The sequence below is a fragment of the Mya arenaria genome, chromosome 4 (assembly GCF_026914265.1).
Source record: "Mya arenaria isolate MELC-2E11 chromosome 4, ASM2691426v1".
Taxonomy (NCBI): Eukaryota; Metazoa; Mollusca; class Bivalvia; order Myida; family Myidae; genus Mya; species Mya arenaria.
Window position 1 is genome coordinate 67,662,649 of NC_069125.1, and position 265,687 is coordinate 67,928,335.

Sequence of the window (265,687 nt, forward strand, 5' to 3'; positions counted from 1 at the left end):
AGTAAAACCGTGAGGATGCAGCTTTAAATTGGTGTTGCACTTAATGTTTTGTGAATACTTTTCTGTTGTTGTACAGGCTTTTAAAATAATTGATCTGAAAATATAATTCCTATTATTGTTGTATTTTCTGTTTTCTATTTCAGACACTGGAATCCGAATGTAATCAAAAATGCCATTGTATGAGGATTGACCTGCAATGCATGGAAATCATCTAACACAACTGCAATGCCTACCTTGGAAAAATGAGTGCAAGATGGAAACAAAGCGTTCAGTGGAACATCTTGTCATCTCAAATATTTGATGACTTACATACTGATGTGAAGTTGAAGATAAAAGTCATCTGTTGGTCCGTGATTATTAAATAAATCCGAACATATATTTTAAAAGGGTAATATGGTAAAGGATTTATCTACGCTTAAAGTGGTTTTCCTATATTATGGAGGGAAGATAACTACAAAAACAGAAACAGATGGCATCGGCAGACCAAATAAAGGAGAACTATTTTGTTCAGTTCAATTTTTAAGACTTCAGAAAATCCGTTAATAGGGCACATCCTTGCAAATGCCATATTGTAAACTGGGCTCTTTAAAATGTGAAAATGTGAAAGTGGTCTAGAGGATAAGCCTCAAATTCAAGGTTGTGAGTTCAAGACCTCCAAGATACTTTCTCTTGACCTCAGGAAAGGATGTACATACTTGTTTCTACTTAGGCAACAGACTTAAGAGTGATTTTGTAAGCTTCCAGCTTGCATAGCAATCTGATAAGGCATAAAATAAGATACTAGCTGACTTGCAAACAGTTTTTCCATTTGTGTTGATTTATTTTTCAGTCTGTTGGAATGTTTATTAGAAGTGATGCGCTTTGCTTACTGCAACCAATATTTATTTTCTTTATTCAGTTAAATTTAACGAACACATAACATGACTTGTGATTTTACAGATGCATGTTTATTTCGTTGATTGTATGAGTTTATTTTCTCAAATGATGTAATAAAAGTTATTTTGAATGACTGTCCTTTTTTGTTTGAAGAAAATGTGTTGAGGTTTTGGCATAGCATAGTGTCATCATCATCGTCATCATTGTTGTGTACAAATAAAACAATGTAATAAAAACCAAACTGTCAAGCCAAGTACTCAAAGAGGCACAAGGATATTGCTAAAGAGGCGGGTTATACATTTAGACAAATAAAATGCAAAGACAGATCTATAATTCTCCTCTCATTGTGTGTTTATGGTTAAAGTGGAGACATACAGTATTTTTTATAATGAAGACTTAAATTTGTATGGCAACTTAAAGCCATATATGGGGATTAAACGCCAGAAATATTGTGAAGTCTCCCAAAAGACTCAATGCACTTAAAAGGACTTGGCACAGAAATGAAAGTAAAAATGGGAGCAAAACCTAATTTATCATTAATTTTACATTGGATTGCATACATATGGCTCTGTTATTACTTGACTAATATTAAAAATAAAATTAAGAGACGTGTTGATCCAAACTGTAATTATTCTTGTTTGCATTTTATGGAGTTGGACATATTAAAAAGAGTCATTTGGTGAAGAGTGATCTAAAGGCTAATTATTCAAAATAGATTAAGTATTATTGAAAAAAGTCTGGTATACATTGCTGAAAAGCTTAGTAACCTGGCTTAATATTTGTTTAAGGCTTTTACTTACAAAAAAAAAAAAAATCAGTTGAGTATCTTAACAGTTACTCTTTTGGTGTTGTTGTTTTTAATAAAAAATTGACAATTTACTCAAAGATATTGAGACTAATAATTATAGATTAAGACAAATATAATGTGTAAGGAAACTTCTAATGAGTGGGTTTTATCCACAGCTTAGGAGGTAAAGTGAAGCATGATCTGCCTTGAACAAATACAATTTTAAGACAAGTTCTGTCAACTTAGTGCACCAGTCAATTGTAACTCCCCCCCCACCCACCCCAGGTCCGGGGGAATACTGGGGTTAACCCGGGGAAATGGGCCGTGTTTTTACCTATCAGGTGGCCCTGCAGTGCTGGGTGAATGCGGTGGTTTTATCTTCGCTTAATAACTGAAAAAATATAGAGGGGAATGGACCTTACCTAGAGTCCCTGAGGTGGGGGGGCATTTGGCAGGGATTTTGCCATTGGATTGTCTGCGCAGGGTGGGGATTTTAGCCGGGGTTGGCTGTACTGAAAGTCAAAGTCCCCACTATTCCCCAGACCTGGGGGGGGGGGGGGGGTGTGGTTACAATTGTCTGGTGCATATCCACATGAAAGTTGTACTGGTACTCTAACAATTGAGCTTACTGCGTGGATAGTCACCGCCCCACCCCAACCCCACAGAACTGTTTACACAAAAAAAATCTGCAGCCCAAACCCAACAATGCTGAAGTAAAGGCATGCATAGATTTCAGCTGGTAAAGCTGACTGGGTGCCAAGCTCACACCCATCCTATCACAACCCACAAAACTCTGCACAAGGCAATCAATGATTTTACAGAATAGTAATGTTGTTTTAATGGCAAGGCATGGTGTGAAAAATAACACGGCAAAGTATGACTTAAAACTTACATTTCATAGGGTATTCCTATAACTGTTGAGAAAATGTTGACATTTAGTCCATGCATGCATTTAATCCGATTCATGCATGCCATGAACCGTATGATCATTTCAATGACTGTCAAGTACATTTTCTGTGTGCTCACGATTTTTATAGAGGAAATAGAGTGCTTCAACTATAAGGAAACATCTAAATATTCATAAAACGAACATTCTTTGAGGTTACAATAAATATTTTCTCTTAAACAAGCACATTTAATCTAACACAATCCATTTCCGTGTTGTTACAATGGGCCTTCTTTACGCGGATTGAAAACGGTGTTAATCGCCGGCAGCCGCATCGCACTTTCGTATATCCTTACTACTATTTACGAGGTCTATCTCGAAGCTTGCCGGAGATGGCCGAGTTGTTACGATTGTCTCGGAGATAGTCTGGAGTCCTTTCCCCTAACACTATCGTTATCGTACTGTAAGCAGGGAACCAGACTATCTCGGTGATGGCATTCGGAACTCCTCGGCCATTTTTATCGAAAACAACCTCGGATGTATTTGGACGGTTTACATACTCAAAGAGTGGCACGTTTAAGTCCGCTGCAAGTAGATCGCGTAGTAATTTTATTAAGCAGTTAAACTTTATGACTTTACTCGTGGGAATCTTAATTTTGTTTACAATAATTCACTTCACTGACAATCAATTTAAACTTAGATCAATGGATACAACTCTAAAACAATACATTTAATTAATGATATAATTCAAAAATTTACGAACTACTTCAACTGATGTACCGGCATACATCCGAGGTTGTTTTCGATAAAAATGGCCGAGGAGCTCCGAATGCGGTGATGGCAGAGTTGCATTCGGAGCTCCTCGGCCATTTTATCGAAAACAACCTCGGATGTATTTGGACGGTTTCCATACTCAAAAAGTGGTACGTCTAAGTCCACTGCAAGAAGATCGCGTAGTAATTTTATTTAGCAGTTAAACTTTGTGACATTACTCTTGGGATTCTTAAATATGTTTGCAATAATACAATTCAATGGCAATCAATTTAAACTTAGATCAATAAATACAACTCTAAAACACTACATTTAATTAATGATATAATTCAAAATTTTACGAACTACTTCAATGATGTACCTGCATACATCCGAGGGAGTTCCGAATGGGCCGAGTTGTTATCATTAAGTTTGTATTTAAAATCAAAATTTTATTCTTTTTGTTCTTATACAAATGGTTGAATCAATGAATTTTCAAACAGGAAAAAATGAATTAAATGTAGTAGTTGACGAAATCAGTAGCTTATTCATTAATAGTTCTAAAAAGGTGTTTACAAAATGCAAAACCCACATTAACGTCAATAATAATAATAATAATAATAATAATAATAATAATAATAATAATAATAAACCTTGGTTTGGTCCAGAATGTCATAAAACAAGATGTACATATAATTTGGCTAAATCGAAATATAAAGGAAGCCGTTCTCTGCGCAATAAACTTTCCTTAAGAAATGCTTGAATAAATTTATAAGTAAGCATAAAGAAATAACAGCACGTAAACTTCGTAATTTAAAAACCCACAAACCCAAAGAGTTCTGGTCGTATCTTAACAGAGTGAATAAAAAACTCGCAGTGCTCTACCCCCCTTATCAGATATGTATAACCATTTTAAAAATCTGAATGATAGTAGCAATCGAGAAGTTTTCGAGTTGCCTCCCTTAGACCGCACAATAAATAATGACATACTAAATCGGCCGTTCTCCCGTTGTGAAATTGAAAAATGTATTAACAATTTGAATAACGGAAAATGCCCGTCTCAATTTGATTGCATCCTTAACGAACACATTAAAGCTACGTGCTCATCACTTATGCCAATTTATTTAAAATTATTTAATATTATCTTGGAGACCGGTCATATACCCGAAGTTTGGACAACGGGTATTATTCGGCCCATTTATAAAAATAAAGGAAGCCCGCAAGATTGTATAACTTACAGACCAATAACAATTCTAAGTCATCTTGGAAAATTATTGACATCGCTGTTAAATAATAGATTAAATAAATATTTGGAAGAAAATTTTATACTAGAAGAAAATCAAGCTGGTTTCAGAGCAAAATATGCAACGACTGATCACATTTTTGTTTTGTATAAACTTATTGATCTACTACGGGCTAGAAAGAAAAAAATATACTGTTGTTATGTCGATTTTTCCTCTGCATTTGACAATATTAACAGAGTTTATTTGTGGAGAAAACTACTCCAGTATGGCATATCAGGCAAATTCATTTGTATGATATTCAATTTGCACGCCTGCTTATATGCTGTATGGTGAAACTGGACGATACCCATTAGAAATTACCATTAAATGTAAAATGATAAAATTCTGGATATCCATTCTTCGAGGTAAACAAACTAAATCATCACATATTTGCTATAAGTCTATGCAAAATGATAATTCCAGATCTTTTAAATGGACAGATCACATCAAATCAATTTTAGATAATACTGTGTTTTCCAATGTATGGTTAGAACAATCTACAAATATAAACCCTAATTTACATAAATGTGTTGAACAAGTCCTTATCGACCAGTTTAAACAAGATTGGCACACTGTAATGAATAACTCTTCTAAAGGCAAAAACTACTCACTGTTCAAGGAAACCCTCGAATTAGAAAAATACTTAATACTTAAATCTTGCTCCTAATTTGAAACTCTTTATGAGTAAATTCCGTATGGCGAACCACAAATTCCCGATAGAAATAGGAAGGTATAATAATGTTGACTACGCAGAAAGATACTGTCATATTTGTAGGTCAGACCTTGGTGATGAATACCACTACTTACTAGTTTGCCCATCCTTTTCAAATGTCAGAAGAAAATACCTACCAACATATTATTTCAATAGACCAAATACAATTAAATACAAGGAACTGTTAACTTGCACAAACGTTTAACTATTGACAAGAGTAGCCTTATTTGTGAAACATTTAATACGCAACGCATGTCAGCCAGTGTAACTTCTCTAGGTTTTTGTTCAATTGAATTATTTATACTGAGTTCCCCAATAACGTTTTTAATTTATTTATACGATATGCTTGTCCAAGGCACAGCCTTTGAAATCTGGCACTATATTAAATATCCCTTTATCCCTAATATTTTGTAAATATATTTAAAATAACTGTCTCCCTCTTTTCCATGATAAGATATATATTCGATACATGTACGACCATGAAAAAAATACAAAACCATTTTATTTCCGCCACTCGAGACAAAGCCATCGTTCTTCGTATTAGTATAATTAAGCTTTTATTGACACTGCTAACTAAACTTATTTGTCCTCATGTTGTCATGTATGTATGACCTGAGTGTGATAAAGATATTTGTTGTTGTTGTTGTTGTTAATTTTTCAAAACTCGGCATTTTTGCTGTCACCAAGGGAAAATACTGCGTAGGAGGTTTACAAACATAAAGGATATTGTAATAGTACCATATAACCTTCATATATTTGATATCAATCGGAACACCTCGGCCTGTATCTATCTCGAAAATGGCCGAGTTCAATCGTAACAACTCGGCCATCTCCGGCAACCTTCGAGATAGATATCTTGATACTAGCCGAGGAGTTCCGATTGATCATTAAGTATGTACGTGAAGTTAGCGGCCTAGCGGCCTAGCGGCCTAGCGGCGTGAAGTTAGCGGCCTAGCGGCCTAGCGGCGTGAAGTTAGCGGCCTGGCGGCCTAGCGGCCTAGCGGCCTAGCGGCGTGAAGTTGGCGGCCTAGCGGCCTAACGGCCTGGCGGCCTAATTATTTTTTCCATTTCCAAGCAATTGTTAATGCGTTTTTTTAAAACAATGATAAATCAAGGTTTTTTATTCATATAGTTACATAGCGGCCTTAAATTGTTATATATTCAGAATATTTTTCTTTGCCTTTTATTCTAAAACAATTTTAAATTAACTGTTTTATGCACAAAAGCGTTTTTCAAACTTTTTTCAAAAAAGGCGATCAAGCACTTCAGCGACCTAGCGGCATAGAAGCCTGAAATTAGCGGCCTAGCGGCCTAGCGGCCTAAATTGAATCCTATTTCAAAGCATGTATACATGCATTTTCTTCTAAAACAATAACATTTTAACTGTTTTTATGCACAAATTAACACATTGAAGCGATTATCAACAGTTTTTTCCCAAAAACGTCGATAAAGCAATCAGCTATTTCAAAGCATTAAACATGCCTGTTCTTCTTAATCAATGATATATTAACTGTTTATATGCACAAATTATCACTCTGAAGCGTTTTTCAACTTTTTTTCAAAAAAGTCGATCGAGCACTTCAGCGGCCTAGCGGCCTAGCGGCGTGAAGTTAGCGGCCTGGCGGCCTAGCGGCCTAGCGGCCTAGCGGCCTAAAATGGTATCCTATTTCAAAGCATGTATACATGCATTTTCTTCTAAAACAATGACATATTAACTGTTTTTATGCACAAATTAACACTTTGAAGCTATGAGCGATTATCAATATTTTTTTTAAAAGCGTCGATAAAGCAGTCAGCTATTTCAAAGCATTAAACATGCCTGATCTTCTAAAACAATGATATATTTACTGTTTTATGCACAAATTATCACTCTAAAGCTTTTTTTATTTTCTTTCAAAAAAGTTGATCGAGCACTTCAGCGGCCTAGCGGCCTAGCGGCGTGAAGTTAGCGGCCTGGCGGCCTAGCGGCCTAGCGGCCTAAAATGGTTTCCTATTTCAAAGCATGTATACATGCATTTTCTTCTAAAACAATGACATATTAACTGTTTGAATGCACAAATTAACACTTTAAAGCTATTAGCGATAATCAACATCTTTTTTTCTTCAAAAAAGTCGATTAAGCAGTCAGCTATTTCAAAGCATTAAACATGCCTGATCTTCTTAATCAATGATATATTTACTGTTTATATGCACAAATTATCACTCTGAAGCGTTTTTCAACTTTTTTTCAAAAAAGTCGATCGAGCACTTCAGCGGCCTAGCGGCCTAGCGGCGTGAAGTTAGCGGCCTGGCGGCCTAGCGGCCTAGCGGCCTAAAATGGTATCCTATTTCAAAGCATGTATACATGCATTTTCTTCTAAAACAATGACATATTAACTGTTTTTATGCACAAATTAACACTTTGAAGCAATTAGCGATTATCAACAATTTTTTTTTTAAAAGCGTCGATAAAGCAGTCAGCTATTTCAAAGCATTAAACATGCCTGATCTTCTAAAACAATGATATATTTACTGTTTATATGCACAAATTATCACTCTGAAGCGTTTATCAACTTTTTTTCAAAAAAGTCGATCGAGCACTTCAGAGGCCTAGCGGCCTAGCGGCCTAGCGGCGTGAAGTTAGCGGCCTGGCGGCCTAGCGGCCTAGCGGCCTAGCGGCCTAAAATGGTATCCTATTTCAAAGCATGTATACATGCATTTTCTTCTAAAACAATGACATATTAACTGTTTTATGCACAAATTAACACTTTGAAGCAATTAGCGATTATCAACATTTTTTTTTTCAAAAAAGTCGATTAAGCAGTCAGCATACATGCCAATCCTTCTCAAAAATATGTTGATAATCGCCTCAGAGTGATAGTCTGTGCATAAAAACAGTTAACATATCATTTTTTTTTAGAAGAAAATGCATGTAGTCATGCTTTGAAATAGGATAGCATTTTAGGCCGCCAGGCCGCTAGGCCGCTAACTTCACGCCGCTAGGCCGCTAGGCCGCTGAAGTGCTTGATCGACTTTTTTTTTTAAAAGTTGAAAAACGGTTCAGAGTGATATTTTGTGCATAAAAACAATAAATATATCATTGTTTTAGAAGAACATGCATGTTTAATGCTTTGAAATAGATGACTGCTTTATCGACGCTTTTGAAAAAAAAACTGTTGATAATCGCTAATAGCTTCAAAGTGTTAATTTGTGCATAAAAACAGTTATCGATAAATCCTCAACTTACAAGAACGATTGGAGCGCTTAGCTTCTCTTACTCTAAGTTCAACCATAACCATACGTTTTTGCTATATAAAACAACAGAGCAAATAACTTGTCAAAAGTTTATTTTGTTTTATTTACATTTAAAGTTTGGATTTAATGGCGAGGCTCCATGTTATTTACACAAGCACGAATTCACAAGCATGAACAGCGAACGAAGCAATCTGGTCACCTGCCAACTTGGCGTATTACTGGCGACCGCCCCAAAGGGCAAAGCAGCAGTTTTGAATAGCCCCCACTGGGCTTTACGAGTTTGATTATGAAATAAACTTAAGTATTTGAACGTGAATTCCGTCAAGGTGTACTATGGCCGGAACTCACAAATTAGCATTTTAACTTTAAGTATACTGTCTGTATTTATATAATTCCAATAGCTTAATAAATATCATAATTTAAGTGCTGCCGAACGCCAATGTGAGATTCTAGGTACTAGAAGCGAACTCGCCAAAATATGAGCATAAAGAAATAACACGCATCACAACCCGAAACAAAACTGGGTTTATTATCGTATAAAACAATTCATACTTTAAGGAAATTTTGGCTCGGCAGCAAAAAAGCAACAAGAAAAGGAGCCTCGCATTACTCAGCAGCAAACTTGAATGAACGGTAAAGCATACCGTAAACGTGTATTAGCGTATCATAAAGCGTCGCTGGACAAACGTGATGATATTTATTTCAATGATTTACCAAACTGCACACGCAGGACTTAAAGTCGCGAATCAAAAGCGCATTGCCCTGCTCGTTCAAGTGGACACCGTCGGACTTCAATTGTTCAGGCGTTATACTATGAGAAATGAAGGAACCCCCAATACCTAATATGTTTTTTTTACAAAGCCATTTAATCGGCGCCTTACATTTCCCATTGCACGCCTATTACTCGAATAGCGCCATGTTGTTCGAGGCGTTATCTGCGACACTGCGAGAGTGGTTGATGGGAATAAATCTTTAAGCGGTCTTATTACTTTAGCAAAAATTGCCATTAACACTTTAGTAGGATATTGGCCAATGTCATTTCCCCCAATGTGAATAATCATGACATGAGGTAGTCCATCTTCATTAACATGTTTCAAAAACGTGACTTTCCTTACAAGCGCTTTAAGGCTTAGACCTCCATAGCCCTGCCACCAAAAGGCACTATTGGGAATTCCCAGGTTCGCGTCGTGCGATCGGGCGTAGCAAAAGGCATGCCTAATAATTGAAGAACCGACGACCCACACGCGCGTCGTTCTATCTAAATAAGCAAAAAAATAAAATAATATGTAATATGATGTGATGAACCAAACCTAAAGTAAATTTGGGACCAAATGTATATTTTCATTCCGAACGTAACGTTTGTAGGCGTCTGACGTCCACCTACCGGCCTCTTTTATCTGTTCCGTGGTGCAACCCACCATAGCGGCGGTTGTGGCTGCCCCAATGCGAAATGAATGTGTGTTGTACTTTGCAAATTCGAGGTTCATAACAGATAAACATTTTTTTTAATACAGAAGAAACTGTGTACAGGGCAAACACTTTTACCGGTTTTATTGATCTGCATAATATAACCCTTTGACTCTTTATCCGTCTTTGAATTGCGAAGTGTAAGCAATAAATTGCCGTCGCTCGTATATCTTACATCACTAAATGCTAACGTGTGATTTACAACAGACTGTCGTGTTACGGCTAATTCTCCTACGCGGAAGAACCCAAAGAAAGCCAAAGTGTATGCCGCTGTAAATAGGGCACTTTCGTACATATTTATACACATGGATGGGAGTGTTTCAACAATAAGGCATAATAATTGTGCCGTTATTGGAAGTCGCGTTGTATGTGCGCGTGTATTCCTTCCCATGCCTGTTATAATTTTAGTGATTATATAATTTTCGGTGGTATCCGCGAACCCAAAAAGCTTGCATTGGGCACCGATAGCACATTTATAGAGGCGAGCTGTATTGGCGGTTAAGCCATCAAGTGACAAGATGAGAAAAACAATACCAAATTGTCAACGGATGGAGGCCACAAATTTGGCAATTGATACGTAAGCCTAAAATTAGAGAACCGGTTTAAACCGACTTGATACGACTGTAATGTATTGCCGGACATAGAACAGCCAATTAGTCGTCGAGCCTCATTTCGTAAATCATGCTCTGAAAAAGTGGTGGAATTGGTGCCCTTTCTGCCAAGTCGGGTACCAGCTGGCGAAGGCGCGCCCACTGCTTTCGTGAAATAGAATCAGCGATATTATTAAGTTTTGTTCGAATATAGACAGCCTTAAACAAAATATTATGGCCCATGCATCTTAACACAAAATGTCTGAGAATGTGCATAACGCGTTTGGATTTCGCAGACTGTTTATTATGGCAACTAAAGCCTCGTTATCGATTCGTAAAATTATCTTTTTATTTTTTAGTTCGGGACCCCAAAGGTAAAGCTAACAGCACAGGGACCATTTCTAAAAACGTTATGTCTTTCATGACTTCATGTTTGCTCCAGTCAAGAGGCCATGGAAAAAAATGCCCAATTGCCGTTTAAGTAACAGCCGCCGCCAAGGTCGGCTCTACCCGCACTGTCGGTAAAAAGTTGTAAATGTTCGTTTTCCAACCAAGCATTTTCGGGAATGTAACCTACTCCATTGAAACTTGTTAAGAAAAACAGCCACATGCGGAAGTCCTCGCGCATTCCTTCTGTTATCCTTATTTTATGAAATTCATGTTTTATACCGGACATTGCATCATAAAATCGTCGCAAAAAAGCTCTGCTTGAACGAATTGCCTGGCCGAAAAAGCAAAATTTACCAGCGAGTGACTGAAGGTCTCGCAACGTTATTTTCTTCCTAGTTATATAGAGCAAAATTAGGGACTTCAACTCTGCGATTTTGTGCTGGGGTATTCTAATAAGCATTTGTGAAGAATCAATTTCCAAACCCAGAAAAACTATTACAGTGGAAGGGTCCGTGCTTTTTCCATCGTTAATTGGTACACCCAACTGTACACATACTTGATGGAAAGTGGAAAGTACATGTTGGCAATTGCCAGTTCCATGTGCCCCGCAAAATATGAAATCGTCCAGATAATGATCAAGTGATGGAATTTTTGAAATGTATTTTACCAGCCAATGGATAAAGGTCGAAAATGCCTCGAAATAATATGGTGCACAACTGGCGCCAAAAGGTAAATTTAAGTTTACATAAATTTTGCCATCAAATTTAATGCCTAATAATTCGAAGTCTTTAGGTGATATTGGAAGTAGCCGGAATGCAGATTTTATATCACGCTTTGCCATTAACGTTGATCTTCCCAATTTAAATATCATGTCTGCCACTGTGTCAAATTTTGTGTACGATACTGATTTTAATTGACTAACTATGCCGTCATTAACACTACCGCCAGCCCGTGGATAGCTTAAATGAGTGATAAGGCGCCAACCGCCATCAGACTTCGGTACCAAGCCTATGGGAGAAATTCGAAAATTTTTAAACGGTGGACTAAAGAACGGCCCGGCCATTCGGCCCTCCAATATTTCTTTTTCCAATTTATCGAAAACTACGCTTGGTCGGAGTTTAGCCGATCGCAATTGTTTTGCATCGATGGGTTCGCGCGACCCTTCAAATCCTAAACTAAAACCAAATCGGAAACCATTCTTTAACAACGTTGCATGGACCTTACATCGGGATATCGCTGTAAAAATGCGTCTAAATTTGATGTGTTTATGGGGCTTTTTGGCAGCTAGCCGGATGTCACGGCCATATTTTAATAATTCCTGAGTCCTGCCCGGATGAGCAGCCAAAAAATTGGACATGTAGACTAAGAAATCATCTGTCCACGAACTGATGTCGTTAACTTTTTGTTGTGCGGACTTGTTGTCAATAATTAGCCGACCGTCCTGGCCTATCATTAACGATTTATTTGACTCCTCGACACCTGATTTAGAATCAATCAAAGAAGAGAATTCTACAAATGCACCAGACACAATTTTATTCTTAATCTGATGCGAGATGTTGCACCCAACATTTGAAAAGACACTTAGCATCTGATTCACTGTGTTATCAATAACCGTTAAAGGCAACGGATCAGAAAAGAAATGTTCCGTACCTGCACCTTGTTCACCGTTCGCGACCGATACCTGCGGAATGCTGATGGGCCCATTCAATGGCTGGATGCCTTCCAGGGCGGCGGTTTGTAACCTGCGACCTGAGGTGTGGGTACCCTCCCCGTATTAGCCAAGTCTATGGGCGCTATAGGACCATCATCTGCAAGAGCCACAGTACCGGTAGTCAGCGCCACAGATGCATCAGCTGTAGCCGCTGCAAGACCGGAATTCACCGTCGAGGCTGATGCGGGGACTGCTGCGATTGTGTTTGATTTGGGCGTCTGGCCTGTCTGTACTGGAGGGGTCCTCCTTGCCCTCTTAGCGGCCCGAAACTCTTCCACAATATCTCGAAGCGGGAATGCCATCCGGAAAAAGACAGCAAAATCAATAACCGTCGTCTGACGTATAAATATTTACAATTTATATATAAATATGTATGTGCGTGTTTTAAAACCTCATTCCTCGACAAATTGATCGAGTTCTTGATAAAGTAGACAAAACAAAGGAAAATAGAAACATTTATTTAATGATTTGAATGTATATGTAATGTTATGTACTATAATTCATCAACTAACTAACCAAAACTATTTTAATTCGAACAACTATTTTTTCTTAAATAGCAATCCTAGCTCTTATAAAATCTGACCTTTCGGTTCGACTGCCTGGACGAAAGTGAATCGGTGGGGTTGCGCGCTCGATTTAGCGCATGCGCTGAATCTCTTTTTAAGTTTTAACCAATGAAATGCTTTAACGAAATGGCGGGCGCGGGAATCTTTTGATTACGTAATACTGTAAGGCGCCCTCAAGCGGATCTGTTGAATGATTAGATGTGTATTGCTAACGTAAACATAAAGGTGATGAAACGGGTTGATTATTCTCGATAACAACAGCTATTTTATAGTTAATAGCTGGTATTAATATGTCATTGTTTAAGAAGAAAATGCATGTATACATGCTTTGAAATAGGAAACCATTTTAGGCCGCTAGGCCGCCAGGCCGCTAACTTCACGCCGCTAGGCCGCTAGGCCGCTAGGCCGCTGAAGTGCTCGATCAACTTTATTGAAAAAAAAAAAAAAAAAAAAACGCTTACGAGTGATAATTTGTGCATAAAACAGTAAAGATATCATTGTTTTAGAAGATCAGGCATGTTTAATGCTTTGAAATAACTGACTGCTTAATCGACGCTTTTGAAAAAAAAAACTGTTGATAATCGCTAATAGCTTCAAAGTGTTAATTTGTGCATAAAAACAGTTAATATGTCATTGTTTAAGAAGAAAATGCATGTATACATGCTTTGAAATAGGATACCATTTTAGGCCGCTAGGCCGCTAGGCCGCCAGGCCGCTAACTTCACGCCGCTAGGCCGCTAGGCCGCTAGGCCGCTGAAGTGCTCGATCGACTTTTTTGAAAAAAAGTTGAAAAACGCTTCAGAGTGATAATTTGTGCATGTAAACAGTAATTATATCATTGTTTTAGAAGATCAGGCATGTTTAATGCTTTGAAATAGCTGACTGCTTTATCGACGCTTTTAAAAAAAAAGATGTTGATAATCGCTAATTGCTTCAAAGTGTTAATTTGTGCATAAAAACAGTTAATATGTCATTGTTTTAGAAGAAAATGCATGTATACATGCTTTGAAATAGGATACCATTTTAGGCCGCTAGGCCGCTAGGCCGCCAGGCCGCTAACTTCACGCCGCTAGGCCGCTAGGCCGCTAGGCCGCTAGGCCGCTGAAGTGCTCGATCGACTTTTTTGAAAAAAAGTTGAAAAACGCTTCAGAGTGATAATTTGTGCATATAAACAGTTAATATATCATTGATTAAGAAGAACAGGCATGTTTAATGCTTTGAAATAGCTGACTGCTTTATCGACGTTTTTGGAAAAAAACTGTTGATAATCGCTTCAATGTGCTAATTTGTGCATAAAAACAGTTAAAATGTTATTGTTTTAGAAGAAAATGCATGTATACATGCTTTGAAATAGGATTCAATTTAGGCCGCTAGGCTGCTAATTTTAGGCTTCTATGCCGCTAGGTCGCTGAAGTGCTTGATCGACTTTTTTGAAAAGAGTTTGAAAAACGCTTCAGAGTGATAATTTGTGCATAAAACAGTTAATTTAAAATTGTTTTAGAATAAAAGGTAAAGAAAAATATTCTGAATATATAACAATTTAAGGCCGCTATGTAACTATATGAATAAAAAACCTTGATTTATCATTGTTTTAAAAAAAACGCATTAACAATTGCTTGGAAATAGAAAAAATAATTAGGCCGCCAGGCCGCTAGGCCGCTAGGCCGCCAACTTCACGCCGCTAGGCCGCTAGGCCGCCAGGCCGCTAACTTCACGCCGCTAGGCCGCTAGGCCGCTAACTTCACGCCGCTAGGCCGCTAGGCCGCTAGGCCGCTAACTTCACGTACATCATTAATGTAGTATTTAAAATCAAAATTTTCAAAATGATAAGCAGGGCTATTATAATTTAAGATTTCATTATCAATTAAAGTGTAAAGTTTTATAAAACATACCAAACTCCATATTTTATCATGCAACGTGGAAACTATTGAAGGCATTGTTCTGCAATTTATGAACTAGTCGTTGGAATATTTCCAAAGTAATATCAAATAATGAGGTGAAGTAATTATATCATTTGATAAGCGCGATACATAAATTAAGAAAATGACTTCAGTTAGGAAATGACTTTATATGTTTTATGAATAGCGCCCCAGGTATATTACTGTGTATCATTTTCTCATCAATGTCATCACGGACCTATAAACCTTATAGGTCAATGATGTCATACAATGATTATCCTAGAGTAGATGGGACATTCAAATCCCGAGTGTGTTCTAATCTCCTCACTGAATGTGGTCAGATCCTCGGTATTCCTATAATCTTTAACTGGTAGGTTATTTGATGGTTGCATAGTAGCAACCGATTCACCAACCATTGTGCACCACTATCCAAATCATGGCTTATGAGCAAAGTTATGACAACGACGAAGACGACGATGATGACGATGCTAATGGTAATGTTTGTAGTAACTAGTAATTATCTTTGAATTGGGCTGTGCTAGTTATAACGGGGGAAATGAGATCATGGTAGGTGAAAGTTCTGGAATTGTTTCAATGTGTATAAAAAACACATCCAGCAACGTAATCGAAGCCATGTTTTATTTTTAAGCTGTAAGAGTTATGTCCAATATTTCCGCACAATCAGTCATGATTTTTTGGCTATGAGTACTGCTTAAAGTCCGCATCGGAAGGCATGATCAACTTAGGAAATACTTATTTTATGCATTTTCCAAAGAGCTGGGAGATGGCAATGCTTGTCCAGGAGTGGGCAGAGAACAGTCAAACACGACAAAAACTACATACGGCGGCCTTTTGGTAAAGGGTCTGACACACCTTTATTTTCAAATCTGATACATAGTAACCTTAGTGCTACTGCAATTAAATATATTATTTTAATTTTAGAAGTTCTTTGTTAAAATCGAAATGCCACCAATACAGATGTGTTTGTGAAGTTGTAAATTTCTCATTGTTGTTCCTTTCCCCAGGTCGGTTAAGTGTCGGTCAGAATCTGTATATTCATTCAATGCGAGTAAAGCGGTCGGTGACAATTAAGGGCTGGTCCGACGAGAAGGCCACAACAACTAAGGGGAGTCCACACCGGCGTCATACACGCCATACACAGGTCAGTGTTGTTTGTCAGTGTTTCGATGAACTCTCCATTACTGCAGATGTCGTAGATTGAAATGCATATAGCTAGGGCACGATGTGTCTTGCCATGTCGGAGATGTTTGGGAACTGCTGTTGACTTCCAGAAGTCTCACTAAGGTAAGAACTATATATTTGATTGGATTTTCTTTTGAATTTACAAGTATTATTCTAGTAATGATTGTACTGGTAGTCACAGATTGAGTGTGCATGAACGGGGTGACCTTTACCTCAATACGTGAACATGCACGTGTAACAACCACTTAAGCATACAACCAGACTGCGCACGCGCTTACATGTATACTTTCATGGCTTACATAATTTGAGCTCAGAACATTACTTTAATGTGTTAAAGACTAGTAGTTGTACACTAGTAGTTGTGTTCAGAACATTACTATTATGTGTTTAACACTAGTAGGTGTGTTCAGAACATTACTATTATGTGTTAAACACTAGTAGGTGTGTTCAGAACATTACTACAATGTGTTAAACACTAGTAAGTGTGTTCAGAACATTACTACAATGTGTTAAACACTAGTAGGTGTGTTCAGAACATTACTACAATGTGTTAAACACTAGTAGGTGTGTTCAGAACATTACTACAATGTGTTAAACACTAGTAGGTATGTTCAGAACATTACTACAATGTGTTTAACACTAGTAGGTGTGTTCAGAACATTACTACAATGTGTTAAACACTAGTAGTTGTTTTCAGAACATTACTTTAATGTGTTAAACGCTAGGTGTGTTCAGAGCATTACCATAATGTGTTAAACACTAGAAGTTGTTTTCAGAACATTACTACAATGTGTTTAACACTAGTAGGTGTGTTCAGAACATTACTACAATGTGTTAAACACTAGTAGTTGTTTTCAGAACATTACTTTAATGTGTTAAACGCTAGGTGTGTTCAGAGCATTACCATAATGTGTTAAACACTAGAAGTTGTTTTCAGAACATTACTACAATGTGTTAAACACTAGTAGTTGTTTTCAGAACTTTACTATAATGTGTTAAACGCTAGGTGTGTTCAGAACATTACCATAATGTGTTAAACACTAGTAGGTGTGTTCAGAACATAACTATAATGTGTTAAACACTAGTAGGTGTGTTCAGAACATTACTATAATGTGTTAAACACTAGTAGGTGTGTTCAGAACATTACTATAATGTGTTAAACACTAGTAGGTGTGTTCAGAACATTACTCTAATGTGTTAAACACTAGTAGTTGTTTTCAGTGTGTTAAACACTAGTAGTTGTTTTCAGAACATTACTTTAATGTGTTAAACGCTAGGTGTGTTCAGAACATTACCATAATGTGTTAAACACTAGTAGTTGTTTTCAGAACATTACTACAATGTGTTAAACACTAGTAGTTGTTTTCAGAACATTACTATAATGTGTTAAACGCTAGGTGTGTTCAGAACATTACCATAATGTGTTAAACACTAGTAGTTGTGTTCAGAACATTACTCTAATGTGTTAAACACTAGTAGTTGTTTTCAGAACATTACTATAATGTGTTAAACGCTAGGTGTGTTCAGAACATTACTTTAATGTGTTAAACGCTAGGTGTGTTCAGAACATTACTCTAATGTGTTAAACACTAGTAGTTGTTTTCAGAACATTACTATAATGTGTTAAACACTAGTAGTTGTTTTCAGAACATTACTACAATGTTTTAAACGCTAGGTGTGTTCAGAGCATTACCATAATGTGTTAAACACCAGAAGTTGTGCTCAGAACATAACTATAATGTGTTAAACGCTAGGTGTGTTCAGGACATTACTATAATAAGTTGTATATTGAATACTGCCCCTCAAGGATTAAAAAAAAACAAGAAAGAAAAACTAAAAAAAACACACAGCCACAGAACGTTGTTGTTTGGGTAGTGAATAACATGCGAAATGCATTTTGAAATAATTTCTTAGATCGCATTTGTTATTCTTGATAAAGATTTAAGTGATTTATTTTTTACGCTGTGGCAATTTCTTAACTCGATAAAATATAGGAATATTGAAATATTCAGTATAAAGGGTAAACTAACGTTTGAAAAAAATATGCTTGAACACGTTTACATCAAAACCTTGCTGTAAACTCTACGGACCAACGCGACGCAAGCTACTGCACGAGTAAATGAGGCCATGGAATGTGCCGCTGGTGTCCGGCCGCACGTAACGTTTTGTCGTGTTAACTACTTTGAATGTGTGTTCACCTTCTGCAGTACACATTTTTTACATAATGTAATGAAATCTGGTCAAAAGAACTTGTTCAAGTTAAGTTCCACATTAAAATATAAAGAGACTCCGTTGGTGATTTCAAACGACAGTTCCAGTATGTAGGGAAAGTAATAAGTAGCGACAATATGTTTGTTGTGTTTGTTCAGCTTTGTTTGTTGGTCCGTCCCCAGGTGCGGGCTACCAGAAGCGGCCAGGTGGTGGTGACCCTCGACTAACTGCCAACGGGACCGTCGCTGTGTGCATGCTGGTGGGCTTTGGAGCTGTAGGTGCCAGGCTTTTACTGCATTCTAGCTGGCTCGTATTATCATTATCTGTATAACAAATTTAGAATTCCCGGCACTTTTGTTGGTATTTTTGTACATTTTTTATGTGGTTTTTTTTCGTATGAATTAAAAACTTTTTATGTGTATATCATGTTTTATTTTTCAGATAAATGAACTTATTTTTTCCTCTGGCGACACAGTTTATCTGAATAACAAGTAATAAGTATTTAAGGTCTGGAGATGTGTGCTTTTTAGTTTTAATTACTTATTAATAAGTAAAATATCATAATAAGGAATTATGGCTACTGGTACATTTAATTATTAGAATGTTACATATTGCGATACTGGCTTCTGTTCTAGGCTTGCCCCTTGAATTAGGTATTATTTCAAAATAGTTTCAAATGCACTGAATGTTCTCAGACATAATTGCTTTGTGATCAATTTCGTTTGAATGATTTATGATACCACCGAGTTTAATGGCTTTCATTTACGCAAATTCGTTTTAATTATTTATATATTTAAATTGTTCACCCATTCATTTTCTAATTTCTATTTTATAAAAGACAGAAATCAGTGAATAATTTAGTAACAATATTGATTCAATTTTAAGATTCGAGTGAAATTTTATATCATAGTTCAAAAATAGGTCTTTTATAAAACGGGAAATAAATTATTCATGTTTTTTTTCTTCAAAACTGCCTGTTTTTTGGTGAGACTGCAGATTCCCATGTGGAAAGCTTTTGAAAGGTTGGTTGATCCCCTGAACAAAAGTCTCTTCTAACATTATTTATGAGATATTTACGGCACCAGTTTGAATAGACTGGTAAATAATTGTATACATATTTAGAAAAAAATAATTTCTTATTGAAAGTGGCTGGGAAAATGTCACGCTTTATTCACATATGTACATGTTCATGTTCAACTTGGCAACATATGGCATTTCACCTTTAATATTTATCGCGATTGTTTAAGAAGGACGTGTGTTTTTTCCTAATTCCTTATTCTTATATTTTGAAAGTCCTCACATTTTTTACACATTGCCAAACCCTGTTTTCCTCGGTGGGAGTTGAATGTCATTAGTAGAACAAAGAAAGTGTTTCCATGAGAACAAGTTATCTCCAGCAAAAGGGATAACAAAGTCCACAGAAAGGAAACTTGCCCGTGTGTTTGGAGAACCCGGGCCGGTGAGACCACCATGAAATATGCATATACCATTCAACAGGCGTTAAAAGAAACTGCTAATGTAGCAATTAGTATTCTAAACGCATACATGATTAATTTCGTTTTTTACAAGAGGATAGGGACCGACCTTAAATCCGCCAGATATTCACAAAACGTTATATAGAAGATACTGGTCTCTGGGTGACAACGTGGTTGTGAAAGGGAACAAAACGTTTGCGTAGAGAATTCAAAATGTCCTAATGAGGACACGTGGAACTATTTAATATGATGCTGGTTGTCTATCCGCCACATTACATGTCCGCTGGTTATGTCTTTCAATCTAGTCATTTCTGTACTTTTTTGACGACAATGACATGTATTTTTTAAAGAATTGTCATAACTCTAAAGTCACGACCAGCCACCACAGAGACTTGAATGTATGATGCAGATCCCAACAGCTGCCCCTGGCTTACTTTAATAGTTGCCTGTGGCCTCCGCTGGGTAAAATCAGTCTTGATCCTGAAAATGAAAAACTACAGCATTTTATGGACTGCTTATCACGTCATGGGACACAATACAACTATTAATCATGATTTGTCGACGATATTTCAACATTCTATAAAATCTAAAAATCCACTAGGGTTATATAATTGAATTCAATAGAATGTTGAAATATCGTCGACAAATCATTATTAATAGTTGTTTTGTGTCCCAAGACGAGATAAGCAGTCCATCACATGTTGTATATTTTCATTTTCAGGATCAAGACTGATTTAACCCAGCCGAGGCCACAGGCAACTATTAAAGTAAGTTAGGGGCAGCTGTTGCGATCTGCATCATGCATATAAGTCTCTGTGCCAGCCACGGCTATCCACGATCACTTTAGAATGGCGAAGAGATTCATATCCTATGTTCATATGAGTACGCCCGATTGGGTTGCAACTGCACTTTAGTCTACATCATTGCTACTTTTTTATAAACATCGAAGCTGCACCACGGCAGTATTGAACAGCTTCCAGATTCACACCGATGATGTCACGGCTCTGTCCATAATTTGTCAAGATTCGCCAAGATTTAGAAAATCGTGGGCAATCGAGGACAATTGTGAGGAATCGTATAATAACTTAACGGTAATGCGGTGTCTTCGTATTCATTATATGCTTTCCGGTGGTAAATATATATTTATCAGTTAAATAAAATTGATATTTCACTGCTTCAAACACTGAACATATCAATTTGATATTTTTCACTGTTTCGAAATTTACGCCCGCTCTCAGTTCCAATTCAAACGTCAGCGCGCACAGGGCTGGGACACATTTTCAACAACGTCATTTCCGAAATGCCGTTACCTGAGCTTGCAAAGTGGCCAGTTTCTTTTTCTAAAAAAGTGTAATTCAATGACTTTTAATTCCAATTTTAGGCATATTATAAAAAGTAATGTTTGTTTCAGTGTAAGATTGCAATATATTTCACCGAGTGGGCACCAAAATATTTTTTTCACGAGTGGTGAAGCCATGAGAGAAATATTCACTTTTGGTGTTCACGAGGTTTCTTACACTGAAACAAACAACTGTCCTCTATATGAATGCACTGGGAACGCCATGAGCATTCGGGATCCATTTTGGGTTGATTTTAGCTCCCTTATTGAAACTCTAACCTTGTCCATACATTAACAATCGTGAAAGATGTTCACATGGGATAATACACGTGTTTCCAGTGACAATACTATTTTTAAGCATTTATATTTATAGCAAGGTCAATAACTCTGGTTATAATTTTCGAGTTATGTCCCTCAATCGAATTGGAATACGGACGAGCATCGTTATCATTGCATGACTTAAACATGACAAATCTGCCGGAAGAAGAATGATAGCGTTACATATGAACGTAAAACAAAAATAATATTGGCTGAAATTGGACCTTTGCTGATGCTGCGTGTCAGTTAAACATCAATTTCAGATAATATTTTTACAACAGTTTGGAATTGTATCATTTTTCGTTAAGAAAGCTACATCGAGTACAGGTGTCGGATTATATGTCGCTGGTTCTACTCTGAGGGCGTTTTCTCGGGATCTACCGGTTACTTTAATAGTGTTATCAGATATGTTTGCTATGAAGTTGTTGTTTAAAAAAACCCATCTAGAAATAAAATGAAGACTGTGTATTAATAACATATTTAATGTATGTCATGGTCCACTCACATGTATGTCACAAAACTTGAAATGAAATTATATGAAAAAAAACCTCGGCACAGCATGTGCAAATATAAGAACTAGTTCGTTTAAAGCCAGATTACATATGTATAACATGAGCAGCAAAGTCGACGGCGTCCTTGCATATATTGCCACAGACGTTACACTGCCAGGGATTGTTCAAGTTATGCAGTCCCATATGGAGATAGTAAATGGCTTTGTTGAAGAAAAGGATCTCACAGTACTTGCACATTGGGGCGTCTGTGGCTCCATCCTGTACACAGGCCCGCCTGTCGTCGTCGCCTTTCTTCACTTTAGGGTCGGTGCTGGCCATGCCGGACCTTGTACCTTCTGTCTTGACCTCGATGTCATCTTGCCTGTTTTGTGGCGCTATCTGTTTTTGAATTGGCTCGTCCGTAGCATTGTCGTTTACATTATAGGCTTTTAATCCAAGATCTTTACCAAATACGGAGTATATAATGCGCTGTTCATTTGACGACAAAGAATTGACATTAGAGAGCACATATTTTATGTCGGGAGTTTTTGAATTTGGGTTTCTGATCGACCCAGTGGTACTGTCTGTTTGAAGGCTCTGTAACGTGTGTGTTGAGTAGTCGCCGACAGACACGGGTCTCCTGGGAAGGGTGCCGCTATCCATCTCCAACGACTGGTTTATCATGGACACGCTGTTTCTTCTGGTTCTCCAGTTGTGCTCACCGTCGGAGGTTTCGGTTGGTGTCGGAGAGTCAACCCTAGGCTGCATCGTCCCGTCCGTCTTGTAGTTGACCGATATGGGCTTGGCCGCGTGTTTCTCCATGTGCCAACGGTACTCCGAGAAGGCGTAGAAGGTAATCTTACAAATGCTACAGTACAGAGTTTCTCGTGCTATCTCTGGACAACTTTTTGTGTTATTAACTGAGTTTGTAAGTCTTGGTACTTTTCCATTCACAGTATAGTTATCATCGTTTATATAATATTGTCGTTTTTGCGCACGTTGTGTATGTTCTGGCATTTTTCCTTCTAAGTGAGCGTGACTTAGCACGTGCATTGCCAGGCTGTCTCGCGAGGCAAAGGCCTTATTGCAGTATCTACAAATAAGACCCAGTGCTAATGACTGCGATGCCGCCATCCACGACAAGTAGCTATTCGCAACTGACGTCGGTATTTGTGAAACAGTAGGGATCGGTGACGGCAAAACAGTTGCTCGTGACGTCACACCTGACGTCATCTCCTCCGCGTGATCAGACATGACGTGCATAGCAAGGGAATCCTGATCAACGTACACGTATCCACAAAACGAGCATACCTTACCGTCCTCTATCGCAGCAATGACCTTATCACGCTTGCTGGCGGATGACGTACACACTCTTTCCAAGACTGACTTCAAGTATTCGTCCTGGTCAACACTAGACGTAACGTCTTCCAAACAACGCTGAGCGGTAACAATTCCATCGCGTTTTAACCCCTCTGATTCTGTATCGGGCACGATGTTTAATGTTCCGACGTCTGACTTGGTAATATCGTCATCATTATTGTTCATAGTGGTGTGGTATTTAGCTGACTTGCAGGTTTCATTCATTGCTCGCATCATCATGTGCATTGCGTAGGCGTCCCTCTGAACAAACACCGTCTTACATTCTTCACACGTGAACGTCCCTCCGTACCCCTCCTCCTCGTCCAAATACTCCTGGAGATACTGCTTCCCGGGACTGAATAGTGCTGCCATCCTAGCGGCGTCCATCTGTGCCGCGAGAACCGGGCTCGAGCGCTTGTGTGACATGCTGTGTGTCAAATACGTGCGAAACGACTTGAATTTTGCTCCGCACGTGGAACATGTGTATCGGTAGTTCATGTATCCGGTGACCGCTCTCGGCAGATGACCGTTAGTTGTTGGTGCGCTGGCGTATACACTCCCTTTACTTATTTCACCGTAACTGTTTGTAGAGTGTGTCTCTTTTAAATGTCTTCGTAATTCCTGCCGACTGTTACACATGATGTCGCAAAGCAAACAAGTAAAATTCCTGGAGTCAGACACCGGCGAGAGTTCAGTATCACTTGGCGTTGACGTGTGTCCGTTGACCGGCGACGCTCCGTCTGTGACGTGACCATGTGTGGTCCGCAGGTCCTCGGGTGTGCATTCTTCCGGCGGCTCAATCTTCACCATTACCTCGCCTACTGCAGACATTACGAATTGTATATGTACATTAAACCGTTTTTATTTTTTTAAGTATTATTTTTTTCTGTTCTTCTTTAAAAGTAACATACGAACAGCTGTAGTTGTCACTATTACGCGAGAGGTTCTGAAATAACTCGAGTCGTTCATGTTGGGTATATATAGAACAAACTCAGGGTTTTAATAAATTATTTACGGAACTACCGTCAACAAATAAATTATTTGTAAGCCACCATTTGTAATCACTGAAGTAAGGGAAAATAATTTGAGCGTTCGCCGATTCCTTGTGAATAATTTATGCGTCTATCTTTAACGCAGCGCTCTCGCTCTCCACCCCGTTAATAATTAATAAGCAGAAGAATGACGACCCCCGTCGCTGTCGGATGAGGTCAATTATACAAATTGTACATTGTGATTCGTTATTACACAAACCCATCGTTTAAATTATAGAATTTCGAGCGGGGGAAATTGATAAATAATAGTGTCTATTAAAGTTTCAATGAAACATTCCCCGACATAAGTTTCTTGAAATAGTTTTAATTAATTTAAGGTTGATATGCGGTGTATAGCTAATTCCAATTATGCGTTAGACTCCATTTCAACATAAAGCATTTTTATAAAGCACCCGCACGTTGAATAACGCCTAATTAAATAACATGCCGCACGAAAAACAATTATGATAATAGATTTCTCACACTAGTTTAGAAGATATGAAGTTGAAACTGGCGTCGTATGAGTTTCCATGGCACTTACGTTCAAATACCATTGAAGTTGTTTTTGGAAATGTTTATGAATCACTTGTAATTTCTTCATTTATTTGTTATTAATTCACTGTGTTATCGCCCATCACTAACAGCTTATGTTTTTAGTGCTACAACGCCAACGTTCATTTCATCAACCTGATGCGCTTACGAGTGAACTTTAACTTCAAATCATCACAAACATTTTTGCTTTAGTTCCAAAAACAAGCCTATTTATTTAGAAAAAGGTGAAAATACAATAACTTAAAGAAAGAAGTTAATAATTTTATTATATTGTGTTACTGTTCTATTAACTGTATTATTCTGGTATCATGCGTGAACACCTGTTGGAGCCAGGAACTAAAAACATCAGAAAGTGAGGTTTGAAGTAAATTAAAAAAAATAATGTATGATTCAATTATAATTTCCCGTCTTTTACGCAACAATTATCACGCGTCTCTGCAAATCAGTGACTGTCACAAATTTAACATTAAACATGTATAGGTAATCGATTACCGATCATCAAATGCCATCAAATATTCATGAGCGCTCAGAAACCTCTTTTGCAATATTCGCAAAAATGTGAATGATTTATGACTTACGTCGAAACCAATCTAATGTAGGGATAAAAGAATGGAAGCAATTAATAAAATATTGAAATCGAAGCCATTTGCATTTTGTTTTTAATTTCCTGGAGTAATCATTTATGTTAATCAGAATTTTACTTGCACAACTAAAGCATTTTATCATATCATAAGCAACCCCAGATGCTAAGTTTATTCATATATATTGCCCTAGTTTTCTATAGAGAAAAGCTGATGTTCGTTCGGCGTTATGACGTCATTTTTATATAGAGCGAATATAAGGTTAGCGCTATAGATGGAAAAGGTCTATCTGACGTAAGAATGTATCATGAATGCGGCTCACATTCAAACATGGTCCAAATTTCATTGCTGTAGCTTAAAAAAATAGGATAGTAGGTCAAAAGGTCATTATTAAGGTCATCCAAGCACAACATTGATATTTGTTTTCAAAACTGTACACATGGTCCAAATTTCATTGCTGTAGTTTAAAATAAGTAAGTGAAAAGGTCACATTTAATGTCATCCGAGGATAACATTGCACATGGTCAAAATTTCATTGCTGTAGTTTCTTAAATGGAAGGGGGGGGGGGGCACATAATTGGAACAAACATGGTAGAGGGACTTAATAACTCATATCAAAGGTCATAAGCTTTGTGGTTTGAGACTAGAAGATTTTCAAACTTTTTATTATATAAGTATGAAGGGAATTTGTGCCGCCAGGGTCGGGGCAAGTTTTGACCCCAGGGTTATAAGTTTAACAAGCTTGATAAAGGACAACGATATGATGCTACATATAAAATATCATGAGTGTAGGCCTAGCGGTTTCAGACAAAAAGATTCCCCTATGTAAGTATAAAGGAAAGTTGTGACACCCGGGACGTGGACAGTTTTGACCACAGAGGCCCTAATTCAAGCAATCTAGGGCACCACGGGACAATAGCTCTAGGCCTTACGGTTGTTGTCGAAAAAGAGTTTTGAAGTTGTTCACGTTGGTTGCAAAAATAGTTCTGCATTGAATTCATTTGTAGGCACCACCCATCCCTGTGGCGTTTCATCAAAATTATACAAGCGGATAAGGGAGAGATTCTGTTTAAAGCAATCAACATGACGCGACCTGACAGTAAGAAAACAAGTAGCTCAATATTTTTTAAACACAATGATCATAAGTTCACTTGTAATTTCCATAAAATATTTGAATTGAAAGCTACATTATATTAATTTGAAGAAAGGGAGGTAATAAAACAAATGATACGGACATGCTTCTTGCATAGTTGGGTTACGTACAGTGATACGGACATGCTTCTTGCATAGTTGGGTTACGTACAGTGATACGGACACGCTTCTTGCATAGTTGGGTTACGTACAGTGATACGGACACGCTTCTTGCATAGTTGGGTTACGTACAGTGATACGGACACGCTTCTTGCATAGTTGGGTTACGTACAGTGATACGGACACGCGTCTTGCATAGTTGGGTTACGTACAGTGATACGGACATGCTTCTTGCATAGTTGGGTTACGTACAGTGATACGGACATGCTTCTTGCATAGTTGGGTTACGTACAGTGATACGGACATGCTTCTTGCATAGTTGGGTTACGTACAGTGATACGGACATGCGTCTTGCATAGTTGGGTTACGTACAGTGATACGGACATGCGTCTTGCATAGTTGGGTTACGTACAGTGATACGGACATGCGTCTTGCATAGTTGGGTTACGTACAGTGAAACGGACACGCGTCTTGCATAGTTGGGTTACGTACAGTGATACGGACACGCGTCTTGCATAGTTGGGTTACGTACAGTGATACGGACACGCGTCTTGCATAGTTGGGTTACGTACAGTGATACGGACACGCGTCTTGCATAGTTGGGTTACGTACAGTGATACGGACACGCGTCTTGCATAGTTGGGTTACGTACAGTGATACGGACACGCGTCTTGCATAGTTGGGTTACGTACAGTGATACGGACACGCGTCTTGCATAGTTGGGTTACGTACAGTGATACGGACACGCGTCTTGCATAGTTGGGTTACGTACAGTGATACGGACACGCTTCTTGCATAGTTGGGTTACGTACAGTGATACGGACACGCTTCTTGCATAGTTGGGTTACGTACAGTGATACGGACACGCTTCTTGCATAGTTGGGTTACGTACAGTGATACGGACACGCTTCTTGCATAGTTGGGTTACGTACAGTGATACGGACACGCTTCTTGCATAGTTGGGTTACGTACAGTGATACGGACACGCTTCTTGCATAGTTGGGTTACGTACAGTGATACGGACACGCTTCTTGCATAGTTGGGTTACGTACAGTGATACGGACACGCTTCTTGCATAGTTGGGTTACGTACAGTGATACGGACACGCTTCTTGCATAGTTGGGTTACGTACAGTGAAACGGACACGCGTCTTGCATAGTTGGGTTACGTACAGTGATACGGGCATGCGTCTTGCATAGTTGGGTTACGTACAGTGATACGGGCATGCGTCTTGCATAGTTGGGTTACGTACAGTGATACGGGCATGCGTCTTGCATAGTTGGGTTACGTACAGTGATACGGGCATGCGTCTTGCATAGTTGGGTTACGTACAGTGAAACGGACATGCGTCTTGCATAGTTGGGTTACGTACAGTGAAACGGACATGCGTCTTGCATAGTTGGGTTACGTACAGTGAAACGGACATGCGTCTTGCATAGTTGGGTTACGTACAGTGAAACGGACATGCGTCTTGCATAGTTGGGTTACGTACAGTGAAACGGACATGCTTCTTGCATAGTTGGGTTACGTACAGTGCCTACATGATATCATTGATAGTGTTATATGTATAATTAATGGTCATTGACCTTTCAAGTTTACCCATTTATTAAAAGTCAGATTATTTTTAATAAAAAAAACATCCTCCGAAACGTTTTTTCTGAGCGATGATGAATCGGGTCCTTGGGTTCATAAACCAAAATATAGAAAACCCTTAGCCTACCGAGTTTGAGGACAAGTTATTAAATACCCATTAAATGTGCCCAAAATTTTGTATAAACAGTAAAAGACCTACTTTTTTTGCATCTTGATGTTTCCTTTTGTTTTAATCAGTTTGTCCAATTGTTTGTTTATAAAGGTTGTTTTTTTCTATCAAACATTTTATTGTTGTATTATACAATAATAATGTTGGCTGGTCCATTTTGATCACGTGATCCTCCATGTTACAACATCATATAATGAAGAATGCACATAACGAAATATAGCACCTACCCAACATAGTAATCTGTACAAATAATATAATGATGTTTGCACATAACGAAATGATGAATTACATAACATATTGATTAATATACACAGCATAAGGGTAATGGGGTAAGCACATGATAGAACGTAGACCAGTATAATGAGGCAGCAAAGACGTTCCATAGTCACATGTGATCATTTTGATAATGTTAATAAGTATAATGCCGTTTAAGATGATATCTAGTACGACAGCAGGAACAACGACACTTAACTTTAACGAAATTTTCTTTCTTTTCATTCGTGACATCATATTTGGTAAGATGACGTCAAAAATTGCTTTATGTTGATGACCTCATTTCCTTTTTTTATTTTTTAAGAAAACTAGATGAAGTATCTCGTTTTTCTCTTAAGAATTGGTTGGAAATTGTACTACTGTTTTAAAACAATCTTAATCATAATTATACAAAATGAGAAACAATCATATTTAATACTTCAGTTAAGCAAAAAAAATAATCGCTAATGAGTTTGTTCACAAACATGCGGAGTGATATATTTTCTGACCAATAGAGATAGAGCAATGCTATATAACACATGTATATTGAATGTAATGCAGGACAATATGTAATGGCTATATTTAATATTCATATTTTTTTGCACAAAAACAGAACATGATATTCATCTTCAACCGCATCTATATTATGTTCAAAACAAAACGCACATAAACGTTCCTCTCTAGGAACCCCATTATGAATCTCAACTTCAATCACAAGCTGACTCGATGACCAGAGCACATGAATCTCAAACAGATTTTAAGTATATGAAAAGGAAGGTTATTCTTTAGGTAAAAACAACATCTAGCATAAACTTAAACTCTTTATAATGATCACATATGGAGATATTATTGTGCCAGTCATGCTCCAAAGTGTCTGGCACACGGAGTTTAAATTCATGAATGAACATAATGATATCTCCCACGTCATGGGATAACCATACAATAACATAACCAAAATTAAACAGAGTCTCACGAACCCCGGAGGCCGAGGTTCGCCTACCTGCATTATCGATGTTCTAAAGCATGAAATAACAATTTCTAGGATATCCATGTCTGGGCATATGTAATAATTTACATCAATGAATCTAGTTACACATTCCCAAAATATTTTGCAATATTGAATTCGGAATTTCTCAAGTAGTTTTGAGTACCTATAATCGCATATCTAAGACCCATACAAAAAGTATTGGTTTGACCACTGCATCAAATATTTTGAAACATTCATTATATAAAATAACCAAATCTTCTCTGATTACGTCGTATACACTTAATGAACTTGGAGGCTTGCCCATCCAGCTTATATAAATGCTGATCACGCGATCATGACAAGTTTAACGTGAACAATAGTCCCGTATATTTATAGAAAGACGCTACATTTACCGAGATATCGCCATACTTCAATCTTTCTGTATTCCCCGAAGGGGCCTCCGTTCCTAAACACAACTATTTCCGTTTTCCCGACATTGACCTTCATACCGGTTTCATCAAAAATGTGTTGAGTAAGTGCCGGCTGGAGGTGAATGGCTGTGAAGATATAATGTTCGTCAATGTCCACTTTTTATTTCTAAAGTAGTTAAAAGCTGGTACAAGAAGCTCCCTTGCCTGGCGCTTTGCGTTTAAAGGGTAGTGCTTGGAAAACTTGTGAAAAATATGTGTCATTTGGGATGTGACGGGATCAAACCATAATGCAGCCACTATAGGGCGCGGGGAGACCTTAATCAACTCAACAATACAAACAACGTTCTTCATATAGTGGTGGAGCCGTGGTCTAGTGGTAACACACTTGAATGTCATTCCAGGGGTCGCAGGTTCGATTACCCGCCACACCACTTAAAAAAATAATATTCGTAATAATAATAATAATATAATATTCACTCTAGCTGTCATTCATCGTAGGAATCGCGGCATTTGGAGAATATCCCACAAAACGGTGGGAGTAAAAAAAAAACAACTATGGCCTCAAAAATATGTGTCATTTGGGATGTCACGGGATCAAACCATAATGCAGCCACTATAGGGCGCGGGGAGACCTTAATCAACTCAACAATACAAACAACGTTCTTCATATAGTGGTGGAGCCGTGGTCTAGTGGTAACACACTTGACTGTCATTCCAGGGGTCGCAGGTTCGATTACCCGCCACACCACTAAAAAAAATAAAATTCGTCTTCCAGGTCCTGCTATCAGGTCGTTTTGATGCAAATGACAGGTTTCCCAAGGTACTATCAATGATTGGGCTGCGTTATGGATTAATTGTTTATTTCATTGATGTACTTTGATTGGACAAGCCCCACGCCATTTGACCAATAGTAAACAATGTTTGAATATCCTCCGATCGTATTTATAGGCGTTAAATGATACGTTTAACTGATTGCCGAGTACCCGTTTGATGTCCACGATACACTCTCTGTATTGAAGATTGAGAATGCATAGTAAGAAGTTGCTTTCTTCCGGCCTGATCTGGATTCTGTGAAAAATTAATAGCAACTTTCTTCAAAGCGAGTGAACTTTCTGAGGAAACCCGCAAAATACCTATCCTTTGTTTAAATCAAATGGTTTTAAACTGAATCTTAAGGAGCGTATGGTTGCCATAATCGTGAAACGCTAGAAATGACATTTTTTACGATATAAACTAAATATTTATTTATTCATGATTGTTTTGTATTACAGAAACTTTGCTGGACGACACGGTTTCGGATGCTGAAATTTCACTTGATAATTACTCAGTTCAACGAAAAGATAGAAATCAACGCGGTGGTGGAGTACTAATTCATATACGCAAAGACCTTGCTTTTAACAGTCGCAGCGATTTACAACATGAAGGTCTAGAAGCAACAGGGCTGGAAGTCCTATTGCCAAAATCCAAACCTATCCTGTCAGGAGTTGTATATAGACCACCCAATCAAACAAACATTTATAGTCTTCTAAACAGTTTGTGTTCATCAACTAGTCATTTCTCTGAGTATGAAACAATTTTGTTAGGCGATTTTAATACTGATGTCACTATTAAAGACGTCAAAACCATGCACTCTGTGTTCTGCTTTTAGTTCTTCTATTGATATGTTTTATTTTACACAACTGATACATGATTTTACAAGGATATGTAGTACAACATCCTCTACCATAGATTTGATATTAGTGTCAGATCCGAATAGTATTTCACAATCTGGAGTTATTGAAACAAGTTTCAGTGATCACAGCATCATTTTTGTACGCGAAAGGTTTCTAAGTCATTTATTGGACCGCATAATAATAAAACAACACGTTCCATGAAAAACTATAGTAAAGAAGAGTTTTAAGGAAACTTGTTAGCTGCTGACTGGACAAGTATTATTCTTTCTGATAACGCTTCTGAAGCTTGGGAATTTTTTAAGAATACTTTTATGTCAGTTGTTAACAATATTGCACCAGTTAAACAACTGCGTATTAAACAAAGAACGGAACCATGGATAGATTCTGATATCCTAAATGCAATAAAACAGAGAGACTCAGCTTTTGAACAGTATCGAAAGGTCAGAAGAGATGAAAATTATAGTACTTTAAAATCATTACGTAACAAAACACAGTACTTATTTGATTGATTCATCCAAGAAAAGCTTTTTCACTGAGACTCTGGAAGAAAACAAAATGGTTTCAAAGTCTCTGTGGTCTATTCTTAAAAATATTGACTTACCTTCTAAGAAAGGGTTATCTTCTTCAAGTTCCAATATGTGTCTTAATATTGGTGGTGATATTTGTTTTGATAAGAAAACTATTGCCGACTCTTTTAACTCATTTTATACCACAGTTGCCTCTAAGCTTGTTGAAAAATTACCAGTTTGTGTAAATAAGTTTGGAAAATCTTTTGTGACAAAATTTTATTCCAATTTAGGCGTATTGTTAAATAGCTTTTCTTTTTCATTAGTTTCCGAAAATCAGATTTTGAAATATTTATCTCAGTTATGTGCAGGTTTAGATGGTATGTCTTCTCGTTTTTTTTTAAAAGATGGAGCTTCTATTATTGCCGAACCTCTTGCTCATGTCATAAATTTATCCCTTATTCAAGGTTTGGTACCAGATGATCTTAAATCAGCTAGAGTTGTTCCCATATTTAAAAGAATGACAAAACTTCTGTAGGTAACTACCGCCCGGTTTCTATTCTAAGTATTGTATCAAAGATTTATGAAAGGGTTGTATATAACCTAGTTGAATCATACTTCAAATTAAACAAGTTATTGTAGAAATATCAGTCGGTGTTTAGAAGTGGCTACTGAACAGATACATGTCTAATTCATTTAACAGATTTTATAAGGATGGAAATGGACAAAGGTCACGTAGTAGGTATGATTCTGTTAGACATCCAAAAGGCTTTCGATACAGTCGACCACTCCATCCTTCTTATGAAGCTTCGATCAGCAGGACTTGGTGATGACATTTTAAGATGGTTTGAATCCTATCTTTCAGGTAGAAAGCAACTAGTTGATGTCTCCAGTACACATTCTACTACTTCTACTACTAAAGATATTACATGTGGAGTTCCTCAGGGTTCCATACTAGGCCCTCTTTTATTTTTGATTTATGTTAACGATATGTCAGCCGTGGTTAAAAACAATCTCTTGTTATACGCTGATGATTCGTGTTTCAGGTAAATGTAAGTTTTCTGTGGAAACGTCATTGAAAGATGACCTGCATCTTGTCCGTCAATGGTTGGTTTATAATAAGTTGTCACTTCATTTAGACAAAACTGAGTACCACTATTGAACCCACTTCTGCTGTTAAATATCTTGGCGCAACTATTGATCAGACCCTATCTTTTGATTCTATGGCTCGTTCCATATTAAAAAAGGCTAATGCAAGATTAAAATATCTATATCGAAAGAAAGGTTACCTTACAAAACACACCAAGAAATTCCTTGTCGTGGCCTTAATTCAATGCCATTTTGATTATGCCTTTTCTATGTGGTATCATGGTCTGACCAAGTTACTTAAAGCAAAGCTTCAAACCACACAAAATAAACATGAGGTTTGTTTTGGATCTTGATGCAAGGTCTCACATTGGCCCAGAACACTTTAAATTACTCAACTGGTTACCTGTCAACAAACGTGTAGACCAGATTATTTTGGGTTATGTCTTTGAAATAAAAAATGGCATAGCCCCGGTATACATGGGAGACAATTTTATCTCACAAGATACTGTACACACACATAGGACAAGGTTATGTCAGAAAGGGGCTTATGCTGTTCCAGAGGTCAAAGGTTTTGGGTTAAAGTCCTTCTTTTCTGGTATTTCCTTATGGAACAAGTTGCCATCTTGTATCGCACAGACTAAGAAATTACCTGTTTTTAAATTGCTAGTAAAGAATCTTTTTTTAGATAATTTGGCATAATTAGTTATGCTATTAAAAAGCTTTTTTTTCATTTATTTATTCAAAGATTTTCAGTAAAGGAACTATTTCAACTTAACCTTGCATTTTATAAGTACTACATACTGTCATATTCATACTATATTGTGATAATTATATTTAACTTTCAGTCTCAACTTATAACTTTATGTTACTAAATTATGTAAAGTGACTGTGATTCAACTACGGCAATATTTATTTAAATGCATAAAAACTAACTTTTAATATATTTGTGCAGTTTCGATTACAGCCATATTATTACTTAAATATGAAATGCCTCCCTATGCCATGCCACCAAAACAAAGGACCACAATGGAAATAAGAGTTTTCTCTTTTTGTGTCATCCTTGGTTCGATGTGCCTGTCATGACTATTGATAATATCATGTATGTATAATGTTATTTACTATACATGTTGTTTATTTTAAATGGCCATGTATGTGCATTCCTTACTGAAATAAATCTATCTATCTTTCTAGGGATAAGTGCATTCATAAATGTTTCAAAATACGTCGCATGTTTATGTCGTAATGGAACTAAGCAAATATACTGTTATTTTAAGCGAAAAAAAACATGTATGAAAATCCATATAATTTATATAATTTATAATTATGCAATGAAAAAAGATGACAACAAACGGAATGTGTGTGTGTCTTACAGTCAACAAATGAATTTGGAATCACTTGTGAATCAGCAAATAAAATTCAAGTCAGTGAAACAATGTAGTATACGGAGGAAAATATTCCAGAATTAATAAAATCAGAAAAAAACACATAACCATTTAAGAGGAACCCTATGATGATACTGTTTTAGGAACCAACATCTGTATCGTTGTAAGCATATGTCGTCGCCTTAGTGCAATAACTCAATAACTGCATATAGAAATAGAAGCAGATATAGAGTTCTTGCACTAAGGTGACGATGTGTTCTATTGATGTCGAAGTTAGGACAAGTAAGCATAAAGAAACGAACAGATTCAACATCCCCACAGAGACATGCTTGTGAAGGATCGATGTTCTTACGAAATATATAGTATTTGAATGAACTACAGCTAAGTATTAACCTGTTTTTCAATTGCAGTTGTCAAAGATTTAAATATCGCCATATTCAAGTAGTGGTCGGATAAAATCCGAACCTGCAAGAATCAACTCCGAGTCGAATACAACCTTCCGGATCAAAACGCAGTATTAAAACCCTACTCTCAATAGTCTATAGGGTTATTGGTCATAATAACTGTATATATATACAGATTAATTTGTATGTTTGTGTTAAGACAGATTTAATGCTCGGACGCGATTTTGCAAATTTCCTGTGAAGCCATTACTGTGTTCATTATAACACATGAGACAGTCCAGGGATAAAAACTACTTAAACTAGTATAAAACAGTTTTACTATCAAACTTTTTAAAAGAAAGCTCAAGAAGGATACCTTAAATATGTGATCATCATGTCAGTCTGTATATCGAATAACCTACGCAGAGAAGTTAGTCGATTAAACGCCTTTGTCATCATTTTTGCGACGATGAAGCAATTATTAATGACAAAACTTATAGAACCTCCGGGGTTTTATGTCTCGGAAATATATACTACTCAAAATTTGATAGGGATCATGTTTTTTAATATAAAGTACATACGTATTTCAAGAAAACGATATATCAACACTAAATGTTATCAAATGGCATTGTTTCAGGTTTCAAATGTCATAAGATATCAGTACCAAACCAATTCCGTTCAAGCGTAGCAGATTCCAAAACATGATGGGGGTCAAAAGCAGGCGTATATCAGGTTGTCAACAAATTTGGAAAGTCAACAGAATATCTTTGAACTTTTCTTAAACCAATGTAAGTAGCGTGTGTGATGTCCACGAGCGTCAATAACAGCTTGACATCGCCTCCGTATGTTGCTGATAAGCCTCCGGAGCTGTTGCTGAGGGAGTCTGGCCCCTTTTTCGGAGCTGTTCTGAACTGAGGAACCGTTGTTGGCTGGACCGGACGAGCAGAAACAGCTTTCTGAAGCATTTCCCAGGCATGCTCGATCGGGTTCATGTCGGGGGAACGAGCTGGCCAGTTCATTCTCTCGATGGTAGCATTTTCGAGAAATTGGTTTGTGATGTTTGCTCTGTGTGGGCGCGCATTATTATCCATGAGAATGAAATCAGGACCGATTGCACCTGCATACGGTCGATCATAAACGCCCAGGATCTCGTTACAATAACGAACAGCCGTCAACGTACCGTTTTCAATTACGTGTAAGACGGTTTTTCCGTGCATGATGATTCTGGCCCATACCATGACTGAGCCCTTGCCATAACGGTCATTTCGGCGACACAAACTGGAGCAAAACGTTCATAACGTTCCCTCCACACTCTGGAACGTCGATCTGTAAAGTCAATACAAAACGTTGACTCGTCTGTAAAAAGCACTGTGGTCCATTCGTTTAACGTACATCCAACGTGTTGACGTGCCCAGTTCAAACGCTCCTGGATGTGGTATCGGGTCAATGGGATGCAAACTTTCCGGTCGTCGTGCCATCAAGCCAGCACTATGCAAACGATTTCTGATCGTTTGCGTTGAAACTCTTACGTTTGTGGCGTTCTGGAAGTCATTAGGTAACGAAGTGGCGTTGCGAAAGCAGTTACGACTGGCTAAAACCGCAATGTAACGATCCTGAACGTCAGATGTAGCCTTTGCACGACCACCACCATGTCGATGTTGAGCATTTCCATTCGTTTGATAACGATTCCACATCCTGCAAACTACACTTTGTGACACATTCAGGTGTTCTGCCACAGTCCACTTGAGACAACCCTGCCTCCAGCATTCCAATGCCAACATGCTTTTCATCAGGAGTTAAACGTCTTCTGTTTGGCATTTTGAACCCAATGTTGTAGATGGTCCGAGTAAAAATCGAATACACGAAGCGAAAAACAGGAAATGACCACATGTTTAAGTTGTTACATGTATGCCAAAACGCCTTATTTCGTGGGTAGGCAGTTTTCCGTGCCGCCCGTGCACGCGCTGGTAGCAATACAATCAAAATCATCGAACATTCTGGAGGCCTACAAAGGGATAAAACTAATGCTTTGAAATTAAATAAGCATGTTTATTTAGTTAAGTTTTTACAAATAACTAATCAAGTGATCATTATCAAATTTTGAGTGGTATAACTGCAATCCTGATTAGTGTTGATCTTCAAAATTGACTAGATGGTGAAACTGAAGTTAAAACTGAAAGCAATAAAAAGAGAAAGCTATGGGTGATTTAAGGATCCGTCATCATTCATGAATAAACAAGGCGGGCGTTGCATTCCGACATGTCTTTCACTTTTAATATTTTAACTCAAACAAAATCCTTGTTTGCAAGTTAAAGCTTACGATTTTATTTTACATGGAATGCTTCTTTTACCGCAAAGAAAGCATGTCGGTATGTTGACTTATAAAGAGACATTTATTTGGTGCATAATAATAAGAGAGGTTATTACACGTAGCAACTTTACCGGTAAATGGGCGCATCCTGCAAGTGATATCAAAAGTGTCCAAACTCCACCAAAATTTACAACTAAGTTTCATTATGCATTCATTTTGTTAACTTGATCATTAAACAGCCTAAATCCAAGGTTGCCATTCAGGGCCTTCCACACTGCAAAAGTCGTTTGAAGGACCAGAACATCCAATGTTTAAAAATAATTCATATAGCCGTTGCAAAATGTGTAGCTGTAACCAGGAGTTGAGCAAATTTACGAAAGAAAATTTAATCAGATTTCTAATAAAAAAGCAGTTGCATTTTTCAGGAAAAGACTTTATACAAAATGAATATGTTTTGTGTCGAAATAGTCAGTACTATACCTAACCAACAATCGGGATTGAGGCTTTGTGGTGATTGCAGCTATTTTTAGAAAGATATTTGCATTTTTGTAAACAGGCAATTCATTTGATCTACTACTTATCATTATTTTATTGTATGGCTTTCTCATTTATAAAGATTATCTTTATATATGATATCATCAAGAATTCACAAGACATTGTTGATTATGTAGTTTGGGGCATTTTGACACAAAAACATAGTAATATTCCTTTTTCCCCAAAAACACGTCGCTATGGATGTATGTTTTGCTCCCTAAAATATTGTTCCTCAAAAGTTAATAAAACAGAAACTCTTCAATTCCGTCAAACTGTAAGTCATCAATAATCATAACCGACATAATCGACACTGATGTGATTGAGGGAGACCATTCAATTTAATGTTTAATATACGTATTTGATAAGTGACCTTACATAAGATAAAAGATGGTACACTTTTTGAGGTCAAAGTGCACACTTTTAAGACGATCAGGCCGAAGGTCAAGTATATAGTCCAATCTGGCCGTCCGACGTTCCGAATAGTACTCCGATAAGGTCACATATAGCGAGACGCCTAACACGCTACCAAAGACGTTCAAATGTGTTTCATCCTTATACATAAGGTCAGAGCAAACTAGTTCTTAGAAATATATGGCACATCGTTTACGTACATCACTCCTTGTTCTATGCATAATGAAGTAGATTTCTCTTGCTCTTAAGGTATGATTCAAATATGATATGGATTAAATACTTTGTTTGAGCATTTAATAATATATCTTATTAAAATCTATTTGGTATTGATGCCAAAGAAGGTCAACACGGGATGTTCCACACTGCTTCACAATTCTCTGTATAAGTTCTATTATTTCCTCCAGTGGATCGTAGTCTCTTATACATCCCTGTAGAGTGACCTCACAATTGTCTCATACATCAATCATGACTCATGTTGCAAGTATATCTTCTGTGTCGACGCGTGAAGAGGTTTGATGAATACTGGAACTTCATAATGATTATTATTCTATTAGTTGCTGCATTGATCACATATATTGTCACATGTACTGTGTTCAAGCTTGCGGATTCAAAACCTCGTGGTAAGACTGTGAGGTGGTGAGAATATGTTCGTTACCGGTGTGGGTCCGCGGGTCGCACAATGTCACCCTGGCGCTGCTGTCTGGGGACAAGGGGATACCTTGCGGTGGGTACTGGTACGGCGGGGGCTGGTCGTAGCCCGCCGTGACCGGGTTTGTGCTGTTTGTTTGGTTTGAGAGAATGACGTCATATGTTCCGCTAGACTGGCTTAAACCTTCGGCTGCAAATAAAACATAAAGCAGAGATGGTGGAGTAGGAACACATGTCTATAAATTCAAGCACTTGTTAATTAAGTCCTGCTCCCACCGTGACGATTTTAATTTCAGACCCAACCCCCATGTCCGAGCCCGCGCAAACCCGCAACCCGTACCTATAGTTGATTAATTGGGAGCGTATTGACCCCGATATTATCTTTTTGCATAAATGTTGAAGATAACCCCTCGGTTTGAATACGAAAACTGGCTATTACACCACGATGTTCATAAGATTAAAGCGATGATCCGTCACGATTTTTCAAATAGATTGTAGTATATTGTAGGGAGGTGCTGTCATTAAGTTATGAACGACTACGATCATCCACGATTATCGACGAAAGACCCCGATTGATGCCAGTAAGCCTATATATAGGCCTGATTTAGCTACGACTGCACTACGATTGCGTTTCGTTTACGAGAACAAACATCATAGCAGCACCAAGGCAGTTTGGAGAAGTTCACTTTCCAATTTACCAGGATCATCCAAAACTCATTGCGCCTCACGCCGATGTCGTATCGAAAGTATTCACGATCCGTCAAGAATCACCACGACATAAATCGTGGTCAGTCGTAGCCCAAGCAACGGCAGTGAGAGCCAGGCTTGATAACGGTAAGATCGAGAAGTGACACAATATCATGAAATATGTGTCAAGAAAAAGTACTGTATTAATTTGTTTTTAAAAAAAGGGAATAGTTTGGTGTTAAAAAGTACAAGACTATTCTCACTAAAAATATATCTCTTTTAAATTTGACCCCTCAAAATGGGTGCGGGTCATACCTCTGAGTTTGGCATCCCGTCGGCGTCGGCGGGCGATGACTATACAGATTACGATTAGCGGGATTACCACACACACAAGGTAGTACCAACGAAAGCCCGTGTTGTACACGCTGAAATAGCAACAGAAACTGTAAGTATCGTGTACTTAACATGTATTTGTAGCTGGTATATACCTGCACGTTTTAATTAAAATAAAAAATATTTCATTATAATTCAATGATCAATATGCAAGAGGGGGACTGGCCACGCATTTTCCCCATTGACCCGATTGAAAGGTAGTCGTTAATATGAAAAACGCTTATAGAAGCCAGATTTATGGTACGCAGCCATACCAGTTTGCGTACATACTTGCATCCTATTCGTTACGCAGGATTTATAAAGAAATTTTATACACGTTCTACTCAAAATTTGTTATAATAGATGTTGGTGGCTGAAGGAAGCCCCAGTGTCTATGTACTGCGGTTTTATGAGCAATAATTGGTTTCCTTTTAAATTCCACTAAATTTCTTAATAAAGGGAGTAATTCAAAGCATTGTTAAGACAACTCTCGGCGAGTGACCCGTAAGGATCGGAGAGGTGTTACCGGCCTTTAATGATATCAACAACATGTGTCTCGACGCAAATGCGACCATATGGTCCTACTGAACGACTGACTCTCTAGCTGCAACTTCCGATACATGAAGGTCCTGACCATCAACCAGATGCCTGGTACTTAGACTACGCCGCGCAGAAGGTGGAGAAGACCCGATGGCTGCGGAATATCTTAGTAGATAACGTCACCGGCGACATTAAAACTGAGACACTCCAGTCCCACGTTAGGGCAAACAATATTTTAGGGCCACATGGATTCTCGAAAAAAATGTTATTTTAAGTCTCGTTGGTTAACTGTTTTGGGGAAATTAATATTCTCTCATTGGCCTGCGCTATCCTAATTGTATTTCAATCAGATAATTTCATGCAATTAAATTTTTTACATACTTTGTATTACCAATTAATGTAAATATCCATTAATTATCTTTCTATTTAAACCAACGTATCCTTCCAATTCGAACACGTCAACTTTAAACCTCTCCAACCCTTAACTACCAACCTTGCCCTCCTGCAAATGGAGCCGTCACACACCGAACCGGCAGAGCAGCACGAGAAGAGGCAGCAGATGCTTCCAGGCTCACAGCACGTGTTAGGCTGACAGCACACGGCGTCCTCGTGACAGCACGTGCTCAGGCCGCAGCATTTTGAGAAGGCTGGACAACACGTGCGCACACCACAGCACACCGTGGGCCGGTAACAGTACGACAAACCATCTGAACAACAGAACCAAAAATAAACATAAAGGTTACCATTTTTTATTGCAATTTATTGAATAGGATGAACGTTCAAGAAACATACTCCGTGAAGTCAATTTACGCGACTTTTGTAAACGCTGGAAAAATCATATGCCAAACATGTCTTGAAGACCATGACGAAAGATCTACTTACAACGAAAATCATTTTGTAAAGCACAAATAGTTTTATGTAGTGTTATTTTTCTTCAAAATAATGTTGCTTCAACTGCATCACACCATGATGTCACGCCACGGGAGCACGGGATGTCACGGGAGCAGAATTTATATACATTTTCAGAAGACTTCAGTCGACGCACGACTTATGTGATTCTGTGTTATAAAACTAAAGATTTAAACGGTAAGCTACGCATCCGGTATAAAAGAAATCAAATTAAAAAATGCTACACATGAAATCAGTCGTGATATAAGTAAGGAGATTTCTGTTATTTCAACATTTTTTGCAAAGATATGAATCTTTATACCCGAGCAGTCAGTGCGCAGTGACGAGTTGTAGCACGTGCCCCCGCCTTCGTCTAGCTCACACACCTCTTCACCTGGAAACGACGACAACAACGTGCTAGCTATAGATGTAGTTAACTGATGTGGAAGACACAAAACATAAATTACAATTATTCATGACGTAGTAGTAGTAATAGTAGAGGTGGTGATGATGATGATGGTGGTAGTGGTGGTGGTGGTGGTGATGATGGTAGTAGAAACAGTTACAGTAGTAATAGGTTAGTTGTTGTAGTAGTAGTATTAGTAGTAGTGGCAGTAGTAGTGGTAGTAGTAGTGGTAGTAGTAGTAGTAGTAGTAGTAGTAGTAGTGGTGGTGGTGGTGGTGGTGGTGGTGGTGGTGGTAGAAGTAGCAGCAGCAGTAGTAGTAGTAGTAGTAGTAGCAGTAGTAGTAGTAGTGGTGGTAGTAATAGTAATAGTAGTAAGAGCAGTAGCAGTAGCAGTAGCAGTAGTAGTAGTAGTAGTAGTAGTAGTAGTAGTAGTAGTAGTAGTAGTAGTAGTAGTAGTAGCAGCAGCAGCAGTAGTAGTAGTAGTAGCAGCAGTAGTAGTAGTAGTAGTGGTGGTAGTAATAGTAATAGTAGTAAGAGCAGTAGCAGTAGCAGTAGTAGTAGTAGTAGTAGTAGTAGTAGTAGTAGTAGTAGTGGTAGTGGTAGTGGTAGTGGTAGTAGAAGTAGTAGTAGTAGAAGTAGTAGTAGTAGTTGTAGTAGTAGCAGTAGTAGTAGTAGTGGTGGTGGTAGTAGCAGTAGCAGTAGCAGTAGTAGTAGTAGTAGTAGTAGTAGTAGTAGTAGTAGTAGTAGTAGTAGTAGTAGCAGTAGTAGTAGTAGTAGTAGTAGTAGTGGTGGTGGTGGTAGTAGCAGTAGCAGTAGCAGTAGCAGTAGTAGTAGTAGTTTTAGTAGTAGTAGTAGTGGTAGTGGTAGTAGTAGTAGTAGTAGTAGTAGTAGTAGTAGTGCTGGTGGTAGTGGTAGTAGTGGTAGTGCTGGTGGTAGTGGTAGTAGTGGTAGTGGTGGTGGTAGTAGTAGTATTAGTAGTAGTAGTGGTAGTGGTAGTAATAGTAGTAGTAGTGATAATGGTAGTGGTAGTAATAGTAGTAGTAGTAGTAGTAGTAGTAGTAGTAGTAGTAGTAGTAGTAGTAGTAGTAGTGGTAGTGGTAGTGGTAGTGGTAGTAATGGTAGTGGTAGTGGTAGTGGTAGTAGCGGTGGCGGTGGCGGTGGCGGTGGCGGTGGTGGTGGCACAGAAATAGCAAAAGCAGTAGTAGTAGAAGTATGTTAGTGGCAATTCCGTATTTTTCGAAAACTGGGCAGCTTTAATATATCATTATCAATATAATAACCATACGAACATAGTAATCGAGCTTACTTGTGCATACGGTCTTCCCACATGGTCCCTGGTCGTTCTCAGGCCACTTCTGTCCGAGCGCCACGTGCATCAGACATAGGCAAGCTGGAACACACACAATTGTAAACGTTCTTAAAATGATTTGTATCAGAATTTAGTAAAAGTGTTCATCACACTTATTGTTCAAAATACAATATACAGTATTTGTCTTTTCTCTCCGATTCAAAGGTTGCCTGTCTGACAATTAATAGTATTTTGACAGTTTTTATTATCTGCATATATATGCATGTTATTAATGTTGACCGTTAAGAATATACAGGTTTGGAGGAGAAACCATTGTTATTTTACCGTTAGCTGATGTAATATTTACTGAAACTGGAAAAGAATCAGTTGATAGGGTGAGCGTGGTATAGGTGTCCGCCTCTCACCCAAGAGGTTGTGGGTTCGATCCCCACCAGGGGTACTTTCTCATAGCCTCTCAAAAAGGACACAGTACTGGTTTCTGCCCAGGAAACGGAATCGAGAGTAACTCTATAAGCTATCAGCTTTCGTCACAATCGAGCTTAAATAAATTATAGTATAAACCAATCAGTTGATAAACTGGTTCCAGTTTCTCGAAAACTCAGTTGTTAATCAACTGAATACACTATTTAAATCCTGTATACATGTGTATTGTAAATACAAAGGAAAAAAACTATTTGGTTCTTTCATAGTTTTATTACGGTTTCATTTCTTTCTTTTTTATCATATTTTGTGCGTTGGGTTATTTATAAACTGCATAAAACTTCCACGGCAAACATAAAAGTGTTTAAACATAACAAAATTGGCCATATAAAACGCATGCTCAGTGCACAAGACGTCATAAAGAATTTAATTAAGGAACCGCCACAGTGCAAGTGGACTGGAGGGAACAAAACGCTTTTTTTTCAAAATAACAAGTTTTAAAATAGTTTAAGGTTAAATAATTAGCATGCATAAAACATGATTTTTAACTCATTTCTGATAAAATATTTCCTCATAGAATGTGCTCAACTCCTTGTACAGTTAACCTTGTTGCAAATGATGTAATGTATGTTTTCTTCTTGCAATGGATAGTTCCTCAAAACTTAAACACATTTTTGAAACCACCAATTTTGTATTTTGAAACCACCAATTTTGTATTGTGGAAGGACCTCCCATATAATAATAAACACGATATCAGTCATAAATCCAAATCCTAAAAGCTACAAACTATTCTTCAAAATACTTGCCTGAAATCTGAAGCCCAAACTGAATTGACTTCCTCTTTAATACTGCTGATTCCATACCGCACACGAAACCTTTATAAATGAACACAATCAATAGTTTAGTTTATATAAAAACTCATTTATCTTCCATGAACCTAAAAAGTACTCGTGTTGTTGTTAAATCATACTTCCATTTGTTTATGTAAAGGGTTATAAATGTATTGTATGGAGATGCCAGAATATATAGACACTACAAGGGCCATATTTATGTAAAAACTCTCTTATTTATAACACTTTTTATGTTCGAAATTTTAATTTGAAAAAACACACACACAGAAAAAGTAGTTTGTCATGTGACTTCGGTGCCAGTGGCATAACAGCCTTATCGTGTATGAAAGATTTAGGTGTCATGGTTTTTTTCAGTGTGCAGCAATGTACGCGTTAGAAACTGAAGCAATTACTTTATCTAGGTAGTTCTTTTTGAAAATTGCCAAACAGTTGGTGATTCAAAGCCATAATTATTAATAATTATCAGCGATACTAACGAAAAAATAACAAAGTCTATGAATTTGGGGACAAAAAGACCAAAATAAGCGGCATTTAAACAATTCCACCAAATCCTGAATACACCGGTAGGCATATTCATGTACTTGCTAACCAATATATATATACATTAGTGAGACTTAAGTGTTTCATATCGCGCTTAGCTTTGCAGCTAGGGGGCTTTTCTGGATACAAGCGTTTTACTCCACCTGCCCCACTAGGCGATCTGCTTTTCCAAATAAAAGCGTTTTACCAACCTAGCGACCGGCTATTCCGGCTACCAGCGTTTTACTCCACTTGGCGACCGACTATTCCGGATACCAGCGTTTTACTTCACTTGATGACCGACTATTCTGGACACCAGCGTTTTACACCATCTGTCGACCGGCTATTCCGGCTACCAGCGTTCTACTCCAACTGGCGACCGACTATTCCGGATACCAGAGTTTTACACTACCTGGCGAACGGCTATTCCGGAAGAAGCGTTTTACCCCACCTTGCGACCGGCTTTTCCAGAAAAAGCGTTTTACCTCACCTTTTGACCGGCTATTCCGGTTACAAGTGTTCTGCCCCCACCCCACCTTGGCGATCGGATTTTCTGGATACAAGCGTTAAACCCAACCTGGCGACCGCTATTCCGGCTACCAGTGTTCTACCCCACCTGGCGTTCGGCTTTTCCGGTTACAGGCGTTTAACCCAACATGGCCACCGGCTATTCCGAATACAAGCGTTTTACCAAACCTAGCGACCGGCTATTCCGGAAGAAGCGTTTTACCCCACCTTGCGACCGGCTTTTCCAGAAAAAGCGTTTTACCTCACCTTTTGACCGGCTATTCCGGTTACAAGTGTTCTGCCCCCACCCCACCTTGGCGATCGGATTTTCTGGATACAAGCGTTAAACCCAACCTGGCGACCGGCTATTCCGGCTACCAGTGTTCTACCCCACCTGGCGTTCGGCTTTTCCGGTTACAGGCGTTTAACCCAACATGGCCACCGGCTATTCCGAATACAAGCGTTTTACCAAACCTAGCGACCGGCTATTCCGGAAGAAGCGTTTTACCCCACCTTGCGACCGGCTTTTCCGGAAAAAGCGTTTTACCTCACCTTTCGACCGGCTATTCCGTTTACAAGTGTTCTGCCCCCCCCCCACCTTGGAGATCGGCTTTTCTGGACACAAGCGTTAAACCCAACCTGGCGACCGGCTATTCCGGCTACCAGCGTTCTACTCCAACTGGCAACCAGCTATTCCGGATACAAGCGTTCTACCCCACCTGGCGGCCGGCTATTCCGGATAAAGGTGCTGTACGCCACCTGGTGACCGGCTATTCCGGATACAGGTGTTCTATTCCTTCTGGTGACCGGCTATTCCGGATATAAGTGTTTTACCCCGCCTGGCGTTCGGCTTTTCCGGTTACAGGCGTTTAACCCAACATGGCCACCGGCTATTCCGAATACAAGCGTTTTACCAAACCTAGCGACCGGCTATTCCGGAAGAAGCGTTTTACCCCACCTTGCGACCGGCTTTTCCGGAAAAAGCGTTTTACCTCACCTTTTGACCGGCTATTCCGGTTACAAGTGTTCTGCCCCCACCCCACCTTGGCGATCGGAATTTATGGATACAAGCGTTAAACCCAACCTGGCGACCGGCTATTCCGGCTACCAGTGTTCTACCCCACCTGGCATTCGGCTTTTCCGGTTACAGGCGTTTAACCCAACATGGCCACCGGCTATTCCGAATACAAGCGTTTTACCAAACCTAGCGACCGGCTATTCCGGAAGAAGCGTTTTACCCCACCTTGCGACCGGCTTTTCTGGAAAAGCGTTTTACCTCACCTTTCGACCGGCTATTCCGTTTACAAGTGTTCTGCCCCCCCCCCACCTTGGAGATCGGCTTTTCTGGACACAAGCGTTAAACCCAACCTGGCGACCGGCTATTCCGGCTACCAGCGTTCTACTCCAACTGGCAACCAGCTATTCCGGATACAAGCGTTCTACCCCACCTGGCGGCCGGCTATTCCGGATAAAGGTGCTGTACGCCACCTGGTGACCGGCTATTCCGGATACAGGTGTTCTATTCCTTCTGGTGACCGGCTATTCCGGATATAAGTGTTTTACCCCGCCTGGCGTTCGGCTTTTCTGGATACAAGCGTTAAACCCAACCTGGCGATCGGCTATTCCGGCTACCAGCGTTCTACTCAAACTGGCAACAAGCTATTCCGGATACAGGTGTTATACCCCATTTGGCGACCGGCTATTCCGGATACAAGTGTTATACCTCACCTGGAGACCGGCTATTCCGGATACAAGTGTAATACCCCACTTGGCGACCGGCTATCCGGATACTAGTGTTATACCCCAATTGGCGACCGGCTATTCCGGATACAGGTGCTATACCCCACTTGGCGACCGGATATCCCAAATACAAGTGTTATACCCCACTTGGCGACCGGCTATCCCGGATACAAGTGTTATACCCCACTTGGTGACCGGATATTCCGGATACAAGTGTTCTACCCAACTTGGCGGCCGGTCAAGAAAGATTAATGCCTTGGAAGTGTTTAAAGTAAAAATATTGTTTAAAACGCAGGGAAAAAATGGAATGATACGATGAATAAAATATTAGGTTTGTGTTGACTATACATTATCAAGAAAATTATCATAACAATAGCCCGGAAACAAAAAAGACACGAGCCTAAATTGCAATATTTTTATTTTTATTTTCATATTTGAACTGTATAATGAGCATGAAAAAATACTATTTAGAAAATTTAGTTCTGAATCTACAATTTGTAAATTACAATCTTCCTTCCTGTCTAAATATTAAATACGCGATGTTAGGACTCTCAGTCCTTTGATTTTTACTATAGATCGCGAGCCAAGGATATAAATATGCAACGTTCTGTACATCATGCACAGCAAAACATTAATCCAGACATTTGAAAGTCCATTCTTACGTCGTTTATGGCCGTTTAATTCGAGAATGATTCGATTACTACTTCGGTTTTTATCCCAGAAAACAGGAGTGAAAAAATGTATAACATATTCCCATGGGTTCGATATTGATGTCATTGTACCAACTTTGTGGTTATCTAAAGTTCATTATGAATGTTTATATTGTTGTAATAAAGTTCACATTGTAAATGTGCTTTAAAAGGGCTCCCCACGTTTTATGGTAAAATTATCCGCTTCGTGCGTAATTTGAACAAACTGCTTGTTACAATGCTAAGTGACGTCAACAAAGCTCAAAAAATATTTTTAAAAAGTACGACAGATAACACGTATTATATTTATTTTGTCCAAAGCGTTTGCAATGTTATTACAAAGTTGATGAAACTGTACTTCTAAGTGAGTCAGTATCTGTTTGTTTTTTGTTCAAAATGATACTTCTAACTAGAGTTACTGTAAGAAAAAAAATGCATATATGTATGTATACTTGATATGCAATGCAATGTTTTGTTTAACCAAATAGATACCTTTAAAGGAATTAATAAATCAAATCTAAACTAAAGACTCATTTCCAAAATATGTATTATTCTGATTTATATTACCTTAACAAAAGATGATGCAGTTTCCAATTGACATCAATGGCGTTTCCTTTCTTGTGTTCACCCACTATGAGACCTTGACCCTTTATTTTCTCGCAGGCTATCGATTTCTACAGTTCATATTTCCTATAGGATCCAATGGATCCAATCGTCTGTCTATATAACGAGCCACCGCGCAGAGGAATTACTGCGAGTCTGAAGCACGTCTGTCATAACAATACAACTTTGGCAACAGTTTTATATCCATATAAAACGAAACTCATTTCCATTTCACTTCCCTAAAACAACAAAAACAACAAGAAACAATCGAGATAAATTTAATGTGTTTTATAAAACCTGAATGTATATTTACAAGTATGCAAGTATGTGTATAAAGTTGCATATGAATACAACTGTTATGTAAGTTATGCATGAGCGTTCAATAAACTCAAAACCGAGCATTACTATTATAATTTAATGTTTGTGAGATTCTTTTACGAGGAGATTTCCCGAGAGCTAGGTCTGGCAGATGCGGGGCGATCGCCGCTCCTCCATTGGCACAGGACCAGAGAGAACGCTTTCCGGAACTTGCTGTTTTTCAACCCGTATATCAGCCAGTTGAATGCACAGTTCAATACACCAAGCAGTAATGCTACGCTTTCGGCAACCTTTAAGCGTTCAGAATCAACAATCAGTCTGAAGAATGTTATGAAACAGAAAGGTGCCCAGCAAAGGATGAAAATAGCTGACACAGCAATCAGAACGTACATCTTGGCTATTTGTCTACGAATCCGAATCGCTTCAATCCCGCCACTGCTGAATGTAGGAAGTCTCTTTAGTGCTATCCTTACGACTAACGAAAACAGTGTTGTTTTAACTATTATTATAACAACTATCAATACATTCAGTGTCACCTTTAGTGCTCGGGGCCACGCGGTGAAGAGTTCACACTGGTCATCAGTGTCGAGGGCATTCCATCCCATCCAGGGGATAAGGCTGAAGAGGAAGGAGCCGGACCAGCTGAGCGGAATGAAAACCTTCACATAGACGCTCCTCTTGGATGTCCGGTGCTTCCAGGGGAATCCCACTGAGTAGTACCGCTCAACTGAGATCGCAAGTTTTTGGAGGAGGGACGCGAGCAACAGGGTGACCAGCACACCAATGTAGAGAAGACAAAAGCTCGGACGCGTGTTCGCCTCAAGGAACGCGCCCACGATGTAACCGGGAACGATCGCCAGAGCGAACAAAAGGTCGCTGACTGCCAGACTTCCTACTAACGCATTAAGAGGCGTCTGTAGCCAATGGAACCGCCGGATACACACAAGGATCAGCACGTTGCCCAGGAATGTCGGGATTACGATGGCGATAGCGATACACATAATCAGCTTCTCGAAAGAGTCCAGTCCATCCATCGCTCATCCACGTTTAACTTCATGCATAACTAACATATTTACATCACCTTTCCAAAGAGAATGTAACTGGAGTCTTCTTATCAAAGAACTAATTCCGGGTGAACAACAACACATACATCCAAGATATTGTAATACTTTCTAGATGTTCATCATTTAATGTGTGTATACATGGTTTCACATACTCGTCATTGCTCAGTTATCATAATGAACACCCTTATGATATGACATGTAGCTAATTAATTCACATGAACTGATCTTGATTGATTTGTTATGATGACACAAACATTTATTACCGTTCGATATATATGTTTTATTACCACACTCTTAGATCAGATTTTAAGACCCCTTAACCGCGACACTTATTGTTATCCTTATAATATCATATACAAACTTATGATTTCACACATTTATAGAAGACAATATCTGAACGGACTTGAATTTTTATAACGTGCGCCCCACCATAACTGTTTCTACGTACTAGTAATTCAAATTGTAGATAGTAGCAATTGCTGAGGCCCACTCACCTTTGAGTACGAATACTCTAGAATAAGATAACGAACCGAAGAAGTTATTAATTTTAAAAAATATCGTAACGATATGTTAACTATTGTTAAGATCGTGTCATGACTCTCGTGAGTACCGAATACTTATTTATTAAATAGCGCATATATACCGTTAAAATAGAGATTAGCTTACTAAAATTTATTTGACATAATCTTCGAATATTGATTAACATCTCAAAATTGTTGATGTCTCGAGCGGCTCCGACCCCAGCCAGTGATTGGAAAACAACACCCTGTCCAAAATGTTGGATTTGGAAGACAATATTTACATGTGTTTGTCCGACCCTTACCCTGGATTGGATAGAAAAAGTCAATGAGTTTACAGCCGTGATATATATCACCAATCATCATTGTTTTTTATAGGCCTACCAAAGTTCACAGCACGCATGCGGTCACTTGAAAACTATGGGGATACCACTTTATTGTGTATATATTTAATACTTATTTCAGTTAGTCAGGACATCAGACATGGTCCTTTTTCAAGTATAGGCATTTGAAATGGTGCCGAAATCAAATTAAATGTTTTGCTTGTTTATGAGCGGGGGTATTGCGCGCGCGTGTGTGTGCTGGGATGGGTGGGGGTATTTAGGCATCAATGGATTTCGGCCCCGGTGAGAGTTTGGGTAGTGTCAAATTTTGGGGTAATGTGCAGAGTGAGAATGTAACCCGGGTAAAGGCTAACATGGTTCTTTAACGTGTGCCAGGGTACCATTAACACTGACTGTCACACGGGAACTCCGCTTAACGCCCCTTTACGAAGACGGTTAGTATTTTAGTGGTAAGGCGAGCGAACCTTGGTTGACAGTCAAATGTCTAAGCACTAATACACGGATCCGTCACTTGTAAAAATACGCTTGCATGAAACTTTATATATTTTCTTGTTCAAGTTGGGGAGATCCAGTCAAGACGTTAATTGATGATACGTATTATTTTATATTGCCAGCGCACGACCATTTACCCGGAGATGTCCGGAGGCAAGTTCGTTAAATTATTATGTTCGTTTGTTTATTCTTTATTCAGGAACTTGGTCGTGAACCAAGAACCTTACGCTACGCGTCTTTAAAATGCGCCTACTGCGGCAAGAATATAACATAACAAAAGGTGACTGTTTCAGTCCGATATGGTAAATCTAAAAAGGTTTTATAATAATATAATTACTGTCAGTTATGAATAGATCCAATCAACTAAAACAATTTTGAAACGTATGTACTGATCATTTAAAAATGTGAATATGTGTTCGACCGTTTCAAATACTGCCGTTTTGATAAAATCATTTAATATTGACCAATAAAACTGCAAGATAAATTAACTCCGAGACTTGTCAATTTTAGCAACAAGAAATGTCACGCTTTTTCTTTTAATATTTTTTTTAATATTATTTCGAAAAATATGGGTTGTCTGTTTTCTCGAATATTTGGTAAAGGTTCCCAACATGAAACTTTACAAGAAGAACAGCCTAAAACATATTCGTGGTAAGAACGCACATGTTTCATCCATACAACCACAGGGGACAGCTGCAAACTATATTTTGTTTTTTTTAGCCTATTTATCCAGATAATTGCCCCTTGTCGTTTTTTTTAACATGTTTGATATGGCAAATCCTTCACGTACAAATTGTTTTGTATCAAAAGTGTGTAGTTATTCCGATAAAAAAAAAATATATTACCTGATAATGTTATTTTATACAAGGCTCTTGCGAGTGGGCGACTTGGGCGAAGTGTTTGCCTTAAATTCCCAGACTTTGCCCATTTGCATCTTCAAAGCGATATTGACTTCACCAAAAAAATGTGCACATTGTAAATCTGTCAGTCAGCGAGTATTTGGCCACTGTTCCATGAGTCAAAACATCGCAATTAGCCATGCATAAAATTTGGTAATCTCCTAATAATTGGGCCGTGTCATCCAATTACCAAAACATTGCCAGTAGGCCGAGCTATTGAAAATTGACCAATCAGAATGTCATTGAGAAGACCCTGATAAAATTATATAAGTTTGTTAAAATGAGATTCAAGCATTAATTTAATTAAGTTAAAAAGTAATTGGTATATGTATTGAACAAACGATGCAAGACATTTTAAATGTTGTTGCTTTTGAAGCAGATGGTCATAGCCATCTCGGGCCATCGGCAAGGTGGTGCTAAGAAATTCAATAACATGACGTATCAACATATATTTGATTGGTTTTAGTGAAATGTTCATGATAAAAAATGGATTTGTAAACACAAAAATATCTTTTTTTGCTTTATGTAGAGTTTACTTACCTTATTTATCTCCTGTTTGTGATGTCAAAAAAATCAGTGAGATCGCCATTTTTTCAGAACAATTTTCCGAGTTAATTTCTCAACTTCCCATTATGTATTGGTAAAGTACAAGGACAGTGTCATTTGGTTCTTAAATGTCAGCATATTGAAAATTATTTAGCCAGAGACAAGAAAATAACAGCATAGCTGAATGTGACATTCTTACCCTATCCCGAACATACCAAAATAAGATTCATCCCCCTACTATATTGACAGTTCATTTTGATTGTTTCAAATCCTTAGCTGTCTTGGTTTTTGATTCATTTTAGATGCTATTTGGAGACAAACTATGTGACATTGACAAATACACTTTTGCTGAGCCCAAAATGATGCATTATTTTATTAACATTTTATATTGTTGAAGCAATCAATTTGAATGTGAATATAAACTTAGGTGTGTTGTATGGCAGGGTTTACGAAAAGTATCACTTCTCCCTAAAGTCTCCCCACTTCTCCCTTAATTGACTGAAGGAAGAATTCACTTCTCCCAATATTTTCAGCCTAGTGAGAGCCCTGTTATATAAGTTCCCTTGACCAAAAAGTTAATATTCAACGAATAATTATAGAGTTTGATGCGTTTTTCTTCATTTCATACTGGCAAAACATAACTATATATACATGAAGGGCACCTACAAGGCTGCGGTTCACAGTTTTCAAACAATCAGAACACTTTGGCGGAATTGTTTCAATTGTATTTACAAGTTGAAGCTTGCCAGAGGTGGTCGAGTTGTTACGATTGGCATAATTGTCATCTGTGTCAGTCTAGTTGTGTTTTATTGGAAAGGTAATCCCTGTGTTTTAATGCATTTAACGCTTGTTTTGTGCAAAATATCTTTGCACTTACATGGTAAAATATGAATATAAACTGTTATCTTTTACAAACATATACACATGCCATATCCCCCGGCGTGGGGGAAAATCCCCCGGAATTTCGATCCAACCTCCGGTCTCCAGACGGGAGATAAAAATCCCCAGGAATTTAAAAAATAAAATAAAAAATATATTTATTTTTTTTAGATATTTTAAATCAGGCAATAATGACAAAGTGAAACCACACTATGTGGGTGAAACTGAATGTAAAGAAACAACTCTGCAAGGGTAAAATGACTGTTTAAAAAGGTTTGATAAATGCCAAAAGGAAACCTTAACAACAAGTGATCAATTAATTTGAAGTAATGATCAAAGGCAAAGAAATATTACTATTTTGGAAAAGGAAGAAATTAATCATTTTCATTCCATTCTCTTAGTGTCTGAATGTCATCATAGCTGATAGTATTAAGCAGAAATTTTTAAAAGACTTTGGAGGAAGTTAAATTTAATTTACAGTATAACAGTATGACATGACAGTTTATCATAAGAATATGATAAATCATGGCATAAAATGATTCTGTATAATGAAAAACGTTAGAGGTTTTCATTGCAAAATATATGTGAATACATTTTTTCGTAATTGCGTCTAAAAATACTTCTAATTTTTGCCAACTTAAACCTGCTAAAATATCCCCCTGAATACTACCAAAATCCACCTGATTTTTCAGCCTTTCTGAACAAATCCCCCTGAATGGTCTCCAGAAAATATGGCATGTATGCATATAATACTTCAATTGATTTCAATATTTTTCAAACCTCCCTGTTTTGGCATAAACCTGTTTAGTTAAGGATTGCAAGAATCCCATATAACACATCTATTACTTTAGACTACATAACCTATATAGACCTATAAGGGAATTAAACAACGCTGTGCTGTCATTTTGAAATTCAGAAATCCTCCATGCTGCCATTTCATCTTGCCTTGTTGTTGTCAATTGACAATTTCTTGTGTATTTGTGTCATGAGCAGACATGTGTTATCTTTGGCAATCTCCTAAGCCTAATCCTATTTTTGGTTCGAGCATCCACTTATTATTGGAACATCGGCAGTAGGTACAACTGTTTGGATAGTGAACAAGTTAAAATATGGGTGGTTTTCAAAATAATGAGGCGTTTTCTTTTATCTCTCTTAACTTTTATTCCTTTCACTTTTGGAAAGTGTTAGCAGGCACATTATGGGCCAATCATTCTTGTTAAGAAAATTGTTGAGTTTCAAATGAATGGCTCAATCAGCAAAAAAGTTGTGTAAAAATATGTTGCTAAATTTGTCCCCTGTGCACCCAAAAAAAGTGTGACATTTTACATGAAGACCTTTATTCAAATGTGTTTCATTTTTTGAAACTGAATGATATAGTATTTTTTATTGTTTTTATGTAACTTAACCCTTTCTCATTTTAAAAAAAACATACTTCAAATAATAAAATTTGTATTATCTTAACCAAATTTTAATGTCATATGATGGACCCCATTCATTTAAAAAAGAAGATAGAATATTTGATTCACATTGAGAACACTACCTTTCCATTTAAGCACTATTTATATTAAATTACTATGTTATTTTAATAACTTTAACCTGCCAGCTTTATATAAATAACATAGTTTTATTATTTCATACATTATTTTGTCCGTAACTCAGATGCATGACTTATTACCCCAAAATGTCCCCTGTGCACCTTTTCGGTTGTTAGTTGTCAGATTTCTATAATTTCTTCAATAAAATGACATTCTGCTGTATTTCCCAGAAAAGAAAGTTACAACAGATGCAAAAACAGTTTTCAGCCTCTCGCATACAGAGATTTGAAGCATCTGCATGGTTTAAAGCAATGTCCCCTGTGCACCCTGTTTTAGCAGATTTCAATAAAATGTCATAAACTAACAAATATGGTGCTATTTCCACATTCTGAGAAATGTGTATGTTATATTTAGGCATCATTTGATAGTTTAGCAACTTGATGGTAAGTGTGTTATAAATACTTTTTTTATTATTTAATTATAAAGCCATTAAATGTTTACTTTTAATGGTTTATCAATTTAATTTAAATACAGTTTCAGTATTGAGGCACATAAGATAACATATTTTGTTTAAATATTCTATTTTGATTTTATCATGACAATTAAAAAACATCAAATCAAATTGAAATTATTCATGTAATGCTTTTATATGTGCAAGGTATTATATGCTTCAATTCAGTGCACAGGGGACAATTTTTTTCATATGGATATCAAATATACCAGATTATAATTTTGTACAGGAAATCAGTACCCTAGTGGAAAAGCTTGTAGTTAAGCTTCCTTTTCCAAAGACATCACATAGAAAATAAGTAAACAAATGAAGAAAAGACTTTGAAAACATTAACACAATGAAGTCTAGGAAGCGCAGAGAATGACTTAGGAAAAGATCAAAAGTTGCAGAAAATGTATGACAGAGATTGAGATACTGAGAAAAAGAGCAGAATTTGCCAGGTATTGCTCAAACGCTACTAAGAAAGAGGACAAATAGATCCTATATGATTTACAAATAAAAGAAAAGGAGAAACTAAAGAAGCAGGGGCAGAGAAGAAATAAAATGAAGCGAAATGAGGAAACAACAAAAGTCCAGAAAATGACAGACAGAATAAAAGGAGAAAGGTTAAAATGAGAAGGTATGAATACACACAGTTGAAGCAGCATCAGTTCAGAAAAGCACAACATGCAAAACATCCCCTTCGGAGGGATTCCATGGCATGGGCCTCCACAATTAACCGTCTGGTAAAGAATGCCACACCAAAGTGAAGGTCTTAAAATAAGTCATGTTGTAGAAAATTACACAATTGGTGATGTCTGTCAATCATAGTCATTAGAAAAGTAGGCAAACCAACTTATTCAGGAAAAAAATAAAAGGCAGCTAGTTTACACAAGCAATGCTAAGAATATGTGGACTTGCAAGAAAAGTCTTTGACAATTTGAGCGCCTAAAAATGGACCAAAGTAAAACCATGTCAAAGCCAGGTGAATTTAAATCCTTGTTGAAACCAAAAGTTGAGAATTTTCTTGAATTTAATTCTTGAATAATGCCTAATAAAAAAGATACTATTCTATTGAGTAGGATGCCAAAGGCAAAGAGGCATCTTTTAAATTTAGAAATGTGAATTTAATTTAGACATGTTCACTTAAGTGTTTAATGGTAACAGGTGCATTGAGACCAAAATCTTTATTCCACTCTGTGGACATATTTTATTCCATTGTTTAGAAACTTAGTTTTGTAGGCTCTTATATAATCTTTCAAACATTTACAGTTTTGTTTCAAGCTTTACTGAAAGTACAGTTCCTCTTAGGCCTAAAAAAAAATACATTTGGTTCGGGTTACCCGACCCTACCTACGGAATAGGCGCCGACCCTACCATTTTTATAGTCAGTTTGAAAAAAAAAATGAAAAACTAATAAAAAAAAATTTTTTTTTTTTTTTTTTGCTTTTCAATAAGTAGTTTAAAACCTTAATTGCTTATATAGAAGATAACTTTAACACCATTCTCCAATGATGAAAATGACATTCTATTATAAAGCCTAATAAAAAAAAAAAATAAAAAAAAATAAAAAGCCTACCTACCCTACCTATTTTGGAAAAGGATGTAACCCTAACCAAACAATTATTTTTTTTAGGCCTTATTGTATAAATGTTTACCAGGAAAAGTTAAGTTACAAAAACAATTACATATATATATAAAATATTACTTGCATTATGATTTGTCTCCTGTGCACCCTTTCCATTATTTAACAAAGTATTAAACATGTATGAATTCTAGTACTTTATATTACCATTGATGATATTTTCTTATTTTTAGACTCAATATGAAGTAATAAATGTTATATATGTGATTGATTGCTGTAAGTTGTTCTCTTAGACACTATTTTCCATTTGCATCATTACATGCTGTTGAATTTTGAGGAAATTGTTGTGAAAAATGTGATACTGAAGAAATTTTGGGGAATACACTCTATCATATACACAGAAATGTCTTAAGTTGATCACAAATCATTATTATATTAACATGAAAGTGAATAACAATGCATATAATTATATTGGCCTTCAATATGTCTCCCCTGTGCACCGAAAAATAGTTCAATTTTGAAATGAAAAATTTGGCAATTGTAAGTTACAATACATTCTTGAAATTTGGTATGTGGTCTATAAAGATGCATAAGGTGAGGTTAATGTAGAATTTTCCCTTATTTGATTCTTGTTTTAATTACAGCAAAAACTTTGTGAGGTAACAATTTATTTTTGGTTTCAAATTTAGACGAAATGTGTTGATTTTTTTTATTTTTCTTAAACAACTGAGTTATTATGCACATGACTACACACAGGTACAAATTACTGATTATATAATTCAGAAAAAGCATATGATTTATGCAAGGTTCTTGTCATAAGACACTTATAAATCAACCATATTGTAAGAAATGTTCGCAATATTTGGATTTAAGGTCAAAATTTATTTTTTTATTTGTATTTCCTGATATTTTCCCAAAGTTGTTTCTGTGTAATATGAAGTATTTACTTTCATGTAAAATAGGTGACAATCATGAAAACTGGGTTTGAATTTTCAACCCCTATGTCACACTTTTGCCTCATTATTTTGAAAACCACCACTATATTAGATAATAAAAAAAGACATGTCCAAATAACAGCTGATAAAGCGTTAACGACTGAAATTTTTTCTTCCGGCAATATTTGCATTATCATTCTATTTATAGGGCTGCCCCATCAATCCATGGGAATAATATTACTGCAATAGTTCTTAATAACAATCCTGATGTTGAAAGCTTTGCTGAAAAAAAGCTGCTTTTTTTAGGTGTGGATTGTTCGCAGGCCTTTTTCTATAGTTCCCACGGGTCCGGACTGTCTCATTTGCAGGAGACAGAAATGCTTAAATTCTCTTAACTGAAAATTTTCTAAATTTTTTATGTAAAGCGATAATTTTTTCTCAATGGCATGATTTGCTGTCCCAAATTGTTAAGGGTCTTGTTCCCAATATGGGTAAAAAAAGGCCTGACATATTCTAAGAGATATTGTAAACAAATGATACTGGAAATGCTCTTCAGAAACTACATTATTTCAGATTATTGGGATACCAACTGAAATCAGTAACTATGCAAAAGTGGGTGTCAATTTTTCACACTTAAGTCATTCAAATGAACCAAACAGGCACTTATGTCTGAAAACTCAAACAGTTTCACTCTCAAAAAGTCATCCTCATGATGTCAAGACCGATGTCAAAGTCGAAGTCATACATAAAAATAGGCTTTTTCGTACAGTTTCTTTGCGACATCACACATTTTGCATTGATCATCCAATCCGTTGCATAAATGTTTCCAAATACTTCAATGACAACAACCCTTAACTCTTTCTATCTGTTTGCAAGATATTAGGTACACTTTTAATGATATGATTTGCTTCTTTATTGTTTAAACTCTGCCATGCTTAAAGCTAGATACTCCCTGATTGGTTGGTCTTGATTTTCCACCAATCAGAAAACAACGCGTCTTAAATTCAACTAGGAAGTGACGGATGAAAAGCAAAAAAATATCATTATTTGTGTGTTAAATCTGTTAAGAATTTTATATGTGCCTAGTTTTGACAAGAAGCTATTGTTTTGAGATGCCAGTCAGTGAAACTGGGAAACCTGACACAGACGATCAGATTGAGCTAGTTTTGGGTGTATTCTAATATGTTTTCTATTGCATGAAGGTCTAAAAGTGTATTTTCAAAGAAAAAAGATGGGCCGGTTTGCCTCAAAATAGGGTTTTAGTCAGGTTTAAAGAAGGACAGGGTCCTTATCCTGAAAAGGATCTGTTGTATTGGGCTGTGAAGACAAAAAATCACAAGCTTAATAAATGTATCCTTAATCAGAAACTTAAATAAATACTTCATTTATTCACACTGACCAATTATCCTCCAAATTATGCCATTTTCTTATTTTGACAGGTTCAGTAATTTAGCTGCAAACATACATGATTTTTTTCGAACCTACATTTTGATCTGCAGTTTGGCATAAAGAACACAGAAAATGTGATGAATTGATTCAAATATGACTTCGACATAGCGAAAAAATCGATATAGAAAAATCGACATAAGCAGAATAATTTATATAGAAAAAGAGGGAATAAAAGGAAAAAGTTCAACACAACCAGAAAATCCAGATATCAGAGATCAACTTGGCCAGTTTGGACTGTATTTGATAACCTTTACGTCCATTTCATAATGGATTTGGGACAGAGTAAACATTTCCACTACTCAATGCTTCAAAACCTCGCAATGCTAATTCCATGTGTGAAGTAGTAAAATTATGCAGAAATCTCAGTTTTGACTAGTTACTTGTGGAAATTTATTTTTATTTTTATAATGCCCCGAAAAGGTGGGCATATATCAAAATAGCAACCTTTTTTCATCTGTTGGTCAAGCTCAACTTCTGGTGTCAGGGCTGAAACTGTCTCTTGTATGGACAGATTTAAAATAACATGCCAAATATGTTTGACATACCAAGACAACGTGTCACATGCAAGAGCTGTGTCCCTACCTAAAAGGTCAATGTCACACATAGTGTTTGAATACTATGGAATGCTGCATTGAAGGACATAGAGTATAGTTGGTCATGCCCTGGCAGTAACTTTCTCCTGTATGAAAAGATTTTAAAATAACTTGCCTTATATGTTTGACATATCAAGTTGACATGTCTTATCTGGACCCATGTCCCTACCTCTTAGGTCAAGGTCTTAAATGTTTGTTTACTATGGAATGCTGCATAGAAGGATATAGAGTTTAGACATATTGTCATGTGCCCTTGCAATGCCACCAGCCATGTTGGTAAGACATAATGCCATATGGTATAGTAAACGCACCAGCCATGTTGGTTACAAGTGCATAATGCCATGTGGTCTTGCAAATGCACCGGCCATGTTGGTTAGTCATAATGCCATGTGGTCTTACAAATGCACCAGCCATGTTGGTTAGACATAATGCCATGACTGTGGGCTTACAAATGCACCAGCCATGTTGGTTAGACATAATGCCATGACTGTGGTCTTACATTTGCACCAGCCATGTTGGTTGGACATAATAGCATGTGGTCTTGCAAATGCACCGGCCATGTTGGTTAGTCATAATGCCATGTGGTCTTACAAATGCACCAGCCATGTTGGTTAGACACTATGCCATGACTGTGGGCTTACATATGCACCAGCCATGTTGGTTAGACATAATGCCATGTGGTCTTACAAATGCACCAGCCATGTTGGTTAGACATAATGCCATGTGGTCTTGCAAATGCACTGGCCATCATGTTGGTTAGTCATAATGCCATGTGGTCTTACAAATGCACCAGCCATGTTGGTTAGACATAATGCCATGACTGTGGGCTTACAAATGCAACAGCCATATGCTTAGATATAATGCCATGTAGTCTTGCAAAATTTTAATGCACCACTGTGACCAGCCATGGTGGTTAGACATCATGCCATAACTGTGGTCTTTCAATACCCCAGCCAGATTGGTTAGGCATAATGCCGTGACTGTGAGCTTACAATGTTTGGTGTCATATTGGTTAGACATATTAAAGCCATGTAGTCTTGCAAATGCACCAGCCAACATGGTTAGACATCATGCCATAATGTGGTCTTACAATTTATGCACCAGCCATGTTGGTTAGACATAATGCCATGACTGTGGTCTTGCAAATGCACCGGCGATATTGGTTAGACATAATGGAGAGTTGCTTGTGTCCTATATCTGATAATGTTCTATACACAGTGATTGACAATAATTCCCCATTCAATGATTTGCCTTTTTTTCAAATTTAGTCTTATGTGCAAGTAGTTCCAAAAATACCCAGAATAAAGCCTGAAATGTCCTATTTTTATATGCACATGGGGTGCAGCTATTATCAAAAACATTGGAGTGCCTTTCCCTGTTGTACATTACTCAGTGTCTGATATTCCTTTTGTAGAGAGAAACTGATGTTTATTTGGCATTATGACATCATGGTTTATTTGACTGCTGTACTCCAATCGGACAAGCACTTAATGGATTTTCAAAATTACATCCATGCATGCATACTGCATTAACCCACACACAATTTGAATCAATTCTTGATAGAATGTAATTGGGAGTATTAAAATATTGGGTTTTGTCTGTCTTTCTATAACTTTTAATTGCTTGGGAAATTGTGTCTGGACATATAATTGTCATGTCATTGGAGGCTGCTGTATATATTGTACATGAATGTTTTATCAAAGCATGGTTTCTGATTACGAGGATGATTGTTTACTGAAGATTGGAGAGTTTCCTAGCACTGGTAGACACTGTCAATTATCTCCTTGACATGCTGCCAGCAAATCAATTCTAAGGTGCTATAAACTAGTATTGACTATTGTTTGTTTGGATGAACATGGGCTGTGTACAAGACTACTTACTGTTGCTGTCTATTTTTTTCAAAGATATAGTTGCCAAGTGGCCAATAACATTCCTGACTTAACAAATGATGATTTTTGTTGTACTTTGCAATTCTGAATAGGATTGGCTTACTTAGAATTGAAATATGTGCGTACTGTGATGCATGGGAAAGAATTTCTATCTACAATTTACACGGAAGAAGAATGTGGAATATGATACCATTTAAAACATCACAAAGATGAAAGATGACATTATTCAATGTTTTCACACTCTGTTATTAAATTTTAATCATGATTGAGAAATGAACTATTGTGGTAAAATGTTGGTTATGGATGTTTATTATTAATGTGGAATGGGTATGAGCTGCCTTCCGTGTCTGACCGTTCCGTGTCTGACCGTGCCGTTCTGTAGGTTAGAGTTTGTATTGTAAGTTTTGTATTGATGTTGTTCATTAGCCTCAGAAAATATGGTTTTTCAAAAGGGTCATACAAGGAGCACTTTGGTGATCCGTCCGTCTGCCTGTTACTCTTCCCATCTATCATAAAGTAGTATTTAATTGAGTGGTTGCTGCACAACTGTCTTGACAAATTACAATTGAGTGTAGGACATTTTCATTTCATATTTTAATATTTTTTATTAATGAATTTCTTATGCAGTGAATGAAATTATCACAATCCTGCAAGTCCTGCTCTGGTAAAATGCTTGTAAGGATTGCTCAAACTCCCTTTATGATATACCGGTGGTAGGGCTTGCAGACAATTGTTCATGCCAAGCACTGATGTAAGAATTGAGGCTTGTTCAATTGAGAGTCTGCTTTAAATGACTGCTTATGTAGTATAATAATCAATACTTACACTGTATCATGGTAATGGTCGTTGTTTAGACATAATACTTTAATAAAGTTTATTACACCAATCCCTCTACAAATCAGTTGAAACAAACTGTGCATATCTGTTTATGTATCATGACATCATCATGCAAGTATAATGTTGGCATTTTATACTTGCAGGAATTCGCGGCCAAAGTTAGACCCGTCCAGTTACATGTTTGATGGCCTGAAGGATGAGACTGTTGGGAAGCTACCTGGTGCTCTCAACGGCATACAGTTCATTGTTCAGAACTGCCAGGTGAGGTTTCAAATCAGGAGGGATTTATTGATTATTTAGTTGGTGTTTGCTCTTGTTTGTTGAAATAACTAAACTCAATGCTTTCCAGAGAAATTCCAGATATCACCTATTTCCAGATAGTTTTGTAGTTCAATATTCTTCCAAAGGCCAATATCTACATTCTCCTAGTCTATTGTAAGGAGCAAACTTGATGTTCATATCGTATGAATCGCAAGAGATGATAAAGTATATCAGTGTATGTATACCTCGTGATAAATTGCGTCATAAATGCTACGCCGGAAGGCAATATTTTGATTTAAAAAAATACTTAAAACAAAGATAACTTCACTATTTCTTCACCATTTTAAATAAAACAGCGCAGTCTACGCCGCTTACGGAGCCTCACTTTGGTCTTTTACCAGAGTTTGATTGAGAGTTCAGTTTCTTGAAACACTTCGACAAACCTTTTCACGAAACGGCTGTCTGACGGAGCACTGTCAAAACATTATTTTGGAAACTGGTTTGTCGAAGTATTTTATGAAACTTATGTTCTTATTAAATTTGGTAATAAAACATATGCGGGGCTCTTTAAGCTTGCTAGACTGCCCTTTGTTTCATTTGAAATGGAGTTGTAAAAGAAAAGTAATTTTTGAATTAATTCTTCATTTGAAGCAAGATGTTCTCTTCCGACATAGCATTTATGACGCAATTTATCACGTGGTATACACACACTGTATAAATCAGTATCAGATATTCCGATTGGATAATCATTGCTATTAAACAAATGGTCAGATATATATAAACATGTACGGTGTATACAAGAATACTAGATATATATTTGGTTTAATCAAATTATAGGCTATTCTTTTATACCACATACACATAATTGGGTCCCATTCACAATTCCAAAAATATACTTTTTTCACAAAATTTTGACTCCCGAATGATTTTATATTTTTACTTCTAACATGTACAAAAACAAGTATAAATATGTTCAAATGCAATCTTAAAGACTCTTAAAACTCTTCAAAACCATTACACCCAGAAGCTTAAAGAGGGATTTGCTTTGTTTCTTTGTTTGAAATATATGATGCCCCAGGTTACTCATACATCACTTCTATGTCACTCTTGTCTTGTGTCTAAATTTGATTCATCATTGTGCATATGCATTTCCGACTTTTAAGTTCTTGTGTATGTGTGTGCGTGCGTGCCTGCGTGTGTGCGTGCGTCAGCACTTGAAGGTCTTGTCTATGTATTTCTGAACTTAAAGATCTTCTGTGTGTACTTCAGAACTGTAACATTTACCTGTTTGACCACACAAGCACAGTGACAGTGGATGACTGTACCAACTGTACATTCTTTATTGGGCCAATCAAAACAAGGTATTTCACATTTGTCATCTGCCTTGACTATAAAAGTTCTGTATCTTACTGGTATATGTTTTACTTAATTGCAATGGCAGCTTTTACACAATTACTGTAGTCATTTTATGGGTTGAAAGGAAGAACTTTGTATGCCATTAGACAACCTTACAATAAGATGTGGAATGATAAATTTTAAGGTTTTATTGTGATAACCTAAATATGAATTTTAAGGAATTACACTAATAATAAGTATATAGAAAGGCTAGTTACATGAGTGATGTCAGTGCAAAAATGCAGCACAAAGTCCTTGAGGTGGTGATTTACTATCATGTTTTCAGTATCTTCATCCGAGACTGTACTGGGTGTAAGTTTGTGGTCGCGTGTCAGCAGTTCCGCCTACGAGACTGTCACAAGCTGGAAGCCTTCCTGTGCTGCACCACCCAGCCAATCATTGAATCCTCATCTGGTGTCCGACTCGCCTGCTACACCTACTTCTACCCGGAGCTTCCTGGTCAGTGCTGAGATTATGAACCTACTGAACCTTTTTGCTAGGAATGCGTTGTTTTTTTATTAATTCATGGTGCAGTAGGAGGTCTTCTTCAGTATAATCCAATGTAACTGAATGCTTACCCCATTACTAATAAATGAATTTAAACACAAATGATACAGTAAAATCTACAAAATTACTTCAAACCACCTTCATAGTCATGAACATGTACAATTGTAAATTTAAAGCAAGCAAATTAGCCACATGTTTATATCTGTCCAGGTCAATTCAAGGCCGCGGGTCTGAGCGTGTTTAACAACAATTGGTCCAACATCCACGACTTTACCCAGGATGCCACGGAGACACACTACACGCTACTGCCAGATGTAGGTTTTACAGTTTTAATACCAGCATTGGATAAAAAAATATCCAGTTTGTGGCTAAGAAATTGTTTTAATACCAACGACAGTTTTGCACACACTAACATGGAATTAGTATGTGATTTTATTAATCTGTTGTATAACATTGTCACTGTTGTCATGCATTACCTTTCTGTTTCAATTTAACAATGTTTCATTTTAATGTTTCAATAAATATTCTGGTACAGATAACTGACTCCAAGCAGTTGAAATGTACAGACAGCATGTTGTTACTTACAGTCCACCGCAGTGGAAGATGTTGTTCCCTTACCGACCACAGAGATGTTTGGGGGCATGCAGATAGATGTAAGCCGAGAGAAAAGTGTGGTGCCCAACTCTCTGGGCACGCGAAGAAAAACATCAGATGAGGTGGGTACTTTGTTTCATAGGTTCATTACAAATTCAATTTATTCATCACAAAGTTATATTTGTAGGGGAATTTACTTGCTTGCATTATGCTGTCTCTAGACCCAAACTATTGGTCTGCGACTCACCTGTTCGCCCCCCATAAATAAGCTTTGGAACTTGTCCTTTTTTTAAGCAGACAAACAGCCTGATAAGTTAATATCAGCAAATCATCTAACTGTCAATTTAGTATAACAGCAAAATTATGTTCATTAATATAATTTAATGAAAGAAATGTACATGACATTGTCCAGTGCTTAAGCCATGTAATAATGTCCAGCATTGTTTGGGTTTCAGTCATGCTTGGTTGTGTTCTTCTATGACGGCAGCTCTCAGGACCGCGCTCTCACCTTCATTGAAGAGATGAGGAATCATGTATGTATACAAGGATAATAAAGCCTTGACTAGCTTGCAGTTTTTGTTGTCAGTGACTTCGAAGAAGTTCTGTTTAATCGTTAGGCCATGGCTCATACTTAGACAATATGAATGAGATATTTCAAATTTGGATGAGACAAATCTCTTTTCCTATCATATTGTATTATAGTCTGTGAATGAAATTGTTATCATAGGAGAAAGTTTGGTTGAAATATTCTTTAAAATTTGCAAATAGCTACAAAAGTGCTTTAACAATGATATGATCAAGCCAAGCCGGTTATACTTAAAAAGTAATGCTTAATGTATTCTGTGATATCAATATTAAATAATTTGTATGTTTATGCATGTTAATATGCATTGCATTACTGAGGTCAATGAAATACAGCAGTGTGATCTTGTTTTGTAATACAGCAGTGTGGCCTTGTACTGTAGAACAGCAGTATTACTTTGTATTGTAATACAGCAGTGTGGCCTTGTACTGTAGAACAGCAGTATTACTTTGTATTATAATATAGCAGTGTGATCTTGTATTGTAATACAGCAGTTTGACATTGTATTGTAATACAGCAGTTTGACATTGTATTGTATTACAGCAGTTTGACATTGTATTGTAATACAGCAGTTTGACATTGTTTTGTAATACAGCGTATTGTAATACAGCAGTGTGACCCTTTACTATATTACAGCATTGTGTACTTGTTCTGTATTACAGCAGTGTGTCCTTGTGCAGACTAAGGAACTGAAGATGCTGCCCAATGATGCCCAGCGAGTGTTCGGCTCTGATATGTACAATGAAGCTGTCAGCAGAGGTGCATTGAATTGTCCTATATTGAATATATTTTCCTGATAATGTTGTATTCTTACAAAAGCCATATGATATTCCAGTATCAAAGTTGGTATTTATTGAACAAAAAAATCTATATAAATCCATAAATTTTAGAAAATATGAAATAGTGAGTTGTAGGTTGTCTTGTAATTGATTGAATGTTAGCATTGTAAAAGCAAAAAGTCAGTTTTTAATTAAAAAAAGTTGTCTTTATATGGTGGTTATTCAATATGGCCGTTTGGCAATAGGACTATTAGTCAATATGGCTGTTTGTCGATATGGCTGTTAGTCAATTGCTTTTCTTTCTCATAATCACCACTGATGATAATTTCAAATTTAGAATGGTGTAACCATCTTCTGTAATTTTGGTGTCCTCAATATATTTGCCCTGATGCAGGTGATGTAATTGGCCTGGAGTTTAATGGTGTGGATGCTGTGCAGACATGCCAGGAGGTGGTTACGCGGCTCACCGCCGGATCCACAGGGGTTGTCTTCGTCTCCCAGTCACGAGAGGCTGCAGAAACGCAGATCACAAACTACTACGACTTTGCAGACATGCAGATGAGCGTCTGATGGTCGCCAAGGGTTAAGGGCTTTAAACTTCATGGGGAACTGATCTTTCACAGTTAAGATCAAGCTGTGAATTTATGTCATAAGCAACATTGTGCAATATTTTGTGACTGCATATCATTCTTGGTTGGCTCATTTGAATATTGAATGATGCTAACTGACAGCAGTCTTTTACAAATTGCCTTTAAATGACAAAAATGAAATCCTTGTGTATATTTACAACATAATTTGAGTCATGGGTAGTTTTCAAGGAAGAAAAGTAAATCCTACATATCACATTATTGTTTTACATTCCGTTTCTGCTCATGAAAATGTAACTATTCGTTGTTTAACGTATTATTAAATATTGTATTTAATTTATTTATTTCCATCTTTAGATACATGTCCTACATGTGGCTTATTTTTCCAAAATAGTTGGCTACTTTAAGTAGAGTCTGAAATTACATATACTGTGATCAATGCTGAGTATTAGTAAGAATAAGTCATTTTCTTAGAATACTGATATTATGGTAGACAGCTTGATATTTATTTCTTGCTTAACAATTGGTAAAATGATAAGGCGAACTTTTCAATGTTGTTTTATAGAAGGTAGTGATCTGATATGTTTTGTTACAGTTTTATTTCTGTATTTTCTGACCTTACGTGAAATTGTATAACTGAAATAGACTTGGATGAGAAGCATTTCCCCCAAATGTTGTTTTCAGCTCCTTTTATATGACTTTTTTTCAACACAGTCAGAGAGCTATAATACCTGTAGGTAGGCCAGAGTTATTTCCCTACAGGCGCTACCATACAGTTGTAGATTATTATCTTTACACAATAATGCTTCTCTTGGTGGGATCAAGTTGAAAATTCTGTGAACCAAACTTGCATTTCAAAACAGCTATCAACCAGCAAAATTACCTTGAAGAAGGAATTAATGGATAAAAGTGACTGTTTTAGCTTAACAAAGTTAACATAACATTTTTGATCTCCATAATATCTTTGACAAGTTAATCATTACTTGATAATTCATTTAAAAAATGGTACAGCTTCACTCATAGCCATTTAAAACTCATGATGTAAATGGGCATATCTCAAATTATTGAAACAAAAATAAAATAATTTCAATTTCTAAATGTTAGTCGTGGCCTTTACACATACTGTGATTGGTTTGACTATCTTGGTCTTATATTTTTTAGTTTCCAAAAGCCTTGCTTTAGTCATTGTATTGCTTGAAATATTTGAAGATTTTTTTTTAACATGTGTATATGTGTTAGAAAATATGAGAAAGAATTGTATTCGCATATTTTCTAATTTTAGATTATTTGTATCCGTCCAGATTTTGTGTCTTGTCAGTTTTAGATATGTTTTGCCTTAATAAATTATGAAAATGATCCTGTCTACTTGTATGTATTAAAAAAAAAATGTAAATGCAAAAACTTGAATGTTGGCCTTTACTTAGAAATTGGTTAATTGCCATGAAATTTGGTACATATGTTCAATATGACATAACTTTAGAGTTATGCCAATTGACCAAATAAGAAAAACAAGTGAATGCTTACTGTGTTCTTATTGCATCAACACTGCTACACAATATTTAGGAAATCGCAAATGATAATTTCCCTTTTGGAAAATAAGTGATTTGGGCTTAGTAAAGCAGCCTATATAAAGCAGAACATTTCTTTAAAAAAGGGAAAGATGTTGTCAATAATACGACCAAAAAGACCAGCAGTAAAAGAAAATTGCAACAACTATCTTGATGGCATTTTCAAAGAGACAAAACTGGGTGAAGAAATAGGGCAGGCAAGAGTGAAACCAACACTCGGAGCGTGAAAGGTATAAGGAAACACACAATGTTCATTAAATAACTAGCTTGGTCATCATTCAATCATTCAAACTGGGTATAGGAGAATTAGTACTATTTAACAAGAAGACGTCTAAGATATGGGGAAGTGGTCGCAGATTTCAGGCGCATAGGAGCTGGGCCCCAATATTCAGGCTAGTAACGGCAATGGGGCCGCGAATATTTTTTATCTTCAAAATATGGGACGACTTCTCCAAATGATCCAAATTTTGTAGATAAAAAAAATAAATTGTATTTTTATTGTATTGTGTTTTTGTTTATTTTATTTTTTTAAATTTAACATAATACACTGTCAACTGCACGTGCTAACTGAATTTTGACGAGAGAATACGTTTAATCACGTGACCTTTGTTGTTCTATCCACCGGTTTTACACAGGTGAGAAAAATGAAACATTTACTGTTTATCCAATGCTATTTCAAAATGTTAAACATAATTCAAAATATTATGTTTATGCAATAATATATTATTTTTTCGAAGGACATCTTCTGAAATGCATGGCTATTTGAACAAACGTTTCGTTCTATTTGATGTTGTACGTGCAGTAAATACTATTTCCGGTGTAGACGGTCCAATACATGGAAGAGCGTACACAAACTTTGCCTCGCCCAAGTACAAGAGCGTTTTAGTGTCAGTGTCTCGATTATTAATGTTATCTTAAAAGCTGAGATAATTACATAGATAGGAATTACAACGACTATCTCTCTCTGGTAAGTTTTTACCATTTAGTGGATCGTTGATTAGAAATCGAAAGTAAAACGGGGAAGGTGTGTCCGAAATAAGATCTCCATTCGCCATATTGTTGTCCCGAGTTGTCAGGTTAGTGGCTGTCTGCACTCTTATTATAAATGACAAGTTTTTCATAATGATGTTCATCTATTTAAAAAAAAATCGAATTATAAATAAAGCACTTGTTTAAATGGTCTATAATCACTGACAGTGTAGTTAGGAACAATAGTTTTTTTTTCTATCATGTAAACTTATATTATGTGTTATTACATGTATCTAGACGATTGACCATGGGGTCCACAACTATTAAGGGGTACAGTTGCTGTGCATAAAGGGACTCATTCAAAGATTTAATGATGTTGACAAGTGCATTTTCATCAAAATTAGACTTGATTGAACAAGCCTGAATTCTTTTACTATTGCTTGGCATCATTTTTTTTAACAAGCCTGGCTATATAAAATTCAGAAAATTAATAAGCAACAAAAAAGTCTACCAGTGCAGGGCTTGCGGGCTTGTGTAAATCGCGACCACTGTTTTTTATCATTTGTTGCAATTGAGTTATTGTACTTACTTTCATGAACAAACAAAAAACAGCATTCATTGAACTGTCAGTTACTCACTTGAACAGAATTTGATAAATTCAAGACGAAATTATTCAATTTTCAATAGCTTTACTAATGCTTTTAGGCAAAATTGGAGCACTCTTCAGTAATACTATTCAATAATTATTTAAAATAGAGCTAATTTAGCTAGTTAGAACCAGCCGCCCGGTAAGCTCAGTTGGTTTGAGCGCCGTGCTAGTGTTCCGGCGGTAGTGGGTTCAAGCCCCATACCGGGCGCAATTTTCCTCCTAGGTTTACTTAAACGAGAGTATTGTAATACTAAGTCCTATTGTGTCAATAATGATGGCAGTTGGTAACCAGGTGTCAATTTTGAACATAATACACTAAAGCTACCTCCCATTGGCTCGCCCTTTTTAAATAGTACAACATATTTTGTTAATGAAATACATCCATTTTTGCAGCTGATGTAACACACATGCACATGACTGTGTTACTGTTACTGCAGTCTATTAATTGGAATCTCAATTCAACTCATGCTACTATTAACTCAAAAGCAGACTTGGGAGTTAATGGTCTAGGAATACGATATGCATTTATGGTGGTCAATATCTTATTTCTGTAAAGAGGCTATAATAGAGTTTAATACAATTTTGTATTAAAAATGCTAAAATCTAGTATAAAATGTATGTTAATCATCTAAGTCCTAGCCCTGGAGGAGGCAAACGTGTCCAACTCCCTTGGGTCGGTGAATGATCTTACTGTATTTTGTTATATGGTTGTTGATATGATTGCCCAGTATTCTCTCTTACTGCTATTGAAATTTGCAACCACAATTTGGGGTCGCATCATATTTGTATTTTTTTATGCAAAGCTAGAAAAAGCATTCTTCTCAAATGTCTATATTAACTATCTGAACAGCAAATTAAAATAGTGTTCCTTTAAGGCAGACAATGTATGTCAATGTCCGAAGTATGATCCAATTAATAATAATATATTCTTAACTGTAGGTGGTTTGGTGTATATATACCAATGTAAGGTCATTCAAGAAAACTGTAAATCAAACACACACACATGGCTGCCTTGAGCAACATTAAACCTGTCACCCCACCCTCCTCCTCGCCATAACTTTTGTTCATCATCTCTTTGTTAATTAAGTATTTGATCATTAGTGTTTGATCATTTAGTGTTTCATTACACAAAAGTAATAATTTTGATTTTTTGAAAATTGATTGTGGATTTATTTTAAGGAATATTATGAACTGATTTTAATAAATTTTCATAAAAAAAGAATGTAACAGAGATTTTACAATTTGCCATTTTCTTTACTTTGATGATGTTAATACAGTAAAATGTTTAATGATCGTGAAATGAGATTATTGCACTCTGATAGAACATTGTCATTTGAACAGGTCAAGCATGGTTTCTTTTAAATGTGGCAAAACTTTTGTTACCAACATTAAATTTTGTTATTATGATAACATTATAAATACATTGTACCAATCCACACATAAAACGTTAACGGTAGTAGACAGAAATGGGTCAAGTGCCTTACATTTGCCGTCACACCCTTTCTGATAACATTATTAACGATGATTATGGCAATAAATGGACTGTCAGATATGTGTGCATCCACATTGCCAAATTATCATGTACATGTAACATTCGAAACAGACTTCAGTGATATATCGTCGTTCTAAGTAAACAAATGAACATTAAATTTTACTTTAATATTAAAACATATTCAGAATCGTTTTTCATACTCGTCCTGTCATTTAACTATACGTCATAGTATGCAGTAGAAGTTCCTATTCTGTTTTTGAATGGTAACTTAATATATTATTTAAATTTATTAAGGCCTGCCTTTCAAGTTTTTGCTCACATTCTTTCTGCATAGTTTGTTTAGTTTATCATTATTGGTAGGTTTATGGTCTGATATTAGTCATGTAAATCCCTTTCAGTAAAGAAATAGATTGTTGATAAACATCTTTAACTGCAGTTGAGTTAATCTTTATAGACATCACTTTCTCTATGATGGTCAGTTCATAAAGCTAGCTTGGCTGCTTAGGAAGGATAAATTGAAAGCGCTGAAAGCATGAGCATGATTTGACTTTTTTTAATTCAGTTCACAGGTAATAAAAATTGAATCCAAATAATCTTTTGAGTGGCCCTAAACTGTAACTGATAAGTGCCTGTCAATACCTATGAATAGCTAATTTAAATGGATGCATTTTTAATACAATCAACTTGTTTCAAAACAGGAACTGATAAACCTATATGGTATGTACTAGGATATAGGGGGATTGCCTTTATTGTAGATTATTATAAGTGTAAAGTTAATTAAAGGAAACCTGATATTGGCTGAAGACGTTTTGACTATTTGTAGTAGGTAAAGTAAGGTGGGCGGGGGGGGGGGGGGGGGGCTTTTAGTCAACACAATTCAAATATCTCTGTAAATATCTGTTCCCCTTGGTTCCTCACCAAGATTTATTAAAAATTCTTCGGCTTTGTTTCAAATTCCCTTTAACATTGAAATATTATGAACATCTTAAAATAAAGTGGTCTTTTAATTCACACCTTTTTAAACTGCATAACAATTCGTCCAAATAAATTAGATCTGAAGATGCTTTTGATTTAGGCATAAACAATAAAACCATAATCATTGGTCATTTGTTGAAAAAGCTGAGAGCTTCCATGTTACATAATGCACCAATCAATCTTAACCATGGCCCCCCAAGTCCGGGGGGTATACCGGTGGAAATGGGCCATGTTTTTACCTTTCAGGTGGCCCCACAGTGCCTGGTGAATAAGGTGGTTTTGTCTTCGCTTTAAATATAGCGGGTAATGGGCCTTATCTAGGGTCCCTGGGGTGTGGGGGAATTTGGCAGGGATTTTACCATCTGTGTACCTGCAGGGCTTGGATTTTAGCCGGGGTTGGGTGAACCTAAAGTCAAAAGCCCTGCTATTCCCTGGACCTGGGGGGGGGGGGGGGGGGGGGGGGGGGCGGTGGTTACAATTGACTGGTGTATAAGGAATAAGGTTATTGCTTTGAGGTTCTAATGTAATGTAAATAAATTATCAAAAGACAGTTCCACAAACTGCAAGTACTTCAGATTGTATTTGTGGGAAATATTTGAATTTCAAAAGAAAGTTTAAATGAAATTGCATTATTTCAACAAGTTGTCATGGAGAAAGTTGCTTTTAAAACAGTCACTGAAAAATAACTTTATTCTTATTTGCTAGATTTTACATTTAATTTTCATTGTTTTCAGATAGATTTGTGAATGATGCCCGGTGTGTCTCGGGGCGAGATGAACGGTGGATACAATGAGTTCGAACACGGACATCTCCGCTCCAGTTCATATGCTAAGTTGGTTCTCATTGACTCTTGATAACAACTTAAGTCTGATTTTGATACAGTTAATTTTGTCATGCTGTAGTTAACTACAAGGGCACAAATGCAGGTTGAGAGAGAGAGCCCCAACTATGGACTAAATCTTTGACTTGCTTGAAAGGAAGCACATGCAAACTATAGTACAACCAGTAGATTAAGGCAAATCCATTGGTGGTACTATAGTTTGCATGTGCTTTTGTTAAATGTGTGGTCGGTAATAGTGGTGTTTGCATGTTTGTGTTCAGTGTCATAAAGCCTGAACCTTGTGCATCTAAGCAGGGATTATATTTGCATTTTTGACTACTGGGCTTGTTCGGTAATTTTCATTGTAATTATTGTAGGATGAAAGATATTATCAACAATAAATGAGGGATTTTTGGCTTATATTGGCAATTTTGACAAAATTATGATTAACATTTTTAATGTTTTGTCATGCCCTAAAATGTTTCATTCTAAAATTGCCAAAAATTAAAGCTTTTTAGAATGCTCATGTTATAGCTCACTCTGTAGGTGCTTGCAATGCAAAAAATATGTGCAAAGTACATATATGAAAAGTTTGTTTGAATATGAACTGGCACATTTAGTTGTCAATCTTACTTTTGCCCCTGGGGCAAAGTTACTAACTTGTCATTGTGATCACACCTAGTTTTATCTCCCAATTTGATGTCTTCATTGAAACACTCTGACATTTGATTTACATACTGGTATTACTCGGGTACTAGCCTTGTACACTTCTGTCTTATTTAATGTATGTTGTGATTTGTTAAAAGGCAGATATAAAAAAAATTATAAACATGTATTGAAAAACATAAAAAACACACTTCCATATCAGTATTTCATTATTGCCTAAGCTTATCTTTCAATATACATGTTACTTTCATGTGTAATGGTAAACGTTTTTTGGAATCAATGACTTACAAATGGTCTCATGACTTAAACACTTTGTATTATGTTGAAATCGAATAACGCCCTTGTATTATAGATTATTCAAACCAGGAAGCAATTATACTGTCACACTTGGCAACTTTAACCATATTATCCTGTTTTTCAATGTTTACCCTTTTCCTCATAAGAAATGAGAGGTTGTTTGGTGTCTTTTAATTTACTGATTGCAAATATTGAAACTTTCATGATTTATAGGTAAATTTTAATAACTTCAAATTTAAGTTCAAATATTTAAGAAATGCTATTATGTCATGTTAACGATGTACTAGTTTTTATGAATCTTATTTGATTTAATCAAGATATGAAGTTGAACTAGATTTTAGTGATTGATGAATTTTATCTTGTTGTTATCCTACTCTCCTTTATTTACAGTGGCTATGACCCGTACCGTAAAGGCAGGGAAGAGTTCAGGTGAGTTGTCTCCCTTACTCTATGTCTGGCCATTGTGCAGGAAATTTGAAACCAGGCCTCAATATCACAAAAATAATCAATTCAATTCTCAATCTCAACTTAATTTACCACATAAAAGCATAGTATGATTCAAAATCTTCAAAAAAGTTTGTTTATAATTTTTGAAAACATATTTTTCATAGAATGTGTTGATAAAAATATTTTGTCAATATATATTACAAAGATAATTCTAGAACAGAAACAAAACTTGAGTAATTGTTAAAAATCCCTGAATGTAATCAAATACATATTTGGCTTTAGAATATTTTTCTCTTGGAATCCTGACCAAAGGTGTAAATCAATATATTCGGTGACTGAAAGAATGCGCTTTTAAAATGTGTAAAAACATAAATGATTTTAATTAATAACTTTTGATGCTATGTGTTAAAATGATTAAAGACTGAGATTGAGATTTAATTTAAGTATTTTAGTGCTATTGGGGCCAGGGTCTCAAATCTCTCTTTAGGACTTTATGATGTACTTATATTTATGTTTACATTACAGAATTGTATAACTGGTTGTACCAGCGAATGGTTAAGTTACAACACCCAGTTATAATAATCATGGAAAGTGAGTGTGTGAGTTTGAATTTTTGAATAAATACATATAATATAGATTTATGGCAGCTTTTTTGGTCATCATCATGTAATATTTTGTTGCTGTGGGAGTCGTTAATACATCACTTGCCAGTTTTAAGGTTTTAATCATGCACAAGCTACACATATTTTCTTGTAAAACAGTATTTCAGTTGAATAAAAACTGGTTATCATTACAATGAGTGAATAACCTTATCATTCACCAGGATGAAATGATGAATTACTAAAACATATTTGCTGATGTATTTCTTATGGTCAAACTGTGTAAATGCTCTGGAAACCCCTTATTGTTATTTTGTTTATCTGTTCAGACATCCATGCTTGTTTCAGTTTTCTTTAAAAAAGATCTAGACGAAAATATTAAATTCTTTGATCATGACATATTTAAACTTCATTGATGTATTTATTATTCATTCTTCAAAGTCTCATGAACTCCATTAAATCAAGAACAAAACTGACGTGTTACAGTGATTATTACAGACAGAGTGTAGGTGCGAGTATGTTTGGTATAACTAGTCACTCCAATGTATCTGCCCGGTCTGGCTATGAGAGGTCGGCTCGCTCGGAAGGTGGTATAAGCAGGTCATTTAGGTGAGGCGTGCTCACACTGCAGTGGCTTGGACATGTTTTATTCTGTAGATGTGGTTTTTCCTATTACCAACAGTTACTGGCGAGTCTATGTTTTCCTGGTTGATGTGTCACTGCATTCTGTATATTTTATATATTGTTACTGTAGTTATTTCAAACATCGCACAACGGGTCAAAAAAAATAAAATGTACTAGGTTATTTAGTTATAGTGTTTATAGATCACAAAGGTGATCCTTGTGATGTCCTATCCATGTTGGTGTGGGGATACACTATATTAGACATACCTAGCTGAATTTCAGAGTGTTTTGTAGTGTTGCTAATCCTTTAAGGGATTTGTTCATTATTTTCATATGAACTGAATTTAATAAACTCAATCTTAATACAATTTTCGAAACATTACTAGAACATTAGGCAAAAATATCATTTTCGGTCACATTTTTTTGAAAATGATTAAAAGTAGAAGATCATTTGGACTTTACTAGATGTTCAAGGTGTTTGTACACATTTCATAAGAAATAAAAAAAAAATCGATGTCTGACGTTATTAATCATGAACAAGAGCCTATAAATATCAGTGTGTCTGGTTTGTTAGGAGTGTTTTATATTTGTTCACTGATTTCACCATTTAAATCATGTTAAGTGCATCATTATTTACAAGTTATTGTATTTATCATGTTTTCCATATTTAAATCATTATAGTTCTTGTTTTAATTTCAATAATGTTAAAGTAACTCGCTCATGGTTTGTAACATGCATTTTCTTTTTAAATACAAAATAAAGTGTGGCAAATCATAAAGACAAAAGCTCAAACCCTTCAGCAAATGTTGATACTTGCTCATATTGTCTTTGAAGACCACAATTTTCAATCGCAAATTTCAAAAGTCCATGATACAAACCATGAGCGAGTTACTTTAAGGTGAAACAACAAACGAACACCCTTGTTGATATAATAATTATATTTTGTTCCAACTTTCTGCACCATCGTGTTGTATAATTGTTTTGGGTATGTTTCATTGAGATCACAATGAAGCAAAGAGCAAGATGTAATACCACCATAATAATGAAAATTGTCAATATATCTTTTGCTTGATTGCGTTCAGTGCATTACAAGGTTAAGTCTTTATGCTGTAATGAATTTTGTCATTTTATAAAAGTCATAGCAAGTTTTAATGTTGGGATGTTGAAAGTGCTAAGTAATATTTTGCTATATCTGGCAGAATCTTTCCAGCAGGACGGAAATAATCCATCTGCTAAAGGCAATGAAGTGTTGATATTACCTTAACAATTTAGAATACATTATAGGTTTAAGTGCAAGAACACAATGAATATGTAGTAGAAAATCAGAGGGATTTGTTAAAACTTTGGACATTTTGTAGAACAACAAAGACAGAAAGATATGTTTAATTATGTAAATAACGCAAATCTTTATGCTTTTGTCTTGTGTACAATGAGCGGCAGTTTTGTGTGACCAATTGAGTGGTCATTACTGTTTGAGTGTGTGACATGGTATGTGAGGGGACAATGTCTTTGAAGACAAAAAAACACCTGACCTTCAACCTGGACAACATACGGAAAGATGTGGACAGTGAGGAGGAAGGGTATGTCATTCAGTTTGTACATGTTCTTAATGTAGAGGGCAGAAGAATACAAAAGAGAGGGTAAGTTACCACTCATGCCATGTGCAAGGGTTAAAGGTAGCTATGAGCAGACAAGCATGCACAACTTGCAGACTAATAAAGGAGCAAGGTGTCCAGACTATGGGTGAGCAGACAACCAGACTGGAATATAGGAGCAAGGTGTCCAAACTATTAGTGAGCAAACTACCAGACAGGTATGGGAGCAAGGTGTCCAAACTATGGGTGAGCAAACTACCAGGCCGGAATATAGGAGCAAGATGTCCAAACTATGGGTGAGCAAACTACAAGACTGGAATATAGGAGCAAGATGTCCAAACTATGGGTGAGCAAACTACTAGACTGGTATATAGGAGCAAGGTGTCCAAACTATGGGTGAGCAAACTACTAGACTGGTATATAGGAGCAAGGTGTCCAAACTATGGGTGAGCAAACTACCAGACCGGAATATAGGAGCAAGATGTCCAAACTATGGGTGAGCAAACTACCAGACTGGAATATAGGAGCAAGATGTCCAAACTATGGGTGAGCAGACCACCAGACTGGTATATAGGATCAAGATGTCCAAATTATGGGTGAGCAGATCACCAGACTGGTATATAGGATCAAGATGTCCAAACTATGGGTGAGCAGATCACCAGACTGGTATATAGGAGCAAGATGTCCAAACTATGGGTGAGCAGACCACCAGACTGGTATATAGGATCAAGATGTCCAAATTATGGGTGAGCAGATCACCAGACTGGTATATAGGATCAAGATGTCCAAACTATGGGTGAGCAGATCACCAGACTGGTATATAGGAGCAAGATGTCCAAACTATGGGTGAGCAGACCATCAGACTGGTATATAGGATCAAGATGTCCAAACTATGGGTGAGCAGATCACCAGACTGGTATATAGGAGCAAGATGTCCAAACTATGGGTGAACAGACCACCAGACTGGTATATAGGAGCAAGATGTCCAAACTATGGGTGAGCAGATCACCAGACTGGTATATAGGATCAAGATGTCCGAACTATGGGTGAGCAGACCACCAGACTGGTATATAGGATCAAGATGTCCAAACTATGGGTGAGCAGACCACCAGACTGGTATATAGGATCAAGGTGTCCAAACTATGGGTGAGCAGACCACCAGACTGGTATATAGGAGCAAGGTGTCCAAACTATGGGTGAGCAGAATACCAGACTGGTGTAGGTTGATGAGCAAAAGTTTCAACTATACAAAGAGCAAGGTGTCCAAGATATTGGTGAGCAGACTACCAACTAGTACAGATTAATGAGCAGAATTAAAGTTCATCTATCCAAGAATTAAAGACTGGTATAGATTGATTAGCAGATGTTTCAACTAGCCAAAAAACAAGGTGCCCAAGCTATGGGTGAGCAGAATACCAGACTGGTAAAAATAGTTTTAGTTAGATCTTTTTTGAAATGGGCCCAAGGTGTCTAAGCTATTGAGCACAAGGTGTCTAAGCTATTGAGCAAAATTCCAGGTAGGTATAGATTGGTGGACAGAAGTTTCCACTATTGGAAAGGCCAGAGAAAGAAAAAAGGGTGCCAGGTGCACGTGACGGACACTTATTGTTCCACAAATAAGCCTCTGAATTTCCCCATTTTCAGAGTATATCCCAGGAAAAAGCGATACATTTTAAATAAAAATTCAAATTATTTCAGTTCCTCTGCGCTCATATTTGTAAGCAATGCAAAATAAGATCGGGGAATTTCGTATTTTTCCGGTTAAATGACGATATGCGCCAACATGGGACTTGCAGCCTCGTTCTGGGATTGATGTTTACGAAATATATTTATAGAAAACAACACCATGGCCAAACATCGATTTTGACCTAACTATTGTACAACAAAACAGGACAGATATCCTTAAATGCTAAACCATACAGTTATGTTTTAAGGCAAGAGCGTTATATCGAAACATGGAAAACAATTTATAGCACATAACTAGCACATGTCCTTCATATCATCAAGGCGATTTGCGCATTTTTGCCAAGCTTGATTAGCAGTGAAGACAACACATTGGTATAAAAGCCGATCTCGTAAACCTTTAATTGTCATGGTCATTTAAATGACTAAAAAGAATTGGAATGTCACTTGTTTATCAGCCAGTAAATTTACGGGGACTGTTTAAAGCTCACGACGATGTATCCGATATTACGCGTGTATAGTGTCATCAAGTTCGCACCTCTGGCATAAGGGGTCAATCGTTGAAAAAACAAGACAGACGAAGAACACACTTGTAGGCAAAAAGTTTATTAATTTATTAATTCAACAAATACATTGAATATTCAAATACCGATTTTGATATTCGAATACTAAATGTTTGATCGAATATTCGTTTGCATCCCTAGAATAAAGCCATCTGCAGTGCAGAGCGGGCTATTCATGAGTTGTGGGGGTCCACTAAGACCTTTATTGAAATGGCTCCAAGAATTGTAAGTTATTCTTAGAAACCACTGGTTTACAATGGTCCATCCTAGCTGTCAAAAGTCACTGAAGTTGAAAAGTGTTTGACTGGTACCATACATGTCATCAGTAAAGAATTGAATTAAGATTAAAGTTCAGGCATCTTTGAGATCTAATTTAATTAAATGTGGTTATGAAAAGCATAGCAAATATTAGAAATTTATATAATTTAGGAGTGATTGATTGCTAAATTTTTATATATATATCTATATCTCAAACATTTTACGCAGTGTGATATGTTTATGTTTCACAGTTTAAGTGACATTTCATGGGCTAATCCACAGGACTTGTCCACCCACCATGTTTCGCTGCAACACTGTAAATAGCATGTAATTACTTGGCTGGTATTTTCCCTTTATTGTAGGTGTACTGTTTCATTCAATGTGCTCATCAGCCTTGTTATGCCCTTAAACATTTCACATACCTGTTCTTAAGTATTTTAAAGCCACCAAAAGCCTTTTCAGAAAAGGCCATTCATCATTTGTATTAAAGGTAGAGTAAATAACTCAAGTGTGGTAGGAGGTCACCGCAGTAAGAAATTGGATGTACAAAATTCTACACTTTCAGGGGATGTAAAATTGTGTTGATAGTGACCTGAAAAACATGTATGTTTGATTTTTTTCCATTATTTTCTGTTTGATTTTAGTGATTTTATAATATTGGTCATTGGATATGTTTAGTAACCTTCTTATGAAGTGAAGTCAGATTTGTGGTTTGTCGTGATTTACCGTTTAGGTGCGTATTTGGATCAAAATGTTGCAGGTGTTACTCTTTATAGATGTCACAAAAGAATGCTTAATATTTTGTTGGGACTTAGGCAGTTTCTACTTGGGATAAGAGTGAAGTGTAGAGAATTATCCTAACATGATGTAATAAGGAATAAATATTGGCTGTGCACAAATGGTTTAGTATTTTATGAATAAACAATCTGTGCTGGATTAAATACGGATTTACCACTTTCATGCTACATAGTGTTGATGAATCAAATAAAGTTTTCAAATGTTATTGAATTTGTTATGAAGCCTATGGATGTTTTATATGAATACTTGATATGTAAGTTAGATGCAAGTGCATAATCTGAATGCGTTGTATTGTTCAAAAAATGTGCATCACCTGCAGTATTTGCATTTTTAAACATTGTTAATTTTCTGCCTGCTTTCTGAAGACTTCGTGAGGTCCATGTTTCTATTAACTCTGTTTTGTTGAGAGATTTTCAGTTTACTCACGATTTTGAATTGAAATAATGAAGTTGAACTTAATTCTAAATTGAACAGTGTGACATAAGTATTTGATTATACATTCTAGCATTGTTCTTAAAAGATAACTGAAGTTTTATAGCCTTGGTGTCATTTTCGGTCACAGTTGTCAACTGCATCATGAAAAGTTAAGAATATTGGCTCAAAATAGTTCAAGATTTTGTTCCCAACAATATATTTTGTCACATTTAATTTGGCACTTTCAAAGTTAATAAACGCACTGATTTGTAAAAAACCCGAAACATTACGCACAATAAAAATGCACAATACATCTCTTATAGCTGCCTAGTCACACTTGAGCATAAAACGAATTCATAATGTCATTTTCTGGTATTTATGTAGCAAAATATTCTTTTTTCACACAATCCATTCAACTGCATCAACTCCTCTCTGCATCCTATCAAGACGATACAATTGTCAACAAGTCAGGTGACTAGTGCTACGACAACAGGAGGTTTGCCTGTTGCTGCAACAGAATGTTTGATATGTTGATTGATTCTTTGGTTATTGCAATTATTTATCCATTTTTTAACCAAATATTTTTTTCATTTTATTATGCAATGAAATTTTCAGTATACTGGTAACTTATATTTTGCCACTTTTTTTGAAGGTATTGAAAAATCATTTGAGAATTAGAGCGTTTAAATGGGATTGAATCCATAGATGTGCAAGAAATAACAATCGTTAAGTATTTGAATGGCTCAGCTATGACCTTATAATGCTTGCCGTTTGGGTATTAAAATAATGATGTGCTACAAGCAAAAATATTGTTCTTTTTATAATATGTTTTGTTTATAAATGTATGAGACTAAATATGCTTGAGGCATATAATATTCACATCAAACTGGATATTATGTTGACATAATGACATTAAACAAAGATGTAACAGTTTGAAGTCCATATGCTGAAATTATAAGTCAGTTGTTCCCCTTGGTCTGCGGAGAAAAGGGGAGGAGCAGTGGGATCTGTTTATGTTCAGCTTTTATTTCATGTTTAAAAAATGGTTTGATGATTCCTGTCAAAAAGATAAATGCAGGTAAAAACAGAGATTAAGAGTAATATCAGAGTTTTAGAAGTTGAAATAATTTTTAACCAATGAGGTGGCAGTACTTTTCAAATTTATCAACTTTTAATTTCCATATTCAACAACGTTTTACTTGACATACTTGTTGATTGAACCTTCAAAATATTTGCCATTCAACACATTAATGTTGAAACAGAATTGGGTGTCTGATTATTTTGTGCAGATGTAAGCATCATACTTCTATAAAAGAACTGTAAGAGGTAGGGGGGTATTATCAATAATAATAATAAGTTTCATAATATTGCAAAGTGTGTTTTGTTGTAAAACTGACTTAAAATACTATGCATGAATCAAACCAAAAACAAACAAGAGCTTTGCTTGTCCTTGTTTCAAGAATTCAAATTAAACACCCATTTTTGGCCTGATTTATTAACTTATCATACAGCAATGCAGTGATATGTATTTAGTTATGGGAGTGGTCTTTTAACTGCTATGCTACTTAACTACAACTCCTCCAGACGTCACGCATGTCTTAGAAAGATTTTCTTGAAGAAAGAAAGAAGAGCAGATTAAAAAAAAAAAGATTTGACAAAACATATTTACATGCATTCATATTCCTTAATTTTCTTTAATATGTGTTCATATTTTGTGGGTATGGTGGTAAACATGTGCATTTGAAAAGGGCGTGCCATGATTTCAACCATTATATTCATTAAATTTTATTTGGAGATCCTTATGAAAATAAAACATTCGCCTAGCCCAGCAACCATAGCCTATAATTAAAAGTTGTGGTTCTTGTTACAGTTAAGAAATATTATCTTCAAATTTATATAACAGTTTTCCACAGTAGAAATGGCTCAAAGGGAAATATGATAGTTTTTCGAGGATATCATGGTTATAATACATTCCACGACATGCTTCTTGAATATTTACCCTAATTTGGTCTTAAAACTCGTCAAAATATTTTACCACTAACATGTCCAAATTTTGTCATTGATAGTAAGGCATGGTCTCATGTTTCTTCCTTTTATTACTAATATAGAACATCACACTATTTTCACACTGGAAAGTCGGCTGGAATGCGGATGCTGGAATACTGATCATCTTATGTTTTTAAGTGAATTTGAAAAATGATAAACAAATATGTGAGACTGTCAGATATCTAGCTGAGTCTCTGGTATGCTTGGTCACATTGCTTGTAATGAAATGAAATGAAATTTTAAAAGCCACTTGTTATCGCATTTTTGAGATGATTTCTGTTCTGTATTAAATGGATTGAAACCGTGTGCATGTTTTATGTCTGTCACTGTTCCTTACAAAATACCATAACAACATCAACATTATGGTAGATGTGTTGAAATAAATATATATATATATATATATATATATATTTATGTATATATGATTGTTGTTTCAGAGATGGCCCAAGAAGACATAATGGAATTGACGATCTAGGTGAGTGAGTTCATGATTAATGCAATATTAATTGGAAGAATGTTAATGCAATGTAAAAAGATATGTTGAAAAATCAGAGGAACATTTTTATGTCGACACAGATTGTCCGTCGTGAGTGCGTGCGTGCATGCGTGCGTGCGTGCGTGCGTGCGTGCGTGCGTGCGTAAACTTTTACTTTAAACGACATCTCCTCTGAAACTGATAAGCGGATTTTGACAAAACTTCACAGGAATGTTCCTTTGGTGGTCCTTTACCAAAATTGCTCAAATGGTTCCGGTCCATTGCACAATATGGCCGCCAGAGCTAAAAATAGCAAAATCTTTAAACGACATCTCCTCTGAAACGGTTCGGCAGATTTTGATGAAACTTGACAGTAATGTTCCTTGGGTGGTCCTTTATTAAAATTGCTCAAATGGTTCTGGTCCATTGCACAATATGGCCGCCACAGCTAAAAATAGCAAAATCTTTAAACGACATCTCCTCTGAAACAGATAGGCAGATTTTGATGAAACTTGACAGAATTGTTCCTTGGGTGGTCCTTAACCAAAATTGCTCAAATGGTTCCGGTCCGCTGCACAACATGGCTGCCAGGGCAAAAAAATAGAAAAACCTTTAAAGAACATCTTCTCAGAAACCGATGATCAGATTTTGATGAAACTTAACAGAAATGTTCCTTGGATGGTCCTTTACCAAAATTGCTCAAATGGTTCCGGTCCATTGCACAATATGGCCGCCAGAGCTAAAAATAGCAAAATCTTTAAACGACATCTCTGAAACGGTTCGGCAGATTTTGATGAAACTTGACAGTAATGTTCCTTGGGTGGTCCTTTATTAAAATTGCTCAAATGGTTCTGGTCCATTGCACAATATGGCCGCCATAGCTAAAAATAGCAAAATCTTTAAATGACATCTCCTCTGAAACGGATAGGCAGATTTTGATGAAACTTGACAGAATTGTTCCTTGGGTGGTCCTTAACCAAAATTGCTCAAATGGTTCCGGTCCGCTGCACAACATGGCTGCCAGGGCAAAAAAATGGAAAAACCTTTAAAGAACATCTTCTCAGAAACCGATGATCAGATTTTGATGAAACTTAACAGAAATGTTCCTTGGATGGTCATTAACCAAAATTTGTTAAATGGTTCCAGTCCACTGCACACCATGGCTGCCAGAGCTAAAAAATAAAAAAAACTTTATACGACTTGTCGTCGAAACCGATGACCTTTTTTCGATAAAACTTGACAGAAATGTTTGTTTGGTGCTCCTTTACTCAAATTGCCCAAATCATTTCGGTCCACTGCACAACATGGCAGCCAGAGCTATTAAAGTAAAATTTTTTTTTAAATAACTTCTCCTCAAAAATTGATGATTGTATTTCTATGAAACTTGACGAAAATGTTCGTTAGGTGGTCTTTGCTTGAACCTTTTGGCCAGTGGAGCACAGGCACTGATGTGCCTCTTGTTTAGAAAGAAGTGTCCAATGGTGGGTCAGTGTCCAATAAACTGTCCAATAAACAGTTGATGTCAACAAGGATTGAAGTTCTGTCCTAACCTTCATGGTTGAGTATTTAGTTTTGTGATGATTGCATATAACAATGTAAACAAATCAACAAACAATAAGTACAGAAGGAAGGTAACAGCAAATTGAAATAGTGAATGGTGTTAAAATATGAAAAAAATCATATTCATTTTGCGCTGCTGGTACTCAGCTGACCGTTTAATGGCCTGTCTCTGAACCTAGTATATATTCTGTCTCCTGATCTTGTGTACCCTGGTGTGTTTTCTTTGGCAGAACATACTTGGTAATTGGTCTCCAAAAAAGTATGTTAAATATTCCCCGTATTGCTAGGGCGATGACCGAGACTGTGCATCTTGGTGTAGCGGTCACTGATTCACCGTGTCTTGTTGATACTTGTAATCCTCTTGTTACGGGGCAGTGAAATCAGCATGTGTGCAAACTGACCAACCATGATAGTTTTACATCCAATCGGTTTATTAACATTAGCTGCAGTCTAGGGGACGTACACTGAAATATTTATCAAAGTATCTTAATAACTGTTGTGAAAGGAATCAATGACACCATTAAAAGGACACAGTTTTAGTTATGTTCCATAATAATTGGTTACATTGTGTCATTGTATTATACAGCTAAAACAAATGAATGTATGGAATACAGTCATGAAGCCATTGTCAGTTTAGCTGTCTGATGTTTCATAACTAAAAAAAACCTTCTGAACACAGACAATAAATTGTTTTAAATTTGCATTATAATGTTGTCATATTAAAGTCTTGACGAGGGATCTCTCATTTAACAAATAAAAAACTGATAAGGTGGGATAAAGTTTGGGTTGTCTTGGTTGAGTACACTGTCTATGAAGTATGTGATACCCTGTGGGCTTCAACAGTGATCATGCCTAAATATTTGTTTTTAATGGATCTGAACTTATCAGAAGAGTCTTTACACAATAATCCATATAAAAAATTATAGTGATATGATATTTCAGCAAAGAGCTTGTATTGTTATGATATATCAATGACTGATGATCCCATATTTTTAATGGGGCATATTGTTTTCAGTGTTTGTTTTTTTTGTAATATTTATGGTGTCCCCACTATTTAGTTCACATAAACAATTCATTAAAGGGTTGTAGCTTTTTCTCCTTAAAGTCTGCATTTTTAACAGACATAAATTATTAACTGAGATAAATTTACATTTCCATGATAAATGGTCGCAGTCTGGTTTATTGCAAAGCAGTTTCATTTATCATTAATAATTCACTAGTGAGAAAATGAATGAAAAACATCAAAATTTTGAAATAATTGTTATGGCAAGTCAACCAGTCGCTGTTACAATGATTGCTTGACCGAAAATATATCAATGGTTGAAAATAATTTTTGAACCAATGGGATGACGGTATTTCTCGAATTATTCTACGATAAATTTTCATATTGATGGACGTTTTATTCATCATGGATTATCAAGGGTGTAACTATAGTTAGTCTTATAATTGTATGTGAGTAATGAGTATCATTCTACCAGATGTTTTAAATGAAAAATTGCACTGGAAGTACTTGGTAGGTTTTTGTAAGAGGATATAATTGAATACACATGTGAAACACCAGGAATGATGGGTGACATGACACTTAATACCTACATTGCTATTGTTTCTTTCACCGGTTTTGCTGCTAACACAGTTTAACTGATAAATGTGATGGAGGTCAATAAGGTTGGGCTTTGTCGGTAACAAAATAATTTCAAGCATAATTTGTGTTATCATTTATTTTGGGGTCTATTTGAAAATGAATCATTGGTCTGGCTGTACCAAACTTGAACGATTCATTTCCATAAAGATTTCCATATAAAGCATAACATATATTATGGTTGAAATTATTTGAGCTTTTGCTGAGGTCATTCAGTCAAACCCTTTGATAATGCAGCAAATTGGTATTATTTTCCAACAAAACATACCACGGTAATTATATTATTGTGAATTATTTGTCAACTGATTGTTTGACTGGTCAATTTGAATGCTCCCACCTATTTTGCTGGTCTGCAGCAGGAAATCATTATAGTATAGTGGTATAAGGAAATAAAGCAATGTTGTTGTTTCTTACTAAGGAGACTCTTTAAGTGGCCAGTTTGCCTTGATGTGGGATATTTTATTGTTTCAGACCAGAACAGTTTTGAGATGAGGGAGAGTAGAGATCCAACGTTTGAGGTGGACCATCTGGCCACCTACACCAGCAAATCAGGTACTGTCAATATTAAAGTCCACGAATAAAACAAAATGTAAATTGAACACCAGAGACTAACTGTATAACCACAGATACTCTAATGTTAAAGCCCTAATAGCCTTTATATTTCCATATTTTTGGCACAAAATGCATTTATAATTTTTGATAGTCCTTTTGTAATCCTTGCTAAGCTTGGTTCAATACCTCAGTTAAACATGAAAGTATTATTCTTAAATTGTTGAAAATGTGTGCCATGTTCTTATTGCCTTTTATACACCTTTTTTTTAGAAAAGTTTTTTATGTTTGTTTTCATGCTTATGGAGCATTTATCCCTTGGTGTTTTTTTGCGGGATACCTTGCAACTTCTGTATGACATTTTGCTCTACTTTTTCATTAAATTTGATGTTATTTTTCAGGTGTAACACACCCAGAGGATGGGCTTACAAAGCTTAAGCAGATGGAGAGTTCTACAGGCATCTGGACAATGCGCTGTTCGCTCATCATAGAACGATACCACATTGTCGTCATTGACAAGGGAAATGGGGTGAGATCTCCAGAATGGACTTGTTTATATTCTTTCACACGTCTTACGCTTTGTGTGGTAATATACTTGGTCAAATAAGCTTTGTATGAGGACACAATTATGGTTCTGGTGCAATATAGCATTATTTTAGTTTAAAAGCTTGATTGTGAAGACAGCTGAAAGCTGATATAAATTACTCTTTAGTCTGTAACCTGGGTGAAAACCAGTATTGGTGTTTTCTTTAAGGGGGCTTGAAAAGTACCCCCGGTTGGGGTCAAACTCACAACCACCTGGGTGAAAGACCACCTGGGTGAAAGTAAGACACCTAAACTACTGGATCATTCCCACTCTTTACACTGCCTTGAACGGGCTTGTCTCTGTTATAAGTTTGCTGCACTGCTGTTCGGCATTTGTAACAATGTGTTATAACACAGAGCCAGTAATAAAATATCAAGATTGCAATTTAAAAAACTCAAGTCCTGAAAAAGTACTACTGTGATACAGTAATTGCAAATGTTTCATTCAAAGCTAGGCAGAACATATTTCTGGAACTGAAATATAGAATATTTTACGAATCATTTCTATGTCATTCATTATGACTTTATTATTAGGATGAGCTGGAGAGATTCCCAATGGCTAATGTGCACGAGCCCACAGCCGTCCTGAAGAATGATCGTCGGGAAACATACAACAACCTCCTTCTCTTCAGCATTATAGACGACCCTCGACGCAAAAACAGCCCTTCGGACATGCACATTTTCCAGAGTATTAATGTTCCCGTAAGTTGATTGGTTAACAAAATGTGTTCCTGGCCCAAATGTCATGTATGTTTCATTGAAAATGCTTTCTTGCCATGGCAAGAAAAGAAAATAACTAAAGAAATATACCTTAATTGTCACTGCTATTGGACCTGGAAAGAATTTTATTTGCAGTCGAAACCCGTTATGTCCAAATTGTTGACACCTCTGGCAATACTTTGAGATAAGAAACATGTGGTCTATTTAACATGTCTCTGTTGTGAAAACAGCAAACTTCCTATTGAAAATAAAATCTAATTTTTTTTTGTAAATTTTGATTAAACTTCTGACTGTATTTGGAGTGTCAGTTTCAGAAAGAGCTCAAAGTGTATGTTGTTCTCTGGAATTAAACACTTATGTATGCAAATACTAGCATCAGCATCAGTCATTGTAGTGCATTTTCTTAATGCATGAATACTTATGTGATTTAAATAAAAGTGACAATGAGGCCAATCCTTTGCAATAAGCAATGTTGATATTTCTCATGTGTGATTTTAAGCTTTAAGTTATTTTTGCAAAAAAATCAGTTAATGACATTTTAGTATGCTAAATGCAATATGACTTCTTCGATTCTCAAGGTTTCCGACTTTGGGCCTTAACGCCTGTGATTTTTTTTAGCATATTTAAGCGTTGTTTTGTTTATACTAGTGAATGTTTAAGTAAAACACATTATCAGGTTACATTGTATTGCTGGCAGCAGTGATATAGCCATGCTTTGGATACAGAATAGCATAAAGATGTACACTTGTGTAGTCACAGGTAAATCCACATGTTCCCAAAAGGTCGCTCTGCGGAATGGTAATGACCATGATAGCCTCTAGGATGTATGGAGATGTAAAATAATACATATAGCATAACATAAGGTGGACTCATTACTGTAACTAAAATTGCTGTAGTATTGCTGTATTCATATTTTTAGCTTTCTTCCAATTTTTGTTTGAAAAATCAGAACTATGTTTATATCTGGATTTAATACGTTACCCAGGAGACAATATCGAAGATTTTATTCAGTAAGTTGTTAATTATTGTGGAGATATGAAGGCCAAAAAGTGCTATACACTATCAAAAATGCTCCCCTAGCATTGCATAAACAATCAGTTATTAATTATACAGATTGTTTTATCTGACTATGAATTGTACTTTTTGAATATTTATAAAAAAGCTTTTTGTATACAATGACTGATCTATGCTTGAGTAGCCCCATAGCTGAATATGATTTGCCCAGTCATCAATCAAAACTGAGGAGGATATTTATCACTAAAATGTAGGCATGCGTTGAAATATTACATCTTGATCTAAACCATTAGCTTCATTCATGATAGTATGGGCGTGCGATTATCAATATTTTACATTGTTATAGGTAAAAGGGTAAAAGTTGAGTCAGAATTTTGGCATGATTTATTGCCTTTTAAGATTTAGCCTGAGAAGAAAATAAGGAACTATGTAATTCCTTAAAAAGAGTGAGACGAAACAGTTTTAGGCTTTTTTGCAGTCAATAATTTCGTAATGTATTGTCTACTTATAAGAAAACAATTTTTTGATTGCATAACTTTGTCAGCGGCAGATTCTCATTTGAATAACTTAGACATTAAACTGCAAGATTTGAAATATTTAGAGGATGTATCAGTATGATCTTTATCAGTATTTAAAATTAACTGCATTGTTTTCATTAATTGTTGTGTAAAACAAATGGAAATAAATCTAAATTTTGTTTCATAAGAAAGGTGTTGCTAGTTCAATTTTCAGTTAATGTACATGGATATAATATCTCAGATTAAGGCTTTTGCATTAGTGTAAGTAAAGCTGGTACAAATAATTTCATTGGTTATATACGTTGACTGTATCAGTATTTCATTCAATACCAAAATAAAGTCAGTTGTATAATAGAAGTGTTGAAGGATAAAATTATAATAAAAACATCAAACTTCTACAGTCAGCCCTTTTTTCTCTCAGTTGTTAAGGTGATGTTCATTTCCCAGGTCCACGTAGGCATTACCTGTAACAGTTGGATGATTTTGAGTGTTATGCATTTCAGGCCCACGATCTTGTGGATGAGATCCTCACAGCCAAGGGTGAGACTGCCAGAAGCCGAGATCCACCAGAGTGAGTAGGCATTCAAAGACTTTCACAGTGTCGTTCACAGATTAATAAATATTAAAACATTTTAATGATACAAATTTTCATTTCATAGCAAAAACTTACTGGGTAAACCTTTTTATGTTTGCATGAGATATTAAACAGATTATCAATATAGCTTAGATTGAAAATGCGTAAATATTCTGTATTACAGTCAGCGTATCCCCCCACCCCCCAGAGTGCCAGCACCGGAGCCGCCATATTACGGTAAAAGTGACATTCACACGAGTCTCCGTGAGTCTCAAGGGCCGGGGTATGGCGCCGAGCCTCCCCTCGAGTCCAGACTCCAGGAAACTAGGCTAGATGGCTCTCGTATTGACTCCTCCCGCAGATTCACTGATGGTTTGTTACTGGACGTAAACGGTCTATGCTTGAACGCTATCTCTTGGGTCCTTTACTATATAATATAATTTCAGTTTGAGTTCATTATCTATTTGTAACTATTGCTTCTAAATCAACATTTATTAAAAAAAGCTTTTGCAAGACTCACTTTACAGAAAATTAATAGTCTTTCTTAAGAAATAACTTACTTGTATTTCTTTGTGTTTAACTCATAATAACAGTGTGAATGAAAGTCCATGGTCAAATTTAAATTCTCAGTTATTTCTGTTGGAGATGTTGATGTATAGCTCTAATTGTATTTGATGCCCAGGATTTAGTCCACTGTTACTGTTCTACAAACCACTAAAAGATTAACAGAGATAAATCTTTAAATTGTCAAATCTAATATTCATAAACAAAATGTACCACCCTTAACTGCACCCATAATATGTAAATAATCGTTAAAATTAAATGTAAAAATATGAGACACTCAAGTTAATAGGTGCAACATTTAGTTGGGGTAATATTAAAATATCTCTGTTTTTCTTGTCTGCATAATGTAATCAAGTTATCCAAACACCCATGCTTAATGTGCTTTTTTTCCTTACCAATATTCCCATTGTTGACTTTTACTGTGGCTTAATGTCCTAGTAGTTTTAGACTCCTGTTAGAGTAGTTGTAGTATGGGTGATGTTTTCATTTTGCAAGGGTTTGTAGAAAAGAATTGGAATAACCTCCATTACCACAGTCAAAATTAAAATTTGGTGTATTTGTGTCCCTGAAGCGAGTCGCTGGATTCACAGCATGCACAGTAGCCCAGTGCAAGAGAGGACCCATTCACCCCAGCGTCAGCCATTCCGCCAGCTGGCCATTGACTATCCAGGGGGAGTGGAAGTGCCCGGGCCTTACAGCGGCTACGTGGAGACGTACAGTACCCAGCAGAGAAGCAGGAAGAAAGATGGCCCTAAGGGAGATAACTACTTTGGCACTTGGAGTGGTGGTTCCTACGATAACAGCAAAGGTACAGGAAAAGGAAACAAGAAAGGCAAGAAATGGTTTCAGATCGGCTTTAACAAGACTACATTGAAGAAATCCAAGTCTGAGAAGGAAAACGTCAAATTGAATGCTGGCGACGGAACACTAGCCCAGTTGTCAAGAAGCCGGTCAGCATCTGCAGGAAATCTGCTCACGTCATCAATGAGACGACGTACACAGAGTGAGACACGAGGGGCGGACTGGTCAACTGACCCCTCCTGGGGCCTCGATGAGGTGGACACAGGTGACCTTGACATGCTTAGCCTGTACCAGTGTACCATAACTAGGTGAAAGATTGTTGAATGATATGGATTGAACAGAAATATGAATTGAATGTTCCAGATATGATGCATCTTGAAGAGGCATGAAAAATAGAAATGCAATTCTAAAACAGGCATGTTGGTTGAGGTCAATATGTAAATTACAACATGATTAGAAATGTAGGTACTTGGCAGACTGTGAATGGAATATGGTTATTTTGACACTCTAGTGTGACTGCTATCAATACATACTTCTAGCAGCAACTCATTTCGTAACCGAAGGTAAACAACTAAAGGATGTGCTAATATATTCATACATTTTGTAGATGTTTGCATCAACAGGCAGATAACAAATTGATATGAATATTTAAAAAAAATAATTGTGGATTTTTTATGCAGAACATGTGAAAATAGATTGATATGAGATACAGACAAATTACTAAGGCCGATAAGTATTGCTTTTTTCTCAACACCAATGCCAGAAAAACAAGACTTAGTGTACATAAGCTTTCAGTCGTGAAATATTTTGGATCAATGCGTGTATACCATTCTTAAACAGTTCAAAGCAGGTACTGTTGTCATTTTGCTCCTGGCACAGTGTTTTTTGATGGTTTTACTACCTAAGAATATTACATTTCAAACAACATGGAATGTTCCTCCATGTCCAGTCATGTAACAACATCCTAGCTCAAACATTTAACATCTGTTGCCTTTTTATCATTAAAGACAAAAACTGTGAATGGACAAGTATGGATGTAGAATAAATGGAGCATGAAAACACTACAATATTTGACCTTAATACAACTTGATTGCTAGTTCAAGTATATATTCATCGAATTCATCCAGTAAGTATTAACAAATTTTTGCTTTGTCATAAGTTAACATGACGCAAGGTGGAATTATATGTTAAGATATTTTAATTTTTACACTTAAACTCGTTTGATGTCAGTGATTTTTTGGCCTTACATCAATGAAATGAAATACCAGGGCGTGATTCACTCCAGTGCAAGAAGTAATTGTTACATAGGTGTGAATAACACCAATTTGTCTTGTTTATTCACTACATATCTACATATTGTTTTACTTGTTAGATTAACCCAGTTTTGGTGTTGGATTTTTATATTCAAAGGATTGGATTTTGTTTTAACGGTAACCATGAACTATTATTGCTGTGATTATGGTCATTTGATTAACATGATTGTTATTGCCAGAAAGTGTTGCATGCTTGAAAACATATATCATAATCTCTACATATCGTATAATAATCATATTTACATTAAAATGATAACTATTTTCAAACTCTTTTGCTGTTAGATTAGAACAGCACATGTAAATTTCATTATAATTGGCTTCAACTAATTGGGATTAGCTTATATAAAAGATATAATATTTCTTTGATTATTCTGCCTTTCAGTGTTGCAACTGAGATTTTCGGTTTTATTTTATTATTAAAAAGCCTTGATATTCAGTTTTAAGATTTATATATAGCGTGGGACATGACTGCATATGATTACACTGAACATTCAGAAATGTTCTTGGCAAGGAAAAGATTTAGGGGTTGCTAAGAGCAACTTTTGCTTACTCCCAGAAGGCCAAACTGCACAAATCTTGTAACTATTACAAAGGTGTTTTTTTTATCTCCATCTGTGTTTGCTAGTGTTAAATGAATTGTAATGATAATAAATGTTAATTGCAATTTATCAAGTGTGATAAGGCATGCAAAGTGATCTATATGCAGTCATGTTTAAATGTTGTGAACATTTACAAACTGTGGTATGGTATGCTTGAATGAGTCAAGGAATAAAACAGTGTGGATCTGGTCTTTTATTACACATGTTTTTTTGTAATTTTAATTATTTTCAACTATGTAATTTTCTTATAATATAATTTCTGTTTCATTCGGGAAATGTTCACTGAACCCTAAGTGTTGTATGTTATAGCTAACAATTTAAGAAAAAGATTATTGAGATAAATTTAGATTTGAGAATTTTAACTTTTTTTAAATCTATTACCTTATTCAAACATATTTTTGGGGAGAAAAGCATGACAAGGGAAGTGTTTTGTCATTATGTTCATGTTCCACTGGTATGTTTGCAGGACGCAGCACTGGTGCGTTTATTGGCGGTGGGGGGCTGTCCGCGACACGGGTGGGGTACAGTTACCGTGACGACATGGACACTGGCCAGAATGAGGCCATGGAGAGAGATGTGGTAAGACATGATATCGTCATAAAAAAATAATCACCTTGATCTCATTGATGTGGCTGTTTGTATTGTACTAAACCGAGGCTGTTGGCATTGTACAAAACCGAGGCTGTTGGCATTGTACAAAACCGAGGCTGTTGGCATTGTACAAAACCAAGGGTGTTGGCATTGTACAAAACCGAGGCCGTTGGCATTGTACAAAACCGAGGCCGTTGGCATTGTACAAAACCGAGGCCGTTGGCATTGTACAAAACCGAGGCCGTTGGCATTGTACAAAACCGAGACCGTTGGCATTGTACAAAACCGTGGTTGTTGGCATTGTACAAAACCAAGGCTGTTGGCATTGTACAAAACCAAGGCTGTTGGCATTGTACAAAACCTTTATTCGCAACAATAACTTCAAGGAATGTTCAAGGACTCAAGGAAAGATATTACTATGAAACTTGATAGACTTGCTCAGTATGACAACAGGTATATGACATAGTGTAGCACAAGTGGCACTGGCTAAAGAAATATTTAAGTTATGCTCCTTGACTAACTGAGAAAACCAGTCAACTTGTGTTTGCTGTACTCTTGCATCAATGACATTGTTAATACAAGAATAACTCAGTGTTGATATTATTTATTAAACATGAAATTGTTTTGTATGTCAGTTTGTGTTTTTGAGGCAAATGAAACATTAATGAGGTTATCAGTGGATTCCTACCAACCATTTCCAAATCGTTACTTGGCAGGGCATCAAGATCATGTTTCATAATTAACATACATTTGTATTTTCTACAACATCAATGGCTTATAGTAACACAAACAGTTTTATGTTGATATGAACAAGTAAAAACGTAATGGACATGTACACTTGTGTGGAAAATCTATCAGCCAGAAAGGATTGGAATGTAGTGAACATTTTTAATCAATGCATTCTCATAATTTACAAATAATGTTTATAACTTCAATGGATTGAAAAAAAAATCAGTGGAATATGTGATTGTTAGCAAATTAGAAGTTGTTATGTTTACAGTAAACATGTCATTGGTGTCAATACCTAACCTGGCCCTAGTTTCTGGAAATACCTGATCATTAATAAGCTTGACAGTTTTAAGTATCTTTTTTTTATTTAGCCATGTTTGATTTTACAAAACAATGGTTTTCATGACTTTCCTTAAAATGATTTCTTTTAAAAGTGTCAAAACTCTTTAGAAGGAGAACATTTCACAGTTTATACCAAAGCAAATATATTGTTAGAAGAATTGGGGCCAGTTCATGTTCTTTAAGGGAATTCTAACAGTAGTATACTTGAGATATAGCAATAATTCAAACCCTGTTTTATTGATATTTCAGCAATTGTTGAACAACTGTTTTGATGATATAGAGAAGTTTGTGTCCCGGCTACAGCAGGCTGCTGAGGCTTACAAGGAGCTTGAGAGACGGAGGGACCAGCGAGGCGGCAAGAAAAACAAAAAACCTTTCAGCGGAGGTCTGTATCTTGACATTTAAGAAAGTTTTCTAATCGTTATTGAAAAAATTATTAATTGATTAAATTAATTATATCATTTCCAGTTTGTTAATTTCTGGAAAAAGTCATGCAACAGCTAAAATGCAGTATCTTCCGTCTTAACTTAAAGCATTGAAACATGTAATTTAAAAAAAAAAAACATGTAGAAAAGGAACATTATGTCATGAAGCCTATCTCATCACCTGTATCACATTTCATTCCGTATAAACTGTTATCTGTGGGGACCACTGCACAATTACAGTCTCGAAAGTTATGTGTTTATACACTGAACTCAGCGAAATATATGTTGGCAGAAAAGCATTCTATTTTTTTCTAGAATTGTAAATAGTTGTAAAATTAGCGTTTGTACTCATGCTTTTAAAGCAGAGAAAGACTTGTGGGCAATATTATCAACAAACTACACTTTAGATAAGATGAACCAACTTTCTGGCTGATGGTCCAGAGATGTTAAACATATGCCAATAGTAATCTCTATCATGTTATAATGTTGTCAATAACTGACTAATTCATGTTTCTTAAAAAAATACATTAATTTATTATGTGGTGACCTCAACTTTCGTTAAGCAACTCATTAGTAAGATAAGATAGCCAAGAGTCTGTAATGCTCCTGATTGCACACTCCTGTTACAGACGGTATGCTGTCCATGCGAGCGAGACCACCACCAGCTGAAGATTTTGTGGACATTTTCCAGAAGTTCAAGTTTGCCTTCAACCTACTGGTGTGTATATACATTACCATTCTGCACGCTTAATCTCGAGTGCAATTAACCCCGGGATGTTCATATATATCACAGTCCCTTGTGGATTGAATTATTCATGTTATGCCCTACATGACATTTTGCTTTATATAATGTTATGGATATTCTGTGTGGCAGTTTGCTTCTGTTTATTATGTAATGCAAAAATGTTTTCAACTGTTTTGTACTCCTTGGTATTTTTATGAAGTTCAACACTTTTTTCAATGTCCAATAATAGCACTTGAGAATGAATCCTTACAGGATTTTGCAATACATGAAGGAAGTTTATTTGAAATGTGGATTAGTATATATAAATGAGTTTAGTTGATAGTTAAACAGGTCATACCTGTATCATGGCCCAAATATGTAGTTGCAATATGATAAAAAAACTATATAGGATAAGGAGGGTTTTACTACGTACTCGCCCCAGCCTCGGCGTCGGTGTCGGCGTCCAGTTAAAGTTTTAGGGCAAGTTGGGATTTTCACTTATAAGTCCAATAACCTTCATTCAATGGACTAAATACTTCACACAATTCTTCAGGGTCATCACATAATGAGGTTAGATAACTCCATATTATCCTTTATACAAATTATGGCCCCTGATTGACTTGGGAACTTAGGTTAAAGTTTTAGGGCAGGTTGGGATATTTATAAATAACTTCTATACCCTTCGTTCAATTGACTTAATACTTCACACAGTTGTTCAGGACCATCACACAATAAGGTTACATAACTCTTATCCTTTATACAAGTTATGGCCCCTGATTGACTTAGGAACTTAGGTTAAAGTTTTAGGGCAAGTAAGGATTTTCTCATATAAGTACAATATCCTTCGTTCAATTGACTTAATACTTCACACAATTGTTCAGGGTCATCACATAATCAGGTTAGATAACTCCATATTACCCTTTATACAAATTATGGCCCCTGATTGACTTTGGAACTTAGGTTAAAGTTTTACATAACTCCATATTATCCTTAATACAAGATATGGCCCCTGATTGACATAGGAGCTTAGGTTAAAGTTTTAGGGCAAGTTTAGATTTTAATAAAATAATATAATGATTCCATATCCTTCATTCGATTGACTTATTTAGTCGCATAATTAATGACTACCATCTTACAATAAGGTTGATAACGCCATTTAAACCCTAAATACCAATTATGGCCCTTGATTTACTTTTTATTTTATTTTCTTTTGACAAGCACATTTTTATATTTTTAAACAGATTTTTACAAAGGGAAAACAACTTATAAAAATGACTTGTGTCATTGTTTGGGTGGTCTGATGGGAGGGCAGCGTCAAAGTCACCTTATGTATCAAATAATTTTAGCTAGGATTGAAATCTAGTGACCAAACTTGGTATATAGGAAGAGGTTATAGAGACCTTTCATGAGATTACATTTGATGCCCATATGATCAAGTTCAAGGTCAAAGTTATTATTAATAGAAAAATGGTTGGTATTGAATAACTTAAGTAAGGGTTGACATATTGCGAGCAAACTTGGTACATATAAAGAGTTTATAGAGACCTTTCATGAGATTATGTTTTGGGCCCCCGAGAGTTATGGTCATTGTTTACTTTTTAATTTGATTTTTATTGCTTTTGACAGGCACATGCATCAATATTGTATTTACTTCTAAGTGAAAGCGTCGTATTTGAGCGTGCTGTCCTATGACAGCTCTTGTTTTAAGTTGCTGTTTTGCTAGTTCAAAGCAGAAGGATGAGAAATTTAATATTCTAAATATACATTGAACAGTTACGTCTAGTTTTATTAGAACAATTTTAAATTGATTTCCAGGCTAAGTTACGAGCCCACATTCACACACCAAATGCCCCCGAATTGGTCCACTTCCTGTTCACGCCTCTGAGCCTGATCTATGAGGCTAGTCGTGACCCAATCCATGGGGGTCGTGACCTCAGTGGGGAGGCGGTGGCCCCACTGCTGCTGTACGAAGCCAAGCAACTCCTCACTAACTGCCTCACGTCAAAGGAGATGGAGCTCTGGCAGAGACTGGGACGTGCTTGGAACCTAACAAAGTAAGCTTTCTCATCACAGTGTCTCATACATCTCACAGTCCAGTGGTTTTATGACACTCTTTTGCAGGTACCAGTGAAAGTAAAGTTCTTACTGCATTTTTGTTATCGTACCAATTCAATGTGCATGTCTTTATGCCGCGCTTGGTTTTACCAATGCTGGGTTTATGGCCGATGTACCAGTAATGTATGAAATTATCTGAAAAAGTTAAAAATATTTGGTTTCCATTTTATCATTTTTGAAAAAAGGTTTCATTTGTTGAATAAATTAGCAGAAGCCACAACCAAATTTGTTTATGCATATAGGGAGGACTGGAGTGGCCATGTACCCCCATACCACCCCCGATTCTATAACGGCTGGGCCCCTTCCCCACAGCTGGTCGATGACATCATCATGCCTGAACGATTACCATACAGAGAAGAACCCCTCAGGGCAACAGTGAGTTACCTTCTTTGTTGGGTGCTATGTTTTTTGTGTGCAAATAATAGATGAGAGTAAATAAAATTACTATTGTCTGGATGAAATGCCATTTGTTATTCTACTGCAGTTTTTGCTGTAATTATTTAATGATCAAGTATCTTTAAGCTTCTTTCACATTTTATTTCAACAGTAAAACTTTAAGTTCAGAATAGAATAGAATATTTTACTTCTTAATTTTACTACACATGAATGTACTATTAGATGATTAGCACGTTGCTTGTAATATCCATGTACATATTAGTAACAATGCAGTTTATACTTACAGCAGGAGAGACCTGGGCGATATGTGGAATCACGGAGGGAAGAAGAACCATTCCCGTAAGCATGCTGTTTATTTTTTACTGCTTTTTGTTTCAATACATGTAATGAAACTGCTAAAATCTCTTTTAGAAATGTGAAATAATAATTGTTCATTTGCTTGTGTGTGTTTTTAGCTCCACTGGCCGAAGGCCATGGAGCTTATGTCGTCACAGATTGTCCGTCGTGAGTGCGTGCGTGCGTGCGTAAACTTTTACTTTAAACGACATCTCCTCTGAAACTGATAAGCGGATTTTGACAAAACTTCACAGGAATGTTCCTTTGGTGGTCCTTTACCAAAATTGCTCAAATGGTTCCGGTCCATTGCACAATATGGCCGCCAGAGCTAAAAATAGCAAAATCTTTAAACGACATATCCTCTGAAACGGTTCGGCAGATTTTGATGAAACTTGACAGTAATGTTCCTTGGGTGGTCCTTTATTAAAATTGCTCAAATGGTTCTGGTCCATTGCACAATATGGCCGCCACAGCTAAAAATAGCAAAATCTTTAAACGACATCTCCTCTGAAACAGATAGGCAGATTTTGATGAAACTTGACAGAATTGTTCCTTGGGTGGTCCTTAACCAAAATTGCTCAAATGGTTCCGGTCCGCTGCACAACATGGCTGCCAAGGCAAAAAAATAGAAAAACCTTTAAAGAACATCTTCTCAGAAACCGATGATCAGATTTTGATGAAACTTAACAGAAATGTTCCTTGGATGGTCCTTTATCAAATTTGCTTCAATGGTTTCGGTCCACTGCACAAGATGGCCCCCAGAGGTAAAAATAGAAAAACCTTTAAACGACTTCTCCTCAGAAACCGATGATCGTATTGCAATGAAACTTGACAGAAATGTTACTTGGGTAGTCCTTAACCAAAATAGCCCAAACAGTTCTGGTCTGCTGCACAACATGGGCACCAGAGCTAAGAATAGAAAAAAACGTTAAACTACATCTTCTCAGAAACCGATTATCAGATTTTGATGAAACTTTACATAAATGTTCATCGGGATGCCCTTTAACCAAAATTGCCCAAATGGTTCCGGTCCGCTGCACAACATGGCTGCGAGAGTTCAAAATAGAAAAACCTTTAAGGACTTCTCGTCCACAGTCTTCACGAAAAACATTTTAACCTACTAGCCAGTTGGACTAGCATAATGGCATATTTTACTAGTCCGAATGACAATCTAGTAGTCCGACTATTTTGCCACATTATAAAACTGTATGCTTGAGGTAAATACCTATTTCAATTGAGCAGCTTGCAGTTTGAGTAAACATTTCTTTATTATGATGCTCCTTGTTTTTCAGAACCTATGGGTACTATGTAAAAACAAAAGGCATCTTGCTTGAATAGACTGTAATAATATCAACATGGTTAGAAAAGAAATGCCATGCTTTAATAGCTTTGATTACATTTTACTACTGAATTACCTCCCTTTAATAGAAAAAAAATAATGTCTTAATTTTTCACGTATAGCATCTTTAAATAATTTTTAAACAATAATAATTTATGAGTAAACATATAAGCAAAAAGTTCTCACAAAAAGATCAATTTAAAAACCTTACATTTATACATAGGAAAGTATATATAGACTGAACATTAATTTTCGTTTAAGTGACATTCTGAAAGTTTATGAAACAGCTATTTTTAGTAACTTAAATGGCCGAAAAGTGTAAGTGAAACACCAAGTCGATTCTATCTCGTCAGTTCTTGTTCAGGTTAGATATTTGCTTCATAATCTATTCAGATTAAATGTTAACCGATGATCAGATTTTGATGAAACTTGACAGAAATGTTCCTTGGGTGGTCATTAACCAAAATTTGTTAAATGGTTCCAGTCCACTGCACACCATGGCTGCCAGAGCTAAAAAATAAAAAAAACTTTATACGACTTGTCGTCGAACCTTTTTTCGATAAAACTTGACAGAAATGTTTGTTTGGTGCTCCTTTACTCAAATTGCCCAAATCATTTTGGTCCACTGCACAACATGGCAGCCAGAGCTATTAAAGTAAAAATAATTTTTAAATAACTTCTCCTCAAAAATTGATGATTGTATTTCTATGAAACTTGACGAAAATGTTCGTTAGGTGGTCTTTGCTTGAACCTTTTGGCCAGTGGAGCACAGGCACTGATGTGCCTCTTGTTTCATATAACTGTAAACTTTACATAGCTCTTCATGTAAAAACTTAAACTGGAAGGATTATAAGGTAAATGTCACTGTTTTGTAGAAGAAGCTCTCGACGAGAGGACTATGGGTCAAGCAGACGGGAAGACCCGTACATTCGTAGGGAAGAGCCACCAATCATGTCAAGCCGCCGTGAAGACCCGTATGTTCGTAGGGAAGAGCCACCAATCATGTCAAGCCGCCGTGAAGACCCATATGTGGTACGTGAGGACCCATACGTCAGCCGGCGGGAAGATCCCTACACGCGGGATATCAGGGGCTCGGCCAGGGACGAAATTCGACCACCATCTCCCGCACCGTACAGATCAGAGTGAGTTCTGTAGGAGTGATTGCTGTTCTTCCAATGTATGAATCAATTGTTGAGGCATTGAAATAAGCTGTATAAATTAAAATGGCTTTTAAATATTTACAATATCAACAGATTTACTGACTAAAATGTTGCAGCTAGTTTTGATGCCTGAGTTCATGTAATAGTCAAATTAAATCTGTATAAAAGTAATACAATAATGTGTAAAGTAGTTATATAAATATATATATATATACATGTATGTGTGTCTTTGTCTTTTTTCAACAATGTGTGTTTGCATAACAAACTATGTCATGAAATTTGACTAAAATCAGAAGTTCTATAAAATTATTCTTGAAACATTTACATTTACTTTCTGTGAATGATCGAAACTGAATGCAGCATGACTTGCGTATAAATGTTTCAGAGTTTCTCATAATGATTTTTATGCTACATTTTGGTGAGTTTTGATCAATATCTGCTACAATCTCACTTGAACAATAATTGTTTAACAACTGACTGCTGATCTTTTTTGGTTGCATATTATTGAATGATTTTGTAAGTAGCAACTAATAAAGTTATTTAGTTTTAAATAATATTTGATACCGTTGTTTTGAGGTTTTCCAAGATGCCTTAGAACTTCATCTATAATCCACATACGTTATTTGCATCAAGTCAGTTCTTTTAACCAAAAGTTTCATTTACCTTTTTGTACTAACATGTCCTTTTGTTTATTTCTATAATTTATTTCTTCATTTTACACAATTTAATATACTCATGCTTTCTTTTCATACAAGATACTTGTGTGTTTTTTGTTTATCAGTTATGCAGTAAAAGTGAAGTTGCTTCTTAAATTGATATTAGTAAAATGGGCGCCTTGATATGAATAAATTGGTGATATATGTATATGTAATGTGGCACCTCTATATCTATAAGTACTTGTATTCCAGGGAAAAGAGGAATTCATCGAACGCTCCAAAATCACGAGCCGAGGAGAATATAGCCTTTGCTCAGGAACTCAGGCGTATGGGGGCAACGTAAGTCAGCATTTTTTTTTATGAAGTCAAAGAAATTAAAAAAAGTTTCAGTTAAATTTTAAGCCATGTCCTTAAAACAAGTGTTGACTAGCCTTTTATTTGGACATGAATTTGCATGTATTCGACATGCATAACAATGAATTGCCTTATTCAAGATTGCAATAAAAAATCCACTTGATAGTGTTGAGGATTTATAATGCTTTTGGTTATTGCGTTGTTAAGATTCAGGAGTGTTGGTTTTGTGAAATCTTTTATTGTTGATTCCCGCAGATTATATTGCCATTGTTCAGTGAATACAAATGAATTGAAACTTGTGTGAATTATGTTGGTACATATATTACCAATGAAATCATATTTATCTTTTTGCATTCAAAGTAAAACTGCAATTATAATAGGTATGTCTAATTTTTCAGAATGGAGTAAGTCTGTGTTAATATGGCTACATATTTAGCCCAGTTAGGTGTTGGCATCATTGATCAGTTCAGTGAATATTACCAGTTGGAATTTGTCTGTGCTTGGTCTAGGCTAATGGTTCAAACCTTGTTTGTCCATGTTTGTGGGGGGGGGTTGCTTCTTTTCTGGAATCTTATCCAAAAGTGAAAACAGTCAACAAAAACTAAACAATCTTAGTAACATTTTCCCAAAAGATCTTTCTTAACAAATAATTATCACTAAAGTCTGATATTAATGATGCTCTTGTGACACCCAACACTCATATTAATTAGCACTAAATAATCGGGCTTTGTTTTGACATTTAACAATGCAAGTCTATAAATAATTGCCATTTGAACAAATCAGCAGATAAACTGAGGTTTAAAAGCAGTAGATGGTACTCACTGACTTATATTGCCTCATCTTGGTAGTGATAGGAATTGAGCAAATATACTTAGACTGAACTTGATTGACACCTGTGAAAGGCGTACATGTATTTAAATTTCGCAATATGAAAGTACCTTTACAAGACTTTATAGTAATGTTATGTTATTAATGAATGGTTTGTTTTGAACTGCATTGAAAAACTAAGGAGTATTTCCATTGTCATTAAAAAAAATTAAAAAAATCACGTTGTTAGGAATTTATATTTCAATTAAGATTTGAATTTTAAGACATGCTCTATATTATTAAAATGTGCACTTTTACTTACTATTGGGACAATTCTTTTTATCAATCTGATGCTTTATGATATACGGTACACCTCTTCACATAATATTGACGGAGCAACTCCCTCTTTTCACCCCTTCGTTATACGCTTATAATAATAACATAACTGTCAGGATAGAAACTGAAAAGAGCATTTTAAATACTATCAATTTGTACAATGTAGGATTATAGGCAAAACCATTCTCATTAACCTAATGTATGCTTTATTTTACTTTGTTGTTTTTGTGCTGAAATAAATGCACTTCACTGCGTATAGATGTAGATGAACTTGTCTGAGCTTTCACCCGTTAATACGTTTTTGCTTGCAGATTTCATTTGAACTATTTGTCAATACATTGTCATCATAATGCTCTACTAAATATTTGTGTTTTGAGACTAATAGTCAGAGTAACGTTTTCTTCCTTTCTTGTTGACCCTGCCAAGACCTGTAACATTTCCTTATATTTGATGTTTTATTTTTATAGTTCACATACCATATTACAATTATAAATGTGTTATGTACATAAACAGTTGCTGGTTGTCATAGTTCTTTGTCTTCTGTATCAAATTATTCATGGTTACGGTGGTTAAACAGTTCTGTTTTACTAAATAAAAGCTGACTCGCTGTTGCTGTTGTAAGCATTAATTCAGTGTACTCCTATTAAATTATCGATGATTTTCTTTTAACATTGTTTGTATCTAATTGTCTTCTTCCATGTTTACCCAGTGCCATAGCTATGTGTCGATATATCTTTGTGTTTTCTGTACTATGAATGAAAGGCCGTACAATTCTACTTTGTTTAAGTGTATTGTTTGTTTCGCAGGATCTACGAGGCCGGCCATGAGCGGAAGGGCAAGAACGCAAAGGAATTGAATGTGGAGAAGGGAGACATTGTACAGGTATGACACATGCTGGAAGGGATAGTGCTACATGGGGGTAGGGCTAGTTATATATGTCATATGAGCAAATGAGGTCACAAAAGCAACCTGTTCTTTTTCCTTTTTGGAAAAAAATACTCAGTAGTGGTATGGTCTAAAGTACTTTTGTATTGTACAAATGAATCTTTAGTTTTGTGTTTCCTGATAATGCAAATTGAAAATACTCTTATTTAAATGTCTTGATAGTGACTGTCAAAAGATGTTTCAATAATTTATTATTATATACGTCATTGCATGGGTATCTTAGTATTGATGGTGTAACATTGTCTTTGCACATGGGTTTCCAAGTCACCATGTTGATGGTGTAACATTGTCGTTGCATGGGTTTCCCAGTCACTGTATTGATGGTGTAACATTGTCTTTGCATGGGTTTCCAAGTCACCATGTTGATGGTGTAACATTGTCATTGTGTGGGTTTCCAAGTCACTGTATTGATCGTGTAACATTGTCATTGTGTGGGTTTCCAAGTCACCATGTTGATGGTGTTAACATTGTTGTTGTGTGGGTTTCCCAGTCACTGTATTGATCATGTAACATTGTCATTGTGTTGTTTCCCAGTCACTTTATTGATGGTGTAACATTGTCTTATGGTGGGTTTTCCTGGTCACTGTATTGATGGTGTAACATTGTCTTATGGTGGGTTTTCCTGGTCACTGTATTGATGGTGTAACATTGTTTTTGCATGGGTTTTCCCGGTAACTGTATTGATGGTGTAAAATTGTCGTTGCGTGGGTTTCCAAGTCACGATATTGATGGTGTAACATTGTCATTGAGTGGGTTTCCAAGTCGCTGTATTGATGGTGGTAACGTCATTGTGTGGGTTTCCATGTCACTGTATTGATGGTGTAACATTGTCATTGAGTGGGCTTCCAAGTCACTGTATTGTTGCATGTGTTTCCAAGTCACTGTATTGATGGTGTAACATTGTCGTTGCATGGGTTTCCAAGTCGCTGTATTGATGGTGTAACATTGTTGTTGCGTGTGTTTCCCAGTCACTGTATTGATGGTGTAACATTGTTGTGGCATGGGTTTCCCAGTCACTGTATTGATGGTGTAACATTGTTGTTGCGTGTGTTTCCCAGTCAGATAGTGTAACATTGCTGTTTTTGTTGTTGCAGGTACTGGACAAGTCCCGTAATTGGTGGAAGTTGAAGAACTACCGTGGAGAGACAGGCTATGCACCTTACACTATACTGAAGGAGTACCAGACAGGGGATGAATATGACAATGTATGTACACAAGTAACGCTTTACCATCTTAGTGTATAAAAAAAAACATTTTTGTTTAAATTGCAAACAAAATACTTATGAAACAATACCTTACAACATTAAACTGATTTATTTTACAATAATTGTGAAAGAAATTATTATATTAATCACAGTTGTTGGCGCAATCATAAGAGATGGTGTTGAAATAAATAAGAATTGATACTATAAAAAAAAATATTAAAAAAGATGAGCAGATGTAAAGGAATTCAGATTAGTTGCAAACTAAAATCTACCTACTGCTTTTCTGTTGACTGCAAGCATTACTCATACGTGATGCCAGCTTCTAATGTATGTATCTAGGCTCTGACCTTAACATTTCACATGATAACTCATTAAATGCACAAGACATAAAGGCAGGCTAAGATTAACTATGTGTTTTTTTGTCAGTGACTGGCAAACTAACTTGATAAATGAAAATATTTGACATGAGATGTTATAATGAAGTAATACAGTAAAGGTATTGTCATGGTTTTGGTGTCCGAGTTAGCATTGAATCTCTTCAGCTGAACATGGTCTTGGTTCAGTAAATAGCTGTTCAGCTGTGTATTTTTACCCCTTTAAGCATCAGTCAGTACTGCATATATATAAGAAATGATTTGTGCTTGGCAAACAATGTGCAAGTTGCCAGTCTGTCATCAGAAAACATAAGTACAGTATCTTAAGATTGCGCTTCTTCTAGCAGTGTTAAGAAGTGAATAGATAGATTAGTCAAGCTATCCTACCTTTAAGTTTATAACATTGTATGCTGGGGAAGCATGAATAGAAATCTATTAATTGACTTGTTTTTGCATTTATCCTTATGTTTCCTGCAGTAAGAACTAGTTGTTATACATTTGAACCAAACTTTACATGTTTTTTATAGTTAACTGAATATATAGTATGACTTGTATGACTTACTTATAGGATCCGTACCGCCGCAACTAGTCACAACATTGAAAATTGAGTGTGTGTGAGAATATATGTAAGATTTTGGCCTGCATCGGCCTATCAGATATTCTGTACAGTATTATTTTATTGGTTATTAACATAACACTGTAGACAATGTATTTTTGCCTTACACCCCTGTCTTTTGTTTTAACTTGCTGTTTAAATTATCACTTACGCCAGGTCAGCTTATTTAATTGGAAAATGATTTGGTCTCCAAGAGAACGATTAAAATTACATGTTAGTCTGATGTTCAGGTACATTTTATCTTTTCTATCCATATTGACTGGAGACCAAGCATTTTGAGCTTAAAATAGAACTGAATTATTAATTCGCTTTTTCAGAGATCCAGCTTTTAGCATTTGTGTTTTAATGTTTCTACATGCAGCAATTAATTGTGTAGCTTTTTTTGTTTATTAACTGGGTGAAGGCTTCATTCTTCATTATCAGTAGTAAAAGATAAAGAGCTCAAATGCTTTGAGTATAACAAATGAACTCTAATACGTATGCAATTACCATTATATAGAAGATTATCGGTATTTTACTACTTTTTAAGAAAACCATATTGTTACAATGTCAGTGTTGCAGATGATACAATTTGGGATCTAAAACCAACAAAAATACCACTAAAACTGTGTCCTATTTTTCTGTCATATGTTAACATGTGTGATTGTTTGACATTACACAGGGTTTTGTTCTGCCCCGGACGTTACAGCTTGGAATGTAGGGCGGTTTTCTCATACCTAGGGTCGAACAGCTGTAAGATGGCTATTCTCATAGGGGCATGAATGTTAAAATTCGGAATGTTTTTTATATAATGCTGATATCAATTGAGCACTATAATATGTACTACACGCTGACACAAATGTATAATGTCTTTGAAACTGGAAATTTCTCTTCTAAGATTCCTGTCACTGGATGCAATCTTTCATGCACAGAAGCTATAGAAGAAAATATGTGTTCTATAACTAATGTGTGTTACTTGTATGCAAATTTTATTGTATGATCGAAATCATAGGTTTATGGTCAAAGGCCTCCGAGGATGATTGTTTATGGTCAAATGACATGCAAATAACAGTGTTCAAGTCAATGATATCCGAGGATCATTGTTTATTGTCAATGACATCCTAGGGTCATTGTTAATGGCCATTGACATCCGAAGATCATTGTTCTTGTCAATGATGTCCAAAATCATTGTTTATGGTCAATGACACCCGAGAATCATTTTTTTGGTCAATGACATCCAAGGAACATTGTTTATGTCAATGACATCTGATGAACATTGTTCATGTCAATGATGTCCGAGGATCATTATTTATGGTCAATGACATCCAAGGATCATTGTTCATGGTCAATGATATCCAAGGAACATTGTTTATGGTCAGTGACCTCCAAGGATCATTGTTCATGGTCAATGACATCCGAGGATCATTATTAATGATCATTGACATCCAAGGATCACTGTTTATTGTAAATGACATCCAAGGATCATTGTTTATGGCCAATGACATTTGAGGATCACTGTTTATTGTAAATGATATCGTAAAGGACATCCAAGGATCAATGTTTAAAACTTGACATGCGAGGAACATTTTTATAGTCAATGATATCTGAGGAAACATGACCCTATTTTGTTCTACATGTATGTTTTCTGTTTTTCCTGTTGCAGATGGTTTCCTCATATTAACTTGTATTCACTTAGGAGATAGTGTATTTACAGTGTAAGACTCCCTTTCACCTCTCTGTATTGTTGTATATAACTGTATGTGCCTGGGTACCATCTGTCATACTTTAGGAGTTGGTGTGCATTGTCAGTACAATCATTATTTTCTATTTGTGTTACTTTTTAAAAATATACTTGACAAATGCATACCAACTTATTTACTGTTATGTTGAATGATGGAGACAGTTGTCTGTGGCATGTGTCTTCCTTATTTGTGATGTTTGGTGTTGTCTTGAATGTTTATAGACGTCTGTCTCTGTCTCGACTATGTATGGTGTCCTGTGCATTGCCACTAATTCCCTCTTACTAACTGTAGTGTATAGCATGCTTATGCTCAATGAAGATATGAAATTTTAATGAATGCATGTGATTGCATTTAGACTGTTACCGGTAATATGTGTATAATAGCAATTATAGTGTACCATGTTTAATATGGGAGACATTTATTCCAATGCTTTATGATAGAATTGCTGCAAGTCACTCTGGTCAGGGATAGGGATGCTAAAAACATGCCATACATTACATTCTTTGTAACTTTAACTATTCACATTTAATGTTTCCTAACAGTTCTGTTTTCTAATAATTTGGATACAGCTTTAAAAGTTAATTCCTATCCATAACTGGTATTTTAGACTAGACCCATATAAGTATAGATATTTCACCCAGTTATATGTAGTCTGATATTTATTCAGAGGTATCTGCACCATCATAATGGTATGTTGAACATGGCCGTAGTTCTGTACATTTCTGTATATGTACTAGTGTACTCACCTTAATTTTAGTAAAAGAAAAATATTTAAATCCTTTCTTTAAATAATTTCTGAAAATACATAAGTGCATAGATTGAATGTGGCCAAAGTTAAGAAAACAAAGATAAAAATAAAATAAAACAAATAAGAAAGGAATTAAGAACAAATATGCACATGAGGTGGGCCCAGTTCAGCCTGCTAGAGTGTATGATGATTACCTCCCCTTGTGTATGCTTCTCCCGTCCCTATTAACCGTGTGTTTGTCATTACAGAGCCAGAACAGCGGGCGGCGGCTGAGCGGTGATTACAGCAGTTACATCAATGGTAGTAACCCGCCCCCTGCTCCACCACCGATGGGCGGGTCTGCACGCCCAGGCACACGCAACGAAGGTGACCGGTCTTTTCGCTACTTCTGATGGTTCCAAAGATGATTTTCTTGACTGGTCCTATTTTTGAAACTATTATCTTCCTGTTAAAGTTGTGTATATCTGTTTGAATTACGGATGAAATCAAAACATTTATGTCTCTTTGTTTAATAATAGTTCTGTATAAAATAGTAATAGAGTTTACTACAAGTAAAAGGGTAATAATGTGGAAAAAACTTGTAAGATTATTCTTACTAACAACATTTTCAGTGTTCTTTAGAATTTTAGAATGACATACATAAGTGAGTTATGTCCCTTTGATAAATTTTCCAACCTTAACCAAGCCATAAAGATATGTTATGTGTATAGAATGATATGATGATTCTGAGATGTCTATCATTAACTGTTATGGTCTCTGTGACATCAGTGTTGCATCATCTAATACCATATTCACTGTTGATAAACTATTATGCAAAGTTATTAGAATCTAGTATGTTTGTTTTATAAATTTTATTTCATCATTTTATGTATAGACATAATTATGTTGTCCAGTTGTTAGACTCTACTAAATTTTATACTTGTATATAAAAGATATATATATTTTTGTTTGGAAAACTATGTTTTTCACTCCTTACATGTATGGGACTATAAAATCACTTAAAATGTACAGACTACTAGATATATAGTCAAGTGTGTTTGTAATGAAGTCTAAGACAATTATGGCACCAATAATAACATGTCTTTTTTCAAGACACTCAACATTCTTGAAATAGAAGCTGCTATGAATCCTGTTCTTTTTAAAAAGTCTACTAAAGACTGCCATTTTTGGGTCCCAATCTTTGATATATTGGCGTTATCACCTTGACGAAACTTGCAGACAGGGTTGAGTGATGTATGAAAAATGTGCCGCAGAAAGCTTTCTGACAGATGCCTTATGAAAGTGTCTTAAACAATTTAAGAGGATTTGACAAACGTGTTATTGATACTGCAAGCAAAATTTCTTGCCGAGATGTAAAAACTTAAAAGTAATGTTATGTTCGAAAAAGTTTACTGGCAGGCTGTTGTTGCATTTTGTTTGGCATCACTGACATAAAGTTGACAGCAGTCTGTCGTCATCACATCTCAGCTAGGCTTGTTCCTTGCAGTGAGATAGTGGTATGTTGTTCTCTTTCAATGCCAATGTAATACATTCCAAATATACAAGTGCCAGTCACGCTAGACATCAGTATGTTGTAGACATTTCTGTTTGATGTCTTTGATGTGCAAATGATTTCATTTGATTTAATTATTATATATATATATATATATATATTGTGTGATGTTCATTGTACATACAACTCATGTGTCAAACGTTATCAGAGGTTTGTATTTTACAGTATGTTAGGGTAGTTCTTAGTATTAACATTGTTGGAGAAATAACAGTAAAAGGTTAATATCTTTTCAATTAAACTGTAGTATCTATCTAAATTTCTTTACTCTTTTTGAAAATTACTTGCAATTTCAGGAGTGCAATTCTTGTGTAATAAGAAAACAGGGTTCTCATATTAGTTCGGATCTCAAGAAAGTGATCTGAAAGAAACACTATTTTATTATTATAACTTTAACAGTCTATATTCATTCTTTTCTTTGTTGATAGATCTGACTGTTAGTTTGTGAAATAATTTAATGGTTGATAAAGAGAACTATTGTTATTTAATACTTACAGGTATTATTTGATTCTATGCCATTAATGTATTGTACAAACTATTAAGAACTTTAGTCTTTACATCTGAAAGATCTGCCTACTTCATCTTGATATATCTAGGTTGTGTAATTATTCTGTGTCACTTACAAAGGGTTTTAGAGGGGGCAGGAACCCATCTCCAGATTTGTTTTTTCTACATCTTCAAAATACATATGTTCATAAATGGTACTGGTGTAATACAATGTCATGATACCAATTTAAAAAGCGGCTTTCGATTAATTTATATAAAATTACAAGAAATAGCAATGTCGTTTACAGCACAGTTGACATTGGCACACATTTCATCCTTCCTGCAGCAGCTTTTGCACAAATGAGTCGTATGACTACACTGATTGTTTTCATTTGAAAACAACAACTATAACAAACACAGGAAATGTCTCTTTTTATTAAAATATCAACTGGTCATGAAATATTTCATGTATTCAGTGGGTATTGTAAAAAAAAAATTCTCTCTAAAAGCTTTAATTGTGCCTTTGCAGCTTTGCTTTCAAGATAATTGTTATATGATAAAATGTTGAATAGTCTGCTTTGCCTGTTTAAAAGTTGGCATTTCCCCTTTTTAATAAGCTGTGATTAAATAAGTTATTATTTAACTGTTTTATATGACAACTTTTTCTATATTGACAATGCCTATGCACTGCTTCCCCAGAGCCATCTCTCTCCTGCCTCTCCATTATTCCCTGCTGTAAATGGTTGTGCTATATTTAGTAACAATTTATACTCAAAACCTTAATGATGTTAATCATATTTATTACCAGAATACCATTTGTATGAACATTTAATATGAATAAATATAAAAGAAAATTAATTTGTTTCTATTCTGTAAACATTTCAAGCCCTATAATGCAGACAGTGAGGACCATAATGAGATAACATAAGCCAAATGGCCATACATCTTATAAAAACTTATCTTATATTGTAGATTATTATTTGTTTGAAAAATTGTATATTATATATGAGCCACAGATCTCTAAACACTTTCACATGTTAGTAGTTTCAAAGGGCATGCAATGGAATTGAAAAAAAAGTATAACACATAATTGGTACAGCTTGCCTAGGACAGGATTGAGGATAATATTCTATGTTTCATGTGTGCTCCTGTGAGATGGATGATACATTTTTCACTCTAAAACAGTTTGCTGTTCAAAATAAATAACAGAATCTACAAGGACAAGCCTAGAAGCCCAAATTTTAACCAAAATACTGTTTGAAGACACAAAATTGAAGGTCAAACAAACCTCCAATAAAAGTCACAACTCATAACCACAACAAGCATCACATAAAAGTCAACACCAAAACAAGCATCCAACACCACAACAAATGCCAATAAGAGACACAACTCAGCACCACAACAAGCATCCAATAAGAGACACAACTCAGCACCACAACAAGCATCCAATAAGAGACACAACTCAACACCACAACAAGCATCCAATAAGAGACACAACTCAACACCACAACAAGCATCCAATAAGAGACGCAACTCAACACCACAACAAGCATCCAATAAGAGACACAACTCAGCACCACAACAAGCATCCAATAAGAGACACAACTCAGCACCACAACAAGCATCCAATAAGAGACAGGACTCAGCACCACAACAAGCATCCAATAAGAGACACATCTCAGCAACACAACAAGCATCCAATAAGAGACACAACTCAACACCACAACAAGCATCTAATAAGAGACACGACTCAACACCACAACAAGCATCCAATAAGAGACACAACTCAACACCACAACAAGCATCCAATAAGAGACACATCTCAACACCACAACAAGCATCCAATAAGAGACACAACTCAGCACCACAACAAGCATCCAATAAGAGACACAACTCAACACCACAACAAGCATCCAATAAGAGACACATCTCAGCACCACAACAAGCATCCAATAAGAGACATGACTCAACACCACAACAATCATCCAATAAGAGACACAACTCAGCACCACAACAAGCATCCAATAAGAGACACAACTCAACACCACAACAAGCATCCAATAAGAGACACATCTCAGCACCACAACAAGCATCCAATAAGAGACACAACTCAGCACCACAACAAGCATCCAATAAGAGACACAACTCAGCACCACAACAAGCATCCAATAAGAGACACATCTCAACACCCCAACACGCATCCAATAAGAGACACAACTCAGCACCACAACAAGCATCCAATAAGAGACACATCTCAACACCACAACAAGCATCCAATAAGAGACACATCTCAGCACCACAACAAGCATCCAATAAGAGACACAACTCAGCACCACAACAAGCATCCAATAAGAGACACATCTCAGCACCACAACAAGCATCCAATAAGAGACACATCTCAACACCACAACAAGCATCCAATAAGAGACACATCTCAGCACCACAACAAGCATCCAATAAGAGACACAACTCAGCACCACAACAAGCATCCAATAAGAGACACAACTCAACACCACAACAAGCATCCAATAAGAGACACAACTCAGCACCACAACAAGCATCCAATAAGAGACACAACTCAGCACCACAACAAGCATCCAATAAGAGACACAACTCAGCACCACAACAAGCATCCAATAAGAGACACAACTCAGCACCACAACAAGCATCCAATAAGAGACACAACTCAGCACCACAACAAGCATCCAATAAGAGACACAACTCAGCACCACAACAAGCATCCAATAAGAGACACAACTCAGCATCACAACAAGCATCCAATAAGAGACACAACTCAGCACCACAACAAGCATCCAATAAGAGACACAACTCAGCACCACAACAAGCATCCAATAAGAGACACAACTCAGCACCACAACAAGCATCCAATAAGAGACACATCTCAGCACCACAACAAGCATCCAATAAGAGACACAACTCAGCACCACAACAAGCATCCAATAAGAGACACATCTCAGCACCACAACAAGAATCCAATAAGAGACACAACTCAGCACCACAACAAGCATCCAGCACCACAACAAGCATCCAATAAGAGACACAACTCAGCACCACAACAAGCATCCAATAAGAGACACAACTCAGCACCACAACAAGCATCCAATAAGAGACACAACTCAGCACCACAACAAGCATCCAATAAGAGACACAACTCAGCACCACAACAAGCATCCAATAAGAGACACAACTCAGCACCACAACAAGCATCCAATAAGAGACACAACTCAGCACCACAACAAGCATCCAATAAGAGACACAACTCAACACCATAACAAGCATTTCTTTGTTTCTACAAAATCGAAGAAAATCAGCGTATTTGGACCAGATGTACAGTAAATCATCATAGTAAACATGTACAACTAGACCAGAAACAACCATATGCTTTACAGTATTAAATAAAAAATTAATGAAAAAGGGATTTCTAGGATACAGTTTTGTGTAAGAACCTGAACTGGGATGTTTATCTCTACCATGAGAAATTAGAATGACTAGAACTAGCGGAATGGAAAACCAAATGTGGCAATGTATTATTGTGGCACGGCTAGTGTGAGAGGAAATGATCAATGAGCACATCTTGGAAGTGAACAAATGACCTTGAGTTGTGAAGCCGTCGGTACCTGCAAGGTATTATACTGTAGAGACTCACCCATTACTACTAGATTGGTTGCTGTACTAACCTTCTAACATGATTTTGAGAACAGGATTTTATTTTTTTAACTCTACTGGCCAAAGGCGAGAAGAGCTTATGCGGTGGTTATGTGTACGTAGTATGTGCATCCGTGCGTTCGTGCATATGTGCATCTGTAAACAATTGCTTGTGAACACGATACAGTGTTTAGTTTTGATTGTATCTCGATGAAACTTGTACAGTATCTAGATATCCATTAGAGCTCGGTTCCTTTCAAAAATCAGCCAGATTCGCCCCCCCTCCCCCCCCCCCCCCGGTCACAGGTTTGGTATACTTAAATTGGGAAATGTTAAAAACCTTTTTGTCTGAAACATCTACATGTATGCAGATCCTTGCTATTTTTGAACAAGGCTTAATTAAGTGGTCCACTACCATGGTTGTTCAAATTATGCCCCTTGGGTCAAAATTGGCACTGCCTCGGGTGTCAAAATTTTCCTAGAGCCTATTTAAGAAATATTTTCAAAATCTTCTTGTTTCAATCCACAAGGCCCATACCTTTGATATTTGTTGTCGAGCATCATATGATGACCGTCTAGCAAAACATTTGAAATTATGCCCCTAGGGCAAAACCTGGCCCCACCCATTTTGACTTTTTAATTTTTAAAGCTACAGCAATGAAATTTTGACCATGTGTACAGTTTTGCAAACGAGCATCAATGTTGTCCTTGGATGACTTTGACCTTTTGACCAACTTTTTTATTTTTAAAGCTACAGAAATGAAATTTTGATCATGAGTACAGTTTTGAAAGCAAATATTTTTTACCTTCAAATTACCTTTACTTGGCACATATTAAAATAGTTCATGCAACTAATCTGCTTACAACACTTTCTGTCCTCAGATGTTGAACGTGCAGCATTTTCAGCTAACCCAAACACAAAAAGTGAACTATATATTTGTTGCCTATTACTCATACGTACATGCTCTGGATTGAAAATGACCACAAGAGCCATGCCAGTAGAGTATAGGCCCTGTTGGGCCTCTTGTTATTTTTAGCTTTCCTGAATTCCAATGGGAAACATATGCAGTGTTATTTTTCGTCACAATTAACATCATCAATTATTTCATCATTGTTACATAGTGGTTTGAGGCTAAGAATACTTTTAAAAAATAGTTTAACAATCCATTTCAAATGAGAAGTTCTGATTTGTTATTTACCATACTAACTCTAGAATATTGTTTTTTATAACTTTCACAGAGATGCACGTGTATGGCACTTGACTCCATCATGGAAATATTTTGTGTTGTAATTATGCATTAACTAATATGTGTACAATGTTGCATGTGCTGTTTAATTTCACAATGCATGCAACTAATGAACGAAATGTTGCGAACCATCATCTTTATACTGTAATGGATCTGTTTTGTGCAGGGCTGAGATTGTATAGAAGCAGCTTATATATGCATCTGGTATAATGCTAGTAATGTTAATGTAACACCTGCTTTGGACATTATTTACATGAAACTGTAATGTATGAAAAGGAAATATTTATATTTTTATGAAATGTACAAATTATATGCATATTTTCATCATTTATTCTCGTATATAGAATCTGTTCTTTAAAAAGAACTATTGAGTTGATTGTTTACTTCATGACTATAGTCTATACACTGTTTCTGAACAATGGAACTTTTATACTATATTTGTACTGGTCAAACTAAGCAAACTATACTTTTCTTTTGTAAATGTTAGCCCACCAGTTGCTTTCTGTTTTATTCACTAGATTGCACCCATTTTTCACATGGATTAAAGGTGCATTCAGACAGATTGTTCACGGATAAAAATTAAGAATAAGTGCACATGTTTTTAACAAAAGAAGATATTTAGTGATGTCCAAAATAAAGGCAGATTTACTGCTCTGACAGAATGCACCTTTGTTTTGTTTATACTAACATTTTCCTTAATATTTACTCTATTTAATTATTGTTTTTTTTTAATTTACAAGTCGAATGCTATTTTTTAGTATTTTTTGTGTATTTTATAAGAAATAAAAAAATAGATATCCGATATTTAAAAATGAAGAATTAATATGAAATATTCTAAAGATTCAGCATGATTTCTCAGAAAACATTGAATTAATGTGAAGCAAAACATTTACTTTATAAATGCTGATAACCAATTTAAGACTTGTGTCTGCCCACAGATGCTGACAGTCGACAGCGGAAGCCAGCAGATGATAAGCCCCGCCCTGTTGCCCCGCCCCTCAAACAGGCTCCATCCTCCCACAATCTCAGACCACATGGGGAAAGTGAGCGAGCTGACTGTCACAATAATTACTTTATAACATAACTTCTGTTGCAATTCCAGTATTACAAACATTATCCTAAGTGACCTTAATACAAAAGCTTGAATAAAGAGTAATAATGTACTAGCAGACAGATGAAGCTATGTACACCCCTTTGATTATTATGTTGAATGATAGGGGATTATTTTCAGATTCATGATAAAGAATGTAAAGCAAGTATGGTGTATAACTGAATATGTTTCAGAGAGTATGTACTCGCCTGACTTGCACAAGGAGATAAAAACAAAGATGAACGTCAGTGACGGGTCGAGCGACTACTCCCCTAGGGGGCGCCGTCGAAGCCAAGATCCCAACTGGACCAGTTATGAAGACCCAAGCCCACGGGGTCAAGGATATCAAGAACCAAGTCCCAGAGGGGGCAGATACATTGAGCCTGAACCCAAAGTGAGCCCGCAGAGGAGCCCGAGGTATAATGACCCCCGGGACCAAGGCTACATTGATCCTAGCCCAAGAGGTCAGCCTGGTTATCCCCGGCCAAGGAAGGACATCAACGTGTCACAGTACAGCACACCTGACGAGATTAGAGAGTGGCTGGATATGAAGGGATTCTCCAGGAGGTGGGTTTCCTGTACTGGTATACAAAAAAATAATATCAGAGTTTCACCAAAGCAATAAATGCAATATCTGACCAATACACTTTAATATAAAACATTGATCAAGATAAGTCCAAAACTGCAGTATCTGTTTTAAAGTTAACCCAAGAAATTAACAGCAACCCTGTATACAGCCGAATGCTCATGTAAAGTAATGATGATAGGTTAAATTAAAATAAGCTTAACCGATCAATCCTTTAACTTACCAATAAAGCCCCTGCAATCTCTGATGTGACTGTATGTCTGGTGCCCTGTATTTAGGTGCCTGGAGCTACTGCAGGGCTATAGCGGGCTTGACCTGTTTAACCTGGATAAGAAGGAGATAGAGCGTCTGGTTGGCCGCGAGGATGGGCAACGGCTTTACAGCCTCTTAGAAGTGCAGAAAGTCAATGCTAATGTGAGTACACGGAAAAGTGTTGCCGGGTGCATAATATGTTATACTGTATCGAATGTCATGTTGGAATCAGTTTCCAAATGCAGAATGTCAATGTAAACACTAACCACTGGTAAAATAAAAAAGGATCGCTTCGATTTCAATGCAATGAAACATCAAATACAGAAGCTTTAAGCAGATTATGCTTTTAAATATTAAATGATTGGTTGCCGAAAAGATCAAGTTATTTAAATGAAAAGGGGGAAAAAATCTTAACTAAAAAATGAAATTTCATAACATGAGCAGACCTGAAATGAGGAATAACTTCTGTCTCTATTACAGTACCGTACACGAGGTAGGTCAGAACTTCAGGCAATTCTGCAGCGCCGCAAGGAGCACACAAATACATCAGATGACCTAGAGCTAGGATCCCGACCCAGCTTCATGCCCGACACACCAGACTACAGCCCAGATGTGTCTGATGGTTTGTAAATTGTATTATATTTGGATTGTAATGGATTCATATCGGTAGTAGTAAACAGATTCAAGTTTGAAAATTAAATTGATTTAACAAAAAAAAACATTTCAATCCAATGTAAATTAAAAATAATTACATCAACATCACATCTTGGTTAAGGTTTTGCATGTAGGCACCTTTAAGTCATTATCTCAACTTATTCATCATGTATTGCATTGAAACTTTAAAATACGTGTTCTCAACTATCTAACCTACTTAACTAATGAAATTAAATTATAACACTATTTTGCATAAAAATCAAATTATGACTCTTTATTATTTGACAAAGAAATTCTGGTTAAGATTTTGTATGTAACCACATTTAAGTCAATATCTCAGCAAATACAGCATGTATTGTGTTGACACATTACACATGTGTTCCAACTATCAACCTACTTAATTAATCAAGTTAGATAGCTCTATTTTGCATATAATACAAATTATTTCTCTTTTGTATTTGCCTAAGAAATTCTGATCAAGGTCTTGCATGTAAGCACATAGTCCTTAATATATTAGAAACTACTTGAAGTATTGCTTTGAGACTTTATACAATGGTACTCAACGATTAAACATACTTAATGTATCAAGTTAGATTACTTTTTTTGCATGTAATGCAAATCATGGTCCTTTATAATTTGATCTAGAAATTCTGGTTAAGATTTTGCATGTAGCCATGTTTAAGTCAATATCTCGTAAACATGTTTAAGTCAATATCTCAGCAAATACTCCATATATTTCAATGCACTTTACGACAGGTGTTCCCAACTTTACAACCTCCTTAATTACTAAAGTTAAATAACTCTTTTTTGAATGTTATGAAATTATTGCCCTTTATAATTTGACTGATAAATTCTGGTTAAATTTTTACAAGTTGGTGTGCATGTGTCAATATCTCAGCAACTACTTGAAGTATTGCATTGAAACTTTGTACAAGTGCGCCCAAGCACCCAACCTAAGCAAATTGGATAAAAAAAATAATAATTTAAGTTTATTTTTTATTAATTTTATTTTGCATATGATACAAATATTGCCCCTTTAATATTTGACTCAAAAATGATGGTTAAGGTTTTGCATCTAATTTAATTTTGGAGTGATCCATGCATGTTTCACCATTTTTTTGCAATGCTTAAACTAAATAGCATTTGAATTGTCAAGGGCGCTATCTCTGACAGGTCTTATTGTGTGTTAACTGTTATTGTCCAAGATTATAGTCATAATGCTTTAACTCGATATGCTCATTTGTTTTTAAACCATAAGATATCTAACCCATGTGCATACATATTGTAGGCGAGTCAGAGGAGGACTTTGGAAATGCTGGGAAGACTTTACGCAACCTTCTAGAGCGCCAGAGAAAAAAAATCCAGCAAGGGGGATACAGGGGGCCATACCAGTGACCTACTAGCTAAGTTTGAGGGGGGACAGGAGGTCTTTCCAGTGACATACTAGCTGAGTTCGTGGGGGGACATGAGGCCTTACAAGTGATATGCTAGCTGTGGTTTTAGGGATGGGGGGTACAGGGGACCATATCAGTGACATGCTTGCAGGTAAAGGTGGGAGGGGGGGGGGGTACAGGGGGCCAAACCAGTGACCTGCCAGCTGGGGTTTTAGGAGGGGGGGGGGGGTACAGGAGACCGTACCAGTGACATGCTAGCAGGTTAAGGTGGGGGGAGGGGTAAAGTGGGTTATGCCAGTGTCCTTCCAGTTGGGGGTGGGGGAAAGTTGCTGGGGTACGTACCAGTGACCTGCTGTCTTGATTTGGGTGGGACAAGGGTAAGGACGTACAGGGTCATGTGGATACATTATGGGGGAGGGATGGGGGTTACAGGATACATTATTGGGAAGGGGGGGGGGGGGGTTACATGATAGATGACTGTGAATGTGAAACTTAATGCAATTTTTATGATAGGACATTCTGGCAAAAACTGTATTTTGTTGCAGTAAGCATGTGGAGAAAGTTAACATATTAAGTTCAACCATTTACAATGTACATAAACATAAGGCATATGTTTTGCAATTTATAATATGAAAATATCTTGCCTCTTGATTGTAATTGACACTAATTAGTATTGGTTAGCGGGTATGTTCTAACTGGCTTAGAATATACCATTGTTTTGGCAAAATTATGATGTCAGGTCTGTTAGCTATCATGTATGTAATCATATAAAATGATATTGGTGCATAATATTATGGATTTCTTTTATTTTAAATCTAGGAAACATTTTTGCTGTATTTTTGTTACCATGTATTGTACTACAATTTGCTTAAGGATTAAACATCTGACTGTTTCTTGTAAAATTGTTTATCATATGTGCCATGTGTATTTAGTTTCAGTATTAAGTTCAGGAATACAGAGACATTGTCATTTGAATTAGAAATCAATTAACTGAAATTATTAAAATGACAATGCTTTATGATCATAGTTATTACACAGACTGTTTTATTGCATGTATCAACATTCATAATTGTATCTATATGTACTCATGCATGTGTAGTGCTTTAATTATACAATAATTGTTTTATTGTGATTGTAGCTTAAATTTATAATTATAAACTCATTCTTCTTCTATACACATTATCTCAATAGCAATACTTAACCTGTGATGTATACTGTTTCATGAATAAACAAGAAAACCAGAGTTTTTAATTGTCACTTATTTCCTTGTTCTTACAGCAACATTTCAATAGCACAATTATTTACCATCTCGAGATGAACTGCAGGGCCTATATTTTTTTGGTTCTTACCATTTTGGTTCAAAGCAATGCTTGGGTCAGAGAAATTTAAAACATTTCATAACTTTAGAATTCCATTTCATGAAAAACGAAAATTTGTATCACTTTTATCTGTTAGAATAAACATTTTAAAGTGTTTTTGAAATGTCTTCAGTCGCAAACATTGAATTTTAGCTTGTCTATATGGTTGGGGTATTGCGATAGCCTTTATATGTGCTTTGCAGGTTTGTTGTTACCTAATATAGAAATAGTAGGTGTTACAACAGTCTTTTCCTAAGCTTTGTACACATGTCACAAGGGACAAAACATGTGTAGCAGGGCCCATAACTCTGACCAGTCATTGCTGACCATGCAACTTCGATGGAAAAGACAAAGACATACCATGTTATCTGCTTGCTGTGCTCGGATTTACTTGTAGCAGTGTTTGAACTTCATCTGTCAATGTCATGAACATGAAATACCTCAACCCAACTGATTTAACAGATTGAAGGCAGTCTATGACTGTATATCGCTGTATGAAAAATACATAGTGTCATTTGACGTGTATTTGCTAATTTCTGACAGAAGCAGGTTGTTGCTTTGAACTACTACCACAGTTTAAGATACATATCTTGTCACACATTACCACTATGATATGTAGCTGTGCCTCACATAGTTTTAGACCAACGGCCTTCTCCACTTGAGTTCACATGCCTGTAAATATTATTTAAAAAAAAGAATCATTACATATAATATTATTTTTACACATCTATCTATGTAGAACGTCATATGTAGAACATCAATGGCAAACAACTGCCATATATAGTTAAGAGAAAGAACTCTGGTACTAGGTACATATTACCACCATGATGTGTGATAGTGCCTAATGGATTTTTCTGTGACCCAAGACCTACGCTTTTACAAAGGTCAGTACTGCGGATTGTGGATTGAACCACTCCCACAGATTCAGGGAAACCAAACTGATATTTGTTTTTTCAAATGCAGCCAAGTCCTAAAGATTGTGTGCTCTTTCACTATTATACTTTAAAGCTATACTGGGTTTTATTGCATGTACTGCTACAATTTAAGGAGAATATTCAGAAACTTTGGTAAAAATAGACCCACGACATGCATATTTTTTATTAATTTACTACAACTTCTTTTATCCATATAGTTAGGTCGTTATTAGCCACAACCTATATGTCTAACAGTCATAAACCTTAGCAGCTAAATTTTACATTGATAGGTTGAAAGATTTGTGAAGTGAACTTTTGCCAGTTTAATATTTTATTTTAATATCTGTTTAAATTTCTCTTGCAACAAACCAAAAATAATTACTTCCCTCAAAATATTTGAATATGATATATTATGTTTAGATTTATATGCAAGAAACAATAAATAACATCATGTGTCAGAGTAGCGTGTGGTGGTCGTCACCACTACCAGGATAGCTCTTGTTAAGAATTCTAGTTCATCTCTATATGAATACCTTCATGTAGTGCAAAGATATTTGTTAGGCTAAATAAACGTAATTTATATAAACTGATGAACCGCATTAATAAAACATTCAATACTTAATAACATACAGGGATAAAGCTTATAGCACTGTACTGAACGCTTTTACACTGAAAAACAAACATTTGGTTTCTTCTTTTATTTTATTGAATCATTAACGTCTTTCTACTGACATTACATGGAATACTTTCTCATGGTAATACAACTCTTCTACATGTATGTGTTCAACTTTCTCTCAATTCAACTCACATGTATAATCCAACATATTTCCCATTATCCAACATAAAGGCTTGGTTGGTGTCTTCGATATCAAAGAAAATAATACACACTCAAAAAGAATGCAACACCCGCAAGACATAAACAATGCCTTAATGGTAACCGACTAGTTGTCTATATGGACAAAACATTAAATTTGTGTATATGTACATGTCATAGATTATCATAAACTTTTTAACAGTCATCTGCATTACTCTACACATTCAATATGATTGTAAACAAATCTTTACATCGCCTCCTTATCAAATGTCCATTTTAGAGAACATCATGTTAGAACATAAAAAGATCATAAATTAAAACAAAAAAACTTTAAGATAATCCGCCCATCAGAAATACAAAAAAATGGTTCTGGTAAAGTTAAAAGGTGTTAAGTTCTGAATATTTTTAATGTTTTCATAGAAAGCTTTTTTGTATAGGCATTATGTTCTCCAAGAAACAAATAAATAAAATTGCTATATAATCGTGGTAAAATCTGGTTTTATTACCTCTTTTTTAAGAAATCAACTCACAATAACTATTATCAAAATCTAAAATATAAATCAGACATATATCTTGATGTTAATAATTATCTAAAATGCATTAGCATTTTTGCATCCTAATGATGGATGGCTTACCTTAAATGGAAGCACTTATGTCAATATTTGAGACTTATGTTGGTACAAAGAACATGTACACTGAAAACAAAGGAACGAGCCCGTAGTAATCTCAGGACTGGTATTCAATAGAATTTATCATGTTTAAAGCATTTTTAAAAGTGGTATCCTCATCAACAGAATACATACAGGTACTGCAGTACATATGTATATATGTCCCCTTTCAAACATTAAAATGGTAGACACAAATTTTATTTTTGCTCAGAAAAGAAAAAAATAGAAAAACATGAAAAACGTTTACGGTAAAATTGGATTACAGACAGAATGATAATGTAAAGAGATTACCAACAATGGAATTGCAGAAACAACCTAGATATGCTTAATGCTGTTCAAACACAACCATGATATTGAGGTCACACTCTCCAACATAGCATTCCCTACTTTCCTCAAGGCATTCAATTTCTACATACACAATATGAAGGTTTTTTTGTTACTGCTGGTTAATTTGGAATTAAGGAATCCCACTGCAGATATCATGGACAAACTTGATAAAGCACCATAAGCATGCCATGTTTAAGTGGGGGATATAGCCATACTGCATAAATCATCATCATATCTAATAATTAATACACATTATTTCACTAATTGACTAAATTCTCAATAGGAATAAAATTTAAATCAAATAATTGAACATTAAATCAACATAGTTATTTGCATATTTCAATTTCAAACTAGACTGAAAACAAATGGTGTTAATACAGACATGTTTTCTCTCTACATCTATCATTTTTCACATGAAGGTTTGTCTTAACATAGCCGACCATTTCATTTTCACATTTCAATTTGTTAATCACAACAGCTCTTACTGGCAGGATAATAACATGTACTTTCATGCCTTACTCTGTCCTGTCATCAACACATCAAAATACTGTCACATGGGTGAAATATATACACTATCATCATACTCTTTTTTTTTCGTTCCTTTACAGGAATTTTACCCGACTTTTTAATGCTTTTTTTCTTCATTTTTTTCATCAAATAAAATGAAAAATACCAATCACCAACACAAACAGTACGCTGGTTCACATTGGTAGCTTGGAAATACTGGTTGACAGCAATGTATTGTTTATATACAGATCCAGCAGATGTTTGCTTTAGTCTCCACACACGCATGACGGGGGTTCAGCGGTTGAAATCTCCGGTGTTCAGCCTAGGCCGGGGTCGGTCACCAAATATGTACCTGAATAAAAAACATATAGACTGGGAGCTCTTTCCTCACAAAAACATTCAAAATGCAACAAGCATTACAGGTATGTGCATTGAACATATGTGCTTTTCCACTTTAAAGATATAATCCCTTAACTGCCTTGTTGGAAAAACAGTGTTGTACCATTCCAAATTTACACTTCTTGTGATTAAAGGGCTATCTTAGAGAACAAAAGAAGCAATGAAGACTATGTGTAAGACCCTGTCAAACATTTTAACTGGGGTTCTAGAAGATTGGTGTTACCTGTGGTCATCTGTGATACTCTGTGCTAGAGCCTGCATGCTGGCAGCAATCTGGCTCGGGTCAGATGGAGTAAGCTGAAACATGATGTTGACAGTCAATATTGAGCTACATGTAGTCACTCTAGTGCAACAACTTAATAACTGCAGTTTGAAATGAAATCAATTAATGAGTTTTAGCATTTAAGGGACAATGTATCAGGACTATTTATTCTGATATATGTATGCGGTTGCTTAATAAAACTAATACAACCTAATCATAAAAACCTAAAAAGACCTTTTTTTCAATTCTAAATGCCCGCAATATAATTTTTTTTAAACTACATGGAACCTGTTCCATTAAAATATTCCAGTTCATAATTCAAAAATATTTCTGATTATTTTTGAACATTTTGATGTGAAATAAACGCAATTGAGGAAATGAAAAAAGTTTTTTGTTTTGTTGCAGTTTGTGACACTCCAGCAGACTTAAAATGTCACTAGTCCTTACATCTTCCTCTTCCTCCAAGGGGTCGGGTCGACTGGGGTTGTTCCATGCTGGCATTGAGATCGGCACGGATGATGAGTACGTCAGATTAGGCTTGCGTCGGACAGACATACGCTGCTCCATGACTTCTTGGAAAGAAATAATGGGTTATTGTTATATCCTTCTTACAACGACACTCTGATACAGCTTTTTCACTGCTAAAATACTTTTTCTATTATCACCAGCAGGAAGTACTCATTATGTTATGACTTTCATGTACAGTCATTTTATTTTAAATACCTCATCATACAAAGAACAAAATCTTCATCATACAGGTGTGTGTCGAAATAAATTTCTTCTTTTTACATGCTATTGCTTTCTTATCAAGACTATATAGCGAAATTGGGCTTGAACAATGTCAATCATAGTTCAGTGATCTTTGCTGAGTTAATTTTTTTTTCACAGAACCATCACTTAAAAACACAGAACTTCATGAAATTTAGACATGAACACATGTGTTATACAGATTTATTATTACCCTTACCATCGTCTGCCCCATCCCTGTCACTCTCGCTGGACGAGTCTCTGTAGAACGTCTCATCTGTGTTCTCAAGGCCATCAAACCCAAACATAGCTGGAAAATATAGACCGGGCATACATACAAAGCAATAATATACAGAGAAAAAACATACACAGCCCATACAATCTGCAACCAGGAAGCCTGGTCCACTTTAATGCTTAAATGTTCAATCAGATTATAAGACCATTGAAAAATAAACAAAAATATTGTTATCTAAAACTGTTTTAAGATGTTAAAAAAACAAACTGTAAATGAGAAAATTATATGACTCACTTACAAATACATTTCAAATATGAATACATGTCATAATTTTGGAGAACATACCAGCGGATTTCGACACTTTTGTTCTGAATTCAAGCAGATTTTGACATTTAACAGGGGGATTTTAAGCAATTAATATATTGCTACCGTGCAAGCATCTTTTTAATACTTTTGTACATCCAAACAAATTCTATTTATGATTCTATATAACTCATCACATTCTTTAAACACTGTGACATCATATGCAAATATTGTATACTGTAATGTACTAACAGAACAAAAGTCAACTAGAGCTGTCACAGGAGTGACAAATACCCCCAAATGCCGCCTGGACACAGGAATGGCAAACCATTCCTTTGAAAAGAGGCCATAACTCCAAGGTTACTGCACATTGCATCTTCTTTTATCATGCATGTATTGTTTTATTTAAATCTGTTGAGTAATTTAGAAGTTACACTGCTGACAAGAAATTTCTTCAACTCAAGGTCATGGCAACCTTGACCTTTGACCTACTGATCTCAAAATCAATAGGGGTCATCTACTAGTCATGACCGACTAGCGTACCAAGAATGAAGTTCCTGGGTACAAGCGTTCTTAAGTTATTGAGCAGAAACCATTTTTAAGCTTAAGGTCACCGCCAACGTATCATTTTTTACCTGAAGGTAACCTTGACCTTTGACCTTTTGATCTGAAAATCAATAGGGGTCATCTTCTAGTCATGAACAACTAGCTTACCAATTATGAAGTTCCTGAAACCAAAGGATCTTTAGTTATTGAGCGGAAACTTTTTCTTCACTTCAAGGTCATGGCAACCTTGACCTTTGACCTAGTGATCTCAAAATCAATATGGGTCATCTTCTAGTCATGACCAACTAGCATACCAAGTATGAAATTCCTGGTTGCAAGCGTTCTCTAGTTATTGAGCGGAAACAGTTTCTTCACCTCAAGGTCACGGTGACCTTGACCATTGACCTACTGATCTCAAAATCAATAGGAGTCATCTACTAGTCATGAACAACTATGAAGTTCCTGGGTACAAGCTTTCTTTAGTTATTGAGCAGAAACCATTTTTAAGCTTAAGGTCACTGCCAACATAACATTTTTTACCTGAAGGTAACCTTGACCTTTGACCTTTTGATCTCAAAATCAATAGGAGTCATCTAATAGTCATGAACAACTAGCATACCATGTATGAAGTTCCTGGACCCAAAGGATCTTTAGTTATTGAGTGGAAACCGTTTCTTCACCTCAAGGTCACGTTGACCCTGATCTTTGACCTAGTGACCCCAAATTCAATAGGGGTCATCTACTAGTCATGACCAACTAGCATACCAAGTATGAAGTTCCTGGGTCTAAGAGTTCTATAGTTATTGGGCGGAAACGAAGTGTGACGTACTATTGAGCGGAAATGTTTTTTACATTGGGGGTCGCCGCGACCTTGACCTTTGACCTAGTGACCCCAAAAACAATAGGGATCTTCTACACCTCATGACCAACCTCCCTACCAAGTTTGGTGAACCTAGGTCAAACCGTTCTCAAGATTTTGAGCAGAAATGTTTTTTATATTGGGGGTCGCCGCGACCTTGACCTTTGACCCCAAAAACAATAGGGATCCTCTACACCTCACGACCAACCTCCCTATTAAGTTTGGTGATCCTAGGTCATGCGGTTTTCCAGTTATCGATCGGAAACGAAGTGTGACGTACGGACTGATGGACTGACGGACTACCGGACTGACGGACAGGGCAAAAACAATATGTCTCCCCCAGAGAGGGGGAGACATAACTAGCCTTTCTAAGTTATCGTCCGGAAACCGATTTTCTATTTTTAGTAACAGTGACCTTGACCTTGGCCCCACCAGCCCCAATATCGAACTTGACCTGTATCTTCTGATGTTACACTTGTGTACCAAAAAATTTTCAAATCTGTCTAGCCTTTCATAAGTTATCGTCCGGAAACCATGAAAACCGACAGATCGACTGACCGACAAGCTCACTCCTATATACCCCCTCAAACTTCGTTTGTGGGGTTATAATTAAAAAATCTGCTTTTTTTTTCTTTGCTTTTCAGAAATGATATCCGGTACTGTATTTTGTAATGCACTTCGCAGATCAAAATATGTCGTAGAAAAATATATACTAGAGACAACTTATTCGTTAACCTTGCTCCAAAGTAGAGTAAAAAAATCTGCATACTATCAGAAATGATGACTTTCAGGCTCACAGAGAATGGAATAAAGATAATAAATATTGTTCCTTTCTTCCATTTCCCAAGTTGTCATATGTGTACGCCTTTCGATCATTATAATAAATAAATTTATCACTTCTTGTAAAAGTTGATAATCATGTTTCCTTTTGAATATATCAAAAATATGATATTCATTGTAACGCATGATCATTTTCTCCCATGTGGATGCCTACGTGTGAATATGTAAAACAGAAGGGATATAACAGGAAAGTTCTATTAACAAAGTTGGCTATTTTACTGTAAAGTATACTTACTATCACTTTCCGGCTCTAGGGTCGGTGGCAGAGATTTCACTCGAGATACAGTCTTCTGATAAAAAACAAAAGGATGGGTCAAGACAAATGCTAGACAAAACATTATTTCATGCTATCACTCACCAATTAACATTCAGAAAAGCTAGATTCATTACTAATATGTACATAATTTATGTACATGTAAATGACTTGCACTTCTTATATCATTAAATCTGCGTAGTATTCAAAACATTATACAAGCATAGTTTTCTGAGGTTTGCTTTATATTGAAGATAAAAATACATGCATAGTTTTATGAGGTAAAGTTTATATTACAGATATCATAACTCCATAAGTTCTCCATACATGGATGATGGATTGTATCTGAGTGACTGCAATCTTGATCTTACATAATTAAATCTCTTTTTTTTGGCAGTTTCATAAGAAAGCCTCAACTTATTTTTAACCATTGGGTATGCCTTGAACCATAGCAACAGTGTACAGACAAGACATATTTTCATATCATTGTGAATGTGTTAAAAGAGTGAAACAACTAGAGATTGCTTTTTTGAAAAAGCGCATGTCTCCCCCATTGTGTGGTCGTAGGTGAGAAATAATCAATGATGGACATGAAATTTGTACTTTTGGACTGGAGACGAACAAACATAGGGGTCATCTACTGGTCATGACCAACCTGCATACAAAGTATGAAGTTCCTGGGTCCAAGTATGAAGTTCCTGGGTCCAAGCTTTCATAAGTTATTGAGCCAAAAGAAGTGTGACGTACGTACTGGTGACAAAGAAATTGACCTTGACTTACTGACCTCAAAATCAATAGTGGTCATCTTATAATCAAGACCAACTAGCAAACCAAGTATGAAGTTCCTGGGCCGAAGTTGTGTTTAGTAAATCAGCGGAAACTGTTATTTTACCTCAAGGTCACCTTCACCTTTGACCTACTGACCTGAAAATCAATACGGGTCATCTACTAGTCATGATCAACTGGCATACCAGGTATTAAGTTCCTGGGTGGAAGCATTCTTTAGTTATTGAGCGGAAACCATTTTTTACCTCACAGTATTGTGACCTTCATCTTTGACCTTCTGATCCCAAAATCAATAGGGGCCATCAACTAGTCATGACTAACTGGCATACCAAGTATGAAGTTCCTGGGTGTAAACGTTCTTGAGTTATTGAGCAGAAACCGGTTCTTCACCTCAAGGTCAGTGACCTTGACCTTTGACCAACTGATCGCAAAATCAACTAGACATCATGACCAACCTCACTTCAAAGTTTGGTGAACCTAGATCAAAGCATTCTCCTGATATTGCACGGAAATATTTTTTTACATTAGAGGTCACAGCGACGTTGACCTTTGACCTTGTGACCCCCCAAAATATAGGAGTTTTCTAAACCTCATGATCAACCTCCCTACCAAGTTTGGTGAACCTAGGTCAAACCATTCTCAAGATATTGAGCGGAAATGTTTTTTACATTGGGGGTCGCCGCGACCTTGACCTTTGACCTAGTGACCCCAAAAACACTAGGGATCTTCTACACCTCATGACCAACCTCCCTACCAAGTTTGGTGAACCTAGGTCAAACCATTCTCAAGATATTGAGCGGAAATGTTTTTTACATTGGGGGTCGCCCCGACCTTGACCTTTGACCTAGTGACTCCCAAAACAATAGGGATCTTCTACACCTCATGACCAACCTCCCTACCAAGTTTGGTGAACCTAGGTCAAACCGTTCTCAAGATTTTGAGCAGAAATGTTTTTTATATTGGGGGTCGCCGCGACCTTGACCTTTGACCTAGTGACCCCAAAAACAATAGGGATCCTCTACACCTCACGACCAACCTCCCTACCAAGTTTGGTGATCCTAGGTCATGCGGTTTTCCAGTTATCGATCGGAAACGAAGTGTGACGTACGGACGGACTGACGGACTACCGGACTGACGGACAGGGCAAAAACAATATGTCTCCCCCAGAGACATAAATATAGCGGCAACATTGCCCATCAGTACAGATAGGTTAAAGGGCAGTTTGCTTACTTTATCTAACAAACTAGGGACCCCAAATGCAATCCCATGAAATGTATCCATAAACTCTTCCTTTATACCAAGTTGGGTCAAGATATGTGAACCCTAACTAAAGTTATTCAGTTTCAACCGTTTTTCTATTTTTAGTAACAGTGACCTTGACCTTGACTCTAGGGTCCACTAAACACAATCCCATGAAAGGTATCCATAAACTCTTCCTATAGACCAAGTTTGGTCAAGATATGTCAACCCTTACTGAAATTATTCAGTATCAAAGGTGAGTTTGACGCCGCCCGGCCACCCGCCCAAACAACAACGTTAGTCATTCTAATGACCAGGTTTAACTATGTGAAAACCTGGTTAAAAATACCAACGCAATATATATGGGTATAAAGATATCAAAATGGGTGTTTTTGAAGTTGATTAAGGAGTTGAATATAATAGTATAAAACATGTAAAAAAAATTGCTGGTCTGAGTTAACCAAAATATGTATTGATTGGTTAACATTTGTCAAACTATTAACCAATCAAATCATTTGAATATGAAACAAGCCTAAAGATAACTTGTGGAGAACTACCGAAGTTTTATACAATCAAGTTCAGCTCGGCATCAGTCTATGAGGACTGTATTCACCTTTTTCGCAGGCGTCCTTCTTGCCTCAGTTGATCTTTTAGATGAATCTGAAACGTATACATCATGGACATGTAATCTAATCTTTTCTGTATTATCACCAAGATTTGTAAAAAGAAACCAAGATAAATCTGTCGTAAGACTTTTATCAACCACTGTTCTCTTATCACACACGTAGAGTATAAGCTATCATACCTCTAGGAGATTTCTCCTCCACTGTATCAAACTGTGCACTGTTTATAAGTAGACTGAAATACAGATAACAATTGTTTAAGAGAAATTACCAATGCTTTAAGTTGTGCAATTCATGTGTCTTAAAGCAGAAGATCTAGATTACAATTCCCATTCTTTATCAAAATAAATAACATATCTGAATTTCATACAATTCTTATACCAGATGCTTGCTTCTGTATCATTGTGATTTTTTTTTGGCAGTTTCTTACCTGATCATACGCTTTTTCTCCTCCTTGAGTTTGGTTTGCAGATCCTGGAACTCCTCCCGTTGACTCTCCTCATGCTGCCTGCACACACAGGAACATAAAACATGAGAATTATAGTGAGAAAATGGTCAAATTTGTAGTAAAAAACTATGACAAACTTTATTTACTATTCGGCCAAAGGCCAATTGCAATGATGCACATTGAGATCGCAAGAATGAACTTTTTTTTAAACAATGATAGGTTTTGGAATACTACATGTATCATGATCTTAAGAACCTTGCCTGCCTTTCCTTTACCAAAAGGTATAAGAAATAACGGTGGATTTACAATCCTTTGTCTTTGAAGGGCTTGCATATCTACTATACATACCAGTACTCAAAATGTCGTTATATTAGAATTAACCCAGTATTCATATAGTCACTACTTCATCGCATCAGCCAACACACATTGCCTCCCCTCTAAGCTACTGCCCTCATTATATGTTATCCTCTTCTTCATCCATTATTCCTACTGTCAGACAGAAGTTGTATAAACATAACCCTATATTTTAAAACTCCAACAAACTTGACCATTCATGTCCATCCATACCTGATTCTATTCTCCATATCGGCCTCTTCCTGAATCACAAAGTCAGACAACTGTTGCTGGATTACATTCAGAGTCGACTGCACAGCCTCATAGCTCACTGACTGGGGATCTGTAATGCACAGAAATGTGTGACTACCAGTCTACCTGTGAACTAGTGCAGGAATATGTGACTACCAGTCTACCTGAAAACTAGTACAGGAATATGTGACTACCAGAGTCTATCTGCAAACTAGTACAGGAATATGTGACTACCAGTCCACCTGAAAACTAGTACAGGAACATGTGTGACTACCAGTCTACCTGTGAACTAGTGCAGGAATATGTGACTACCAGTCTACCTGAAAACTAGTACAGGAATATGTGACTACCAGAGTCTATCTGCAAACTAGTACAGGAATATGTGACTACCAGTCTACCTGAAAACTAGTACAGGAATATGTGAATACCAGTCTACATGTAAACAAGTACAGGAATATGTGACTTCCAGCCTACTTGAGAACTGGTACAGGAATATGTGAATACCAGTCTACCATCTAGCACTAGTACAGGAATATGTGATTATCAGTCTACCTGTGCACTTGTACCTTGGCAGGAATATGTTACCATAGGTCTACCAGTGCATTGGTTCTATCTACCACTAAACTAGTACCTGTACAGGAATATGCGACTACCTACCGGTATACAGTGAGGAACACTATTACCTATACAGAAATACATGTATGTGACTATCAGTCTACAGGTAAACTAGTACCCGTACAGGAATAGGTGACTACCAGTCCACATGTCAAACTAGTACCTGTACATAAATATGTGAATACCAGTCTACCAACGCACTAGTACAGGCAAACGTGACTACCAGTCTAACAGTGTACTAGTACATGTATCTGCATTATCATTAGCTTATGTGTTACAACTAGAAAAAAAAGAAAATGTGTACATGAATAAGGCAATAGTTCAAACAAGAGCACCATTTTTACAGAAGTATACCATAAACGAACATACACATGGATGCTATGTTAACAATGACAACAGCATGTGCATACAATCATGGCTTGAATGCAAATGTGAATGCAAATTATAAAATTAACTGTCAAAACAACTTGCAGTGAATTTAGTAGTTAAATATCTACATAAAATTATCCTCCTTGATTACAAAACTAAATATCTCAAATTATAAGTCCATTTTCTTTCCTTTAACTTTTATTATCGATACAATTAGTTTTTTTTATAAATAAAAGTCCATTTTATTTCTTATACAATCTAAAATACATTGATGAACATTGAGATAAGGTTTGTACTCCCAGTTATTCACCCTAAGTAAGTTTAATCTAATCCACACACACAGTCTTGATAAGGAAAGTATATCAGACATGAACTCAGTATTACATCCCAACATGCACTAATGTGTCAAGAAATCAAATCTGGTGACATCCCACATAGTAAGAGCAATACTGCTTTATAAATGTGCACTTACTTATGTAAGTGTTTTTATTTTGACATTTAGGGCTATCAAACTTTAAACCATTAATAATTTAAAACCCTTTTCGTAATTTTTGGCTAACCATTTAATTACATTTTCCCCTCTTGCTGGCAACTATGGCTGCATGTATTCAAATATGATGATACATAAACGAATTACAGATAATGGTCTTAACAAAAGCAAAATTTATTAATTAATACTGTACTTTATTTTGAATAAATCTACATCACAGACTCTAAAAATTAAAAAAGGAAGAATAAAATCTATACAGCCATAATGACATTACCATCCACTACGTTTTCAAAAGGCACTGTTTTACTTACCTGTTTTTGACACAAATTAAGAGCCTCTTAACAGCACTTGGATTTTCAATTTAGTTTAAACTGCAGCAGATCTGCCCTTATAACACATACACATGACAAACTAAATCCAAGGTTGATGTACATTGCATATATAATATGAAAAGCTGGGGAAATTTGACAGCCGTTTGTCCCCCTCACTCTGCGCAGCGAGATAACACTGCAATCTTCCTCCAAACATTGTCACTTGATGTTGCTTGCATTTGTCTGCAGATCAATGTCTCAAGTTTGCTGTTAATGTCAACAAGATCACGCCACAGTGATGTTTATTTGTTTCTTGTATATGAACACATATTCCTTCTCCTATCATATATAAGCAAATAAAATACTGAGTAAGGGTTTCCTTAGATTATTCCATTTGAATGTGTTGTTGCAGATTTGTTGCAAATTGTAAGCACTATCTGAAGCAACCTTGCAAAATAAATAAACAACTTGAACATGTTTAACACATCTCTTTGAAAATTACAGATGGGATAAACTTAATTAAATTCTATTCATTCACTTTTCTAAAAGCATGGGAATAAATCTTTTTGTAAAGAAAACATTCAGTGTTTACTGAGGGGCAGTGACTTAAAATTTAATAGAAAAAAGTCTCAGGTGTTTCACACATATACTGTGGTTTAAAAATGAAAACAGCAAGTATTCTGCCAACTTCTCAAACCCTGTAAATCTATAATAGTCAAGTACTGACCCTAGGACTTCATTGTCATATGATTTTAGCAGGAAATTCTTCTTTGCTGTATTATCAAAATTACCAAAAAAATTATACCATGACTTGTCAAATAATATAAAAACATGTACATTTATACTTGTTGACATATAATCATATTTAGGTTTGTAAGCAAATGTCATCACATTTATGGCAGATTAGTGTGATAGTGATAAGATACTTGAAGTTGACTTTCAGAGCCCTGGATTCTATGTCTCAACCATATGAATACTAATCTTCTTTCAGGAGGGATGTTCACCAGGGGCCCCCTGTGGTGGCAGTGCTATACATTTGCACACATTTGAGATCCAGGGTAGCTCTAACCAGGCTTGCATCTTTTCTGCCCCACAACTTATCAGACTTTCTCACTTGGGCCAAATTGCATGGAAATCAGCCATTGTCATAAAACAAACACCTTTTAAGCCCTTTATTTGAAAATCCATACAAAAATGAAAGACCAAAACCATTTCAGAGTATGCACCAACACCATTCTGTTGTTTCGCAATATATCATCCCCATGTGGGATATACATCAATATAATGAGGGACGTTCACACAAAATATATAAATAAAGTTGAATCATAAAGACCTGTGTACAGCATTATATCAAACTAGAACTCCGCGAGTCGGATGTGTCGCCTGACGAATTATTTACTGTCGACATTATAGCTATTAGATTGGCATTTTATTCATTTATAGACAATGATGTTGCCATTTAACTTTCAAGTGTAGGTGGCATTTGAACCCTCAATCAGATATACCTACGGAATAAGTTTCAGGTTGAAACCTCCTATAGTTTACGAGATATGCCACGGACAAAACCTAAGCAAGAAAATTAACAAAGGGCAATAACTCTAAAAATATGGCAGCTAGAGTAACGGTTCTTGTGCACTGCACTTGCCCTCAATGAGATCTATCTAGCTATGAAGTTTCAAGATGATACCTTTTATATTCTTTAAGCATGAAAATTAACAATGGGCAATAACTTTAAAACTAAGAAAGCAAGAGTTACTGTTATTGTGCACTGCACTTGCCCTCAATGAGATCTATCTAGCTATGAAGTTTCAAGTTGATACCTCTTATATTCTTCAAGATATGCCCCGGACAAAACTTTAAGCATGAAAATTAACAAAGGGCAATAATTTTAAAACTAAGAAAGCAAGAGTAACAGTTCTTGTGCACTGCACTTGCCCTCCATGAGATCTATCTACATATGAAGTTTCAAGTTGATAACTCTTATATTCTACAAGATATGCCCCGGACAAAACTTTAAGCATGAAAAATAACAAAGGGCAATAACTCTAAAAATATGGAAGCAAGAGTAACAGTTCTTGTGCACTGCACTTGCCCTCAATTAGATCTATCTACATATGAAGTTTCAAGTTGATACCACTAATAGTTTAGGAGATCTACCCCGGACAAGCGAAAATGGGACGCGGATGCCGCCGCCGCCGACAAAAGTAACCCCTATATGTCGTCTTTTCAGGCGACACAAAAAGTGTTATCTAACTTCATTAATTCAGTAGGTCGGATTCAATGCAATATGTGATGTATTTCCAGGGATAATGACTTAAAGGTGCTAACATGCAAATTCATAACTAAGGAATGTTGCCGGCGCCAGGGTGAGTATAACAGCTCTCCTTGTTCTTTGTATAGTCATGCTAAAAATGGTGATCATTCACAGCAGTTAAAGATGGCCTTCTCATTATAAGAGAACAATGTATGGAACATGTTTTACCTGGCATTTTTGTAATGGGCAGATCTTTGTTGGCCAGCACTATTTTGAAAACCTCTGAATAGTCGTCCAAGTGCTGCAGTCTGTCTATCACCAGGCTTTCACTCTGTAAACAACACATATGCTGATTACTTTTGAATTAGAAAATAATTGATTAAATAGCATTATCCTGTGTCTAAAATGCAATTGATTACATAACAATTACTTCACCTTTCATATGCTATCAATCTAATTACTATTACTTTAAAGACATAAAACTATTTGCTTTTGTGACCATTTATTTAATTACTTACTTTGTAGTTCAAGTAAACAGATGATTAAGTGTATACATTTTGTACTGCAAAAAGAAACCATAAACAAACACTAGACAGCAACCCCGAGTTTTGTAAATAAAAACCTAAAGCCATTCAATTTTAAAGTGCTTTAAAGTGGAAAAAATAGTGCATAAGAGATCTAACAGGGACTTTGATGTTTTATCATTGAAACAAGCATCTTTTCATTTCACACAAAGCTAATTTGTTGATGATCAACAATGAATGAGTCAAAATCAAAGCCAACTTCTACATCTTGCTTGTTAAATCAAACTTTAATCATGTTTATTAATGAGATGCTTTCAGCTGTTTCCATAGTTTTTCATTGACAGCCAAATGCAAACCTTCACTTGTATGTAACTTCTAGCTGGCAATGGAAAAATAACAATGTTAACCTTGAGTTGAGCACTTGTGATGATTGGGGAGCCGTTGATGTGCATAGCATAGCTGTCAAGGCCACAGTTAAGGCAGCGGAACACCATGTAGTTCCCATGTTTTCGTCGATGAACTAGGTAACCATGCTCCTACAATAGCATTAAACATAATAAATTAATGCATTCTTAGAAAGTCTAACATGGTTAAAAATATGACCAATATATGGTAAAACACAAAACAGGATTGCTGTTCTTCTTGAGAGTTGAAACTAAACAGAAGTACAAATGTAAAGTCACTGTATACTGTATATATTTTTGCCATTCATGAATATGTGGGTAGGTTTGTTGAATAAAAGGTTTGAAAACAAGTTAAACAATATGTGAATCATATTATTTTCTCCTTTTGTCAAAACTACATTGTATGCTATTTTTCCTCTATCAAAGGGCCTGCCACCATTTCCTTAATTGTGGACATAAACAAGATCAGTGTAAGCAGATGATAATGCTTGTTTGCATTGTTTTCTTTTTAATCAAAATGGTTTGTTACTCAGCAGCAAGCTAGAGCTCTCACACGCCACCTTGACAGAGGATGGCAGAAAAGCTAAATATTGATATATATCATAAAAAATCCTCATAAACTTTGGACGTTTATGTAACAATGAGCAAAGAATATAAATTCAAGAGGATGTTACTCTAAGACAAACAGGTCTTGGCTATGTAAATTGAGGTCATGCGTAGCGACCATAATAACCAAATTAAAGAACAATCTTTCTTAAACTATCACAGCAGTTCACTCCACAAACTGTGTACTTAGTCTCATGTGAATGTGTACTTAGTTTCATGTGAATGTTTTGAAATGTTTGTTATTATTTTGGCAAGCTAAGTTTTCACAAAGTCAAAACCCTCTGATACCAAGGCCATCTCAAACACCTGGACTTGGTTCAGACAAACAGACTAGCTAAAAAAAGTTATATAATTATGTACATCTCTTATAAACTTTGTTAAGAATGCAGCTACTTGCCTGTTTGATACCAGTTGTATCAAGTTCTACTTCCACTTCTCCTTTTGGAAAGAATCCAGTCGGAATATAGTCATCTGTGTTAGTGTCATCTGCAAAGTGAAAATTGTGCATTCTATCTTTGTAAAAGTAAGAGAAAAAGCAGGTCTAGGGCATTTTTCCATTCAGCATGGACATGTGCCTATACCAATTAGTGAGGGATTTTTAAGTTATGTTTCCCTTTTTCAAAAAGCCTGATTTTTCGACCCACAAAAGGATAAAGCAAGAGCGCCACCTGCTAGTCTGTTTTGGGAGAGGGGCATAACTGAACACATATCAAAGCCAGAGTAATGGATTTGCTAAACATGTGCATAATGTCACTGACATTTTAATATTCAAGTTTCATTTGAATATTGTTTTGAGCTATGGTCAATGTTAAAGCCTTTCACCAGAACTTCTAAGTCAAATAACAAGAGCTGTCACAGAGACAGCGCGCTCGACTATTCCACCGCTTTTCTGTGTATGGATTGAAAGTTTTGGCGAAACATGCATGGATCACTGTTAGATTAGATTTCAATGCAATACATGATGTGCTGAGATATTTACATAAATTGAATGGAAAATATTTGAGGTGGTACACAAACTTCAACGTAAATTCTAAGTCGAAAAAGGGGCATTATTTTGTCAAAATGCTTGATAATTACCTCCTCCTGTTTACAGGTTGAGGGTATGATGGTGAATAAGCGTGCAAAGTTTCCAAGCCAGATGTCAATGGACTTTGAAAATATTTGAGGTGGTACGCAAATTTTAACATAAATTCTAAGTAGAAAAAGGGGCATAATTTTATCAAAATGCTTGATAGAGTTACCTCCTCCTGTGTACAGGTTAGGGGCATGATGGTGAACAAGTGCGCAAAGTTTATAAAGTGAGATGTCAATGGGCTTTGAAAATATTTTAGGTGGTACGCAAACTTTAACTTAAATTCTAAGTCGAAAAAGGGGCATAATTTTTTTCAAAATGCTTGATAGAATTACCTCCTCCTGTGTACAAGTTGAGGGTATGATGGTGAATAAGGGTGCAAAGTTTCCAAGCCAGATGTCAATGGACTTTGAAAATATTTGAGGTGGTACGCAAACTTAAACATAAATTCTAAGTAGAAAAAGGAGCATAATTTTATCAAAATGCTTGATAGAGTTACCTCCTCCTGTGTACAGGTTGGGGGCATGATGGTGAACAAGTGCGCAAAGTTTATAAAGCAAGATATCAATGGACTTTGAAAATATTTTAGGTGGTACACAAACTTACACTTAAATTCTAAGTTGAAAAAGGGGCATAATTTTGTCAAAATGCTTGATAGAGTTATCTCCTCCTGTGTACAGGTTGGGGGCATGATGGTGAACAAGTGTGCAAAGTTTCAAAGCCAGATGTCAATGGACTTTGAACATATTTGAGGTGATACGCAAACTTTAACGTAATTCTAAGTAAAAAGGGGGCATAATTTTATCAAAATGCTTGATAGAGTTACCTCCTCCTGTGTACAGGTTGGGGGCATGATGGTGAACAAGTGCGCAAAGTTTCAAAGCCAGATGTCATTGGACTTTGTAAATACTTTAGGTGGTACGCAAACTTTAACGTAAATTCTAAGTCGAAAAAGGGGCATAATTTTGTCAAAATGCTTGATAATTACCTCCTCCTGTTTACAGGTTGAGGGTATGATGGTGAATAAGCGTGCAAAGCTTCCAAGCCAGATGTCAATGGACTTTGAAAATATTTGAGGTGGTACGCAAATTTTAACATAAATTCTAAGTAGAAAAAGGGGCATAATTTTATCAAAATGCTTGATAGAGTTACCTCCTCCTGTGTACAGGTTAGGGGCATGATGGTGAACAAGTGCGCGAAGTTTATAAAGCGAGATGTCAATGGGCTTTAAAAATATTTTAGGTGGTACGCAAACTTTAACTTAAATTCTAAGTCGAAAAAGGGGCATAATTTTGTCAAAATGCTTGATAGAATTACCTCTTCCTGTGTACAAGTTGAGGGTATGATGGTGAATAAGGGTGCAAAGTTTCCAAGCCAGATGTCAATGGACTTTGAAAATATTTGAGGTGGTACGCAAACTTAAACATAAATTCTAAGTAGAAAAAGGAGCATAATTTTATCAAAATGCTTGATAGAGTTACCTCCTCCTGTGTACAGGTTGGGGGCATGATGGTGAACAAGTGCGCAAAGTTTATAAAGCAAGATATCAATGGACTTTGAAAATATTTTAGGTGGTACGCAAACTTAAACGTAAATTCTAAGTTGAAAAAGGAGCATAATTTTGTCAAAATGCTTGATAGAGATATCTCCTCCTACGTACAGGTTGGGGGCATGATGGTGAACAAGTGTGCAAATTTTCAAAGCCAGATCTCAATGGACTTTGAAAATATTTGAGGTGGTACACCAACTTTAACATAAATTCTAAGGTGAAAAAGGGGCATAATTTTGTTGAAATGTTTGATAGAGTTACCTCCTGCTGTGTACAGGTTGATGGTATGATGGCGAACAAGCGTGCAAAGTTTCCAAGCCAGATGTCAATGGACCTTGAAAATATCTGAGGTGGTACGCAAACTTTAACATAAATTCTAAGTAGAAAAGGGGCATAATTTTATCAAAATGCTTGATAGAGTTACCTCCTCCTGTGTACAAGTTGAGGGCATGATGGTGAACAAGTGCGCAAAGTTTCAAAGCCAGATGTCATTGGACTTTGAAAATATTTTAGGTGGTACGCAAACTTTAACTTAAATTCTAAGGTGAAAAAGGGGCATAATTTTGTTGAAATGTTTGATAGAGTTACCTCCTGCTGTGTACAGGTTGATGGTATGATGGCGAACAAGCGTGCAAAGTTTCCAAGCCAGATGTCAATGGACCTTGAAAATATCTGAGGTGGTACGCAAACTTTAACATAAATTCTAAGTAGAAAAGGGGCATAATTTTATCAAAATGCTTGATAGAGTTACCTCCTCCTGTGTACAAGTTGAGGGCATGATGGTGAACAAGTGCGCAAAGTTTCAAAGCCAGATGTCATTGGACTTTGAAAATATTTTAGGTGGTACGCAAACTTTAACTTAAATTCTAAGGTGAAAAAGGGGCATAATCTTGTTGAAATGTTTGATAGAGTTACCTCCTGCTGTGTACAGGTTGATGGTATGATGGCGAACAAGCGTGCAAAGTTTCCAAGCCAGATGTCAATGGACCTTGAAAATATCTGAGGTGGTACGCAAACTTTAACATAAATTCTAAGTAGAAAAGGGGCATAATTTTATCAAAATGCTTGATAGAGTTACCTCCTCCTGTGTACAAGTTGAGGGCATGATGGTGAACAAGTGCGCAAATTTTCAAAGCCAGATGTCATTGGACTTTGAAAATATTTTAGGTGGTACACAAACTTCAACGTAAATTCTAAGTTGAAAAAGGGGCATAATTTTGTCAAAATGCTTGATAGAGTTATCTCCTCCTGTGTACAGGTTGGGGGCATGATGGTGAACAAGTGTGCAAAGTTTCAAAGCCAGATGTCAATGGACTTTGAAAATATTTGAGGTGATACGCAAACTTTAACGTAATTCTAAGTAAAAAAGGGGCATAATTTTATCAAAATGCTTGATAGAGTTACCTCCTCCTGTGTACAGGTTGGGGGCATGATGGTGAACAAGTGCGCAAAGTTTATAAAGCGAGATGTCAATGGACTTTGAAAATATTTTAGGTGGTACGCAAACTTTAACTTAAATTCTAAGTCGAAAAAGGGGCATAATTTTTTTCAAAATGCTTGATAGAATTACCTCCTCCTGTGTACAAGTTGAGGGTATGATGGTGAATAAGGGTGCAAAGTTTCCAAGCCAGATGTCAATGGACTTTGAAAATATTTGAGGTGGTACGCAAACTTAAACATAAATTCTAAGTAGAAAAAGGAGCATAATTTTATCAAAATGCTTGATAGAGTTACCTCCTCCTGTGTACAGGTTGGGGGCATGATGGTGAACAAGTGCGCAAAGTTTATAAAGCGAGATATCAATGGACTTTGAAAATATTTTAGGTGGTATGCAAACTTTAACGTAAATTCTAAGTTGAAAAAGGAGCATAATTTTGTCAAAATGCTTGATAGAGTTATCTCCTCCTACGTACAGGTTGGGGTCATGATGGTGAACAAGTGTGCAAAGTTTCAAAGCCAGATGTCAATGGGCTTTGAAAATATTTGAGGTGGTACACCAACTTTAACATAAATTCTAAGGTGAAAAAGGGGCATAATTTTGTTGAAATGTTTGATAGAGTTACCTCCTGCTGTGTACAGGTTGATGGTATGATGGGGAACAAGCGTGCAAAGTTTCCAAGCCAGATGTCAATGGACCTTGAAAATATCTGAGGTGGTACGCAAACTTTAACATAAATTCTAAGTAGAAAAAGGGGCATAATTTAATCAAAATGCTTGATAGAGTTACCTCCTCCTGTGTACAAGTTGAGGGCATGATGGTGAACAAGTGCGCAAAGTTTCAAAGCCAGATGTCATTGGACTTTGAAAATATTTTAGGTGGTACGCAAACTTAAACGTAAATTCTAAGTTGAAAAAGGGGCATAATTTTGTCAAAATGCTTGATAGAGTTATCTCCTCCTGTGTACAGGTTGGGGGCATGATGGTGAACAAGTGTGCAAAGTTTCAAAGCCAGATGTCAATGGACTTTGAACATATTTGAGGTGATACGCAAACTTTAACGTAATTTTAAGTAAAAAAGGGGCATACTTTTGTCAAAATGCTTGATCGAGTTACCTCCTCCTGTGTCCAGGGTGGGGGCATGATGTTGAAAAAGTGTGCAAAGTTTCAAAGCCATATGTCAATATTTGAGGTGGTACACAAACTCTTACAAAAACTTTAACATAAGTGGTTACGCCGACGCCGACGCTTGGGCGACTAGGATAGCTCTCCTTATTCTTCGAATAGTCGAGCTAATAAAGGGGCAAAATTTATATTATAGGCAAGATAGAGTTATCTTACTTGATAAATTAAGACGGTTGGTTGGTTGAGTACCATTGTATTGTAAGTCTCAATGCAATACATCAAGTAGTTGTTGAGATATTAACCTATGTGTGCTAACATGCAAAACCTTAACCAGAATTTCTAAGTCGCATAATAAAGGAGCAAAAATTATATAATTATGCAAGATCGAGTTATCTTACTTGATTAATTAAGAAAGTTGAATGGTTGGGAACCAGAGTGTAAAGTTTCAATGCAATACATGATGTATTGACTTAAAAGTGGCTAAACCTTAACCAGAATTTCTATGTCGAATAAAAAAGGACCATTATTTGAATTTAATGTAAAAAAAGAGTTATTTACTTGGTTATTTAAGTAGAATGGACGGTTGAGTACCATTGTATAAAATTTCAATACAATACATCAAGTAGTTGCTGAGATATTAACCTATGTATGCTTACATGCAAAACCTTAACCAGAATTTCAAATAAGTCAAATAATAAAGCCCTATTATTTGCATTTTATTAAAAAAGTGTTATCTAACTTCATTTATTTAGTAGGTTTGATAGTTGGGAATACATATCCAAAGTTTCAATGCAATAAATGATGTATTTGATGAGATATTGACTTTAATGTGGTAACATGCAAAACCTTAACCAGAATTTCCAAGTTGAATAATAAAGGGCAATTATTTTGCATTAAATGCAAACTTATCTAACTTGGTTAATTAAATAGGTTGGATGGTTGAGTACCGTTGTATAAAGTCTCAATGCAATACATCAAGTACTTGCTGAGATATTAAGCTATGTGTGCTTACATGCAAAACCTTAACCAGAATTTCTAAGTCAAATAATAAAGGCCCATTTTTGCAATTTTATTCAAGTGTTAAATTTAATTTTATTAATTTAGTAGGTTGGAAAGTTGGGAATAAATATCCAAAGTTTCCATGCAATATATGATGTATTTAATGTGCTTACATGCAAAACAACTAAGGTGTGACGCCAGGGTGAGTAGTATAGCTATCCTTATTCTTCGAATAGTTGAGCTAATAACAGATGAGCAAAAATAGCCTGAGGTCAAATTATGTTTTCAATCTAGTAAGTTTGCTACAGTTTATTGAATTATTTGTCCAAATAATTTACTCATTGAAATGTGTTTACATTCGTTTTGTCCATAATCATGAATGGTCGGGAGAAAAAAAAGTCAACTAGATGCATTACTTACTGTGCTGCTGCAGCTGCTTATACTCGTTTTCAGAGAACTTGACGTTAATCTTTATATTTAAGCAGTCACACGTCAACAAAACCATCTGCAATGAAAATATTATTTTTCACAGCTTTTTTGCCTTTTTAAGACCCTTGCATGACATACCTCTTTGATTACTTTGTTTGAATTTGTTGTTCACAATTTAGTTTGGGTATGAGGGATTCAGGCCCCAAGCCATAAGAAGGTTAGACGCATGTTGAAGTGTTTTAAAGCCATTCATTTTCATTTAAAGGTAAATCCTACCAGTCCTAATGCATATGTTGAACAACAAACAAACTCAACAATAGGTTATCATTGTAGACAGAAGTCGGAGATTAACAGCTGACATTTCTGATATCAGGGTTAATCCTGAATTTATCATCCTTGAAAACACTAGAACACTGGAATACAGATTCATATAATGATGTCAGCGCACTTTAATCAATGAAAGTGTGATCCTTAGCTCGAAATCATGACTCTCATGTTTAAATCATGTGTCAAACTTGACGGAAATGGTATACACCTTATACCAACAAAACTTTTTTTGCAAACAATGCATTACCACTGCGGGAGAGAATACATCTTCGTGGTAAATCATGGGGATATATTTGGTGATTGCCAATGACTTGTTCATGACTTCCAAAAACATTGCACATGGCATATCATTGTGATTCTTCTTAGTGCGACATGCAGGTATTCTAACAGATGCCGCAGGTATAAAAATAGTATTGAACCATTTTACTGTGTCCGCATAATGGCTTTCACTTGAATGTGTGGGTAAACAATCTCATCCCCTACATTCTATTTGATGGCTCTGAGCAGCAATTCATTTGTTTATGTGTGTGTTAATGACAAATGAATATTGGCCTGACTTATTTACAATAAACATTGAATCATTGCCTCTGTTTGTATTTCAACAGCCAACATTTTTACATGATTGTCACATGTGTACCATGACTCTATAAATAGCTAGTGATGAAAACAATTTGCAACAAGGCTATCAAACATAGGCTGTGAACTCTGAAAGCACTTTCATGATTTCCTGAACTCTCCTTAAATAGTTAAACCAGGCAACTTAACAAAACAGGCAACTGGTGCGACTGAGCCACCTAGAACGGGGCGACTTCGCTTTTTTCAAAGATAAAGCGAGGTCAGATTCGCAGAAATTTACGACGATTTAAAAGCATATTGCTCTGCAATCCAGAGTTGCAAGCATAATGTACTAAAGTCTAAATGTTTGTTATTTCAATCAAAGTGAAGTTCCAGCCAATTTTACTGAAAGTTAATGTTGAATTATTTGACATAAATAAATCGTTGCCAGTGTACAGTACAGTTATGATATACCTTTTTATTGTTTTGGCTTTTATTTAAAAGAAAAATATAGGAAAATTGGCAATAGAAACATCGATGTTGGAAATATCAGCCAAATTGCCCCAACAATATTGTAAACAGCTGACTGTGATTACGTCATTCTAGAGTAGGTCAATGTTTTGGAAAATTTTCCAGAAGAATGATGAAATTCAGCTAAATGGCAACACTTTTATTGCAAATGGCATCAAAGATATGATTCTCAAATGTTTTTTTGATTATGTCATTTAGTGCAAATAGTACGTTACAAACACGGGCTATGGAATAATTGAAAAGTTTCACTTACTTTGTGTACACAACATTTGCCAAAGCTCAGCAGTATGTTACGGAGCTAGCAGAAACTTCACCGATTTTTCGTTTCGAAGAAAAAATATATTAAATAAAATCATTTTGGGAAAAAGCATTTAATCAAAACATGTTATTAATTTTAGATATACTTTCATGCAGTCTGAATTTCTGAATACTGTTACTGTGTAATTCCGAAAATGCGGCTTAGACAAATCGTCAGGCGGTGATATGGTAATAATCCATCCTGGCGAATTATCCGCAAACACCACCCAAAGTCCCAGAAAGTTAAACTAGGCGTGGCACAACTCAGAATCATGGAAAACAAACTGGTCGAGGCGTTTGTTAAGCAAGTATGTTTCCAACCTTTCATGAACAATGATCAAATAGCCCCATCAAATAGTGTGTCAGTGAGAGAGTTAGTGGGTGGAATGTATGATGCAGATCCCAATAGCTGCCCCTGGCTTACTTTAGGTAGTTGCCTGTGGCCTCAGCTGGGTAAAATCAGTTTTGATCCTGAAAATGAAAAAATACAATATTTAATTGGCTGCTGTTGGGATCTGCATCATACATTCAAGTCTCTGTGAATATCACAGGTGATCATCAGTTGTTTTATCATTTCTGACGTCACCAATAAGGGCCTCTGTACCAACTGCGAACATTATTCTCGACCTGAATCAACGGAGCTCTCGACCTGAATCAACGGCTCCCTGTATCGTCCATTGCATAGGTCATTGCTTCATGAACAGATCAGAACTGACAACGACGTTGAGGGATGGCATCGTTGCATCAACGCCATTGCTGGTAACCTAGGATTCTATGTCTAGGTCTCCATCCACCACAGAGAGAAGGTCAGTCTGCAGATTTTGTTGGTCAGCCAGCATCTCCTCACCCAATAGAAGGACGTGACACTCCATGGTAGACTCATTGACACCTGGGAACCCTTAAGAGCAAAACGAGTTCACCACCATGCAGCTACTTCAGAAAGTCAATAACATTGCTTGACTTTGACCCAAGACTCCATTAAACGCTGTAAATGACCATGACGTGTAGATATTGACTCCAACCAAGGAGTGACATATATATTGTAAATAATGTGGTTTTCATTCATTATTTAAATGTGATTTTATCCTTGATTCGTTATCATGTTTTTGTTTCTTTACATTTGCTGACCAAGGTATGTCTAGCTTGTATAAAGTCTCCGCAAGTCTTAATAAAAGAAATGTTAAAAAGGGTTCCTAAATTGATTTTTATTGTAGTTTTACTATGCCAATTGAGTCAATTTCATGTTTGCCTATACATATTAGTTGCATTATTTGCTGATAATAATAATAATAATATAAAATATAACTTACATTTAAGGTTGATGAAACAACTAACTCTTTTCTACTATAAAAAAGCTTTTACTATAAATAAAGTAGAAGAACTTGAGTGTCATCTAGTATCCGCCACAATATTGTGCATAACCATTGGACATTCATTTAATATGTATGTCCCCCTTAACCCCAGAGTACACCGCTTCATACATTTGAGTGAGTTTTCAGAATCCTCCCCCAAGGAGGTCTTGGTGCATTTTGACGTGAAATGTTCACCATGGACAAAAAAAACACAAGGGAAGTGGGGGTGGGGGTGGAAGCTGTTTTCATTTATTAAATTTTAATAAGGAGAGCTGGGGATGCGCATAGAATCTGTTATTTAATAGTTGTTCTTCAACATAAGCATGTTCTGCTCGTTTTTGTTTACCGGGTACACAACTATGGCTGTTTCATTTTTTACATTTTTGAAGTGTATATATTGATGAGTTTCATTTAAGTTTGTTTGCGCAAAATCTCCAAAACTTATTTATAGAAATGATAAGTAATAAGCTAAATTTTGCTCATGTTATTTTACACTGAATTATGACCCTTTAATTTTTAGATAAAAGGCACATGGAGAAACTTGTCTGCATGTTTTCTACAAAATATGAACACTATTAAGAAGGTTCTAATGGTCTTACTAAAATACATTCTAATTAATTATGCTCCGTTAAGTGTACTGGAATACATTTTCTCTATTGCTCGTCTATGTCACATGCAAAGTTCCATTTCTGACTCATATAAAGCTGTGAAGGCAAGTGGGCTCTATGCAGTATTTTGTACATTAATTTATTGCAGATTGCATCATAGTATATATAAATTATATTGATCATATCATTTCACTACATACCATTGTCTGGTTGAAAGTTTAACTAATGACTATAAGGCCTAAGCTGAGTGCAGTATTCTGTAAACCATGTGTAATATTCCATTTTATAATAAATCAAATGCAGAACATGGACTAATTACTGTCACTAATGCCCAAGCTGTATGCAATATACTAGAGTTCTAATGCTTTTGGGTATTTTCAATAATTGTTCTGACTAAGGAATTTACCCAATGTCAAATATTTCTTTTTAAATAATTGTTTGCAAAACTACCGTAGGGAATATACATTGATCATTACTGATCATACTGTTAATACAGTACTGTTACTGATCATACTGTTAATACAGTACTGTTACTGTTCATACTGTTAATACAGTACTGTTACTGTTCATACTGTTAATACAGTACTGTTACTGATCATACTGTTAATACAGTACTGTTACTGTTACTGATCATACTGTTAATACAGTACTGTTACTGTTCATACTGTTAATACAGTACTGTTACTGTTCATACTGTTAATACAGTACTGTTACTGATCATACTGTTAATACAGTACTGTTACTGATCATACTGTTAATACAGTACTGTTACTGATCATACTGTTAATACAGTACTGTTACTGTTCATACTGTTAATACAGTACTGTTACTGATCATACTGTTAATACAGTACTGTTACTGTTCATACTGTTAATACAGTACTGTTACTGATCATACTGTTAATACAGTACTGTTACTGTTCATACTGTTAATACAGTACTGTTACTGATCATACTGTTAATACAGTACTGTTACTGTTACTGATCATACTGTTAATACAGTACTGTTACTGTTCATACAGTACTGTTACTGTTCATACAGTACTGTTACTGATCATACTGTTAATACAGTACTGTTACTGTTCATACTGTTAATACAGTACTGTTACTGATCATACTGTTAATACAGTACTGTTACTGATCATACTGTTAATACAGTACTGTTACTGTTCATACTGTTAATACAGTACTGTTACTGTTCATACTGTTAATACAGTACTGTTACTGATCATACTGTTAATACAGTACTGTTACTGATCATACTGTTAATACAGTACTGTTACTGTTCATACTGTTGGAAATTTATCAGTTTTGGCCTTTAATAGGTCACTGATATTAATTGCATAATTCTGGAATAAATTATCTCTATGTCGTTGATTAATCTAGAGAATGAAACAAATGGTAGAAAAACAGTGTAATGTTTGTGTATTTTACCAACCAATCTAAGAACTTCTTATATATAAAATAATTTTCCTTCAGCCGTCTTTGTTTGTTTGATAATTTCTTCAGGTAAATTTATGGCAAAATGATTTCATTCAAGCAATTTTCATCTCTAATGATCGGAAAATACATGTTCAAATTGAGAAATGAATCACAACAATCACTTTATATGTCCATAAACAATAGACAACTTGTCTTGGTACCAAGATGAGCTTTTGACACTGTCTCTGAAGTGGTGCTTCTACTAAGTATCAGTTTGAGAATAGAAAAGAAGTTAAAATGGAGTTTAACCAACATAATGTTTGAAATGTTACAATATACTCAGACTGTAACTCTCTTACATCAAATCAAATTTATTTCACTACATGATCCAATTTATAAAAATCATTAAAATACTGATATTTGCAACATCTTTCAGGAAATAATATTTGCAACATTTTACAAAAATAAAACTGTAATGCTTTAAAATAACCTTGGTTCATAAGTATGATGTGTATCCATAACACGGTGCGTATCCATATCAGTACCCTCTTTGCGAAATCTACTAAAACGGTACCCTTTTTGCACATGCACCGGTCATTCTCTGCTGAAAACAAATCGGCCATGTACAACAATCCAGTTAATGCTCATTCTTCTGATGAAAGGAGGTGTGTCATGTGCAAAAGAAGTATACCACGGAACACTAGAATGTTATAGCTATGTCTTTTTTTGTAATTTGCCCATTTTTCAATTACTGCAACTCCACAATAAGCTACACAATATCGATAGGTCTTGCCTCGCCCATCACCTCTGCATGTTCTGCGGGCTTAAATGAACCACTGGTTTGATTATGTACACACCATACATATTACATGCATTCATTTATATATCATATTCATACAAAGTGCAATTATTTGTCAAAAATATATGTAAAATTCAATAAAACACCATACTTTCGGTTTCACAGCGGCACGGGTAACCTCTTTGCTATTGATTTTTTTATATCACAGGTAACCTCTCTCAATTCTTTTCATAGTAGAGTCGCTTTGCAAGGAAATGACTGAATTACTTCCAGTGATTCTAACAAACTTAGAACATGCTGGTAAACATGCTGAGTTTTGTCAGTTCCTTTGACTGATACAAAGTTTCCGTTAAACAACCTATCATTCTTACTATTGCTTAAGGAAAGTAGCATTACAAATGCATTATTGTTCAAGTGAACTTTCCTGTTTTTAACCTTAAATTACCAAAACACTTTCTTGTGAAGCCAGTATGTTTCATTTAACAACACAAAAGTATGTTTATATATGTCTCTGATATTTTCCGAAACATGGATACAGTTGCAGAAGAAAAAAATAAAGCTATTCTTTTTGAGGGTCTAATTAATAAAAATAGAGTGGAAAATGGTAATAAATCAATGACATACCTGTCTTCATTTGAAAATCTCAGACACAGCTGGTGGCCAGACATTCTTTATATTTATGGCTGCCATGATTTCATAGTTTTGTCTCAATAAAATAATCAACAATGTGGAAACATAATTTATTTTAAAATTGTACATTCTTATTAAAATATTTGTACTTCAGTTTGTTCTCTCTTTTGCTTCCCTTTTTTTGAATATAGAACAATTTTAGCCATTAAGTATTTGTATAAGATAACACCGTGCACATTTTTTGTTAAGTTATCTGTATTCTAAATGTATAAATCTCTTATCAAGATTCATCAAAGGCAGGCCTTTGAGCTTTTTTGACCTTATACAACTCAAAGCAACGATATTGAAATGTAAGCTGATAGCATCAGTTTGTTTAGTCCTAATACTTGAAGAGTTATTTTGTTTCCTTTTTTTAGACATAAAAGAACTTACTCAGGTGTCAACAAATTATATCAGTGTTTTTAAAAATGAGCAAGTTTACCATGGAATTTGAAGAAAAGGTATTTGTATTAAGCTTTTTTATTAGAATCATGAAATATTAGAATATAATCTACATTTTCAGCCAATGAAATCAGCTATTGTGGTGTTAATTTTATTGCAATCATACTGAATAATTCCAACTACGGGCTTGGCTTTTGATTCATGTTATGTTGTATCTCTGTCTGTTTTCAGGTGAGCGAGCTGATACCTGATGACGCAGAGAAGGACAAGTTGTTTGAGGCACTCCGCAAGTACCAAGGGTAAGTCCTTGGCTTAGACTAGGAGGCGTAACTTGGCTGAGACCAGGGGGTGTAACATGGCTGAGACCAGGGGGGTATAACATGGCTCAACCAGGGAGCGTAACGTGGCTGAGACCTGGGGACATAACGTGGCTGAGACCCGGGGGTGTAACATGGCTGAGAACAGGGGGCGTAATGTGGCTGAGACCAGGGGTGTAACGTGGCTGCGACCAGGGAGGGTAACGTGGCTGAGACTTGGGGATGTAAAATGGCTGAGACCAGGGGTGTAACGTGGCTGAGAGCCGGGGGTGTAACGTGGCTGAGAGCCGGGGGCGTAACGTAGCCTAAACACCATGTTCTATATTGGGGAGTGTTGCTCTGGTTTCGGGCTCAGGAGTTTTAAAACTGTAAATGGTGTGTTTAAACATCTAAACCTGTCCTGATGGGATTCAGGAAACTTTGTTTTTTTATTATTTTCTTTCCTGTTAAAATTATGTGGGGTTGATTTGATTTATTTCTTTTATCTATTCAAGTGTATGTTGTGCTTTGTAAAGTTTGGGGCTTTTAAGTTCGGGGGTTCTGGAGTTCAGGATTATTAAAGAAATTGTGATTGAGAGCTTTTAGACTATAATAATTGTGTAGTTGTGAGGATTGTTTTTAGCTCAGGCATATGCATCAAAAACTGTAAGAAGTATCTTTAAATGAATACTAGTATAAATGTCTTTTTGCATGAATTCTTCATACTACAACCCTGCAGAGACCCCAGCTAATTTTCAGGGTTGTCAATAATCAGCTGTTAGAAACCTGTAAGTTACATTTGTTGATAAGATTATTGAAGAAGAAAGCTTACATTTTATTTGAATGATTGATGGTCGAACCTCCCTATGATCACAGACTGACCACATGACTGTACGATTCCTTATGCCAGGTCCTCCGATGTGCCGTTCCTGGTGCAGGACCTGAAGAGAGTGCTTAATGATCCAACCAAGCTAGAAATATACGACTATGTCAGGTATGTATACAGTATTGTTCAGTTATGAAAAACTAATTAAAATTGATTCATCTTAGTTTTGGTCTCAGTCAGACGGTTTCCTTCAGTTATGTTGATTTATGATTCAATGTTGCATTCATTGAATTGGAAAGCTCAGTACAGTATTGTTCAGTTATGAAAAACTAATTAAAATTGATTCATCTTAGTTTTGGTCTCAGTCAGACGGTTTCCTTCAGTTATGTTGATTTATGATTCAATGTTGCATTCATTGAATTGGAAAGCTCTATTTTGTAAAAAAGCAATATTAATCTTCACATAGAAATAAATGAATTTCTAGAATACAATTTAATGTATGCACTTATTTGTGGGATATTTAAATTCTTGTAAATTGTTGTAATGTCTGGCATAGCTTGAATTCCTCAAGTTCCTTTGATTTACTTTAGCATGTTATACATAATAAATGAGAGATACTTATCTCAGATTCCCATGGTTAATGTCTGTGATTAGGTCTGACTTAATTATTGGATGCTGAATTTTTTATCACCTTAATTGAAGTTTATGAATGGATTTTTGGTGTTAGGGTGCCACTTTTTAACATAAGAACCACCTACAGGATAGTTATTTTGTCTTTGAGAATGTGGAAAGGAATGTCACATCTCAGGCAATGTTTAACCGGCATATCTGTATAATTGTTTTCTATTCCACATAGAAATAGTTCATGTTTGCACCATTTTGAGAGAACCATTCAGTAAGGGTTTTACTTGTAATCATTGCTGTGAAAATAATACTTACAATGACTGGAGCAATGACTTTTGATTCCACAACAATACACTGCAGCGTTACCTACCAGTAGTGGCAGAAACTGCTTCATCTGATCGACACGAAGCAATAATTAAATTAGTGTTCCCCTTTGATGTCTATTGTGGTGAATGATTTATTGATAACAAAGAAGAGGACAGAGCTTCAACAGTAGATAACCTCATTGAAAACTATACAGATTCTTGGAAAGAGGGACCATTGAAAACTGAGCAATGGAATATAAGGTTTAAAATTATTATAAAGGTTAAAAGGACATGTAGTACAATGGAGTAGAATTAGTACTGCAAACAATCTGATGGAATAATCTATGAGTTCTGATGACTGGATGTAGAATGGATTGTTTCTTGTGGCTGCGCCGTAACAAGGAAGTGGAAGGACAGTGGTTGAAACGCTGCCACGCCCAATACTCCTGGGTCACCAGGATAGACAGGTGGAGTTGGTTAGAGGACGGGGGGGGAAGCGGGTATGGTGTATAGGAGTGGGTTAGAGGAAGGGGGGGGGGGGAGCGGGTATGGGGTATAGGAGTGGGGTAGAGGAAGGGGGAAAGTGGGTATGGGGTATAGGAGTGGGTTAGAGGAAGGGGGGGGGGGAAGTGGGTATGGGGTATAGGAGTGGGTTAGAGGAAGGGGGGGAAGCGGGTATGGGGTATAGGAGTGGGGTAGAGGAAGGGGAAGTTGGGTAGAGGAGTGTGGAGTAAGGTAGAGGAGCAGAGAGTGGGATATAGGAGTTGGGTGTAGGGGAGACGGGAGTGGTGGGAAAGAGGAAGCAGGAGAGGGGTAGGGGAAGGGGGTGTGGGGCAGAGGAAGGGGGAGTGGGGTAGAGGTAAGGGTAGAGAAGAAGGAGTTGAGTAGTGTAAGTGCATGGTGGAGCAGATGTGGGGGAGTGGGGTAGAGGAAGGGGAGTTGTGCAAAGGAGTGGGGAGGGGAAGTCAAAATGGGAGTGTTTTTGGTGCTTAATTTGTTTAAAGGAAAAACAATTATGGACAGGTCAATGTGGGGCTAAAGTGGGGGTTCAGGAATAAAAGAAGAGAAATTAAGTTCAGCAAGGGTCAGATGGTAGAAATAGTGGTTGTGGATTGTTTTATATTAATGTTATTATATACTGTGTTATTCAATGCATGTATTAATATGCATATTTCTTTCTGCTTATTTGATTATTGAACATGATTTAACTTTTATGAAAGTTAACGGGGTTATCAACAATGCATTGTACATAATTTGATTCCATTAATTTAGATATTTCTTGGTATTGATGAGTTCAGTTTAACATTCAATTCAGGCCCCTGATTCGTCCTGCCCATCAGCAGCAATATGACAAGCTGACACCAAATGCCCCTGGCACAAAACTGAGGGTGATCAAACTGCGAAGGAGGGGCAATGAGAGCTTTGGATTTGCTGTGCGCGGGGGTAGGTTAATATGCTTTTATTGTTACTCTTAGATAATTGCAGTTTCTGTAACATATACATAATATCAATAAGGTTTCCAAGAATCAGTTACAACAAAAGATACTTAAGATACTCTTTTGAATAGTTTTAAGTAACAAATCAGGTAATAATTAGGTAGCATTTGTTGAAATGAGGTGTATGGTTAAAATTTATACAGAAAGCAATACTTTCATGTATGACAATGAGTGTAAAATTGTCTATGATCATTTGTTTTCTTTTATTGATATTACAACAAAATTACCACGCTTCAAAGTAAACACTATATTAATTTTACTTAGTAAAGCTGGATTAAATGTCTACAAGACAGTGAATATATCAAAATTAATATTTTCAATTCAGAGAAAATAACACCAGTGAAAATAAAACAATCGTTTGCTGAAAAGCATAAAAGAAAGCTTGCTTATGTTTATAGTTAAACAAATTCCAATGTTGCTTTGTGGTATTGTAGGTAAGGAGCATGGTGTGGGTATATTTGTGTCCAATGTCCAGCGCGGCAGCCAGGCAGACTTGAGGGGGCTGAAGGTAGGGCTCAGGTTAATAGCCTTGCAGTGTGAATGTAGTACTGGGAATCTAGTCAAAGCTTGTCAACTAGTGAAGTAAATTGGATCAATCTTTGAATTGATAATTATGTATAAAACAACATCTTGTATTGTTTGTCTTCCATGTTTTGGTTTTAAAATATACATGTCATGTTACTTATGATATGATATACTCATTTAAAATTGAATATTCATATTATACAGGAGTTGAGTTGAGTATTTGTTATAAGGTTTAACTTAGTTTGTTCCCCTGTAGCTAGGAGATGAGATAGTGCGAGTGAATGGGTTCACTATTGTGGAAGCTATACATGAGGAGGTCCTTAACCTGATCAAGGGCAAGGATGAGATCGAGCTAAAGGTCACCAGTAAGTAGCCAAGGTTACCAGTAACTTTACACTTTTCATATATAGCTAATTCCATTGTATAATTTTAAATGCTCATATATGATATCAAATGGCTTGTAGTACCTCTCTGTACCCCTCTGTATATCCTGTTTTTGTACTGACAGAGTATTTTTATGTGTTACAGTATCATATTATTATTATATTCCCTGTACATTTCAGTGTAAATTTGTTGTACCTTTTAACATCCATTTATCTTTCCTTTTCAGACCTTGGAATGGTTCCAATTAAGCAGTGAGTTTATTTTCCTCTTTTAAAGGTAAAATCTTTATGTTATCTTCATGTAAAGTGATGTAAACAGGCAATTCTCAATATTAAAATTGGAAATACATTAGAATGTATAAGAATGTTATGAGTTATACCTGCATTGATGATGTAGCACACATTTCTTTCACAGAAAGCCGACCGACCCTGTCAGCTGGCAGTACGTAGAGAAGGAGAGTCTCGTCAAAAAGGTAGCTCTTTTGGTTGTAATTTGAATCCCATCTGTTTCTTGTTGTCATTATACATGTAGTTCTTGTTGGCCTTGTAATTTAGCCTTGGCCATTACTCGAAAATGGTTTGAAGATTTTCAAATGAAACTTGGTACACATATTGCCTTAGACAATACACACGCTAAAGGATTGTCGGTGTTTGCTTCCTGGCGTTCTTGTTCATATATATACACATTGGACCTGGTCATGATTATCTGTCTGATTGATTTCTAGTTTGTTCAACTTATTCACATTTCCAAAATACAGTTGAAACCAGTATCTGTACTTGAGATATTGAAATGATTTTTATGCTTAAAACAGCAAAGTAAGCATGTGTTTTTGTTTTGCCTATTGCAGAACTCTGTGCCTTCTTCTGGTTATGAGGGGCCAGGGGAAGTGGTGAAGATCTTCATCAACCTGCGGGGAGCCTCCAGCCTAGGATGCAGGTACATGATGCGTACCACCAGTAGTGTCTGCATGATTTGACTTCTTACAATTAAAATGATTGTGGCAAAAAGAAATACCAGTGCAATACATGTATATGGTGGTTCTTCAGGATTTGTAATTGAATGTCTTAGGTTTAACAGGTGGATTTTTAACCCATAACTTTTGCTATTTAAGCTTCAGAATTGCTTAACAATCCTATTTTATAATGGAGTGTGTGTGTGCGAAAGTTAAGTCAAGACATGTTCAATTTGAATCCATTTATTACCGGTATTTTATAAAAAAATTCACTTGTTATGGTTTTCAACTATTGACACTGTTTGGCAGCATTGTGAGTGGCCCAAAGCAGTTTCCTGGAATCTTCATCGAACGTGTGGGCCCTGGTAGCCTGGGTGCAGAGTACGGCCTTGAGGTCGGTGACCAGATACTTGAGGTGAACAAACGCTCCTTTCTCAACATACGCCACAACGAGGCCATCGTTGAACTCAAGGGTAGCAAGGAGCTGAATATTGTCCTCAAGAAAAAGGCGGTATGTGAATTGGGGAGGTTAATGACACCTTGTAAGCATTACATATATATGTATATGGATATTGTACAAAATAAGCAGAATTCATTGATCACATTTTTTCGTGGATTCATGCTGTTTGAATACAGGAGGGCATGCTTGCAAATTTCATGAAGTTTGGTAGCATAAACTCACCAAATAAAGCAGTCAATCCTGATATTTACATTTCAAATACTTACCGATATTCGAAATGATTAATAAATATTATTAATATCTCTTGCAGCTGCCTATTTATTGTTTTACAAAGGTTGTGGACAACACATGTTTGCATAAATAATTGCTGATAGTGTAACATCAATGACCATTGGTTAAGGATGTTGTGCATAATCAAACAGAATGCAATATTGAAATAAACAATGACATCATTGTGAGGGATTTTTTTTCAAATCCAATAAGCCATATGGCCCATATTTATAAAGGACAAAACACAATATTTTTCAAAAATTTAAAATGGAACATACTTTAATAGAACACATAGAGTAGTAGAAGGCACAAGTTATGAAACATTCTAATTCACTACATCTTGATTGAAATTATAAATATTACATATTTAAGAAAGATTTCTGAAAATAAAATATGGTTTTATGTTGGACAATATGAATTTCAATTTTCTCTATTTTATCCAAACAAAGGACTAGGGAATTGTAAAAAAATAATTTAAAGGACGTTTTCAGTGTTCTCCTTTTTCTTTCCATGCCATTCTACAATGGGATTAACATTGATATAAGTCAATAAATAATGGCATTGTAATCAAATTAATATTATCCAGGCCTTGCCTCTGCTTAATGCCAAGAACATGGTGAATCCCCAAGACAGCCCGACCGATGAGAGGAATGAGGACAGTGTTTCAAGGTCAACAGTGGACAGGTATGACCTTGGGGGAGAGATGGTTGCTGGGACCCCACACCAGGAAGGCTTTACACTGGACAGTAGTGAAAATGTGCTTACTGAGACTGAAACAAAGCAAGATGAATTTGGTGGCATCTGGGGGAAGGGTAATGAAAATGATGAAATGGGAGGTTTTGGGTTCGAAGACATGCATTTGCCTGATGATTACCTTAATTTTGATGAGTCTGAAAGTCATGCAGTTGATGAGGATAATTTTGCCTTTGAAAAAAATGAAAACTCTGATGAGAAAATTCCCCCAGTAGGTGGTTTAGGAAAATCAAAGGCTGGCAAAAAGAAAGGGAAGAAGTCGCCGCGGGTAAAGTTTGCTGACCTTGACATAGATCAAGAGGGGGAAGGGTCTGAGATGGTCACAGTGGCCTTTGATGAGGAAGTGTACTAGGGATATATTACAGTCCAATAATGTGTGCTACTGTGATAGTTTTAGTATCATTCTGTATTTGGGTAATAGTAATTTGTGGTTTTATTGATAGCATGTTGACAGAGTATAAGTGTTTGAAACTTGCAAAGAATTTAGATAAATGTACTAGTTTTGAAATGATATAAGTTATAGTTGTGTTGATAAAACTAAACCATGTGGTTCTCATTATAGTGAAGACACCATTGGGTAAGACTGCACATTGTAACATTTCTGTAAGAAATGGGTTTGGTTCTTTTTACTTTTATTTTATTAATTTATATTATTGTAACCATTTTGGTCTGGAGACATTAACTTGTGTAAATATCATCAATTTGGTTCCGTAATGTTTGCAGTGAAAGCACCAAGCCCGTTTGTATTTCAAGTGTAAAACCCCAAAATACCTGGACATGGTTATCTTAACTTGAATTCACAATTGTAACCTCTGTGTTGCCTGCTTATGATATTTATTCAGCATCTCTTCCTTTCTGTGGCTTTCTCAAATCAATGTTATCATATTATAACATTTTCTGTGAAATTAAAATGCGTTGAAATATTAAAGCTTATTCTACCTTCCTTGCATCTCTTCAGCATTTTTGATAAATGCATGGCATGACATATTTATCACAAAACTTTAATTTTCACCTGTCTTCACGTTCTTCAACATTTGTTTTCTTCTCACAATGGTGTATGGGCCCTGCATGGGTGGAAACGCTCTTATTTTGGTGTTTGAGCTTCACAAAGGGTATGGACCATGCATGACACTTCAATTTTGTTAATGCCCCCTTCGTGATGGTAAGTAACATAAATGTACTCAGAGCTTATGGCTTTATATTTATAACACCATTATTCTGTGTTTTCTGTGTACACACTTCACTTTTTAGACTTTGATTATTACAAATTATGTTTATTTAAATAAAGTATGCCTTGCTTAATTTTCAGGCTTAAACAAAAGAAATAAGACCGATACAATAAACAGTGGTTTACTGGTATTTCTATGTGATCTTTTATTAGAAGTAAATAGTCTTTTTTTTAATTTTCCAAGACCTATATGTGAAGCAGCTAGATAACAAATATACTTCTACTGTGACAGAGATGAAGTGGCAGAGGAGCTGTATGCGACAGTTAACAAGACGCGGGAGGATGACCTCGAGAAGGAGAGGAAGTTACAAGGTGAGACGAGGAGACTGGGTCTCAGTGCTAGGGATGGGGGTACACTCAGGAGGGGCTTGTTACCATCGAAATAGACATGGGCATTGATATTTCTTTGTCATTGGATTGCACCGGTAGCTTTTGGTATACCGGTAATGAATTGGCTTAAAATTTGGGCTGAATTTGATGAACCTCTTGACAAAATTATTAATCTGTATGATCTGTTATATTAAATGTGAATGATCGATGTCACTTCTATGTATTTATTTGTCAATCTATTCATCGAGCCACTTATATCCCTGTTCCTCCTCATCTGTTAAAGTAAATCAACTCAAGGCATGACTAACTGGGGTATTAATGACATTCTTCCTCACCCTAACAGGCGAGGAGCAGATCAGGGCCAAGTTCCGGGAGCAGGAGCGTCAGAGGCAGATAGCAGAGGAGGAACGTCAGGCTGAGGAGATACTGCAAGCTGAGGAGAGCGCCCGGGAGGAGGCTGAGAAAGCTAGGAGGGAGGTGGAGCAATTAAGGAGGGCTGAGGAGGAGAGGAGGCTGCAGGAAGATGAGGAAAGGGCTAGAGGTGGGTGTGGGTTTTTGACAAACTGACATGAAAAATGTGGAGGTCGGGGGGGGGGTTATATTTCTGTTTTTCTTATCCAGAAGTTGATTTGTCAAAGTGTTTGTCTAGCACTACCTTTGCTTACAGAACAGCGAGAGCGTGAGTTAGCAGCGGAGCGTGAGTTAGCTGCGGAGCGTGAGGCAAAAGAGGAACGCAAGAAACAGGAGAAACAGGCCAAGAAACAACAGGTACTGGATTACAAGCCTACATACCAGCTTGATATTGTCAACAATTGGCTACAATGTTATTTTAAACATCATAGTGATAGATTTATTTCATTGGTATTAAATGCATTCTAGTTTATTTTATAATCATCATCTCATCATTAAAAGTCAGGAAATAAAGATTTTTGTAGTAACTTTAGTCCTTTATTTCAATCTGATTCCAATAGATTAACATACCGGTAATTGTTTGTAAGGCTAGAGTACCTTCTTGAAAGTAATGTTTCCACATTGTGCATGATATCAAGCAGATGGCTTGATTTTCATGCAGCATGATAAAATTATTTCAGGAAGGATTATTTAATTAAGTTCAGGTAAATGATCATCACTATTGTGACTAACATTAGTGTTTGTTTTGTGATTTTGAATGCTTTTAATAATTAACACAAAGGCTGCAAGAGTAGGTGTGAATGTAGTAATTTGAAACCGGTAGGGGACTATAGGTTTACCCTCCATCCGTCCGTCTTTCTGTCCATCAGCAGTAATGTGAATGTCTTTCTGTCCATCCAGAAAAATATGCAAATTACCTTGATTATTAAGTACATGTGTATGACATTTTGTGTACATATGGTCCAATAAGGAAGTTATGCACATCATTTTTAGCTCAGCTATTTCGAAGAGTAAGGAAGTTTTACATGTCTCCCGGGCATCGGCGTCGGGTTAAAGTTTGAGGGCAATTTGGCATTTTCACTCTGAACTTTTATACCCCGAGTTCAATTCACTTAATACTTCAACCAGTTGTTTAGGACTATCACACAATGAGTTAAAGTTTAAGGGCACATTGTGTCAGGTTTAAGTTTTAGAGCAAGGGATTTACACCAATTACTTCTATACCCTTCATTCAATTGACTTAGTACTTTACACCGTTGGCTGCTGCCATCACACAATTAGGTTATTGGTACATAACTGCATATTAATCTAAAATACAAATTATGGCCCTTGAATAACTTTTTTCTTTCTTTTTGTATAACTTTTAACAGGGACATTTTTTATATTTTTCAACTGGTTATTAGAATGACGAACACTGTTGTTCAGACTGGCCTGCATGACAGCGGCATCAAACTCACCTATGATATTGCATAATTTGAGTTAGGTTTGACAAATGGTGACCAAATTTCGTATGTAGGAAGAGTTTATGGATACCTTACATTGGATTGTGTTTAGGGCCCTAAGGGTCAAAGTCAAGGTCACTGTTACTAAGAATAGAAAAATGGTTTGTACTGAATAACTTCAGTTATTGTTGACATCTTGTAACCAACTTTGGTATAGAGGAAGAGTTTATAGAGACCTTTCATGGGATTGTGTATGGGGTTCGAGTCATGGCAATGTCAGATCACTGTTACTGAAAATTGAAAAATGGATAGTACTGAATAACTTTAGTTAGGGTTGACATATTGTGACCAGACATTCTATATAGGAATATACTTTTCATTGGATTGCATTTGGGGCCCCTAGGGTCAAGGTCATTGTTACTAAAAATAGAGAAACACTGAAAAACTTTAGTTACGGTTGACATATTGCGACCAAACAGTATATATTAGAAGAGTTTATGGAGACCTTTCATTGGATTGCGTTTTTGGACCCTAGAGTCAAGGTCAAGGCTACTGTTATTAAAAATAGAAAGAAAACATTTAAAAATGAATCTCACATCAAAGGCTGAAGTTCTTCTTTCAGTCATTGAAAACATGGTTTCACCGCATTGCCGCGTTTCTTGTCTATTTTTTCTAAGTTGTTTTTATTTTATTTCTTTGGACTGTGAAATATTACAACACTCTTGTATTCATGTCTAAAACAAAGCATCATATAGTTGAGCGTGCTGTGACTGCTGTCCTACAACAGCTCTTGTTAAAAATATTGTTGCTGTGGCTACAAAATTTGTTGGGCACAATTGTATTGCTAGCAATATGCAGAAGGGGACAATTGTATTGCTAGCAATTTGCAGGAGGGGACAATTGTATTGCTAGCAATATGCAGAAGGGGACAATGGTATTGCTAGCAATATGCAGAAGGGGACAATAGTATTGCTAGCAATATGCAGGAGGGGACAATTGTATTGCTAGCAATATGCAGAAGGGGACAATAGTATTGCTAGCACTATGCAGAAGGGGACAATTGTATTGCTAGCAATATGCAGAAAGGGACAATGGTATTGCTAGCAATATGCAGAAGGGGACAAAATAATTGCTAGCAGTATGCAGAAGGGGACAATGGTATTGCTAACAATATGTGGTGTTTTTTGATGTGTAGGGTTTTTATTGCTATTTAACCTTATATTGATAGTTTACTAAGATGGATGAGGAAAGGGTAAGAACTAACATGCATACTTTTTGCAATTTAGATTTTACCCTTTGCCAATAACACATTATATAACCTGCTTTTAATAACTACTAAAACACTGTATTTGTAAACTTTTAATTCAGTAAGACAGTTTGCACAGAAATAAAAACTAGCCAGTAAAATTTGCATAAAATATATTCCATTTCCTACATCAAATCACGTTATTAACCTTTTTTTTAAAATTTGCACATGCATTTTGCGATTTAAGGTATATAGCTTGTCGAGGTATAAACCTTGGTGTGTTTGTTGGCGTTGTTGTAGTGCATAAAACATTAAATTTGGCCATAAAATGAGAACCATACAAGATATTCAAACTTGCTACACATGTTGCCAAAGACAAAAGGCACATGTATGGCAAGGCCAAAGCATCTCAACTTGTCTAAAGGTTAAGTCTCCTTTTTGAGAAAAACAAAACAGATGTGTGTTTTTGTTCGCTCCACTTTGCTGTTGTATTTCAACTACAGTCAAATGTTTCAGTCTGCGGTGTTGGCAGGTCGGGTGGGGTCTGCTAGCTCCATGAAACCCACACTGCTAGGAGCTGCCACGGGATCCAAGGTGGGTATAATATCTGTTGTACAGAAAATACTTATAGAATATTATATATCTTGGTCCTTTTTCTTGGTTATTGTCATGCTGTTGGCGTCTTGTAAAAGAACATTTATCTTGGCCATGGCTTAGAATCGGTCATTTGATACAGAGAAAGTTAGAAGTGTAATTATTTATTGTATTTGACACTTCACATTTTTTTAAAGGCAGTTCTTTATTTCAGTCCTCATTTGGTAAACTGACAAAGAAGACAATCAAGGAAGTTGAAGTCATCAAGGTAAATTAGAGTAAAGTTATAAAACAAATTTTGGAAAAGTACCATGGACCTTTTGAAAACTTTTGTCAAAAAATCAAACTAGTAACCTTTCTGAAGTCTTGTTGTTCATTTATAAACAGAAATGTAATGCAACACAGTGAAAACTTGGGCCAAAACTCGAACTAGTATTAATTAAAGCTTAAAAGCACCTTTCTGAAGTCTTGTTGTTCATTCATAATCAGAAATGTATTTTAACACTGAAAACTTGACATTGACACCTCTTCCTTTTGAAAAAAAAACAATCAGTGATTTAAGTAATATGATTTAAGTGATATGATTCTTAGAATCTAGTATATCAGTACTAATGTATGGTCTATTATTGATGTCATTCTGTCCCCAGGAGGAAGATGTACCTCTGGACATAGAGTTGGAGGGTGGGATAGGCTCTCCGCTTGGAGGAAAGATTGTCGTCTCAGAGATCTACTACAACGGAGCAGTCGATAGAAATGGTATCATTATACATGCAAAAAAGTATTGTTAGGTTTGGATGGAGAAAATTACTTTTTGTATTGGCAATTTAACTCAGAAAACAGCTTTTTAGTTACTAGTATTTTGACTGAACGGCAGTGCTCGTCACATTCTTTGTTACATTCAAATTTAAAGGAATATTAGAAGTCTTTCAAAGAGATGTTTGAGGACTATCTAATCCTATTGAAAGTGAATGCATTCATCAAAATCTCTTTTTCTAGTTTTTAAATACTAAAAATGTAATGTTTATATAACATACATAACATACGATGGCGTACTGAATTCTCTTTGGTTGATTGTGTGAATTGCTCTTGACCAATAGCATGAGGCTAATTAACGAGTGTAAATGCTTTGTTAACAGGTGGAATGGGGAAAGGAGATACGATACTGAAGGTTAATGGGGTGGCCCTGGATGACATGAGCCTTTCCCAGGCACAGGAGCTACTCTGGAAGGTGGAACAGGAGTGCAAGCCAGGGGTACACCACTTCTTTCTCTCAAAATTATACACAATGTAGAAGTACCATAAATATTTAAACATATATGGATTGACTCCACATCCCTAGGCAGCCTACGCAGCTACATCTAGCCACTAGCAAATTAATTAACTAACTGGTGATGTAGTCATTCAAAGGGTAACTGGACAATTTTATACCAAGAAAATTCGGCCTGGTCAATTCCGCTTAAACATATTCAGTACTTAATAGACTCAGCACTATAAAGCTTAGTCAGTTTGCTACATTATTCAAATTATCTTAATGCGGTCCTGATTGTAAGCATACAGTGATCATTTAGACAAAATTAATAATTGATACTCAACTTTTCTCACATTCAGTCGTTACATGGTTTGTTTATTTCAACACAACAACCTTTGACCAATGATTCCATCATCAAATACAGATATCATTTTTAGCTCGACTATTCAAAGAATAGGTGGGCTATACTACTCGCCCCAGCGTCGGCGTCCGGATAAAGTTTTAGGGAAAGTTGGGATTTTCACTTATAAGTCCAATTATCTACATTCAATTGACTTAATACTTCACGCAGTTGTTCAGGGCCATCACATGATACGGTTAGATAACTCCATATTATTCTTTACACAGATTATGGCCCCTGATTGACTATGGAACTTGGGTTAAAGTTTTAGGGCAAGTTGGAATATTTATTAATAACTTCTATATCCTTTGTTCAATTGACTTAATACTTCACACAGTTGTTGAGGACCATCACACAATGAGGTTACATAACTCCATATTATCCTAAATACAAGTTATGGCCCCTGATTAACTTAGGTTAAAGTTTTAGGGCAGGTTAAAGTTTTAGGGCAAGTTGGGATTTTCAATTAAAACTCCAATACCATTCATTTAATTGACTTAATACTTCACACAGATGTTCAGAGCCATCACATAATGAGGTTAGATAACTCCATATTATCTTTTATACAAATTATGGCCTCTGATTGACTATGGAACTAAGGTTAAAGTTTTAGGGCAGGTTGGGATATTGTTTAATAACTTCTATACCCTTCATTCAATTGACTTAATACTTCACACAATTGTTCAGGACCATCACCCAATGAGGTTACATAACTCCATATCCATAATACAAGTTATGGCCCCTGATTGACTTAGGTTAAAGTTTTAGGCAAGTAAAAGTTAAGGGCAAGTTGGGATTTTAATACAAAAACTTCTATACCGTTCATTAAATGCACTTAATAATATTCAAAATTATTTAGGACCATCTTACATCAAGAATCATAACTCCGTTTTAAGCCTAAATACAAATTATGGCCCTTGAATTTTTAAAAAAAAAATTAAATTTCCTTTGAAAGGCATATTTGTATATTCTTAACCACATTTTCATAATGGGAAATCAAGTTATTTGAATGACTTGGGTCATTGTTTGGGCGGGCTGGTTGGAGGGCATCATCAAAGTCACCTTATGTATCGAATAATTTTAGTTAGGTTTGACATAAAGAGACCAAACTTGGTATTATTACATCGTTATTATATTCTAAGTCAAAGCGGCGTAGTGGAGCGCGCTGTCTTACGACGGCTCTTGTTTATCATAACAAATGGCTCAAGATTACTGATATATGTACATGTGATCCTTTTTGTCGACACAAACTGTTACATTTTTTTCCATATCTGATCTTCACATCCAAAATTTATTTCAGCTGTTGTGATTTTAACACAAATTGATAAATACATCTACACACTTGATGATATTTTACTTCTTTATTTTTAAACTAAAATTCATGAAATTCATGTCAGTAAAACACATAGTACTGCGCTGTGGTAATGATAACAAGACAGTTTCATTGTCAAACATTTGTTTTGAAATTAAAAAACAACTAATATTGATTTTTGCAAATACACAAGTTCATTATTGAATACACATTAACCTCTCAAGATTGGATCTTGAGCGGATCTTCTATTTCCCTTCACATTTTATTTGAGAACTATTTATCCTTTCCAGGGTTCTATAAAGTTCGCAATTGTTGAGTCTGAGATCAAGCATGAAGATGAAATGTAAGTTTTAATTCATTAAGAATTAGCTCTACTGTATTTAAGATTTTCTATTCATCTAACCTGTAATGTTTGTATCCTGCAGACTACTGTTTGCATAAAATAGAGCTGATTTTTTTTGTCATTTCAACAGATATAGAACAGGTAAAAATATGTCGCATCATTTTAGTTAACACAATATATTTTAGTTTCAATCACCTTGTTAATTTTATTTTGTAGAAATTTGTACAATCAGTACATATGTCACGCTATATTCACATGCAATGGTGGTGTTTTTCGTTTACAAATGTATTTTTCATTAATATCATCTGAACAAAATAAAAAACATCAAAATAACATTTCGACCATCTTTGTCTTTAATAGGTATATGAAAATGCACATAACTCGCCCTATGATTTAAATCTAAGCTAGTTAAGAAAGATCCTAAGCCATAATGTATAAAATTGAATTTTTCAGCAGTTATTTGTTTATACTTACATATAAAATAATGATTTTTTTTCATTATGACAAACAATCTATTTTGTATTTCAGTACCTTCTTCTGACTTGGACCGTTTGTGGGGTGTGTCAGGGTGGGGTGAGGAAAGACTGGGCAGGGATGACTCCCATAGTTTCTATGCCTCGTCCAGTCTCCCTATCACTTACATACACTAAGATGTGGATACTTGATGATTCTTGCCACGCATACTGATAAAACATTCTATAAGGACTTATTATTAAGCATACATGTATAGAACAATGATTGAATGAATAGCGCTTGTTTAATTTTCATTGATTTGATTCAGAATGTGTCTTGATAAAACTGTTATTCATTTACTTATTTAGAAACCATCTCCAACAAAACTGTTTAACACACTATTTTCGAATCATTTATGTTGATGTATAATCAGGCAACCTGTATGCATTTTTGAAAATGAAATAAACACATGTTAAACAAGAAAGAATGTGTGTAAGCTGTACTGTATGTGACCCTTGAGATTCTAGTAGTTCAAAAAAATGAGTTGAGTCTATAGCAGATATGTAAAATCACTGATGTCGTGACAGTATTGCAAGTCTTTGTTACATTTGAAGCACGAGAGTAGGCACAATTAGGCACTGTTGATATATCAATGTCCTGGGGTATACAAACATGCGTTTAATTTGAGCAACTTACTACCTAGCCACCCTCAACCTTTGATGCAAACCACCTGCAAGCTGCACTCAAAACACTTTTACCAGAAATATAAGATAAAGTTCGGTGTTATGGTACGTATGTTTGAATGTTTTCGATGATAAGGCGCAGGTTATAATATTTAGTCCTTTTTTCACACAAACACTGTTAGTGAGTGCATCATTTCATGTGAATATCTTGATATCTTAGGTGTTTTTATTCATTAAGGCCAGGCCAGTGCATATGCTCTGTACATCAGTTTGATGTGGTAAAGATTTATAATACTGTAACACATATTAATGATGATTTATTGAGCCGACTGGGAAAAGGCCCTAAATATGCGCTCTTCAGAGCATATCCACATGGTGAACATTTCTTCAAGTCATTCTGAAATCTATATGTCATGGAGAAGAGTGGATACTAACTGGGACTTGAACAGACAAAGCAGCAATATTTACAGCCTCCAGGGAGCATACCATTAGTTGCTTGGTCGATCTGTCCCCCAGTTCTCTCCCATCATTTCTGCTTGTTATTATACCCCCGACAAACGAAGTTTGAAGGGGGTATATTGGAGTCACCCTGTGGTCGGTTTGTCAGTCAGTTGCAATTTACCTTGTCAAGAGCATAACTTAAAAACTACTGGATGGAATTGGATTAAACTTCATACAATGGTAGAGCATAATGAGAGGAAGTGCAGTGTACAATAACCATAACTCTATTACTGAGTTATTGCCCTTTGTTACTTTTTTTTGTCCGGAGTATAACTTGAAAAGTACTGAATGGAATTCATTGGAACTCCATACAATGGTAAAGCACAATGAGAAGAAGTGCATTGTTCAAGAACCATAACTCTTCTTTAGCTAATTACTGAGTTATTGGCCTTTATTTGTTTTTTTTGCTGTCAATTTTTTTTCCAGACATTAACTTGCAAACTACTAGATGGAATTTATTAAAACTTAATATAATAATAAAGCACAATGAGAGGGAGTGCAGTGTACAGGAACTACAATTCTATTTCAGCTAATTACAGAGTTATTGCCCTTTGTTACTTTTTCTTGTCCGGAGCAGAACTTGAAAACTATTGGATGGAATTTAATAAAACTTCATACAGTGATAGATCATAATGAGAGGGAGTGTAGTGTACAGGAACTGCAATTCTATTTCAGCTAATTACAGAGTTACCGCCCTTTGTTACTTTTTCTTGTCCGGAGCATAACTTTATAACTATTGGATGGAATTTAATAAAACTTCATACAGTGATAGATCATAATGTGAGGGAGTGCAGTGTACTAGAACCGCAATTCTATTTCAGCTAATTACAGAGTTACGGCCCTTTGTTACTTTTTCTTGTCCAGAGCATAACTTGAAAATTATTGGATGGAATTTAATAAAACTTCATACAGTGATAAATCATAATGAGAGGAAGAGCGGTGTACAAGAACCCCAATTCTATTTCAGCCTATTACAGAGTTATTGCCCTTTGTTATTTTTTCTTGTCCGGAGCATAACTTGAAAACTATTGGATGGATTGTAATAAAACTTTATACCATGGTACAGAACAATGAGAAGGAGTTCAGTGTACATGAATCATTACACTATTTTAGCAAATTACATAGTTATCGCCTTTTTCTGTGTTTTTTGTCAAACTTTTAAGCCGACAGTAACTTGAAAACTACTAGATGGAATTTCATGAAACTTCATACAATGATAAATCATAATGAGAGGCGGCGTTCGGGGGTATTGATCACCTTCAGTGATAGCTATTGTTAATTAAGCAGCAATTGCTTTGTTTTTGAACGACATCAGGGGGAAATTAATATGGTTGGTGACATATACCTTGGAACTATAGATCATAGCATTTTATGTGACCTTAGCAAGTGAACATGTATTCCTAGCTTGTTCAAGTTAGATCATAGCCGAGGAGCAGCTTTGACATAATATACTGCAGAGGCATGTCAACACTCGTCCATTATTCTGTTGTCAAGAGGAGCCAAAGTTATGCACCTTGCTACGTGTGTGTGGTTGTCTATGGTAGGTTGTGTAGCAAGACCACAATATCTCAACTTCTTTCTTCATGAAACAGATGAGCTAAAAATGAAAACTAAGAGTGTGACCTTGCCTTGAACCATTCAGCTATGATCACCTACATCCCCTTTTTCAAACACATTAACTGATACATTGACTCATGAAATAATTTATAAAATGGTCCTCCTCTTTTTAATTTTAAGAACAGACTTGAAATGGATGGAATCAAGAGTACATAACACTCCCAACCCCAGTATCACGTGTTAACACTTTACAAAACAAGAGCTGTCGTAAGACAGCACGCTCGGCTACGCCGCTTTGACTTTGAAGTGAATTCAATAACAATGTAATATGTGCCTGTCAAAAGCAATAAAACAATCAAATTAAAAAAATGAACAAGGATCGCTATGTGACAAAACCGGATTTTTAATGATTGGCAGAAGAGATTCAGTTTAAACTGCTTTTTTCTATTTTTTGTAACAGTGACCTTGATCCTAAGGGCCCCAAACACAATCCCATGGAAGTTCTCCATAAACTCTTCCTACATATCAAGTTTGGCCACACTGACAGTATGTCAACCATAACTAAAACAGCAATCTATAGTAACATTGACCTTGACCCTAGGGGGCCAAAAGGCAATCTAATGAAAGCTCTGCATAAATTTGTCCTATATACCAAGTTTGGTCACACTTTGCAACCCTTACTCCAGTTATTCAGTACTAACCATATTTCTATTTTTAGCAAGTTACCTTGACCTAGACCATATCTCTCCAGGCCCAAAACACAATCTCAGAAAAGGTCTCTATAAACTCTTCCTATATACCAAGTTTGGTCACTATATGTAGACCCTTACTTAGGTTATTCAGTACAAACCTATAAATAGTAACCTTGACCTTGATCCTAGGCGCCCCAAACACATTCCCATAAAAGTTCTCCATAAACTCTTCATATATACAAGTTTGGTCTCTTTATGTCAATCATAGCTCAAATTATTCGATACATACGGTGACTTTGACGCTGCCCGTCCACCAGCCCGCCCGAACAATGACGCAAGTCATTCGAATAACTTGTTTTCCCTTTATAAAAATGTTGTTGTGAATATAAAAATGTTCCTGTCAAAAGAAATTAAAAGAATGAAAAAAAAATCATTCAAGGGCCATAATTTGTATTGAGGGTTAATAGAGTTATGTGACCTTATTGTAAGATGGTCGTCATTAATTGTTCAAAGTATTACGTGCATTGAATGAAGGCTATAGAAGTTTTTTTTATTAAAATCCCAACTTGCCCTAAAACTTTAACCTGCCCTTAAACTTTAACTTATGTTTAACCTAAGTTCCATTAAGGTTAATATGGAGTTATGTAATCTCATTGTGTGATAGCCCTGAACAACTGTGGGAAGTATTAAGTCAATTGAATGAAGGGTATAGAAGTTATCAATATAAATTTCCCAACCTGCGCTAAAACTTTAACCTAAGTTCCATAGTCAATCAGGGGCAATAATTTGTATAAAGGATAATATGGAGTTATCTAACCTCATTATGTGATGGCCCTGAACAACTGTGAGAAGTATCAAGTCAATTGAATGAAGGGTATAGAAGTTGTCAATAAATATCCCAACCTGCCCTAAAACTTTAACCTAAGTTCCATAGTCAATCAGGGGCCATAATTTGTATAAAGGATAATATGGAGTTATCTAACCTCATTATGTGATGGCCCTTAAAAGTAAAACTTTAACCTGACACCGACACTGGGGTGAGTAGTATAGATCTCCTTATTCTTCGAATAGTCAAGCTAATAAAGATAACCTTCTCACTAAAACATTTTATTCAAAAAGCAATAATTGTATATACATGTACATAGACGTAACGAGATGCATGATGTTCAACTAATTCTATCAATTCTGTCATTTTTTTTCAAGTTATTTTTATCTCATGATATAAAACTTTCTAGTAACGTTCAATAATAGCATTATATATGTGATGCTTTAAAAATAAAAAAAGGGCTTTGAGCAGCCAAAATTGTAAGATGTTAAATTCCTTTGATATTAAAAACATAACATAATTAAGGTTAGAACAGACAAAGTCTTAACAATTGTAAAAGATGAGCCAAAAACATTGAACTTGACCGTAGTTTCTTACATGAAAAGATCAAAAACCACTTTAAAAAATCGAGGGACAGACTTTTCATAAGCCCTGAAAGGAGGCACTTTTAAAAAGACAAGAGGTAAAAAGACAATGTCATTCAAAAAGCTGCCCAAACCCCCTAAGTGGCCAAGTTTGTTTCAAGATGATCTTATAACTTTAAAACCATATGTTCCTGTACTTAATCCACAAAGCATGGTCAATAATGTTAACGTTAATCAACTTAATGGCAATACATTCCCTCGCACAAGAAAAGAGAATTTATGAAACAATGAAACATGAATATGTCAAAATGAAACATATTTGAAAACAATTACAAATCTATAAATGAACAACTATAATCAAAGATTGTTTTCATAACCATACATACATAATTTGCATTGTGGCATACATCGTGTCCTGTCAATATATCTATCAAGTAACCAGATGACCTTTATTTGTGACCTTGACCTTTAAGCTATGGATGTGCATGGGTCCCAACATTTAAAACATATTATTTCAAAATCTTTCCACAAAAATAGAACAAGTTTATGTTTTTCAGAATGAGAAACCATGTTCTTTGATGATAGCATAAAAAGCGATATACAACAGATGAAAAAAAATATGACAAAACTGCTATGCACCGTGAAGTCAAACATTTATGTACATTATGATAAAACAGAATGCTAACTATAGCAAAATACACCCATCCTTTTTTAAGAACATCAAGTTGATAAGTGGTTGTACATTAATTTTTTTTTGAAAGCCTACACTTAATGCAGTTTTTGCTAATTCAAGAGTCATAACTTGTTAGTGACAGAGGCTGGTCATTAAACCTGACCAAGATATTTTGCCCATACACATTCTGACCAAATTTGGTGTTGAATGAACAAAGGCTTCTTAAGTTATTGATTGGACATGACCAAATTTAAGTAATTTCTATAATTAGAGGGCGATAAATCTAGAAAGACACAAGGGACAGGACTGGTAATCAAACTTGACTGAGATATATGCCCATAGACATTCTGACAAAATTTGGCAATGATTGGACAAAGGCTTCTAAAGAGTTTGATTGGACAAGACCTATTTGAGGGTGATAACTCTGAAGTGACTCAAGCAAATTGGCTGGTTATCGAACTTGTTGGAGATGTTATGTTATTTGGTGATGATTTGACAAAGGCTTCTTAAGTAATTGATTGGACAACATACTGAACACTGCCCCCCCCCCCCCTCCCCTCTCCCCCTTGTACTGGGCAGGTGAAACTATAATAAGTATAAAAATGGATCATTTGAGCACAATAACAACAGTTCATCTTCAAGAAAAAAGCATAAAACAGGAAGGTTAAAGGCTATAATATATAGAAATCAATCATCCATTCACAAGTTCTTGGTGGCTGCATTGTTCAGACATCAATAATTGCATCTTGTCATAAGCAAGCATGTATTATGAGCTGGAAACAAATTCTCATCTTTGGTATTAATTATCTTTGGTATTAATTATATAACAAAGCATGGAAAATTGATAATTAACAGAATTGCAAGCACATCATTAGAAGTATATTATTACAAGTATATAGACAAAACAAAAAACAACATTTTACAGCACATTTTTACTTTCAAAATGAAAAACAGTAATAACTAATATTTACAGCAATACCTAGAAGTGGTCACCTTATACAATTTAGATATCAATCCTAAATTATTAACTTATACGTCATAATGATGAAACAAATCATACTTAATGCACTTATCAATGATTTGCCCCAGGGAGAAGCAGCAGCATTAAGGGGACTTTTAACAGCGGGTCATTTGACAGGCATGATTTTGACACGCCCGATGAGACAGCTACATGGGAAAAAAACTTGGCTGCATTTTCTTAAACTTAAATCTCTTAGACCCCAAGGATTTTAGCAAATTTCCTCACTCCTTGGTCTGCAATATTGACAACACAATTCAGTTTTCTATATATCCCCTATTTTTGAAGCGTTGTGATTAAAATAGAAATAATTGAAAAAAAAACTCAAATCATATTGAAGAAAAAAAAAACGGGCTGAAATCGAAACACTATATGAACAAAAAATACTTCGGCCTATATACTACCAATGTGAGATTGTAGATAATTCACATTAAATACATACCGGTATTATGTTTCCCCTTTTTCTTTTTTATAGTGTGTTAAATGTAAACACATCATACAATTCTTACTTTTTTTTTAAACAGAGATTTGAATAGCTTCTGCTCATGTTGTAATCAGGCTCATCATCTCAGTGGATAGTAAATATAACTTAAAAGAAGTCAACTTGGCAAACTTTACTCAATATGGTTCTTCAATATAAAAAGTGGTTTCATTTTAATCCACTTTCATTATATCATAGAAACAGTAACTGTCTTTATGTATAATGTACTAATTTAAATGATTTCTGAGCATCTGTCAATCACCTACCTATTTCTTACATGAATTTACATCCTTACCAACTATCAGACTGCATCTTTTGATCTGTCAAAATCTGTGTTATTCTAAACCATACTGTTTTCTGAACGACATTTTCTCGATCTTGAATCTCATCTTATGTTGGCCATATGAATTAGGTGGAAGTATCTATATAGGTGGGTTTATTAGAGCATGCATAGATGTTTTTGCTGAGCATGTTTTCTGTTCTTGTCAATGCCATTTTACTTCCTGTAGCTTGAGTGATGATCTCGTTTATGTTGAAGGAGATGTCGTATTTGCTGGAATGTGGCCGGACACATGGGACAGGAATGCTGTACGCTGACCTGAGAATGGAACTGGGAACAATGCCTCTCATACTGTGCTATTGAGTTGAAAGTTTTGTCACACATGCTGCAGTTGAGCGCCTCAATGAAATGTTTCTCCCTCTGATGGCTGTTATAGCTTAACGTGTTAGTGAACGCCTGCTCGCAAGAGTCACAGCGGAGCCTGGTTTCGTTCGTCGACATTCTTTGATGCCAAAGAGAATGTTTCCTCATTGCTCCTTGGTTTAGAAAAACCTTTTCACAATGAGAGCAAATCATTTCAAAGGTTTCTTCATCTTCATCATCCTCTGTTCTGTTTGAATCTCTCCCTCCATAATTTCTTTTATTATTGCCTTTCTCAGTTGCTCCTGTTCGAACACTTTGGAATCCCAAGTTACTGGTATTTTGCATAACGAACGATCTCATTTGAGTCTTGCTTCCAAGTACAACAGATTGTTGTCCTACAATCTGTGATGTTTTACTACCTCCAGAGAGAGTACCAAGCACAGCCCTGACAGTTGGCTGTGAAGCAGCTACAAAACTAGCAGCTTGCTGATTACCATCATTTGAAATATTCGACCTTGTCTGTCCAAGCATGTGGCTCATGTTGTAAGTTTGTCCTTGTGGCACCTGGCTGGGATTCATACTAACCATGCTCTGTGCTTGGTGTATATGCGCCTGCTGCTGGCCTGGCTGCCCTACGCTCATGATTGGCATCGTTGACTGATTTCCTTGGAGGAACTGCTGATTTCCAGTCTGATGAACCGGAAACAAGGGATTACTTGTATTGGACTGCATATGTTGACCCATCTGTGCTTGATTCATTGCCTGCAATTGTTGCTGTGGATATTGAGTTTGGTTCTGTGATGGTTGTGTCTGTAGGATGTTCTGCTGAAACTGAGCTGAAGATATTTGATGTTGCATGGGAGCTTGCTGAGGAATAACCAGTGATGACATTGAAGAATGTACATTTCCCATCAAAGGAGGAGGCATGGACATATCACTCAGTTGATTTTGAGGTTCTAGATTTTGTAGAAATGGTGGGGGAATAGGTGCAGACATTGCGGTTAAACTCTGGTGCTGTGGAGGGAGACTTTGATCTAATGACAAAACAGGAGTCTGAGTCTGATATGGAAATGAAGGAGTTATCCCAGACATACTGCTTATTACATGAGAGGATGTGGGATACAGGGAATATTTACTACTCTCATCCCTAGATGTATATTCATTTCTGTTTCTTGTGGCATCGTTAGACTGGTTCCTTTCTCTACTACGCCTTCTTGGGCTCCTGCTCCGATCTCTCCTATCATCAGGCTTACTTCTTCTTGGACTTCTGGACTGTTGGTGTGGGCTTCTAGATCTTCTTCTTGGACTTGTCACCCTTCGGTCAGGACTCCTGGGATTCCTGTCAGCATCTCTTCTCTTGTCTCTATTATCTCTGTCATTTTGCACATCTTTTTCATTTGTATTATCGTAACAACCAGGCCCCTTTGTCTTGTATTGGTTTTCTGCATTATCTTTAAAATACTTACCTGAATCCCTTTTCCTTTCTGGTGATCTTGATCGATGTCTTTCAATTTTATCTCTAGATCTGCGCCTTTCAATTTTATCTCCAGGATTTTCTCTAGATTTGCGCCTTTCAACTCTCTCTCTAGATCTGTCTCTAGATCTATGTCTTTCTTCTGATCTTCCTCTTAAACTGTTTTTCCTATCACTATACCTTTCTTTCTCATTTTCACTTCTTTTTTTCTCATTATTTTCAATTTTCATTTTATCATATCTTTCACTACTTTCGGAACTATGACTTTCTGGAGTTCTCTCATGTTTCAACTCTGTTCTGCCTTCATTTTTCGATATGTTACTGTACTTGTCATTGCTTACTGTAATTTCAATTGGACTGATCGATCTTCTTGCTCTTCTCATGACTTGTTTATGTTCCACATGAACCGTTCTTCTAATCGGCTCTTTCCATGACTTTTCAACCACATGCCTGACATCACCAGTCTTTTTCTCAGCTTCATCCTCTTCTGTTCTCTTGATACCTTTATGCAGGCCAGTAATCCTTGGCTGTCCGGGTTTTCTGAAAACAGGCCTCTTCTCCTTTGATCCTTCATCATCGTCTGACACATCCTCATAATCACTTATATTTTCATAATCATCCTCACCACTTACAACTTCATATTCTGGTTGAATCTCTCTCCCCCCTTTGACTAACTTTACCTTTTTGTTCAAATGGCTGGTTTTAGATGGTGGTGAAATTCGCTTCAAAACTGGCTTTTTACGAGTTGCCTCTTCTTTGTTGATACTCGTGCCGGGAATTTGAGCAGACTTCAAGAGTTTTTTTATGACTTTTTGCTCAATCTCTCTTTCCAGCCTTTGTCTTCTTTTCAGAGCCAACTGCTGTTTTATTTTCGCTCTTGCCTCTGATGACAAAGGTTTCTTAATTTGAGGTTTTACCCTATTTATTTTACGACGACTGCCATCAATGTTTCTTGTGTTAACCCTTTCTGGATCATCTAATGACCTTTCATTAGAAATCAATGGCTGATGCTCCAAACTGTCGGGTAGTCCTGGCATCTGATTGAAGGGAATGAAGAATACCTGCTGCTGTTCTTGTCCATTGCCCATGTCTTGTCCATCTGGTTGTGAGATGAAATGGATTGGTTGATCTTGTTGAATACCTACCTCAGGGTTAACGATTACATTACCATACTGGTCAACAAACTGCGGTTGCATCCCTGCAAGTTCTGGATTTGGAATGAAAAACACCTGCTGCTGTGGAACTGGTCCAAGTACACCATCATTGCCTACAACTATCTTCCTTTCATCATCAATAAACATTTCACCAGCTCTTCTCTCATCTCTGTATGTGTTTTCTGTTTCTTCATTGTATTTATCGGCATTTCTTTCATTATCAATTGCACCCCTCTGCTGTCCAGTTGGTTGATACCGTTTCCCCTGTCCACCTCTCAGGTATTTCTTTTTCATTCTATCATAGTGTTGCAATCCCTTTGACTTATTTACAAAGCCATGACCTTTGTTCTTACCTGTGAATTTATTTCTATGATCAATTAACTTTGTTGTGCAAGATGAGAATTTCTCTGGATCAGTTCCCCTACGAGAATAGTCATCTGAAAATGCTCTTTTTCTTTCAGAAGATTCAGGATCATCAAATCTCTTGAAATCGTTCTTTATTTGAGGACCCCTAAATCTATTAGGCATTGTGAATTTGCTACTTGATTTAGGAAAATGTCTCTCAGATTTTTGAAAGCTTAAATTTGTCTGCCTACCCTTGCCTGAAAACTGTGTATTATTCTCATTATATTGCCTAGACCTAGCAAATCTGTTGGATCTACCAGTAAATGAGTTGTTACCAAATTTACTTTTAGTATTATGTATAGATCTATTTCTAAAATTAGTAACAAATGAATGAGGTCTGCTTTTAAAACTTTTGATTCCTAATTTAAATTGTTTGTAATTACTGGAATTGTTTTGCCCACTCTGTTGCCTAGATTCAACTGACTCTGAAGCATGTCTAACTTTGTCTGAAGATCCACTTTGCCTGGGGTATGTTTCAGTATTAGCATACTCCCTATCGTCATACTCTTTACCATGAGTGCTTCTATCCTGAGTGACAAATGACTCAGAATGTATCCTTCCAGTTTCTCTATCGAAGCCATCATCATCTGCCATAATACTTAGAACATCTTCCTCATGAAATTCGTATTCAGATTTCATTCCAGATGAAATTCTAGTTTTACTCTTAACATCATGAGGCCTTTTGAAATCATCTGCCCTGGACTGACTAGCACTTCTTTCCACTGTCTTTGCATGACCTCTGTTGTCAGAAAATGAATGTTTACGTTCTGCTTTATTACGAACATCTGCTTCAACTTTTCTATTGTCAACATTTTGCTCTTGTTTTTTAGTTCCTGACTTGATGTACTCTCTTCCAGGCTTTGTATAGTCAGTCTTGGAACTGGATTTTTTGTGGTCAGCATGTTTCGATGATTGCAAAGCCTTACCAGAAGCCTTAATTTGGTCTTTGGATGAATTTGATCGTGAAGGCCCAGATCCTTGATGACTATGGTCCCCTCTTGGTCTACTGTCTCCGTGATCCTGTTTGGAATCTTTTCTTGACAATGAAGGAATTTCTCTACTTACATCTGCTTTTTGTGTTTTATACCTGGTTTTCTGTTGCCAGGAACCTTTCTCTTCCATCAGGCTATTTTTCCCTTCATGATGAATGCTTCTTGAAAACCGATCTTGACCTCTACTTGCCCATTCATCAACTGATTGTCTGAAACTTCCATGATCTTTACCAGAGAAATAATCTCCAGCTCTTCTATCTGAAAATTCTTGAGTTCTTAAGTCAGCATGTCTTTCCTTCTCTTTGTCATCGTAAGACTCTCTGGTATCTCTATATATGTCTTGCCTGGAACCTTCTAGCTGGTCTTCAGCTCTTCTATGATTCCTTCCAATGCCAGTGATTTCCCTACCAGTCACCTGGCTGTCAAATCTATGATCAAATTGTTCCAGATTTTTATCTGTTCTGCGATCATATTCCCCTCTTCTGTTTTCATCCTGCTTGTATTCTTCTTGTCTGTATTGATCTCTTCTGACTACATCAGTTTCAGTAAGGTAGTCATCTCTTGCATTAGCAAATCTATCAGAATACGAATACCTTCTATCATCCAAATGCTTACTAGAACTGTTTTCTCTTGTAACTTGACCCCTATCATAATGCTGATAGTCAAGGTCATACTGTGGTAGTCGTTCTTCATAATGAAACTGGTCAACATTCTGACCACTCCTACTTTGATCTTTATCATTGTAATAGCGGTTAAGACCGTCCTCTCTTGACCGTTGGTCCCTGTTATAGCCATCCCTCCGGTCCCTGAAATCTGCTTCTGTATTCCTGCTCCTCCTCATAGCTGGGTTGGATGGAACACAATAAGACTCACACACCACCGGCCTACACTTTGTAAACACTTAGTTTGTAACTTGGTTCCTCAGCGTAACTGAAAAAGCAAGATTACAAATTAGATACCAACAAGTCCAAACTATTTCTTTTCCAGATTCACGTTCCCACTTGACCTTGTCCAAAATCCCTTGTTTCAATCATTTTATCTGAAATGTATTAGGCTACAACAGTAGAAAACTGGAAAACAGAGCCAACATTTTAATGTATCACATGCTTTTTTGTTTTAAAATTAAAGTGAACCCACATGACCTATTTGTTGGAAATCTAGATGAGAATCTAAAACAATTATTTGGCCAAAGCCTCTGCCTTTCATAATCTGCCTCATAATTAAGCAAACTTTACAGTCCTGAGTCATATTGAGGAACAACATAGAACTTTCAAAATGCAAGACAGCATACTTAATTGATTACTTTCAGGGCTTTATTTCAAATAGTGCCGAAATGTTGAATATGAACTTTACTGGAACTGATTTGTGTTGTTCTTAATACAAATATTATCTACAGATAAATTGAGTATATAGTCAACATAATAACCAGATATACCGTAAACAAGGCTATTGTTTGGAACTATGTACTAAGTATTTCAGAAGATGTTTGCTCCCCAACAGAGTACAAATTCAGAAGGAAAGTGCAAGTTAGAAAATAAAGTTTTCATTGTTTAAATTAAAGACAAGAGGTCGTGAGCGATATGGGGCAATGTATTTCGGCCCTCTCATATTATGTTTTATGTCTTTTTAAAACTTCTTGGTGCTATGAAGGTTAAAAGGGAAGCAAGTCTTGGTAGTCATTGGTTACAAAGAAAGAATGTCATTGCTAATTAAGTTGATGGTTGCTTAAAAAGCCTAAATTTGGTTGTTAAGAAGAGATGGTTGTTAAGAAAGCATGTTGATGATAGAGAAGTAATAGGTCACTAAGAAAAGGACTGGATGCAAATAAAAATGTGGTTGCTATGGAATCTCAAATATTACTAAGGAAAGTGATGGTTGCTATGGAAACAAGCAAATTCATTGAATTTATATCCCCTGCCAGATAAGGCAAAGTAGATGCCATGGAAGTTATATGTTAATAATGTAGATGAAATATTCCAACTGAAACATGCAATTCCGCTGCAGAGTGATGAACTCTCATGAACATTTGATATGAAATATGAGTTTGTAAGTATCTGTTTGGAATAAAAGAACATTGTATATAGTGTAAGATTTAGTTACCTAGATTTTGACAACATATTATTAAGTATCAAACTTCAAAGATTTCATCAAGGAAAACATTCTGATTAAGTGACACTAAGATTGGACCAGAAATATTGCAAAAATATAGCCTCTTGAGCGTTCCCAAGTTTTTATAAAATTGGACCTAGCGGCCAAGTTTTTAGCCCCAATGAGGCAAATTTAGAAGAAATTTCATGAAGATTCGAGTGGGTATATTGCCTGTGTTTATTTACAAGTTGTATTTGACTTGACAACCTTGTGTTTGACCCCATAGAGTCTACCAAGATTACATCAAGGGGAACATTCTAACCACAGTTTGAACAAAGTGTGACCAATCAATACCAATAATAGGTTCTGGATATGGTATTGAAAGATTTGACCTAGATACCAAGTTTTTGACCGCATGAGACCCAGTTTGAAGCAATTCATTGATTTCATTTACTTTTTAGGAGAACATTCTGATTAAATTTAATGAATATTGGACCAGATATGGCCTGGAGAACTCCAAAGATTTTTACCTTTTGACATAGTTGTTAACCCTATGAGACCCACTTTTCATATATGGTGAGATTTTATCAAGAGAAACATTATCTCCAAGTTTAAACATAATCTGAGCAAACAATACCATGATATGGTTATAACAAGAGCTGTCACAGTATGTGACAAATGTCCCCGAATGTGACATTGACCTATGAACAAGGTCAGTACATGAAAAGTTGATCTTGCCTTTACATGTCAAAAACATATGGCAAGTCATTATAAATTGCCTCTGAACATAAAAAAATACCACCCATACTTGACAACCTAAACTCTTATGACCTTATATTCAGCATTCCATTGTGAATAAACACTCATTGTATCTTTCACCTTAGAGGTAGATACATAAGTCTTCCACGCGACACATCGTCTTGGTATGTCGAACACATGTGGCAAGTTATTTTAAAATATGTCCATACAAGAGAAAGTTACAGCCCAGACACTACAACCTATACTCTATGTCCTTATATGCAGCATTCCATTGTGAATAAACACCTAAGTGTGACCTTGACCTCAGAGGAAGGGACGACGGTCTTGCACGCGACACGTCGTCTTGGTATGTGGAACACATGTGTCAAGTTAATTTAAAATCTGTCCAAAACAAAAGAAAGTTACAGCCCCGACACGATTTATTCAGACGGACGGACGGACGAACAGACGGTGCGATTTTAATATGCCAACCTTCGGGAGCATAAAAATCTAAGATTTGACCTAGTGATCTTATTTTTGATCACACGTGACCCAGTTTAAAGTCCAACAGTTCATCAAGGGGAAACATGCTATTTAAGTTTCATAAATAGTGGACCAAATCTTATGCCTCCAGTGTGTTTAAAAGATTCATCAAAGATTTGACCATGCGACCAATATCTAACATGTTCAAATTTTATTCAGCCAGATACAATGTGCCTTATCTCCTTAAGCATCATCTCTTTTTAGCAGCTCATTGCCCTTTTTTAAACCTGGCTAATCAGCAGTCAGGTACCGTACAAAAAACATCATATCATTACAGTTGTGATAAATTCTTAAAATATGTTATAAACTTACTCAATTGAAACAAAATTAAAAACAAAAGAGTGCTTTTAATGAGCAGTTGATGAAATTCTGCTATATCATCCAGCTATAAGTTGGAAGTTGAGGTTCCCAGTACACGATCGATCACCATCGGTCACTCCAAGCTGGTTACTCTAGTACCTAGAAAAAAAGAAGTCTTGAAATAATTGTTTTCATACCATCATGTGTATAAATTGATAATGTGTATATGCATATTTACCACATGCAGATGTATCTATAGAGGACAGAACTTTAACTATATATTTATTTTTAACTTTATGTTTTACCAATTAGCATTTACCATGCAAAACAAACTACCCGGTAAACCAAATTTTCTATGTGGACCGTGTGAATTCCATGAAGTTTTGACATGACCTTAACATATTAGAGGGACTCGTTCACAGGTTTTATGTAAAGTGATTGAAATTAGCATAGTCTTATTAGAACATGAATATTCTCGCTTATTAGGATAATAATAAATTTTGATGACTATTTAATGCATCAACATAATTATGTTGCCAACACTTTATTATAACTGTTCAAATTGAGTTATTTTATACACTTTATAAACAAACATCATACGGCAACTGGCAGACACTTGTTTGAATATAATTTTTTAAATATAAGCTTAAATATTTCTATGGGTTTAACTAAAGCACAAAAAAACAGGTGTTTTCACACTGCGAAAATATAGGTGAAAGTTATGATCAAATAACTTTTATAATATTTATAAATAGTTTTTCAATGTACATAATGAATACAAGTTAAATAAACACAATATAAGTTTTCTTTTTTATCAGTAGCCAATAGATAATGAGCTTCTTTAAGTTCTCCTACTGCATAGGAGATTATTGGATAATATTGGAAAATTAACCTCTATGCATTTCAAACTTATTTTTCTAGTATTTCTTTTCAATTATTGATCAACATACAGTTGGTAGGTAATTAAATTTCCAAGCCAGTGTTACAATTTTTATTCTGTTGTCTAATTTTGTTTTTATGAACTGTTTATAAACAAACACAATTCATGTAAAAAGTTGAAGATGTTTCGAATTAATTCATTTTATAATCATTAATGCACTTAAATTGACACCTATACATAAAAAACTTATTTTTGCAGTATATCTTTTGATCTAAAAAAAAATATGGATAAATATATAGTTTGTAGCTTTCTGAATTTCAAATCAAATCATCTGGGGTTCATCTTAAAGGAAATGAAGACAATAAACAAATATTCAAATCGAAGGAATCATGTACTGTATAAAGTAAAACCACAATTTTATTGAGTTAACAAATAGTGTTATTTCAGATTAATTTTGTACTTATTACTATTAATAATTGCCCCCCTTCAGCATGTTGATTTTTTTTACATTTACATGGCACATTATGTTTCACTCTAAGAGGAGAATTCTTCAATGAGGACAAGGAGACAAAATCACCATGACTATGAAAAGACATGAAATAGTTCATATATATTCACCACCAGAATCAACAGAAAATGTTGACTGGACCCAACCTCAATTTTTCAAAATTGAAACATGATTATTTAGCTTAAACCATAAATAGCAACCAATAGTTCCTAGAAAATCCAAATATATGCTAACATTACATGGTTTACAAGGTTAAGACTCTCATAGGGACTATTTTTTTTAAATGTTGTAACTATCTTTTTTTCAACCATATGGTCTCCAAAAAACTTGCATTGGTCTCAAAACATGACCGAATTTTAGGAAATCTAAATCAAATGGATATTTTAAGCCCGAACTCTAAGAAGTATTCATAATCACCATCGGAATCTGAGTTCAACAAAGTTTTGCTCTTTTCGTCCAATAAAAAATAATGTCAGGGTTTGAAAATTGTCGCAGACAATATAACAAAAGGTAGCAACCTACTCACACGCAAAAAACAGCAACAATCAAATCACTACCACGTCTGTATTACATCAATTGATTTTCTACCTCAACTTTCTTCAATTCGGATACTCATAATCGGATATGGCTATCAAAATATGCTCCTGGTCGCAAATAGGAAATCATTTTAACCAAAGAGTAGGAAGTATTAAATTGATATGTTCAGTTTGAATGCTCTCTCATTAGTTTGGTTTGACTAAATAAGCAAATTTTATGTTCAAAACACAGAATCAATAGGTGATAATGATTCAAATTCCAATATGGAATTCCCGAAATGAAAACTGCCAAAAATAGTTGAATAATATAGACTTAGATCAGTTATTGATTGGCACAAGTCGAAGAGTGTCATTAATCTGATATATCAATAAGCTGCTATAACAACACCGTGTCATTGAAACTTGTGTAATACCCATGTTTTGCATGGGCTAATTGGTCAAGAAAATGTAACCCTGAGGAAGGCACTGACTTTTTTAATACTAATGCACCGTTCAATTGTAACAAGGGCACCCCCAGGTCCGGGTGTATACCGGGGATAGCTGGGGAAATGGGCTGTGTTTTTACCTTCCAAGTGGCCCCGCAGTGCTGGGTGAATGCGGTGTTTTTCACATGGCAAAAATATAGCGGGGAATGGGCCTTACCTAGGGCAGTGGTCGAAATTAGCACAAGCCCACAAGCCCTGCACTGGTAAAATGCTTTCCGGGCTTGCTCAGATTCTTGATTTTATATAGCAGGGCTTGTTCATGAATTTGATATTAAACATTATAATAAGTATTCGGGCTTGTTCATCCAAAAGTCTAATTTCGATGACTGCTAAGGTCCCGTGGGGGGCGTGGTTACAACTGACTAGTGCATAACATTAGATAATTTGTAAAAAAATCTGAACTGTTCAAATATAATTCAAGTCTTACACCGAAAAAGTGTTTATTTGAAGCCGAAAGTGGGTGGAAATCCCACTATCACATTTCGCCATCTTGAAGTTTGACCTAAAAGCGTTTTCATAACACGTATTTTTTTAGTCAAATCGGCAACAGTACGGTTCGACATCTATTGGGCCAAACTCCACGCAGTGTTACTTCCCTTGCAATGGACTTTCGATTCTGTATGTAGAGTATTGGCAAGTGACCATAGATACTTGAAATTTCAAATCGTAACAACTCGACTCTGGCAAGCTTCGGGATGTCAATTCTGTTGGAAAATTGCCGAGTTGTTCCGATTGTTAAAATTTCATATTGGTGAAGATTGTAAATTATCTTATAAATAACATATAAATGGATAACTTTGAGATCAGCGTTATCAGTCTCCGATAAATGCAATCCTGATTTAGGCACAGAAACCTATAGATATTTAATTTAATGTATTCATAGATCACTGGCAACACGAATCTTATTTAGTTAATCAGTTATTATATTACTTACCACGGACCTAATTAATATGCCTGACTTACTAAATAGAATTCGCAAATCATTACTAGATAACCAGTTCCAACTAAAAGCCAGATAATGCAGTTTTGATAAGTGGTTACACGATTTGTATCTAGTTAACCAGGTATTATTTTACTTATTTAGTGCTGTTCTCAAACCACAACAAGATAACCTGTTACCAGTAGTGTTGTACTGGTACAGCGTGAACATGTAACAAGCAGCCGTTTAACCCTGTTTCAGTCTTATTTGATTTATCTGACCGAAAAACAATCGCGAATATAAACTATGTGTCTAGAAAATTATCGCGAAAATTAAGTGGTTAACACGAAACAATTCGCGAGCGTTATCTGGTTCCTGCGGCAGAACTATTCCACCATAGGGGTCAGATTGGTTACAGCATAGAGTATTTGAATATGAAAAGACAAATATACACTTGTTAAGCATACAATCAGTCATAGCAAAACTATGTATAAAGAAAATTAGACTACGTTGCCAGATGGGTTTCTTAACGTTTTACAAGCGAGATGAATTTGCATGTCTTATTTAGCTTTTGACAATCATTCTCACACACGATCCTTTGAAAATATAAAATGTTGATTTTGTTTCTATGCAAAGCTGGTATATACTGCCTTCTGTCATTTTCAAAGAAGGTTCACATAAATTTATAATGGAATTTATCGCCAATGTCGTGACGTAGCCAATGAAAATGTACCCTCTGCAATCAAGATTTAAAAGGTGATGAATTTCATTATTTGTTTGAGTGCGAGCATTTCAATATTTATAGGTTGAAATGTATGTCTCGATACTATTTCAACCACCCAAATACATATTAACTTGTTTATCTAATGAATGGTAACTTTCATTCACTTTAATTTATATCTGTATCATTGACTTTGCATAATGAATTTCTTGTATTTTCTTTAATGTGCCATGATGTCAATTGATTGAGTGCAATGCCATGTTGTTTGTAGTTTGAACTGTTTCTTTGTTGTTTATCAGTTGTTACAGCACGTGCATAGTATACGCCTTGATACAAATAAACTTGAAACTTGAACTTGACATACAGTACAGTCATTTCTTTCAATACAATGCCAGCGACCCTTTTCGACAACCAAATGGCTATTAAAGGGGCTGTCTCACGTATGATAAAATAGTGAAAAAAAGAAGAAAATTGTCGAAAACTGACATAAACTTGGCATCGATGTGTACAATGCATTGAAACTTACTAACTGAAGTACCACATAGTTTACAATTTATTTAAGTTTAGCAGTTATTTCGTATTTTTCCATTAAAAAAGATTACTGGGTATGACTACCAGGTAAAATTCATTCCTTATGAGTGATTGGCTAGTCGGTGTTATCACGTGATATTACCGAGGTAGGTGTATAGCTTAATTATTTCACCCTATTAGAATAAGCCTTTGTAGCTCAGTGAGTAAGACTCTGAACTTCAATTTTGGCGACGCGAGTTCGAACCCGGTCACCGACACAATTTTCTTTTACATTTTGGTACTTTTTTACAATTATGATATCAAAGCGTAACACATTCTATTAGATAATTGTCCTGAGATTCGTTACAGAAAAAACTTTTTTTGGTGCCAATCTGTGAGACAGCCCTTTAAAAAATCTAAAATTTATGAGAGGCTTTATAAACTGTGTTTACATACCACGTGGTACCACGTTACGCTCACTCCGCCCATTCTTAATCATCAACTTGATTAAGATTTTAATTTATGTCATCTAACTATTACTTAAAAGAAAATCGGGCATTATTGTAATCATTTCTATGACAAAATAGTCGAGCTCGCTGTCCTACGAGAGCTCTTGTTAAATTACATACTGACTGATCAGGCATATCCAGTATATCCAAGTCTTCAAACAATACCGCAGGGTCGAATCTGTTTGTTTATCGGTCATATATACAATGACGAAATATTGAACTACACCAGCTAATAAAACTCAGCATACTACTTAACCGTAAAAAACAATACTGTTCGTTAAGGGAACTTGATTCGAAATGTATGCATTTGATGTTTTCCATAAGAGTCTGCCAAGAATAAAAATCACCAAAACACTCTTATGGTGGCACTTTTACTAGTGCCCTTGATACAACTGCACCCTTTGTTATCAGTGCATGGACAATACAAGTAACCTTATTTGGAGCATGAATTTGCACTTTTTGTAAAACGAGCGTTTCGAAAACATTTGGGTAACGCCTACATGGAGGTACTTTACATCTAATTTCATACACATCAGTAACGATTGCATAAACATGTGTATGCATAGTTCATTTTATTTAAGGTTTTGTAAAGTGTTTGCTTAAAAGGGACTCGCACATGTTTTTGGATCATTTTTTCACGGTACTGCATCGATACACTATACTGGTATAAAGATTTTACTCTGTGATACCGAAATTGCAGAAAAAAAAAACAAAATATAAGTAAAAGTTTTATTAAAACAGTTGGTTTTAGTGGGGTTTTAACCCTGACTAGGCCAGAAGAACTTTTACCAGAGATGATGTTTAGTTTGACCTTTTAAGAATACATTGATAACACCATGTGATAATGTCAACCATCCAATCACATTACAACGAATCGCTGAATCCCGTTAGTAACGACATTAAACATTGTGGTCTTAAAATACGATATTTGAGCAAATATCAACTTTTGCTGAAGGATTCCAGCTTCAGTCAATATCTTATTTTAACATTCCTTATGATTTGCCACACTTTATTTCGTCATAAAAAATCATTTAACAAAACATGAGCGAGTCCCTTTAAATTAATAAATCTAGATATAATAATTAATGCTGCTACAAACTATATATGCAATACATCTTATTGAACAAACATGCAATACATGAGCGACAGGTTCAGGATTACCAGTATTTGAGGGTCTGATTATAGGGATTTGTTTTAGACAATACCGATATTTTGCTAATTAGGCGGCTGAAAACACTTAAAATTCTTCGTTGGGGAACTCTTTCGGTCTATTTTGGACCGTACCTAAGACAAGAATTTGCTCAGTTACAGAGTCATTTAGTTGTTTTATTTAAAATGGCTCTTTAATGAATTTTGTTCATAAAAATGCAAATCGCACGATCAAGATTATTAACTGGTATGGCCATTGAGCTTGTGTACAATTTTTTTGTCAACAACTGCAGTGTATGCACACGGAGTCTGACGTATACAACGTTTCCACGTTAGATTTATATGTATGAACGTAGGAAAATTTCGAATGTTTAATAAATTGTTTGAATTGCTGGTCGGAAATTAAGTAAATACATTTTTCTTTAGAATTTCATAGGTAATCATGCATGCATATTCGATTTGTACAAACAAAGTTTGACTAATATTTTTTCGCCAAATAATCATTGACTTAGATTTATTAAGAGAACGATATGGTTGGTAGAGGACTAGTTACCATTGCATTTTGTGCGTTGTTTTAAACATATCACTCATCTGAACGGACTTTTCAAGATGGTCGATCATGCGGTAAAAGAATGTTTCCGTTTATACATGTGGCGCTATTCTTATGACAAACACAGTTAAAACTTATCACTTTCCATTTGGCAACAGTATTTAATACATTGTACATGTAAGCATTAGATAAGTATATACACTGGTACATATAAGTCACCACAACCTACATGAGAATGACCCCTCGCCTTATCAATACAATAGTCTCACGTTTAATGCCATGCTCGATAAAAAGAGGACACACCGTCAAAACTTTACGTAACACAACATCGTCCGATGTTATAAAAGACAACGACCATAATGAAACTTCAGTATTGCAGATCTAATCATAACGCACCAAACATGCTGTATTACGCCTGTGTTCTCCTATTTGTGTGCGTTCCTTTGCGCGAAGGGTTCCTCGTGGACACGTTAATCCCCTCGTTATTTGGGTCGCCACCCAATACAGTCAAGTCTCTAGACCTGGACAAATACCTTGGCCGTTGGTACCAGGTACGTAAAGAATCACAACACATTCTCATGTATAAAAGTAACTCTATTTCGTTTTTAAAGGAATAAGGCCAGACACTAAACACTAAATTATTGAGTAGCAATGTCAGATCGTCGTTAGAAGTTAAAGCATATGTTTTTTTCTGTTTGAATGATTATATTACCACTTTGCCGTGAGGTTTTAGTTTAATGAATGATTACCCACTTTGAACATATTTAAAGATAACAAACATCTTCGAGAATTGATATTCCCCGCTAAAGGTTTCATTGTCGCAGAACCAAACATTTTAAGATTCAAGTTTAATCTGTAACAAAACAAAATTTCGCAACGAGTACTATATTTGATTTTTTTTTATATGTATGAATATGAGTTTGGCACACACGTTTGTAAGATACTTGCTGTTGTGAGCTCTATTTTTTATGGTATTGATTGATATTTGTTTCATGCAGTATTCAGCAAAAATAATTGTTTTCGCTTCATAAGGACACGCTAAAGTATAATCAATTCCTTGTAATAAGAGCAAAAACTCTGAATGTACTGATTCAATCTAGACAGCAGACGTGCATGAATCACACCACTACATGGCTGTACACACATCATGTCTGTCAATGAGTTATATATAAAAGGCTCGAAATGGACGAATCTGAGCTTGTTTCATTACCTTAAGGGCAAAAAACCTTTGTGTTTCTGGCCAAATTTATTCCAATCGATACGCATTTGGGTATGTTTCCGAAATTTCTGTACTAAGTTACACAATAACAGCTGTAGGTGGTCACTTTTTAACTTTTTTCTTTACTTAAAGACAATTTACTCTCGTGTTATTGACTGGATGTAGTCAAATCACTGCACTATGGTTATATACACACTTCACATTAAGTTCAATTAACTTATGGCGATTAGTAACATAGTATAATGACAGGGAATTTTCAGCTTCATTAAACTAAGGGCAATCACTCTTGTGGCTAGACGGACTTGAAATACGTAAAATTGATTTTGTTGAGTTGTTCCATATTGCTAAGACCGTGGACTGACCAACGGAAAGACGGACGGAACGACTGACTTTTCCATTAATAAATGAGCAATAACTCTTGTGTTACGAACCCGAAATAGCTTATCTTACGGTTGAATCTCTTCCTGTAGGAATACACACTAATCTCAAGTTGTATTGAGTCTGACGAATTGTTATTGTTCTGGATAGTCTGGATTTAGTGTTTTTTTTTCCATTTAATAAAGGGCTTAAACTCTTGATATACTTACCCGATGAAGACGAATCTTGCGCATGCACCATCGCACTACGGTTATACACGGTTGACATAAGTTTCACGAATTTCTTTATAGTACTTACATAGTAATTGCGGCGGACGGGAAATATGTTGTTGTAAAAGGTTACACAGAAATGGGTGCGGACGGTAGGAACTATCGGGTTATAGATATGTTGTAGAAAGAGTCGATTTTAAAATTGCGTACACAATTTTCCACCCAAACTAAAAGATAATAAATAAGGTTATTTTTCATGTCCAGATGTATGCCAGTCAGTCTGTCGTCACACTCTGGGAGAGCGGTGCATATTGCATCACCGCTGACTGTAAGTTGCCCTTAATGTAAACATAAAGTAAACTCAAAATGCATGTCAATGATGAGCTATGCAAACAAATATCTTGTCCTTTTTATATTACAAATACTAGTATCCACTTTGTAGTACTTTATACTGATACTACTCAACTAAAAAGTCATATACCACCAATGAGCTTACATGAACGGAGTTAGCGTACCTAGTGTTACTCTTTTATACGGAAAATAATTTAAAAAAACAACAGATCAAATACATTTTTTTTTTCAAATCAGATGGGCTAAACGGTCCCGGAAATGTGTCTGTGTTGAACTCGGAGCGTTTACATAGCGCCAGCGGACAGGCAAAGGATATCCACGGATATGCCACTCCTACCAACGAGACCGGAAAATTCGTCGTCCACCTCGAGACCGTGCCCATCGGAGCCCCATGTAAATTTAATATTATTTTCACGTTAAAAGACATATGTTGTATTTCAAAAGGGCCAATTAGTAAATTATTGTGCGTACTTTATGAATCTAAATATAAGAAATCCCACAACTATGAGTATCAATCCCATTATACCGACCTTAGTGGTGTCAGAGAAGTTAATACACAATCTACACTGATTCAAATTCAACAAGAATCCGTAAGTAAATAACGATTGAGTCTTGTTTTTTTTCAAACTGTATGTTCCAGATTGGGTGATAAGCTTGGGTCCGGCTACATACGGCAGCGACGGGTTGTACCAATACTCTGTCGTCAGCGACAGTATCCGGAGTACCCTTTTCGTGCTCGCGAGGGACGCTCAAGTATTCCGGGACATTTACCAAGGGACGGTTGAGACTTTCCTGCAGAAGGCGGGATTCACATCCTTCTATAACAAATACATCCCAACTTACCATGGCGATGACTGTACATACAACAACAATACTCATCATTAGACACCATTTTGATTTGTTTTGCTTTAAAGGGACTGTGTCACAGATTGGCACCAAAAAAGTTTTTTTCGGTAACGAATCTCAGGACAATTATCTAATAGAATGTGTTACGCTTTGATATCAAATTGTAAAAAAAAGTACCAAAATGTAAAAAAAAAATGGGTCGGTGACCGGGTTTGAACCCGCGTCGCCAAAATTGAAGTTCAGAGTCTTACTCACTGAGCTACAAAGGCTTTTATTAATCGGGTGACATAATTAAGCTACACCTACCTCGGTAATATCACGTGATAACACCGACTAGCCAATCACACATAAGGAATGAATTCTACCTGGTAGACATACCCAGTAATCTTTTTTAATGGAAAAATACGAAATAACTGCTAAACTTAAATAAATTGTAAACTATGTGGTACTTTAGTTAGTAAGTTTCAATGCATTGTACACATCGATGCCAAGTTAATGTCAGTTTTCGACAATTTTCTTTTCTTTTTCACTATTTTATCATACGTGAGACAGCCCCTTTAAGTTTTATGCAGAAAAGTTTTATACTAATGTTATACTAATAAAACTTGAAAAAGTATACAATAGCAATTGTCGTCCATTCTTCAGGCGCATAGGAACGCGAGTGTCTTTGGTCGGCGGAAGGGGGTGGGGTTAAATGGGGTACGGCGTATGCCCTGGAAATTTTTACAAAGATCTATTTTAAATGGTGCTTCATAATTTGTTTAAGTCACACCAGGGGCTTTGGCGGGATCAAGCCATAATGCAGTCATTATACGGCGCGGGCAGAATTTGTTTTATTATATCAAGGACCGCAACGGTCTTTCACCATTACTTAAAAAGGCAAATTAATTTTTTTATCCGCTTTGCGAAATATAGGAGCCGCGACCGCTTTCCCTAGCGTCCCATCTCATACGCATCTGTTCTTTAATTATTATGATGTAGATTAAACTGAGTAAAATATAAAGATTATTTTCATTAACCTTTATAGGAGGCTCTAAAAAGAGCCCCTGACCAGAACCGGTTCGATGTGTACAGATTAGATTTCTCCTAAAATTAAATGCTTTATTATTTCCCCCACCCCGGCCAAAATGCTTTCATACAGTATGGAGCCGATAAACGTCCCACTCTTAATTATATCTACATTACTACTACTACTACTACTACAACTACTACTACTTCTACTACTACTAATACTACTACTACTACTACTTCTACTACTACTACTGCTGCTGCTGCTGCTGCTGCTGCTGCTGCTACTGCTACTACTACTACTACTACTACTACTACTACTACTACTACTACTACGATGATGGTGGTGGTGGTGATGATGATGATGATGATGATGATGATGATGATGATGGTGATGATGATGATGATGATGATGGTGGTGATGATGATGATGATGATAAGGAGGAGGAGGAGGAGGATGAAGGAGGAGGAGGATCCAAATGACGTCACAGTTCATCATTACTGATAATGATTTAACAGTTCATTTTATCAAGTCTACATGCAACTATGCTTAATTCCGTTTTGCCTTGAAGAAGATAAAATACTTTGTTTGCACTGACAAGTTCAACAACACGTGACATGATATTAAGCAATACGCATTAATATAAGACCATGACTAATCAACAAGCATCTGCTCATCAATTATCTTCCGTTTACTATATTATTAATGCATATCATGTGCGTTTATAAGTATTATAAGTTTATAATTCGGTTTACATAAACAACTCTGGTATTTAGTTCATTAAGTGCATGCATATTCATACTTTTCATACTTTACGGAAAGCCGATCGGAAATCCAGACCGCCATGCCATGTAACTGGCATGTGCATGTTTGGTCATAACATATTTCTCCGGTCGTTACAAAAAACAGCTATTTTATATTATTTTCGTCCATACTGTTAGTTGTCCTTGTCAAAGTTAATCCCTTTTACACAAAATAATTGCAAACCTCACAGATCATACCACTATTAAAGTGCAGTCAGTGAGAGTCGGTAATTTAATTGAGGTACTTTTTTGTCGCTATAAAATCTCTTCAGAGCTTGTTACGTGTTGCTCGTAAACTGTTTTTATGCTATAGGCATAATTACCTGAATGCATTAAAAGTTGTTGTTGTTGTTGTTGTTGTTGTTGTTGTGTCCATCAATCCGGCATGAACCACCGAAGGCATTCTCGTACATCAGATGCTATGCGTACAACAGATTTATCATTATCAAACCTCTGATAAAGAGAGTGGACCAAACATATGAGAACTCCTGGCGATTACTTGACCATTGGAAATAATTTTGATAGGAGTATAAATGAATATTTTTAATATTGTAATAGTGATGAATGTATAATTATTTTGTCAGCTGTTTTTTTATTATTCTTCATTCTGAAATATTCCCTAAGGTGTTAAGTAAATGTATTTTTTTACCTATTTTTACAAATAAATGCAATATAAATGAATAAATGATCCATATAACTATCGTAGCATTACTATTTTGATCTGTTTCGATAAATTGTTTACTTATGTCTTAAACAAAAAAAACAACATTTATATTTAGAATTAAGTCAATAATATGCTTTGTGAAGAGCAAGCTGGTTTTCGTAAAGGATATAGTACAGTTGACCATATTTTCCAATTTAAGTTAATAATAATTGTGTATATTAACAAAATTCGAAAACCTTATGATTACTAAATCGTTAAAATTACTTCTAAATTTATCAAAGTTGGTATGTTTTTCATATTGCAACAGAAATGGAAAATGAATGTTTACTGTTCTTCCGTGCAAAAGTTTGTGTACTTGTGTGTTTGTACCACTGTATTTCATTGTATGTTTTTTGTGTATGGTTATGATGTTGTCACCACATTAATGCTAATAAAACTTATGTTATGTTGTGTTATGTTATGTTTATACCTAAGAAGAGGAGAGAACTATTCTGTGCTTTTATTAATAACAAAAACTCGTTTGACTCTGTTAAAAGATGGCTCTTAAGCGCTAGCTGTTGAACAATTATATTAATGGTTAATGTCTTCAAATATTCATAATATGCATTCTGCAAGCAAATATGGTGTCAAAGTGGTTGGTGCTAACTTCTTTGCTAGCCATGTGAGAGTAAGGCAAGGTGAAAATGTGTCTCCCGTTTTATTTTATTTTTTGTTGAATGATCTTACATCCTATACGTCGGCAAAATTTGAAGGCTAACCCATTTTGCCAAGAGCAACGTTTGTTTATTGAAGCGGTTAATGCATCGAATCATATTTAAGATTATATATATTGTTGTATGCTGATGGTACAGTTATCTTAGCTGAAAGTCAGGTTGAGTAACAGAACGGTTTGTTTGCTATGCAGACTACTGTTCATTGTGGAACTTAAGTGTAAATGATGTATAAACAAAGATTGGCAATATCAAATATGAATTATATAATGATAAAACTTGAAATTATTGATCACTATTCAGGTGTGTGAAGTTGTCGCGTAGCTCGTAGATCGTACATCAACATAAACATAAATAAATTGGTCGACCTGGATCGTAGATCGTACATCAACATCAACATAAATAAATTGGTCGACCTGGATCGTAGATCGTACATCAACATAAACATAAATAAATTGGTCGACCTGGATCGTAGATCGTACATCAACATCAACATAAATAAATTGGTCGACCTGGATCGTAGATCGTACATCAACATCAACATAAATAAATTGGTCGACCTGGATCGTAGATCGTACATCAACATAAACATAAATAAATTGGTCGACCTGGATCGTAGATCGTACATCAACATAAACATAAATAAATTGGTCGACCTGGATCGTAGATCGTACATCAACATAAACATAAATAAATTGGTCGACCTGGATCGTAGATCGTAGAACGACAATAGAATGGAAATCTGAATCGGTTAACCTGGGTCATAGATCGTAGATCAACAAACTAAAATACCTGAAATATTGTCGACCTGGATGGTAGATCGTAGATCGACAAGAAATTGTTGACCTGGATCGTAGATCGTAGACTGACAATAGAATGGAAATCTGAATCGGTTAACCTGGGTCATAGATCGTAGATCGACAGACTAAAATACCTGAAATATTGTCGACCTGGATCGTAGATCGTAGATCGAAAATGAATTGTTGAACTGGATCGTAGATCGTAGATCGACAAGGAATTGTTGACCTGGATCGTAGATCATGACCCCTGGAAAGTAATTCAAACTTTTGTCATTTTTTCGAATAGCTGCGATGAAAGAACTAGCATGGTTTTTGGTGAATCAAATCGTTTGATGTAACCAGGATAGCGTTTTCTTCGTAAGTAACTATGTTGCTGCTCTTGCGTAGTCTTAGATCCAATAGGTAGTATAATAAACTATGCGGAAGTAATGTACACCAAGAGGTAGTAATGTACACCAAAAGGTAGTAATGTACACAACGAGTTAGTATTGTACACCAAGAGGTAGTAATGTACACAAAGAGATAGTAATGTACACCAAGAGGTAGTAATATACACCAAGAGGGAGTAATGTACACCAAAGGTAGTAATGTACAGAAAGAGGTAGAAATGTACACCAAGAGGTAGTAATGTACACCAAGAGGTAGTAATGAACACAAAGAAGTAGTATTGCACACAAAGGGGCAGTAATGTTCACCAAGAGGTAGTTGTGTACACAAAGAGGCAGTATTGTACACCAAGAGGTAGTAATGTATACCAAGAGGTAGTATTGTATACCAAGAGGTAGTAATGTACATCAAGACGAGGAAGTAATGTACACAAAGAGGTAGTAATGTACATCAATAGGTAGTAATGTACACAAAGAGGTAGTATTGTTCACCAAGAGGCGGTAATGTACACCAAGAGGTAGAAGTGTACACAAAACGGCAGTATTGTACACCAAGAGGTAGTAATGTACACAAAGAGGTAGTTATGTACACAAAGAGGTAGTAATGTACATCAAGACGAGGTAGTAATGTATATCAAGACGAGGTAGTAATGTACACCAAGAGGTAGTAATGTACACAAAAAGGTAGTAATGTACATCAAGAGGTAGTAATGTACATCGAGAGGTATTAATGTACATCAAGAGGTATTAATGTACATCAAGAGGTAGTAATGTACACAAAGAGGTAGTAATGTACATCAAGAGGTATTAATGTACATCAAGAGGTATTAATGTACATCAAGAGGTATTAATGTACATCAAGAGGTAGTAATGTACACAAAGAGGTAGTAATGTACATCAAGAGGTATTAATGTACATCAAGAGGTAGTAATGTACACAAAGAGGTAGTAATGTACATCAAGAGGTATTAATGTACATCAAGAGGTAGTAATGTACATCAAGAGGTATTAATGTACATCAAGAGGTATTAATGTACATCAAGAGGTATTAATGTACATCAAGAGGTATTAATGTACATCAAGAGGTATTAATGTACATCAAGAGGTATTAATGTACATCAAGAGGTAGTAATGTACACAAAGAGGTAGTAATGTACATCAAGTGGTATTAATGTACATCGAGAGGTATTAATGTACATCGAGAGGTAGTAATGTACATCGAGAGGTAGTAATGTACATCAAGAGGTATTAATGTACATCAAGAGGTATTAATGTACACAAAGAGGTATTAATGTACACAAAGAGGTAGTAATGTACATCAAGAGGTATTAATGTACATCAAGAGGTATTAATGTACATCGAGAGGTATTAATGTACATCGAGAGGTATTAATGTACATCAAGAGGTATTAATGTACATCGAGAGGTATTAATGTACATCGAGAGGTAGTAATGTACATCAAGAGGTATTAATGTACATCGAGAGGTATTAATGTACATCGAGAGGTATTAATGTACATCAAGAGGTATTAATGTACATCGAGAGGTATTAATGTACATCGAGAGGTATTAATGTACATCAAGAGGTAGTAATGTACATCGAGAGGTATTAATGTACATCAAGAGGTATTAATGTACATCAAGAGGTAGTAATGTACACAAAGAGGTAGTAATGCACACAAAGACGTAGTAATGTACGTCAAGACGAGGTAGTAATGTATATCAAGACGAGGTAGTAATGTACACCAAGAGGTAGTAATGTACATCAAGACGAGGTAGTAATGTACACAAAGAGGTAGTAATGTACACAAAGAGGTAGTAATGTACACAAAGAGGTAGTAATGTACACAAAGAGGTAGTAATGTACACCAAGAGGTAGTAATGTACATCAAGACGATGTAGTAATGTACACAAAGAGGTAGTAATGTACATCAAGACGAGGTAGTAATGTATAGCAAGACGAGGTAGTAATGTACACCAAGAGGTAGTAATGTACACAAAAAGGTAGTAATGTACATCAAGAGGTAGTAATGTACATCGAGAGGTATTAATGTACATCAAGAGGTATTAATGTACATCAAGAGGTATTAATGTACATCGAGAGGTATTAATGTACATCAAGAGGTATTAATGTACATCAATAGGTAGTAATGTACACCAAGAGGTAGTAATATACACAAAGAGGTAGTATTGTACGCCAAGAGGCGGTAATGTACACCAAGAGGTAGTAGTGTACACAAAACGGCAGTATTGTACACCAAGAGGTAGTAATGTACACAAAGAGGTAGTAATGTACACAAAGAGGTAGTAATGTATATCAAGACGAGGTAGTAATGTACACCAAGAGGTAGTAATGTACACAAAAAGGTAGTAATGTACATCAAGAGGTAGTAATGTACATCGAGAGGTATTAATGTACATCAAAAGTCATGTACACCATGAGGTAGTAATGTACACCAAGAGGTAGTAATGTACACAAAAAGGTAGTAATGTACATCAAGAGGTAGTAATGTACATCGAGAGGTATTAATGTACATCAAAAGTCATGTACACCATGAGGTAGTAATGTACACCAAGAGGTAGTAATGTACACAAAAAGGTAGTAATGTACATCAAGAGGTAGTTATGTACATCAAGAGGTAGTAATGTACATCAAGAGGTAGTTATGTACCACAAGAGGAAGTAATGTACACAAAGAGGTAATAATGTACATCAAGAGGTAGTAATGTATACCAAGAGGTAGTAATATATACTAAGAGTTGGTAGTAATGTACACCAAGAGGTAGTAATATATACTAAGAGTTGGTAGTAATGTACACCAAGAGGTAGTAATATATACTAAGAGTTGGTAGTAATGTACACCAAGAGGTAGTAATATATACTAAGAGTTGGTAGTAATGTACACCAAGAGGTAGTTATATATACTAAGAGGTGGTAGTAATGTCCACCAAGAGGTAGTAATATATACTAAGAGGTGGTAGTAATGTCCACCAAGAGGTAGTAATATATACTAAGAGGTGGTAGTAAAGTCCACCAAGAGGTAGTAATATATACTAAGAGTTGGTAGTAATGTATACCAAGAGGTAGTAATATATACTAAGAGGTGGTAGTAATGTCCACCAAGAGGTAGTAATATATACTAAGAGTTGGTAGTAATGTACACCAAGAGGTAGTAATATATACTAAGAGTTGGTAGTAATGTCCACCAAGAGGTAGTAATATATACTAAGAGTTGGTAGTAATGTCCACCAAGAGGTAGTAATATATACTAAGAGTTGGTAGTAATGTACACCAAGAGGTAGTAATATATACTAAGAGTTGGTAGTAATGTCCACCAAGAGGTAGTAATATATACTAAGAGTTGGTAGTAATGTACCCCAAGAGGTAGTAATATATACTAAGAGTTGGTAGTAATGTACACCAAGAGGTAGTAATATATACTAAGAGTTGGTAGTAATGTACACCAAGAGGTAGTAATATATACTAAGAGGTGGTAGTAATGTACACCAAGAGGTAGTAATATATACTAAGAGTTGGTAGTAATGTACACCAAGAGGTAGTAATATATACTAAGAGTTGGTAGTAATGTCCACCAAGAGGTAGTTATATATACTAAGAGTTGGTAGTAATGTACACAAAGAGGTAGTTATATATACTAAGAGTTGGTAGTAATGTATACCAAGAGGTAGTAATATATACTAAGAGGTAGTAGTAATGTCCACCAAGAGGTAGTAATATATACTAAGAGTTGGTAGTAATGTACACCAAGAGGTAGTAATATATACTAAGAGTTGGTAGTAATGTCCACCAAGAGGTAGTAATATATACTAAGAGTTGGTAGTAATGTCCACCAAGAGGTAGTAATATATACTAAGAGTTGGTAGTAATGTACACCAAGAGGTAGTAATATATACTAAGAGTTGGTAGTAATGTCCACCAAGAGGTAGCAATATATACTAAGAGTTGGTAGTAATGTACCCCAAGAGGTAGTAATATATACTAAGAGTTGGTAGTAATGTACACCAAGAGGTAGTAATATATACTAAGAGTTGGTAGTAATGTACACCAAGAGGTAGTAATATATACTAAGAGGTGGTAGTAATGTACACCAAGAGGTAGTAATATATACTAAGAGTTGGTAGTAATGTACACCAAGAGGTAGTAATATATACTAAGAGTTGGTAGTAATGTACACCAAGAGGTAGTAATATATACTAAGAGTTGGTAGTAATGTCCACCAAGAGGTAGTTATATATACTAAGAGTTGGTAGTAATGTACACCAAGAGGTAGTAATATATACTAAGAGTTGGTAGTAATGTCCACCAAGAGGTAGTTATATATACTAAGAGTTGGTAGTAATGTACACCAAGAGGTAGTTATATATACTAAGAGTTGGTAGTAATGTACACAAAGAGGTAATAATGTACATCAAGAGGTAGTAATGTCCACCAAGAGGTAGTAATATATACTAAGAGTTGGTAGTAATGTATACCAAGAGGTAGTTATATATACTAAGAGGTGGTAGTAATGTCCACCAAGAGGTAGTAATATATACTAAGAGCTGGTAGTAATGTCCACCAAGAGGTAGTAATATATACTAAGAGTTGGTAGTAATGTATACCAAGAGGTAGTAATATATACTAAGAGGTGGTAGTAATGTCCACCAAGAGGTAGTAATATATACTAAGAGTTGGTAGTAATGTACACCAAGAGGTAGTAATATGTACTAAGAGTTGGTAGTAATGTACACCAAGAGGTAGTTATATATACTAAGAGGTGGTAGTAATGTCCACCAAGAGGTAGTAATATATACTAAGAGGTGGTAGTAATGTCCACCAAGAGGTAGTAATATATACTAAGAGGTGGTAGTAATGTCCACCAAGAGGTAGTAATATATACTAAGAGTTGGTAGTAATGTATACCAAGAGGTAGTAATATATACTAAGAGGTGGTAGTAATGTCCACCAAGAGGTAGTAATATATACTAAGAGTTGGTAGTAATGTCCACCAAGAGGTAGTAATATATACTAAGAGTTGGTAGTAATGTCCACCAAGAGGTAGTAATATATACTAAGAGGTGGTAGTAATGTCCACCAAGAGGTAGTAATATATACTAAGAGTTGGTAGTAATGTACACCAAGAGGTAGTAATATATACTAAGAGTTGGTAGTAATGTCCACCAAGAGGTAGTAATATATACTAAGAGTTGGTAGTAATGTACCCCAAGAGGTAGTAATATATACTAAGAGTTGGTAGTAATGTACACCAAGAGGTAGTAATATATACTAAGAGTTGGTAGTAATGTACACCAAGAGGTAGTAATATATACTAAGAGTTGGTAGTAATGTCCACCAAGAGGTAGTAATATATACTAAGAGTTGGTAGTAATGTACACCAAGAGGTAGTAATATATACTAAGAGTTGGTAGTAATGTCCACCAAGAGGTAGTTATATATACTAAGAGTTGGTAGTAATGTACACCAAGAGGTAGTAATATATACTAAGAGTTGGTAGTAATGTCCACCAAGAGGTAGTTATATATACTAAGAGTTGGTAGTAATGTACACCAAGAGGTAGTTATATATACTAAGAGTTGGTAGTAATGTACACAAAGAGGTAATAATGTACATCAAGAGGTAGTAATGTCCACCAAGAGGTAGTAATATATACTAAGAGTTGGTAGTAATGTATACCAAGAGGTAGTTATATATACTAAGAGTTGGTAGTAATGTACACCAAGAGGTAGTAATATATACTAAGAGTTGGTAGTAATGTCCACCAAGAGGTAGTAATATATACTAAGAGGTGGTAGTAATGTCCACCAAGAGGTAGTAATATATACTAAGAGTTGGTAGTAATGTATACCAAGAGGTAGTAATATATACTAAGAGGTGGTAGTAATGTCCACCAAGAGGTAGTAATATATACTAAGAGTTGGTAGTAATGTCCACCAAGAGGTAGTAATATATACTAAGAGTTGGTAGTAATGTACACCAAGAGGTAGTAATATATACTAAGAGTTGGTAGTAATGTACCCCAAGAGGTAGTAATATATACTAAGAGTTGGTAGTAATGTCCACCAAGAGGTAGTAATATATACTAAGAGGTGGTAGTAATGTACACCAAGAGGTAGTTATATATACTAAGAGTTGGTAGTAATGTACACCAAGAGGTAGTTATATATACTAAGAGTTGGTAGTAATGTACACCAAGAGGTAGTAATATATACTAAGAGTTGGTAGTAATGTCCACCAAGAGGTAGTAATATATACTAAGAGTTGGTAGTAATGTCCACCAAGAGGTAGTATTATATACTAAGAGTTGGTAGTAATGTCCACCAAGAGGTAGTAATATATACTAAGAGTTGGTAGTAATGTACACCAAGAGGTAGTTATATATACTAAGAGGTGGTAGTAATGTCCACCAAGAGGTAGTAATATATACTAAGAGTTGGTAGTAATGTCCACCAAGAGGTAGTAATATATACTAAGAGTTGGTAGTAATGTACACCAAGAGGTAGTTATATATACTAAGAGGTGGTAGTAATGTACACCAAGAGGTAGTTATATGCACCAAAATATAGTAATATGTACCAAGCGGTAGTATTATACACCAAGTGGTATAAATGCACACCAAGAGGTAGTAATGTACACCAAGAAGTTTCAAACTAAAATACGAATTGATCCCGGGTTTCGACTCATTACTCTTTCTTTGTTAAAGCATAATCGCTAAACGTAATTAAGATATACTAGCTCTTTATATGTACTTTGTGTATTGCTTTTTTATTTCAATATCCTGATGAATGACTTTAATAAATGTTTCGAAAAGGCAGCTTATTATGTGTTTGCAGCTGTGCATGAAATTACAAAGTTTTGCTAAAACGCTTTCAACTGTGCAACCAATATTTAAAATATATACTTAAAACCTTCACACAATTGTGTTTTAAAGGCCTCATTTACATATCTGACATAATTTAACAAATAAAAAGCTTGAATTTTGAATTATCTGCTAAATTATCTTCGTACAGTGATTAAAATCGACATTTTTATGGTATAATATGCGTCTATGAACACGATTATGAAAGCGTTGAAAGCATTCATCGGCTTAAAAGGCGCGACAAGCGTGATTTTACTTTTTTACAATTCAAAATTAAATCCAAAATATGTTTTGAGTGGCTCCAAACTGTAACCGATAAGTGCCTCTCATAACCTAGGAATAGGTAATTTAATTTGATGAATTTGTATACAACTAGCTAAGTTGATTACAATAACTGATATACCTATATGTACTAGGATATATGAACATTTCTTTTATCTCGCAAGTTTATTGCTTGTGTAAAGTTAATTCAATGAAACCCGATATTGGCAGAGGCCGTTTTGACTTTTTGTAGTAGCTAAAGTAAGGCAAGGTCATTCAGTCAACATAGTTCCATGTTTGCTTAGTTACCTTAATTCTCATCGGTTCCTCACCAACATTTATTTTAATATTATTCGGCTTACTTTCAAAATTTAATTCAAATTGACGTTGCAATCTTTGGCACGTTAAAAAGAAGATCTGACGATACCTGCTTTTGTTTAATATTTTAGCCACATAAATTGACAAACTAAAACATTACCTAAACAATGCAACAAACCAAATAGATGCGTTTTGTTTGCAGGAAACAAATTATACAGAAAAGGACGAAACTTTCAAACTGAGGGGTTATTAACACCTTAGCAACAACATTAGGAATTCTGATAAAAGAAGTATAGAAGGGGGAGTATGCATGCATGTAAGATTGGGTTTTTTGCTTGACAGAGAACATTATAACTTTCAAATCAGACATATAAGTCTGCTCTGTGCAGACAGACGGTAAAAAACACATTACAATTTATAATATATGTGTACCTATAACTAAATATAATAACTTGAATACATACAACACTTATTTATTTAAAACGTAGTAAAAGCACCTCACCTTAATTTTAGGAGAATTTATCTTAAAACATATCTGCTGAAACCCCATGACAATGGAAAAATAACAAGAGTTTCCAAAAACGGTAGTGACCACCATAACTATCGTAAATTAAAAAATTCTACAAATAAAACAACAATCCATATTACAATAAAAATGGAAAACAAAAATCCTCAACTCAATCATGGAACCAATTTCAATAACTCAAACCGAACTATGCTACGATATATAACTGAAAATGATATTCAACACAATTGCAATCATTATTTTAACATATTTATAGACATTCCCGATAAAACCATACCAAAATCTAAACCATAAATTAAACAAGTAAAGAAAATTGTCCCATGATGGAACACCAAATGTGCCAATGCTATAAAATTAAGAGAAAAATGATGAAACATTTCTAAAAAGACCCAACTTGTATTACAAATGAAAACTGGCTGATGGCCAGGCTTAAAGTTAAACGTGGCAAAATCTGCTTGAAAATAACGCACATAACAAAATCTAAGAAGCTTTAGGATTATGTATGAAAGTAAAGGGAACTCCATTACCCTACGGGTCACCATTTAAAATAGGCGACAAAGTAATTAACAATACCTAAGATAAGTCTGACAAATACCGGCCAATCCCACTTACATTTAGTTTTCACTAAATAAATGCAAACTTTGATAAACCTAGAGTTTGTAACTTCATTGAAACAAACAAGCTGATATCAAAATTTCCATCAGGTTTCAGAACAAATCATTCAATTGAGGACAGTCTAGTTAGACTGGAACATAATTGTAAACGGCACAACAAGTAAATAGGGGCAGTATTCTTGGACCTCAGCTCAGCTTTTGACAAACTATGGGGTCAAGGAGCTTTAACATACCTTACTAAACTAGGGATAAAATGCTAACTTGGATAATTGCATTTATTTAATACAGGAAAATAAATTTATCACTAAATGAGGAAATCTCCGGACCAATAGAAACAGCCAATGGCTGTCGACAGGGCAGTGTCATATCACCAATCATATTCTCACTTTACATGACCATAAGAAAAAGAAGAATTTCATTAATTACATGTTATAAGCTTTCAGCACATGAGTTACATTATAATATAAACATGTACATTATATAAACGTTTTCGGTATAACAACTATCAAAATCAATCGGTATACATAAACAAAATAAAGTTATAATGCATTTTTGCTTAAAATGCGGAAAAGTAAAGTAAGTAGAGAAAAGTGTCTAGTATCTATTCTGACTCATTTCAAAGCCATTATACACAACTTATAATAGTTTCATATTCGCTCAAAATAAGTTCGATGATTTAAGGAATGTTTTGAGTATTAATACATGGCTAAATGGACATTCTAGCAGAAAATGGAATTCATCTTCGAGAGTATTACAGAATTGGCATTTTTGTTCATTTCTTGGTATTATTTAAGGCGTAAGCTATTTGCTCGTTTCTATTTCTAATCTAAGTGAAGCTACTTTAAGGCATGGTAATGCTGTTCTGAGTTTATTGTTTAGTGTGGTGTCTAAATATGTCTGATGATCAAAGATTGCAAATAGTATAAAGTTGACCCACTTGATGAATGTCGCAATTCTTCATTCCATTTTTGCTAAAAACAGTATCCAGCCATCATCTTAAAGGTGTGCATGTTGTTGTTTTTTTTTTTTTAACAAGTTTTTAACTTTAAGTGCCCAATCGATTTCCGCTGCGTTATTTTGGATATCAGTTAACATCGAGTTATATGAATATTTATATGAAAACTACAGAAACAAGTACAATAGTCGAAAGTTTAAACATAATGTAGATTAATAATTTATTATTCATCTGTCGTTGTTATTTTCAACAAAAAGCGGATGATTGATGTACTGAATACACTTATAAGAGACTCAATCGAAACAAGCAACTCAGAATTCGATAAATGCCTGAGGACTACCACATACATTTACGCATTGTCCGATGCGAAAAGGACTTTAACCTCCTTAAAACAATAAAAGAGGTAGCCAAACAAATATGCCATTTTCCTTATTATTGCATGATCTTTGTTGTTGTTTTTGTTGTTTAAAAAGAGGCTGCATATTGGCATTTGTGAAGCCGTAAATTTGTTTGTGTATCGTTGGTTTGGTGACGCCGTAGGATTGGTGACGCCGAAGGTTTGGTTACGAGGTTGGTTTGGTTACGCCGTTGGTTCGACGACGCCGTAGGTTTGGTGACACCGTATGTTTGGTGACGCCGTACATTTGAGTTACGCCGTTGGTTTGGTTACGCCGTTGGTTCGACGACGCCGTAGGTTTGGTGACACCGTAGGTTTGGTGACGCCGTACATTTGGGTTACGCCGTTGGTTTGACAGCGCCGTTGGTTTGAAGACGCCGTTGGTTTGGTTACGCCGTTGGTTCGACGACGCCGTAGGTTTGGTGACACCGTAGGTTTGGTGACGCCGTACATTTGGGTTACGCCGTTGGTTTGACAGCGCCGTTGGTTTGAAGACGCCGTGGGTTTGGTTACGCCGTGGGTTTGGTTACGCCGTTGGTTTGGTGACGCCGAAGGTTTGGTGAAACCGTAGGATTGGTGACGCCGTAGGTTTTATGACGCCGTGGGTTTGGTTACGCGGTATGTTTGGTTACGCCGTAGGTTTGGTGACGCCGTGGGTTTGGTGAAGCCGTAGGTTTGGTGACGCCGTAAGTTTGGTTACGCCGTTGGTTTGGTTACGCCGTAGGTTTGGTTTCGCCGTGGGTACGCCGTAGGTTTGATGACGCCGTTGGTTTGGTGACGCCGTAGGTTTGGTTACGCTGTAGGTTTGGTTACGTCGTAATTTTGGTTTCGCCGTGGGTTTGGTTACGCCGTTGGTTTGGTGACGCTGTATGCTTTGTGACGCCGTAGGGTTTTGGACGTTATAGGTTTGGTGACGTCGTAAGTGTGCGTCAGAAAAGCTTAATGCCTTTAACACATACCGATATGTTATTTGCTTTATTTCAATAAACAAGTATAAGCATTCGGTTTTAGAATTTCAACTTAAGTACTGTATTGTAAAATGCAGTAACAGTATCTATACAGTAAAGTTTAATGTTTTTAAATGATAATTCACTTCTCAGTTTCTGAAATGGGAAATCTATGGAATATTTATACCTTTATTGACTTTAAGTCCATTGTTTACGCTTCTCTTGTGTAATATTCGTATATTTAATTTCAATTATTATACATATGTTGTAGTTAACAGCATAAAATGAGTCTCAAACATATATGTTTTTTTTATTTTCTAGATTGAATTAAATTGCTGCAACCACATCGTCAATCAACACTCCATACCTTTCACGGATGAAGTTTTATTCAAATTGTGTACTATTATAAATGTGCATAATCTGTGTCTATTAATGCCTACAGAACTGGATTTGTTTTATGATAGATGAATAAAGTTTTTATTTAAATCATAAACCTGCGCATTTGTGTAATGGTTAATTGTTTACATACCATAACCTGTACTGGAGGTATCTTAGCATAGAAACTTGAAATTTGATTTTATCCATAAAAACATGTTCAGCAAATTAGTGGTAGGTTTTCACTTTAGAACAGTCATTGTTGTTGTTGTTTTTTTTTTTTTAAATACGTTCACACCTAAAAGACTTTAAGAGAAGAACAAATCTGAAATAAGCCTTTAGAGAGAGTTTTAACAGTTTTATTAGTGCACCAGTCAACTATAACCACGGCCCCCACAGGTCCGGTTAATAGCGGGGATTTTGACTGTTGGTCCAGGCAAGCCCCTGCTTAGAGACTTCCCCCACACCCCTGGAACCCTATAGGTAATGCCCATTCCACGCTATTTTTGGCGCGAAGACAAAACTACCGCATTCACACTGCACTGCGGGGTTTCCTGTACGGTAAACACACGGCCCTTTTCCCCGGCTACCCCCAGTATACCCCCGGGCCTGGGGGGGGGGGGGGGTGCGTGGTTGCAATTGACTGCTGCATAACCCTTTTCATTGTTTATCACCATTATTTGGCCTTCTCGTGTAAAACATATATTAGAATGTCTGATCTCAGTGATACTCTCAAGCATGGACAGTATTTGACCAAATTTACGTAAATAAATTATCTTCAAACACAAACGAACCATGATTTCGTTATGATGTTGGATGGTTCTGTTGTTATGATTGACGCATTTTTAACCAGGTTTTCACATAGTGAAACCTGATTATGAGATTGGCGAACGTCGTTGTTCGGGCGGGCGGGCGGCGTCAAACTCACCTATGAAACTGAATAACTTTAGTAAGGGTTGACATATCTTGACCAAACTTGGTCTATAGAAAGAGTTTATAGGTACCTTTCATGGGATTGCGTTTGGGGTCCCTAGGGTTAAGGTCAAGGTCACTGTTACTAAAAAAAAAACGGTTGAAACTGAATAACTTTAGTTAGGGATGACATGTCTTGACTAAACTTGATTTATAGGAAGAGTTTATGGAGACCTTTCATGAGATTGCGTTTGGGGTTCCTTGGGTCAAGGTCAAGGTCAAGGTCACTGTTACTAAAAATAGTAAAAACGGTTGAAACTGAATAACTTTAGTTAGGGATGACATATCCTGACTAAACTTGGTCAATAGGAGGAGTTGATGAATATCTTTCACGGGATTGCGTTTAGGGTCCCTAGGGTCAAGGTCAAGATCACTGTTACTAAAATAGAAAAACGGTTGAAACTGAATAACTTTAGTGTTGACATATTTTGACCAAACTTGGTCAATAGGAAGAGTTTATGGATACCTTTCATGGGATTGCGTTTGGGGTCCCTAGGGTCAAGGTCAAGGTCACTGTTACTAAAAATAGAAAAATCGGTTGAAACTGAATAACTTAAGTTAGGGATGACATATCTTGACTTAGCTTGGTCTATAGGAAGAGTTTATGGGTACCTTTCATGGGATTGCGTTTGGGGTCCCTAGGTTCAAGGTCAAGGTGACTGTTACTAAAAATAGAAAAACGGTTGAAACTGAATAACTTTAGTAAGGGTTGACATATCTTGACCAAACTTGGTCTATAGAAAGAGTTTATGGGTACCTTTTATGGGATTGCGATTGGGGTCCCTAGGTTCAAGGTCAAGGTCACTGTTACTAAAAATAGAAAATGGTTGAAACTAAATAACTTTAGTTTGGGATGACATATCTTGACTAAACTTGGTGTACAGGAAGAGTTTATAGAAACCTTTCATGGGATTGCGTTTAGGGTCCCTTGGGTCAAGGTCACTGTTACTAAAAATAGAAAAACGGTTGAAACTGGATTACTTGAGTTTGGGAATAAATATCTTGACTAATCTTGGTGTACAGGAAGAATTTATGGAGACCTTTCATGCGATTGCGTTTGGGGTCCCTAGGGTCAAGGCCAAGGTCACTGTTACTAAAAATAGAAAAACGGTTGAAACTGAATAACTTTAGTTTGGGTTGACATATCTTGACCAAACTTGGTCTATAGGAAGAGTTTATGGATACATTTCATGGGATTGCATTTGGGGGTCCCTAGGGTCAAGGTCACTGTTACTAAAAATAGAAAAATGGTTCAAACTGAATATCTTTAGTTAGGGTTGACATTTCTTGACCAAACTTGGTCTATAGGAAGAGTTTATGGATACTTTCATGGGATTGCGTTTTGGGGTCCCTAGGGCCAAGGTCAAGGTCACTGTAACTAAAAAATAGAAAAACAGTTGAAACTGAATAATTTTAGTCAGGGTCTACATATCTTGACCAAACCAGGTATACAGGAAGAGTTTATGGATACCTTTCATGGGATTGCGTTTAAGGTCCCTAGATTCAAGGTCAAGGTCACTGTTACAGGCCTTCCAGCGTTCCTTCTTTTTCCTACTTTTCCTACTTTTTCCTACTTTTTTAACAGCTTCCTACTTTTTCCTACTTTTTTCTAAAAAACTCCTACTATTCCTACTTTTTTGAAAATAAGGTCCGCAAAAATATTAAAGTTTGATCTTTGTACTAGTTTTATTTGCAGAAAATGAACAAAAGATGTCAAACTGGCTGGTTTCTGTTGTTGAAAGGCGTGGCAACATTTTCCACTTTGACGTGCATCATCTTTTCACCCACACAGTTCAGCAACAGAAACCGACCAAGCAACATTCACTAAAATATTCAATGTGGCATATAGAATGGTATGGTTTTGCATTAAAAACATCTTCTCTAGGTAAGTTAATAGCTATTAATAATTACATATTTAACCAAAAATATACTCACTTTTTCTACTTTTTTGTAAAAAAATATTCCTACTATTTCCTTCTTTTCTTTCAGAAAACCTACTTTTTCCCTACTTTTCTGTTAGTGGCTGCTGGAAGGCCTGCTGTTACTAAAATAGAAAAATGGTTGAAACTGAATAACTTAAGTTAGGGTTGACATATCCTGACACAACTTGGTATAAAGGTAGAGTTTATGGATATCTTTCAATGGATTGCATTTGGGGTCCCTAGGTTCAAGGTCACTGTTACTAAAAATAGAAAAACAGACACAGACTGAAGTTCTTCTGTCAATCATTAAAAACCTGGTTTCGTCGCATTGCGGCGTTTCTTGTTTCATTCATTATAATCTTCATTTTACCTATATCACCTGATTATATGAAATACGGTTTATTTCCCATCGGATGGACAGTTCTACGCAGAACCACATATTTTTTTTTATATTATCAAGTTAAATAACTTAAAGTCTTTTCGTGTTTTATAAACGGACACTTGGCTAAGGAGGTGATTCATTTTATGGTTTTCCATGATGGATGTTTTCCAGCAACATTGAGTATTTCGGTAAGATTCATAATTAAAATCGATGAAGCGAAAATGAGACACATTATTATAGAAAACAAGACGCGTTGTATGTAAATAATAATAATTATAGCTGTTAAACAAATTAAATGATAGTAAAATAAAATTGTTATACTTTTTAAATAATAAGATTCGGTAATACTTTTTTAAAGCTGCACTCTCACAGATATACCGTTCTACAACTGTTTTTATTTTTTTTCTTCGAATGAGCAATTTTTTGCATAAATATCTGCAAACCAGTGATAAAAGATTGCTGACAAAAGATCGGATCTCAAATTTATAATTTCATTCCAAAATTATTCTTTTGTGGCTTAAACCTTTAATAACGGTTTACGAAAAATGCATAAAACATCATTTTTAAACTTCAATTTAAAAATCTGCGATCTGTTTTTTTGTCCGCACTCTTAAATGACTGGTTAACATGCATTTTCCAACAAATTGGGTCGTTCCACGACAAAAAAAATGTCAAAGCGTTCAATCTGTGAGAGTGCAGCTTTAAAAAAGGGTTAAAATATTAGTTCTAAATGTCCTTACAGGGCTTCCATATCAGAAGACACTCATCGAAACATATAGGTTAGCTTAAGTATATCAGTTGATTCGCGTCGATAAAATTCAATGAACTTTTCAGGAGATACATCTGAAAGAGGGAGCTTTTTATGTACTAAATGCTTGCTAAGTATGAAGATTTACATTTCTATTTCATTGAAAAGGTTCATTGATAGCAATGGTTGGTAGAGCATAGTGAACGCCCTTTAAGATAAAATGTTATTCAAAATTAAAAAAGTAACCATTAATAAATTATAACTACAAAGGTTCTAAACCTGTTCATCCAAGGAGATATTGGCCCTATTTAGGCAATTCGGCATTTAATAAATCGATTAAATGGACAATAAAAAGTCAGACTAGGTCGTTTTAGAATTATGTACTTTTGATTTTACTGAAAACCGTTGTCGTTATCTTTCGACTGTTCCCCGTAAATCATGTACATATTTTATGACCCGTCTGTTAAAAAGAGTTATGCCTCTCTCGAATATATGTTTTATTTTACAAACAAAATTAAGTTAATTAAGATAAGTTTATTACTTAACACTTTTATATAGCTTTTATCAAATATGTCAATTTAAGTTGTAATTTGTACATTTAGGTTATATGCAGAAATTTACATAAGCACACACAATATGAACTCAAATGTTGATGACTTAAAATTTCAATCGTGATTTGAATTTATGCCAGTGGTATTTTATCAATCAAAATCTATATATGTTAATAATTTGTTTTAAGCTTTGTTAACATATAACAGTATCCTCTAGATTTAACTTTATCCATTAATTATACTGCTAATTTATTACATTTTCTTGAATATTTTGACAAATGAATATAGTATTTTTTTTATTGTTTTATAAAAGACCACACTCGGGTCCGTCAACATGTAACTATATTTGTGTTGTTTTTTTCTGCCGTTATTACAAAACAAAGTCATCGTTGTATCAAAACAAGTAATTGCTGTTTTGTTGGTGGTGGTTGTTGTTGTTGTTGTGGTGGTGGTGGTTATTTTTAATTCTGAGAAGCTTCTGTATGTTTTTTATGTATTGCAATTTATCATATTTGTTAACACTCATGTTTCATTCAATGGTAAAGTTTAATAATACTATTTTGTAATAAGTACTGGTTAATGTGTCGTCATTATGTACAACGAAATGCAATTCATGTTTATGTTTATATCAATAATTTGCCGTCAGACACTAGACAAGAGTATTCAGTCTGTCAGACCCTAAACATCAGTATTCTGTCCGTCAAGCCCACAACACCAGTAATCCGTTCGTCAGACCCTCATTACCAGAAATCCGTCCGTCAGACCCTCATTACCAGAAATCCGTCCGTCAGGCCCTCATTACCATAAATCCGTCCGTCAGACCCTCATTACCAGAAATCCGTCCGTCAAGCCCTCATTACCAGAAATCCGTCCGTCAGACCGTCATTACCAGAAATCCGTCCGTCAAGCCCTCATTACAGAAATCCGTCCGTCCGTCAGGCCCTCATTACCATAAATCCGTCCGTCAAGCCCTCATTACCAGAAATCCGTCCGTCAAGCCCTCATTACCAGAAATCCGTCCGTCCGTCAGACCCTCATTACCATAAATCCGTCCGTCAGACCCTCATTACCAGAAATCCGTCCGTCAAGCCCTCATTACAGAAATCCGTCCGTCCGTCAGGCCCTCATTACCAAAAATCCGTCCGTCAAGCCCTCATTACCAGAAATCCGTCCGTCAAGCCCACAACCAGTAATCCGTCCGTCAGACCCTCATTACCAGAAATCCGTCCGTCAGACCCTCATTACCAGAAATCCGTCCGTCAAGCCCTCATTACAGAAATCCGTCCGTCCGTCAGGCCCTCATTACCAGAAATCCGTCCGTCAGACCCTCATTACCAGAAATCCGTCCGTCAAGCCCTCATTACCATAAATCCGTCCGTCAGACCCTCATTACCATAAATCCGTCCGTCAGACCGTCATTACCAGAAATCCGTCCGTCAAGCCCTCATTACCAGAAATCCGTCCGTCAGACCCTCATTACCATAAATCCGTCCGTCAGACCCTCATTACCAGAAATCCGTCCGTCAAGCCCTCATTACTAGAAATCCGTCCGTCAAACCCTCAATACCTTTTGTTCAGTCAGGCGCTGAACAGGCGGTCAAGCACTGAACACCAGTAATCAATCTGTCAAGCTGAACACTAGTTATCTGTTAGTGACATTTGAAACATGTCAAATAACAGATATAATACAAATTATACAATTTTGCTTTATCACTGCGAAAAATAAATATCAATATTTCCATTTTTTCCTTTGAAAAATAAAAAGTTCGGGAAACTGATTTAAAGAATTTGTTCTAAGATTAATCATAATGTCTTATTGGACTATATAATAAATTATATATGTACATTTTGTCTACGCAATTTTCTTGTAATTTTACATTTTTATAGTCCATAATTAGCTTCAATTTCAAATTGAGTGTATTTTTCGACGAATTAAGCCCCCCCCCCCCTAAAAGTATGAGCCTGAAACCTGAAGATTCATTGCGAATAGATGTGATCGGAAATCGGATACACATGTCAGGTTACATATATACATGTAACTAAACCAAACATACAGTCTTAAAGTACTTCACTGGGTTTTTATTATAATTCTTTAGCAAAGGGAACTCTAAGATGCTCATAGCAGCGTTCTGTACGTTATACACATTGTCAACAAAACATGCCTCTATAGAAATTGTTCATTTGGAGTTCCACAGCATGTTTAAATATATTTACAATGCCTATCAACTGTTTTCCACAAATCACGACACAATTTCTCATGTGCTCGATATTGATGTATTTTAACCAGCTTTTTTGAAATATAATGTTAATCATGTTCATAATTTCATGAATTAAACATTCATTACAAATACATGTATCTGGTGTTCTACCAGATTAATACCGAGTTCTACATGAGTTCTACATTTTGATCCGTCAGCCTACACAGAAAGTAGTCACCACATATTCCCACGCAAAACTAATTACTCATACGTAATTATACCAATTTGACGCTTTATTAAGGGAATAAATTGATGGGTGGGTGTTGAAGCATTCAGCGGTATTTCAGATGGTTTATGATTGTACCCCGTCGGATCCACTGAATAAGGTAAAACGATGGTTTCAAAAACAAGGATTTCCTCCCCGGGTTATTAGAAAGCATGATGCTTAATATACAAGGCCAGATAAACCAATATCGTGGACACCGCTTAATTGGCATGCAGATAAACAATTTGTCCACTTTCGTGTTTCGAGTTATGTTTCTGTTGTTTTTTTGCCGCGCGAAGTCAAATGGCACACACTTGCCATATCAAATGCGATATGATTCATTCCCATGTTTTTATTTTTATTATAAACTTGCCCATAACTGTTCTATCATTACAATTGTTCATTGTCGCGCATTCAACATGTTGCCGTCATAAATTATACACAATACAACTTTTTTGAAGCTTATGATTTTATTTCATAAAATAAGTACATATGTTCTTACATAAGGTAATTATATAGCATACTTTTGATACGCAACATTTCAATACAAACAATAATGTTAATGCATTTAAACAGTATGCGATGATTATATGCACTATTACATAATGCCCGTTTTTGCTTTACTAAACCATTTTAGTGCGGATGGTCAAAAACCAGTAAGCAGCTAAATATCAGAATAGCAAAACGAAACAATAATTCCGTGAATGATCGAGATTGTGTCTCTCAATCCAACAACTAAATGGATTTCCTGTGATCATTGTAAACTAGTAAAACTTGTAACTTGTTCTTGCATAAGAAATTTCCGTCTAATCGGTCTGACCATATCATGGGCATACGTATACAAGCACGGATATGATATATAGTATGTCATCCACATATATACATAATTTCACCATCCACTATCGAAATATCACTATAACATGCAAATATAGCATTCTTATAACATAAATAGTATGTATACACTGAGGAAAACATAGAGTACCTTAAAGATGATATATACATTTTTGTCCAGAGCATTACAACCGTTCTCAAGATACATGCGCATTGATTCGAGATTAAAAGTGAGGCAATTTACTGAATGTGTGTACATTTTAGATCGCAGAATACATATAGCGTGTATGGTACGAACGATATTATTGAGTGCATGTTATGATTGTGTTAAACGCATAATGAATGTGACGAACATGACAATATAAAATAAAACAAGCAATCAAACAAGTGCTATGATGACAGTACTTCGTTGCTTATAATATAATAATTTAATAAATGAGCACTTAAAATTAAAAACCAATTTCTGAACTTCTTAAAAGAAGAAATAAATCATTTCATTGCCATCGAATATTTATGGCTGATAAATAAACTTGTCAATACTTGTCCAAATATTCAATTTTATGAGCAAGAAATCAATAAGAAAAAAAGCAACTTTGAAAAGTACAAACCTAATATTTTTCACCTGTAACGATTCTGTGTCCACAGTGTTTGAATGTTATCAATCAAAAATAGTCCTTCACCTTAGTGAGCGGTTTGCATAAAAATGGATACACGAGACATGTTTTTGATCATTTAAACCGGAAGTCAAATCGTTGCCGTTGTTCCCATGGCGTTACTGTTGGTGCATTTTTAGCACTGACCATTACAATTTAACCAAATAATAAAAACAACAACAACAACACTTTAACATACTGCTCACTTGCATGTCCGTTTTCCTTCTAAAATAATGCAGACATGATGCGCGCGCATTCATAAATGGAGCTCATTATTTTCAAATCTAGTGGCTTAAACGGTTACTTATGTCAACCATCTCTGAGGTCATATCTCAGAGGTGAAGACCTAACTTTACAGATATAACAGCATGGTTGAACATCCCTATCTCACAAACTTTAATAAAAACATCCTTATTTTCTAAAGGCAGTGTTGTGTATCTTGGCACACTCAGTTTATAGCGATGACTCACGTTTTGAAACAATAAACTAAACAACAGCAATAATAATCCAACACATAAATACGTATTCAAACATAAAACACTTACATTAATAACTGCTTAAAAGCTCACATACATTGCATATATTTAAGCTCATAAGATTTCTGTAGACTCCGCATACCGGTCTTAATAACTGCTTAACAGTTAACATACATTGCATATATTCAAGTTTATAAGATTCCGCATGCCGGTCTTTCGCAGGTAAGTTAGTCAATCAACCACATTAATGAAACAGTTCAAACGACGCTTTGGTACACGGTTTGTGCGCATGCCCGAGACGCAACACCTTGCAGCAGTTTGATTGAACTTTTTTCAGAAAAGCACGGTGCTTTCAGCCGTTTGCATGATTTCATCATGGTTTTGTTCATAATAAAAGTCAACTTGTTTTTTGACAGGATGTTCGTCATCTTCATCCATGTTCTTTTCAGCATCATTAACGCCAGAATCAAAACTATAGCGCTCTGTGTCTCTTTCTGAATGATTTTCGGGAGATTTAACAATCACAATATCAGGGATTTCTGAGTAAGCATTTAACGCATTGACATCCAGCTGATAGGGTTCTTCTTCGCTGTCTTCGTTTTGCGTTGGCTCATCAACTGCAGTATCTTCTTCCCAGGAAATGTCATTTCTATGACCAAGATTCCCTTCTGATGAGAAATTTTCATTTGATATTTCGTCCTCACGAAAGCTTACATGGACAGCTTTTGAACTTTTTGAACGGGTACTTGTTTCATTTTCCGCCCTTTCAGAAAACACGTTATTTTCATTTTCAATATTTGCTATGTCATCATCATTTTGTACATTTGCCGCGCTCCGTGCCGTTGCAACCTTGTCATCATCCCTTTCAGTATGAACCAAAACAATGTCTGGTATTTGTGAATATGCATTTAACGCATCTAAATCAAGACGATAAGGTTCTTCATCCACGTCTTCAGTTTTGTAAAAATCGGCATTTTTAACTTCAACACCATCGGTATCGTTGACTTCAACAACATCGGCATTGTTAATTTCGACAGTTTTGTTATCATTGACTTCAGCCACATCGTCATTGTTAATTTCGAACGCATCGGTATCGTTGCTTTCTAAAACATCGGTATTGTCAACTTTGATAAGATTGTTCTCGCTGACTTCAATAACTTCGTCATTGTTAACTTCTAAATCATTATTTTCGTCTGTTTCAACTTCTTCGTTTGTTTGATCTTCATTTTCTATATTGGTTTCAATACTTCCATTTTCTGCACGAGTGGGAACAGTATTTTCATCTTCATTGATTTCGCTTTCACTATCCTCGTGATAGCTTACAGCCTTTTCTCTTTTTATGACATTTTCCTCATCGGGCTCTGGGGTCTCGACATATGATTCAAAAAGTCCATCATTATTTTCTATTTTCTCGCTTGAATCATCAATATGATCCTCCTTTATATCGTCGTTTTCAGTAATTTTGATAACATGCACGTTTCGTTCCTGATGCTCATTTTGCTCTGTATTTACTCCTGTGACATATTGGGATGTTGTTTCTTGCTCATGTGTCCTTTCTATAGCCGAAACCTCATATTCATTGCCATAGTTTCCTTCGCCAGATGTCTCTGGTTGTTTCCTTTCATCAAAACTAGTCTGAACAACGACGCTATCATGGCGTTCAGCATTATTTGAATCATGATCATATCCAGTCGTTTCTTCATCGTTCCTATGCTGTACGATATCATATGTATTTTCTTCTACATGTGGGTTGCTTTCATGTGGAATATATGTATCGCGTACTTCGACATGCTGTTCAGCAAATGGATTGCTATTTCTAAGCTTAACAGGTGACATACCACCATTTGATAGAGTGACATACTGCACTGGGTTCCAGTTTCCATGTGGAGGAGGGACAACTACTCGGCGCATTGATCTTCCTCTGTAGACTTCTTCAATATTTCGGGTAACCGTATCTCTTCCGTAGGAATTATTAACCTTTTTCTTTTTTGTTTTGCGAAAGAAGCCTTTGCTTCGTTTTGATGTAGCAGGTTGTTGTTGAAGTTGTGGTTGAAGTTGTGGCTGCTGTTGAAAATATACGCGTGGGCTTGGAACGGCTTGAAAACGCGTGTCGTTAACTCGTCTGTTATAAGCATTGGAATCTTTGGACGAAATAGAAGCGGTCCGCACGTACTGACCATTAACAGGCATTGCATACGTACTCTTAACTGCATTTCCTTGTCTAACCAGCATTTGGGAACTCGCTGGAACGGCTTGATACTGGACCTCTGCTGGTCTCATAGGATATACTCTACGTGTGGGTGACAAAGCTCTCTTAACATAAATAGGTCCTTGTGTTACCTGTTCTCTTGGTGGCGGACTTACAGCACGCACTGCACGTCTTTTGACATCCATGACTGTACTCGAATCGCGATATGTAACACTTCCTTTGTTGCTCATTTTTTTCTGGTTAACATCTACGTGGTTTTCATTTGACCCCACAGCACCTCTACCCTTATCACCCTCAATCCCATCTTCATCTTCTTTTGGAATCAATGTCCAATTCTTACCGGAGGGTGTCAGACCAACGTTGTATCCCTCTCCGATTAGTTGCCCTTTTGCGCCTTTAAATGTATTGATAAGAGCAGCCGTGTCCTTTTCCGAATCGCAGATAAAGACATATACTGTATATAGGTTTAGCTGCTTGTTCCGCACAATAGCTAGCGTGCATCTTGTGTTGTATTTGTTGTCTATCAGGTCCACTATATTTTCTAGTGGAATCGAATCCTTTTTGCTCACATGTCCATTAGAATCTAGAATATTAAGTTCAAGCCCATTGGCAGTTAGCGTAATCAATGTATATACTCCTTTTTTAGCTGCTGTTTGGTTGTTTATCTGCCTAAGAAGCTGATCATTGACCGTATGTGTCCTCCACGCGCCGATGAACACTACCCTTTTGGTCACTGTTATTCCAGGCATTTTGTCTACGAGAAAGATTAAGCGATTTACGTATTTCACATCGCATTACATGTCCAAATTTAATAAGACACGCCTAAAATTGCACTGCTAACTGACTGTATTTTAATCGATCGAAAATTGTTGAAGCTAGATGGAGAGTTCGAGCGTTACATTCCCCGCATGGCTGCTAATACATCATTCCATCGTCATGGCTCAATGCTGTTCCCGTCGCTGAAGAACGAATCCATAATTTAGCATCATACGATACAAACTAAAAAAGAGTAAAATTTAAATCACTTCAATTACTACTTGTTGCAGTAATATTATATGTATAAACTTACGTGGTACATTATATGATGGATTAATCGGATGCACAGAGGCATGGATAATGTAGTTTTCGCCCATATTTGGCAATCGTAATTAAATTTTCGTTTCAAATGACTAACTGTCTGATGGTATGTATTGATACAAAGAGTCTTTAGTCGAGACGCTCGGTTGGTAAATGAATAAGAAGATAATTTAATTTAACTTAAGAACAAGTTAAACATTCCTAAACTTCAATTTGTAATCTAAAAATAGAGAAAACATTCTTAAATTGTTTGTTAGGAAACTACAAACGGAAATAATAAAACCTACCTCCAGCAACCGGCCATCTACTGCCGGATTAGTTTTTTTATTATTTTATTTCACTAGTTAATTGGCTGCTTGGCAGCGTAAAGTTAGCAGCTAACCCCTGTGCAGCCTGGCAGTCTGGTAGCGTGAAGTTAACAGCCTGGCAGCCTGGCAGCGTTAAGTTAGCAGCCTGGCAGTGTTAAGTTAGCAGCCTGGCAGCCTGGCAATGTTAAGTTAGCAGCCTGGCAGCATGAAGATAGCATATTCGAATTGTATGTTGTTATTGAGCATCCCATGACAGCCATGAATGCCCAAGATTCCAAGCCATTGTCATTTGATGACCTACAATCCCACGGTGCCAGGCTATCAGGCTGTCAGGCTGCTCACTTCAAGCTGCTAGGCTACCAAGCTGCTAGGCTAAATTTACGAACTTCGTAATCTATCACACACACACCAAAACGAAAAATAATGATTTTATGAGTCTATTGTACATGTGCAGTGAACTCAATTTCAACCCATTGACATAAAATACAACGTGTATGTGAATTGTAAACGAATGTTACATACGATATATCATTGTTCTTGTTTTGTTTTTCTTTATTTTACAGAAATATTTCTGTATCAAATGCAGGTGTGTTTGTTATGATCTTGATTTTACTTGTACGTCACGGTATCCCTGATGTAAAGACATAATGTTGTCGTGACAAACTAAATTGTGAATGTTTGCGTATGTGTTAATTTTCCACTTGCATCATTGATTGTGTTATTAAATTACTAGTAGCACTATTTTTATCAACATTTTGTCAACTTCTTTTTTGAACAAAACTTAGTATGTCTCTGTTTCTGCGTAAACCCATACTCATTTGAATATGCAACCAACCGCGGTTTTTTTTATCGCCGACGCAATTTTACCTATGATATCACCATTTGTAAGCATCCCGCTGCCTTGTTTCCATTTTAGTGATTGATTGATATATACATATTATATATAAATCATAAGTAATGCTATTTTGTCGAGCTTTGATTACTTAATCGCAAACTTAAACGAGTTTCTTACCTGACTTGGTTGAAAAATATATGATGAGATAAATTACCATATTTAATTTGTATATTTTAGCGATAACCTCAAACTGAAGAGTTATTATAGAATATATACCACATGTGATTTCAAACACTTATTCATCTTGAATATTGCTTTCTAGAGATCGGTATGGACAACAAATAGTTGCACTTGGTCAGTAAAGAGAAATTGAGAATCTCCAATCCGATTTAGTATATCGCCAGTTTATCACCTGCACCTTTCATTAAGTCAGATTGCATTATGCATGACAAACAACGTGATTTCAAATACATGTAAATGTTTTAAGACTTAAAGTCAGGATAATTTTTGTTTTATTCTTTCTAAATGACTTTATTTCTGGTAGACATCATCAGCTGGTCTGCCATCATCTTACATACGTTGTGTCTTCTTTTAATACTGAACTTATTGTTTCTGTGTATTGAATTAAGTCATACGTGGCTTCAAAGTCATGTAATATTAAAAAAACGTTTTTATCAACTCTATTTGATTCCGTGCACGACGGAACTAACCGTTGCGGCAGGGGAGATCACTGCGTAGGTTGTTTGGGTGTGTGTGTGTGTGTGGGGGGGGGGGGGGAATACTACAGGTATCCAATGAAGATCTTGATTTGTTGATTTTGTAGTTTTCTCAATGCTTATAAAGGGATGCTGCGACATATAAAACATATTTGGGAAACTAAGTACGTGAAAATGGTAAATCGGTGCTCGATCGACTTTTTTGAAAAAAAGAGTTGAAAAACGCTTCAAAGTGATAATTTGTGCATAAAACACAGTATATATATATATCATTGTTTTAGAAGAACAGGCATGTTTAATGCTTTGAAATACTGACTGCTTAATCGACTTTTTCGAAAAATTTTGTTGATAATCGCTAATCTCTTCAAAGTGTTAATTTGTGCATAAAAACAGTAAATATGTCATTGTTTTAGAAGAAAATGCATATATATATGCTTTGAAATAGGATTCAATTTTAGGCCGCTAGGCCGCCAGGCCGCTAATTTCACGCCGCTAGGCCGCTAGGTCGCTGAAGTGCTTGATCGACTTTTTTGAAAAAAAGTTGAAAAACGCTTCAGAGTGATAATTTGTGCATAAAACAGTTAATTTATAATTGTTTTAGAATAAAACGTACAGAAAAATGTTCTGAATAGTAAACAATTTAAAGCCGCTATGTAACTGTATGAATAAAAAACTTTATCATTGTTTAAAAAAGAACCCATTAACAATTGCTTAAAAATAGAGAAAAACATTAGGCCGCTAGGCCGCCAACTTCACGCCGCTTGGCCGCTAACTTCACGCCACTTCACGCCGCTAGGCCGCTAACTTCACGCCGCTAGGCCGCTAACTTTACGTACATGAAACTTTGTCTAGCATATAACGAGATGAGTTATCAACATTTTCAATAAGCTAGTAACAAAAATAAACTTGATGTTAACTTTGACCTTTTTTAAATCTGAAAATCGTGAACACGGGGCAAAGATTTGTATTAATGATACTTTAACAATAAATATCACCTGATGTATTTGTATGTGAGGATAATGAGAATAAATTAACCAGTAGGCCTTCATAATTTTCTCAACGCACCATCATTTGAATTCAAAAATGTTAAACATACCTTTTACAAACAATCCTAGTATGACTATGTTTATATTAGAAACATTAGAACAATAATCATATTGGAAAAATGCATCTGATGCATACACATCCATGTTCATCAAAACAAACTAATTCACTTTTGTTTACAATATAATTTATCGGCATTCCATACCAATGTATTGTTATAGAAATAATATTTTATGATACTATCTTAATTCAAAATATTTGAACTCACCTAAGAAGGAGAAAATCAAGTTTTAAAACAATTTACAAATTTACATTGGTTTTAATCTAGTCGTTACACATTAAATTTTGTCTGATCTGAATCATGTCTTGATATGGCCTTGTCGCGAAAACAGAAACTAGAAAAACGAAGGCTTTAAAAGCTTGATGCCCGATAAATATAAACCGCTGGAGGGAAACGTACGGGTTGAATACGGGTGAGAAAGGGGAAGACTGCAGTCCCATCTTGGCACCATTGCAGCGGTCACAGGGTTAGTTATAAGATGTTCAAGATAACAAAGTAACCTGGAGAAAAATAATCAAAATAATAATAATACATGCATACGATTCATCCAGACTGCCGATCTTACAGATGTCTCAAAATTGTGAATGAGTATTGGTTAACATGCTGGTATTAAAAAGACAAACTATGACATGGATTAAAGAGTAAAATTGTAGATATCACATTCAGACTGTTTGGTGACATTGGAAGTTGTGTAATGAAGTATAGAGAAATGTTAAGAATATCTTTAAAAAGCTTTCAGTTTTAGCAAAGTTATCTTCCTTCTTTACAGTCATGTATAAACTGTTTTAATGGGTGGTTAACTTCACTTCACAGTATTTGTCCACAGTGTATATATTTATGTTCACTTCACTTCAAAATACAAAGTCCACAGTGTAGATGTCCTTGTTAAATTCACCTCACAGTATATAGTTCACTGTGTAGATATCCATGTTAAATTCACTTAATAGTTCATAGTTCACTGTGTAGATATCCATGTTAAATTCACCTCACAGTTCATAGTTCACTGTGTAGAAACCCATGTTTATTAAACGTCACAATACATAGTTCACTGTGTAGATATCCTTGTTCATTACACTTTACAGTTCATAGTTCACTGTGTAGATAACCTTGTTCATTACACTTCACAGTTCATAGTTCACTGTGTAGATAACCATGTTCATTACACTTCACAGTTCATAGTTCACTGTGTAGATAACCATGTTCATTACACTTCACAGTTCATAGTTGACTGTGTAGATAACCATGTTCATAACACTTCACAGTTCATAGTTCACTGTGTAAATATCCATGTTCATTACACTTCACAGTTAATAGTTTACTGTGTAGATATCCATGTTCATTACACTTCACAGTTCATAGTTCACTGTGTAGATATCCTTGTTCATTACACTTCACAGTTCATAGTCTACTGTGTAGATATCCATGTTCATTACACTTCACAGTTCATAGTTCTCTTTGTAGATATCCTTGTTCATTACACTTCACAGTTCATAGTTCACGGTGTAGATATCCTTGTTCATTACACTTCACAGTTAATAGTTCACTGTGTAGATATCCTTGTTCATTACACTTGACAGTTCATAGTTCACTGTGTAGATATCCTTGTTCATTAGACTTCACAGTTCATTGTTCACTGTGTAGATATCCATGTTCATTGCACTTCACAGTACATAGTTCACTGTGTAGATAAGCATGTTCATTACACTTCACAGTTCATAGTTCACTGTGTAGATATCCTTGTTCATTACACTTAACAATACATAGTTCACTGTGTAGATATCCTTGTTCATTACACTTCACAATAAATAGTTCACTGTGTAGATATCCTTGTTCATTTCGCTTCACAGTTCATAGTTCACTGTGTAGATATCCTTGTTCATTACACTTCACAGTTCATAGTTCACTGTGTAGATATCCTTGTTCATTACACTTCACAGTTCATAGTTCACTGTGTAGATATCCTTGTTCATTACACTTCACATTACATAGTTCACTGTGTAGATATCCTTGTGCATTACACTTCACAGTTCATAGTTCACTGTGTAGATAACCTTGTTCATTACACTTCACAGTTCATAGTTCACTGTGTAGATATTCTTGTTCATTACACTTCACAGTTCATAGTTCATTGTGTAGATATCCATGTTCATTACACTTCACAGTTCATAGTTCACTGTGTATATGTCCTTGCTCATTACACTTCACAGTTCATAGTTCACTGTGTATATATCCTTGTTCATTACACTTCACAGTTCATAGTTCACTGTGTATATATCCTTGTTCATTACACTTCACAGTTCATAGTTCACTGTGTAGATATCCATGTTCATTACACTTCACAGTTTATAGTTCACTGTGTAAATATCCATGTTCATTACACTTCACAGTTCATAGTTCACTGTGTAGATATTAATGTTCATTACACTTCACAATACATAGTTCACTGTGTAGATATCCTTGTTCATAACACTTCACAGTTCATAGTTCACTGTGTAGATATCCTTGTTAATTACACTTTACAGTTCATAGTTCACTGTGTAGATATTCATGTTCATTACACTTCACAGTACTTAGTTCACTGTGTAGATAACCTTGTTAAATTCACTTCACAGTACATAGTTCACTGTGTAGATATGTATGTTTACTTCACTACACAGTTCATAGTTCACTGTGTAGATATCCTTGTTTAATTCACTCCACATTACATAGTTCACTGTGTAGATATCCATGTTCATTACACTTCACAGTACATAGTTCACTGTGTAGATATCAATGTTCATTACACTTCACAGTTCATAGTTCACTGTGTAGGTATTCATGTTCATTTTACTTCATAGTTCATAGTTCAATGTGAAGATATTCATGTTCATAACACTTCACAGTACATAGTTCACTGTGTAGATATCTTTGTTTACTTCACTACCCAGTTCATAGTTCACTGTGTAGATATTCATGTTCATTTTACTTCATAGTTCATAGTTCACTGTGAAGATATTCATGTTCATTATACTTCACAGTACATAGTTCACTGTGTAGATATCCTTGTTAAATTCACTTCACAATACATAATTCACCGTGTAGATTTCCATGTTCATTACACTTTACTGTGTAGATATCCATTTTCATTACACTTCACAGTACATAGTTCACTATGTAGTAATCCATGTTAAATACACTTCACAGTACATAGTTCACTGTGTAGATATCCATGTTCATTACACTCGACAGTACATAAATCGTTATGTAGATGTCCATGTTCACTTCACTACACAGTTCATAGTTCACTGAGTAGAATTCCATGTTCATTACACTTCACAGTACATAGTTCACTGTGTAGATATCCATTTTCATTACACTTCACAATACATAGTTCACTATGTAGATATCCATGTTTACTTCACTACACAGTTCATAGTTCACCATGTAGTTATCCATGTTCATTACACTTCACCATACATAGATCGCTGTGTAGATATCCATGTTCATTACACTACCGTGACAGTACATAGTTTACTGTGTAGATAATACTAGATATCCATGTTCACTTCACTACACAGTTCATAGTTCACTATGTAGCTATCCATTTTCATTACACTTCACATTACATAGTTCACTGCGTAGATATCCATGTTCGCTTCACTACACAGTTCATAGTTCACTCTGTAGATATCCATGTTCATTACACTACCGTGACAGTACATAGTTCACTGTGAAGATACAAATGTTTACTTCACTACACAGTACATGGTAGCTTTTGTAGACATTTATTTTATGGTTCTTTTGTTCAGAACATTTGAATGAAATACTGTTTAAACCTGTGCTATGGTGTGTTTGGGGTCGGGAGGGTAGTGGGTTGTGAGGATCGGGCAAGGCTCCATTTATCATTACTGAAATTGAATAAACATTGTATTAATTATGTTTTAATTAGTTTTATTATTTCGATGTGTGGTGTGCTCTCGAAGGATTTTACTTTAACTTCAAGAATATATTCAGCCCTGCTTATTTAATCCTTTATTAGATAATCATGAAATGATACATTTTTTAAAATAGTCCAAATATAAAGTACAAACAGTATAGAATGTACAATAGTATCTGTTTTACCATAATGATGGAACGATCTTGAATCCAATCATTTTGTTCTTTTTGCACGTCTGGCAATCATTGAAGCTACAGCATTTTGTAATGCTTTGAAAATGTTCCAATTACGCAGATGCCGATGTTGTGTAATGCGTTGAAAATGGACGACGTTATATGTGAGTATTGTCACTTATGTTGGTTTATACGAGTAAAAAAAATGGGGAAAAGTTCCGCATATTTTAACTTTTGGACATAAATATAAATTTGGTCGTCTAAAACTTGCATAACCTGCTAAGGCTTACTGTGGACGACGTGTTACAAGCTGGATATTAATGAAAAGTGTTATCGTTCTGTTTATTTTATGAATTCCCTAACCTATCTGTAGCTTTCTTTTGGCAACAAGTTACCTCGTTGCAATATTTAGAATTTTATTTGCTGATCTTTGTTCATTTAGCTCAATTTTGTGAACGGTGTGGTGCCAATGAATAGGTTGTGTGCCAATGTACCATGCATGCATTATTTTTACCTCTTTATCTTATTTTTTTTTTAAATTTATTCTAAGTATTCATTTTATGTGCATTAAAAATCACACGGATGAAAGGTCATATATGTATATTACAAATACAGAGAAAACCATCCAATGAAAATTTTAATTAGGAAGAGATTATTAACATTTTTCAGTGCACTTTCGAAGTATGTAGTATACTGGACATTTTAAATTTTATAGTTACTTTGCTTTTTTAAGGAATTCATTTAGTTATAAATCAACCACTTTTTCATTTTTGCACAAACTTTAAGCAATGGAGTGATACTTTAAAACACTCATATGATAATAGATACAGGCAAGAGTTTGGTTGGGCTCAAACGGAATTATTCGGATGTCTAACATTTATATTAACAGTCTTCTTACATTTTTGTCAAAGGTCAACAACACGTTAATAAAATTAAAACAAAATAGTTTTTGATCTAAGAACACCTGTTTAATCATACCTAAAATTTGCACATTTTGCATTACTTTGAAACACAGAATTAGCGACGATTATTTGCAATAAAGAATTAATTTATCACCGAGTGAGCCTAAATATCGCCAATAGAAGTGGTAGTTCGTCATAAAAAGATAGAACGTTTCATTAAATTACGTGAGTATTTTCACAATTTGTTTCCGACAAATTTACAGTGCATGAGCACCGCCAGTTCATTTCAGCCACAAGTTTCAAAATAACGAGCCTTGTGCACCAAGTATAGCATATAAGGTTCTAAAATTTGCAAAAAGCAACCTTTTGTCAATTGAAAGATAAACAAATGTTAGCGAATTGCTAAAACATATGGAATAATAACCCAAAACGTTTTCATGAAAATCCAGATGTTTGCATTGTCAACATTAAGTTCTTGCAAGTTATGCGAATTCTAGACGATCATATCAATAAGTTTTTGTTCAGACACAATACATAGTCAATCCTACGTTATAATCATTCACAGAGTATACAGTTTAAATGGTATCCCTGAAAAGGACAAATAAGAGACCAGTTCTCACAGTTTAGGAACTTTTTTAACTCATTGGCACTTCGACAAAAGACCATTGGGAGCATTTTTGACGCATGCAAAACTTTTGCGGCTCCAATGATTGCCCGCCATGTTAGGTTTGGCCATGAAAGTTTGTGCATAGTATGTGAGTGTTGGTGAGGGTTATGTAAAGTTTTGAGATAGTATGAACTGATCATACATTTATGAGCATTAAAAAAGAACAAAGCCTATTATATAATATATACATTTGAATCAATATAGTCATTAATAAACAATATAAAAACATACCTTTTCAGGTGTAGATAAACGAATAGAAAATCATACATCGGAAAGGTAAATATGCATTGAAGCATTTCATTTGCTACGTGATCATCAAAGGGCATGTGCTCCTTACAATTCATGGCGAAAACAAATACAGAACTGAATCAGTTGTACAAGCCACCTGCAACTAAGTTCACCAATAGTATACTGATATATCAGTGTGTGTATACCACGTGATAAATTACGTCATAAATGCTACGTCAGAAGGCAATATTTCGCTTCAAATGAAGACCTTAAACAAAGATAAATTTACTATTTATCCATCATATTAAATAAGACATGGCGCAGTCTTAACAGGGGCGTAGCTTCCTATAGGCCGTGTAGGCCGCGGCCTACACATTTCCCCAGAAAGTTGAAAAAATAAAAATGCCAAAAATGCAATAAAAATCTGAGGGGGTAGGGGGGTACGGGCAAATGGAACACCAGAAACAAGATTTGCCAAGAATAGACATTGATTGATTTGTCGGAATCTACACGTATGGAATGATTTATTTTCTATACACCCCAAGGAAGAGTTCGAACGACTGGAGCCCGCATATTGTAAAGTTTGTACCGGCCGCGTTTTATAAAGTTCCGTTTTTTTAACATTTCAAACAATTTGATGGGCGCTTTTTCTTTGAAATGTAAAAACAGACCAAGAGCGTGACAGAGGTCATCATGGCCGAAAACGTTCCTAAGTATTCGGATATCGGATGCCTTACCTTACCCCCTGTAGATGAAGACACCAAACAAAAGTTATTAAATGGAATCTGACCATCTGAAACACGTTGGTCCAGTCGGGCAGACGCTCTTGAATCTTTCAAGAATGCGTTCCCTGTAGTGGTTTACGCATTGGATACATTACAGGCGGATGGCGACGAAAAGGCAGGGCAATTTCTGGCCGCCATATTGCGTTTCGAATTTATAATTGCGCTCCTTGTGGCGGAACACATTCTGAGTAGCACCGTTCCCCTGACAAATCTCCTCGAGTGCATGACAACGACTTGTTGCATGCTGTGAGTGAACCACGCGTAGTTATTAAGCTATGCAACGATGAAAGGGCTGATCAGTATGTTTGGGATGCTCTATGAAAAGGCCGTAGATGTTAGCGCCGATTTTGACATATAACCATCAATGCTGAGAATAAATGGTCGACAGCAGAACAGAGCTAACCCTGATGTCCAAACGGTGTCTGATTACTACAGGGTCACTTTGTATAATGTTTTCCTGTACCATTTAGTTCAGGAAATGGAAACTCGCATTCTAGGTAATGAAGATCGGTATTGTGCGCAACACTTATTGCCTTCCAAACTGGCTGACCTGAGGGATAATATGCTGCCGACAATATATGCCGCCTTTGCCCTCGACCTTCCTCAAACATACGAGACATTCAAGTCGGAAATTGCTAGATGGAGAGTTAGGTGGAGTATGACAGACATTAAGGATTCAAGACTCCAAGACACCCTACAGCAGACGTGCAAGGACTTGTATCCTTGCATTTGTACCATCATGAGGGTCCTTTTGGCCATGCAACCGACGTCGACCACATGTGAAAGGTCATTTAGTGGTATGAAACGCATAAAAGAACTATTTTGCGAACAACAATGACGTCTGATAGGCTGTCGTCGTAAGCCTTGATCCAAGTACACAATGACATGAACATTGATATTGACCAAGTGATTAACGTGTTTGCCTCAGAGAAATGCAGAAAACTGGACTTTTTCTGAATTGACGTCGGATTATTGTTACTTTGACAATGACTTGAAGCGCATTCAGATGTTGAAAGTTGATGTCGCTAGTTTGTCCTCATGTCTTTCAATTGCAATAATTACTGATATTTAATGAATTTCAAAAACATTTATAAGGTATACAAAATACTCGAAGGTAACAGCATATTGTTGAACATATTGGCATAACATATATTTAATTCATCAATATAATTAAGTTAATGCTGAAAACAAACCTCAAGTGGAAAAGAGCCAGCATTTAGTGTATTAATTAACAATATAAAATCAACGTTCAGTTGCTGTCAAATTTATTCTAGTCGACTTAAATCTAAGTAATATTTTATAATATATATGGTCTATATCAAAACGCACCTCTGACATTTTTGGGTTATTTTTTTTTACGGGGAGAGCATGCCCCCAGGCTCCCCTATAATTCGGCCTACACCTTGATTCCATCCAAGCTACGCCCCTGGTCTACGCCGCATACATAGCTCTGCCTTTGGTCTTTTACTAGAGTTTGATTGAAAGTATAGTTTCTGAAAATACATCGACAAACTTTTTTCACAAAACAGTCGCATGATGTAGCACTGTCAAAATATTATAGAACAAAGGCGGGGCTCTTAAAGCGGCATAGACTGCAGTTTGTTTCATTTAAAAAACGTGAAGAAAAAGATAAGTAATCTATTAGGCTTTAAGTCATCATTCGAAGCATGTTGCTTTTCGGCGTAGCATTTGTGACGTAATTTATCACGTGGTATACACACGCACGGTATATGGTTACGATGGAGGTTGTTATTAAGAATGCAAGTGTAAAAATACAAAAGCACATTTTATTTATAGGTGTTAAAATTATTTTTCAATGACGTGTATAGCGAACCTAACAAGTCCTTATATCATCATAATTTATGTACAGTTTTGAAATATGCGTGTTTTAAATATGATAGATATGCTGCGTTGTTGTTTGAATAATAAACATAACCTTATAATTAAGCAGTCTGTTTTGCAACCGCTCAATCATATTATGTTGTAATTTTGCGGTATTATAAACGTAATACATTGAGGATCTAAAGTGCGTTCGTTATTGGCCAATACATGAAGCAGTGCATACGTAAATGAATTAGTAATAACAATTGAAAACAATTAAATGCAGTGACCTTGTGGAAGAAAAGGTAAAGTAAACAATGACTTGGGAATGTATTGCAATGCATACACGCGAACGAACACGCACACACACACACACACGCGCGCGCGCGCGCGCACACACACACACACACACGCACGCACACGCACACGCACACACACACACGCACACACACAAACACACACACAAACACACACACATGCATACACACGCACACACGCACGCACACACACACACACACACACATACACACACGCACACATGAAGTATGTTTGGGGGAAAATAGTAGAACAGGTTAAACATTACATATTACTCTACTTGCATAGCACAATGATAAGATAGATGGGTTCTCAAGATTTACCAAATTTAACATTTTTCCGGCTCGTCTTCTTTGATAATTGTTAAAGCCATATTGGTGTCGACGTTATCTTCGACGACAGCGGAGTGCACAAACTAAAATGTTAGCCATTAACTAAAACCCCGTTAAAGGTATAACATGGAAGCCATGAAATGTCCGTCACAACGGAGCAGCAGGCTGATAATACATCTCATTTCTTAACTTTTAATAGTCAAATTAAAAAGTACAGGTGTTTTTAACATAAAAGTAGGTTTATTACATACAATAATGGAAATAGAGTATTTGATATATTTTAAGTTAAATTAAAGCATATGACCAGTTACATTCTTAATGAAGGAACATGAATTAAGTTAGGACATTATGAATACCGGCCCAGGTCCTATTTTTCTACCCGCAGCATTATACCAGTCAATATGGCTCTTGGTGCAGTAAAACAAAATTAGACGAACGGTTGGAATTCACTCACGGTGCTATTGTTAATGTCTGGAGGAAAGCCTCATCATGCCTTATTGTTCCACCGAAAATGAGTACAAAACGTTGTAAAATCTTCTTGTGTGTCGTAAGCTTGCCGTTTAGGAAGGGAGACACATATCACAAAGCACAGGTATTTGTACTTTGACAGAACGTGTCTTGGGTCGTAGGGACGACCTCTACTGGCTTTTTAGGGAATGACGTTATCAATCCAGTCAACAATGTCTTGTAACTTTGTAGTGAATGAAGGCGTTTGCAGTTTTTGAAACCTGGCTGTTCATTCAAGACAAAATAATCAATATTTTCTTTAATACTTTCGTATTTGAAGATATATCAACATAAAGCTATAAGAAGTTTTTGTTCAAATTGTATGTTACAATATGACACAAAACAAATTCATATTGCCAAAATGCTTTCCCCGGAAATATGCCAACGGATTATCAACACTTATCCTAAATAAAATTTGCTCTACTCCATATTACACAAACACATGTTAACATTATATCGAACGTTGCCAAGTTTCCCTTTTTTAGACAAAATTATGATTTCGATGTTCTTGCAATAACGTAATTGGGTAATGACCTCAGCGGTGATAGTTGAAACGTTCTTCATGTTTATCAGTTGACCCTCAAATGTGTTCCTGTTATTGGTATTGTTTTTAAATTTGACTGAACGACCGTCTTATTTTGTGTAATGAACAAAAACTTGTGAAATCTAAAAGTTTCTGTGCGGTGTAAATACGATATAACATTTATGATCGTAAATGGTTACTTAAACAATAGATTCGACAAAAAACTTTTTTAAGCAGAAATCCGTCGATTTTGAAAGTTTTCTCAGAAACTGACTCATTTATATATACATGTTTACTATTGCACAACATTTTTAAACATGTTCTATCTTTCTTTTTATTCGGAATATATATATAGCACCGTTTTGCATAAATACGTTTACATACAACTGTCCTAACCAAAACATAACGTCAGAAGCGAATATATAAATGGCGTTTTACTTAGAAAGGATTTAAACTGTTAATAAAAAGCAGACGGAAGAGCAGACGGAAACGTTATTGCTAAAATCAGTAGTGGTTCATAATCCCTCGAATCAAATACATAAGCGGCTTTTATTGTTTTAAACGAGTTATGATTCAAAAATGTCTAACTTAGACTAACATAATTATGCCTGTCTTTAAATATTAATAACTATGGTAGAATCAATGTCATGTTTTGGGTGACACAGCCTTCTCAACGTTTGCGTTAAACGAAGCCATTCCTACACAATTTAAGGTTAAAACTATGCATGTGTCGCGAATTAAAAAAGAAATGAAGGTGGCAGAAATGAACTGCGGAAGGTTAGCCTAGCGAATATACGAAAATACGTCTCAACGTATCTGCGAACGAACCAAAACACCCACATGGTAAACAAAATAAAAATGACGCTTTTTTATTTATAGATATGTTAATGATTATTTTGTTTTAGGAGTTCTATTCCCTGTCAAGTCGAAAGAAATTTTAGTAGTTGTGCATTGAGCTGGACAACTTTGGTTTCGGTCACAACGTGAGCTTTATGACTACGTTCTCGCAAATTATAGAGGGATTGGTAACGTAGATATGATCATTTTCTTGTTTTGGTAGATTAAATAATGACGTCTGTTTAGTTATCAAAAACCCTTACACCGTAAATAAAGACCAAAAGGAAGTAAACGTTGACGCCTGTAGAAACGCAGTACTTTAATTACCGCTGATTGATATGGCGTTATACGTTCCACATCATCAATACAACGAACGTATTTTAGCACACCGTTTTCCACCTTACGGTTTTATAAGTACCGTCAACGCGCGGCATTCTCCGCATATGTGTGTAAGATGTGGATACGGACGGTATAATATTTGATAATATGTTTAGACACAAATTGAACAAATACTTTTCAAAGAAAAAAATGATTGAAGGAAAATTAAAAAATAAATAAATGTTAACAAAACGTTAATATAGTTACCTAAAAATTAATGTATTATTAAACATTCATGTGTACATTGAAACATGATGTCGATTTTTTTTTACACAAACGAAAGTCTCAGAATTGTATGAAATAACTAAAGGAAGCAATGCATTTTTCGAAAATAGGTACTTGGGTTGTTGTCGATATTGGTGTCGGTACAATGGTGTGCCGCCCGGATAGAGCCGCTGACCTACCTCCCGCCGGACCTTCAAGGATACTTCGATACATGCCACAGTACCGGAAACTTTACCACGTATCCAGGTAATACAGATGCAAACGTGCTTATGTTTTAAAAAGTGAGATTCATGCTTGATAGAATATATAATATTCTGTTTGTCTTTTAAAGTCATTGATGCCGCCCAAACTTACATATCGAGCGCAATATGTTTTGACTCCGAATCATGTTATTTAAACGGTTAACACGTTAATATATTAATATTATTTGGAATGACAAAAAACAGATAATTAAGCGTTCACCTATAATAGGAAATAAACTCAAAGGTCTTGAAGTTCCTGACTTTAACTACTTTTCAAAAAGTATGAACATTAAATTAATTTCTTAAAATCAAATCCAATCGCAAATTGGAAGATAATCGCATCATACCTTCTTCATCAATTCTGTCCAAATTATCTTGCCTTTAATATGAATTCAGACTCACTTAAATCTCAATCTGGACAAAACATAGAACTCTGTTTTCTACCGAAACTTGATTCAAACGTGGTTAGAATTTAAATCGATTTCAAGGCGAACACAAGTCATACGAAGAAATAAATATATAAAATTCAATAAAAAGTGTCTACTGTTCAAACACTGGATTGATTCTGGTTATATGCTTCTAAACATCATGCCTTTATTCGCTGGTGTGAAAAACATGAGAAGAATAATGCAAAATTTAAAAACAATCAGAGGTAAACACAATAAAAGAGCTATCCAAACGAGCGGAAAATTATATTTAAATCAGATCATTTTGTAAACACAAAGGATAACGCATGTTTAAATCTAAAATACGACCAAAAGCAGTTAGACCTCACCAGTCAAGGCATAACATTTATCGTTTATATTGTCACGCTGTATATCAAAAACTCTTTACATTATCACTGGCAAAAAACTTTGAACAAACCAAATACCTGGCGATCGTGGTCTTTTACTCTACATTGGTTTATTCAAGATAATAAAATTAAACAAGTATTAACTACTGCATAACAACATGGAAACAAATCTAAACCTATTCCGCTGGCATATCTCAGCAAGTCCTCTTTGTAATCACTGTTACCAAGTCAAAGACAATAACCACTCATTTTTATTGCTCGTGTATTTCATTTTTGGTCAAAGATAAATGACACCTTTAAATATAGTATTATACATAAACTGATAAATAGCTTCGTAATACTTATAATGAGATATAAAATTGAACACAAAGAATTTTATCAACACTATTTGATTTCAAATAGGCTACTGTATGCAGAAATCGTACTTCCTTTCTGAAAGAAAGCAGAACTGTATTAACGTAAATTCATTAGTATATGCCGACCGTTTAATTATTTAAACACTAAATAAAAATAAATGAACTCATAGTCCTCTTCTCAATAAATTCATTATGAAATTTAAAACCATCTTAATAATATTTTGGTAAAGTTAAGTTATAAGTCCCTCATACATATGCAATGTTTAACGATGATATAGTTGTATGTCATGTTCGTCTTGTTCATTATCTGTAATGTAATACTTAGTATGTGATTTTAGAAAATAAACGGATTACCATAAAGCGATTCTAAATGGAAAAAAATGTTTATCGAACTGATGATCTGCTAATTATGTCCATCTCCGTTTTCGAAGAATGGTTATACATGCAATAACGCTACAGTTTAAATAAAAGAAGTACAACGTTTTGGTTTTTTCAAGGTTGAGGGGGGGGCAGTTTGAAATTTCCGAGATTGCAAAACGTCCAATCTGAAGACATGTACACTACTTTTTGCTATATAAATACATGTTTCCCAACACAACACAAAACTGTTTGATACAAGACAATAACGTTCTGCGTAATAATTAAAAAATAATGCGGTTACGTTTTCAGCACAACCTTCGGTAACCGTTGAATAAACTACGTTTTAATTTAATAAGTAAACACAAAAACACATTTCCTTATGATTGATTTGTCTTATCAAGTTTTATTGAGGAAACCAGTGAATAAGGAGCTTCTGAACATAGGCCATGAAAGACCATTCGAGATGATAGGCAATGAATAATTAAGCATGTTTTTGAATTATTATATACTAATACAAGCGCAGAGTAAAACATAATGTTTTAACAAGGAAAATGATCATTTCACATAAATAGTATATACTAATACAAGCGTAGAATACTTTGTAATACATAAAGTTTTAACAAAGAAAATTAATATTCCACAAACAAAATAATTTAAATAAAATTGAAATAATGCATTATTGTAACACTCTTTACAGATAGATAATAAAATATTTTACCAATATCAAATTCCAACTTCCTGCCAGTAACATGAATGCGATTTCACATTTTCAGGCGAGATTCCGTTCTGGGCGTCAATGCAACTTTTTGTCTGCAGATTTGTTCAGCACAGGCAACTGAGTAGTGAGGAAACAAGATTCGTGTATAACACAATAGGCTCCTCTCTGTCACCCTTGTATGGCGGTCAACGACGGGTAAAACGACAGGCGTCTACACCACCTAGAATACGGAAAGAAGTCCGGGCAATGACAATACCAGAACGGGTTCAATATTTCAACGCTCTGAATAGGCTTAAACATGATAGGGTGAGAAGGTCTACTCATATACATATGTTTTTTTCCATTCGCTTATATGTACTAAATGACATTAGACACACAGCCATTCAAAGGCTTATAATATACCTGTTCTAACATACATCGATGACTTTGAGTTTTGTGTATATCAAACAATGCCTTGATCCCATCATCTTACGGTCAAGCAAAGTTCATGAGGGTTTGGTTTGTTTGTATTTGTGTATGTGGTGTAAATATGTTTGTGTCTCTAGTTTATTGTTGTTTTGACCATGAACATGCCCAGCTGTCATATTTTAAGCATTATGAAAATGCAATAGTATGTGTATTTTAAAACATGCATTTGCGAATCTATATTAAGCATTGCACTTTGAGGATTTAGGTGATATTGTGACTTCATACTTCACAAATGACCGATTGAATTGCATTCATAGTTTTTTGGCTCGAATATCATAGGCAAAAAAGCATATATATTCATATTTGTTTGAAATTGAAATATAATGGCTATATCAATAATTATCTAATACTCAAAACGATTTTAATACCCGTTTCAATGTAAACTTTACGCTGCTTAAAAGTGTACAGGTACACCTGTAAAAAGGGACTGAATTTATGTGATAAATGTCCATATTTGAATTGAAAAAGAGGTTCCGCATGGAAATTTATTATCTTAACCCTTGCGACCTTCATTGAAACGGGGCTCTGCAGAACTATGACTACAGAAAAACTACAACACATGTATAGGATCTTAATTAATAAAATGAATTCAAATTGATAAATTGCCAAAGATGCTGGAAAGTTCAACCTGCTCTTTGACACATATTGAATGGTAAAGCAACTGAATGGTCCCCAAATTCAAGCTACATCGATAGAATATGACATGAATGGTCATTGATATGTAAACTACAACTTTGTACGTGTACATGTTTAACAATTTTTACGTACACCTGGTTTGAAATAACATATATATTCTCTGATGCAGAGGCTTCGACCAAATATCTACGATGTTTTGTCATCTTTCCACGAAGGAGATCTCATTGCGTTAGCCCATTTTGGTCCCGCATTTCCAGGCTGGCACAGACTCTATCTCTGGCTGTAAACAAACTTCATACACTTATTTTAATTAACACATTGCACTTGTCTTGATTGTTTTTGGAAAATTGTAATCAACTGCATCGATTTTTAAATTTATGTTCTTGAGTTTATTTTGATTGAATACAATGCATTAATTTTGTTTATTCTTTTCAGATTCGAATCGTTTCTCCGGCTCTACAATCCAAGAGTTACAATACCGTATTGGGCTTCACATTTAGATAACGATATGGACGACTCTAGACAATCCGTCATATTCAGCGATGCATTCTTTGGCCCAGGAGTAGGTCCACCAACTTCTGGACCCTTCCGGAGTTGGCAAACTGCTAACCCGAATACTGTATTCACGCGCGCCATTGGCAATGGTGGGCTCTACACTTACGACGGAATTCAGAGAATTCTTATAAGGACAAGAAATCGGGATATATTAATTCCAACAGCGCAGGCAGACAGTAACTTTGAAATGCAACATGGTGCAGCACATGTCTATGTAGGCGGTTCTATGAATAATTTAAACGAGGCCACACGGGACCCTATTTTCTTTAGCCATCATTGCTTTGTTGATCAAATCTGGGAACGTTTTCGATTTGGACAAAGAGTAGCAGGTGTGCCGACGCAGAGTGACTATCCATGGGACCCAAATGATCCCAGATTTAGACCAGGTCATAATCCTGATGGAATGATGGGCTTTTTTCCGGCTGGTGAACTTAACATTGACTTTACACAACGTACAGGTTATTCTGATTTATTCTTCAGTCTAGTGCAGTATGAACCAGTACCTTCTTGTCCTCGTTGCGGTGACTCGCCATATTTATGGTGTAACCGGAGATTAAACCCTGCGCGATGTGTATCTCGAACAACAGCAGAAATGAGAACTTCAAATAGGGATCTTGTTGACAATATGCCTGGTCTTTTACCAACTGGGTCGGGAACTGTTGCTGGACGCAAGAAGAGACAAGTAACCCAACCTACAGATCAAGTTTGTTCGAAACTACCTTTTATTGATGATTATGATGTGAATACTATGTCTAATAACCTTCCCAATTCATGGGCATATGTTCCTGTAAAAGTGGTAACAAAACGCCCAGTCAACTTCCACGGCTTTCAGAAATACAGTCTGTATGGTGTACAAAATAACAACAACGGGTTGAAGAATGTATTCGTAACACCCGGGAACTACGCAGGGTACAGCACATGCAACAAGCGTATGAGTGAAGCAGGAAAGGTTAAGATTGTTGCTTATGGACTGAATCATTACGCCTATTCGCAGGAGTACGTCATAACTGATAATCGACTTGGAATCAGTGAATCGAGTGGAGTTATTCAAGTTAAAATGCCAGCTGGTACCACCATGTCTGATGTAATGGTTGCTGCTTTTGACGAATGCGGTAGAGTTTGTAGACCATACTGTAAGCAAGGCACGTCTATGACACATAACGGTGATGAAGGTTTTAGTGGCGGCATCCGAGTATCTGCTCAATCGCCCACACAGTACAGTTCCTCATATGGTGATGCCTTGCTCGGTATGTGGAACATACCCTCGCAAAATTCCTGCCCTTCAATTGATCTTAGCCAAGTTCCTCTTTCGTTTTTCTGCGACTATACCGATGCGTGGTTGTGGGATTCGGTTAACCAAAGTCCCAGAGGTGTTTCAAGGGGATCAGTGCCGCAGAAAATCCATGTGAGGCAAGGTTCAGGCAGACAAAAGTTAAGACAAAGACCTCCCCATGGCATTAGGCCAAATCTACGCCATGTTCGTAAGTGTTTACTTTTATATCACTATTCAAGTACTCTTTGCAAGCAAAATTATGTTGAAATAGTTTGTTGTATTGTGGTCATGTAACTGACATTATGGAAGGAATTGTTTTAATATTTGTTTCTTTTTCAGTTCCACCATCGGTTCCCGGGCCTCATACCGTGTATTCCCGTAGAAGGACATCGCGCAGTCTCATCCAATAGATTCTACTAGACGTTTAGAAGGGTTCTATGGTACATGTGCAGGGGTGTCTCGACGTTGTTTTGTCTCGACCTGTTACATCATTATGAGAGTTAAATGTTTGTCTGAGCTACAGAAAAGTAGCTCCGTAGTTTTGCTATTGTTTGTTTTCTGTAAAAAAAAACCTTTTTATTTAATAAAACTTTACAAATGTTAAAGCTTTTACTTGTTCCGGAATTTGTGTGTGTGTTTAAACTTTCTGAGTAAACATTCTAACACAATGTTTAGTTTTGACTGATGATTTATTAGACGTCTGCTTTTTTCTTTTAATTTGTTTTTATTATAAGATAGATAAATTGAGCAAAAAAGTAAAGAAACATTACAATTAACTAACACCTTCAAAAGCGAGTTTTATGCTAATAATAAAAAAAACTCACTGAAATATTATTTCATTGGCGAGTGTTAAGGATTAACTGTCCATTTGAATCATTACATGTGACGACTTAACTGACGCCGCGGACACTTCGAGTCTACTTTTATTTAGAATATTCGCTTGTATCCACGCAATATTTTCGTAAACAAACACTCATAAAAAGTCCTATTAATTACATAATACTTAAATAGTTTTTTTTAATTGACTCGCTTCTGTTTTGGTACCAAATTTATTTCATGGTAATGCATCTAAAACACTTATAGTATAACTATTTGAGTCTTTGATACCGAAACTGCAGGGTAAAACACTTCATGTATAACGGTGTTTTCTGGTTTTGTAGGAGTGCGAATCCATGCCTTTAAAGTCTAGAAAAATTAAGAAAACTGATATCAAAACCTCACGCCCACGAGGTCTCCTACACAAACAGAAGGATATCTTAGCGTTTAAGCCTTTTATTAAATCGCGTTACTTACGCTGTTCAAAACCGTAGACTTTTAAGACAATATTTTACCACTATCAACATTTGTTGAAGAGTTTCAGCAGTCAGTATCTTAGTTTTAACACTCCTAATGATTTGCCACACTTTATTTCGTCATACAAAAAGTGCATTTTACAAAAACATGAGTGAGTCTCTTTTACCATTCTTAACCTTCATTCTATATGTTTATAGCCGATGTGGTTGAATTTGAACCGGTGTTTTTGTAAACATTACTGGCAGGCATGCGCGTGAATCTTTCAAGAGATTGACAAAGGGAAATAACCACTGTGTCTGATCAACACCCAGTATAACTGAAATGCAGTGAATAAGTTTGTAGACTATCGTAATAGCATCCTGGCTAAGATTTCTTAATAAAACACGATATATATATGGATTTTTTTAAAGTATTCTTGGACATAAAAGAAATACTTATCCATAATCATGATCCTTTGTGCATTGAAATTGTAAGCGTTTATTCCTATAGACGATACCAGGAGGCAACGTCTAATAAACACTAGCTGACACACTAAGTGGGTAAACTATACAGTAGTATGTTGACCACTTAAAAATTAAAGGTGTCTAAACGCGTAAAAGAATTAGTGAAAGGAGACTCAAACATGGTATAAACAATCGGTCTGTTTTAAAACAATTTGCAGAGGAGCTTCGGCAAAGAACTGATAGTGTAATTGATGTCTATATATAAGAAACTTCTTCATGTTTGAAAAACTAAACTCAAATTGTGATAGCAACAAATCATTTTTTGATTGAAGAAGATTGGTGAAGAGTAAAAGATGAACAATATCCTTTGTTGAAAATGTTTGTTCAAGCATGTTATATATTTCATTTCCTATAAATATTTGTTCCTTGGAAACTTAAGACGGTTTATTTAGTAGATAAAAAAGAATGAAATGAGTGCTACTCAGTGCATGTCGATTTTACGTGGATAAAATGTGTAAAATGAGGTAAAATGAGGTGTTATTATATTTTTTTGAATATCAGATCACATTTTTTCTAACCGTCACAAATATATCTTTCATTTTATGTATGTATATGTATGATGACTTCCGGTTCCGCTTTCAGTAAACTTGTGATAAATTTTAGGAAAGAAAAACTTATATTTACAATGTGAATTGTGGATTTAAATGGTCAATTTTTGGATATTATTACTAAGATAAGGTTTTGCTACACACCGAAGAAACGTTCTTAAAAAGGGATTAATTGGAGCAAGTTATTTGATAAAACGTTGATGGCTCATTGTGTAAATATGATAACAAAGACATATTGTTGAGCAGTTGTCATAGTAGCCTATGTTTATGTTTATACACGAAGACTTGCCTAGGGGCCACGCTCCTCGGTTCTATTGATAGCCCCAGGGCATGATTAAATAGAGGGTCATCAATCAATTGTACAGCTAACATAACGGGACAATAGTGTATTCAAGATGTCAACCGATTCAACGGATCTTAAAGTACTGGTAAACGAAAGCATATTGCGCATTAAACGTGAACGGATTGCTAGCCAGTGCAACAGCATCTTCGAGGATGACGCTTCGTTCGAGGACCCTGATGCTGATTTATCACAGCCCCTGCTTACCCAGCAGTTCTCTCAGGAACTTGATTACAAACTCGCTAGATAGGGTCCTGAGGATTATATACGTGAACTATTAAGATTATGCTGCAATGATTATACAAAGATTGATAAGTACAGGCATCGGCTTGCGGACAGAGCACGTGCACTTCCGGATTGCCCGCGCACCCGCCTTGTAAACCGTAGGAACTCGTCGCAAGCCACCAGGGAAAAGAAATACGCCAATGACTGCTATGTTATAAATGCATACTTATGCGGAGAACAAACAAAAGAAATTTCTGAGATATTTGCAAGCGCTGGAAATGACACTATAATCTTGTGTAATGACTGTCCATCGCCGAAAGAAAGCATCGTCCAATCTGACTTATTTGCACTCATTGCAAATATGAATTCTGAAATTCTCAAGATATCGGCACAACAAGCTAAAAACTCAGTGCTTGTCGCAGCTATTCAAACTGACATGGCACAGATAGCGAATAATTACAGAGTGCTTAACGGAACGTTTAGAAGTGTACTTGCGAGGCTACCGGAAGCAACCGCTACTTCCGAAATCAGTAAGCTTCAGACTGGGGTGAAGCGTCTTGGCTCTTCCATAGCGACCGTAAATCAACGACTTGTCGACGGTGCTTGGAATAAAACCGATGATACATCCGTGAGCTATAGTGGTCACGATGCAGGAGCTGACGCTGTTCAGCCAAAACATACACCGATGCTATTACGCTGGGAAGTGAAGTGCGCTCTAGGAAGCAGGACATGCATACATGTATAACTTCAGATAACTCCAAAATGACGACACTAATCACACAGGACAATACGAAATCATTGCCGTCAACAAAGCGACAGGAAGCAGCGCCCTTAAAAAGTTCTATACAGCCCGAATCGTACGCCGATGCCATTACGCTCGAAAGTGCCCTGCGCGTACCGGAACAACGAAACACGTAAGGGTACAACTACGTTAGACCCACAAGACTACACGAAACCGTCGTCACCCGAGAAGCATCAGGAAGCAGCGCCCGCACAACGTTCTAAAAAAGAAAACGAGCATTCAAACGTCGACGCAACAAATAGACGTGAAAAGTACAGTGCACAGTCGAGACCGGAAGAACCCGTAGAAGACGAATGCCAGAAGGAAATGAACTTCAGTGACGAAAATATGAATAAGTTCATATCTGTGCGAAGGCGGCGTAATGTGTCATATTTCATTGGTAACATTGATCGTGACGTTGTAGAAAAGGACGTATACGAATACTTTAAACAAAACAATGTGTATCTTTTGTACGCCCGGGTTTTCCACGGTAAATCAGGCTCATCGGCAAAGTTAAACGTACCGGAGGAACTTGAGCCAATTATAGACGATGACAGGTTTTGGCCGGACGGGATTACCTACCGGAAGTGGGTTACTAAGGAGGAGTGGGATGACCAGCGACAGTCCTCGCGAGTGGCCTCTAGGCGTGAGAGCCGTGCCAGACGGTACCAACACAAAAAGCGGGGCTTCGCGGCGACGCGTAACGATTACGAAAGGGATTACAGGCTCGACACGGGAAACGACGTTCGCTACCATAGGACGACCAGCATAGCACACGGTGGGACCAGCGTAGCGAAACCCGGGAATTAGACGATAATTGGGACCCAACGGGCGATTATTGGAGGTCACAAGAAGCCCGGGACGACTGTTTTGAGAGATAGCGATACTAATTGCGGTTTCTTATTTTGATGTTAACGTTGTATATCACACCTAAATACGAGGGCTAAGTTTATTATTTTGTATGCAATAGTTATGATAGTTAATATGTTAGACAAAAATGACATTGATATTTGTTTAATCACTGAGCATAAGTTACTTCAACGATCTGTATCTTTTTTCGACTCGATATATCACAACTATAATTCTTTCGTAACTGTTGATAAAAGTACAGATCAGTATGGACCCTTAAAATGTGGAAAATCTGGGGTTGCAATAGTGTGTAAAGAATCTTTCTCATATTGTATAGAACGAATAGAAACTATTATGAGTGATAGAATTATTGGCATAGAAGTTAAGTGTACTTATTCGATCCCATTGTATATATTTTGTGCGTATTTACCAGCATGTAACGATTTAGATCTTTATCAGTTTGAACTGAGTAATTTAGAGTCATTATTATCGCATTATATCAAGGTGGGGAACGTTATTGCCGCAGGTGACTTTAACGGACATTATCTAACGAATGGATATAAAGGGAACGGTAAATCACGGCTTCTTACAAATTTCATTGCCAAGAACAATCTTTTATCTGGGCAACTATCATGTAGCAAAGGAGATGCTTACACATTTGTGCCCAACCAGTCTACATTGGACTATATTTTCATTGAGGGAACATTCTTAGAAAATCTCAAATCATTCCAAAAAAACGAATAGTGCTGAGATAATGACGTCCGACCACTTACCGATGATAATGAAATTTGCCATTAAGCCGCGACTGCAGGAGATAAGGCTTAACAGGTCGGGCATAGCATGGAACAAATGTACAAATGAAAATATTGAACGCTATAATTGTGCAATTCAAGATGGCCTTAAGTGTATCTTAGACACAGAAATCGACAATTGTAAACCGGACTTCTTAAACGCACTTATCACTGACACGTTACATACGGCATCGTCTTGTCTACCAGTCAGCAAATTTAATGAGCGTGCGAAACCGTATTGGGATCATGAAGTAAAAGCCTCTCACACCGCTGCGCGAGGATTACGAAGAATCTGGATGGCAGCAGGGCGACCAAGAGGTAACGAGTACGATACCTATCGTGAATATAAGCAGGCTAAAGCAAAGTTCAGGAACATTCAGAGATAAAAACAAAGAGAACGTGAAAACAAATACTTAGATGAACTGAATCGCACCGCAGAGCTTGACTATAGACAGTTCTGGAAAACATTAAAGAGTAAGAGTGGGAAAAATACTGAAATTTGTAACGAACTGATATTTGATGATGTGAAATATTCTGATGAAAATGTCGTTAAAGGCTTCCAAAAATATTTTGAAAATATGTTCGATCACAACTATCATCTTTCGCGTGAAGATGAAGCAATAAATATGCGTGTACAAGACTTTGCTAGCAATGACAGTCGCCAAGACATAATGCTGTTGTGCGAAATACTACCAGTTGAGGTCGAATCAGTTGTAAACACGCTTAAGAAGCAAAAATCACCAGGAATCGACAATATACTAAATGAACATGTCATACACGGAGGGAAAATGTTACAAACCGCCCTCTTGAAGCTGTTTAACTCAGCCCTGCGTAACGAAACAATACCTGAGACATGGAAGACAAGTATTATAATACCTCTTTATAAGGGAAAAGGAAAAGCAAAGAATGACCCCAACAGCTTCCGGCCAGTGTCGCTATTGCCTTGTTTTTGTAAAATCTTTGAACGAATCTTATTGAACAGAATAAATAACCACATCAAAATGCATCGCCTACAATTTCCGTCGCCACGGCAACAGGGTTTTCAGACAGGACTCAGCTGTCTCACAACCGCCTTGAACTTCCAGGAAACAGTCTACACGCAGATAGAAACCGGAAGTAACGTGTACACGGCGTGTTTAGACCAGAAAGCCGCGCTTGATTCTGTATGGCACACCGGTTTGTTTTACAAACTCGGTCAGTTAGGACTTACTGGAAAATTTCTACGGATCATTATGAGCACGTATGCCAATCTGAAATGTGTGGTACGCACAAACGGACTGAACTCAGCTATCATTAACGTTCGCAGATCAGTACGCCAAGGAGGAGTCCTTTCGACATTTCTCTATCTTGTTTACGTCGATCAGTTGTTATTGGACTTAGAGAATAGCAATAGCGGTTGCACGGTGATGTCCGTAAAGGCGGGAAACCAATCATTCGCAGACGACGTTGCGCTAGTCGCTGTAGCCCCCCTCTTTCTTCAGATTATGATCGACATTGTTTACAAGTATTGTAAAACTTGGAAGATGGACATTAGTGTTGCCAAATCGAATATCATCGTATTTTCAAAGCGCAGGTCCATACCTGTCGCAGGGATCATATACGGAGACAAATTATTACAACAAGTAAATAACGTGAACCACTTGGGTATAAGGCATGACTCGAATTTGAACTATACCATGCGGATACAAGATAGGATACAAAAGGCCAGAACCCCCCCCCCCCTCTTTCTATGGCAGCTCAAGGTGTCAACCCGTATGGTGCAAACCCCTAAGTTTGTGTCAATTTGTTTTCAAAGATAGTAAAACCAAATGTATTATATGGATCTGAGCTATGGTGTAATTTAACTAAACACAACGTGTACTTGATTGACAAATTCCAACATTTCATTGTTAAGAAAATACAGGGATTCCATGTTCGTACAAGTCAGATATGTGTGAATCAATGGTTGGGTTGCACAAACTTAGTTGTGATGTTACTGTAAGGAAGCGTATGTTTCTACACAAACTTCTATGCCTAGATTGTAAATGCACCTGTCGTAACATTTTTATTCGACGATACTTGTTATTTCTGTCATGTAATACAAACGTGCGGTACGGATTCGTAACCGATATATGTAACATTCTTTGCCAACTTGGCCTCCATTCTCTTATTAATAATGTTCTCATCAATCCTTCTTCGTTACCTACCAAGTTGTTGTGGAAAAGGACTGTCAGACAGCTTGTGTACTCGGTGGAAGCTCACAGTTGGAAACATAGGGTAATGACGGACTCCGACTTTGCCTACTTCAGGGTACTACAGCCTATCATCACTCCATCTATTGTATACAAAGTGTGCAACAGGGCTGATCATAGGAACATGATGCATGCGGTTGCTAAACTATGGTGCCGTGGAAATCAATGGACGGACTTGGTCGTCTGTGAACGATGCAACCTCCAGATATCGGACACAATTGTGCATGTTATTAGCGAATGCAAATCGACAGCCTTATTGAGGTCTCAACTACTGAGCGACAGTTTGTTTTGTGGCAGTCACTTTGTATCAGGGTTATTGAACTTGAGCCAAACTATGTTTGCGTTAAGGCTCATGGGTGCTCCGATACAGCCATTACTTGAAGATGACGCGAACATGACATTCTTACTGATATCATTTCAGTACATCTCCAAATGTGTTAATGGAGTTTAAGTTGAATATGACACATATGTGACTCAATGAAGACAACATATGGTAGACTAATCACCCTAATTGGGCACATGTTGTACATATTTGTAATGCTCCATTATAATTTTGAATATTGACTTTTCTATGTGTATATAAAATGCATATCTCCTGCAAGGAGGAAATAAAGATATTGAATTGAATTGAATTGAATTGAATTGAAAAGGGACATAAAATGATATTGATAAAGGGTGTTTAATGCATAAAATAAATTGAAACTACTTATCTTGCAGTTCTTGAAAATTGAGAAAACGAAGGCAGATTCGTTTTAAAAACATGACGGAAGTTGTCATTCTAAATTATGCAGAATTTTTAGAGAAGACTTATAAAGGTTTCATATATGCAATTTTGTTCAATTTATGCATAAAAACTGTATAATTATAAGAGCTTATTTATTTATGCTTAAATCTCAAATAACCAGTATTGGCAAGAAACATTATAGAAGCATATTAAGTGTTGATTTACAAAAAAACCCCAAAAAACTTAAGGGGAACAGATGAAGAAGATGACCACTAACTTAAACAAGTACAATAAAGAAGTTATGCCAAGTTTGGAGAATTCATCCGAGGTAAAACTATGTTCGATAGCTCACTGTTTAGATATTATGATATTTGTTTACTGTAGAACCAATGTTGTTGTTTTTTAAATTGTTTCATTGAAATTTAATTGAAAGTAAAAGGAAAAAGTGAAACTGATTTCATTTATCGTGTTTATATTCATATTTTAAGCAAAACGGCTGTTTGAGTTCTTTTTCTTATACCAATGATAACTTTAGTTGAGTAGTAGAAATGTTATGGATATTACGGTGAATGTGTGTGCAAATGTCAAATAACAACACGTTTGTTGTTTCAGTTCCACACAGTTTGAAATATTGGATAACGGTAAGGCCAACAGACGACACAACGTCACGAACAGTTAAAGGTCCAGCCGACCAACTTTGGAACCACCCCATATTCTAAAGCCCCACCTTGCTTAGAGGCCAGCGTGACTGCTGTTAACTTCTTGATATTCTATAAACTACTGTGACTTAAAATCTTATGTGGAACATTTCATTTACAAACCAGTTTATATTTTGTGCCTTATCCTTTTTGTATAATTATACATTAAGGTCTTAGCCATGTTTTTAAAAAGGGATTGGTGCTGCCAAAAAGGGACATGGTGCTGCCAAAAAGGGACATGGTGCTGCCAAAAAGGGATTGGTGCTGCCAATGCCAAAAAGGGATTGGTGCTGCCAAAAAGGGATTGGTGCTGCCAAAAAGGGATTGGTGCTGCCAAAAAAGGATTGGTGCTGCCAAAAAGGGACATGGTGCTGCCAAAAAGGGATTGGTGCTGCCAAAAAGGGACATGGTGCTTAATGAGAAGAGGGCACATTGTATCTGGCTATGAAGAACTTGAACATTATGAATTTGACAGGAAATGGAAGGAATTGAGCTTATATAAAGAACTACTAGGGTATATTCAACAGCCAAACATGTAAAACGTGTTATTATTAAAGCAAAGTATAAGTTTTTGGGAATATTTATGCGAAAAGCAACAAAAGGAATACTTGATTATCTTTTAAGCATTAGGGTGTACATATTGCTCTGTATGAAGGCAGACGGACGGCATTATAAAAAAAGTGCACGATGCAATACCCTTCCATAACCTTTAAGGATAAAACCGTTAACTCTATATATTGGTTACTTATTTTTGGGACAGTGTTAATGTAAATAATGATGTCATACAAATCACCAGTTAATACCTTAAAGACTTTTCAATTTATGCTCCGGAAAAGACTCAAAAAGATATGGATTAATGGAGAAAAGTATACTTGTCCCGATGTCACAGGACGGACGGACGGGACAAGGTGATTCCTATATAGCCCAAACCACTACGTGGTGGGGTTATAATAATGTATAATTATAGTTAATCATCAAATCATTTGTTGTTTTCTGTTGAGTTTAGTTTACTAACATTATAATATCATCATATGCCTAAAAGGATATTTTAACAGTCAGAATGTATTCATATTCGATGCCATGTACAGTACGTTGAATAGTTTGGTTCGTAGAAACAAGCAGCGGAGCTACATGTACAGTAACCTTAAATGACAAAAGTCTTCAAGAAACACATTTCCCTCTTCAACATAACAAAAGTGCAAATCCGATGACAGTGACAACAAAGTGATCACTATGTGTATGCCATGCTTATCAACCGACAAACTACGAACAATTAAAAACCAACTTTTGTCAATGTCTTTTTTTCTCCCACTAATGGCAATGCTGTTCTTATCGGTGTATTATTGAAACATAATAAAGTACATGTTACCAATAACGATGCAATCATGAGTTGAAGTTATTACATCTATAACTTATTTTTCCTTATATAAATCAATAGACTTTTTGTGAAACGATCAACAAAGTGTGATTTTGTATGCTCATGTAGTGATATGGCTGGTATTTAATGCAGACAGTCGTAACTGTCATCTAGTTAATATTGAATTATTGCGTCCTTACACCAAATATTATTATCTGCCTAAGTCAGCAGTACTTCACTATAAGAACAATCATTAAATCTTAATCGGCCTAATCAATACAAATAGTTTACTTAATCATATTGTGTGCACTACCTTTTTGGAACCATAGCAGTAACAGGTGGCATTGCAGGGGGCACTATGTTCGAGGTGGATTGACACGACTGCAGGCTATGCACATGTAGCTGATTTGGCAGCGGGCTGCAGCACCATACACGATGGACTTATTGCTGCAGTAATATATACAAATATAAATACATAAGTGTAACTTAAAAACACAGGTATATATATTTATATATACAACATTTGAATCACAACTTGGTCTGGAATGATAACATAATATATCCATGTTATTCAAATGTTATAACAATCACTTTATGATTAAACATAATCATTTTAAAGTTTAAATTTATATAATGAAAGCAAACACGTTTTTCTGATCCATATTAATTTCGAAATAAAGTCAATTTTAAAAATCCCTTGACAGATACATCCATGATTATCATTTAATGCAGTTCAATATAAAATCTTAATACTAAACGCAAAGGTTTTTACCTCAGATAACCCTCGATGGCTGAATAATCAGCTTAATCATATGTTAAACAATTTTACCAAATTTACAAAAAAGCATCTTGATTTTATAATGAAATTGTAAATATTAACATATGTTTTCAAACTGATAAGATATTATAAAATACTATATTTTCAAAACTTGGTTTTTGCTTACTTTGGTGCATCTGATACACTTTTCAAATCAGATTTATTTTAGTTATTCATTTCCAAAATCTAAAAAATATCACAGAAAGTCGATGGACTGACTTCTGAGACAAAGGAGTATAGTTATTATTAAATATATAATGCTAGTTGAGAAACAAAACAATAATTATTATGTGACTTTTGTACAAATCCTAAAATATTTAAAGGTGAAAAATAAGTTGCAACTAATACATAATTTACCTTCTCCTCCGCCTCATCTACTTTGGAGGAGGCTCGCGGCCTGTCAGGCCTGCCATCTGGCTCCGCTCCACGTCCGTCTTGATGTGCGATAATTTCTTTATACGCTCATCAAGGGTTGTAATGCAGACACCCTGGGCATCCACTCTGAAAGTCAATTGTTTATTTTTTCAAATTGTATTATTTGAATACACTTAGAGGATATGGGGCGGGGTGGGGCGGTGCAGGGTCGGGGCTGTGATCAAAACTAGCGAACAATATATACGTAAGTTAACAAATTAACATATAAGAATATCTTTCTGATACAAATCGTTACATTCTGTGAATAAAACAAAACAAAACAAAAATATCAATGATCGGAATAAAGATCATTCCATTGGCAGGGCAGATCTGATCAATGTCCTCATCCGTCAAAGTCAAAGTTCCATAACAATATTATGAAAAAATAACCTACCGCTCCTCAATCTTCTCCCACGATTTGTCTTTATCAATACTAGTAATTCCAGGGGAGAACTTGCTTTCAACGGAATGAAACTTATCAAAGAATGAATTCCTCACCACTTCATGCTCTGCCCTCGACCAATTCTCATTTCTCTTCAGTTTTTGCGGCGTCGCCACTGTTGTATATTCCCTAGACAAAGCTTGTTTACTTTTTGACAGGTGCGCGCGAAGGGAGATTTCTTCTTCCAGATGGAGATTTATGAATTATTTACGCCTACGCAAATTCTTCACACGTACGAAATTTTAGTAAAACGCACGTACGCAATTCGTATTCTTTACGTAATTGAAAATGTACGTGGAAACTTACGAAACACTTACAAACCGTTCCTAAAACGGGGTCCTGATGATGATCTAAATCATGTGGCTGCATTCAAAATCTTGATATTTTTTTTTATATATATCTTAACTTCTTGATATGGAATATTCGATTCTTGCAAATAATATTTAAATAAAACAAGATCGACATAAAATATAATAAAAATGCTTTTTATAGAGCGGTATTTCAGAAATGCGACAAACTGCCTGCCACGTCAAAATAAAATTCAAATATTTATATTCTACAACCTGCGTATCAAAGGAATGTCGTATTTACGTACGAAGACATTTTACAGGTAGCTACGGAATGGCATTAGTTTTGCAGGAATATAGAGTTCCCGTGTAACGTCACACATAACCCGGCATCCAAAGCTGTCAGCCATCTTGTAGGCATACAATAGACTGACTCGGTCGTGATAAATATTTTGAAAACTCGAAAATCTTCCGCTAAAGATCGGCCGAAAACAAAGTTTTTGTTATCTTAAGTTTTCAGCTATAGGGCACGTATTTTTAAATTGTTTATCGTAATGGTGGCCTCCATGAATAATGAAGAAGTTAAATTGATTTCAAAATTTCAAATCACAATAGTCTTCAAAGCGATTGTTCATACAAAGTGACGACCAAACCGTGTATTATATAATTGCCTCATTATCAGGTGAAACAAACTTATGTCAATTTATGAGTCTACATATGAGAAATCTGGACGGAGTCACCTCTCCTCAGAGACTGACCTGCTAGGAAGTGTTCGATTAGAGACATTTAGGTAAGAATTTGCATCAATATCCACAGGTTGCATCGTCTCAGTCACACTTGACCATTCTGAGATGCACTAAATCCTGTTTAGTTGTTGTCGAACTTTAAATATCCCAACCGTCCAAAAATGCACAGTTTTGTTTGAGTGTTAGCTCAATTAGCTAAATAACTTGTACAGAACGAACGAACACAATTTTATTTAATAGAAAGACTCCAGCCATAATGCATGTTACAATGGAAATCAAATATAACAAAATAACTATGTGTGACTAAAAAGAGTTGTGTCTCTTAGTTAACAAAGTTAATTAATATCGAAAGCTATTATGAGCTTATGAACATAAAGAGCAGTAGATTTAATATGGGTAACATTTTCAGATGTCATCAGGTTATAGAAATGAACAATGTCACTATTTCCAATTCCAAGAAAGCAAATGCTTTTCGCGGATGTCATTAACACTAGTGATCCCTCAAAAATACATGATATTCATCTTCAATAGCAAGTATGTCTTTGTCCAATAAACAATAAATACAAAAGCGATCATCTCTATCAATACTAAACAATTTCAATATGGAGTTTATGACTAGAAGTTCTAAATCTAGCCAATGATTTTCGTACAGGGAACGGTATAGCTGATATTTAGGTATCTTTCAAGATTCAATAAAAACTTTTATAAGCATTTATAAATATCGCCACATGAGGAATTATTTACATCATCAAGCCACGTGTGTCCACAACAATCAGCAGTTTTTGTTTTAAAATGATACATAAATATATTTATATGTCCAACATCCTTTGCAATCCAAGCATAGTCAAAACCATATGCAAACAGTATTTTTTTTATATAAGTTGCCCATGTACGCCTACCTAAATTATTGAGATTTCTTATCATAATATACGAATATCTAGGGAATCTATCTTCAGGCATTTGTAATAGTTTGCACCAATAGTTTACACATTTGGAGACATAAACAGTGATCATTGGTAATCTACCACATTCACCTAAAGCAACACAATTATTTCATAATACAATAATTTCATTAATTAGTTTTATTCAGATTAAACTGCAGCCCATATTCATTACCGAAGTCGGAATAGTGTTTAATTGTCGCTGAAGGTTTATAGTAGTATCAGCACAATTGTCCACATCATCCGCGCACAGTACACATTGTTTATGGGTAATAGTCTCCGTAATAAAACTACCACAGAGGACTCCCCTATTATTTATTGTCGAAACTGAGTACAGCCCCACACCGGTCGCACTTTTCGTCCACTACACCACTCGTGGAATACAGCCGTTGGTGCTCACGTGGTGAAATATATTACGATCTTACATTGAAATAAACAATTATCCTCCATATAGTATGACATTTTGTATGTAGTGTAAGTTATTTGACACGATTAACAAAACAAAATTAACAAAACATTTATTCATTTTCCACGCTCATGTAAGTTTTGAAATGTCTTTAAAGTTTGTTTACATTTCAACATTGTAGTTTTGGGAATTTTCATCCACACATTGATAAATACAATTATTGTTAAAAGTAGAACGAAGTGTCTGATTTAAAAAAACAACAACACACCAATCATCCGACAGCTTTGAACACAAAATGATTCTGAAATTTTTATATTAATTTATTAACTTCTGCAGTTTCAAAATAGCTTATAAAAGCGCGAAGTGGTTTTATGACTAAAATATTGTCATACTATTTTTAGCAATATTTATATGAAAAACTAAAGAAACAAGTCCAGTAGTCGAAAGTTTAAACACGAAACTCATTTAATGGCACAGGGTGAACGCTAGTGACATAAAATCAAACAATAACAAACCAGAAAGGTGGAACAATAGCACAAAACTCCACAAACAACACAATACATCCATACTACATATAAACTAACTAGGGGTGTTTATCAAGGATTGTTAAGTACCGCCCTCGAACGGTCAATAAAATTAAAATTACTTGGGGTTTAAACTAGTAAAACCAGTTTGTTTGCACATCCTCACTCTTATCCAAACATTACTGAATAAAGTAAAAATGTAAATGGTAAAACATATCAGTATGCATTAACCTTGAGGAAACTTAATAATAAATCAAATAATAATAAACTAAATAGGTAAACCCCAAGACATTCTATGATTAGTGATCCCGACTCTATCTGCAGGCGAAGGAGTACAATTCAGAGTACCTAATGCAAAAACTTTTCAAAGATATGATGCAGTTATTGTTTGTAACTATAAAAATCCCACACGGTCTACCTTAGCTAAAAAAAGGTTTAAAACTGTGTGATCATAGAGTTTCATAATAAAAAACATCATTGTACTTAAACTGGGAACAAACAAAGAAAACATTTTTAAAAATAAAAACACAACAAGTATTTGCTAAAATCTTCTTCCAAATAATTACCCTTAGTAAAATTTTGAAAAAAAGTCACGTCACACGCTGAAGCATTCCTAGCGAGCCAAAAACGGCTTGAAAGATAACAAGCATCTACATTTTTTTATTAATTAAAGGACTGAAAGCTTAGTTGTGTAAGGTCGCAATATTCAACTTTATATTTTGTATAAGGAACTACTCTTCAAAATAAGGCTAAAATAAGATCACAGCAATTCATTGAGTCTATCTGCCCAACCAGCTGCTTGAAACATCTTAATTTACGAACTACGAAGTCACTATCAAAATAGGGATGCGCAATACTGTTAGCAATACTACTCTTCAGTTGAATTAAAATCTTGCAGAAAGTATCATAATGTACTCAATGCTTAGATTATACGTAGTTTTACATTTATTTTATTCAGTCAGAATAAAGCAGGTCAGAATGTACCTATTCTATTTTTGTTATTATCTACCGCTTATTATAAGTACCTAATCTTGTGAATAGCAGTAAAGAGCCGCTTAAATTATAACTTTACAGTTAGTTTTGCAGTCGGAAGATAGCTGATGTGGCTTATGTTTCATGGTATATATCTGACTGTAAGTTGATAATATGAACATGTACATGTTATTTTTATTATTCTTTATTACCCTAATGCCGTGTTATGCACTAGTCTCACAATATGAAAATGAATGTTGCAGATGTGATGTCTTGAACTTTATTTGTGTTGTATGATGTCACAGAAACATGCAGATTTAATTGCACTTCTATCGTCAAAGATAACAAATGTATCCTCATAAATGAAATATATTCTGTACCACACATAAATCAATCAATCTTAAAAGCACCATTTCAGCTGATATGCACGTATGCTGCAGATATATGAAATAATTATATTTACAGAAGATATTCGGAAGTCAGATTCAGCAAGTGAAAAAGCAAATGAATACTTATTTTGCCACATTGTCCCTTGAATCTTCCATATAGTTTGCATTGTACTTGTACATCAAATAACATTAACTTAAAAAGACCCAAAACAAAATTAAGGCATGTAAACCCTTACTGTTATAAAATACGTCAAGTAGCATATATTAAAGGATTTCAAATATGATTTAGATTAAGAGTATCAAACTAAAGAATCATATAGGCATTTGGATTCTTAACTGGGGTGGGGGTCGATTATATTGTTCTTATTACCAACACATTTATCCTATTTCACCTACTTTTTAACGAATTCATCAAATGAATGAAATTGATTTATCGCTTTTCGTTAAAAGGACTTATAGTCTATTAGATGTTTACTTTAGATATCTCACCGACAGTTTTTCAACCCTTTCAGCGCTTTGATTTGTACATGGTGGCAAAGAGATCTTATCTGTTTGTCAAGGGAGATCACTGCATAGGTGATTGATGTAATGACTGCACGTCATTGCGTACACTTATTAACGCTCTTTAGTAACTATTATTGTATGAACTAACATATTTAAGGCACACTGATCCATGCTGCTCTCAACACAGCCACTGTAGTTTTAAGGGAAACACTACTTACCATATAGAAAGTGTTCTGGGTTCAAACGCCAGCGGTGGTAAACTAGAAATGCGTTTTGAAGGTAATTAGTTCTCGTCGAAAGTATCCAAAAATATTGCGTAAATTGAACATTTACATGTTTTGTCAATATTTTACAGCCCAAATGTCAGTGTTATGACATTTTGACAATAAATGTATTGTACTGTTTTCGTGAGAGTTTTGAATTAAATGCTTTACAATATTATATTGATGTATATGTTACCAAGTTTTTTTAAACACATTTAATCCGATATATCTGAACATATTATAAATATTGAGGTTTGTTTAATGTTTCATTCCAATGTAAGAAGTTCTTAACTGTATCCATGTTAAAAATTGCTAGTGTGCAGTTATTGCAGCAAAATGCACAAATATATCTACTTACACATACTAGTACTAGTTGGTGATATTATCATTTGTTTTATACTTGGTTATGCTTAGAAAAAGTATAACGTCAGCTGTCTGTTGTACATGCAGACTTTTGCAGATAAGTTGAATTTTAATATGCTGATAAAATTAACTTTCACTATTCTAAGACACTGATTAAAGTTCTAGTATTAGCCTTCTATATGTGACTCCCCCTCCCCCAAATATATATATCACAACTTCTGTGTATTGATCTTTATGGTTGTCGGCTGTCCATCAGATTTCAGATCTGAGTATCCTGCTTTGCAGTTTTGGAGGTTTTATTATACAAATGAACAAATGGTATTGTCTAATAGAGTTTATGTTTACTTTTTCAAATGAGATGTCTTACAATGCTTTAGAATAAGATTAAGGGAAACATATAATGCTAATGTTATTTATAATAGCCCAATTATATGATTTAGCCATGATGCTTCATAACTCGGAAAATATAATGGCGATAATGTAATTAACGAAGATGAAAATATATCAGTTATAACAACTATCAAAAGACTTATAACTATTATTTGTTTATTGTTTATTTCCCATCGGTTAAATAATAAATACATTAGTAATGCAAAGTGTTTATACAAGAATATGTTATGCATTAGTGAGACAATGAGATTATCTTCTTTAAAAGTGTCGATGGCCCTGACCCAATAAACAAATACAGGTAATTGACCCTTGCAGTAAACAAGGGATGCACAACATGGAATTAGCCTGCCAAACAATCCCAAAATTAGGCCTTCAAGGAAATTTATGTAAAGCCGTGTTATTCGCTCCTGAATATGTTGATTTTTGCTCACAATATAAGATAACGTGTACCTTTTAAGAGCAGAGCAAATATAATGATTTGAAAGCGATATTTGGGACATATGAGGTCATATTTTAATAATTAAAAAGGGCTGAGCAAGCGATTAAGATTTTACTTGATTTACCTGATTTGTTGTCGAGCCCGCTCATAGTTGACATAATGGCGTTTCTGTGTAAGAGTGGGCGGAAGAGCATCCGTCTGGAATGAAAACTGTCTGGGCTGTTTATTGACCATACATTAAAGTGTTGTTTTAAGGTTCACCATGATGAGGTGGCGTATCGCGCATGTGTGTCAGGTCTATACATCAAAGTTCAAGGTCCAGTCTGTATCTTGACCAGGCATGATAGTATTTTCAAAGAACTTGCAATGAAGGTTGGTTTGTTGCACGCAAGACCTAGTTCTGTACCTCAAAGATCTAGGTCACGCTTAGAGGTCAATGGTTAGAATTATTGTTGATAGGACTTTTCAGAGCAACCTCTCAACCAAACATTTCCCTGGAAACGTTGCATATTTTCATCAAGATAACTTAGCGTGTTGTATACAATGTATGTCATTAAAGGTCACGGTCATATTTCGAGACTAAACGTCAAAATAAGTACTGTTGATAGGACTCAGGTCTGGACTGAACAGTGTTTAGACTGTATGCGTAAGACTCAAATGTGTACAAAGGTCAAGGTCACCGATAGAGGTCAGCGGTTTAAATATGTCTGTATTAAAGGCACTTCCGATGTGCTCGACATGTAGCCTGTTGGCGTCTACTTCTAAATGTCATGGACTTTTTTAGGTTACCAAGCTATGATCAATTTGTAAAAATACTTATGTTAAAAATTTAGCTTAGTACTATTCAAAGCTGATAGGCAATTTCATTGCCTGGAAATGTAGGTTATTATCTTAATGAAGATAGTAACGAAGCTTAAATTATTCAATTATTTTGAAATAACGTATGATCAGTATAGTTAAGCGTTTAAACAAATCTCTGAAACTAAGATCATGTGACATGTCGCCTTTTTTGGGTCTAGACGAATGGATATATTATGATTTATTAATATGAATATATGAGATACACTTACTTATATAAATGTATACTTGATACCATCTTCTTGTTTAAGACAACAATCCACTTCTTTTTCGTATCGGTGCAGGTGTAACACCATAAACTTAGCTGAATATAACAAAGCGCATAGATATGGATTAATAAAATAGACCCCTGCACAGATATATCATTATGCCCATTTTTTAAAAGATTCCATAACATCTCTAAACTTGTAATCTGGTCACACGGATACAATCAGGTCTTCAGTCACAGATGGAAGACTATTTGTCATTCCAGTCAGTCGCCTAGCTACATTCACAGGGCTTAAAGGTGGATAACAGGACCATGACTGAGATAAATAGACATAGGCGGTCGGTCATCTGGTGAAAAAAATACGTCAACAAAAGTTATTTATCAACATTTCTTGCTGTCGTCTCATTGCTTTTATAGCGAAACCGCCATTTTGTTGACGTTTGTTGAGACCTGCTGATCCGGATTGGTGCAGTTAGATTTTTACCAAAAAAGTAACGTACGTTTACCGGTCTAAAGCTTAACATGAATTAAGGACGGCATTATTTTGACGTTGTGTACATTGCGTTGCAACGATGCAATAGAGTTATTGTGATTAGCATGGCAAGGAACAATTAACATACACTCACAGAGCTTTTTCAGCCGACTATGAAGCTAGACCGGTTGGCAAATATTATAAAATAAACCTGTCACTGTGTGTTGTTGTGCCAAAGAAAAACAATGCACAATAAGTTGGTATTATTTCAAATATAAAGGGGTTAATCTAAAACTTAGTCATAAAAAGTAGTATTATACAAAAGTCTGATTAATTTTAAACAACGATGAACATGTGATCACAGAACAGCGGTATTATGTAATAGTTGTGGATAATCTTATTTACTTGACTGATTCTCTTAAAATATATACTGCATGCTTATTGCATGCATGTCATTTTATTAAGCTTTCTTCATTTGTTTTGCAATTTGTCTTTTTTGCAAGTGTTGTCTGTTCTGTAAATGTGTGTTTCTTGAATTATGTAGTTAATTAATTGTAGCGTTTATGCTTTCATATGTTTACGACAATAAACACTTCTGTCTGTCTGGTCTGTTTGTATGTCTTTCAAACATATCAGTAAATGATAATCTCATTCTCTTGGCTGAGTGCCCGGATAGGTTATGGTTATGTTCGGAGAGAGAGAGAGGGGGGGGGGGGGGGGGGAGGGAGAGAGAGAGAGAGAGAGAGAGAGAGAGAGAGAGAGAGAGATGAATGTGGAATATGTTCATGTCATGTCCATTCCATTGCTAAGTACATTACTATTTTATTCCATTTTAATACCACCCTAACCATTTCCTGTATATTTAGTTTAAACTTATGTATTTTACAGCGGTTGTGAAACAAGTTATTACATAATTATATCAACCACTCTGATACTACGCAAGATTTTGTTGTGGGGGAACCGGAGTACCCGAATGAAACCCACTTGTCGTGCTTGGTGACCATAAACCACACTCACATGCGCCCTGACATAACACAAACTTAATTGTGTCCTGTTTCCGACTAAAATATCAACTCATTGATTCGGAGTCGAGATAGGGCACTTACACATCTTGGAGGAACGTTAAAGGAGTAGGATGGTCAGTTGTACATAGCTCACGTTATACAGTGACATTAATTAAGGAGATTAAACCGCGATTGTATTTCCAGTCTCACGGCCATACCCGTTGCTGCGGATCGCCGTTTTTGAAGCAACTCTACTTTTAATAGCTTTTGATTAGTACTTCTGACTTTAAAATAAAGTGTCCGAACTGTAAGGCAGCCGTTTTCAGTCGTTAATTCACAGAAATGGACTAAAAAAAAAAATCAATGGTCATTCCAAACCTTAACTAGATATCTCATTGTTCATTGTAAAATAAGTCAAACATCATAAAGAAGTCTGGGTAACAAGCTCCTAAGAACTCTGATTGTTTAAAAGTTGATTTTTTTTTTATTTCCCCGCGGATGAAATTTCCAGAAAAGTAAGACAGACCATATTTTAAGTGTAATCACAACGAGTAAATAGCTGGCCTTACTTTTCTGTTGTTGTTTTTTGTTGTTGTTTTTATAAGAGTTACACTGTAACTTATTAAGGGACTAAGAAAAGCATTAAATGTAATGATCGCAAAGGATAATTACACAAGTATAAACAAAGTAAATGAATATTCCACTCGATAAAAGGGATAATTATGCCCTGTTCACTAAAAATCGCCTTCGCACAAGGTCTTCTGGAATCTGGAGACATAGTTTGTTATTGAGAGGTAGTAGTATTTCTGATGAATTTTGTGGAGCAGTAGTGTCTTTGAGTGTTTCACACTATTTCTTGTCAGCAGAAAATACGTTTATACTTAAAATATAGCCGAACAATTCAAGCGTTGTCTTGTTGAATTAACATTTCTGTTTTCTCAGTGTAAGGCCTTTTTCATGTAAACGTCGTAGGGCGGCTGTCATTCTACTGTCGTGTTGCTCCTGCGAATTGCCATACACAATTAAGTCATGGCTGATTTTTTGCACACCTTCAAGTCCTTCAAGTGAGGTTCGTATTGAAGTTTGTTGATGCGCATGTTAATCCAAAGTTTGGTCTTTTGAAACGTCTCAGGCCAACATGTATAGTAAATGTAGTTGTAGTAGTCCTTATGTTGCGTGATTTATTTGAGATTTCAAGTTGATGGTATCCTTGATTTAAATTTAATTTTGAGAATATTTTTGAACAATTTAAGTCCACAATTAGATCGTCCATTGTTGGGATAATGTGTCGAGTCCTTTTAATGACTTTGTTAGGAAGGCGCATGTCTACACAAATACGTATTTCATTGTTTTTGCTCTTTGGTTTCGGTGCTACGACAATCGGCGATACCCAGTCTATTGGTCCATCTACTTTTTCGATTATGTCCATGTCTTCGAGCCTTTTGAGTTCAATTTCAACCTGTTTTCGAAGGTGAAATGTAATTCTCTCTGTGGTTGCACGACAAACTGTTTTGTCTAAACATAACTAAATTTGTGTTTTTAATTTCCCAATGCCTGTGAATATCTTCGGGAATTTGTTACAAATTCCACCTATGTTTTTCATTGAATACATTTCTGTTAATCAAGGCTGTCATAAATTTGTATTGGGTTTCCATCATTACTTGACTTGAAAATGGCCATTATCTGGACAGCTTGTTTAATTTTGGCTTCGGTTTAATGACGCTGTTAGCTTTTTTATCATTGACATTTATTGATGAACCTGTGTCTACGAACATTTTATGGGCATGACCTTCAACTTTGACATTAATTGTAGATCACTTTCAAGATATTTCTGGGTGTTTGAATTGATTGCAGGTCCAAATGAAAATATATTACTGCTCTTATCAACGTCCCAAATTTCACTGTCTGAACATTTATCTGTATCTTCTGTGTGTACTGGCTTTGACGGTTTGCGTTTTGAACAACTAACAAGCACAAATTGTTTCCTTTTTTGCA

At 35.9% G+C, this 265,687-nt stretch overlaps 11 protein-coding genes and 1 long non-coding RNA gene across 19 annotated transcripts in view; 6 read left to right on the forward strand and 6 right to left on the reverse strand.

Annotated features, from left to right (window-relative positions):
• The window catches only part of LOC128232868 (uncharacterized), a 2,317-nt gene extending 1,310 nt beyond the window's left edge, over positions 1–1,007 (forward strand). The window contains exon 3 of the long non-coding RNA XR_008260576.1: positions 144–1,007. This is a non-coding gene — a long non-coding RNA (uncharacterized LOC128232868). The remainder of the gene's footprint in view (positions 1–143) is intronic.
• Positions 1,008–22,202: 21,195 nt separating this feature from the next.
• Positions 22,203–24,485, reverse strand: LOC128232877 (uncharacterized). Its single transcript, XM_052946658.1, has one exon. The coding sequence runs from the start codon at positions 24,375–24,377 to the stop codon at positions 22,293–22,295; it is 2,085 nt and encodes a 694-aa protein (XP_052802618.1). The 5' UTR covers positions 24,378–24,485; the 3' UTR covers positions 22,203–22,292.
• Positions 24,486–37,463: 12,978 nt separating this feature from the next.
• On the reverse strand, positions 37,464–48,993 carry LOC128232460 (uncharacterized). 2 transcript variants are annotated; one of them, XM_052946024.1, is made up of 7 exons: positions 48,805–48,993; positions 44,738–44,806; positions 43,509–43,592; positions 42,120–42,191; positions 41,403–41,616; positions 40,313–40,422; positions 37,464–39,500 (listed from the first exon to the last, which is right to left on the reverse strand). In XM_052946024.1, the coding sequence occupies exons 2-7, from the start codon at positions 44,790–44,792 to the stop codon at positions 39,256–39,258; spliced, it is 780 nt and encodes a 259-aa protein (XP_052801984.1). In that variant the 5' UTR covers positions 44,793–44,806; positions 48,805–48,993; the 3' UTR covers positions 37,464–39,255. The 2 variants fall into 2 exon arrangements, with proteins under 2 accessions (XP_052801984.1, XP_052801985.1); XM_052946025.1 differs by lacking the exon at positions 42,120–42,191.
• Positions 48,994–49,274: 281 nt separating this feature from the next.
• LOC128231025 (beta-2 adrenergic receptor-like) lies at positions 49,275–50,192 on the reverse strand. The gene has a single exon (XM_052943450.1). The coding sequence runs from the start codon at positions 50,190–50,192 to the stop codon at positions 49,275–49,277; it is 918 nt and encodes a 305-aa protein (XP_052799410.1).
• A 1,880-nt stretch (positions 50,193–52,072) lies between these two features.
• On the forward strand, positions 52,073–69,275 carry LOC128229998 (protein XRP2-like). Of its 2 annotated transcripts, none has more exons than XM_052941967.1 (9): positions 52,073–52,227; positions 63,357–63,474; positions 64,744–64,835; positions 65,156–65,328; positions 65,587–65,690; positions 65,964–66,092; positions 66,426–66,503; positions 67,216–67,312; positions 67,727–69,275. In XM_052941967.1, the coding sequence occupies exons 1-9, from the start codon at positions 52,145–52,147 to the stop codon at positions 67,900–67,902; spliced, it is 1,050 nt and encodes a 349-aa protein (XP_052797927.1). In that variant the 5' UTR covers positions 52,073–52,144; the 3' UTR covers positions 67,903–69,275. The 2 variants fall into 2 exon arrangements, with proteins under 2 accessions (XP_052797927.1, XP_052797928.1); XM_052941968.1 differs by lacking the exon at positions 52,073–52,227 and adding an exon at positions 62,574–62,773.
• Positions 69,276–70,295: 1,020 nt separating this feature from the next.
• LOC128231971 (epidermal growth factor receptor kinase substrate 8-like) lies at positions 70,296–122,255 on the forward strand. Its single transcript, XM_052945278.1, has 26 exons — positions 70,296–70,454; positions 74,307–74,404; positions 75,746–75,784; positions 84,820–84,857; positions 88,528–88,608; positions 89,007–89,134; positions 89,725–89,892; positions 91,946–92,013; positions 92,201–92,388; positions 95,760–95,872; positions 97,205–97,340; positions 98,010–98,098; positions 99,920–100,158; positions 100,462–100,594; positions 100,902–100,954; positions 103,166–103,432; positions 103,836–103,868; positions 104,359–104,445; positions 106,410–106,485; positions 107,643–107,753; positions 111,461–111,578; positions 119,099–119,203; positions 119,445–119,817; positions 120,115–120,250; positions 120,569–120,710; positions 122,031–122,255. The coding sequence occupies exons 2-26, from the start codon at positions 74,319–74,321 to the stop codon at positions 122,135–122,137; spliced, it is 3,114 nt and encodes a 1,037-aa protein (XP_052801238.1). The 5' UTR covers positions 70,296–70,454; positions 74,307–74,318; the 3' UTR covers positions 122,138–122,255.
• Positions 122,256–125,097: 2,842 nt separating this feature from the next.
• LOC128230214 (uncharacterized) lies at positions 125,098–148,819 on the reverse strand. Of its 3 annotated transcripts, none has more exons than XM_052942293.1 (14): positions 148,700–148,819; positions 147,025–147,109; positions 140,820–140,908; positions 139,820–139,948; positions 139,117–139,219; positions 134,832–134,940; positions 134,247–134,324; positions 133,999–134,051; positions 133,807–133,853; positions 131,151–131,205; positions 128,353–128,442; positions 127,833–127,954; positions 127,347–127,420; positions 125,098–127,076 (listed from the first exon to the last, which is right to left on the reverse strand). In XM_052942293.1, the coding sequence occupies exons 2-14, from the start codon at positions 147,107–147,109 to the stop codon at positions 127,019–127,021; spliced, it is 1,092 nt and encodes a 363-aa protein (XP_052798253.1). In that variant the 5' UTR covers positions 148,700–148,819; the 3' UTR covers positions 125,098–127,018. The 3 variants fall into 3 exon arrangements, with proteins under 3 accessions (XP_052798253.1, XP_052798251.1, XP_052798252.1); XM_052942291.1 differs by having other exon boundaries at positions 127,833–127,957; positions 148,700–148,815; XM_052942292.1 differs by lacking the exon at positions 148,700–148,819 and adding an exon at positions 148,390–148,490 and having other exon boundaries at positions 127,833–127,957.
• An 82-nt stretch (positions 148,820–148,901) lies between these two features.
• LOC128230213 (harmonin-like) lies at positions 148,902–170,374 on the forward strand. 2 transcript variants are annotated; one of them, XM_052942289.1, is made up of 21 exons: positions 148,902–149,051; positions 154,226–154,293; positions 155,201–155,284; positions 157,361–157,488; positions 157,976–158,049; positions 158,323–158,431; positions 158,677–158,701; positions 158,865–158,922; positions 159,298–159,386; positions 159,712–159,913; positions 160,719–160,816; positions 161,448–161,462; positions 162,346–162,425; positions 162,787–162,984; positions 163,111–163,211; positions 166,059–166,136; positions 166,351–166,404; positions 166,784–166,892; positions 167,273–167,388; positions 169,388–169,440; positions 169,969–170,374. In XM_052942289.1, exons 1-21 carry the CDS (start codon positions 149,016–149,018, stop codon positions 169,979–169,981), a joined length of 1,788 nt encoding a protein of 595 aa, XP_052798249.1. In that variant the 5' UTR covers positions 148,902–149,015; the 3' UTR covers positions 169,982–170,374. The 2 variants fall into 2 exon arrangements, with proteins under 2 accessions (XP_052798249.1, XP_052798250.1); XM_052942290.1 differs by lacking the exon at positions 148,902–149,051 and adding an exon at positions 153,942–154,053.
• Positions 170,375–174,417: 4,043 nt separating this feature from the next.
• Positions 174,418–188,170, reverse strand: LOC128231407 (uncharacterized). The gene is made up of 3 exons (XM_052944196.1): positions 188,082–188,170; positions 185,258–185,404; positions 174,418–182,506 (listed from the first exon to the last, which is right to left on the reverse strand). The coding sequence occupies exon 3, from the start codon at positions 182,415–182,417 to the stop codon at positions 177,405–177,407; it is 5,013 nt and encodes a 1,670-aa protein (XP_052800156.1). The 5' UTR covers positions 182,418–182,506; positions 185,258–185,404; positions 188,082–188,170; the 3' UTR covers positions 174,418–177,404.
• A 4,243-nt stretch (positions 188,171–192,413) lies between these two features.
• LOC128231026 (uncharacterized) lies at positions 192,414–195,599 on the forward strand. Its single transcript, XM_052943451.1, has 4 exons — positions 192,414–192,563; positions 194,083–194,146; positions 194,407–194,562; positions 194,810–195,599. Exons 1-4 carry the CDS (start codon positions 192,414–192,416, stop codon positions 195,052–195,054), a joined length of 615 nt encoding a protein of 204 aa, XP_052799411.1. The 3' UTR covers positions 195,055–195,599.
• A 24,078-nt stretch (positions 195,600–219,677) lies between these two features.
• LOC128232804 (protein PFC0760c-like) lies at positions 219,678–226,173 on the reverse strand. The gene is made up of 2 exons (XM_052946542.1): positions 226,111–226,173; positions 219,678–222,821 (listed from the first exon to the last, which is right to left on the reverse strand). The coding sequence occupies exon 2, from the start codon at positions 222,609–222,611 to the stop codon at positions 219,987–219,989; it is 2,625 nt and encodes an 874-aa protein (XP_052802502.1). The 5' UTR covers positions 222,612–222,821; positions 226,111–226,173; the 3' UTR covers positions 219,678–219,986.
• Positions 226,174–236,895: 10,722 nt separating this feature from the next.
• Positions 236,896–243,518, forward strand: LOC128232543 (tyrosinase-like protein 2). Of its 3 annotated transcripts, none has more exons than XM_052946170.1 (6): positions 236,896–236,915; positions 237,623–237,758; positions 240,037–240,287; positions 241,255–241,367; positions 241,521–243,121; positions 243,253–243,518. In XM_052946170.1, exons 1-6 carry the CDS (start codon positions 236,913–236,915, stop codon positions 243,321–243,323), a joined length of 2,175 nt encoding a protein of 724 aa, XP_052802130.1. In that variant the 5' UTR covers positions 236,896–236,912; the 3' UTR covers positions 243,324–243,518. The 3 variants fall into 3 exon arrangements, with proteins under 3 accessions (XP_052802130.1, XP_052802128.1, XP_052802129.1); XM_052946168.1 differs by lacking the exon at positions 236,896–236,915 and adding an exon at positions 237,050–237,097; XM_052946169.1 differs by lacking the exon at positions 236,896–236,915 and adding an exon at positions 237,247–237,378.
• Positions 243,519–265,687: the final 22,169 nt, after the last annotated feature.

Excerpts from the sequence above, each read along its gene's own strand:
- LOC128232877 (XM_052946658.1), bottom strand. The coding sequence starts at position 24,377 with ATGTCTGCAGTAGGCGAGGTAATGGTGAAGATTGAGCCGCCGGAAGAA.
- LOC128232460 (XM_052946024.1), bottom strand. The coding sequence starts at position 44,792 with ATGGAATCAGCAGTATTAAAGAGGAAGTCAATTCAGTTTGGGCTTCAG. Across the intron at positions 43,593-44,737 it reads GTTTGGGCTTCAGATTTCAG|CTTGCCTATGTCTGATGCAC; the intron begins GCAAGTATTTTG and ends TGTGTGTTCCAG. Across the intron at positions 42,192-43,508 it reads TGGGAAGACCGTATGCACAA|GTGAAGAGGTGTGTGAGCTA; the intron begins GTAAGCTCGATT and ends CGTCGTTTCCAG.
- LOC128231025 (XM_052943450.1), bottom strand. The coding sequence starts at position 50,192 with ATGGATGGACTGGACTCTTTCGAGAAGCTGATTATGTGTATCGCTATC.
- LOC128229998 (XM_052941967.1), top strand. The coding sequence starts at position 52,145 with ATGGGTTGTCTGTTTTCTCGAATATTTGGTAAAGGTTCCCAACATGAA. Across the intron at positions 65,329-65,586 it reads CTTCTACCCGGAGCTTCCTG|GTCAATTCAAGGCCGCGGGT; the intron begins GTCAGTGCTGAG and ends ATATCTGTCCAG. Across the intron at positions 66,504-67,215 it reads TTGAAGAGATGAGGAATCAT|CAGTGTGTCCTTGTGCAGAC; the intron begins GTATGTATACAA and ends TCTGTATTACAG.
- LOC128231971 (XM_052945278.1), top strand. The coding sequence starts at position 74,319 with ATGATGCCCGGTGTGTCTCGGGGCGAGATGAACGGTGGATACAATGAG. Across the intron at positions 98,099-99,919 it reads AGTTTGCCTTCAACCTACTG|GCTAAGTTACGAGCCCACAT; the intron begins GTGTGTATATAC and ends ATTGATTTCCAG. Across the intron at positions 120,251-120,568 it reads TGCAGAAAGTCAATGCTAAT|TACCGTACACGAGGTAGGTC; the intron begins GTGAGTACACGG and ends TCTCTATTACAG.
- LOC128230214 (XM_052942291.1), bottom strand. The coding sequence starts at position 147,109 with ATGGTTTTGTTGACGTGTGACTGCTTAAATATAAAGATTAACGTCAAG. Across the intron at positions 139,949-140,819 it reads ATACAACTGGTATCAAACAG|GAGCATGGTTACCTAGTTCA; the intron begins GCAAGTAGCTGC and ends ATGCTATTGTAG. Across the intron at positions 127,958-128,352 it reads CAGGGATGGGGCAGACGATG|AAGTCATGGAGCAGCGTATG; the intron begins GTAAGGGTAATA and ends TTTCTTTCCAAG.
- LOC128230213 (XM_052942289.1), top strand. The coding sequence starts at position 149,016 with ATGGAAAACAAACTGGTCGAGGCGTTTGTTAAGCAA. Across the intron at positions 157,489-157,975 it reads TGGATTTGCTGTGCGCGGGG|GTAAGGAGCATGGTGTGGGT; the intron begins GTAGGTTAATAT and ends GTGGTATTGTAG. Across the intron at positions 162,426-162,786 it reads GAAGGAGAGGAAGTTACAAG|GCGAGGAGCAGATCAGGGCC; the intron begins GTGAGACGAGGA and ends TCACCCTAACAG.
- LOC128231407 (XM_052944196.1), bottom strand. The coding sequence starts at position 182,417 with ATGAGGAGGAGCAGGAATACAGAAGCAGATTTCAGGGACCGGAGGGAT.
- LOC128231026 (XM_052943451.1), top strand. The coding sequence starts at position 192,414 with ATGCTGTATTACGCCTGTGTTCTCCTATTTGTGTGCGTTCCTTTGCGC. Across the intron at positions 194,147-194,406 it reads ATATTGCATCACCGCTGACT|ATGGGCTAAACGGTCCCGGA; the intron begins GTAAGTTGCCCT and ends TTTTCAAATCAG. Across the intron at positions 194,563-194,809 it reads CGTGCCCATCGGAGCCCCAT|ATTGGGTGATAAGCTTGGGT; the intron begins GTAAATTTAATA and ends TGTATGTTCCAG.
- LOC128232804 (XM_052946542.1), bottom strand. The coding sequence starts at position 222,611 with ATGCCTGGAATAACAGTGACCAAAAGGGTAGTGTTCATCGGCGCGTGG.
- LOC128232543 (XM_052946168.1), top strand. The coding sequence starts at position 237,065 with ATGACTACGTTCTCGCAAATTATAGAGGGATTG. Across the intron at positions 237,759-240,036 it reads AAACTTTACCACGTATCCAG|GCGAGATTCCGTTCTGGGCG; the intron begins GTAATACAGATG and ends TCACATTTTCAG. Across the intron at positions 243,122-243,252 it reads GCCAAATCTACGCCATGTTC|TTCCACCATCGGTTCCCGGG; the intron begins GTAAGTGTTTAC and ends TTTCTTTTTCAG.